The sequence below is a fragment of the Microcaecilia unicolor genome, unplaced genomic scaffold (assembly GCF_901765095.1).
Source record: "Microcaecilia unicolor unplaced genomic scaffold, aMicUni1.1, whole genome shotgun sequence".
NCBI lineage: Eukaryota > Metazoa > Chordata > Amphibia > Gymnophiona > Siphonopidae > Microcaecilia > Microcaecilia unicolor.
In genome coordinates, this window is record NW_021963042.1 from 1 (window position 1) to 288358 (window position 288358).

General features: G+C 44.7%; 1 protein-coding gene across 1 annotated transcript; it reads left to right on the forward strand.

The window, feature by feature from the left end:
• Nucleotides 1-6662: 6662 nt before the first annotated feature.
• LOC115458823 (centrosomal protein of 192 kDa-like) lies at nucleotides 6663-216752 on the forward strand (the record flags this gene model as incomplete). The annotated part of the gene is made up of 24 exons (XM_030188637.1): nucleotides 6663-6788; nucleotides 17883-18026; nucleotides 22878-22941; nucleotides 23341-23480; nucleotides 23583-23675; nucleotides 35699-35811; nucleotides 43053-43238; nucleotides 64151-64241; nucleotides 70542-70721; nucleotides 71389-71649; nucleotides 93410-93531; nucleotides 101611-101720; nucleotides 112072-112222; nucleotides 113293-113462; nucleotides 120049-120172; nucleotides 125078-125183; nucleotides 127094-127286; nucleotides 134046-134125; nucleotides 148964-149059; nucleotides 162215-162334; nucleotides 177824-177930; nucleotides 187439-187565; nucleotides 196407-196465; nucleotides 216381-216752. Coding segments are annotated over 24 exons (3099 nt in total), but the record flags the coding sequence as incomplete, so codon positions are not given.
• Nucleotides 216753-288358: the final 71606 nt, after the last annotated feature.

The window sequence follows — 288358 nt, forward strand, 5'->3', positions numbered from 1 at the left end:
CCACGATATATTTTTTAAACATTTCAATAGCAGGTAAATGGTGAAATAGGAAATCTTAAAAATCTCAGATTGTCCCCTTACCTGATTTTCCAAATATTCCAAATGCCTTCAGCGAAATTCTTCCCCTTAATAGAGACTGCCAAACTTTCCAGGGCTTGCACCTTTGATTTCAAAGTATCAAATTCTGAGACAAATTGATAGGTTGCGTGATCCTGTGCCAAAACTGCATCTGATACTGTCACAATATCCTTAGAATTTTGTCGTCTTATAGCCAACAAAGAGGACTAACTACTGCCAATAATGCTCATAAACAGTTATTATCCAGACTGACTTATGGAAACATGACACCAGATAAGAGCCAAATGGCCTATCCAGTCTGCCCATCCTCAGTAGGAGTGGGTCTACTGTTGGGGATTTGCTGATACTACTTTTCACCAAAATTTGCCATTTTTCAGAGTCAAGTTGCTGGGCGTTTTGAATCCATGGTCTGACCTAACATATGTCTTATGTTTTCATATTATGACAGTGAGGAAGACTGGCTAGGTGTACCTCATTGTGACCTGCTGAAGGCAAATGTTCAGGCTCAAATGATCAAAGCATCATTGACCTGGGGGAATAGATCTTTGCGCATTTGTACTCAGGCGGCATTTCATTCATGGATCTGATAGCACTAGCCTTGTTACTGAAGGTTTTTTTTGGTTCCGGCTACCACATAAAAGAAAAAAAAAAATCCCTTGTATGGCAGCTTAAACACTTGAAGGCAGCCACTGGGATAAGAATGAATGGAAATCACTCCTGCTCCCCTGTGTGCCCCGGATCTGTACGGTGAGTTGGATTCTAGAGGGGGAAGGGGGTGGGGTATGGAAAAGGGGAGAGGCTTTGCTTTATTGGGCCTACTGGCCCACCAGGGATTTGAGGTCTCCTTAAGAGAGAAAATTCCAAGGGACCTCAGATTCCCTGCATGCTGCATTGGGGTGGAGGATGGGTAGGGGGAAGGGGTGAAGCTGGAAGCGTTCAGGGAGGTAGTTCGAAAGCATCCTCTGCATTCTGGCTGGGTTCTACCTGAGATGCAACATGGTGGAGGAAGGGGGGGGGGAATGGCAACAGGCAGTTAAAATCAGCCTCTGAATCCCAGCGCATCTGTGCCTGACGAATGAATATTAAAATACATTAAAAAAAAAAAAAAAGTAAGCCGGGCCACTGATATCAGAAGCTTGGGATTTTGGCCATTGGTGTAAATTTTTGCTTTACCCAACAGAGCTGCTTTCTGTGAGGCAGTTGTGATGAGGAGGGTAAGCTAATGAGAATCACCTTATAAAAACTGCATATGAGTGTTGGCATCGGGCGCCTTAACCCGGCGTTTGGTTTATCCTGCAGCGCCAGTTCTGCTTACCAAAAGTGGCCCACTGGGCGCTCGCATTCCACGCCCGGCTCCAAGCCAGCGAGCGGGGCTTCTTACCCATTTAAAGTTTGAGAATAGGTTGAGATCGTTTCAGCCCCAAGACCTCTAATCATTCACTTTACTGGAGAAAACAAAATAAATCTTAAGGGAAAGGGAATGAGACTTGATATACCGCCTTTCTGTGGTTTTTGCAACTACATTCAAAGTGGTTTTTACATATTACATACAGGTACTTATTTTGTACCTGGGGCAATGGGAGAATTAAGTGACTTGCCCAGAGTCACAAGAAGCTGCAGGGGGAATTAAACCCAGTTCCCCATGATCAAAGTCTGCTGCACTAACCACTAGGTCTACTCCTTCACAGAGGGTAGGGTTAAACAGGATACTTGGCTAGATGGACCATTGGTCTGACCTAATATGGCTACTCTTATGTTCTTATAATGAGGTAGAATGTTTTAAATGCTAGGGTAGATCAGTCAAAGGAAACATTAAAGGGTTAACATGTTTTCAAATCCCCTGGGCTCTCATGCTTTTGTTGAACAACGTTATGAATTTTTCCCATATTAGTAATCTTCTGTTTGCCTTTCTTCAGGGCCGCCAGATAGGCCTGCTGGTATTGACGGGTGCGGGTTTGACCATCCTCCGTCCGATAGTCCCAATCAGGACGTGCGGTGGGCACCTCCCTCCTTAAGCGGTCTTCTATTTGCGCTTCATCCGGGTGGGCTCCGGACCGCCGCCTCCATATTCTGTTGTAGCAAGCGGCGTTCCTCAGTAGTCAATGTGGGCACTCAACTGCCTAAGATCACCCCAGGTTGGGTTGTAACTGTATATTATACCCTCCACCAGTTCTACAAGTTGTTCGGGTTTTTGGTCGTAGGAGGGCCCATGCACCTTCCAGTTATACAGGTCGGCACTAGAGAATGGGACGTGACTGTAGACGGTTGACTCGATGGGCTGGCCTCCCGGGGTCGGAGTGTAGTGTGTTGTTGATTGTCGGATCGGAAACAGGTCGGTAACATCCGCCCTCTTGCTTGGAGGGAGGGTACTTATCGGGCTCGACTGGGAAATCGGGTTATCGGTTTAGTAACCCTCTGACTCTTTCTGGAGGTTCCGGGGCCCGTTGATTCGGGAGTACTTGCCCGGGAAGTTTCTTCCGCATCCGACTCTGGGCCGGAGGCCTCGGCGTTATTCAGGCCCTCTGTCAAATTTGCGAGGTTGGGATATAGAGGACTATAGGGGGGGGGGCGCTGCTTCCTCCTCGTAGGCCTCTACCGTACTAAGTATAGGGGCCTTCGGAGGAACCTTTTCGGGATTCTGGGGGCCCTGAACTTTCCCTCGGATTGCTTTCGGAGGTCTTGGTCTTGGGAGGGTACTGGAAGTACTGGTAGTACGGGGCGTGGCCTCCGTGTTGGTAGTACAGGGCGTGGCTTCAGTGATGGGGGTGTTCCCTACGGCCTTCGCGACGGCAACGGTTGCCGGGGAGTTGAGAATATTGGGCGTGGTATGGGCTTTCAACTTGGTCTTGCGACCCTTCCTCTGGCTTATACCATAAGGGCGGCCTTTTCCACCTTATGCTGGGCCCAGACCGGCGGGTTCCGGACTACATCAAGCCACCCCTCCACATATGGGATATCCTCAGGACAGCCTGGATTTCCCTCAACTATAACCACATTCATGACTGCCGCCACTTTTCATATTCGAATGACCCTTCCGGTGGCCAATCAACCATCTCCCTAACCCGGGCCACATAAACTGACATCGCTGTATCCCGGCTTTACTGCATTGTTCCTGGTCGAACACTTCGCTAAAGTGTTCCGTCATTAAATCTAACGGAGTAGATCCACCCCCGCCCATCCTAACCTGAGTGCCAAAGGATAGGAGACAGACAAAGGGGGAAAGGGATGGTGGAGGAGTAAGGGGTCTCGTTCCACCGGACACAAAAGGGTCAACAGCCGGCCTGACCGGAATGCGGTCGCCCGATCCGAAACTGCAGGCCCACTCACTCAACTTTCATACGCCACAAGAAACCCTCCCGTTCGGTTCCTTCGCAGGGCCTAGTGGGTTTCGGGACCTAGTCCGTATTAGCCACTGGCCAAGAGGGTGATCAAGCCTCTTCTTCGACCCTTTACCGGGCCGGTCACTACCCAGAGTATACTCGCCTGTCCGCCGTCTTCGGACGTGGCCTGTTGGCGCGTTCTCTCCGGAGCTCGAGCAAACAAAAAGGAAAAAGAAAAGGTGCCTCGCCGGAACCACACGGCCCCACGCCAGTCAGCCGGCGTCTATCAACCCTCCTTCGGGAGATGGACGCTGAAATCAGCGGTGGCCACTTACCACCGTCTCGGAGGGGGGCAGATTACCCGACCGACCGGCGGGGGAGGGGAAAGAATACAATCCGTTTTCCCTCTATGTACTCCTGGCTGGCTCGCCAGAAAATGTAACAGAATCTTCGGCTAAGTAAATCAGGAGACAAGAGGCAAATGGTTCCGAGAACGAGGCAGCTTTATTGCTAGCAATGAACAGCACCGAGATCAGTCTCAGGATACTGCGTCACGAGTGTCATCTGACACTTGTTCTTATACAGATTACTGGTCATGCGCATAAAACGCATCATACGTCACACATACACATGCGCAGTACAGGCACATGCGCAATACATTAGTAGTTCTGTAGTTCTCACAGAGAAAAGATACAGTGGGGGAAATAAGTATTTGATCCCTTGCTGATTTTGTAAGTTTGCCCACTGACAAAGACATGAGCAGCCCATAATTGAAGGGTAGGTTATTGGTAACAGTGAGAGATAGCACATCACAAATTAAATCCGGAAAATCACATTGTGGAAAGTATATGAATTTATTTGCATTCTGCAGAGGAAATAAGTATTTGATCCCTCTGGCAAACAGACCTAATACTTGGTGGCAAAACCCTTGTTGGCAAGCACAGCGGTCAGACGTCTTCTGTAGTTGATGATGAGGTTTGCACACATGTCAGGAGGAATTTTGGTCCACTCTCTTTGCAGATCAACTAAATCATTAAGAGTTCTGGGCTGTCGCTTGGCAACTCGCAGCTTCAGCTCCCTCCATAAGTTTTCAATGGGATTAAGGTCTGGTGACTGGCTAGGCCACTCCATGACCCTAATGTGCTTCTTCCTGAGCCACTCCTTTGTTGCCTTGGCTGTATGTTTTGGGTCATTGTCGTGCTGGAAGACCCAGCACGACAATTTTTAAGGCCCTGGCGGAGGGAAGGAGGTTGTCACTCAGAATTGTACGGTACATGGCCCCATCCATTCTCCCATTGATGCGGTGAAGTAGTCCTGTGCCCTTAGCAGAGAAACACCCCCAAAACATAACATTTCCACCTCCATGCTTGACAGTGGGGACGGTGTTCTTTGGGTCATAGGCAGCATTTCTCTTCCTCCAAACACGGCGAGTTGAGTTCATGCCAAAGAGCTCAATTTTTGTCTCATCTGACCACAGCACCTTCTCCCAATCACTCTCGGCATCATCCAGGTGTTCACTGGCAAACTTCAGACGGGCCGTCACATGTGCCTTCCGGAGCAGGGGGACCTTGCGGGCACTGCAGGATTGCAATCCGTTATGTCGTAATGTGTTACCAATGGTTTTCGTGGTGACAGTGGTCCCAGCTGCCTTGAGATCATTGACAAGTTCCCCCCTTGTAGTTGTAGGCTGATTTCTAACCTTTCTCATGATCAAGGATACCCCACGAGGTGAGATTTTGCGTTGAGCCCCAGATCTTTGTCGATTGACAGTCATTTTGTACTTCTTCCATTTTCTTACTATGGCACCAACAGTTGTCTCCTTCTCGCCCAGCGTCTTACTGATGGTTTTGTAGCCCATTCCAGCCTTGTGCAGGTGTATGATCTTGTCCCTGACATCCTTAGACAGCTCCTTGCTCTTGGCCATTTTGTAGAGGTTAGAGTCTGACTGATTCACTGAGTCTGTGGACAGGTGTCTTTCATACAGGTGACCATTGCCGACAGCTGTCTGTCATGCAGGTAACGAGTTGATTTGGAGCATCTACCTGGTCTGTAGGGGCCAGATCTCTTACTGGTTGGTGGGGGATCAAATACTTATTTCCCTCTGCAGAATGCAAATAAATTCATATACTTTCCACAATGTGATTTTCCGGATTTAATTTGTGATGTGCTATCTCTCACTGTTACCAATAACCTACCCTTCAATTATGGGCTGCTCATGTCTTTGTCAGTGGGCAAACTTACAAAATCAGCAAGGGATCAAATACTTATTTCCCCACTGTACGTCAGTTTCACAGCTTTCATAGAAATTGTTACTTTGCAAGAAATGTAACTTATTGCAGTGTTCCAGCACATTTACACAATACAGCCTCTATGCCTGAATCACAAGACTGCGCTGGCAGAGCCAGCTGCCTTTCCTACAATCCTAAATTGCTGACTACTACAACTTGTTATCTAGCTGCTGGTTAATAAATACATACTACTAGTAAAAGTCTAAACTGCACAGGTTTAGGCCTTAGTCTAAGCTCATTATATGTAAGCTTAGGTTTTGGTACAAGGCAAAGGTGCAAGTGCAAAGTTCAAATAGAAAATCCTGTTAGTACAAAAGTCCACACAAAGTAAACAGTGTGTTATGCTGTTTATCTAATGCATCTGCATCCTGTCTCAATCAGTTATCTATCTAGCTATCAGGAGCTGACAGTTGATAGTTAAGGCAGAATACAAGAAGATGCAAATGTTCAGTAAACACCCAAGTATAAAGGATGCCACAAAGAAGGCAAAGTCCATAAGTTATGTGCAAAGAGCAAAATCCATAGGTAGTATGCAGAGCTTGAGGTTGTCCTGCCAGTCTAGTGATGGCCGCAGGCCGAGTACAGTGTTTGCTTGTCCACTCCTACAACATGACCATGATTTTGGTGCCTTGAACCAGTCTCTCACCTGGCTCATGGGTTGTCATCCCTGATTCCCTCTCTAAAATGTTTAGAGCCTATGTTGTCATATGGTATATTGAGGTTTAAGTATTAAGTTTAACGAAACAGCAAGGCAAACAATCTGCAAACTCCAAGGTAAAAACAACGAAGCAAAACAGCGGTAAATGTAAACAAGTTTTAATAATAATTTTATTAATAAAGTTTGATTACATTTACCACTGATCTGCTTCGTTGTTTTCTACCTTTATGTATTGTTTGCCTTGAACTTTCTAATAATGGATTTGGTATAATAGAAAAACAATCCTAGTTAATGCTGTTAATTGTCTTCTTTAAACAGGTTGATGCTAGTAATACAGATGGTCTTGATTTTGGTGACCTTACTTCTGGAAGCTGGAAAGCTCTCCCGCTAAAACTGACAAACAAGACCCATGCTACTGTTCCTATCAGGCTCATTATTAGTGCAGTAAGTACAACAATTTACTAAATCTTCTGAAATATTTTAGCTATATTTTGTTAGTATTTTTCTCTGAGGACAAGCAGGACATTGTTTCACACATATGGGTGATGTCGTCCGATGGGACCCCAGTGCGGATGCTACCCAGGGTTTTATTGGTTTAAGAAGCCTTTCACAGTGTTCCACCATGCATACGTGTCTGCCCAGTGTGATCATGCGAGACCAGCAGTCTTTGTTTTTCTGCAGAGCAGAGAGGTCATGTTTCTATAAGTTCTCAGTGTCTTTTCGGTTGAATATGACTGCCTTCCTTGAGCAATTACCTGTTTGTTTTCCTCATTATTTTCATTTATTTTTCCCTCCCCTCTCTGGTTAGTGTCCTTTTAGTTATAATGCACTTTTAAGTTTCCTTTATTTTTGCAGCCTGAGGCCTGCTTAGGTCTGATTGTCTGGGAGTTTCTGTGAGGCTGTACTATAGCAATAAAATGGCCAATTTTCCATTTTTTTTGTATTAGAGGCCATGCAGCCATTAGCACATGGCCATTTAAGAAAATTACCACATGATCACTTACCAATACCCATTTTGTAGGTGTTAAGGATCGCACAGTAATCCTGCACTAACCAGTTAGCACTGCTCATTCCTGGGATAAGTAGCATAAAATCTATTTTACTCCTTTGGGATCTTGCCCAGGTACTTGGACCTGGATTGGCCACTGTTGGAAACAGGATACTGGGCTTGATGGACCTTCAGTCTGTCCCAGTATGGTGATGCTTATGGTTTTTACCTCAACTTTCAGCCATTTGATTTTGCCTTGATTACTTTTACCATGGTGTCCCAGAAGATCCGCAGTGGTTTCAAATGTTGTGCCAAGTGTAACAGGCTCATGATTAGCAAGGACCCCAACAATTGATGTTTGGGGGTGCCTAGGCCCTGATCATGCCTGTTCTCTGTAAATCCCAGAAAATTCAGAAGGCAAGGCAGGCCTCTCTGAGACCTCCAAATGTGGATATAGGTGAGCCGGTTGATATTGTGTATCTGGATTTTCAAAAGACATTTGACAAAGCACCTCATGAAAGACTCCAGAGGAAATTGGAGAGTCTTGGGATAGGGGTAGTGTTCTATTGTGGATTAAAAACTGGATAAAAGATAGAAAACTGAGAGTAGGCTTAAGTGGTCAATATTAAATGGAGAAGAGTAGATAGTAGGGTTCCTCAGGGGTCTGCTGGGACTGCTGCTTTTTAACATATTTATAAATGATCTAGAGATGGGAGTAACTAGTGAGGTAATTAAATTTGCTGACAACAGTTATTCAGAGTTGTTAAATGGCACGAGGATTGTGAAAAATTACAAGACTGGGCATCCAAACGCTAGATGACATTTAATGTGAGCAAGTGCAAAGTGATGCATGTGGGAAAGAGGAACCTAAACTATAGTTACGTGATGCAAGCTTCCACATTAGGAGTCACCGACCAGGAAAAGGGGATCTAGGTGTCATCGTTGATGATACGTTGAAACCAGTGCTTTTTTTGTAGGAAAAAAGGTACCGGTACTCATTATGGATAACCTTAGGGGTGGGGTCACTATCTGACGCCGCCCTTCAGTAGCCACACTCACAGGTCACACGCCTGTTTATATGCACCATGTCTAGTAAAAGACATCACTGAAAATATTACACCAGTATAGGAGAAGAAAAATAACTTGTCATTTTTTCCATTATAAATCATTTCTATAACTGGTACAGCTCCAGTATACCCAAAATGACACAAACCAAATTAACACACAGACCAGGAATTAAGGAAACAGTCTTGCCAAATGTGAAACACAATATGTTATCAAAATCTCAGAATCTAACAAACGGATCCCTATTCAGACACTTGGCCTTGCAGTCACATATGCAGAACAGAGATAGCCCCTCTTCAAATACAGGCAAAAATTAACCTGAAATCCTAAGAAGCTAGATTCTGCATGCAGCACACTACCAGGAAAACAGAAAGAAACATGTTAACTGTTATACAGGTTCAAAATAAGACAGATGTAAATTCTCAACTTGGACATATTCCAAACACTAAAATGAAAATAAAATTATTTTTCTACCTTTGTTGTCTGGTGACTATTTTTCTGATCATGTTGGTCCCAGTATCTGATTCTGCTGCTCTCTGTCTGTTCTCTTAACTCCTTTTCCAGGGCTTCCTGTCCATTTATTTCTTTACTTTCCTTCATTCTTTTTCATTTCTTCCCAACATCCATAAGTAAAAACTGTGTGCTCCGCAGACTTGACTGGAAGAGTTAGAGTGGATCCAGTTTTTGCCTATTTTCTCCATCCATGTGCAGATTTTCTCGTGTCATCCCTTTCCCTCATCCCCATCCACGTGCATTCTTTTCTCTTCCTTCCCATCCATCTATCATTTCTCCTCTCGCCCATCCCTTGCATCCATTTCCCGCATTTTTCCCCTCCCTCCATCTATGTACATCTCCTTCCTTTCTCTTCCCTCCCCCTCCATCCATGTGCATCTCCTTCCTTTCTCTTCCCTCCCCCTCCCTCTGTTCATCCATCCATGTTAAGCAAACTCCTCTCTCCCCTGCTTTCCTCTCCCCCTGATTTCCTCTCCCAGGTCCAGATGAAGATGTGATTCCATGTGCCCCAATGAATGGAGATTTTAATTTTACTTCTAATATTTATAACACCAGGCTTCCCAAGGCAGATTACAACAACAGTAAAGATGAATCCATCAAGAAACAGGATATAGTCACTGAAAGTTTGCCACCTGAATTGTGTAGGACAGTGTAGAAAAATGAGCACAAAATAGAGTTTGTAACTGCTGTTTCCATATCATCATGCTGATCAATCCATAGACTGGTGGGTTGTGTCCATCTACCAGCAGGTGGAGATAGAGAGCAATCCTTTTGCCTCCCTATATGTGGTCATGTGCTGCCGGAAACTCCTCAGTATGTTCTCTATCTCAGCAGGTGGTGGTCACACACAGCAGCAGCTCTGGCTAGGTCTCCAAGCCTAATCTTTAGGTTTTGTTGAGTACCTGGGGTTGAAGGCTCTTCTTGAGCAAGTGCAAACCTGGTGGTGCCAGGTCCCTCCTTTCTCCCCCCCCCGCTGGCTCTGTTTAAAAAAAAAAAAATGTGGACGTCCTTTAAGGGCGTTTATATCGACGTTTATATCAGCGTTTATTGCAGCTGCTCACTGGGACACCAGTTCATTACAGCTCGGAGCGAGAAGCAGGTAATTTTACCTTTTTATAGCGGGCAGGGGGTTCCCCATTCGGTCTCCATGTGGCTTATGGCGTCGGAGGACGAGGGCGCGAAGATTCACTCCCCGGACCGCTTGTGTGCGTCTAGCGGGGATGCGGGGGTTTTGTTGGGCATCAGTTTGGAATCTGGTCAGTGTCCCGGTTCTTCCTCCGGTGCGGCGGTTTTTCCCGCCATAAGCGCCCATCCCCCGCTGCTCGCACTCCATGTTGGCCGGCCACTTTGCTCGGACGGCTTCTTCTTGGGCCGCCCTCGAGCTGGGAGACGTTAATGGGCGGCAAGAAAGCGGCGAAAGTTAAGCGCCGTTTTCCCACGTGGCTCCTTCTCAGAGTTTCACGCCGGACGCCATTTTGGATGCACAGCATGTTTTCCCCCGCTCTTGCGAGCGCCGGTTGAGGGTGCGTCTAGGGCCGTGGCCCAGACGGCAGAAGTGCACAGTCTAGGGGGTTTCTCCCCTGAGTTCTTTTTGCTGCTGCATCAGGCTTTTCTTATGATAAAACTGCCCTGGCTCCCCCCTCTGATCAAGGGGCTGAGGCCTCCGGAAGCAAACACCCTCGGGTGGACTTCCAGGCCCTAGAGGACTCGGTCTCCTCTGATGTAGATGAGGGCAGCGTATCTGAGTTCTCCCAACGGTCCTTTGGGAATTCCTTGGAGGAGACGGATTCCCGCTCGGATGGAGCGGATGAACCTTCTGCAGCACGGATCTTTCACTCAGAGGATTTGCCCAACCTGTTAGTGCAGGCCATGAGCATTTTGAAGAGATCCTCTCCGGAGGACGTCTCTCCCTCAGCCTCTGTTGGCTCTGCCATTATGCGGGGGACTAAGCGCCGGCCTAGAACCTTCCATGTGCATGAATGCACACCTTGATTTCGGCTCAATGGGATTTCCCAGAAGCGAGCCTTAAAGTGGCTAGGGCTATGTCCCGCCTCTATCCTCTGCCTGAAGGTGAACGGGAGGCCTTTCTTGGGGGCCTACCGTGGATTCTTTAATCACTGCGGTGACTAAGAAAACGGCGTTGCCGGTGGAAGGTGGCACGGCCCTAAAGGACGCCCAAGACAGGAGTTGGAGGCGGCTTTAAAGTCGTCTTCGGAGGCGGCTGCTTTAAGTTTACAGGCCTCAATTTGTGGCTGCTGAGTGGCCAGGGCGTGCCTGACGCTTGTGCAGCGGGCTTCCCCTCGGATCCTTCCTTGAGGGCTGATTGGCCAGCCCTGGAATCGGGCTTGGCCTACTTGACAGGCTGGCTGTATGATGTCTTGAGAGCCTCGGCTAAAGGTATGGCTCAGACAGTCTCTGCACGGCGGTGGCTTTGGCTGAAGCATTGGTCTGTTGACCACGCCTCTAAGTCTCGCCTGGCTAAGTTGCCTTTTAAAGGCAAGCTGCTCTTTGGGGTCGAGCTGGACAAGATTGTGACCGATCTCGGCACGTCTAAGGGCAAGAGGTTACCGGAGGTCAGGGATCGGGCCAGTGGTGCCCGCCCCGGTTTCTCCAAAGGACGGTTTCAAGAAGCCCGTCTGTATTGCCGGGCAAGTCGAGCTCCTCTGCCCCCTCTTCCATCAAAGGAATTCCTCCCCCAAGCAGCATTCCTTTCGCAGAGACCGCCGTCCCGGAGGTGCCTCCTCCGGTCCTCCCCCAGGGTCTCGTACCCAATGACGGGGCGCTGGTCCATGGCCCAGAGCAGATTGGAGGACGCCTATCCTCGTTTCTGGGCGAGTGGACCAGGGTAACTTCAGACGCTTGAGTGCTGGAAGTCATCAGAGACGGCTACAAGCTAGAGTTCTGCCGACCCTTAAGAAACGGGTTTGTGCACTCTCCTGCAAGTCTCCGGTCAAGCTGTGGCAGTGCAGCAGACTTTGGACAATCTGATCCGCCTGGGTCCGGTCGTTCCGGTGCCAGAAGATCACCCTGGCAAGGGACGTTACTCTATTACTTTGTGGTACCTAAGAAAGGAGGTTTTGTCCGGCCTATCCTCGACCTCAAGGGGTCAATCGGGTCTTTGGAAGTTCGGCACTTCCGAATGGAGACTCTCCGCTCTGTTATAGAGGCAGTGCAGGCAGGGAGTTCCTGGCATCCCTTGGACATCAAGGAAGCTTACTTACATATTCCCATCTGGCCTCCTCATCAACGCTTTCCGCATTTTGCAGTTCTGAGGACACTCCCAGTTCAGAGCCCTCCCTTTCGGGTTGGCTACTGCTCCGCGGACCTTTCCAAGTTATGGTGGTCATTGCGGCCTTCCTACGCAAGAAAGGAGTACAAGTCCATCCTTATCTGGACGACTGATTGATCCGAGCCCCCTCTTATGAGAGTGCGGCAGAGCTTCAGACCGGGGTGATTGCTCTTTTGAGCTCCCTGAGGTGGATCATCAACTGGGAGAAAAGCCAGCTGCGCCCGACTCAGTCCCTGGAGTATCTGGGAGTTCGATTCGACCCCCAAGTGGGCAGAGTGTTCCTGCCAGACAATCGGATTGTCAAGCTCAGGCTCAGGTGGACAAGTTCCTAGCAGCCTCTTCTCTTCGGGCTCGGGACTATGGGCAGCTGTGGGCTCTATGACGGCCACGATGGAAGTAGTGCCCTGGGTCAGGGCCATATGAGACCTATACAGCTCTCTCTGTTTGCAGCGATGGACTCCAGCTTCGGAGGATTACGCTGTGCGCCTTCCCTTGGATCCAGCGGTGCGCAAGGCGCTGAGCTGGTGGCTGAGGCCAGACAAGCTGTCCGCAGGAATTCCTCTGGTGACCCCGGAGTGGGTTTCGTCACGACGGACACCTCTTTGACGGGCTGGGGAGCCACTGCTTGGGAAGGACAGCGCAGGGGCTCTGGTCCCCTGCCGAGGCAGAGTGGTCTATCAACCTCCCGGAAACTCAGAGCCATTCGGTTGGTGCCTTTGGAGTTTCCCCGGGCCTGGCGCTGAAGCCAGTACGGGTCCTGTCCGACAATGCCACGGCTCTGGCCTATGTCAATCGCCGGGGAGGTACCAGGAGCGCCCCTCTAGCCAAGGAAGGGCCATGAAGCTATGCCTATGGGCGGGGAAGCAAACCTGGAACAGCTTTTCGGCGGCACCACATTGCGGGGTCATGAATATTGCTCAGGCGTTCGGGACATCACAAAAGGTGCTGGGAGGCCAGCCGAGCCTAGATCTGATGGCGTCCTTCAGCCAATTGCCAAGTGCCGCGCTTTTCAGCAGAGGACGGGCCCCGCGATCTTGGGAGTAGATGCTCTTCTCCCACAGTGGCCGACACAGGAGCTCCTTTTTGTGTTCCCGCCTTGGCCCATGTTGGCAGGTGCTAGGACGGGTGGCAAAGCATCCGGGCCGGATAATCCTGGTGAGTCCGGATTGGCCCAGACGTCCCTGGTATGCGGACTTGATCAGGCTCTCAGTGGACGGACCTCTGCAGATGCCAGCGGAGCGGGGCCTGTTGCATCAGGGTCCTGTGGTGATGGAGGATACCTCCCCCTTTGGTCTTATGGCCTGGCTATTGAGCGGCAGCGTCGGGGCAAGCAGAGCTTCTCAGACAAGGTCATCGCCACTATGCTGAGAGCGAGGAAGCGCTCTACTTCTACTGCTTACGCCAGGGTTTGGCATACCTTTGCATCGTGGTGTGAGGCAGACTCACTTTCTCCCTTCACTGCTCCAATTTTATCAGTGTTGGCAAGAAGGTCTGGAAAAAGGCCTGTCGCTTAGTTCCCTTAAGGTCCAGTAGCGGCTCTTGCTTGCTTCAGGGGTCACCTGAAGGATGTTTCCCTGGCATTGCAGCCAGATGTGGTGCGCTTTCTCAAGAGAGTTATTCACATGCGCCCTCCTCTGCACGCAGTGATACCTGCATGGAACCTCAATCTGGTGCTAAGTGCCTTGCAGAAGCCGCCTTTTGAACCCTTGTCGAGGCATCTCTGGAAGAATTGACGTTGAAAGCAGTCTTTTGGTGGCTATCACTTCAGCCAGAAGAGTTTCCGAGCTCCAGGCGCTATCATGTCGAGAGCCCTTTCTGCATTTCACTGAGGCAGGAGTGTCTATTCGCACAGTGCCTTCCTTCCTGCCCAAGATTGGTCCTCGCTTCCATGTGAATCAGCAGCTCTGTCTACCCTCCTTTCGTAGGGAGGACTACCCAGAGGAGTACTCTGCTCTCAAATATCTAGATGTGAGACGAGTCATCATCAGATACTTGGAAGTGACCAATGATTCCGGAAGTCGGATCATCTGTTTGTGCTGTTCACAGGTCCTCGTAAGGGTCTGCAGGCTGCAGGCTGCCAAGCCTACAGTGGCACGATGGGTCAAGGAACCCATTGCAGCGGCTTATGTGGCCGCGGGGAAGATGCCGCCTATCCAGCTGAAGGCTCTCTCCACTAGAGCACAGGCGGCCTCGATGGCAGAGGCCGGGTCCGCCTCCTTGCAAGAGATTTGCAAGGCGGCAACTTGGGCATCTGCTCATACCTTCTCCAGGCATTACCGCTTGACTGTGGCTGCTCGGGTGGTGGCCCGGTTTGGAGCTTCAGTGTTGCAGTCAGGGATTTCTGTGTCCCACCCTGGGTGAGTACTGCTTCGGTACATTCCACCAGTCTATGGATTGATCAGCATGATGATATGGAAGGTAAAATTATGTATCATACCTGATAATTTTCTTTCCATTAATCATAGCTGATCAATCCATAGCCCCTCCCAGATATCTGTACTGTTTATATTCTGGTTGCATTTCAGGTTCAAGTTTAGTCTTCAGTTCCTGTTCAGGAGGACTTCGTGTTCAAGTTTTTTCGATTGGATTCTTCAGGAGTTGAGACGATTTTGTGTTACAGTGAGCTGCTGCATTCCTCCCCCCCCCCCTGTTTTACGGGGCTGGATTGAGACATAAATTCTGCTGGCGCTCCCTCCCGCTTCGTGCGGCTGTAGGGCAGCTTTGTACCCCTCCCGCTTCGGCGGTGTTAGGGTCAGTCAGCTCCTCCCGCGGTTGCGGTTGCAGGATAAGCCAGATCCCCCCCGCATCGGCGGGTGTGGTGTCTCTCCCCCGCTCTGCGGGGATTAGCTGGACGGATTCCCCTCCCCCACTTGTGTGAGGATGAGCTGGGTTAATTCCCCTCCCCCGTTTCGGCGGTGGTGAGCTGGGCAGAGTGTCCCTTTGTGGGTGTAATTCTCTAAGTGCTGAGTCCTGCGGATGGAGCTTTGATGTCGACATACTGAGGAGTTTCCGGCAGCACATGACCACATATAGGGAGGCAAAAGGATTGCTCTCTATCTCCACCTGCTGGTAGATGGACACAACCCACCAGTCTATGAATTGATCAGCTATGATTAATGGAAAGAAAATTATCAGGTATGATGCATAATTTTACCTTCTTTATATGTACATATGGGAAACTTTCAAATAAATTAAGACTGTCCATTAGGACAGTTCCTTCATTTCTGCCCAAAGTGGTTTCTTGTTTTCATCTTGGTCAGTTGTTAACATTTACCGGCCTTTCATCAGGAAGACTACCTTGAGCACTTCCGAGCCCTTCACTACCTGGATGTTAGATGCATTTTTTTTCAGTATTTGGAGGTTATGAATGACTTTCAACATTCAGACCTGTCTTTGTTCTGTTTGGGGAACACAAGAAAGGAGATATGGCCTCCAAGCCACGATAGCATGTTGGCTTAGGGAGGCCATAATTTCGGCATATGGTCTTCGGGGAAGTCGCCCCCATTATAGGTGCGGCACATTTTACGCTTGAACAAGAATCCTCGTATGTGGAATCGCGCCTGGTATCCTTGGAAGATATTTGCGTGGCCACTACGTGGGTGTCAGCCCATACCTTTACTAGACATTATAGAGTGGATGTGGCAGCCCGGCAGGATGCTGTTTTTGGTGCCTCAGTGATCTTCGCGGGGTTGGGGTTGTCCCGCATTATTTGAGGACTGCTTTGGTACATCCTAAGTCTCTGGATTGATCTGTAGGACGCTATGGAAGGAAAAATTAGTTCTCACCTGATAATTTTCTTTCCATTAGTCCCAACAGATCAATCCAGAGGCCCACCCTTTTTTTGCTTCAGCGAGAGTTCGGTTTCGGTTTTTTGATGTTTTCGTCTGTTAGGTGGATGTTCCTTTGTGTGGTTTATTTAAGAAACCCCCCCCCCCCAACAAATCCATAGTTATTGTTGTGCAGCGATAGCGGGTATCTGCTTAGCTGTTTCTCCCACTATAGCGTTGAAGTTCTTTGTCATTTCCTAGAGGCAGGGGAGTTTAACTTCTGGGAATTTCCTTTCTTCCACTGCTTTGGTACCAATCATACTGAGGTTACAATGAATATTCATGAGAGAGATTTGCATGCACCGCCTTCACTGCATACTAATCTCTCTCATGAATATTCATTGTGGATATCTTGAAAACCTGACTGGCTGGGGTGCCTCCAGGACCAGATTTGGGAACCACTGATGTAGGGTTTATCAGCTTCTGCTCACCTAAGAATTCATTGAAACATAATTTAACCAGATGTGCCTATGATTGTTTTTATTAGTTTACCCTGTTTTGGCTGTGAGATATAAAACATAATGGCAAGTCCCGGTAATACATTTTCTAATTATATTATGAATTATTTTATGCCGTGTAAGAGACGCATATAAAAATAAAATGACCTCATCCTTGCTGCAGAATCTTGTTTGTTGTAGGAGAACAGCGGAAGAATATAGAGAGAATTTTTAAAACTCACCAAACTTGACATTGTTGATGACGACAATTTAAGGGGCCCTTTTACCAAACTGCCAGTAAAAGTGGCCTTAGCATGTCGATACATGGGTCATTGCTGCAACTAAGGTAACTTTTATCGCGGAGGTAAAACAGTTGATTTTTTCCATTTCCAGTATTAATAGCTACATTCTAATTTTCCTATTAGTGCATGAGCCTCTTCTACCACTTATTTTGTAGCCGGTAAGGCTCATGTGTACTTGCACTAACCAGTTAGCACACAACACAGCCACTCTCCGCCCTAGTGCTAAAAAATAATTTTATTTTTTAGTGCTTGGGTAGTGTGTGCCAATCCCAAAACTACCACAAGGTGCCTGAGCGCCCCACTGTAAGTCATTTTTAGCTGTGGTAAGTACATGTTAGTGCTTACCACAGCTTTGTAAAAGGGCCCCATATTATTTTGTACTTTGTTTTGTATTTGTAAAGTAACAGCCAAGACCTTGATTAGCCTTCAAAGTTTTTAAATTGTTAACTAATATCTAGTTACTTTCCATGAACAAATTTGACTGGGGGTGGGGGGACTTTTAGGGAAAAGGGATGGGATTTGAGTTTATCTTGCAGACTGGATGGACCGTGCTGGTCGTTTTCTGCCGTCATCTACTATGTTATTATGTATGTATGTATGATTTGATATACCTCCCTTCTGTGGTTACAATCAAAATGGTTTAAATATTATATACAGTTACTTATTTCGTACTTGTACTAAAGATTAATGCATATTGTCTGCTACAAGACCTATTTTATTCCTATAGGCCCTGCTGCAGATAACAAGCACTAATCTTTTGTAAAAGTCCCCCTTGGTTTGTTCCCAGCTAAAAATGAGGTGGCAATTTTAGAAATTTGTGTCTCTTGCTTTGTGGTTTGAAAGTCTTATTTAAGTAGACATTAGTCTGACTCACCCTGATAAGTAAATTTATTTATTATTTTTTCTTCTATTTGTGGAATTAGTACACCAAGAAGTTATTTTTGGAATTTAGTTAAGTCTTTGTATTCTCTTTGTTAGATACTGCAAGTGATGAAGTTCAGTAATCTCAACCAATCATACATTTTGGTTTGTTTTGGCTAACAGTATAGTTAATTTGCTTTCTAAACTCTTTGTTTACTGTTTTGTTTTTTTTTTTTTACAATGTTTCCTACTATAGAATGCTGCTGCTTGGCATTGCTTCATGTTTTCCAAAGAACCTGTTAAAATACCTGCAGATGATATAGTGAAAGCTGACTCTATTTCTCATCTAGCGGCTCCCTCTGTCATTAACCATGTGATGCATGCAAGTTATGATGGACAGGTAGGTGATTATTTTGTAATCTTCTGTTAATTCTCATTTTGAGATTATTCTAGTGTGCTAAGAGGTGGGATGAGAGGAACTAATAGTTTCTCAGACAAAGTTTTTCATGGGGGAGGGAAGGTCAAGTGTTGCCGTCTTGAAAGGAATGAAAGCTTATAACAGGCTGAGAATTTAGAACATCCAACTACTGCATACATAAGCCTTTTATCTAATAATGTATTCCTATACATTAGAGTGTGCAGGGGATGGGTTTTCTTAATTTTTTAGTGGGTTACGGGGTTTCAGGGATTTTATTTTTGTTTACACTTGTGTATAAGCTGTTTAATTTTCATTTTGCTTTTACTATCCAATTAGGTTTTGAGGCTTCTGAAAATTAGACTTGTAAATTTGAATCTCTTCCTTTTTTACATAAACATTACTAATGCAGACTCAACAGTATGAGTAGATATCCCCTGTAAAGAAAACTGACCCTTACAATAATATTCCATCTTAAGTCTGTTTTAATCTCTAATGTAATTTCTTAGAAATGTAAACCACTTTGATGTGACCCAGTCTCTGGTTCGACTCCAACATCTTCGCAGACTCTTTCCATGCTAGCACTGGCCCCGCCTTTACCAATGCCTGTCCTTGAGGAGTGGCTCCTGGTTATGTTTTAGGAGGTGGTGGGGTGCATCTTAGCTTATTAGGACACCCAGGCATTGAGTGCGCTGGTATAGCTTTGGTGCTGCTCCAGCCCATTCTGGAGACCCATGCTGTGTATGTTAGGCAGTCATTGATGAATACAGTGCTTTTTTCTAGCCTGTCGGGGGAGGAGGTGACCTGGAGTCCAAGAGGGGGACCTGTACCTTGGTGCACTTATCCGGAGTGTGGTCCAAGGCAGACTCCGATTCGGATGACCCATGAGGAGTACTTTGCTAAATCATAGATGGACCGCTCTTGGGGGGAGGGAGTGTCGGATATTGAAACAGAGGAGCCCTCAGAGGAGTGTTCGCTTGGTTTTCCTTCAGACCTTTCTACACCTCAGGAAAGGAGGAAGTTCCCCTCCCTCCCTCCCCCCCCCCCCCCCCCCCCCAATAGGAGCTCTCATTTGTCAACTTTCTAAGAGAGATATCTGAGGCCATCTTCTTTAATTTGGAAATTGAGGACAAGCCCAGAGCTGAGATGTTGGACATCCTTGATTGACTCCTATTCCAAGGAAGCTGTGACAGTGCCCCTGCACAGATAAGGAACTGGAAACCTCTCTCACTGTGCAGCCTGTACCGAAGAAGGCAGACAGTCCAGAAGTCTCCTGGATTTGAGAAATGGCTTCTGCATCATTTCATGGTGGTTGAATCTGTTCTCAAAAGAGCTAGAAGTTCAATGACTTCCCCAGGCAGGGATGCATGCACTTGAGTCTTTTGGATGGAAAATGTGTCAGGGCTTGATGCTCATTTCCTGCATTCTGTCTTACCACTCTACATGAGCATCTACTTGAAGAACTTGGTGATCAATATAATGGTGTTTGTGGATACTGTGCCTCTAGAGAAGGCCAAGCAGGAGCGTTGGAAGCACATAAATCGGGTAACCTGTGATGCGTTTAGGTATTTGCATGCGCTGACACTTACAACTGCATATTTCAGACCTTGAATCGGCAGCTCAAAAAAAGCTGGCGGATGTCCCCTGCTGTGGAAACAGTCTTTTTGGGGACAAGGTGGAAGAGGTTACTGACCTCATTAATTCTGGCATTTATTATCTGCTTAACCATCCAGCTCAGGGCGGAGGATAATCACACATAAGGAGGTACTTTCTTTGTTCCTAGAGGGCTCACAATCTCAGTTTTTGTACCTGAGGCAATGGAGGGTTAAGTGACTTGCCCAGGGTCACAAGGAGCAACAGTAGGAATCGAACCCAGGACGTCAGGATGAAAGCCCGCTGCACTAACCATTAGATCACTCACCTTCTTTATAAAAAGAACTGATATCGTTAAGTCCCTGTCTCGACCCACTCCTTCACAGTTTTGAGAATATAGCTCTGGAAAAAAATTAACATGAAATAGGAATATTTATGTAGGCTAGATAATAAATTGGAACCTGAAAGGTCAATTAGTCTAGCAGATGTGATTGCTACTAGAAATAGCGGCATCCTTAAAAAAAATGGTTTCCATTGGCTCAAAAGGGTCATTTTATTAGCAGGACTTTTGTATTGGATTTGCTGACCTTTACAAGATTTTTTTCAAACTAGTTTGCAGTAACAGTTGTTATGGTTTAGAACAGTGTTCTTAAATGCAAGACCCGGGGCCAATGATGGCACCTGGAGACCTTTGGGGTAGCCCCTATCATTTTTTCACTACTCTCTCTCTTCCCAAGCTCATTACAGAAAGCAGGAGGTGGCTGGTGTGGGGGGGGGGGGGGGGGGGGGGGGGGGGAGGGCTGCATGCTTGAAGGACAAGGTATTTCTCAATAGAGTGCATTTGGAAATGCCTACCTCCTTGAGGATACCCCCAGTAAGTTTCTAAATGAGCTTGAAGGGGATGATGTCATTGTCACTTGCTAGTGTCATGGCCCCACATAGGAAGATATTTTGCAGCTCTCCTTCAGCTCATTTGGATTCAAAGTGGCCCCAACTTAAAAATTAGTAAAAACTATTGGTTTAGAAGATAGTATTGTCACAAAACGCCTGGGGTTACTATGGAAGTTTATAAGTTGCACTTACTTACAAAGTTCCATAGGTTATTATGGAAGTTTATAAGTCTAGGTGCTTTGAAAATATGCCTCTTTGTGGGGCTTGCTTCTATTGAAGCTCTTGAGCATTTTGCTGTGCCATAGGATCGCAATGCTATGTTAATTCAGTTGATGAAAGCTCCTTTAGAGCCACTCAACATCGGTCATCTGAAGTATGTCACCTGGAAGGTCTTATTTTTCGTGATCACTTCAGCTTGCAGATTTAGTGAGCTCCAGGCTCTAGTATTTGATCCTTCTGACACTGTTACAACAGACTGGTTCTTCATTCTCATCCATCCAAAGGTAGTGTAATAGTTCTATCCTAACTGGCCAGTTGTCCTGCCAATACCTTTTCTCAGGTCTGATACCTGAGGTGAAAGCACAGTGCATATTCTGGATTGGAAGAGAGCATTGGCTTTCTAACTTAGAATGTCATGTAGGCCTTTATTTTTTGTACCCAAACAGGGTGGGGGGATGCTATCTGTAACTGCATGCTTTCTGTTTTGCTAGCTTAATGCATTTCTTTTTCTTATGCCCAGGCAAGTCTGACAAGGATTATATCATAGCTCATAGTTAGAGCCATGGCAACATCGATATCCCATGAGATCCATGGAGATGTGCAGATGCAGAGCAGCAACATGGAAGTCTGTTCACATATTCACATCCCACTTCTGTTTGGAGCATGACTCCTTATGGGACAATAGGTTAGGCCAGTCAGTCCTCCAGAATCTCTTTGGAGATTAGAATCACATTTCAGCACTACCCCCCCCCCCCCCCCCCCCCACCCACCTCCCCACCCCCCCCCCCCCCCCCCCCCCCCCCCCCCCCCCCCCCCCCCCCCCCACCTCCAAAAAATGTTGCTATCAGAAACAATGTTGATGTCAAAACTTTTGCCGACACCCTTTTTTCTGTTGAATGCAGCTTGTAGTTACAGAGTCCCATGTTGGAGATTTGCTATCCTGTTTGTCCTTGGAGAACGCCAGGTTGCTTTTTGCTATCCTGTTTGTCCTTGGAGAACGCCAAGTTGCTTTTTGCTATCCTGTTTGGCCTTGGAGAACACCAAGTTGCTTATCTGTACTAGGTGTTTTCATTGGACAGCAGGATACAAGATTTCATAGCTTCTGCCCTTTTATAAGCTTTAAGAATGGCCTGAACCTATACTATGTGATGACAGGCAGCAAGTGATGTGTGGTGAACTTACAAGCTTCTAGAAAATTTAAGCTGGAGTAGCATTTCTCATGCCCAGCTCAATTGGTAATATCACCCAGGTTGTGAGGACTTGCATTCTGCTGTCCAAAGATTATACTTGCTTTAGGTAATTAACTTGATTAGTTGATAGTCTAATTTATTTCTCAAACATATTGTCAGATTCCTCTTGTACTGGTGACAGTTTGTGGCATACTTGCAAGAATATATGGACCAGAAGGCTTTACTGAGTATATGCATATAATCATGTGTTTGCTGCCTACTTCAACAACACCTCTGTCAATCTGTGTCAACTGAAAGAAGCAGATGTTTTTCTACAACTCATCAAACCACTTTCAGAAAGAGCTCTTAGAGTAGAGTTTGGTTTCATATCCTACTATTGCTGAGTTCTGGATAAACTAGTGTGATTGCCCTCTTAGTATACCTTAAAGATAATAAATAGAACCCCCCCCCAAAAAAAAATTTAAGTGGAAGCTCTGAGTAATAAGCTGTTGCCGAATTTATCCTTGTCCTTGCTGACAACAAATTTGGAGTATTTGTATCTTTTTGATTGCAATAAAGATAGGTTTAAAATGTGTGAGCAGGAAATATTATAGCTTTATATCTGTTTGCAGATAAGGTTGCAGTTTAATAGTTGGTTAACAATGAAATTCAAAGCTAATTTTGTACAGTTTTCCTAGTTTTCAATGATGCTAATAATTATCCCCTGGTGTTCACTTGTGAACAAATTTGAATTTATTTGATTCTTTTCAGTAAATAGATCTGCAAGCTACAATACTCATGTAGGTTAAAAAAAGAAACTTTTTTCCCAATTAACTGTTTAAATCACTGGACACTTGTATAAAGTTATCTTTCAAGTCTCTGTTAACATATTTAAGTTAGTGTTACTTTGTTGTCGTCTACAGAGGATCACTGAACATATTTTTAAAATATTTTTCCCCCCAAGGATCCCGAAGTCCTGGTAATATGGGTTTTGTTCCGTGGCCCGCAGAGGGATCTGTCAGCTACAGGTATCTATTAAGCAATTAGCCTAATAGAATAGAATTACAAAGTCTAGCTTAGTGATCCGGTTGATGAATTTTAACTGAGATTCAGGTTAAATACATTTTGGCTCCATGAATTTGTTTAGAAAATGTATTCCTTTGGTCTTAGAGCACCGTTAAACATCTGATTTCTGTAGGTACTTGTGATCTGGATTGACCACTGTTGGAAACAGGATACTGGGCTGGATGGAACATTGGTCTGACCCACTATGGCTATTATGTTCTTAGTTTAAACACAGGAGTTTTCATTTCCATAGCCTGAGTTTCTTAGATCTTTTACACTCTGTTAAGACATTATCATGCTGGCAGTATTCATATAGGATTGTAGTGTATGTTGAGATTGTTTTATTTTTCTTCTGTGTAAAGATTCTCTTGGACCAGCAGAAGAGTTCTTAGCCAGAATTGATGTGGAAGTTGATAGCCCAGGCCCTGCTAATGTTATAAAGAGTGTCCTCCTCAAAGCAAGAACAGGAACAGCTAGGATACATGCTCCAAAAGATCTCCAGGTATTTTTAAGATTGGAACTAGAACTAAGTTTATAGTTTTTTAAAAGCAGTTTTAAAATATATTTTTGTTTATATCTTTTCTATTCTAAACTTCTTTTTCAGACCATTCATTTGTGTGCCAAAGTAGGCTTCTCAGCTAAGCAATTGTTGCCCCTGAAAAATGCTGGCAATATTGCAGTTCAGTTAAAACTACAGGTAAGATTCTATTTAATATTTGTGCTTTTTTAAACTTTAATGAGGTGTACACAAAAAAGAAACTTGTAATATTGCCTTACTACAAAAACTCACTTACATAGTTCAGACTTCTTTATATTTTTAAAAATATTTTAATGAAAGAAATACACTTTTGTAAAAAAAAAAAAAAAAAAAAATCACTGGAAAATTTCCGAGAGCAAAAAAAAAAAAGAAAAAGTATCCTAACTAATACTAATAGTGAGAGATTGCAAACAGCAAACAGTTGAAGGAAGTCCTTAACACCCAACATCAACCTCTGAGATCCCCATTGCTAAACATTAAGGGCTCCTTTTACTAAGCTGCAGCAAGCACTAATGCATGCTTATCGCATCTTAAAAGGGCATCTTGCAGTAAAAGCCTAGTGTGCACATGTAAACCACATGCTGAAATACTTTATTTTTCTCAAGGAGGTGGGTACTTTATTTTTCTCAAGGAGGTGGGTTTCTGAGGGCAGTGTATGAGCATGGTAGCTAGCCATATTACCACACACTAACTAATTAGCACAGGATTAGCACATGATCCCTTAATGCTTGCAAAATAGGTGGCAGTTAGAGCTCACACACTAATTTTTAGTAATGCCTGTCTACTAGTGGCAACAATTGGCGCATGGCCATTAATTTGGAAAATGGAAAATCAGCCATTTTTTGGCTGTGGTAAGAACGGCCTTAGTGCAGCACAGGTAAAACCTGTTTTAGGGCGTACTAAGGCCACATTCCTTAGAAAAAGGACCCCCAAATAAGCTAAATAAGCGGTATAAGTAAATGTGACAGAACAGTGTATTTTAAGCCTGTAAAACTGCCTTATTTCCTGAACTGTATTTCTCTAGTTTGGCCAGCAGGTGGTGGTGCTGCAGAACAAAGGCTGTTTTCTTTGTTTAAGCCTTTTGGAAAGGCAATCTGCAGTATACTTTCAAACTTGTTCTGGGCTTTGATTGTTCCAGGAGATTTTACTGGCTTTTTCCCCAGTCTTAGCCTGGGAGAAGAGGCTTTGTTGAGGCCCTGTTATAGGTAATATTTGATAATCTACGAGCAGCATATTTCCTGATCTCCCCAGGTACTGTTTAGATAGTATCCAAATGTTTAGTTAGTGTTATAATTGATCCATATTTCAGTTACCTGTTATTGTTTTGCTGATTTCACTTTTTCTGTTCATTGTTCTAATTTTTAAGTCAATAAACAATTTTCAGTTTGTTGACTCTGCCTGCCTGGACTGATAAAGAATCCTGGTGGCTTGTGTGTTGGGTCTGTGAGTGCTTTCTGGGAACTGTGGGACCACTCTGGTAACCTAGAAATCACTGGGGATAATTTGAGAGCGGGAGACTCACCCAGAGGCAGTTGTGACCCAGTCGGTTTTCGCCCTCTTCACTCGACAGAAACAGCACTTTCTAAAGTCTGTAATGACCTGTTCCTTGCCAAATCCAGAGGCCACTACTCCATCCTCATCCTCCTGGATCTATCCGCCGCTTTTGACACTGTCAATCATGACTTACTTCTTGCCACACTGTCCTCATTTGGGTTCCAGGGCTCTGTCCTCTCCTGGTTCTCCTCCTATCTCTCCCACCGCACCTTCAAAGTTCACTCTCATGGATCTTCCTCCACCCCCATCCCCTTATCTGTTGGTGTTCCCCAGGGATCGGTCCTTGGACCCCTTCTCTTCTCAATCTACACCTCTTCCCTGGGCTCCCTGATCTCATCTCATGGTTTCCAGTATCATCTCTATGCTGATGACACCCAACTGTATCTCTCCACACCAGACATCACCGCGGAGACCCAGGCAAAGGTATCGGCCTGCTTATCCGACATTGCTGCCTGGATGTCCAACCGCCACCTGAAACTGAACATGTCCAAGACCGAGCTTATCGTCTTTCCACCAAAACCCACTTCTCCTCTTCCTCCACTTTCTATCTCCGTTGATAACACCCTCATCCTCCCCGTCTCATCTGCCCGCAACCTCGGAGTCATCTTTGACTCCTCTCTTTCCTTCTCTGCGCATATCCAGCAGATAGCCAAGACCTGTCGCTTCTTCCTCTTTAACATCAGCAAAATTCGCCCTTTCCTCTCTGAACACACCACCCGAACTCTCGTCCACGCTCTCATTACCTCTCGCCTGGACTACTGCAACTTACTCCTCACCGGCCTCCCACTTAGCCATCTATCCCCCCTTCAGTCTGTTCAGAACTCTGCTGCACGTCTCATATTCCGCCAGAACCGATATACTCATATCACCCCTCTCCTCAGGTCACTTCACTGGCTTCCGATCAGATACCGCATTCAATTCAAGCTTCTCCTTCTTACCTACAAATGCACTCAGTCTGCTGCCCCTCACTACCTCTCTACCCTCATCTCCCCTTACGTTCCCGCCCGTAACCTCCGTTCACAGGATAAATCACTCCTCTCAGTACCCTTCTCCACCACCGCCAACTCCAGGCTCCGCTCATTCTGCCTCGCCTCACCCTATGCTTGGAACAACCTTCCTGAACCCTTACGCCAAGCCCCCTCCCTGCCCATCTTCAAGTCTTTGCTTAAAGCCCACCTCTTCAATGCTGCGTTCGGCACCTAACCCTTACCGTTCAGTGAATCCAGACTGCCCCAATTTGACTGCCCCTATCGGACCGACCGTTCACTTGTCTATTAGATTGTAAGCTCTTTGAGCAGGGACTGTCTCTCTTTGTTAAATTGTACAGCGCTGCGTAACCCTAGTAGCGCTCTAGAAATGTTAAGTAGTAGTAGTAGTAGTAGAAGGGTGGTAGTGTAGAGCACAAGTGGCAGATGCAGGTGGACTTGAGCTGTGCTGGGGATAGACCCTCTAAGTGGCCGTGGGATAACGCTGGGCAGGTAGCTAGGCATTTCGTGACAGTAAGAATCTTAACTGAATAGGTTCTACAATGGAGTATCTGTTCCCTTCAAATGTGATTGAACATTTGCAAGGAAATAAGAAAATGCTGCTCCTTAGTTGGAGAGAAGACTTCGTCTGAGCCTGCATTGTTCTGCATGCAGCAGGGAAGAGATCACTTTTTTGACCTCAAAACAATTCCAGCCTTTTATGTAAATAACTGAATTGGAATCAGTAGTCTAGTTTTTGGAGATTAAAAAAAGAAAAATATAAATCTTTAACCCTAAACCTCAGTTAATTCTAGCCGACAATTTATGGAAAGAATGTTAATAGCTTAAGTTCCAATCTAGGTCTTAACCTTAAAAATAAGAGCATCCATGTTTCTTATGTTGGTCCTCTAATATAGCCACTGTTTACTTGGAAAACGTGGCCAACTATGACCCAAAACCTTGAAGAGAATCTGACTATGGCACAATCATCCAAATATTCAACAAAGGTATATTTCCTTCAGGCGTTACATTCACTTCATCTTGTAATGAACAAACTTTCTAGCAGGTGGTCAACCACTCTAGGCAGTGGAACTTCACTAGGGGAGATATTCTGGGCATCAACTAAGGAGCGAGTTAAAGGTAGGCAATTGAGCAGGCAGTACTTCTAGCCTGTAGTACTACCCAAAGCCAGAGGGCCTACTTGTACCACTGGGTAAAGAGGCATTCTCCGAGGACAAGCAGGCTGCTTGTTCTCACGACTGGGTGACGTCCGCGGCAGCCCCACCAACCGGAAGAAGCTTCGCGGGCGGTCCGCACGCAGGGCACGCCCACCGCGCATGCGCGACCGTCTTCCCGCCCGTGCGCGACCGTTCCCGCCAGTCCTTTCTTTTCCGCTCCTGGAGAGAGTCGTGCGTCTGCCGCTCTCTCTTAGTCAGCCCCGGAAAACCGTCGCGTTCTTTGCGAATTCGTTTATTTTTTGTTTCTGATTATCGCGCGCTCCAGTTTTTCCTTTTTTCTTTAAAAAAAAAAAAAAAGAGAGCACACGCTTTATTTTCCCTCGTTTTCTAGCGAGGGCGTCGCGTTGCGGCCTTGTGGCCGCGCGGTCGATTATTTTTCGAGGTGTGATTTACCGCCACCATCGACGACTTTAACTTCGCCGATGCGATTTTTCCGTCGATGTCCTCGAAGGTCCCGAGTGGATTTAAGAAGTGTGGTCGGTGCGGCCGGCCGATCTCGCAGACCGACACCCATGCTTGGTGCCTCCAGTGCCTCGGGCCGGAGCACAATATCAAGTCATGTTCTTTGTGTCTTGGTCTCCGGAAACGGACTCAGGTTGCGAGGCAAGTTCTGCAGGACCGTCTTTTTAGAACTTGCGCCGGCCCCTCGACGTCGACCTCGACGGCATCGGTATCGACGGCCGGTTCTTCGGTACCGGTATCGAGGCCCGAGAAATCGGCACCGATGGCATCGACCCCAGGAGCACAGGTCCCGTCGGCCCGCCAGTCCTCCGGTGAGGGTAGGGGTGAGAGGCCGCGTGGGCAATCGGCCCCGGTCACTCCCTCGGCCCATGGCCCTCGGGACCGAACCCTGTCTGACCCGGTTCCTCGAGACCGAGGGGGATCGACCTCCTCCTCCTCCGTTCCACCTGGCACCGATGACGGGCACCGCAAGAAATCCAAGAAGCACCGTCATCGGTCGCCTTCGAGGCCGGCGATCGGTACCGGCGAGGAGTCGACGCCGAAGCGTCCGCGTCGAGAGGAGAGATCCCCTTCGGTAGTGGAGGTACCGACGCGTCAGGGTCCCAGCACTTCGGTGCAGTCTCCTGGACCCGAGCAACTTCCGGCACAGACGCCTCTACCGGTCCCCCCGCCTTTCCCGGCAGCGGGCCTGGACGAGTGCCTCTGAGCCATCCTTCCGGGGATCCTGGAAGGGCTGATGCGCCAGGCTGTGCCGGCGCCGGGGGTGCTTGCGCCCTCGGCGCCGTTGACTGTGGCGCCGGCGAGCTCTAGCCCAGTGCCGAGGCCGTCGACACCGCCGCCGCTTGCGGCACCGGTCTCTACCGCCACGCAGGTGGAGTCCCCGTCGATGGAGGGAGCTTCGTCCCCGCCGGCACGGGAGTCCACCGCTCGACGACACCGAGGCCTCGGTGCCTCGACGTCGAGCCGGGCCCGGTTAAGGACTCAGCTACATGAGCTTATGTCCGATACTGAGGAAGAGGCCTCGTGGGGGGAAGAGGAAGACCCCAGATATTTCTCCTCAGAGGAGTCTGCGGGTCTTCCCTCGGACCCCACGCCTTCACCTGAGAGAAAGCTCTCACCCCCTGAGAGCCTCTCCTTTGCCTCCTTTGTAAGGGACATGTCCATTTGCATTCCCTTCCCCGTGGTCTCTGTGGATGAGCCGAGGGCTGAGATGCTCGAGGTCCTCGACTATCCATCACCACCTAGAGAGTCCTCCACGGTGCCGTTACACAATGTCCTCAAAGAGACACTGCTTTGGAACTGGATGAGACCGCTATCTAATCCCATCATTCCCAAGAAAGCAGAGTCCCAGTACAGAATCCACTCGGACCCAGAGTTAATGCGGCCCCAATTGCCCCATGACTCGGCGGTCGTGGATTCTGCTCTCAAGAGGGCACGGAGTTCGAGGGATACTGCTTCGGCGCCCCTGGGGCGGGAGTCTCGCACTCTGGACTTGTTTGGGAGGAAGGCCTACCAATCCTCCATGCTCGTGACCCGCATCCAGTCGTACCAGCTCTATACGAGCATCCACATGCGGAACAACGTGAAGCAACTGGCGGACCTGGTCGATAAGCTCCCGCCGGAGCAGTCCAGGCCTTATCAGGAGGTGGTCAGGCAGCTGAAGGCGTGCAGAAAGTTCCTGTCCAGGGGTATCTATGACACCTGTGACGTGGCATCTCGTGCTGCGGCCCAAGGTATAGTGATGCGCAGGCTCTCATGGCTGCGTGCCTCTGACCTGGACAACCGCACCCAGCAGAGACTGGCCGACGTCCCTTGCCGGGGGGATAATATTTTTGGTGAGAAGGTTGAGCAGTTGGTGGACCAACTGCATCAGCGGGAAACCGCCCTCGACAAGCTCTCCCACCGGGTGCCTTCAGCATCCACCTCAGCAGGTGGACGTTTTTCCCGGGCCCGGCAGACTGTGCCCTATTCTTTTGCAAAGCGTAGGTACACCCAGCCGGCCCGAAGGCCTCGTCAGGCACAGGGACAGCCCCTGCGCGCTCGTTCTCGTCAACAGCGTGCGCCTAAGCAGCCCCCTGCACCTCCACAGCAAAAGCCGGGGACGGGCTTTTGACTGGATCCACGGGAACATAGCCGCCCTCAAAGTGTCCGTACCGGACGATCTGCCGGTCGGAGGGAGGTTAAAACTTTTTCACAAAAGGTGGCCTCTCATAACCTCCGACCAGTGGGTTCTCCAAATAGTGCGGTGCGGGTACGCCTTGAATTTGGCCTCCCTGCCACCAAATTGTCCTCCGGGAGCTCAATCCTTCAGCTCCCATCACAAGCAGGTACTTGCAGAGGAACTCTCCGCCCTTCTCAGCGCCAATGCGGTCGAGCCCGTACCACCCGGGCAAGAAGGGCAGGGATTCTATTCCAGGTACTTCCTTGTGGAAAAGAAAACAGGGGGGATGCGTCCCATCCTAGACCTGAGAGGCCTGAACAAATTCCTGGTCAAAGAAAAGTTCAGGATGCTTTCCTTGGGCACCCTTCTGCCAATGATTCAGAAAAACGATTGGCTATGTTCCCTGGATTTAAAGGACGCATACACTCACATCCCGATACTGCCAGCTCACAGACAGTATCTCAGATTCCGCCTGGGTGCACGGCACTTTCAGTATTGTGTGCTGCCCTTTGGGCTCGCCTCTGCCCCACGAGTGTTTACAAAGTGCCTCGTGGTGGTAGCGGCATATCTACGCAAGCTGGGAGTGCACGTGTTCCCATATCTCGACGATTGGCTGGTCAAGAGCACCTCGGAGGCAGGAGCCCTCCGGTCTATGCAGTGCACTATTCAACTTCTGGAGCTGCTGGGGTTTGTGATAAATTACCCAAAGTCCCATCTCCAGCCAACACAGTCTCTGGAATTCATAGGAGCTCTGCTGAATACCCAGACGGCTCGGGCCTTCGTTCCCGAAGCGAGGGCCAACAACCTCCTGTCCCTGGCTTCGCAGACCAGAGCGTCTCAGCAGGTCACAGCTCGGCAGATGTTGAGACTTCTGGGTCATATGGCCTCCACAGTTCATGTGACTCCCATGGCTCGTCTTCACATGAGATCTGCTCAATGGACCCTAGCTTCCCAGTGGTTTCAAGCCACCGGGAATCTAGAAGATGTCATCCGCCTCTCCACCAGCTGCCGCACTTCACTGCTCTGGTGGACCATCTGGACCAATTTGACCCTGGGACGTCCATTCCAAATTCCGCAGCCCACGAAAGTGCTGACGACGGATGCATCTCGCCTGGGGTGGGGAGCTCATGTCGATGGGCTCCACACCCAGGGTCTGTGGTCCCTCCAGGAAAAGGATCTGCAGATCAACCTCCTGGAGCTCCGAGCGATCTGGAACGCACTGAAGGCTTTCAGAGATCGGCTGTCCTACCAAATTATCCAAATTTGGACAGACAATCAGGTTGCAATGTATTACACCAACAAGCAGGGGGGCACCGGATCTCGCCCCTTGTGTCAGGAGGCCGTCGGGATGTGGCGTTGGGCTTGCCAGTTCGGCATGCTCCTCCAAGCCACATACCTGGCAGGTGTAAACAACAGTCTGGCCGACAGACTGAGCAGAGTCATGCAACCGCACGAGTGGTCGCTTCATTCCAGAGTGGTACGCAAGATCTTCCGAGAGTGGGGCACCCCCTCGGTGGACCTTTTCGCCTCTCAGACCAACCACAAGCTGCCTCTGTTCTGTTCCAGACTACAGGCACACGGCAGGCTGGCGTCGGATGCCTTTCTCCTCCATTGGGGGACCGGCCTCCTGTATGCTTATCCTCCCATACCTTTGGTGGGGAAGACCTTAGTGAAGCTCAAGCAAGACCATGGCACCATGATTCTGATAGCGCCCTTTTGGCCCCGTCAGATCTGGTTCCCTCTTCTTCTGGAGTTGTCCTCAGAAGAACCGTGGAGATTGGAGTGTTTTCCGACTCTCATCTCGCAGAACGACGGAGCGTTGCTGCACCCCAACCTTCAGTCCCTGGCTCTCACGGCCTGGATGTTGATGGCGTAGACTTCACTGCGTTGGGTCTGTCTGAGGGTGTCTCCCGTGTCTTGCTTGCCTCTAGGAAGGATTCCACTAAAAAGAGTTACTTTTTCAAGTGGAGGAGGTTTGTCGTTTGGTGTGAGAGCAAGGCCCTAGAACCTCGTTCTTGCCCTGCACAGAACCTGCTTGAATACCTTCTGCACTTATCAGAGTCTGGCCTCAAGACCAACTCAGTAAGGAATCACCTTAGTGCGATTAGTGCTTACCATTATCGTGTGGAAGGTAAAGCCATCTCTGGAGAGCCTTTAGTCGTCCGATTCATGAGAGGCTTGCTTTTGTCAAAGCCCCCTATCAAGCCTCCTACAGTGTCATGGGATCTCAACATCGTCCTCACCCAGCTGATGAAACCTCCTTTTGAGCCACTGAATACCTGTCATCTGAAGTACTTGACCTGGAAGGTCATTTTCTTGGTGGCAGTTACTTCAGCTCGTAGAGTCAATGAGCTTCAAGCCCTAGTAGCTCACGCTCCATATACCAAATTTCATCACAACAGAGTAGTGCTCCGCACCCACCCAAAGTTCCTGCCGAAGGTGGTGTCGGAGTTCCATCTTAACCAGTCAATTGTCTTGCCAACATTCTTCCCCAGGCCGCATACCCGCCCTGCTGAACGTCAGTTGCACACATTGGACTGCAAGAGAGCATTGGCCTTCTGCTTGGAGCGGACACAGCCCCACAGACAGTCCGCCCAATTGTTTGTTTCTTTCGACCCTAACAGGCTAGGGGTCGCTGTCGGGAAACGCACCATCTCCAATTGGCTAGCAGATTGCATTTCCTTCACTTACGCCCAGGCTGGGCTGGCTCTTGAGGGTCATGTCACGGCTCATAGTGTTAGAGCCATGGCAGCGTCAGTGGCCCACTTGAAGTCAGCCACTATTGAAGAGATCTGCAAGGCTGCGACGTGGTCATCTGTCCACACATTCACATCACATTACTGCCTCCAGCAGGATACCTGACGCAACAGTCGGTTCGGGCAGTCGGTGCTGCAGAATCTGTTTGGGGTGTAAATCCAACTCCACCCTCCAGGACCCGAATTTATTCTGGTCAGGCTGCACTCTCAGTTAGTTGTTCTTCGTAGGTCAATTTCTGTTGTATCCTCGCTGTTGCGAGGTTCAATTGACCTGGGTTCTTGTTTTGAGTGAGCCTGAGAGCTAGGGATACCCCAGTCGTGAGAACAAGCAGCCTGCTTGTCCTCGGAGAAGGTGAATGATACATACCTGTAGCAGGTGTTCTCCGAGGACAGCAGGCTGATTGTTCTCACCTACCCTCCCACCTCCCCTTTGGAGTTGCGTTTTCATCTTTTTTGCTTGTCATTCAACTGGCGGGAACGGTCGCGCACGGGCGGGAAGACAGCCGCGCATGCGCGGTGGGCGTGCCCTGCGTGCGGACCGCCCGCGAAGCTTCTTCCGGTTGGTGGGGGCTGCTGCGGACGTCACCCAGTCGTGAGAACAATCAGCCTGCTGTCCTCGGAGAACACCTGCTACAGGTATGTATCATTCACTTTCTCCTATATATATGAAGGGAAACATGAGACCTTTTAAGGAATTCTACTGCACTTCCACCTAATAAAGTCTTATTCCTTGACTGTAGCAACAGCACATGATGGATCATGGGTCCTCTTCCACTATAAGAGGCTCATTTTAGATTGTTTTCCTCTTTCTAATCAGGTTTATGTGTATAGCTTAGTGTTGAACTCCTTTTGAGCATCAAAGGCGCATACCTCTTCAAATAAGTGCCTGCATCCATGTGATTCAGACAGATTAACATTTAAAAACAAACAAACAATAAATACCCTAATATACCATCAGATGATTTACTGTATGAGGTACTCTTGGCTTCCACAGTGTTTTCTCTTTTTCTTACAGTATTCAACACAAGATAACATTTTGGTCACCCCATTGGTTCCCAGTGTAGGCCTTGGCTTTAAACAGTGCTCTTCCTCCCCTAGTTTTTACAGTAGCAATTAGTAGATCACTGATCTTGTGGTAGGTGATAGGTATTGTTTGTGGGATTTTGTTTGGAATTTGATCTAGAATAGTCCAAAATGTATTAAAAATAGAAAGTTCCATTGCTCGCTAGTAGATTTCTGTCTGTTAATCTAAGCTTGGTAGTATTACAGCTGGGTCAAAGTAGACAACAAAGCAATCCAAGAAAAAAAGCACAGTAGGTTTCAAGAAAAGGTACAAGTGTGCTTTATTAATGACCTGACAAGGGCTGTGTTTCGGCATAAAATGACGCCTACCTCGGGGGTCGGTTCAACAGGACAGCACAGCTAATAATAATCAGAGGATGATCAATCCACTCTCAGAGCAGTAATCCATAAACTTGATGTGGTACAGACTGCCATGAAAACACATCAAGTTTATGGATTACTGCTCTGAGAATGGATTGATAACCCTCTGATTTATTAGTTGTGCTGTCCAGTTGAACTGATCCCTGAGGCAGGCGTTTTACACCGAAACATGGCTCGTGTCGGGTCATTAATAAAAGCACACTTGTATCTTTCCTTGAGCCCACTGTGCTTTTTTTTCCAGTATTATAGCTGGGACATGAAATAAAATTGTCATACCTAATTTGTTCTGCTATAAAAATGAAATTTCTGGAACATCTGTGGTTAAAATGTTACTGTTTGTTAAATATTGGCAGTCTAGTAGTACAACACTGTTATGATTTGTGACTTGGATATTTTATTTTTGGATATTTTCTTTTCTGTAGGGATTTTGTGGTGTTTTTCATTTAACTTGCTATTTTTACTGTGAACCACTTTGAACTATTTTTATGGAAGGTGGTATAAAAGTCTAACGAAACTGAAATAGAATGCCTTGGTGATCACATAAAAGTTTAAAAAAGTTATGAGCTTTCTATTTGTCCTGCAAGGCCTCTTCCCTATGCATTTCCTGTTGGGCTTTCTTTTTAGAATCCTCGTATATGGCATTAAATTATGTCACCTTTTATTCTTTGACAAGCATGACTTGGTCAGACAAATGGATGATGATTTTGGATGGTGCTGACATGGAGCTGGTTCTGTTGAGAGCCCAAAGACCTAGAAGGCTTTTATGAGCATGTGCAGGTGTTTTCCATGTTGAGAACCTTAAATTTTCCTCACATGGTGTTTTCCTATTCTGAGTCTGGGAGCACACCTTCAGGGAGCTAACGCTGACATGCAGGTTTATTCTCAATGGATCAAGTACTTGGGTCCAGCTTGGAACCAGTATATATAGGCTTCCATTGGAACCTTAATCGATTCTTTCTACACTTCCTCCACTATGAATAACTCTGCCAAGGCCAGAATTTAGAGTTGTGAACCAAAAATTTACTGAAAAGTTGTTTTTAAAAATAAACACCAGACTTAATAATAATAAAGGCACAGAATCTCAAACACATGATCATTTAATTATCCCAAGGACTGATTTCTTAAGGGACTCCTCTTTCAGACTTCTTTTGAAACCCCACATTATAGAATGAGACTGACCTCTAATATGGTTACAGGAACCCCCCCACCCTTCTGCAGCTCCTAGCCCTCCTTGCCCAAATCCACTATCCTTTCTCAAGCTGAATAGACTGTGGAGGTCCTGCATGATAGCAGCATGTGGGAAGTGGTGCACATGCATGGCAAAGTAAGTCAGAAGCTTTTAGTACTTAAGTTGGAGAAGCTTTCCCATGTGGCCTTTGTAGCTGATATCACCCATTCTATGGGGACATGTATCCTATTGTCCATGGAGAACACCTGCTACAGGTAAGCAAGCAGATTTTACTCTCTTCTACCAATTTGACAATCCCACTTCAGCAGTACTTACAGAATGTCTGTTTTGAGCTTAAATTTCTTCTGCACAGAACTGGAGTGTTGTGTGCATATTCTGTGGATAATAATTATCTTTCTGCCCTTTTGTTTTTAGTCTCAAAGTAACTGCTTCTCTGTAGTGCCTGAAGAACTTTTTCTTGTACCAGGAGAGGAGCAAGAGGTTGAGATTTCATTTTTGCCTGAGGACTCTAAAAGTTATAAGGAAAGGTAGGATCAGTTTTTTGCTCAAACCGTATGGCTTTGATGGTTTATATATATATATATATATATATATATATACTAGTAAAACGTGCCCGTTTCTGGAGCAAATGAAATGGGCGCTAGCAAGGTTTTCCTCCCGAACCTCTCCCTCCCTACCCACCCCTTCGGCGTTGTGAAGCCACTGACGCCATTGCTCCGCCCTCGACGTCATCACGTTTGACATGAGGGCGGGGCCCAGAGACAGTGATTTCGGTGGCTTCACCACCACAAACCCTTCGAACCCGAAGGAAGTGTCCGTCAGTGTCCTCAGAACGTTGAGGGTGAGTTTTGTTATATAGGAGATATATATATACACACACACTGCTTTTTTTTGTAGAAGAAAAGATGCTGGTACTCATGGGCGGGGTCACCATATATGGCCCCGCCCCTATGATGACCACACACACATTGGCCACACCCCACATACCAGCCATGGCGCATATAAACAGACTTCATTGAAATATTGTACTAGTATAGGAGAAAAAAAAATAACTTGTGATTTTTTTTTTTTAATTTTATTATAAATAATTTCTGTAAGCTGTTATAGCTCCAGTATACCCAGTGCAAAATAAGACAGCAGGTGTAAATTCTCAAATTGGACATATTCCAAACACTAAAATGAAAATAAAATGATTTTTTCTACCTTTGTTGTCTGGTGACTTTGTTTTTCTATCCATATTGGTCCCAGTCTCTGATTCTGCTGCTCTCTATCTGTTCTCTTAACTCTGTTTCCAGGGCTTCCTTTCCATTTATTTCTTTACTTGCCTCCTTTCTTCTTCATTTCTTGCCCTGCATCCATAAGTAAAAGCTGGGTCCTCCTCCGTGGAATTGACTGGAGGAGGTATAAAGTGGATCCAGCTTTTGCCTATTTTCTCCATCCATGTGCTGTTTTTCTTCTCTCTTCCCTTTCCTTCATCTCCATCCATGTGCATCTCCTTTTTTCTTTCCTGCCCTCCATCCATGTGCAGCACTTCTCCTCTCTCCTCACCTCCATCTGTGTCGAGCACCTCTCCTCTCCCCTCACCTCCATCCGTGTCCAGCATTTCTCCTCTCTTCCCTCCCCTGTATCCATATAAAGCAATAATTCTCTCTCCCCTCTCCTCCATCCATCCATGTCTAGCATTTCTCCTCTCTCCTCACCTCTATCCATCCATGTCTAGCATTTCTCCTCTCTCCTCACCTCCATCCATCCATGTCCAGCATTTCTCCTCTCTCCTCACCTCCATCCGTGTCCAGTACTTCTCCTCTCTCCTCACCTCCATCCGTGTCCAGTACTTCTCCTCTCTCCTCACCTCCATCCGTGTCCAGCACTTCTCCTCTCTCCTCACCTCCATCCGTGTCCAGCACTTCTCCTCTCTCCTCACCTCCATCCGTGTCCAGCACTTCTCCTCTCTCCTCACCTCCATCCGTGTCCAGCACTTCTCCTCTCGCCTCACCTCCATCCGTGTCCAGCACTTCTCCTCTCGCCTCACCTCCATCCGTGACCAGCACTTCTCCTCTCTCTTCCCTCCCCTGTATCCATATAAAGCAATAATTCTCTCTACCCTCGCCTCCATCCCCTCCATGTCCAGCATGTCTCCTCTCTCCCCTGCCCTCCCATCCCCTCCACTCCATATATATATTTATTTGAAATTCATCAGTTTTTTGGTCCCTGTAATATAGTTTAGACCATACTGACTCTTACATGTTCCAGAATTGTATTTGAAGCATTTCCTTTAAATCTAATTCTAATAACCCCCAAACCTTTCCTGTATCTCATTCTCTTCCCTCTCTGCTGGAATAAATTTGTATAAGAAAGCATTTTCTCACATTGATTTGCGTATCTGGTAGCATGAATGCAGAGTAGGTCTAGCACCATGGGTGGAACACAGTTTTAAAAAAATGTTAAAGTTAGTGAAGTAGTAAATTAAGTTTTCTTGCTTGTAGTAGTATGGTTGAAGTAAAACACATCCAGAGAATCAGCCGTTTGAAACTTGGCATTCATTTTGGTTCCATGGTAACTGTTTTGAGTGTCACATTTTGCTTCCACAGAAACTGTTTGAGTGCCATATTAAACTAGTTATAAATGTTGAATTTCAGTGCTTAATATGTAAGCTTTGACTCCTCAAGAATGGCTTCTTTGAGGCTATTATAAATCAGTGGAATGAAAATGAAATTAACTGAGCTTTTTATGATCTATTCCTATTGATATATTGGGCTCTTCCTTGTTTTAAATAGTCTTCCATATTAAAATAAGGAATATTGAGCTGTTTAAAAGCTTCAAAAAGTTGAGTTTCAGAATAATAAATTTTTTATTATATAGATCTCCTAAGTGAGTAATGGTGTCGGACAATACGTAAAACAGAGCTTGACAAATCCCAAACGCCAGGTCACCATGACACTTGATTTCAGGCACCGGGATATAATTTTTATGTGCTCTTATGCAGTTTTTGGTTCCTATATCACCCGTGCAAAACAGATAATCTTTAGCACAGCCACCAGCTAAGTTCGTGTTGCGTGGTCCCAAATCTCTGTCTCAAGGCTTGCGATATTTAAGAGACGTGACCAGCATCAGAGTTCCTGCAGGATGTGATGCAAGCTTCAACTGTTAACAAAGCAAGAGCAGGAGGGCATTAGGACCATGGTAGAATGTTACTGGAGTCTTAGATCTGGGATGCACTGGATATGCTGCTGAACAAGAAGAAAAAGTAAAACGTGGGGCCTCTGAGCTGATGTAGGGCTGAAGTCCTTGTCATGTTTCTGTCCCGTCCTTTAGCATAGACTTCCTGTTATTAATGAAATAAGGTCATGCTAAAGAAAGGGGTGGAAACGGAGCAGGGCTTTAGCCCTTCAGTGACTTGGAAGCCCCACGTTTTATTTATTACTTTGCTGCAGGCTGGGTCATGCTGCACCATGGGAATTCTTATGGCCGACTGGTGAGGCACGATAAGGTGAGGGGTTGGTATAGAAGAATTCCCTGCCTCTGTGCATTGGGTCAGTTTGCTCCTTATTGGGACAGCAAAGGGGATGGGGTATTCTTTAAAAAGGAGAATTGAGAAAGAACAGTAGAGGAGAAAGAGGGAGCATGAAAATTAAAAGAAATAAAAAAAAAATCAAAAACACTCCCTAATTCGTAAGTACTAGATCCAGTGTGACCTTAACTTTACCAACTGCTGGAACAGTTCTCCCTATTGAATACAGGTGCTGGGCTTGGTAGACCCTTGGTCATACCCAATATGACAGTTCATATGTTGCTATGTAGAATGGAAACTGGTGCATTTTTACTTTTCCTGGAGCTGTACAAAATTATTTGCATACTGTGAGTGCAAATCCTCAAACCTACCAGGGAGATGTTTGTTTGGACTTGTGTTGACATCTAGTTGATTCCACAGTTCGAAATCCTACATCATATATCAGACTCCAACTTCACTAATATGTATCCTACTGGTTTAACCCTAAATTCTTAAATAATTTACTCCAGCTGCAGCAAGCAGCCTTTTTCCCCCCTCTTCTATAAGGCAAATACCCAGCTGCTTTAATGATACTCCATTGAAACCAGATTTCTCAAGATATAGTATGCCTAAGCAGGTAGGGAGTGTTTTGTCCAAACAATTGAGTTTTGGTGTACATAGTTAGGCATAACATAAATGTATTGCTGATGGCATTTGAGATGAACATCTGGAGAAAATAAGCTGAGGCAAGATCTTTGGTTAAATGTTTGTGCTGGATGTACCATGTGCAGTGGTATTTAAGGAAGAGAGGTTATTAACATATGTGGGTTCAGTGAACCAGATGGAAAATAAAATGTTTGCCAGATTTTCACAAAGCACATTTAGTTGTGATCTTGAATTAATCCTCAGAGTATGAATTTTTGATACTATTAACACACATACAAAATACGATTCAAACATAAAATAGGAGCATAGTGTAAAGACCCTTGAAATAGATAGATACTGACAGGGCAGAAGGGAGGAAGGATATCAGATTAAGGCTTTTTGGTAGCTTTATAGATAAGGCACAAACGGTCAGACTTGGGAGTCAGACTTTCCATCATCCTTAGTTTCTGTGTTTCTAATTACGCACATTAGAGGTAACCCAGGAGGTAGTCACTGATGAAACAAACTTTCAATTTTTTCTCATTTCAAGGCTTGATGATAGTCCAGAAGTGTCTGCCATAATATACTGAAATAAATTATACCTTAAAATATTTCTTAAATTTTTGTCAATTTTGGGGTCAGCATATGGAGATGTATGTTATGGGTATTTGTATTTCTACAGTAACATCACATGCCTTTCCTATACACTGCTGACCTATTCTTACATTTGCAGTATCTTTGTATCAATATTAATTTAATCCATTATAACCTGTTATTGGAAATAATTTGCTTTAGAGGATAGTGCAGTATTGCAATGAAGAATTGTTCACTAATAATTCCATTTTGTAGCTTCTTGTTTATCAAATTTTGGTTTGCTTCCTCACCAAAACTCAAATGTTCAATATTGGAGCATAGTTTTATACTGGGAAATATGGTATCTGCTTCTTATTACAGATATTACATTTCAGCAAACGTGGAAGATAAATGGATACTGCACAAAAAAAAGCAAATATAAAAGTAATTCTCAGTCTTTAATGTTTAAAATATTGTCATTTATGTCATTGGTGTATGCATCACTAGCAAGTAAAATTAGCAAAAATTGGGAAAAAATTACTTTGGGGCTCATTTTGAAATCACTTAGATTTACAAAGTTCCATAGGTTACATTGTAACTTTGTAAGTTTAAGTGCTTTGAAAATATGCCTCTGTGTAACCTTGTAAATCTAAGTGCTTTGAAAATACCAAAATGTTGTGTGTTTTTTTTTCTCTGAGGACAAGCAGGATAAGAGATTTTTATCACGGTGATATCATCCAACAGAGCCAGCGTGGGAACGCTCACCAGCTTTTAAACTACAACTCTTTAGAGCATTGCACCACAGTGTTGGCACTGGACCTAGCCAGTTTTGATTATGAAGCAATTCAGATGTGTTTTTAAAGCTTTCCTCAGGTCATGTCTCAAACCTTTCAAGTTTTGCGGTTTGGTAAGATTTTGCCAGTTTGCCTTTTTGTTCTGTCGCTGCTAGATGGGGTGATGGTCCCCGATAAAATTTCATAGTTAGTTTTTATCAGTGGTTTTCTTTATTTTCCAAAGCTCACTAGGTCCACTTTGGCTTCAAGGCAACTGACTGGGTACACAATCAAGTCATTTGTTTCACTGCGGCTATTTTTGAAAGGCATATCACAAGAAAAGGTTCGCAGTGGCTTTAACAGGTGTAATTGGAGTATATCTATTACAGATACTCATAACTGCTGCTTGCAATGCCTGGGACCTAATTGTGATCCTCCTCTCGTAATCTCTGTTCACAAATATCAAGGAGATGTATTAATTGGTGTGAAACAGCATGAAAGGATTTTTGAGAGATATGTCCGCACCATTGACATTGGTATAGGAAGCACCAGTCTTCATGGCTCCAGGGAACACATCAACATCCTGACCGCTCTCAATAATGAGGCCATCGGGATCAAGTATCCAAATACAGGATGTTAGGCAGAGGCCAAGGTGCACTGACATTGGTTCCCCTCAAGACAAAGTGCAGAGAGCATAGAGGTCACTGGTGCCCTTGAAGAGCACATTGGAAGAAGGAGCAAAATCCAATTCACATGGTCATTCAGGTGCTTAAGCCACTAGGTTTCATTGTAAATTTATCCCAAATCTCAGTCCATCACAATGATTGGAGTTCATAGGAACCCTGCTAGGTTATCGGCTTAGCTTTTAGTTTTTTTTTTTTTTTTTTTTTTTTTTTGCTTCTTGCAGGGTTTCCTTCTATTGAGGTCTCCTATAAAACCTTCTACCGGGTCATGGGATCTCAATGTCATATTAACCCAGTTCCTTTTGAGCCACTGGATACTTGTCACCTCTGAAGTATTTGACTTGGAAGGTCCTGTTTTTGGTGGCTGTCATTTCTGCCCACAGAGTTGGTAAGCTCCAGGCCCTATTAGATCCATCTAATGCTTAGTTTTTCAACAATAGAGTGGTCCTGAGCACACATCTTAATTTCCTTCTAAGGCAGTGTCAGAATTCCATCTTAACCAGTCAATTGTTCTGCCAATGTTCTTCCCTAGACCTCCTGCCTAGAAAGGTGAAAGTATACTGCATACTTGGGACTGCAATCAAGCCTTAGTCTTCTGTTTGGAGCTGACTAAAATCCATGGAAAGTCCATCCATCCAGCTTGTTTCTTTTGGCCAAAACAGAATGAGGGCTACTATCAGCAAACATTTTCTAATTGGCTAGCAAAGTGCATTTTCTTATTCTATTCCCAACCCAGTCCTTGGGACACACCTAGTCCCATCATGTTTTCTGGATATCCACAATGTATATACCTTACAGAGATTTACATGCACTGCCTTAATTGCATGCAAATGTAACTCATGAATATTCATTGTGGATATCCTGAAAACCTGATGGGACTAGATATGCCCTGAAGCCTGGGTTGGGAATGGCTGCTCTAGAGGGTTATAATGTCAGCTATGGCTATGGCAGTAGCCCACTTGAGATCAGCCTCTGTAGAGGAAATTTACAGATGTGCAATATGGTTTTCAGTCCACGCATTCACATCTCACTGCTGTTTGGAACGGGATTTCCATAGCCCACTTCTTTCTGTTCAGGCTGCCTTAAAAAAAAAAAAAAAAAAGAGCAAATGTAAATAATACATGTAGTTGTTCTCCGATTTTTTTTTTTTTTGGGGGGGGGGCTTTGCCCGTTGAAGGCCATGTTCCCTATTTTTTTGTTAAAGGCAGCCTGGTAGCTATGGATTCCCAGATGTAAGGTTATCTTATCCTGATTGTCCTCAGAAAACACATTTACTTTTCTGTAACAGGGTTTCTTTGAGGACAGAAGGATTAAATATTCTTATTTATCTACCCTCATCTCCTTGAAGATGAATTCTATATGATAGAAACTAAACTGGCTAGGTTCACGTTACAGCAGGAGGTGGGAAGGTGCATATATGCACAGTGCAACACTCCAAAAATGTGTAATTTACAAGCTGGTGAGTGTTCCCTCATTAGCTTCATCAGATGAGGGACCTAGGTATGAGTATCCTACTGTCCTCAGAACACCTGCTTTACAGGTAAGTAACCTTGTATCAGCACCTGATATTTAATGTTTGATTTATTTTTTATTTTTTATTTTAGTGTTCTAAAAATATTTGTACAGCCGTCTGGTCCACAATATGAAGTGATATTGAAAGGTGAAGTAGAGATTCCTGGAAGCATCAAATCTTTGGCACCTTCTTCTTTCTCTCTTTCAACGGAAGTTCCACCAATTCTCTCCAATAAGCAATTTATAGCATGGGGAGGAGTTACATTAGGAAGAGCAGTGTAAGTTGAAGTAGTTTGGATTAACTCTCAAAGTAATAGACATTTTCCTCCTAGGACATTTAGAGGCTCATTTTCAAAGCACATATGTTACTATGGATCTTTGTAAGTCTATGTGCTTTGAAAATGAGCACCATTATGATTTTGGCACAATTTTGGTTTAATACAGGGCTTTCCACAGCTACCTGGGGACCTCAGAGCCAGTCCATTTTTCAGGATAGTCGTCATGAAAGCTTAGTATATTCTAATTTTATCTCATTTACATTCATGGTAGATAATCTTGAAAATCTAGCTATAAAGCCCCCAAGACAGATTTGGGAATCTGCTTTTAAAAGTGCACATGCATTTAAGTGTTGTCTTGTCTTATGTGTCTGAGACGATCAAAAAGGGCACCCTACCATTTTTACCTAAGAGAGTGGCCTTGTGTGGGTCTTTGGATCTGAGTGTAAATTCATGGGTGGCATTTGTGTCTTTGTGCGAGACTCTGCCTGTCTTCTTTTAAAACTGGAAAGTAGCGTGATCAATGCAACTCCTCCAAGAACACCAGGGAGATGAAGACTGTCTTATACACTTTATTCTGTAAAATAAGTAATTTTACGGAACAATGTGTGTAAGAATAGTGTGTGTAAAACAATCTTCGTCTCCCTGGTGTTCTTGGAGGAGTTGTGTTGATCACGCTACTTTCCTGTTTGTACAAGTATGTATGGAGTGGATCTCATTCCTCCACTTCTGCCTGACTTTTTAAACCCAGAACAAAGAATTGGGAACTGAAGCAGATTAATAGATTAACACATTAAAGGGATAACGATGCAGAGCTCGTGATGCCTAGTGCAACATATCTTAACAGCATAGAATTGCCACAAGTATCTGAGGCAGAACTAGAAATAATGAATGGGCCTTTAGTGGAGGAAGAGGTAGAGTGGGTGATTAAGCAAAGCAGGCTAGGTAAGGTGCCCGGGCCTGACGGAATGAGGCATGAATTATATAAAATATTGAGTGCTGAGATTAGTTCACCATTGACTGTAGTATTTAATACAGCTATACAGCAGGGTCGACTACCGCTTCACCTGAATAGAGCTCAGATTAGTGTTCTACCGAAACCCGGTAAACCAGTAGATAACCCTGATTCATATAGACCAATATCATTGTTAAATGTGGAGACTAAATTTTTGGCCAAGATACTAACCAATTGATTGTCAAGATTTCTCCCTTCTTTGATATTGGAACCCCAGGTGGGATTTACATGAGGCAGGGTAGTTGCTAAGAACATGTGGCGAATACTTGTAGCGCTTGAAGCTGTGAAGGCAGAGCAGATTCCTGCTTTGTTAATAAGTTTTGATGCCGAGAAGGCATTCGACAGAGTGGAATGGAGTTTTCTGTTTGAAGTGCTAGAGTCTTATGGCATTATAGGTTTCTTCAAGCGGGCGGTTAAGATTTTATATACTGAGCCGCAAGCGCAGGTGTATGCTAATGGGATGCTGTAGGAGTGGTTTCCGATAGGAAGAGGAACACGCCAAGGATGCCCTTTATCACCGCTCCTTTTTGTCCTGGCATTGGACCCTTTGTTAAGAGAAATTCAAGATAATGCAGATACTCGAGGGGTTAAAGTTTGAGGGACTACTTTTAAGACAGCTGCATTTGCAGATGACTTACTAGTACTGATAAGAGAACCTCATCAGTCGTTACCATACCTTATGGAAAGTTTAATAGAGTATGGTGACTTCTCTGGATTTAAGTTGAACTTAATGAAGTCGGAGGCACTAGCAAGCATAGAAGAATTAAAACGGGATTGGGGAGAGAGGTTTCCACTACGTTGGGCCCAGGGTTCGTTTCGTTATTTGGGAATACGGTTGTCAATGACAATGGATCAACTATATGATTTTAATATTTCACAACTCTTGAAGAATACGAAAGATCAATTGATAGCGTGGTCTGCGCTTCCTTTGTCGCTAATGGGACAGGTGAATTTGTACCGAATGATAATTTTTCCACGCTGGTTATATGTCTTACAGGTACTTCCTTTGTGGTTACTGAGGAGAGACTTAGAAGTACTGAGGAGAATGGTGGTAAATTTCTGCTGTCAGGAAAGAAGCCTAAGGTGAAATGGCAATATATGATGGGGGCCCAGAGCAAAGGGGGTTTAGGACTTCCGGATATATGTACATACACTCTAGCCTGTTTATTACGTCATTTGCGAGATTGGATCCTGGGCACTTCCACATACACAGATATAGATATGGAGCAGGAGTATTTTCATCCATGGCATATGAATTATTTACTACATATACCGCGAAACCGACTTCCTAAGAGAGTTAAGAATAGCATTGTTGAGGCCTCTTTGGCATTTATGGAGGGCATTGCTGAAGAATTGGGGACAAAATCCATCTAGTAGTGTATTACTTCCATTATGTGGAAATGATGAGTTTACCCCTGGGAGAGAAAATGCTGTTTTCTGCAGACTTAAAGCACAAGGAGTGACGCTGCTGGAAAGTTTTATACGAGACGGAGTATTGATATCTGCGAGAGATTTTATACAAATAAATGTAGGAGGGCCGGCAATGCTTTTGGCTTATCAATTATCTCAGTATGTTAATATGTTCCAAAGAGGGGACTTGTCATTGGACTTTGGTAGGAAATTGAGGGAATTCTTAGAGGGAGATGCAGCTGGACAAGTGTCTGTCTCCTGGTTCCGTAAAGAACTGGAGAAGGGGCAAGTGGTTAAGAACGTACAGGAGTTGGCCACAAAATGGAGTCAGGAGGCACAAAAGGAAATATTGGCTCGAAACGTAATAACATCTCTGATAGGAGTATCACGGGTTTTTCACAGTGCGGAGTTGCAGGAGTGTCACTTCAGAGTGGTGCACAGAGCTTACTTTTCCCAAAGAAGGGCATTTTATGCAGGGGTGGTAGAATCTGATCAATGTCAAAAATGTGGGCAAACGGTTGCAACTTTTATACATAGCATTTGGCAGCGCAGATATATAAAAGGATGGATCTTGCTAAATTTCTCAGTGGGATGCTCGGATTCCCAATTAATCTCACATTTGAAAGGATGTTGTTAAATATTATTGGGCAGTGGGGAGCAGGGTACACAAGGGGAACGTATATTCATAAGCAAGTCATGTATAGTGGGGAAAAAATGTATCCTTAATCATTGGATATCAGACATGCCTCCCTCCTGTTGGTATTGGAGGAATAAGCTTCATCAACTAATGTTATGGGAATCGCGGGAAGCAAAACTGTCGCCAAAAAGGCAGTTGAGATATCTGGGCATATGGCAAAAACGTCTTAATAATATATCTCCTAGGGCACGCAGCCAAGTCATGATTAGATTGCCATGGAGGACCCCGGAAAGAAGAGAGCCTTAAGGATTGATTTAACAGTATAGGACAGGAAGGGGGGGGGGGGGGGAGGGTAAGGTACTAGATCCGGTAGGCCAGGTGGACAATAGCATTTCATTTGGTACAGCGGATACTTATGTAGAGTACTAGCAAATTCAACAAATTGCAATTATAGTAATAATAATTTAGAGTACTCACTATAAACATGGCAGAAGGATTGATCTGTAGGGTAGGGTCATAAGAAACAAGGCCTATCCTGCTATATTTAGTTAATTTGATTATGCTGTTGTATTAGGGCTTGCTTGGTCTGACAGCCAAATTGTGGTTATAGTTTGGAACAGTCAATTATTAAAATCAATTCAGATTTAATTGAAGGGGAGGAGGGGAGGTTTCATTGCTTAATGTTATCAAGATATGTTGTTGTTACTTGATATTGGGTTGAAGAATAATGGGAATCAAACAGTTGAATGCAATAGAAGAAGGGGGAGGGGATAAAAAGTTAAGTCTGATGACGGTATGTATTGTATTGACCTTAGTGCATACTTTTCTTGTTTGAATCGTGTATTCATACTATGAATATGTTATTTGGTATTGTCAGTAATAAAAATGTTGAAATATAAAGGGATAACGATGTTTTGTGTCTTGAAAGCTGATTAATAAGGGAACTGTCATTTCTCCGAGGACAAGCAGGCTGCTTGTTCTCACAATTGGGTCGACGTCTGCGGTGGCCCAGGAATCGGCAAAAATTTTGCAAGCAAAATAAAAAAGTCTTTCTGGAGAGTTTGAACTGCGCATGCGCGAATGTTTTCCCGCCTGCCGCGCGAGTGTGCCTCTCTAGTTTCTTTTTCTCCACGGTGAGGTGTGGTTCGTTTTTTGTGTCGCTCCTCTTAGGCCCAGGGAAAAGTTCTGAGACTTATTTTTGTTAATTTTTGTTTTTCATTTCAAATATATATATGTATGTGTGTGTGTATCTAATATAATAAAACGCACCCTCAACGTTCTGAGGACAACGTTCTGAAGTCACTCAGACTCCCAGAACGGTTCGTAAGTTCGTGGTGGTGAAGCCACTGACCAACACTCGCTGCCCCGCCCTCGCGTCAAACATAATGACGTCGAGGGTGGAACACCGAAAGAAAAACAAAAGAAGGGACCGCATTCAGGCAGGGGGAGGAGTAGGGAAACACGCGGAGCGTGTTTCCCTACTCCTCTCCCTGCCTAGGAAACGCTGGGAAACAACCTCGCAAACTAACCGAAAGCTAAGGAGTTAAAATGAAGCCCCGATACAGAACGACCGAGGAAAAACACCCCCCGCCCCCCACCGCAACAACGAACATCAAAATAAAAGAAGCCCAGCCAACAAAATGATGGAGGTGCAACAACCACCCGAGCAGCCCGCCACCCACCGTCGCGTAGCTTTGCTGGCGGGGGACACGAAACCCCGCCAGCACAAGTCCTGTCTTCAGACTCTAGCGTGAACTTCAGCATTTACTAGCCTATGCAGGCAGGGCTTCTGTGCGTCTGACGTCATGCACGTGCAGGACGTCCGACGCACAGAACCCCGCCCAGCAAAGGCTAGCAATGCCGAAGAACAAGCGGAGTCAGCAGACAACAAAGGACTTCTGCTGGCGGGATTTTGGGCCGCCCGCCAGCAAAACAACGTAACGAACGGTGGGTGGGATGGCGGCGGGGGTGGGGGCATCGCGGTGGGTGGGATGGCGGCGGCGGGGGGGACGGGGACATCACACGGAGGAGGCAATGACGGCAATAAACGAAAAAAAACGGCAACCTGGCAGCGCTACCTTCCCTCATCCGCTTCCAAAACCCCCTGCTCCCCCCCCACACTCACTCACTCCCTCATCTGGCACAGGTTCCTGAACCCCCCTCACCCCCACACACTCTGTCATATATGGCAGCGCTTCCAGAACCCCGTACACACATACACACACACACACTCACTCACTCTCATCTGGCAGCGCTTCCTGAAACCCCTGCCACAACCACACACAGTCACTCACTAATCTGGCAGCCGTTCCTGAACCCCCCCCCCCACACACACACACACACACTTAATCACTCTTATTTGGCCACACTTCCTGAACCACCCCACCACCACACACACACACACTCACACTCTCATCTGGCAGTGCTTCCTGAACCCCCCCCCCCCCCTACACACACAAACTCACTCTCATCTGCAAACGCTTGATAAACCGACCCCCCCACACACACACTCACTCATCTGGCAGCGCTTCCAGACCCCCCCACACACCCCTCTTCTTCAAAGCTGAATCACCCAACACACCCCTCCAACATACACACTCTCTCACTCAAAATCTCATCTGCCATCGCTTCCTGAACCCCCCCCCCCCCCCCCACACACACACACACTCACTCTGTCTCATCTGGCAGCGCTTCCTGAAACCCCTGCCACCCCACACACACAGTCACTCACTAATCTGGCAGCCATTCCTGACCCCCCCCCCCCCCCCCACACACTTACTCACTCACTCTCATTTGGCCCCACTTCCTGAACCCCCCCCCCCCCCACACACACACACACAAACACTCACTCTCTCATCTGCCAGTGCTTCCTGAACCCACGCCACAAACACTCACTCTCATCTGGCAATGCTTGAAAAACCCCCCCCCCCCCACACACACACACACACTCACTCACTCATCTGGCAGCGCTTCCTGAACCACCCACACCCCTCTTCTTCCAAGCTGAACCCCTCCAACACATCCCCCCCCCCCCCCCCCCACACACACACTCTCTCTCCCCCTCCTCCAGCGAACCAATTGCTTAGGTGCAGTGGCTGCAATCTGAGACACCAGAGAGAGAGGGGGGCCTGACACCATAGAGAGAGAGGGAGGGAGGTATCTCTGTCACACACACACTCTCTCTCTCACACACACTTTCTCTCTCACAGACAATGTCTTTCTGTCTCTCAATCTCACACACACTGTCTCACAGTGTATCACATTCACTCTCTATGTGTCACACAGTCACTTACACACTCGCTTGGTCTCATACACTCAGTCTCACAGAGCATCAGTGTCTCACACACACTCTCTCGCACACACTGTATCTGTGTGAAACACACTCTCTCTCTATCACACTGTGTCTCACATACGCAATTGCACACACTCACATTCTCACACACACACTCTCTCACAGACACACTCACACCCAGACTCTCTCTCTCTCTCTCACACACACACACACTCGCACTTTCACTCTCTCTCTCACACACAGTCACTCTCACATACACTCTCCAAAACATACACACTATGAGGAAAAACTTGCTAGCGCCCGTTTCATTTGTGTCAGAAACGGGCCTTTTTAACTAGTATATATATATATATATATATATATATATATATATATATATATATATATATAAAAGTAGTTTGTTTCCGTACTTTTTACTTTTTTTCCCCTGTTCAAGTTTCCTTTCTTTTTCGACGTGGCCTGGTTTTTTCCCTTTTTTGACACAATCGCGCCGTTTGATTTCGCTGAGGCCGTGTTTTCTTCCATGTCATCGAAGAGACCCAGCGGCTTCAAACGTTGTACTCGGTGCAACCGGACCACCCAGCGGCTTCAAACATTGTACTCCGTGCAACCGGACCATCTCAGGTATCGATACCCACGCTTGGTGTATCCAGTGCCTTGGGCCCGACCATAGCCCAGCCACTTGTAGTCTGAGTCTTCGTATGAAGAAACGGACCCAAGCATCTCGAGAAGCCCAATGGGAAAAGCTTTTTGGGGCTCAGTCCGGACCTTCGACATTGACATCGGTACCGAGGTCTGCGTTGTTGACATCGACATGAGCATCGATGTCGGGGAGCAAGGTAATGGCTGCTGAGAGACCAACTCGCTCTGGGAGCAGTGAGGCATCGAGTGGGTCTCCACCTGTCTCGAGGCCTCCCCCCGAGGAGACGTGAGGATTCCACGTCTTCCTCTTCGGTACCGAGGAGTCTAGATGACGGACATTGAGCGAAGGCTAAGAAGCAGTGTCATCGTTCTTCTTCAATGCACAGTACCGGGAGTTCTGGGGCGTCGAGAGAGTCAGCACCCGAGAAGCGTCGGCGCCGAGAGGACTGCTCGCCCTCAGTACAGGAGGTGCCAATGCGTCGGTCTCTTGGCAGTTTGGTACCTACTCCCGAGCTTCCATGGATTCTGACACCACCTGCTCCACCGGCCCTGCTACCTTCTCCGATGGCAGCTCTTGACGAGTGTATCCGGGCCTTGTTTCCAGAACTTCTGGAAGGCTTACTGCGTCAATCAGCCTCAGTGTTGGGGGTGCTTGCGCCATCTCTGCCATCTGCTGCAGTGGTGCCTGGCCCTTCACCTGTGGTGAGGTCTCCGACTGCGGTGCTGTCTGCGGCATCTGCATTGCTGCCACCCAGGTCGACTCCCCTTCGACGTCGATGGAGGGATCTTTGCCGCAGTCGGATAGGGCGTCGACCTCTCGACACCGCCACAAAGGACATTGTTTCTCGGCGTGTAGATAGGTCCAGTATCAGAGTACCTTGACACAGGTACTGTCTGACACTGAGCAGGAGCGCTCGTGGGAATCAGAGGAAGATCCCAGATACTTCTCTTCCAATGAGTCTTTTGGGATTCCCTCTGACCCTCCCTCTGACCCTCCCTCTGACTATCCCCACCATCTTTTTTCTCTATTGTCTGGGAAATGGCTACAGCTATTCCTTTCCCTGTGGAGGTTGAGGATGAGCCCAGGTCTTTCATGCTGGAAGTCCTGGATTATTATTCTCCACCTAAAGAGGCTGTGACAGTCCCTCTCCATAAGGTACTGAAGGAAGTCCTTATGAGCAACTGGTTCGCCTCTCTGTCTGGCCCTGTGGTTCCCAAGAAAGCTGAATCCCAATACCAGATCCACGGTGAACCTGGATTGATGAGGTCCCAATTACCCCACAATACCAAGAGAGCTCGTACTACTAGAGACTATGCTTCGGCGCCCACAGGCATAGAAGCTAGGACTCTTGACTCTTTTGGGAGAAAGACGTATCAGGCCACTATGCTTGCTGCCAAGATCCAGTCATACCAGCTCTTCATGAGCGTACATTTGCGGGACTCGTTATGTCCAACTGTCCAGTTTGGTTGATGCACTCCCTGCGGAATTGGCCGAGCCTTTTCGCCAGGTGGTCAGGCAGCAGAAGGCGTGTTGCAAGTACCTGGCCAGGGGTACTTTTGACACTTTCGACATAGCATCCAGGATCGCTGCTCAGGGTATAGTGATGCGCAGACTCTCATGGCTGCATGTCACTGACCTGGATCATTTGGTCCAGCAGCGGATGGCGGATGTTCCTTGCCGGAGGGGGGGGGGGGGGGGACAATCTTTTTGGAGAAAAAGTAGAGGATGTTGTTAATCAGATTAAGAAGCATAATGATGCTATGGGTTCTCTCTCCCACCGGCCACCTTCTGCTACAGCCTCCTCATCTAGGAGGTTTTTTGGCGGGAAGAGAAGTGCTCCCTATTCCTACTCTAGTTGTAGGTACACTCCTGCTTCTCGGCAGCCTGCCCAGGCTCAGCCCCAGCGCACTCATTCTCGTCAACGGTGTGCATCCAAAGCCCACTCTGCTCCCCAGCAAAAGCAAGGGACGGGCTTTTGACTGGCTCCAGTTCAGCATAGCCTCTGTAAAAGTGTCCTTACCGGACGACTTACCGGTAGGGAGGAGGTTGTTGTTTTTCCACCAAAGGCGGCCTCTCATAACCTCCTACCGGTGGGTTCATCAAATATTCCGGTTAGGATACACCCTCAATCTGGAATCCAAACCTCCAAATTGCCCACCAGGAGCTCATTCTTACAGCTCCCAGCACAGGCAGGTACTTGCAGAGGAACTCTCCACCCTTCTGAAGGCCAATGCGGTCGAACCCGTTCCACCAGGGGAAGAAGGGCTGGGATTCTATTCCAGGTACTTTCTTGTGCAAAAGAAAACGGGGGGGGGGGGGGGGGGGGGGGGGGAATGGGTCCCATCCTAGACCTAAGGGCCCTGAACAAATTTCTAGTCCGAGAGAAGTTCAGGATGGTTTCCCAGGGCACCCTTCTTCCCATGATTCAAGAAAACGATTGGCTATGCTCTCTGGATCTAATGGATGTTTAACCCCCATATCTCGATACTTCCAGCTCACAGGAAGTATCTTCGGTCTCGGATAGGAACACAGCACTTTCAGTACTGTGTACTGCCCTTTGGTCTGGCGTCTGCACCCAGGGTATTCACAAAGTGTCTGGCTGTAGTCGCAGCGTTGCTATGCAGACAGGGAGTGCATGTCTTCCCTGGCTGGTGAAGAGCACATCGGAGGCGGGTGCTCTACAGTCCATGCAAATGACTATTCAGGTGCTAGAACTACTGGGGTTTGTCATCAATTATACCAAGTCCCATCTCATCCCAGTTCAAAAATTGGAGTTCATTGGAGCACTGTTGGACACACAGCTCGAGCTTTTCTCCCCGAGGCCAGGGCAGACAATCTCCTGTCCCTAGTGTCTATGGTTCGAGCGTCTCAACAGATCTCGGCTCGGCAGATGTTGAGACTTCTGGGGCATATGGCCTCCACGGTTCACATGACTCCCATGGCACATTTACACATGAGATCAGCTCAGTGGACCCTAGCTTCCCAGTGGTATCAGGCTGAGAGAAGTCTAGAAGATGTGATCCAACTGTCCACCGACTTTCAGAATTCCTTACAGTGGTGGACGATTCGATCAAATTTTACTTTGGGACGTCCGTTCCAAATCCCTCCGCCACAAAAAGTGCTGACGACGGATGCATCCCTCCTGGGATGGGGAGCTCATGTAGATGGACTTCACACTCAAGGAGCTTGGTCCTTTTAGGAAAAGGGTCTTCAGATCAACCTCCTGGAATTGCAAGCGATCTGGAACGCTCAAGGCTTTCAGAGACTGGCTGTCCAACCAAGTCATATTGATTCAGACAGACAATCAGGTTGCCATGTATTATACCAACAAGCAGGGGGGCACTGGATCTCGCCCTCTGTGTCAGGAAGCCGTCCAGATATGGCTTTGGGCACACCGCCACGTCATGTTTCTCCAAGTCACTTATTTGGCAGGCGTAAACAACAGTCTGGCTGACAGATTGAGCAGGGTAATGCAACCTCATGAGTGGTCACTGAACATGTGCGTAGTCCATAAGATCTTCCGAGCGTGGGGCACCCCCTCAGTGGATCTTTTTGCCACTCAGATCAATGACAAGGTCCCTCAGTTCTGTTCCAGGCTTCAGGCCCATGACAGACTAGCGTCAGATGCCTTTATCCTAAATTGGGGAACAGGTCTTCTGTATGCGTATCCTCTCATTTCTCTAATAGGGAAGACTTTACTGAAACTCAAGCAAGATTGCAGAACCATGATTCTGATAGCTCCTTTCTGGCCGCATCAGATTTGGTTCCCTCTTCTTCTGGAGTTGTGCTCCAAGGAGCCGTGGAGATTGGAATGTTTTCCAACCCTTATCACTCAGAACAAGGAGTCGCTTCTACATCCCAACCTCCAGTCTTTGGCTCTCACGGCCTGGATGTTGAGAGCTTAGAATTCGCCTCCTTGGGTCTTTCACAGTGTGTCTCCCGAGTCTTGCTTCCAGGAAAGATTCCACCAAGTGGTGTTACTCTTTCAAATGGAGGAGGTTTGCCGTTTGGTGTGACAGCAAAGTCCTAGATCCTCTTTCTTGTCCTACCCAGACCCTGCTTGAATACCTTCTACACCTTTTACATATCCCTCTCCCGGTCTGATATGTACAGACGGGGAGAGGGATTTTGGGATGATAGTATCTGAGGATCTGAAGGTGACGAAACAGTGTGACAAGGCGGTGGCTGTAGCTAGAAGGTTGCTAGGCTGTATAGAGAGAGGTGTGACCAGCAGAAGAAAGGAGGTGTTGATGCCCCTGTATAAGTTGTTGGTTAGGCCCCACCTGGAGTATTGTGTTCAGTTTTGGAGGCCGTATCTTACTAAGGATCTAAAAAGAATTGAAGCGGTGCAAAGAAAAGCTACAAAAATGGTATGGGATTTGCATTACAAGGTGTATGAGGAGAGACTTGCTGACCTGAACATGCATACCCTGGAGGAAAGGAGAAACGGGTGATATGATACAGACGTTCAAATATTTGAAAGGTATTAATCCACAAACAAACCTTTTCCGTAGTTGGGAAGGCGGTAGAACTAGAGGACATGAAATGAGATTGAAGAGGGGCAGACTCAAGAAAAATGTCAGGAAGTATTTTTTCACGGAGAGAGTGGTGGATACTTGGAATGCCCTCCTGCGTGAGTGGTGGAAATGAAAACGGTAACGGAGTTCAAAAATGCGTGGGATAAACATAAAGGAATCCTGTTCAGAAGGAATGGAACCTCAGAAGCTTAGCGGAGATTGGGTGGCAGAGCCGGTGGTGGGAGGCAGGGCTGGTGGTTGGGAGGTGGGGCTAGTGCTGGGCAGACTTCTACGGTCTGTGCCCTGAAAATGGCAGATGCAAATCAAGGTCAGGTATACACATAAAGTAGCACATATGAGTTTATCTTGTTGGGCAGACTGGATGGACCGTATAGGTCTTTCTCTGCCGTCATCTATTATGTTACTATCCAGCTTATTTTCGAACGAGAAGGCCGGCCATCTTCCGACACAAATCGGGAGATGGCCGGTCATCTCCTGAAGCCGGCGAAATCGGTATAATCGAAAGCCGATTTTCGCCGGCTTCAGCTGCTTTCCGTCGCATGGCCGGCTAAAGTTCAAGTTGGCGTTTCGGCAATGTATGGAAGGCGGGACATGGGCGTGGTTATAATGGAAAAAAGAAGTCCGGCTCTGAGGAGCATTTGGTCCATTTATTTTTAGGACCAAGTCTCAAAAAAGTGCCCCAACTGAGCAGATGACCACCGGAGGGAATCGGGGATGACCTCCCCTTACTCCCCCAGTGGTCACCAACCCCCTCCCACCCAAAAAAAAATAAAAATCATTTATTTGCCAGCTTCTATGCCGGCCTGAAATGTCATACCCAGCTCCATCACAGCAGTATGCAGGTCCCTGGAGACATTTTTAGTGGGTGCAGTGCACTTCAGGCAGGTGGACCCAGGCCCATCCCCCCCACCTGTTACACTTGTGGTGGTAAGTGTTGAGCCCTCCAACCCCCCCCAAAACCCACTGTACCCACATGTAAGTGCCCCCTTCACCCCTAAGGGCTATGGTAGTGGTGTACAGTTGTGGGGAGTGGGTTTTGGGAGGGATTTGGGGGGCTCAGCACCCAAGGTAAGGGAGGTATGCACCTGGGAACAATTTTTGAAGTCCACTGCATAGCCCCCTACAGTGCCCGGTTGGTGTCCTGGCATTTTAGGGGGACCAGTGTACTACAAATGCTGGCCCCTCCCACGACCAAATGCCTTGGATTTGGCCGGGTTTGAGATGGTCGGCCTTGGTTTCTATTATCAGCGAAAACCGATGCCGGCCATCTCAAACCCGGCCATCTCTGACATTTGGCCGGCCCGAACCGTATTATCGAAATGAAAGATGGCCGACCATCTTTTTTGATAATACGGTTCGGGACCACTGTTTGCAGCGCCGTTCGATTATGCCCCTCCATGTTACTTGTCAGAGTCTGGTCTCAAGACCAACTCCGCAAGAGTTCACCTTAGTGCGATTAGTGCTGCTTATTGCTGTGTAAAGGGTAAGCCTATCTCTGGACAGCCTTTAGTTGTTCGCTTCATGAGAGGTTTTCTTTTGTCAAAGCCCCCTGTCAAACCTCCACCAGTGTCATGGGATCTCAATGTCATTCTCACCCAGGTGATTATTATGACCCAGGGTCGCCCAAATCGGCATAATCGAAAGCTGATTTTGGGCGTCCCCAACTGCTTTCTGTTGCGGGGATAACCAAAGTTCACGGGGGCGTGTCGGAAGCTGGTCTGGGGCGTGCCTAATACATGGGCGTCCTCGACCGATAATGGAAAAAAGAAGGGTGTCCCTGTCAAGCACTTGGACGACTTTACTTGGTCCATTTTTTGTTACGACCAAGCCTCAAAAGGTGCCCGAACTGACCAGATGACCACCGTAGGGAATCGGGGATGACCTCCCCTTACTCCCCCAGTGGTCACCAACACCCTCTCACCCTAAAAAAAAAACTTTTTAAAAATATTTTTTTGCCAGCCTCAAATGTCATACCCAGCTCCATCACAGCAGGTCCCTGGAGCAGTTTTAGTGGGTGCAGTGCACTTCAGGCAGGTTGGCCCAGGCCCATCCGCCCTACCTGTTACACTTGTGATGATAAGTGTGAGCCCTTGAAAACCCACCAGAAACCCACTGTACCCACATGTAGGTGACTCCCTTCACCCCTTAGGGCTATGGTAGTGGTGTACAGGTGTAGGGAGTGGGTTTTGAGGGGGCGCAGCACACAAGGTAAGGGAGCTATGCACCTGGGAGCAATTTATGAAGTCCGCAGCAGTGCCCCCTAGGGCGCCAGGTTGGTGTCCTGGCATGTGAGGGGGGCCAGTGCACTACGAATGCTGGCTCCTCCCACAACCAAATGGCTTGGATTTGGTCGTTTCTGAGATGGGCGTCCTCTGTTTCCATTATTGCCAAAAATCAGGGACGACCATCTCTAAGGTCGACCTAAATTTCGCGATTTGGGCATCCCCAACCGTATTATCAAAACGAAAGGTGAACGCCCATCTTGTTTTGAAAATATGGGTTTCCCCGCCCCTTTGCCGGGACGTCCTGCGAGGACGTCCTCAGGAAAACGTGGGCGCCCCTTTCGATTATGCCCCTCCACGTCTCTGAAATGCCTATTATATCTATTTTTTCATTAGGTCAATATATTCTAACCAATTTTATTTCTTAGGCTTCTGGCATTTGCATATAGACGTTTCAGACTGTTTGTTTTTGTTTACATCTTGCTCAGCATTTGACAGTGATAATGTGGAATCTTGAAAATCTGTCTGCTTTTTATTTAAAGACACCTGGTCTATTATGCTCTCTATGGCAACCTTACTATCGAGATGCCCTATCTTCCCTATTTTGGTGGTAGTTTAAAAGCTGCTCTATCTCCTTTTTGAATGCCGATGCCAGCAGCCTGGTCCCAACCTGTTTAAAGTGGAGCCCATCCTTTCATAATATGTTCCCCCTTTCCCAGAATATTGCCCACTTCCTAACAAATCTAAAACCCTCCTCCCAGCACCATCTTCTCATCCACGCATTGAGACTCTAGAGCTCTGCCTGTCTCTTTGGCCTGCGTGTGGAATGTGGAGCATTTCTGAAAATGCTACCCTGGAGGATCTGGATTTCAGCTTTCTACCTAGGAGCCTAAATTTGACTTCCAGAACCTCCCTCCTACATTTTCCTATGTCATTGGTACCTACATGTACCAAGACAGTTGGTTCCTCTCCAGCACTATCTAGAATCCTATCTAGGTGACGTGTGAGGTCCACCTCTTTTGCACCAGACAGGCAAGTCACCAGGCGATCCTCACGTCCACCAGCCACCCAGCTACCTAGCTATCTACATGCGTAATAATCGAATCGCCAAATACAACAGCCATCTTATCCCTTCCCTCCTAGGCAGGAACTCCTGGAGACACATCCTTGGTATGAGAGGATATTTCATCCCCTGGTGGGCTGGTCCTGACTATGAGATTATTTTCTTTTTTTTATTATTATTATTTATTTATAGATTTAAATCATCATGTCAAGGATTTACACTTGTATAGAAAAGTGTTATAGCAATTAAAATATTAAAGAAAATATTAATGATGATACACACAACTTAACACTGAAGTCCACATTGTTGGAATCCAAGATTATTACAAAAAGAGGAATATAAAGCAAAAAATCTTTTAAGGCAAATATTGCACCTAAGACGGGACTAGTAATTATTAAATGATTCTAGTTAACCTCCTCAAATTCTTTTAGACGCAACAAAAGATGATAAATGAGAAGGCTCCATGAACACATATTTAACTGCATTGTATCTTATTATGCATTTACAAGGAAATCTTTTATAAAATGTACCCCCTATTTGCAAAACAGCAGGTTTCAAAATCAAAAATTGTTTCCGCCTTCGCTGAGTTTCCCTCGAAACATCGGGAAATAAAAGAATTTTTAAACCCAAGAATAATTTCTTTCTGTTCTTAAAGAACATACGGAAAAGCCATTGCTTATCATACGAGATTATTTTCAACTTCACCAGGGTGATGCTCTCCAAAACCCACTCCAAACCCACTACTCCCAACTGTACACCACTACAATAGCCCTTGTGGGTGAAGGGGAGCATATATATTGGTACAGTGGGTTTTTGGTGCATTTTGGAGGGCCAATGGCGTACCTAGGGTAGTTGATACCCAGGGCCGGTCATTTTTTAACACCTCCCTCCAAAATCCAGTACTAGGCATACCGAGAATACAAAACACTCAGGACCTATAGAGCAATTCTACCATACCATAAGCAGTTATTTCTACGAGTCACACAAGGAAAAGGAAAGCATCTTAAACACTACAGTGAGCCCTAGAACATCAATTCACCTATTGTAAAATGAAACCAGACAGAATAGTACAGATTGTCAATCCTGCACAGTCAATGCCAACTGAAAGCCATGTCTTTTTCACAAACACAGATACACCCTAATCCACTATAGAATAAGTAATAATAAATTTTCTATTTAGACAAAAATTAAACTGAACCCCCAAGATGCCAGACTCTGTATACAATGCAACGCCACGGAAACAGAAAATGTCACCTAGTACTGTGCAAAATATAAAGACAGCAGATGTAAATTTGAAAAAAACTAACAAATACCAATCACCACTTTACAAATTAAGAAATAGAACTAAAACAAATATAGAAAATAAAATACCATTTTATTGGACTGATACATTTAACTTTGAGGCCAAAACTTTCTTCCTCACATCAATACAGTATAGTGCTATTACAGTGTCCTATCCTGACCTGAGGAAGGGGGTTTGCTCTCCGAAAGTTAGTCAAAATTTATTAAAATTAGTCCAATAAAAAGATTACCTTATTTACATGTTCTATTATAAACATTCATTAACACAGCTACAATACTACTTTATCCTAAAGCAAAAAAAATAAAAATATATATTTTATTTACAGTTTGTTGTCTCTGGCTTCTGCTTTCCTCATCTTCTTTTCACTGTCTTCCTTCCATCCCACATCTGTCTTCATTCTTTCTCTACCATCCAGTGTCTGCCCTCTCTGCTGTCTCCTCCATCCAATGTCTGCCCTCGCTCCCTGCCCCTTCCATGCACATCTGCCCTCTATCTCTGCCCCTTTCATCCACCATACCTGTCTGCCCTCTCTCTCTCCCCCCTTCCATTCACTGTCTGCCCTTTCTATCCCTTCCATCCACTGTCTGCCCTTTCTCTCTGCCCCTTCAATCCACCATTTGCCATCCCTCTCCCCCCATCCATCCATCCAAGATCTGTCCCCTCTCTGCCCCTTTTTTCAGCCCCCAGTTCCAGCCCCCCTTATCTCACCTGCCCCATGTTCTAGCCCCAGCCCACATCTCCCACCTGCCCCCCCATTTCAGCCCCCAGTTTCAGCTCCACTCCCATCTGAGAAGCCCCCACCCCCTTCTCCCATCTGAAACCCCCTCTCCACCCCCCTTCTCCCATCTGAGAAGCCCTCACCCCCTTCTCCCATCTGAAACCCCCCTCTCCACTCCCCTTCTCCCATCTGAAACCCCGACCCGACCACCAGCTTCGTCCAGAGAGGACAGCCCTCGTCTTCTGCCACCACCACCCTGCCTTTAAAAAAAAAAGCTGTGAAGCGGCGTGGCAGGAAGCGCCTTGCGTCTTGTAAACGAAGTAAATCTGCATTCTCCTCCTCGTTGGGCCTTCACTCACTGGGTCCCACCCTCGCGGAAATAGGAAGTTACCTCAGAGGAGAGTGGGACCCAGTGAGTGAAGGCCTGACGACGATGAGGAGAATGGAGATTTACTTTGTTTACAAGCAGGGCAGACGCGAGGCGCTGCCTGCCACGCCGCTTCACACCTTTTTCTTTAAAGGCAGGTGGCAGGAGACGAGTGCTGACTGCGGCGCCAGCGGAGCACTCCCCCCCCCCCCCCCACCCACTGACACCCGGGGCGGACTGCCCCCATCTCCATGCCCTTGGTACACCACTGTGGAGGGCTCACAGTTTTCACCACAAATGTAACAGGTAGGGGAGGTGTGGGACTGGGTCCACCTGTTAACAGTGCACTGCACCCACCACTACACTATTCCAGGGACCTGCATGCTGCTGTAATGGACCTGGCTATAACATCTGAGGTTGTCATAGAAGTTGGTGAATAACATAGTAACATAGTAGATGATGGCAGAAAAAGACCTGCACGGTCCATCCAGTCTGCCCAACAAGATAACTCATATGTGCCACTTTTTGTGTATACCTTACCTTGATTTGTACCTGTCTTTTTACAGGGCACAGACCGTATAAGTCTGCCCAGCACTATCCCCGCCTCCCAACCACCAGCCCCGCCTCCCACCACCGACTCTGGCACAGACCGTATAAGTCTGCCCTTTTATTCACATTTTTTGGTGTAGGATGAGGTCAGCGACCACTGGTGGAGTAAGGGGGGAGGAGGTTATCTCTGATTCCCTCCAGCGGGTCATCTGGTCATTTAGGGGCACCTAGACCAAAACATTGAAGTTTTGCCTTGGACGTTTTCGTTTTGTTCCATTATGGCTGTAAGTGTTAAGCATGCCCTAAGCCCCCCCTAATCCTGTCTCTGCAACATTCCCGACATGCTCCTTTGTAATTTGGACCCATTGCAGATGAAATGCATAGATAAGCATCTGCAAAATAGGTTTCGAAAATACCGATTTGGACATTTTGAGAAATCTGTTCAAAGGGTGCTTTGATATTTTTTGGACCTTTTTCTCTCTCAAAAATGAGCCCTTGGATTAGGAACTGGTTGAGTGGAAGGCTACAGAGGGTACTGGTAAATGGAGCCCATTTTGAGGAAAATGATATTACTCGTGGTGTGCCATTTTTATAAGCGATATTGCTGAAGGGCTGTCTGGTAAGGTTTACCACTTTGAGGATGATACCGAAATCTGCAATACGGTACACACCCCTGATGGTGTTTATAACTTGAGGAAGAGGACTTAGTGAAGCTAGAGGAATGGTTTGGAATTTTGTAGCTTAGATTTAATGCAAAAAATGCATGGTCATTCGTTTGGGCTGCAAAACCTCGAGAGAACGGTACAGTGGAGGTGAAGAACTTTTGTGCATAGAAGATGAGTGGGACTTGGATGTGATCATATGTGATGATCTTAAGTTGAAAAGGTGACTGCTAAAGCTAGAAGGATGCTCTTGTGCATAGGGAGAGGAATGGCCAGTAGGAAAACGGATAAAAAGGAAGTTAAAACAAACAATATTAGACCATAATTTTTAAAAAGGTAAAAAATGAAAACATCTGAAATAAAAGAAAAAAAACCCTAACCTGACCCAATAATGCAAGCTTATAAAAAATACATTACAAATCTGGTAGTAGATGTAACACACAAATGTGTGAGGGCCAGCGAGTGCCACAGCAGAGTGCTGTTAGACAAATTGAAACAGGTATGTGACCAAATTAACTACAATGGGAACATGATCATAGAAAAATACATATCCTATATAATAATTCTCACCTCCAACGTTCTGACTTGCCTGGGACCGTGGCTCATTCCAAGTTGGTCTGCTAGGCTCCGTAGATCAGGCTGACATCAGCGTAGCCGTTATGATGTCAACTTCAGAACCCGGGGAGAAAAAAAAAACATGTCTCACAGCTGAACCATGTCCAGAGGAGGGTCGCTGGACACGGGTGGCTGGAGGGGGGGGCAGGGGCGAGAGGAGAGTCGCTGGACATGGGTGGCTGCAGGGGGGCAGGGGGTCGCTGGACATGTGTGGCTGGAGGGGGGGCAGGGGAGAGAGGAGGGTCGCTGGACATGGGTGGCTGCAGGGGGTCGCTGGACATGGGTGGCTGGATGGGGGGCAGGGGGTCGCTGGACATGTGTGGCTGGAGGGGGGGCAGGGGAGAGAGGAGGGTCGCTGGCCATGGGTGGCTGCAGGGGGGCAGGGGGTCGCTGGACATGTGTGGCTGGAGGGGGGGCAGGGGAGAGAGGAGGGTCGCTGGACATGGGTGGCTGCAGGGGGTCGCTGGACATGGGTGGCTGGATGGGGGGCAGGGGAGAGAGGAGGGTCGCTGGACATGGGTGGCAGGAGGGGGGCAGGAGAGAGGAGGTTCGCTGGACATGGGTGGCTGCAGTGGGCGCAGGGGGAGAGGAGGGTCGCTGGACATGGGTGGCTGCAGGGGGAGAGGAGGGTCGCTGGGCATGGGAGGCTGCAGGGGAGTCGAAGAAAACTTTGCTAGCGCCCGTTTCATTTGTGTCAGAAACAGGCCTTTTTTACTAGCTAGTGAATAATTCGCATGGCCCACTCAAATTTAAAAACCAAGAGTCTCAACCTGAGTTGTCTGAAAAATAAGCAGTTTAGCCACACATATATACAGAGTGAGTAAAAGAAATGGCTGTCAGCAGCACAGATGTCGTTATCACATAGTGTACCTTAAAAACTAGTCTTATACCTGTATCAAAATATGTAATATCGCAAAGAAAAATCTATCTCAGAACCCAGGGGATGAAAAATACTTACAACAGGAGCCTCCAATATGAGACGGCTAAGTTCGGCAAAATACGTGGTAGAAAAGCGCCAGCTGTGGGGTGACGTTAGGTGGTTACAGGATGTATTGACGTCAGTAGGTTCAAAGAGTAATTTTTACTGAGATGGTTGCTCTGGAAAGAGTTGGTGAGTGAAATAAGATTTTTTCATTTTGATAAAAGAAATGAGTATATGTGGGAGTTGAGAAATACTGATTTCTGAATAAAAGATTGTCCTGGGATAGGAAGGGTGACTGATTTTTGAAAATATTAATTAGAACATTTTGCTTTATTGAACTTACCACAGCTTAGAGAGAGTGCTGAATAAAACTGAACTAAAGACTTTAAACTAAATCATCAGATTTTAGTATGTGAGGATTATATATTTTGTGAGGAATAAATATATAATCATCACATACTGAAATCTGATGATTTACCTTAAAGCCAGAAGGAAACAGTTTGTTCTGACCGCTCTTGAAATCTGTGAAGTTGTGGGTTATGGGAAGGGGGGGGGGGGGGGGGTTTGGGAAAGACAAGCGAGATGCTGGAGAGGAGGGGGAAAGAGGGAGCAATGTCTAATCCGAAGGTAGAAGGGAGGGAGAGAGGGAGCAATGTGGGACCCAGCCTTGATTTATACACAGACTGCAGCATTTTTGACCAGTTTTATTCCTAAAACTGCCTTTGACTTACTTAACAAGATTCTTATAAACAAGTATATATAGTACCAACTGAATAGTGTACAATTGTTTAGGTTTATATTTGACAGTTGCATTTTGTGAATTGCACTACTGTTCTAAAGCACAAATCTTCGTTTAATTTGTAATTTTGTGATATGGATAGAGGAGTCTTATCTGGCATTTAGCTGTCTGCATATTTTGCTAGCTAAAATAAGTGAGGTTTTTTTAATGTACTTTTCAGTCAACAGAAACTAGTCCTTAGAAATGACTCCCCAACTACAACTCAGAGTTTACGCCTGGTGATACGTGGTCAAGATCAAGACTGCTTTCAGGTTGGTATTGAATTAACTGGAGACATATAAATGTTGATGAAATATTTTATTTTTACATGCAAACCTTATTTGAAACCTAACAGATAAAAAGAAAAATTGCATTATTTATGACATAATCGCTCATACCAAAGGATGTGGCATTGCATGATCAATTGTTCAGTGAGGGTCATACTAAACCCAGATTGTTTCATGAACTTTTTAAAAAACTTTTGTATTTCCAGCTTAGCCCAGACCAAAAAAAAATTAGTTCTACAATTCTGATATTAAAGATGTGCTGTAGTGGGTATCAGTTCTTTTCACTGTGGCAGTTGAATAGCTGCTTTTACCCACAAAAAAAGTTTGGGGAAAAAAGGGCAGATCATGTGTATAAATTGAACTACATTACGTCCATCCTGATTCTAGCTTGCTTTATCTAAGTGGGAAACCCATAATGCTATAACAGTTAACTTTTCATGCAGATCTGTTGGAATTTTCTGTTAACTGAAAGAGAGTAAAAGAAAATAAAGATTAAAACATGTAATATCTTTCCCAGGTTTAACTTTACTTCCACGAGGCTAATTTGAAAATTATGTTCTGTTCCAGGTTGTAAAGGGTTTATAAATTCTTACTATCCTTCACGAAAAGTGTTTAAGTAGAAAAATGAAAAAAATGGTAGTGATTGAAACACACTATTGCTATGATGAGTCATCTTTTGGCCAGAAAGTTACATTAAAGCAAGAAGTTTGTGGTTACCAAGACTTTGACCATCTATGGTGATTTGCTGTCTTCATTTTTCTTCCTTGTTTCTGGCTTTCCATGTTTCCATCTTCTTCCTTACTTCATTCTGTCTTCACTTTTTTTTTTCTACCCATGTGAGTGGAATATTATTATTATTATTATTTTTTGTTACATTTGTACCCCGCGCTTTCCCACTCATGGCAGGCTCAATGCGGCTTACATGGGGCAATGGAGGGTTAAGTGACTTGCCCAGAGTCACAAGGAGCTGCCTGTGACTGAAGTGGGAATCGGACTCAGTTCCCCAGGACCAAAGTCCACCACCCTAACCACTAGGCCACTCCTCCACTCCAAAAACACAGCGTGACTCTGATGAAAAACAAGTATTTTTAAAAAGGCTAGATGCATCTAATACTCTTCGTTCATTTTACCCACTGATTGGACTACCCAAGATTCTGACATCTGCTTGCCAAGACATAGACTGGCTTTAGCTAAAATAAACCTTAACAGTAATAAGTTTTATTTACTAAATGCAAGCAAGATATCAAGTCTTCACAGCATGGATGAAGACAGTAAGGGAGTCTGACAGGGGAACAATACTCGAGCTTTGATTATTTCAGAAGCTTTTGAGCTGGTTCACTGTACATCTGTGCCACTCCCACTTGTCGCTGTTGTGTAGGTCCCCTTCAGTCTTTGTCTTTCCACAGAGCTGGCTGAGTGCATCCTCAGAGCTTCCTGTCTAGACATGCTTTTTGTGATTTTTGTATATATCCTTCTAGCCTTGTCACTGTCATGCAGTTCCCAGTTCCTCATTAGTGCCTTAGGTATATTATCAGCGGGCTCTGTTTTTTGTTGTTTTTTTTTTTTTTTTTTTTTCTTTCTTTTTTTTTTTCAGTTTTGCCCAACATAAGCCTCCGCAGAAGGGCTTTGACACTCCAGCTTGGTATGTTTTCAAAATTGAGGAGTTTGATTTTACTTCGGGGGTGTGTGTGTATGTACAGTGGTGGAAATAAGTATTTGATCCCTTGCTGATTTTGTAAGTTTGCCCACTGACAAAGACATGAGCAGCCCATAATTGAAGGGTAGGTTATTGGTAACAGTGAGAGATAGCACATCACAAATTAAATCCGGAAAATCACATTGTGGAAAGTATATGAATTTATTTGCATTCTGCAGAGGGAAATAAGTATTTAATCCCTCTGGCAAACAAGACCTAATACTTGGTGGCAAAACCCTTGTTGGCAAGCACAGCGGTCAGACGTCTTCTGTAGTTGATGATGAGGTTTGCACACATGTCAGGAGGAATTTTGGTCCACTCCTCTTTGCAGATCATCTCTAAATCATTAAGAGTTCTGGGCTGTCGCTTGGCAACTCGCAGCTTCAGCTCCCTCCATAAGTTTTCAATGGGATTAAGGTCTGGTGACTGGCTAGGCCACTCCATGACCCTAATGTGCTTCTTCCTGAGCCACTCCTTTGTTGCCTTGGCTGTATGTTTTGGGTCATTGTCGTGCTGGAAGACCCAGCCACGACCCATTTTTAAGGCCCTGGCGGAGGGAAGGAGGTTGTCACTCAGAATTGTACGGTACATGGCCCCATCCATTCTCCCATTGATGCGGTGAAGTAGTCCTGTGCCCTTAGCAGAGAAACACCCCCAAAACATAACATTTCCACCTCCATGCTTGACAGTGGGGACGGTGTTCTTTGGGTCATAGGCAGCATTTCTCTTCCTCCAAACACGGCGAGTTGAGTTCATGCCAAAGAGCTCAATTTTTGTCTCATCTGACCACAGCACCTTCTCCCAATCACTCTCGGCATCATCCAGGTGTTCACTGGCAAACTTCAGACGGGCCGTCACATGTGCCTTCCGGAGCAGGGGGACCTTGCGGGCACTGCAGGATTGCAATCCGTTATGTCGTAATGTGTTACCAATGGTTTTCGTGGTGACAGTGGTCCCAGCTGCCTTGAGATCATTGACAAGTTCCCCCCTTGTAGTTGTAGGCTGATTTCTAACCTTCCTCATGATCAAGGCTACCCCACGAGGTGAGATTTTGCGTGGAGCCCCAGATCTTTGTCGATTGACAGTCATTTTGTACTTCTTCCATTTTCTTACTATGGCACCAACAGTTGTCTCCTTCTCGCCCAGCGTCTTACTGATGGTTTTGTAGCCCATTCCAGCCTTGTGCAGGTGTATGATCTTGTCCCTGACATCCTTAGACAGCTCCTTGCTCTTGGCCATTTTGTAGAGGTTAGAATCTGACTGATTCACTGAGTCTGTGGACAGGTGTCTTTCATACAGGTGACCATTGCCGACAGCTGTCTGTCATGCAGGTAATGAGTTGATTTGGAGCATCTACCTGGTCTGTAGGGGCCAGATCTCTTACTGGTTGGTGGGGGATCAAATACTTATTTCCCTCTGCAGAATGCAAATAAATTCATATACTTTCCACAATGTGATTTTCCGGATTTAATTTGTGATGTGCTATCTCTCACTGTTACCAATAACCTACCCTTCAATTATGGGCTGCTCATGTCTTTGTCAGTGGGCAAATTTACAAAATCAGCAAGGGATCAAATACTTATTTCCACCACTGTATATGTATGTATTTGTGTGTGCATGTGTATGTATATATAATTTTTTTAGAGAGATATGACCCGGAGAAAAACCCCATCAGCTTTAATAAGTACATGCAGTGCAACAAGATCATATCCATAATAAATACTCACAATTGCTGCCCACAGTATCTGAGGCCTGACTGTGAACTCTTTCAACATAATTTGTGTTCTTGGATGTCAGAGGGCTTCAGGGTTGAGAGAAACAACACAAATGAATTACTGGCACCTCTAAGTTCAGCCCATTCACATTGGAAGAATTGGTCTCCATGTTTCCAGGAGCTGCATTGAACTGTGGGGGTGCATTGGCATCAAGAGTATGCTAATGACCCTTGACATTGAGCTGTGGTAGAGGCCATCAGAAATGAATATGCTCTGACTCCAGCCAAAAGATGAGGAAGAGTTTGTCTTCATTTTTATAGGTGTCGAAGACCTGTGATCCTGAGAACCAGGCAGAGGTCAGGTGTATAGACATTGTACCTTATTGGAGTGGGGCTTTGAGAACATCTAGGCACCAAGGTCACCGGTATTCTTGAAGTGCCTCTGCCACGAGGCCCCATTCATCTTTCTCTGTACTGGGGGAGTGTGACAGGCTCCAATGGATGTTTAGCTAACAGAAATAGGCGAATCTTCTCTTTCTCCAATTTTTAAAAATTGTTTTGAGGATTGATCTTGGTGCTGAACGAGACTCTGAGCAGTCTGATCAACCCAAAGTTCCATGGAATCCATTTGTGTTTGAAATGCTGATAATGAAGTAGTGAGGGAAGCCAAATCAGCTTTGAGCTCCCATGTAGTCTCAAAACGGTTAGACATTAAGTCTCTATATGCATGTAGTTCTTCCATCACCATCTCCGTCGACAGAGAAGGGTTTTTTCCAAACAACATTTTTTCCGGGAATGGCAGGTAATGTTTTGTGCATTTGGAACCAGCAAGGGAGCAAGTTTTGAGGATGGGCTTCGCTGGTTTTGAAGCAAACATCATTATACAGGTAATAAAGTAAGAAAATAGTTCATTTGTTCATAGATTTTTGTGTTGGATGATCTAAGAATTCCAGAAGGAGAGAGAATCACTCAAGCGTCCATCTTAGTCAGCTGTTCACTAGCACCCCCCTCCCCTTTTCTCTGTTTCTCTTGTGGTGTTCTGAATTCTCTTTTGACTTTATAAAAATGGCAACACAGCTCTATGTAAGGAAAATTAATAGAAGCAAGAAGAAAAGAAAATCGATATGGTTCTCCAAACAGATGGATGAATAAATAGTTACTTTCAGCTTGGACCACTGTGTTTCCATTTCTCTTACATCCCCATCAGCTCTTTCTTGAGGTATTCTCTCATTGTACTAAAATCAGCATGTTTGAAATCCAGGATTCTGAGTTGTTTGTTAAAATATTTGATTAGCTGCCGTGGCTTACAATACATTTTTTTAAAACAAGAAGAGCAAGAAAGGAACGCCAATTAAAATATAGGAAAAGTACAGACCAATCATACTAAGACTATATAACATAGGTATATTGCACACACAGTCCGCTTTAGTGCTTACATCAAACCATACTGTCTGATCACTATTGCCCAGGTGGGCACCCACTCGGAGATTAGATACACTTTCTCCATTTGTGAACCCTAGATCCTGTGTTGTCCATTCCCTTGAGGGTTCTGACACCATTTGTCTAAGCAAAGCACTTTGAAGTACATCCATGGTATCTGATACTTTCTGATTCTGCAGTTGGGATGTTGCAGTCTGTATCAGGCTATTTGAAATCTCCCAGCAACAGCATCTCCCCTTTAAGTCCTAATTTACATATATTTGCAACCAAATCTTTGTCCATGCCCTCCATTTGCATTGTGTATAGAGGTTCCATCTTCTCTTTTCAGACTGATCCATAACACTTCCTCCATTCGCTAGGTCCACTGCATTTCAGCTGCTTTAATATTGTTTTTCATGTGCAGTATCACTCCTCCTTGTAGCCTGATATGGTTGCATCACAGTCATAAGAATCATTGAATGTCTCTTCCTTGTCATCAAGAAGATGAATCCAGAGACAAATGAATTACAGCTATCTACCAGCAGGTGGAGATACTGATATAGGGCGATGAGCAGCCTAGTTAGTCAGTATTTTCCTCTGCAGGTGGCAGATGTCTTAGCAGCTTCTGGTATTTTGGCTTCTGTCCCGTTTCTCTGGTTCAGTAAAGCCCAGGGGTCTTAGGCTGACCTGGTGCCTATCTTGGGGTACATCTGGTTCCAGGCACAGTAATTAATACCCCTCCCTGAACACAATGAAGGGGCTTGCTTTATATTAGGGGTGATCAGCACCCACAGAGATGGCCCCTGTGGGTTTGCCAATGTGCCATGCAGTAGTGGTAGTCTCTTCTGAGAGGCTAAAGAAATGGCAAAGATTATCACTGTATGCTTCAGATAATATGCACTGCCATTTTGGAATTGGCCTTCATATCTCAGAGGCTGTGGAACCGAGGTGATACCATATGTAGAACAAATTAAATTTATACACAATTTGAAATGCAGTGTCCTTTGTTTTTGAAATGGCATCCATGCTTCAGCTGTTATAATCTAGAATTCATTCTACAAGCTGGCTTGTATATGTAGAAGAAGAACGTGGAGATTAGGCTTGAATAGCAAGTAGATTTTTCCCAGAAGGAAAGGAATAATGAATATGCTGATCCTGGGTACAGGGAAGAAACTGAAGTGTTTAAGGAATGAGATTTAAATGTTTCCTTAATATTTGGTGTAAGTTGTATGCCCACAGAATTGGATAATTTGGTTTTACAAGATGCCTAGGGAGAATTGTTGAACTAGGTCCGATAGGTGGTGATGGCGTGGTGGAAGGGAGAATGGTAGAGATCTACAGGATGAGGGGGGGGGGGGGGGGGGAGATACAATATTACAAATGTTGGTAATTTGCTGTAGGTATTATTGTTTGGCTTTGTGAAGACTTAAGCCACGTTTTCTTTGCTTTATTTAAGTTGCAAAGTGCATTTGGTCCAGAAGAGAGGTTGACCAGTAATCGGGAACTTGTAATCCGTCCAAAAGAAGATATGAAAGTCTTTTTGATGTTCACACCTACTCGTGTAGCCTGTATGATTGCAAAGCTAGAAATCAAACAATTGGCACTTCGGTCATCTCAACCAGGGATTAAATTCACTGTAAGATTCTCTTTTTTCCATATGCTCATCTTTTTGTATATTCATAATAGTAACTTTAAATTCTGTTTTTAACTGTCTGCTTAATTTTTGAGAATTCATCTCATCTACCATGTCACCTAATGTAAACTGTTTTGATGCTGTATTTAAATTCATCATGTTTGACTCCCTTCTGTATTTCATTTACTATTCCACAATGATCTGAACATTGATAAGCTTTTTTTATCTAATTATAACTAGCTTACTTGCTGTTTTACCAGTTTGGTAAAGTTGTATTAGTCTTGGTAGCAAGCACTGATCATGTCCCATGCTATAATTTCTATCTTAGGATGAAGACGTGTAAAAATGTTAGGATAGTTATCTGATAATGACTTTTTCAAAGAGCACTCCAAGTTCATGTTTGTTGAATATTTTCAGTACTTGGCCAGTGCTAAATTGATTTGTATTATGAAATTTTAAAGATTTGGTAGTAGTGTTCCAATTATACAAACTCACATGTTTTACAGAAAACTGTATCCTACTGTGACAAATCTGGCAGCATGTTTGTGGTGCTTGAACCATTTAACAGATTACTAAGAAGTGGAAAAAAGGAAGGTAGTGAATGGTCAGTGATCTGAGCCAGATAATATTCTTTTCAAATTTAACCGTTCTATGGCTGCTTTTGTTTTAGATACCTTTGTCTGGCTATGGAGGCACCAGCAATATTATTTTGGAGAATGTTAAAAAATTGTTGGACAATTATGTGATTACACTGAATGGGATATCTTCTGGTGAAGAGAGTAAATTTCAGTTCTCTGTGAGAAATACAGGCTCACGAGCTGCATTCGTTAAATCGGTGTGTTACACAGACATTCAGACATCAACTGTCATGGATCCTAATGTCTTCAGTATTTTTCCAGAGACGTTTATACTTAAGGAAAGAACTCAATTGGTAATGTATCTTATTCTAGTATATTAATGCAGTACATTCTTGCTTTGATATCCTTAATATGAGATTTCTAAACTGTTCGTAATTATCAAAGTTTTATAAAAAGTGGTGGGCTGATAAAGAACTGTACTGGTATGTGAGATACCAGATTTAATAACAGCATCAGAATCCATTCCTAGTGCTAGTAAGGATTGAGAGGCCCATTTTGTAAATTGCATAGTAAGTTTTGTCATGTTAATTCAGCCTAAAACTTTGCACATTATCGGCTGCATAATACTGAATGGCAGACCTGCATGCAGGGCCAGTCATGTAAAGGGGCTAGCACTGACATCTAGAAACATCCCCTTCCCATTCCCCTACTTCTGTATTTACTAGTAACCTGGTTGGCTATTGTTGAGGGCCAAGGTACCCTAACCCTGTGACCTAGTCACCATATCCTAGGTGCCCTTTAAATCCTGCTCTCTTTCCCCCCCCCCCCCCCCCCCCCCCACACACACACACACCTTGGCATTGTTCAACACTTAGTTAAGTATCTCTGGTTTTTAATGACAGGACAGAAAATAATCCCTCATACCCTCATGATCAAAAGCAAATGCCAGCGCTAGAGGCTGTTAGCGCTGGCGTTTGCTAGCCTCGCATGATCAGAGCCCTCGAGCACGTGAAACAACGCACTCGAGGGCTCGTAGTGCAAGTAGCATGCAAATGCATGCTAAACAGGGCATTAGGTATTCCTTTCCAATGATCAGTGGCCAGCGCGCCAAAATTTGGGTTGCTGGCCGCGGCAAACCGTATGCCAGCTCCGAGCTGGCGTTAGGGTTTGCCGATCATTGGGGAGGAATGGTGAGTCCTGTCCAGCATGTAGTTGCATGCTAGCAGGCCCCCGTTCCCCCTCCCCCCCCCAAGGCAACCGCCAACAAGGGGCTGAAGGTCCGGTGGACCTCCGGTTCCCCCGATGATCCCCCCCCCCCCCCCCCCCAGGTTCAGGGAGGGCTGGAGATCTGGTGGGTCTCCAGCCCCCCAAACCCCCAGAAAATGTCCATTGGCCACCGGCCAAACCCTCTCCCACCCAGCCGGGTGGGGGGGGGCTGGAGGTCCGGCGGACCTCCGACCCACCCCGACTCCCCTCCCCCCCCCTCCAGCGTTGGCTACCGAATTCTCTGGTGGTCTAGCAGTAGTAGTAAAAGAGACCCCCCCCCCCCATCCCGGCCCCCCTATCTTTGTTGGAGGAGGGAGGTAGCCTGCCTCCCTCCTCTTCCATGGGTGACGCCACCGCAAAATGGCGGCGCCCTGCTCCGTCCACTGCAGGATGTTTGACCGACAGGGCAGGGTGTTTGACAGGTTTGGGCTTTTGACAGCCCAGACCTGTCAAATAAGTGCGGGAGGATTGTGTTGTGGGCATGCTCGGCACAATTTGCCCGCACTTCTACCCGATGATCAGAGATAATTGCGCTGCTTAAATTTGCATGCATTATCTCTGATCATCCATGTGGTAAAGCCCCACGCTGTTCCAGCGCTATTTTTAGAGCGCTGTTTGGAACAGCGCAGGGCTTTGATCATCTGCCTCTCAGAGCCTGCAATGTTCATTACTCTCTCTTTTCTTTTCTTTTCTTTCCTAGCCTGGTCTTGGTGGAGTTCCCTTTGCTTTCTGCCTTCTTTTGTATTGCAAATCACTTTGGTGTGTCTGACAAGCTCAACATTAAACAGGGGTGGGAGGGTTCTCAGGGCATTCTTGCCTCAGGGGCAGTGTTTCTTAAAATGACATAGAATAGCTCTTACAGGCAGGTCTCTTTTACTACTACTGCTGGACCACCAGGGAATTTGGTAGCCCAACGCTGGAGGTGGGGGGGGGTTAGTCGTGGTGTGCCGGAGGTCCGCCGGACCTCTGGGTGGGAGGGTGGGAGAGGGTTTGGCCAATGGACATTTTCTGGGGGTTTGGGAAGCTGGAGACCCACCGGATCTCCAGCCCTCCCCGAACCTGGGGGGAGGGGGTGGGATCGTCGGGGGGACTGGAGGTCCACCGGACCTCCAGCCCCCTGTTGATGTTTGCCTTGGGGGGGAACGGGGGCCTGCCAGCATGCAAATGCATGCTGGACAGGGCTCACCATTCCTCCCCAATGATCGGCAAACCTTAACGCCAGCTTGGAGCTGGCTTAGGGTTGGCCGCGGCCAGCGACCCAAATTTTGGCGCGCTGGCCGCTGATCATTGGGGAGGAATACCTAATGCCCTGTTACTTCCGCTACGAGCCCTCAAGTGTGTTGTTTCACACGTTCGAGGGCTCTGATCATGCGAGGCTAGCAAACGCCGGCGCTAGTATGGCGCTAACATCCTCTAGCGCTGGCATTTGCTTTTGATCATGAGGGTATTAGTGCAGGAGTGCACAACTTGGATCCTTGAGTTCCACAACCCTATCAGGTTTTCAGGATATCCACAATAGCATCTGCAAGATCCATTTTGTACAGTGGAAACAGTGCATGAATATAAATCTCATGTATATTGTCTGCATCCTGAAATCTCAACAGGTTTGCAGCCTTGAGTATAGAAGTTATGTACTCTTTTCTCAATGGAATATTATAAGGAATGGTGCTGCCAAGGCAGGAGTCTCTGGGGCATGCTCATGCCCCCACTAGACACCAGGTATTCAGCTAAGTCTGGGGCACTAGCTTAAAACTTGATGAGATATGCTTTTGATGGAGAGGGCAGCTGAGCAAACTTTAACTCTGGTGATTTGGGTGGGGTAGGGGTTCTTGACCCATAACAGTAGCCCACTTGTAAATGATGTGTGGCAGTAATGGAGGAGGGGATTCTTTCCAAGTGATTTAGGCAGCCCCTTAAGAAAATCCCAAGAAGCACCGGTTCGTACGCTGTGCTGATTATCTTCGGGAAGAAATAACTACACTTCTGGAGATCTAGTTAACTTTAACACAACTTAACAAAGTTTAGCACAAGCTGCACTATTGTATTTGCAACTAATGAGCTGCTTTGCACGTGATGCAGTTCATTAACTTTACTATGAGTTGGGTCTTTTTATTGTAAAGCTGTGTTATCACTACATAACTGATTTATATTAAGTGACATTTACCCCCCCCCCCCCCCCCCGGATTTTAGCGTGCCTAGAAATCATGCTGAAATCCAAGCCTATTATATAACAATGCTTCCATATCATCAAGCTGATCAATCCATAGACTGGTGGGTTGTGTCCATCTACCAGCAGGTGGAGATAGAGAGCAAACTTTTGCCTCCCTATATGTGGTCATGTGCTACCGGAAACTCCTCAGTATGTTCTCTATCTCAGCAGGTGGTGGTCACACACAGCAGCAGCTCTGGCTAGGCCTCCAGCCTAATTTTTAGGTTTTGTTGAGTGCCTGGGGTTGAGGGCTCTTTTGAGCAAGTGCAAACCTGGTGGTGCCAGGTCCCTCCTTTTCTCCCCCCTCCCGCTGGCTCCGTTTAAAAAAAAAAAAAAAAAAAAAAAAATTTTAAACGTCTTTAAAGGCGTTTAATTCGACGTTTCTTTAAACGTTCATTGCAGCTACTCACTGGGACACCAGTTCGTTACAGCTCGGAGCGGCAAGCAGGTAATTTTACCTTTTTATAGCGGGCAGGGGGTTCCCCGATTCTTCTCCTCGTGGCATATGGCGTCGGAGGGCGAGGGCGCAAAGGGTCGCTCCCCGGATCGCTGGAGCGCTTCTAGAGGGGATGCGGGGGTTTTACAACCTGATTCGCCCTTGATGGGTGACAGTTTAGTGACCGATGAATGTCCCGGTCGTTCCTCCGGCGTGGCGTTTTTTTCCCGCCATAAACGCCCATCCCCCGCTCCTCGCCTCCGCCATCTTGGCCGGCCATGCGGCTCGGACGGCTTCTTCGTGGGCCGCCCTTGAGGTTGGAGACATTAATGCCATGAACGCCCTTAATTTGGGCGACGGCACAAGCGGCTAAAGTTAAGCGCCGTTCTTCCCGCGCGGCTCCTTCGCGGAGTTTCACGCCGGACGCCATTTTGGATGCGCAGCATGTCTCTCCCCCGCTATTGCGAGCGCCGGTTGAGAGTGCGTCTAGGGCTGTTGCCCAGGCTGCGGAAGTGCACAGTCTGGGGGGTTTCTCCCCCGAGTTTGTTTTGCTGCTGCATCAGGCTTTCCTCATGCAAAACGCTGCCCCTGCTCCCTCTTCTGATAAAGAGGTTGAGGTTCCCAGAGGTAAACGCCCTCGGGTTGATTTCCAGGCCTTGGAGGACTTTGTCTCCTCCGATGTAGATGAGGGCAGCGTGTCTGAGGTCTCCCAACGGTCCTTTGCGGATTCCTTGGAGGAGATAGATCCCCGCTCGGATGGAGCGGATGACCCCTCTGCAGCGCGGCTTTTTAGCCCAGAGGATTTGCCCAACCTGTTTTTACAGGCCATGGACACTTTGAAGATTTCCTCTCCGGAGGACGTCTCTCCCTCAGCCCCTGTTGGCTCTGCCATTATGCTGGGGACGAAGCGCCCGCCTAGATCCTTCCACGTGCATGATGCCATGCACACCTTAATTGCGGCTCAATGGGATGTCCCGGAAACGAGCCTTAAAGTGGCTAGGGCTATGTCCCGCCTCTATCCTTTGGCTGTGAGTGAACGTGAGGCCTATCTGTGGCCTACCGTGGATTCTTTAATCACTGCGGTGACTAAGAAAACGGCGTTGCCGGTGGAAGGTGGCACGGCCCTAAAGGACGCCCAAGACAGAAGATTGGAGGCGGCCTTAAGGTCGTCCTTTGAGGCAGCTGCTTTAAGTTTGCAGGCCTCAGTTTGCGGCTCCTATGTGGCCAGGGCGTGCCTGACTATGGTGCAGCGGGCTTCCCCCTCGGATCTTTCCTTGAGGGCTGATTGGCCGGCCCTGGAATCGGGCTTAGCCTATTTGGCAGACTTGCTGTATGATGTCTTGAGAGCCTCAGCTAAAGGCATGGCTCAGACAGTCTCTGCGCGGCGGTGGCTTTGGCTGAAACATTGGTCTGCTGACCACGCCTCTAAATCCCGCCTGGCTAGATTGCCTTTTAAAGGCAAGCTGCTCTTTGGGGTCGAGCTGGACAAAATCGTGACCGATCTCGGCACGTCTAAGGGCAAGAAATTACCACAGGTCAGGGCTCGGGCTAGTACTCGTCCCGGTACCTCCAGAGGACGGTTGCTGGAAGCCCGTCGGTACCGCCCGGGCAAGTCGGGTTCCTCTGCCCCCTCTTCCTTCAAGAGGAATTTCTCCCCCAAGCAGCATTCCTTTCGCAGAGACCGCCGTCCCGGAGGTGCTCCCTCCGGTCCTCCCCCAGGGTCTCGTACCCAATGACGGGGCCTTGGTCCACGCCCCAGTGCAGATTGGAGGACGGCTGTCCTCGTTTCTGGGCGAGTGGACCACTATAACTTCAGACGCGTGGGTGCTGGAAGTCATCAGAGACGGCTACAAGCTAGAGTTCTGCCAACCCTTAAGAGACGGGTTTGTACTCTCTCCCTGCAAGTCTCCGGTCAAGCCGTGGCAGTGCAGCAGACCTTGGACAACCTGATCCGCCTGGGTGCGGTCGTTCCGGTGCCAAAAAATCAGATTGGCAAGGGACGTTACTCCATTTACTTTGTGGTTCCAAAGAAAGGAGGTTCTGTCCGGCCTATCCTCGACCTCAAAGGGGTCAATCGGGCCTGGAAAGTGAGGCACTTTCGCATGGAGACTCTCCGCTCTGTTATAGCGGCAGTGAAGGCAGGAGAGTTCTTGGCTTCCTTGGACATCAAGGAAGCGTACCTGCATATTCCCATCTGGCCTCCTCTCCAACGCTTTCTGCGTTTTACAGTCCTGAGATGACACTTCCAGTTCAGAGCCCTCCCTTTCGGGTTGGCTACTGCTCCGTGGACCTTTTCCAAAGTAATGGGGGTCATAGCGGCCTTCCTGCTAAAGGAAGGAGTACAAGTCCATCCTTATCTGGACGACTGGTTGATCCGAGCCCCCTCTTATGCAGAGTGCGGCAAAGCTATGGACCGGGTAGTTGCTCTTGTGAGCTCCCTGGGATGGATCATCAACTGGAAGAAGAGCCAGCTGCGCCCGACTCAGTCCCTGGAGTATCTGGGAGTTCGATTCGACACCCAAGTGGGCAGAGTGTTCCTGCCAGACAATCGGATTGTCAAGCTTCAGGCTCAGGTGGACTAGTTCCTAGTAGCCTCTCCTATTCGGGCTTGGGACTACGTGCAGCTGTTGGGCTCTATGACGGCCACGATGGAAGTAGTGCCCTGGGCCAGGGCTCATATGAGACCACTACAGCTATCTCTGCTGCTGCGCTGGACTCCGATGTCGGAGGATTATGCTGTGCGCCTTCCCGTGGACCCAGCAGTGCGCAAGGCGCTGAGCTGGTGGACGCAGACAGACAAGTTGTCTGCAGGATTGCCTCTGGTGACCCCGGAGTGGATTGTCGTCACGACAGACGCCTCTTTGATGGGCTGGGGAGCCCACTGCTTGGGAAGGACAGCGCAGGGGCTCTAGTCTCCTGCAGAGGCAAGTGGTCTATCAACCTCCTGGAACTCAGAGCCATTCGGTTGGTGTTATTGGAGTTCATCCCGGTACTGGTGTTGTAGCCTGTACGGGTCCTGTCGGACAATGCCACGGCTGTGGCCTATATCAACCGCCAGGGAGGTACCAAGAGCGCCCCTCTAGCCAAGGAGGCTATGAGTCTTTGCCAGTGGGCGGAAGCGAACCTGGAGCAGCTTTCAGCGGCCCACATTGCCGGAGTCATGAATGTCAAGGCGGACTTTCTCAGTCGCCATACCTTGGAGCCCGGAGAGTGGCAACTATCTGCTCAGGCGTTCTTGGACATCACGAAGCGCTGGGGCCAGCCGAGCCTAGATCTGATGGCGTCATCGGCCAATTGCCAAGTGGCGCGCTTTTTCAGCAGAGGACGGGACCCTCGATCCCTGGGAGTAGATGCTCTTCTCCAACAGTGGCCGACACAAGAGCTCCTCTATGTGTTCCCGCCCTGGCCCATGTTGGGCAGGGTGCTAGACCGGGTGGCAAAGCATCCCGGCAGGGTAATCCTGGTGGGTCCGGATTGGCCCAGACGTCCCTGGTATGCGGACTTGATCAGGCTCTCAGTCGACGATCCTCTGCGGCTGTCAGTGGAGCAGGGCCGGTTACATCAGGGTCCCGTGGTGATGGAGGATCCCTCTCCCTTTGGTCTTACGGCCTGGCTATTGAGCGGCAGCGTCTGAGGAAGAAGGGCTTCTCAGACAAGGTCATCGCCACTATGCTGAGAGCGAGGAAACGCTCTGCTTCTACTGCTTACGCCAGGGTTTGGCGTATCTTTGCAGCATGGTGTGAAGCAGGCTCACTTTCTCCCTTCACTGCTCCAATTTCTTCAGTGTTGGCGTTCCTGCAAGAAGGTCTGGAGAAAGGCCTGTCGCTCAGTTCCCTTAAAGTCCAGGTAGCGGCTCTGGCTTGCTTCAGGGGCCGCCTGAAGGGTGCTTCCCTGGCTTCGCAGCCAGATGTGGTGCGCTTTCTCAAGGGAGTTAATCACCTGCGCCCTCCTCTGCACTCAGTGGTGCCTGCGTGGAATCTCAACCTGGTGCTAAGAGCATTGCAGAAGCCGCCTTTTGAACCCTTGTCGAGGGCATCTCTGAAAGACCTGACGTTGAAAGCAGTCTTTTTGGTGGCTATCACTTCAGCCAGAAGAGTTTCCGAGCTCCAGGCGCTCTCATGTCGAGAGCCTTTTCTGCAGTTCACTGAGGCAGGAGTGACTATTCGCACAGTGCCTTCCTTCCTGCCCAAGATTGTTTCTCGCTTCCATGTGAATCAGCAGCTCTGTCTCCCTTCCTTTCGTAGGGAGGACTACCCAGAGGAGTACTCTGCTCTTAAATATCTGGATGTGAGACGAGTCATCTTCAGATACTTGGAAGTGACCAATGATTTCCGGAAATCGGATCATCTGTTTGTCCTGTTTGCAGGTCCTCGTAAGGGTCTGCAGGCTGCTAAGCCTACAGTGGCAAGATGGGTCAAGGAAGCCATTGCAGCGGCTTATGTGGCCGCGGGGAAGGTGCCGCCTATCCAGCTGAAGGCTCACTCCACGAGAGCTCAGGCGGCCTCGATGGCAGAGGCCGGATCCGTCTCCTTGGAAGAGATATGCAAGGCGGCAACTTGGGCTTCGGCTCATACATTCTCCAAGCATTACCGTTTGACTGTGGCTGCACGGGCGGAGGCCCGGTTTGGAGCTTCAGTGTTGAGGTCAGGGATTTCAATGTCCCGCCCTGGGTGAGTACTGCTTCGGTACATCCCACCAGTCTATGGATTGATCAGCTTGATGATATGGAAGGTAAAATTATGTATAATCATACCTGATAATTTTCTTTCCATTAATCATAGCTGATCAATCCATAGCCCCTCCCAGATATCTGTTCTGTTTTTATTCTGGTTGCATTTCAGGTTCAAGTTTAGTCTTCAGTTATTTCAGAAAGACTTCGTGTTCAAGTTCTTTCACTTGGATTCTTCAAGAGTTGAGACGAGTTTGTGTTACAGTGAGCTGCTGCATTCCTCTCCCCTCCGTTTTACGGGGCTGGATTGAGACATAAATTCTGCCGGCACTCCCTCCCGCTTCGTGCGGCTGTAGGGCAGCTTTGTACCCCTCCCGCTTCGGCGGTGTTAGGGTCAGTCAGCTCCTCCCGCGGTTGCGGTTGCAGGATAAGCCAGATCCCCCCGCATCGGCGGGTGTGGTGTCCCTCCCCCGCTCCGCGGGGATGAGCTGGACGGATTCCCCTCCCCCACTTGTGTGGGGATGAGCTGGGTTAATTCCCCTCCCCCGTTTCGGCGGTGGTGAGCTGGGCAGAGTGTCCCTTCGTGGGTGTAATTCTCTAAGTGCTGAGTCCTGCGGATGGAGCTTTGATATCGACATACTGAGGAGTTTCCGGTAGCACATGACCACATATAGGGAGGCAAAAGTTTGCTCTCTATCTCCACCTGCTGGTAGATGGACACAACCCACCAGTCTATGGATTGATCAGCTATGATTAATGGAAAGAAAATTATCAGGTATGATTATACATAATTTTACCATGTAACTTAATTGGCTTAATAAGCTAATCAGCATTGATAACAGCTCTTAAGCAATAATGAGCACTAATTTATTTATTTGTTGCATTTGTATCCCACATTTTCCCACTTATTTGCAAGCTCAATGTGGCTTACATTATTCCATAATGGTGATCGCCATTTCTGGAATGAAAAATACAAAGTGGTATTGCATTATGGTTCATAAGTGATAGAGTAGATTTAGCAGTCAAGTATAGAGAATTCATTTTCTGGATGAGAAATAAAGAGATATTGCGTTAAAGTTCATTTGTGACAAAGTAACTGATGCAGTCAGGTATAGAGAGTTTGGTTTTGTCCAGTTTTAGTATTTAGGATAGATCATTGTGGTATGCCTTATTGAACAGGTGTTTTTTAGCGATTTTCGGAAGTTAGGTCGTGCATTGTACTTATGGCATTTGGTAGTGCATTCCATAGTTGCGTGCTTATGTAGGAGAAGCTGGATGTATATGTTACTTCATATTTTAGTCTTTTGCAGCTGGGGTAATGGAGGTTCAGGAATGTGCGTGCTGACCTTTTTGTGTTCCTGGTTGGTAAGTCTGTGAGGTCTGATATGTAGACCGGGGCCTCACCGTGAATGATTTTATGAACCAGAGTGCAAATTTTGAACGCAATACGTTCTTTAAGTGGGAGCCAGTGTAGTTTTTCTCTTAGGGGTTTGGCGCTTTCATATTTCGTTTTTCCAAAAATGAGTCTGGTTGCGGTGTTTCGGGCAGTTTGGAGTTTCTTAATGATTTGTTCTTTGCATCTGGAATAGATTGCATTGCAGTAGTCTAGGTGGCTTAGCACCATTGATTGTACCAGGCTGCGGAATATTTCCCTTGGGAAGAAAGGTTTTACTCTTTTGAGTTTCCACATTGAATGGAACATTTTCTTTGTTGTATTTTTTGCGTGGATTTCTAGTGTGAGTTTTCGGTCAATTTTGACTATTTGAAACAGGAAGGGTGTAGTTTAGGGTGTTTATAGTGGTGGGCTTGTTCGTGTTATATTGTGATGAGAGGATGAGACATTGTGTTTTTTTCTGCGTTGAGTTTTAATTGAAATGCATCCGCCCATTAATTCATAATTTGGAGGCTGTGTTTGATTTCATTTGTGATTTCTGTTAGATCATGTTTGAACGAGATGTAGATCGTGACATCATCTGCGTAGATGTAGGGATTGAGGCCTTGGTTGGATAGTGATTTGGCTAGAGGTGTCATTAGGTTGAAAAGGGTCGGTGAAAGCAGTGATCCTTGGGGTACTCCGCATTCTGGTTTCCATGGTGATGATATATACGAATTTGATATCACTTGAAGAGGCATATTTTCAAAGCACTTAGCCTTCCAAAGTTCCATAGAAACCTATGGAACTTTGGAAGGCTAAATGCTTTGAAAATATGCCTCCTTGGTATGTTCTGTTGTTCTGGCGGAGCAGTTGAGGGGAAGAGGGGGTGGTGGTTGGGAGGCGAGGATAGGGGTGGGCAGACTTATACGGTCTGTACCAGAGCCGGTGATGGGAGGCGGGACTGGTGGCTGGGAGGCGGGAAATACTGCTGGGCAGACTTATATGGTCTGTGCCCTGAAAAGGACAGGTACAAATTCAAGGTAAGGTATACACATATGAGTTTGTCATGGGCAGACTGGATGGACCATGCAGGTCTTTATCTGCCGTCATCTACTATGTTACTATGTTACTATGTTACTATGTTCTTGCGGTTAGGAAGCCTTTGATCCAATTAAGTACGTTTCTTCCAATCCCGAAGTATACTAGGATGTTTAATAGTATATTATGGCTTAACATGTCAAACGCGCTGGACATGTCGAATTGTAGAAGTATGCTATTGCCAGTTGCAATTGCTTGTTTGAATTTGGTTAGGAGAGTGAGTAGTACTGTTTTGGGTTCTGTGGTTGAATCGAAATCCTGATTGTGATTCATGTAATATTGAGAATTTGTCTAAATAGTCGGTAAGCTGTTTGGTTACCATACTTTCCATTAGTTTGACTGCCAGAGGGATGGATGCTACCAGGTGGTAGTTGGTTATGTCATTTGCTTTTTTTCTTTGAATCTTTAGATATTGGGGTGAGTAGTATGTTTCCTTGATCCTTAGGGAAGAGTCTGTGTTGTAGCATGTGGTTTAGGTGCGACATAAGGTCTGTTATGAAACGTTGGGGGGTGGATTTTGTTAGGTTGTTGGGGCATATGTCCAGTTTGCAGTGGGATTTGGCGAACCTGTTGATCGCTTAGGTGACGGTTTCATCAGTAAGTGGAGCGAAGTCTGTCAGATTCAGTCTACTGGATATTCATCGGGGATTGGGTCCAGACAGTCAATGAATTTTTCGTGGTCGGTGGTATTAAGTGGTAATGTGATTCGTAGCTTTATAATTTTTTCGTTGAAGTATTTAGCAAGGTTGTCTGCTGATGGGGTGTTTGTTTTGGTTGTGGTAACTGGTGTGGTATCTAGTAGTTTGTTCACGAGTTGGAAAAGTTTATGCGTGTCTTTGTAGTCTGGCCCTATTTTGGATTTGTATTATGACCTTTTGGTTTGTCTTATTGCATATTTGTATTTTCTTTGCATTTGTTTCCATGCGTTAAGTGTGTATTCATCTTTTATTTTATTCCATGCTCGTTCAAGCCTCCTAACTCGTGTTTTTAGGTTTTTTTCAGTTCTTCGTTAAACCATGGTATTGAGTTGTGTCTTAGTGGTGCTATGTTGTCTATTATACTTCTGCATCTGTTGTCCCATTCTAGAAGATAGTGTTTCGAGTCTGTCTGTGCTGTCCGTTCGTTCTTGTAGATCTGTTGCCAGAATGTTACAGGGTCAATTTGGCCTCTCGTGGTGTAGGTTGTGCGTTCTTGTTTGTAGTATGAGCCTTTTTTTTCGCCATTGTAGGGATAGGTTTAATTTGTGGTGGTCTGACCTTGGTATGTCTGTCCAGTTTGTATCTGTTAGTATTAAGTTTAAGTCTGAGGCCAGTCTGTGTGATGAAGTCGAGTGTGTGTCCTTTGACATGGGTTGCTTGCATGTTTGGCTAGTTGAGGTCCCATAGTTGGAGGAAATACTTACAATTTATATGCACATTTCTTTGTAGACACCTTTGGTGTTCCCCCTCTGCAAGCTATTTACCTGGAATCTTTCTTTCAAGCTTTATTGTTCTGTAGCAGTGCATTCTTGCCACTAGTCAACAAGAAACTAAGGAAAGCTCAACATTTCTAAAAGAGAATGGATGATTAAGTGCCGACCCAAAGAGTATAATTAAGGTACTGGTGGGCTTAGAACCACAGCAACATAATTCCGTACCTTATATCTCAACTTACATTAGCATGCCAGTTTTCTGAAGATTACCTCTAAAATTTCTTGGCCCCACATGGCACCTTCATCAGCTGTTCTTTCAGCAACCACGCTATGAATGGGACCTATTCAGTAGGGTCTCAGAATTTAGTAGGACCAATATAGTTAACCTCTCAATCAAAAAAATTCTCATCTGTCAACAAATAGAGGACTGAAGCGGTGGCAAAATTGGGACACTTTAGGAACCTCTATTCCATTCAGATTACCAAATCCAGACCTACTTTTTAATAACAAATGCTTTCCCAAATGGTAGGGTGCACACCATCTACAATTCTGCACTGAAGGCTGCTTGTCTCTGAGAAAACACAGACTTCAAGTCAGTATTCTGGTACTCTGCCATTTATTATGCAAAATTCACTTTCAAAACATCAAGGGCCTCTTTTACAAAGCCGCGGTACCGATTCCTGGTGTGGCAAATGAGAGGAAGCCCATTCAGTTCCTATGGGCTTCCTCTCATTTGCCGCTCAGGAATCGCTAGAGCAGTTTTGTAAAAGAAGCCTCTAGTGAGAGGAAAAATACTTTTCCTGTGTATGGGTAAACAAGGAGGAATGGGATTCCTTTTTTTCTGCCAGAAAACCTGCTAAATTTGTCCAAAGAACAATGGATCAAAGAGGTTACATTAAAATATACTTTTATTAAAATTGCCCAATCTACGTAGCCATGTTTCACCACTGGCAGCCTGCTTCAGGGGCAACAATTAAAGGGGAATTTAAAATCACACTTCCCCTTAGTGAAGGCAAAGAATGTTGGAACTGGCTATGGCACTCCTTCCATTGAATAGTCTGCCGTCCTCTCTCCATTAATCAAAAACATATTGAAAGCTGCTAGGAAAACAGTCTGCTCAAATTATACTCATTAAAAAAAATGCTTTACATCTTAGTGCAATTCAAATGATTACAATCTCTTCACTTGTTTTCTTTCTGCTCTCCTTCAGTATATTGTACATCTTTCAGATTCAGGTATTAAAACATCTTCTGTAAGAGTACACTTAATGGGAAAGGGAATGGTACTTCATATACCACTTTTCTTTAGTTTTTGCAACTACATTCAAAGTGGTTTACATATTATATACAGGTACTTATTTGTATGTGGGGCAACGGAGGGTTAAGTGACTTGCCCAGAGTCACAAGGAGCTGCAGTGGGAATTGAACCCAGTTCCCCGGGATCAAAGTCCGCTGTACAAACCACTAGGGTACTACTGGCATTTTCAGCACTTGATGATGATCATCAGGGAAAAAAACAAAACAATCTCTTCACACCCTTTAGTGAGACACTTCAGAGGATCAACCAATATATATTCTCTGATTAAACCTCCTGCATCTTTATAGGACTTCAATGTAACACTTTCTCAACTGTTATGGGAATTGTAATATATGTGTTTCTGCGTATCTATCTGCTCTATTTCCTAAGGCTATTCTTTAAACCCAGTCAAGCGAGGGTGATAAAAGGAAATTCACTCTAAAATAAAAGCTTTACTGACGCATCATTTTGCAAAGAATCATAATGCAAAATTTAATGGTACAGATATTGAGTAAAAAGAAAGAGAAAACACAAAAGTAAACACATTTCTAACTAACAGTATTTTGTAAATGAGAGAGACAAAAGTTCTCCAGGCTTGTTTACTTTTGGTCTAGTTAAAAAGTCAAAAGTAAAAACCTTACCCAAGGCCTTTTCTCTCTGATCAGATTAAAACTGCACAGCTGGGTCTGGCTCTGTCATTCTGATGTCCTGTTTATAGGGGCTGTCAAACAACGTCTCCTATCCTTTTCTGTACACATCTCAAATTTTTACCCAAGGCACTTTCACCAAGGCATCGAGCTCCCTGTCTTTTTTCCAAAACCACATTCACATCTAGCGAGTCAGCATTACAAAATCTTAACTGCAGATTAGCATTTTTGTCTTATTTGGACTGTACTAAAGATCATCATGAATCTTCAGTTTTTCCTTTGTTTCAACCTCACTCTTTAGGAAGAGTTTTAATTGCATTCTTTCTTCATGGATAGTAGATTGTGTATTCTGTTACGACTGAGCTTAGACCCATCAGGTAGAGTGGTGAGCACGTTGTCTATGAGAAATGTTGACTTCCACTGCATGGCATTCGTCTTGTTGATAGTTGTAAAGCTGCTTCGTGGTCTACACCTTACACTTTTACTAGACATGATTGTATGAACAATGCATTCAGAACTGATGGAAAGTTTGGCCAAGCCATTCTACAAAATTTTAACTTAACTTTACATTTCTTCCACCACCTGTTCTCTTAGGTTGCTTTCTGTATGAGCTGGACTAATGGCAGCCATCAGCTTGGGAGTCACCAAGTGTCTCTTCATTATTCTTTGCTGTTAAATGGATCAGTTACCTATTAAATAATATGGTCATTAATGACAGTATTATATCATACCAAATTTAATACTGTATTTAAATTATGAAAAGATGTGTTTCTGAAAACATTTGCAGCCAACACAGCTTGAGACTTAATGGACAGAACCATCATCGCACGTCAAAGTTCTTTCAAACAGTGCTACATTCTGGCTCATAATTTGTTATAAAAATCTGCAATAAATTACACACAGTACTTGGATTGCCAGAACCTCGTTGTTGCAATTGGTTCAAAACAGATGGACAACTATTCAAGCTTCTCATGTTAATATACTGTGTAGTTTACCCTAACTCCCTTTCATAAATCCTTTCTCAATTCAGATCTGTGTTTCTCAACTGCTTCAGGAGGAATGAGTTAACCCCTACAGTAAAATGCACATTAATGACATTCATTATTAAACATAAATCAAACTCAACAAATATGTAAAATCCTCTATATAGGTGACGTCACGGAGACAAATGGCCGCCTAGACGATTAGCTCCGACACTCACCTACTCCAAATCAGCATTAGTCGTGCTCACCATACTCTGAATTCGGCAGCGCTACAGAGAAAACGCGGGGCAAACCTCACAGATCAGAATGAGCAAACTCCCTTCGTCGCAGTTGCGAGGGAACGAGGGTAAGGCGCAGAGACGGACCGCGAGGAGTCTTTCGCGCCCCGTTTCCCCGACGATGTCCGACTCTGATTCGGCTGCCTCCCACGTGGCATCGCGCCGTCCCGCGTCAAAAAACAGCCCGTCCAAAGAACTAACTCGCTGTTTAGAAGCACTCCGAGAGGAAATAAAAGCTTCCAAGGTGGAAATTTTGGAGCATGTAGATGCCATCAGCTTAGACCTTAAGGAGTTAGGAGGGCGAGTCGAAACCCTAGAAGAACGCGTGGACGAGCATGAGGAACAACATGGCGCACTGGGAATGCAGATTTCTCAGCTGCAAGACCAAGTGGAGGACTATAAGTATAAGCTTGACGATTTGGAAAACAGGGGAAGAAGGCACAATTTGAGATTCCGTGGGGTCCCAGAAGAAGAAGGCAATGTGGAAAATGTCCAAGTTATGGTGCGAGCCCTATGTGAAAAGATAATGGGAGAGATCTGGGACCCAGCAGAGGCGACCATGGATCGAGCACACAGAGTGCAGGGTACCCGAGCGGACAATAAACCAAGAGATATCCTTGTTCGCTTTTCCTCCTATGCATATAAAGAAATAATTCTGCAGAAAGCAAGGCGGCTTCCAGCTTTGGTTTTTATGGATGCACAGGTTTCGGTTTTTCAGGATCTTTCACTATTTACCTTGACACAGAGGCGTGCTATGAAGCCGGTGATTGAGATCCTGAACAAGGAAAAAATTGCCTACAGATGGGCCTTTCCATTTGCCATTTGCTATGAAATCAAGGGAAAGCAATGGAGAAGCCGGAAAGTGGCAGACGCATGGAGGAACCTATATGAGATGGGCCTGACTGCAGTCGAGGCGGTACCTACGGTGGTGGCTCCTACGACCAAGGCACGTCTACAGAAGTGGAAAAGGGTCCCGCAGAAAAAGAAAACATCAAGTACCAAGATGTGACTGTATAAATAAGACTGTGTTGCTGGATTTCATATTTTTCTCTTTCATTGCAGGGTTGCAAGTATTGACTTGGAAATACTAAGCAGATTACATTTTAAAGAAGAGATGGGGGCGACTGGTAAATGTGTAATAGAGAGGGATGGTTGTGTGTTAAAAAAGGGGGGGAGAAGTCTGGGGGGTATTTGTTTTGGGGGTTGCGTTTCTCTAATATCCCAAGTGGGGCTTAAGGGTGCTGCTTGGTGGATGAGACTGAGGGAGGAAGGGAGGGGGGGAAGGGAGGGGGGCGGGGAATCAATCAAAGGAGCGGGGCTATTACAATTCTTACACACCTTTTTGCGAATATATGGTTTAATATGTGAATCCTAAATGACAGATTATAAATTCTTAAGTTATAATATAAAGGGGCTAAATTCTCCATACAAACGACATGCCCTACTGCGGGAGTTGAGTCTAGTGAACCCACATGTTGTTTTTCTCCAAGAAACCCATCTTTTGCGAAAACATGAGGGGCTACTAGTCTCTAAGCAATACCCAAGGGTGGCTTGTGCTTCCGATACAACAGGAGTTAAAAAACGAGGGGTAGCTATTTTATTTCATAAAGAAGTCAATGTACAAATATTACATCAGAGAAGGGACAAAGAGGGGAGATTTTTATTCCTGCATGTAAAGTTGGAGCAGGAGGAGTTTACATTGGTGTGTGTATATGCACCCAATGAGAAGCAGGAGCGCTTTTTTACCCGGCTTCAAAGGGAGTTGCAGACTTTTGTCAGAGGCAAAGTGCTGGTTGCGGGAGATTTCAATGCTACTATGCAACCTGGTCTTGACCGGTCATCTCCTCCTGCTCCGATAGATTGCAAGCTCTCTCAGGCTTTAAAAAACTTTGTGCAGGAGGTGGGTTTGTATGATATGTGGAGGTTGGATAACCCAGGAGCGAGAGACTACACCTACTACTCTCAGGTACATCTTACGTACTCCAGATTAGATTATATTTTCCTTGACAGATCATTGTTGGAGGGAAGGGGGGGGCTCCTCCATAGGGAGTATAACCATCTCAGACCATGCTCCGGTCTGGGCGGTTGTCCCCTCTCTGAGGGAAGAGGCTGGAGAAAAGAGATGGACTTTTAATAATAATTTATTACAGGACCCAGAGGTTCGGGCTAGCTTCCTTCCAGTCTTGCAAGAATATTTTACACTCAACTGGGACTCTGGACCGCCGGTTGCCATAGTGTGGGACGCCTTTAAGGCGGTTTCAAGAGGGCATTTTATAAAGCATGCAAGTATAAAAGCCCGAGTCCACAAAACACGCTTGAAGCAATGTATGGAGCAAGTGGGTGTTTTGGAGCTCAGATACAGGACGTCTGGATCTGTGTCTGACTACCGAAAGCTACAGGCCAAGAGGTTGGAACTCGCAGCATTGCATGAGGCAAGTCTTAAATTTGTGCACGCAAGGTTGAATCAGACCTACTATGAGTGTAGCAACAAGCCTGGAAGGTTGTTGGCCTCCAAATTAAGAAAATTAAGAGTTGACCGACACATACTGAGAGTTAGGGATGTCAAGGGACACATGGTTCACAAATCAACACAGATTAGAGACCGTTTTGCTAAATATTATGAGTTGTTATACAAAGAGGATGCTGCTGTACAGACTGGGCAAATTGAGGACTATTTGGCGAACAGGAACTTGCCGAAACTGTCCGACTTAAAAAGGGAAGAATTAGAAGCTCCGGTGAGGGTAGATGAGGTAATCAGGGTGATTAAAGCATTACCGACGGGTAAGGTGCCAGGTTTGGACGGTTTCACAAACGAGTTTTATAAGACATTCGTTTTTGAATTGGCGCCCTATTTAACGAAAATTATTAACTCAGTTAGAGAGGGAGCTCCTTTTCCAAAATCTATGATGGAGGCATGGGTGGCAGTAATACCAAAGCCTGGTAAAGACAACACGGAATGTGCTTCTTATAGACCCATATCTATACTCAATACAGATATTAAGATACTGGCGAAGGTACTGGCAAATCGCTTGGGCCTAATGCTTCCTGGCTTGGTTCATCCAGACCAGGTGGGCTTCGTAGCAAAGAGGCAGGCAATGGATAATATACGCCGTACGATAGACCTGGTGTATGCAGCTCAGACAAAACACCAGCCTTTAGTGTTGCTTGGGTTGGATGCGGAAAAGGCATTCGATCGGGTACACTGGGGTTACCTAGATAGGGTTCTACATAGGATGGGGATAGGTCAGATTTTTAGAACATGGATCCAGGCACTATATTCCTCGCCCCAGGCGTGTGTAAGAGTGAATGGGGGAACCTCAAACTCCTTCATTCTTGGACGAGGAACTAGACAAGGATGCCCGCTGTCCCCCCTACTATTTGACCTAGCTATGGAGCCCTTGGCGGCAGCTATTAGGGAAAATGACGATATCTCGGGAGTAAGGGTGGGATCTCATGAATACAAAATTGCCTTGTTTGCGGACGATGTGCTCCTGTCCCTCACGAAGCCTTTGATTTCCCTTCCAAATTTACTGAAGGAGATTGAGGACTATACCAAGATCTCAGGCTATAAACTGAATGTTAGTAAGTCAGTGGGACTAGCGGTTGACCTATCTCAAGAGGTGAGGGACTCCCTACAAGAGACCTTCACTTTTAAGTGGACAACTAGTGCTTTAAGTTACCTTGGGGTGAAGATTTCAGGGGATCTGTCTGAGCTGTTTGCAGTTAATTATCCTGCCCTTAAGAGAGAGGTACAACGAGATTTGGACAGATGGCAGACCATGAGTTTATCCTGGTTAGGGCGCATTGCCGCGATCAAAATGAATATTCTGCCACGTTTCTTATACCTGTTCCAAGTCCTCCCATTGCGACTGACCAGGTCCTTTTTGTCGGGACTGCAGGATATGCTGATTAGATTTGTCTGGAATCAGAAGAGACCAAGGCTGCCCCGAGCTTTTCTGTATAGGTCCAAGAGGCAGGGAGGGTTAGGAGTGCCAAACCTGTTCTGGTACCATACTGCGGCACAGGCGAGAGCGGCGGTAGATTGGTTTAGAAGAGAGGATTTTAAATTATGGGTTACTTTAGAGCAAGAAATGACGGGTTCCAGGTCCCTTGGCCATTTGATGTGGATGTTAAACAAGCACAGAGGTCGGGTAGATAGGTTCCCACCAACGGTTCAGACCACATTTTATTACTGGGACTTAATGTTCCCAGAACGGCAGCCCCCAATATCTGGCTTGGCCCCAATAGTGGATAATCCCTTGTTCGAACCTGGTATTGGCAATAATACCTTTTGTAGATGGGCAGAGGCGGGATTGGACATGATGGGACAGGTACACACAGGAGAAAATATTGCAACTTTTGACACATTGGTGGATGACTTTGGGCTTAGGCCTAGTGATCACTATGCTTACTTACAGTTGGCTCATTTTTTGAAAGGACCAACGTATAGAGCTTCTATGCGACGCGATGTACATCCGCTGGAGGAGGCATGTGTAGCTCTGAAGGGTTCGCGTGGACTGATTTCCTACCTCTATAGATACCAGGGGGCGAATGCCAAACCTTCTGTTTTACACAGGAGAAGATGGGAACAGGAGCTACAGTTCACCCTATCAGACACAAATTGGCAGTTTCTAGAAAAAAAGACACTGAGATCTTCTTTAGCAGTGACAATGCAAGAAAACGCTGTCAAGGTGTTTTACCGATGGTATCTGACACCGGTACGGTTACATCACATGTATGCTAATGTGTCGGGGGAGTGCTGGAGAAACTGTGGGGTGCCGGGAACTATGGGTCACATTTGGTGGTCATGCCGAAAGGCACAGGCATACTGGAGAGGGGTACAAAATCGCTTGCAAGTCTGGGTGGGACGATCTGTGCAGTGGCATCCCCTTGTTTTTGTACTAGGACAGAGGCCGGAGGGTTGTACACATGATCAGTGGCTATTGATTAGGGATTCACTGCATGCAGCTCGGTTGAACCTAGCACACCATTGGAAGTCACCAAAAGTCCCCTCCCTGGTACGATGGATAACAAAATTGCATTATATATGTGAGATGGAGAGATTAACTGCAGAAAAGCGAAAAACTAAGACTAAATGGGCAAGGATTTGGGATCCATTCTTGAAAGGAAATTTGCGATGAATGGTGTGAATAAGTGTTAGAGGGAGGGGGGGGGGATGGGAGGGGGGGAGAGGGACGAGTTAGTAGAAGGGAAGAATAGCTCTTGGGGGGGATTTATTACATGTAAAAATCGGAAAAAGTTTGAAGTGGAAACAGTTTTGAATTAAGCATTTTTGTTGGTTGATGTCAAGCTATGTTCAGACTTATGGATGTGATTTGATACAAAATTTACATAAGGTTATGTACTGAGTTTCATGACGGTTGTATTGGTAAACAAATTTCAATAAACACTTCTATAAATTAAAAAAAAAAAAATCCTCTATATAAATACATCAGTGCGATTGTCTCAATTCATGCGGTTGTTCACTGGAGGGTAACCAACCCCTGGAATACCACAAAAAGTCACAGCGGTCCAAAAATGCTAAGTCCTTTATAGCCTATGTACAATGTCGCAGTGTCGTGTCCCAGGTTTGCACCAATTGGTTGCTTACCATCACTGCATAATTCAAAATAATCTAAAATAATCCAAAATCAATCATAATTTAAATATTTATGTAGTATTTAATTTGTTGTAATACCATTAATGACCATATTTGAATAATTTAATTGGTAATAGTTATTTGTGGGAACAGGGTATAGCAATTGAACTGCCTTTAGTTAATTTACTGCATTATTCTCTGTTCACAGAAAATCGATGTTGCCTTCTTGTAACAGATTTTCTCACTTACCATCCCGTCAACAAAGAAAAAAACCTCATAAAGAAGAGAACAGAGGGCAAGAACATTGGTTCTTTATAGATTACTATTTAAAAAACAATTCCTTCTGTAATCCATGGTTGCTATTCACTGAACTGAGGAGACTGATGTTAGAAGGACAGAAAGGGGGAGCGCACACACACCATTGGTCAGAAAAAAAAACAAACAAACAAGCTTGGGAGGGAGTTCTGGGCAGACAGACTGCAGAGGCATATCAATTGTATCTCTGTTGTCCTGCTGTTCACAAAGAACACCTGTTAAACAACTGCTGACCAGCTAGAAAGTGACTAGTTGTAGTGTTGAGTTTATGTTGTTGATGAAAAGCACCTGGTTGTGTGAAGCATAAATGAAACAGAAGGGGTATTTAAATTGGGATTCAAATATAATTTCAGAAATAGAATGTGAGACTTGATGGATGAGAAAATTGCCTTACTGCCTCTGGAGACAGTTTTTTCTACTTGGGAAGAATCATGTATCAAATTCAGTTTGACACAAAGGAGTATGTTAAATGCAGATGCATTTCTAATAAAGTGCAAATTTTTAAACTAAAACATTTTTCTTTATTTTTAGGTTGTTACGGTAACATGTCATTCTAGTAGAAGAGAGCACACTTTATGTACACCCAAACCAGCTTTGTTAGCCACAGTAGCTCTCTATTATGGAGATGAGATATCAAGAAAACAGTATCGTCGGTAGGCATCAATTTTTATAACTTTAGTACTATTTATTAATAAAAAAAAGTCACTTTCTAAAAAAAATTACTTTCTTCTCTTTCCTTTCTGGCAGCTTCCTTTTGTTCTATCCTTCCAGCTCAATTGGAGCTAGCTACTACAAGGGATACAGTCCAGTCAGCATTCATTCATACTACTGGGGTTTATCCACAGTCTCCACCTCTTTAGTCCAGCATGTTAATGAGTCAGACAATGATTCCTTAAGGAGCCCGGCACACTTACACTTTTGATCCACTTTTGCGAATGATTTCTCCATTGTGTAGGGTTTAACTGACATTTTTTTCAAATACAGGTTGTTATAGCCTTACATATAACTTTGGGAGCAATATTCTGCAAGAGTTCAAGCTTGTACAACATGGTAGCTGGAATTGAACAGACTGGACCAAACTCACTTTCAGCTATCATTTACGGGAGGTGGTGGGGAGAAAAATGGTAACGGAATTCAAACATGCGTGGGATAAACATAAAGGAATCCTGTTCTGAGGGAATGGATCCTCAGAAGCTTAGCTGAGATTGGGTGGCAGAGCCAGTGGTGGGAGGCGGGGCTGATGGTTGGGAGGCGGGGATAGTGCTGGGCAGACTTATATGTGCCCTGAAAATGAGAGATACAAATCAAAGTAAGGTATACACAAAAAGTAGCACATATGAGTTTATTTTGTTGGGCAGACTGGGTGGACCGTGCAGGTCTTTTTTCTGCTGTCATCTACTATGTTACTATGTTATATTTACTATGTTATGAGTTCTAAGTTGCATTTTATATAGATATCCCTTGACATCCTTCATAATCTGTTTAACACAAAACTGCGCGCCCTCGGAGATAGTGATTGGATATAACCGTCCCATATCTCCAGGAATTTCTTTCTTCTCTTTGGGGAGGACCCCACCACCCTAAGCTCCTCCAGCAGCAACTCATACAACTTGTTTCTCCAATGCCAGTAGTCTGGCGGTTCAGCCTGCATCCAATTATTCATAATAAGCTTCTTCGCAATTATACTGGCCTTACGGACAAACTGCTGGGCCTCCTTGTGTGTCAATTCCAAGCTTTCATAATTGTCTAGCAATATCGCCAGGGGAGAAAACTGTATCTTATGTTTTACCACCTGTTCCAAGTAGTGAGCTATTTGCTTCCAAAAGGATTTAATCTTATAGCATTCCCAAAGGGAGTGGAACAACATCCCCTCCCCCTGCCTACACTTAGAACATAGCGGGTCTGGAACACCTCCAATTTTAAACACCTGGGGCTTAGACATGTACGCCCTATATAAAATTCTGTATTGACATTCCCGTAATGTGGCATTTCCTGTTAGGGAGGGTATGCGGGCCGCCAATTTCCTAAGATCAATTTGCTGGTTGGGCTGTTGTAAATCATGATTCCACCTCCGGCAAATATGCCCCACATCTTCCCCCCCCATCTCCCAAAGGGCCTTCTGCAGGCCTGAAACCGACAACCTCTCTCCCGGAATTGATCCAAAGAATTCCCTGATCCTCCGTCCATGCCCAGCTCCCAGTTTACTCTGATCTAAAGAGCGGACATAGTGAGCCAATTGACCATATGCAAAGGTGTGGCTAGTGTTTATACCCACCCCCAGAGCCCCCAAGCTCAGCAGTTGTCCCCGAGAACCAAGAACATGCTCTAACCGTGTGATCCCCAGCTCCGCCCACCTCTTGAATACTTTTGATTCAGACCCTGGTGTGAATTGAGGATTACCCTGTAGTGGTAGCAGGTCTGTGGTGTTTGCTGCTACTCCCCAGTGTCGAACTAAATCCCTCCAAATGCCCTTAAGTGGCTCAAGCAATACACTACTTCCCTTGCAAGCCGTGACTGCTCCCCTTGGGCACTGTAACAAATAGTATAAATGGTATGGTTTGAAGTATTCATGTTCAATCCCCCTGTGAGTGTAATCTTCTCTATCCAATAACCAATCTCCCCGGTGTCTCAGCAAGCAAGCTTGGTTGTAACGATGAAAATCTGGCAACCCCACCCCCCCTGTAGCCCACGAACCCATCATTATATGCAGTGGGAGTTTAGGTTTTGCATCTCTCCATACAAATCTACGCACACATGCATAAATCTGTCGTAGGTCTTTACCCTTTAACCTCAGAGGGAGCACTTGAAAGGTATAGAGCCACCGGCGAAACTCCACCATCCGAAATAATTGTATCCTCCCATGCATTGTCAAAGGAACTGCCTTCCATCGTCCCAACCTTCCCTTCATAGCCTCCAACAAACTAGTGATATTGAGACTATGTAGTGCCGAGGTCTGCATAGATATTCGCACTCCCAAATAGTGAAGCGACTCAGAGGCCCACTTTAATGGGAATGCACCCCTCCACATCCCACGTACCTCAGCACTTCCTGTTAGCGCCTGAGATTTAGTATAATTTATTTTAAAACCTGCAAAGTCTCCATATTCCTGGAAAAGCTCCAACAATGCCTCTAAAGAGCTTTTAGGCTGTGTAATATGCACCAAGATATCTGCAAAACGCAGAAACTTGCACGTCCCCCAATCTACTCCCTTCACTTCGGGGTGGATAGTTATTTCTCTAATCAGTGGGTCTAGAGCAAGGACAAACAGTGATGGAGATAGGGGACAACCCTGTCGTGTGCCTCGCCTGATCGGGAACAGTGCTGATTGCTCCCCATTCAGCCAAACATATGCCTGCGGGTTCGAATAAAGCGCTCCCACCGCATCCCTGAAGGCCCCTTCTATCCCCACCTTAGCCATAACCGCAAACATAAAGTCCCATACTACTCGATCGAAGGCCTTCTCTGTGTCAAAACTGACCAGCAGAGAAGGCCTTTTCTGTGCCTCCACTATCTCCATGGAGGCAAGCAAGGTTCTAATATTACTCACCACTAACCTCCCCTTCACAAACCCTGCCTGGGGAGTCGCTACTAGATCCGGGAGTACCCTGGCTAGCCGATTTGCCAGTATTTTAGCATAAAACTTAATATCATTGTTTAACAAGGATATGGGCCTATAGGACCCTACTTCTGCCGCTCTTTACCTGGCTTTAATAACACTATGACCTTGGCAATATTGATGGAGTCTGGCATTCATCCTGAATTTACCATGGTGTTGAAAAGGTTGAGCAAAGGAGGAGTCACCTGCTCCTGTAATAATTTGTAGAAAGCAATACTATAACCATCTGGCCCCGGTGCTTTATGAGCGGGGCTCTGTTGCAATGCTAACATTAGCTCCCCCTCCACTATGGGCCCATTTAACGCTTCTTTTTGCGCTTCCGAGATTCTGGGCAACACCTGGTTTGCCAAATACATGTCACTATCCCGAATGACATCTGTTGGGGTCTCGTACAATGCCTTATAATATTCCCGAAAGCGCTCTAAAATCTCTCTACCCCCCCCCTCATTAATTGCCCCCCCATCCTTTATTTGCAAAATCCGAGAGGGTCCACACCTCCCTCCTACTAACTTGCTCAATAGTGTCCCCGCCTTATTCCCATACCGATAAAGCTGGTGCTTGTAGTACTCTTGCGACTTTTTTGCCCTCTGATGAAGTAACTCATTCAGCTCTCTTTGAGAAGTGAATAGTGCCCTTTTCTTTTCTTCTGTGGCCGCTAGTCCAAACTCCACCCTTCTGGCTCTGATCTCCTTTTCTAGATGCAAAATTTCCTTATCCCTCATTTTTTTAGCTCTAGCTCTATAGGCTATAATCTCCCCCCTCATTACTACTTTGGCTGTTTCCCAATATAAGCCTGCTTGCTGTTTATGACCTTTATTGTGCTCCTCAAATTCCCTCCATTTATCTTCTAGATATATTTTAAACTCAACCGTTACTTCTTGGACCCCTGCTGTCTGCATGCCCTTTGACTCAACTGAACTTGCTGCCTTTCTCATGGACTCCGTGCACTGCTGGAGTCCACGCGCCCACTCTCTGTATCCAGACGTTTCTCCATGTTGTTTACAAAATGTTTAAGGCCTCCACATGTGAGTTGAAGAAATGCTGTTTGCCATTATGCTGAATTCTAAGCTTAGCTGGAAACATCAATGCGACATTTACTTTCTTGTCATGCAAACGCTTACATACTTCCATGTACTGCCTGCGCTGGGCCGCTACCGCGGCCGAAAAATCTTGAAAGCACAGTATATTGCAAGTCTCGTATTGCACCTTGCCGCGGGACCTCCATGCCCTCAAAATTTCATGCTTGTGGGCATAGTTGAGCACCTTGCATATAACTACATGCGGTCTCTCTGTATTCTGCCCGGCCCAACCTATGAGCACGTTCAATCTTCAGCTTGTTCTCCAGACCGGGTAGGTTTAAGGTCCTGGGCAGCCATGTTTCTAGAAAGTCGCGCAGCTCCATCTCGCGCAAGGACTCCAGCAGCCCGATCAGCCTCAGGTTGCTCCGGCGTGATCTATTCTCTAAGTCCTCAACTTTTGCTTCCAGCTTGTTTATTTGATCTTGCATCTCACTTTGCTTATTTTCCTGCTGCTGACACTTGTCCTCCATATCACACAGTCTCTGTTGGAATCCCGTCAGGTCAGTGCACAAACTTTCCAGTCTCCCGTCTATTTGCTAAATTTGGTCCGATATTTTCTGCAGCTTCTTATCTACAGATGCCTCCAAAAGGGTCGAGACCTTGGCAGCTATTTCGTCCACCCAGACGGAGCTCACCGACTCACCCGACGCGCCGGCCTCCGCCATCTTACTCTCGCCCACGCGGCTTCGTGTTCCTTCTTTCCGAACGCTTTTGGCGGCCATTCCGACCTGATGCCCGCTTCCCGGATCAATTTCTCGCTGCGCAGGTATTCCGGTCTATTGCAGAGTTCTTTTGTGGGTTTTCTGATCAATTAATTTGGCACTAGGGGGGGTTGTTAATCGAGGGGCCTGGGAGCTCTAATGAGCGGCGTCCTCCCCTCCACCTAGCATCACGTGACCTAAGTTGCATTTTATTTGATGTGTACTGCCTTTTAGTCAGGCCATCAAGGCAGTTCACATAAAACAATTAAAATAATCATGGATAGTATAAAGCTTTGTAGGAAAACTGAGGCAGAAAGAGGGAGGAGATATTAGTCTATAAAAGAGAAATCAAATGTAGAGAATAAGAAAAGTTGTGTTTGTCATCCTAAAACATCGGTGGTTGTATCGCCTCAAGACTTAGTTATAGAAGGGAAAGGAAATATATTTGAAAAACTACATGGAAAAGGCAAGTTTTAAGCTACTGTTTGAATAGCTGATGGGAGGGTCATATATAAATGTGAGGCAAGGGCATTCCACAAAGTAGGATCTGTGATAACTGAACATGGAATCCTAGTAAATATCTGGGATATGAACAAATAAAGTCCAAGAACCAACTAGCACGTTGTCTTTGAGAACAAACAGGATATTTCATCCTCAGAGGTGAGTGACATCTTCCAGTGGACAAGCAAGGTGATTTCACAGGTTGAGCATGTGCAGGAAGCTTCTCCAGCTTACGAAAATATTCAAATTTTTAGACATACTGCTTAACATGCATGCCACTTCCCACTTTGCAGCTGTTGCATGGGACCACCTTAGTTTTACTGTTTTTGCAGAGCCAGTCAGGCATGCATCACCAGAAGATGATCCCCCACGAAACAAGTTTCATTCATTGATTTTATGAGGGAAATGGCTGATGCCATTTCAGAGGAGTTGGAGATCTAGCATTAGCTGGATCTTCCACAGCCTTGTTTTCAGATAAGCTGTCTTTTTGATGGAATTGAAATTCCCATTTTTAAAGAAGTGTGCTATTTAGGAGGGGTACTTGACTATTCACTGTTACTGCACCTGCAACTGAAAGCTTAAGCTACCACAAAGAAGGTAACTTTTACAGCCAGATAACTTTAGGCTGGTAGTACAAAGTATCGTATTGCTGCAATTGAATTACTATAATGCGTTATATTTAGAGCTTCCATTTTACTTACTACAGGTAGTACAAGTGGTTCAAAATGTTGCAGCCCATTTACTTACAGGGCTCGTAAGATACAGTCATATTTCTCCTGTGTTGATCAAATTACATTGGTTTCCTGTATGCTGGTGCATTCAATTCAAAACCTTGACATTAATTCATAAAACACTAAATATTGATGTTTCTTTGTGTATTGCATCCTCATGGTTTTACCATCTACCCAGATTGCTTCATTCCACAGATAAAACATTTATTGGGAGAATCAAGATGGCATCTTTCTAGCAGGACATGATTGCTGAGCTGTCTTACCTTTAAGCTTTTTTTCTTCTGCTTTAGTACCGCTCTTGCAGTTGTTCCATACTGAAGGGGGGGGGGGGGGGTGAAGGAACACTGGGCTCCTGCCTAGCCCATTCAGACTACTTCACTCCAGCGGACTCAAATTTCAGCTTTCACTCAGGCTAAAACATCAGGAGCATCGGCTGTTCCAGGCAACAGGAAGATCCTGGAAGTCGAGGGTGAAATTTCGCTTAGCCCCCTTCGCCCAATAGATCCACCAGCTTTGCAGTGCACAAGCCAGCAACTTACTAGGCTTTGGTACTTGTACCCCTATCACTTAATATGTTGTTATATTTGTGCTTGTCAAGGTGACATAGCAAGGCTACCTACTTTTTCCTGAGTCTTATGTTTGCCACAGTGTTGGCAACAAGATCTTCCTAACCCTCACAGACTAATATAGGTCAGAGGTGGGAGAGGTGACCTAAGACACTGTTACTGGACAAGGGGTCCGTTTTAAAGGCATTTGAGGGTATTTGCTGTCACCAGATCATCCCACTAATTTTAATGGGCACTGCCTATGTGCTACCAATTTCCATATGCTTCTACTACTTTCTACATGCTTCTACCTTCTGGAAAGGTCTTGTGATTTCCTGGTAGGTGTCAGGAAGCAAAGTTCACACTAAGGCCACTGCTGACTTGCGAGAGACTGCTGATGATGTCTGATAGATTTCTGCCATTGGTGGATTATCCTAGTAGCACTGCAGTTATATTTTTAATAGTGACAACAGAGAGAATGCTGACATACTAATGAATCAGACTCCTCAGTGCTGTTTCTAGTTTCATCACTGCTGAATTCCTCATGATGTGACATTCACATATCTATGACACATGGATCAGTTTTCTTTAACATTAAAAAAAAAAAAAACTTTTACTGTTTTTTGTTTGTTTGTTTTTGCTGGGACCCAGTTCCAGAAAGAGGTGCTGTAAAGTAGATGGAATTTCTCTCAGGAAACTGAACTCTGAATCTGCAGGTAAACAGTCCTGGAAAAGGCTCCCTTTTGTATAGAGAAGACACTACTGGGTGCTCTGCCCTGGTACTTATCCTGGGAAGATGGTTCTCCCGCTGCATCTCTCCTTAATTTTTCTTACAAAAGTAGTATAGAGGTCTGGTCGCTGCTCCAAACTCTCCTTGGACTCAGTTCATCAACTTTACAGCTTCTAACAGTAATTCCCACTTTCTTCACTTAGCTCCTACTGTAAGTACACTTTTGTGAAATCTGGCATCTGTGTATAGGCTGTGTTGGACAGTCACAGGCTCTCCCTTGCATTTAGTGGTGCAGTGGCCAGGGGAGCAGAAAGTCAGATGTGGCTCCTCCCTTAGACTAGGGTTTTGTAATTCCTCAATTTCCCTCCAGATGGTGTCTCCTCCTATTGCTATTATCAGACAAAGAATCAACCCTGATTATTTCTGGAAGCAGCAAGAGCTTTCCAAGTCAAAAGGCCACATACTTCACTCTCGTAGAGGTACAGAGATGACTGCCAAGGTATTTCTGAGAAATAGAATCTGTATGCTCTCTACATAGGTGTAAATTTCAATGGGGAAATAAAAACATGTATTACCACAATCTACATGTGTAAATGCCACGCTTACACTTTGAATTGCCATGCAAACCTTCTAAATTGACCTCCATATTATTGTACTTTGTTTCATTTTATTCTTTCCAAAACATTGGGTACTGCTCCATTCAAACTGCCCTACTTCTCTTGGGGAAAAACTCCATGATCCACGTGCTTTTATTCTTTCTGTTCTTGTTTTATATATCCCAATTTTATTTTATTTTTTTAAATTAAACTATGGAAACATTCTTTTACAGAGCTTTGTTTTATAAATCCGAGGCTTCAAGAAAAATCTTCTCTCAAAATATTTTTCTAAGAAACATAAAGTTTGATGAGGAATTTCAAGGTGAACAACTAGTGACGGAAGGTAATGTAACATATTATTTTCAAATATGTTGACATTAACAACAAATATTTTCTTTAAATTTTTTTGAGTGGTAATTTCCATCCCTTTGATTATAAATACATTTCTTGTACTTTCAAGTTAGTCTTTTGCTGTACTTACTCTTTTCTTGTCCTCCCTAACCAGGTATTCTCCGAGACAAGCAGGCTGCTTGTTCTCACATGTGGGTCAGCGTCCACGGCGGCCCAGGAAACGGCAAATTTTTCTACAGCAAAATTTAAAAAGTTTTGCCAGAGCCTTCTATCGCACAAACTGCGCGCACGACTTCCTGCCTGTTGCGTGAACGTTCCCGCTCTGTTTTTTCTTGTCCGCAGTGAGGTGAAGAGGTTTTTCCCTGTTTGCTTCACTGGCCCAGGAAAGAGAGTCTTGACGATTCTTTTTATATTTTCTTTTCTTTATATTCATTTTTTTTTTTAACCCGGTATTTTTTCTCTGTTTTTGGCACTTTCTAAGTTTCTTTCTTTTCGACGCGGCCGACCTTAGGCCGTGCGGTCGGATTTTTCCGCTTTTGTGCCATTTACTTTTTTGGCACGATCGTGTCATTTAATTTCACCGAAGCCGTTTTTCCTTCCATGACATTGAAGACACCCAGCGGCTTCAAACGTTGTGCTTGGTGCAACCGGACTATCTCGGGTACCAATGCCCACGCTTGGTGTATCCAGTGCCTTGGGCCTGACCATAGCCCAGCCACTTGCAGTCTGTGTCTTCGCATGAAGAAACGGACCCAAGCGTCTCAAACCCAACGAGAGAAGCTTTTTGGGGCTCTGTCCGGTCCTTCGACATCAGTACCGAGGTCGGCGGCATCAACATTGAGGGACGCATCAACGTCATGAGCGAAGGTAATGGCTGCGGAACGACCAACTCGTGCTGGGAGCAGTGAGGCATCAAGTGGGTCTCCACCTGTCTCGAGGCCTCTTGTTATGCAGGCCCCCCGGGACCGACCTTCGTCGGACCTGGCCCCGAGGAGATGTGAGGATTCCACGTCTTCCTCCTTGGTACCCTTTAGACAGTCCGCCCTGTTGTTTGTTTCTTTTGATCCCAACAGGAGGGGAGTCGCTATCGGAAAACGTACAATCTCCAATTGGCTAGCAGATTGCATTTCCTTCACCTATGTCCAAGCTGGGCTGGCTTTAGAGTGGCATGTCACGACTCATAATGTTAGAGCCATGGCTCCGTCAGTGGCTCACTTAAAGTCAGCCTCCATTGAGGAGATTTGCAAGGCTGCAACGTGGTCATCAGTCCACACATCCACATCTCACTACTGCCTTCAGCAGGATACCTGACGCGACGGTGGGTTTGGGCAGTCGGTGCTGCAGAATCTGTTTGGGGTTTAGAATCCAACTCCACCCCTCTAGATCCATTTTTGTTCTGTTCCAGTCTGCTATCTGTTAGTTGTTTATGGTTTCAAGTCAATCTCTGTTATGTCCTCGCCGTTGCGAGGCCCAATTGACCAATGTTCATTGTTTTGAGTGGGCCTGGTTGCTAGGGATACCCTACACATGCTTGTTCTCTGAGAAAGTGAAGATACATACCTGTAGCAGGTATTCTCCGAGAACAGCAGGCTGATTGTTCTCACGAACCTGCCCACCTCCCCTTTGGAGGAGTTGTTTGTTTATTATTTGCTTTTTGATTAAGCTCACGTGATGGGCGGGAAGTCATGCGCGGTGCGCGCATTTGTGCGCTAGAAGGCTCTGGCAAAACTTTTAAAATTTTGCTGTAGAAAAATTTGCCGTTTCCTTGGCCGCCGTGGACGCCGACCCACATGTGATAACAATCAGCCTGCTGTCCTTGAATACCAGCTACAGGTATGTATCTTCTCTTTAAAGTCAAGTTTTTTTTTTTCCATCTCATTCTAAATATTTACTTGAATATTTAAAAATATTTGATTGAATTTATAATAAGATACTGGTGTACTTCTGTAAGAATGCGTGTTTAATGGGTTTTTTTTTTTTTTAGTTACAGTTGGTTGGGTCTAGACCCTAATAATACACCACATATATCCTAAGTTCCTACCCAAAGTGGTGGACTTCCACATAAATCATTCAGTGATCCTGTCAGTGATTTTTTTGTAGTCCGCTTGTCTGTAAAGTTGAAAGGCCTTAATTCCCTGGATAATAAGAGTTGTACCACGCCAAGCCTGTTATTAGAAGGGTATGATAAGGCCCATAATGTTAGGATCATAGTGTTACCTGTCATCCATTTAAGATCTATTCCTTGAAAAGAGGAGTTGCAGGACTGCCCATTCTTGTGCTAATGGGATATGAGTGTGCATGGAATACCACATGACAAACTGAGGTTTTCAGCATTTCTACAATGAATGGGCATATCATCTTTTGCATGCAGTGTCCCCATTGTATGCAAATATATCTCATGTGCATTAATTGAAGAAATCCCAAAAAACAAGTTAGCTTAACCCCCTGCCTTATTGTCTGGATACAGTCTCCTTGTTAGACTGTCCTTTCTCCAAAGTTTCTTTGAGCTATAGGGCCCCTGTTTCTAATTTCGGAATGCTTTACCTGTTTTTGAGGAGAAGGGGGAAAACAGAATGATTTTCATAGCAAACATATCTCCAGTGATTTTGGCGGTGGTGGTTTCCCTTTTTAGTTTGACGCTCTTTAATTAGGGATTCCCACATAAATTCATAATATCATTCTCTTCAGGATAAGCAGGCCAGAGGTATTCTCACATGTGGGTGATGTCATCTGACGGGTACTGGTGTGGACGGTGCCTAGCATGTATTGCTGTAAAAAAAAAAAAAACAAGTTCTAGCTCAATCGTGGGTATCTTCTTGCCCATTGTACGATCACAGGTCCCTCAGTCTCTCTTTTTTCCACAGAGCTAGGAGATTGTGTTTTTCTCAATCTCCCCTCAGTGCTGTTTCTTGAGGTTTTTTTTGAGTGCCTTCTCATGCAAGTATTAGGTTTATTTATCTCATTTAAAAAAAATTTTTGTTACCTTCCCTATAATTTTCTGAGTTTTTTTTCAGCCCTTAAGTTTTCTTTATTTTTCTTGTGTCTTTTTAGGCTCACTTAGGCCTGAGCACCAGCCTCAATTTGAGTCTAGCCTCTTAGCTGCAATTCTTCTTTTCAATGTTATAAACAACCCCCAGTGGCTTCAAAAGGTGCACCCAATGTAATCGTGTGATTTTTATCATGGACCTGCACAGTTGGTGCATTGGGTGCCTAGGACCTGACCTTGTGGCTGATTCTTGTTCTGTCTGTTTGCAAATGCAACTAAGAACACAGAGCACACCAAGTCCAGCAGTAGAAACATTTTGGCTCTTTGAAGGCTAGTCCATCAACGTCGGCACTCAAAGCATCGACCTCGATGGCAGCCTATCCTATTTCTACCACTGGGAGTGCTTAGTCATCAATGAGGTCTTCACCTCCTTTGCCATTGGGTGCTGTTAGTAGTGACTGGTCAGTGTCAGACTAACGCCAAGGATGCACACAGATTCAACAACAGGGATTGTGCTGCTGAATATCGAAGGGCTTCCAAGAAGCATTGGTATCTGCCCCCTTGAAAGCACAGTTCCAGGAGTCTCCGGGGCATCAGTATCGCTGACACCCAAGAAGCATCGGTTCTGAAAGGACTTCACCAGAGGTAGTGATGCAACAGTTTCCAGGCAGCCAGGTCTTGGTTTCTGGTTAAACACTGACTATTCCCCAATCTGTCACTGAACCAGCCACCCGTGCTTTTACCGGTGCCTACCTTCGATGAATGGTACTGGGCCATACTCAGGGAGGAGTTGGTGCAGATGTTTCAGCTACACATCACTCAGGCATTGAAGGTGCTTGTGCCAGCTGCAACTTAGCCTCGGCTCCTTCCTGAGGCCCAAGCTCTCCTGTGGAGCAGTTTTTGACACGGGTGCCTCGCCAGGAGTCAACAGCATCATTGACCCATGTGGTATCACTATTGGCATCAGGAGAGGAAGCTTCCTTGGAGTCTGAGAGTAGGGTGTACTTTGGCACACTTTGGGGTGGGGCAGGCACTCTAAAATCTGAAATTACATTGATCTTTTTGAAAAATCCAAATCACAAAACCGATTGAAATTAGATGCAGCAAAATCTGCTGACCTGAAATTGCTATTTAACAAAAAATGCTGGAAAGATTGTTTAAAAAATGCTAAAATAAGAAACTTTTATGCGATCCAGCGGCCATCTTGGATGCAATGGAACCAGGAAATGCTATGGACAGCAGGAAATGTCTCTTACATTAAATGCAAGATTTAAAAATGTATCAAAATGATATAAACACTGGAAATTCTGTATAAGAACAGTGAAGAATGTCAACATAAATGAATAAATTGTAGAGAAGTCCCAACTCCAGTCTGGCAGCCCCTGTGCTACCTTAGAGGAGGAAAGTCTCCTAGAAGGAGAGTATCACCCTGTACTATCGCACCGAGGATATGTCTCCAGGAATTGGTGGAGGGCTAGCATTGTGTATTAAGGAGAGCCTTGAATGAAATAGATTGAAATTTCTGCAGGAAACAAAACACTTCTTGGAATCACTGTGGATTGAAATTCCCTGTGTAAAGGGGAGAAGGATAGTGATAGGAGTGTACTACCGTCCGCCTGGCTGGGATGAACAGACGGATGCAGAAATGTTAAAGGAAATTAGGGACACAAACAAACTGGGCAACAGAATAATAATGTGTGATTTCAATATTGACTGGGTAAATGTAACATCGGGGCACGCTAGGGAGGTAAAATTCCTTGATGAAATCAAGGACAGCTTTATGGAGCAGCTGGTACAGGAGCTGACGAGAGAATGAAAAATTTAAGACCTAGTCCTTAGTGGAGCGCATGTTCTGGTGTGGGAGGTAATGTTGCTGGGGCCGCTTGACAACAGTGATCGTAATATGATCGGATTTGATATTAGCTTTGTAGTAAGTATACATAGGAAATCAAATACGTTAGCGTTTAACTTTAATAAAGGAGACTATGATAAAATGAGAAGAACGGTAAAAAAAAAAACTTAGAGGAGCAGCTGCGAGGGTGAAATATTTATATCAGGTGTGGATGCTGTTCAAAAACACCATCCTGAAGCCCAGGCGAAATATATTCTGCGTATTAAAAAAGGAGGATAGAAGACCAAATGACAGCCGGCGTGGTTAAAAAGTGAGGTGAAGAAAGCTATTAGAACTAAAAAAAAATCCTTCAGAAAATGGAAGAAGGAACCGACTGAAAATAATAAGAAACAGCATAAGGAATGTCCAGTCAAATGCAAAGCACTGATAAGGAAGGCTAAGAGGAACTTAGAAAAAAAGATTGTGTTGGAGGCAAAAACATATAGTAAAATTTTTTTTTAGGTATATTAAAAGCAGGAAGCCGGCAAAAGAATCGGTTGGACCGCTAGATGACCGAGGAGTAAAAGGGGTGATCAGGGAAGACAAAGCCGTAGCGGAGAGATTAAATGAATTCTTTGCTTCGGTCTTCACCGAGGAAGATTTGGGTGGGATACCGGTGCCGGAAATGGTATTCAAAGCTGGCAAGTCGGAGAAACTTAATGAATTCTCTGTAAACCTGGAGGATGTAATGAGGCAGCTCTACAAACTGAAGAGTAGCAAACCTCCTGGACCGGATGGTATTCATCCCAGAGTACTGATAGAACTGAAAAATGAGCTTGCAGAGCTATTGTCAGAAATATGTAATTTATCCTTAAAATCGAGCGTGGTACCGGAAGATTGGAGGGTGGCCAATGTAACGCCGATTTTTTAAAAAGGTTCCAGAGGAGATCCGGGGAAATTATAGACTGGTGAGTCTGACGCCGGTGCCGGGCAAAATGGTAGAGAGTATTATTAAGAACAAAATTACAGAGCATAATAAACTTGAGATGGATTGGGAAGAATTAACCAGTGATTATGAGAAAGGAGAAGGTGGGCTGGGATTTAGGGGATTGTTAGTCTGGCTGATCTGAATGAAATACTTTGAAAGTAAGCATAAAGATCTTAAAATAAATTCTAAATTCAATAGGTGACCAATACAGTTTAAAAAACAAAGAGGAGATGCGATCCCTTCTTATAGCTCGACACGGGATCCATGCTGCTATGTTTCATAGCGTTTGTAATCTTTTCAATTCAAATTTAGAGATGCCAGCAAAGACCAAACAAATAAGGGAGCCTATGAAAGTGATACAAAGTATGTTGAGAATTTTCATCTATGTAACCACGAATCGACGCAATTTGCGAAGTTCGAAGAAGCCAGATTTAAGAACCGAAGATATCTGGATTGAAAGGGTTAGTTTCAAATCTAATATAACACGTAGATATCTAAATTTGTCTACTGGCTGAATAGGAGAAATAAAGACCTCAGATGTAACAGAAGGAATAGAAGCATGCCCTGTGATTCAACAGACTATGGTTTTTGAGGATTTAAAACTAAATGATGTGTTTGTAGCCAGTTACTCGTCCAAACATTTTTGAACAGGGCCAAGATCAGGAATGTTATTGGAAGTGTAGTGGATGATCAAGATATCATCTGCGTAAAAGAACATGCTAAGACTGTATTACAGAAGCCAAGGGACTGAGAAAGAGATTAGAGAGTTGGGGACAGAATGGATCTCTGGACTCCACAAGAAAGAATATAACACTTTGATAATGCATCTGACTTTGATCCTTTTAATTTGATTATGCAGAAATGAAAAGAACCAATAAACAGTACTAGCCTCCCCAATATCAAGTTTAATATAGATCTCACTAAGCAGAGATATTAAAATGGTTTCAGTACTGTAACTAGTTTTAAAGCCGGACTAACAAGGTGCAAAACGAGAACCAATTCTAAATGTATGTGAAGTTGTAAAAAACTATGTGCTTCATCTTAGCAAGGAATGGAAGATTGGAGACTGGTCTGTAATTTGCTGGAACCAAAGGATCAGAAATTTTCTTATGGATAAGAGCAAATTATAGCCGTTTTCACTGAATCATGAACAGATCCTTCTGTAAGACTATGGGTAACTATTTGATGCACCAAGGGCAGAAGACCAAGTGTTGAAGATGTTATCCAAGTTTGCAGGTGGTAATATGCATTCCTGCTAGACATCAAGAGATCCGTTCAAGTGAAGGGAGATTTAAAAGAAATCCATAAAGAAGTGGGAGATGGGTCTGCTAAACCAGATCAGGAACACTATTCATTACAGGAAAGGATGACTGAAGTGAACTTACTGTTTTGAATGAAAACATTACGCTAAAGCATTCACTGAGGGAATATAATCTTGATCTAAAAGCTGAGGTGGTTGCCTGAGCATGGAATAAACTGAAAACTGTTTATTGGAATTAGTAGCATTCTGAATTAAGTTTGTAAACTAATTCAGTTTAGCAATTTTAAGCTGAGCTGAATAAAAGCATTGCTGGACTTTGTGTTTTTTGTTTTATATTTTTGCCACTGACATTTGGTATGGTGAACATGTTACTTCATTGAGTGGAGACCAGGATAATACCATTATTTATTTTTCCAACTTGGCAATATCTCATTAATTTTTTCTATGATCACAGAATTCTATATATTAATCCGTTTATCAAGTATTTGGTCAGGGAAGTCTTCCAGAAAACTATTCGTAAAAGGATCTAAAGAAAATAGAATGAAACCTTCTTGACCATCGACCCAATCCATGTGGTGAAGTGAATGAGGCAATGATACGACCAAGAAAGGGGGAGTAGAGTAGAAATTTTAGCAGGTCTGTTGCATTAGTAATATTGGAAATAACTAAACTCAATGTGTGCACTCCCAAATGAGTTGGATTTCCAACATGCTGACATAATCCAAGATTGTGTTAAAAAACAAAAGTGAGAAAAATGAGCTTAACTTGGATGAGAGTACATCTACAACCTCCTAAAATAATCAGATTTTGAAATTTGAGACGTGTATCAGTAATTGTCTGAAAAACCAAATCTCATTCAGCAGAATTTAATTTACAAAAGTAAAATATGGATAATGGGATTGCTAACTATCCGAGTTAATAAATACTTCCTGATATGGAAGCTGAGCATGGAAAAGCTCTTCAATCTTCAAAGAGTTGTTAAAAATAACAGCTAGTCCTCCACCCTGTTTAGATTGCCTGGTAGATAAAAATGCTGAGTGGGTATGCAGACAGCAATGATATAAATAACCTTCTTCACCCAGAAGAAGCTGCGTTTCTACCAAACAAAGCAGGTCCAATGTATGATAAAGTAACACATCCTAAACCAGTTGTGACTTCTTTTTTTTTTTTTATGGACTGACAAGCCACAAGCTAGTGAAACATTTGAGCAAATTGGTAGAAGATAACAAAATCTTAGGTTACCTACTTCTTTAAAACACGGTGGGACTATGTGCTTAGCCAGTCAATGTATATCTTTGGAATAGAAGACAGCAGCATTGGGTAGTTTTCCAAGTACGTTTGTAAAACAGCATCAAATCCACAAGTGGGAAGATTTAAAAAAATAAAAGTTAAAATTTTTAAAATACCCACCCAGCAAGTGATATGGAGAGTAGGCCTAACATATCGTACCTGCTTCGCTTACCCCAAGGAGCTCGCCTAAGGTGCATGGCCTGTTCCTTATGTGTGCTCCTTCGCTGTGCGCCCATGGCACGAACGCCGTTACCCATATATGTTAAGCAATCACTTTGTCACGTCATAATGACAAGGAAGGCCATTTGTTTCACAATTGAGGACCAGACCGGAATACTCAAAGGATCCAGCAATGGTCAGTCGTTTTTTATGTCATGCTGGAACGCTATTTTCTAAATAAATACTCATATTGCAAAACTTTTATGTACAGAATAGCACTCCAGCACATGTAGAGATGTATGCACATGCAACTCTCGATGCTGATTTGTGTGCAAGACATAGCTTCCACTAGCACAGACCCTTATTAGTGCATGTTTTGTTTTGTTTTTGGGCATAGTCAATTTGCATATTTGATTAGTGCATTGAGGAGCAATACTTCGGCATGAATCTTGTGTTAAGAAATCTTGCACTAAATTTCAGTATATGGCTGTAGTGCAAGGTTTCTACATGAACCTCTGAATTGCTAAAGAGATCAAGTTTGATATAACAGCTTAACATACTGAGGATGCAAGGTTGGTAACACTTTCATTGCCAATTTCTACTTCCGCCTCCCTATCCTCCTTTATTAATCATATTGTAATTTCTACTTTCACTTCCCTATCCCTCCTTTATTAATTATTGTGACTGAGATAGTGAGATTAACCCACTTCTATAGTTATTTAAAAATTTTTCATGCTAGATTAAACATGCTCCAGAGGTGGTACTGTTTAAATAAATAGCATGCATTTTATTTTTGAGCCTCATAGCAAAAGATTTTTTTGGTATATGACCAGTTTAAGCAGCATGGTCGATTTATGCTAAGTTCATACCATATTACTCCAGCTGTAATTTTATAAGGGTTCTTCTGAATTATTGGTATGCAAGCTGGCATTGCTTTCACAAAATACATCTGCTAGGTCAATATTCAGAATGATAGACCTAGTCCAGATTGTATTTGACACTTTTCTGTCATGAGTCAAGTTCAATGGATGGTAAAACTTGTGGTTTTAAACCACTTAGAGAGTTATTTTTTAATAGGCTGCCTAGGTTGAGATTATATTATTTTAAAAAAAATAGTTGCACATAAAATGCAGCCTCATAGATTTATACCTGCTGTTTCTTGTCACCCTGTGTATTTCCTCACATATAAGCTATGGGGTAATCTTATAAGAGATCTTTTATGAGCATTAAGCAAGGTGAAGAATCCCTTATTAAATAACCCCCTTAGTCTTAACGGCTATAAGTTGAAGAATAGATCTGGCACAGAAGTTTTAAAAGGCTTCTCTGTTGTGAATCAAAATTATATGTAACTAATTCCTATATAATGGTGTCCCTTTGTGATTGATTAGGTATATATATATATTTTTGTATGATTTGTCATTTAATATTTTTAAATTTCAGTGTATGACTTAAAACAAAGATCAAATATGTGTGTTTTTTCCACTAAGGCCCCCTTTTCTTAAATCACATCAGTGTTTGTTTCCTTAAGTGCATGAGTGGAGGAGTAGCCTAGTGGTTAGTGCAGCAGACTTTGATTTGATCCTGGGGAATTGGTTTCAATTCCCACTGCAGCTCCATGTGTCTCTGGGCAAGTCTCTTAACCCTCCATTGCCCCAGGTACAAATAAGTACCTGTATATACTATGTAAACTGCTTTGAATGTAATTGCAGAATCCACAAAAAGGTGGTATATCAAGTCCATTCCCATATGTAACTTATTCCTCCATAATGGTGTCCCTTTCTGATTGATGTTTTTGTATGATTTGTCATTTCATATTTTTAAATTTCAGTGTATGACTTACCACAAAGATCAAATGATATACAGCTATTCTATGGAAACCTACATAAAGTTATCCTTTCTGTATTTGGAAGTATTGATGGTATCAGTTCTAATGGAGAATCCTGTCTGCCCTCTCCAAGATTTAACTTGGAATCTCACAGGTAATTGAAAAAAATTGTATTTGATTGTATTAATTTTTCTCCGAGGACAAGCAGGCTGATTACTCTCACGGATGGGTCATCGTCCGCGATGGCCCAGGAGACCTGCAAAATCTTGAGAGCAAAGAAGTCTCTCGAACGCTGCATCATGCGAGCGTGGTCTAATGGTGCATGCTTTGACAGCGGGTATGGGCTTGGACAGAATTTGGGTGGAACTCAAGTATGCACATAGATTATAATGTACCTACATTCTGGCTAACATAACATAGTAGATGATGATAGAAAAAGACCTGCACGATCCACACAGTCTGTCCAACAAGATAAATTCACATGTGCCATTTTTTGTGTATACCTTACCTTGATTTGTACCTGTCTTTTTCAGGGCACAGACCATATAAGTCTGCCCAGCACTATCCCCGCCTCCCAACCACCAGCCCCGCCTCCCACCACCGGCTCTGGCACAGACCGTATAAGTCTGCCCAGCACTATCCCCACCTCCCAACCACCAGCCCTGCCTCCCACCACCGGCTAAGCTTCTGGGGATCCCTTCCTTCTGAGCAGGATTCCTTTGTTTATCCCACGCATGTTTGAATTCCAGGCATGGGTGTTAACACCGGCTATAGGGCTGGTGTAAGTGATTAAACCTTAACTAGGACGTGTGCAAGGCCACTTGTTCTAAAATTTCCTGATTTAAGGCAGTAAACCCCTTCTAGAATAGCCTGATATAAAGCACATTTATCAGTAGTGTCATACTATTCTGGTCCTAATTCAATCCCATACCATGATATCTTTTGATTTTTTTTCTTTCAGTGGAATTATTTTGTTCCTCATGTTTTAGATTACAATCCAATGTTTTCAGTGTAAATTGGTGCTATAGTCTAGACCAGGGGTTTCACAAAACTTGTTTTTTGTTGGCATTATGTGCTGTTTCACTTAAACTCCTCATTACTTCTACCAAATTTTTAAAGTGTCTTTTTTTTTCCTGTTTCTGTGATACATAGGTAAAATCATCATTCCCACTGTTTGAGCGCTTTATTATACCTGTTTTGTTTTGTGATTTGTTTTTTTTTTAGTGGCATTGGAAACCCTGACGGTCATATCAGCAACATGTCTTTGGATGTACTTCCAGTGAAAGGTCCTCAGGGTCCTCCACTGTGTTTAAATATTGTTGATTCTGCATGTAAAATTGAACAGACTTGGACTATCCAGCCTGAACATCTAATTTTGACTTCTCCATCTATTAGTGAGTAATTTTACTATTTTATAAATATCGCTGTTAGAGCATCTGCCTAGTATGTTTTGGATATGGTTTACTATTTATCTTTGGTCTAAGCAATAAAATTGGTTCTCCTTCGAATATTGGGGAAAGAATTGTAAGGGTGGGGGGATATGGGGAGGGGAAGCTGGGAATGAAAGGGACCAAGGAAGTGGGAGTGGGGGGGAGGGAGGATTAAAATAGGGGGGGGAGAAAATGGAGGAGACATAGGAGGGGACATTCTCTATTGTATATATGTTTCTATTCTGAGGTTCAGATGAGGGAATGATGGTTGTTACCAGAATTTAGGATGAGACATTGTAATGTAACTCTTATAAGGTTTGTTCAATAAACTTTACAAAATTAAAAAAAAAAAAAAAAAAAATTGGGTTCTCCTATCTTTATGCCATGTTGTAGTCTGATAGTGTTGATTTTCTGCCAGTTCACTGACCTTTTTTGAAATGTAGAAAATAGCTTATATTCCTCACTTTAACCAGAGTGGAATGTGGAGGCCACTCTGTTCCTGATCCATAACGTTTTTTGTGAGAGGTATTTTAATTAAAAAAAAAAATCGGCTTTGGTATAATGAGATATTTACAGTCTAGAAAATAATAGGTTCTTGTTGCCATACAATAATATAACGTAATTGTTATCCAAAGCTTAGAAATTGCAAATATTCCAATTTGTAAACTAACATTTAGAACTACTGACATTCTTGTTAGATTGGTGGTGGTGGTATTTGCAGCTGTAGTGTTCTCTGTGAAATGTCATGTGCTAGTAGGGTGTGGAGAAACTGGAATAAACTGAATAAGTGCAAAAGTAAATGTATTCCTGATTCGAATGCATCTATTTATTTTACCATTATTATAGAAACAGTTCCATTCAAAATGGTTTACAATTTAACAAGAACAATAACAGTAGGAAAAAAATAAAATCAAAAAGATATACAATACAGAGATTTTCTGAAAGTGAAAATAGACAAATGTAGCATAGTAGAAAACTCCCAAACCTTAGTCATTTTTGCATATCTATAGAAATAACACCCTCTCCCCCCCCCCCCGCCCCCAAGTATTTGTTGTCCAAGGACGAACAAAATATCCAAATCCTCACAACATGGGTGATATCATCTAATGGAACCTGCATGGGAAAACACCTTCCCAGCTTACACAAATTCTGGAAGCTTTTGGAACACTTATCATACTTGTGCAGCATGTCCCATTATTATGTGGAACTGCCTACATCTCTGTTTTTCCATGGAGCTTTGAAGACATTGCCTGCTTTTTCTTATGTGATTTTTTTTCATGATATTTACAAAAGTTTATTTTGTTTATATGGACCCCTTAGTGTCCCTTAGTCATTGTTTTTTCCCCCCAATATTTTTCAAGTTTTATTTTTCACATCCTTCAATTGCTCCCCCTTTTTCTGGAACAATATTGAGTCATTCAATATTGCAATCACTATGGTTTTTGGTTGACATGCTCTGGAAAATAAACCCCAGTGGCTTAAGAAGTGCAGACATAACTTGGGCTTCTATTGTCTGGTGTCTGATCACAGGCCTTCATTGCCTTCTGTGTTTGCAGATAGCAAGAGGAGAACAATACAGATTTCTGACTGTGAAGAGAAATGTAATGAACTTCAAAATCCAGTCCATTGATGTCTACATTGGATCTCAATGAGACTAGGAGCTGCACTGAATACTAAGAATGCATTGACATTAAGTGGTCACCAATCCCCTTGACACTGATCATTGATAGAGCCCATTGGGATCAAACATTGACTGATTTTTGCTCAAAGTTGAAAGAGTTCTCCATCATTGTCCTCAGCAAGACATAGCTTTACCTACTATCCTAACTTTAACTGTGGCATCAGTAGTCTCTGAGGAAGAGCTTTATAGGCACATCTATGACTGGCTCAGTTTTCTTGTTCAGCGTGATGCTTTGGCTTCAACAACATTAACATCAGCACACAGAAAATTGTAGCCAATACTTGAGACTGATGATCTGCCTGGATGAGTTTTCACTAATGCCAAGGCTTCAGGTGGTTTTAGCCACTCTCGTTTATACTCTATTGTACCAGGGGAGGGTATTTAACCAATGCATCAGTGTGCCGTGCAATGTAGATGCTTATATTTTAGGTCCTCTGAAGCCTTATGTCTTCCTAGGAACAGATTGTGTTTACTTTTATATTATCTGTATGAAAACCTTTAATAAAAACATTAAAAAAAAAAAAAGAATACTTTTATGGATCTGGTTTCAGTACGTTTGGAATTCTGACTTTGAGCCAGTGGAGTTCTATGAAGGAGGCTCTACTAGCTTTCCTTCAGATCTTTTTCCTTCATAGGAAAGGAGATGGTTTCTTCCAGATGGCTTCTCCTTCACTGATTTTTATCAAGAAACTTGGAAATGGAGGAGGAATGTAGAGCAGAGATGTTGGATATCCTAAAATTTCTCAAACTCCTCCCCTGCCACCCCCAAAGATAGAGTGGGTGTCTCTATTCAGAAGATATTGAAGGATGTGCAAATGAAAATGTGAGCTCACTACCGCTATCCTGTTAACAAGAAAATATCCTCCATGTATAGGATTCAGAAGGCTCCCTGATTGGAAAAACAGGAGTTTTCTCACCACTCTGTGGTGGTCTAATCTGATTTCAACAAGGCCAGACGTTCCAAGTCTCATTCCTTGATACCCCCAGTGAAGGAGAAAAGGACATTGGATTCTTTTGGGAGGAAATGTTTTTTTCATTGTGCTGTGTTTTCTTCTTACATAATTTCTTGCCAGCTCTTAATGGTTGATAACATGTTAAACCCTCTTCAAACAGTTGAGGAGCTCAAAGATTCTCATGACAAATATGTGGAACTTGTTTACATTTGAGCAAAGAAAAGGAGTGTAAAAATCACGTAGTCAGGTGGACCTTTGATATATTTGAAATGGTATAAAGAGCTTCTGCAATAGGAATCTGTGCTCACAGGCTCCCATGGCTACTACAAAATGCAGGAGAAGCATTTTTCTTTGGGGATAAGACCAGATAAGCAGCTTCTTTGATAAAGGGACATTGCAAGACACTCATGTCCTCATAGTCTGTTTCCAACTTGAATTCTTCTTAGAGAACTTGCTACTCTCAAAAGCGTAGGTTTCCTCTTGCTCCCAACAAAATCGACAGGGCTCTTTCTTTAAAATTAGTGGATTTTAAAAATGTCTTGAGGGTAATCAGAAAAAAACATCTGTCCGCTGAGTACCCTAAACTGAGCTGTCTTCTATTTTGATTATATTATTATTATTATTTATGACATTTATATCCCACAGTATTCCCCCCCCCAAAGGCAGGCTCAATGTGGCGTACAACAATTAATAAACAAACAATAGTACAAAGTACTATAACTGATCAAAACTTTTAATTGCAATTAATCACACAAAAAGTTTTATTGCTATTAATAAGAAAGAGAGAGATCTCCAGAACTTAGTTTATTGAGAGGCCAATATAAATATGACTTGTTATGGTGCCATGTTTCAGCAATCCAATACCTGCACCAGTAGTCTGTATATCTGAGAAGAACTGTCCTCTCTACAATTGTGCAGTCTCTGTGAACCTAAACTACTTCAGACTATATTGGCAAATGTTTCTCCCTGGAAATTATCTGGAATGCATTGGTCAAGATGGAACAGTTACTCTCAGGTTAAAACGTATGTTTATTTCAACAAATTACTTCTATGCCAGCAAAAATCTCCATATTGGAAAAGGATTTGGGAAATTTGGTTATCTTGGATGGTTGAATTAGAGAATAGAGAAACAACTTTTATACAAGACTTTGACAATTAGGAGGAAACTTGAGAATTTGGAGAATATTTATAGGAACCATACACTGAGATTCATTAATTTCTCCAAGTCTCCGATTTACTATCCTATTGGTATTTTGAAGAAATATTTTTGTGATGCCTTAAGAATTCCAGAGAATACTTGTTCTCCAGTATTTAAGGCATACTGTCCCTTGCCTTTTAAGAAATCTCAAACCACAAAGAAACCAATTTAATTCATTCCTTAAATCCACTTGATGTTTTGGAAACTTCTGGTGATTTAGTTGGACAATTTGCAATATTAATAGGAGATCTTGTTCTTGAACCTGATAGAGACTGGATTTTGAAGCTGCTCTTTAAAAAGCGGCCCTAAAATGTATACCCAAATGTTGCTAAAATTAACCAAAAGAGAAGGAAACAATTTTTACTACTTAGATCAGGACTCCGGCAGTTGGGAGCTCAATTCTGGTTATCCACAATGGTCATCCTAATCCTTTGCACTGCCAGATGACCAGCGTGGTCATTTCATATAAGAATCTCTTCAGTAGGCGTGAATCAAAAGCTAGCCTGAGACAGGCTACTCTACAGTGTCCTCAAGATCTGCACTGTTTCAGTGAATGCCCTCAAAGATGGTTCAGGTGAGATGCTGGTGCCACCTCTGATACTGCCTCTTTTCACCTGCAGCAGTGTGTCCCCAGCCTTCTCTGAGGCAGGTCTAGCCAGATGACTTTTTAGGATTGCCACAATAAATATGCTTTGGGTACACTGGGTTTCCAATGCATGTAAATCTCTCATTCATTTTTATTGTAATTGTGGAAAACTTACTGCCTATGTGCCGGGTGAATAAACAAAGCTAGACTGTTAGAAAGAGACAGATGAGAGAGAAAATCACTAGTCTGTAGCAGCAACTGAATAAAGAAGAGGCAGGCATGCAGCCAGGTTTAGAAATCATCTTTCTTGTCTATTTAATATTAAGTAGGCAGCATCCGTATTAGTGTGCTGCCAGACAGGAGCCAGTAGGATCTCTGCACACCACTAAACTGAGTAACATAGTAAATGACTGCAGATAGACCTGAATGGTCCATCCAGTCTGCCCACCAAGATAAACTCATTTTACATGGTATGTGGTACTTTATATTTATACCAGAGTTTGATTTGTTTTTTTTTGTTTTGTTTTGTTACATTTGTACCCCGCGCTTTCCCACTCATGGCAGGCTCAATGCGGTAGGCAATGGAAGGTTAAGTGACTTGCCCAGAGTCTTGCCTTTCTCAGGTTACAGCCCATAAAAGTCTGCCCAGCACTGTTCTTGTAGTAAAAGTTCTGAATCTAACACCGAAGCCCCTTAAAATGTACACTCCAGCCCATCTATATCTATTCAGTTACGATTAGGGCGTAGACCGTAGAGGTCTGCCCAGCACCGGTTTTGCTTCCCGGTTACTGGCATCACCACCCTATCTCTGCTAAGATTCCATAGAGCCATTCTGTCTAAACAGGATTCCTTTTTGTTTATCCCACGCGTGTTTGAATTCTATTACCGATTTCATCTCCACCACCTCCTTCGGGAGGGCATTCCACGTATCTACCTTCCTTTCCATGAAAAAATACTTCCTGACATTACTCCTGAGTCTGCCCCCTTCAACCTCAATTCATGTCCTCTAGTTCTACCACCTTCCCATCTCCGGAAAAGGTTGGTTTGTGGATTAATAACTTTCAGATATTTGAACATCTGCATCAGGTCACCCCTGATTCTTCTTTCCTCCAAGGTATACATTTTCAGGTCGGCAAGTCTCCTCGTACGGTTTGCAATGCAAATCCCGTACCATTTTTGTAACTTTTCTTTGCACCGCTTCCAGTCTCTTTAGCAAGATATGGCCTCCAAAACTGAACACAATACTCCAAGTGGGGCCTCACCAATGACTTGTAGAGGGGCATCAACACCTCCTTTCTTTCATATCCTCTGACACCAGCACCCCAAAGTCTCTCCTGAGTCACGATTAGTAATCTGTCCGCTCCTATCCGGTATCTCTCTTTTGGATTTCTGCACCCCAAGTACATCACTCTGCACTTCTTGACATTCATTTTTAACTTCATAAATAAGAAACCGTTATAAAAATACATCATAAAAATTTTTTTGATTTTTAATATGTTGTCAGGGAGTTGAAAAATAAAAAACTTATAAAGAATTTTAAATATATATATATATTGACAGATGAGTGCTCAGTAAAATGCCGGTTGCTCAGGCTGGTCTACAGAGTTACAACAGGCAGAACCCAACATCATCGCACTCAGCCCTACCTACCATCCCTACGTCTTGTTCAATGGTTCACTTCTCATAACACTAAAAAGAAAATAGAAAATATATGCCCGATGATAAAGACCGGTACTTAGCTTGGGGCTGGATTCACTGCTGTGTCAAAACTGCTATCGGGTGCCGTGCTGTGGACCAGCTGAGCTTAGTTGACAGGTGTATGTGCTCGTGATAAAAATTAAATGCAAAATTTTCTTAACTCTTCTTAATAACTCTTTGATATATTGGGTATATTATATATATTAGGTTCTGCCTGTTGTAACTCTGTAGACCAGCCTGAGCAACCGGTGGACTGCAGCTTTGATTACCAGGACATATTACACAGGATGTGAGCAAAGTCCATAGTTATAGTCTGATATATGGTAGAATAATTTTGCTTAAGCAGTTTGAAACACATTGTACTTTTTTGTTAAAGCTTTTTATCTAGTTATGCATTTAAGATTCACACACACTTTTTCCTGTAATCCTGTCAGGTGGAAGCACAGCAACTGGGCATATAAAACTCTCAAATATCACCAACAGGATACTGACATTTGAATTATCATGGCCAGCTCACTGTCTTACTATTACACCTCAGCATGGAATTATTGAACCTCAGTAAGTGCTGTTTCTGTAAAATGACTAACAAAAGCTTATTCTAAAGTTTGCTAGAAAATGTCATTGATATTGCACTTATTCATAAACTACAAGTTTGTTCTGGTGGCTTAGTCATCAATTGGGTAAAATAACTCTGGAAGATAAGAAATTTGACTGGAATATTTTGTCATCTGATTGCTACTTATGACTGATTTCCTTATATATACTATACATGCTAATAACCGTTGGAGAAAACCACTCACTACCAGGCAGTAGTAGGGTATTACAGAAAGATTTATTGCAGGTTTGCTCAGTACTAAAAACATTTGTGTGTGTTTGTGTGTATGTATATAGATATATATATATATAGATATATATAGATATAGATAGTAGCTGCTATAAACAAGATGCTGTATTTTTGGTAATATTAGCTATGCAGGCATGTGGTCATATGGTACATCAGCAATTTTTAGTTCTCACATGTACGAATTCATTCCATCTGCTGGATTTTCAACATACATGTGCAGTGCACCCAATTTTTTTGTTCTACTTTTCTACTCTGTATTCATTTCTCCCAGCCTCATCTACCTTCTGACTCTCATCCTGTCAACAGCCCAAGACACTAGACTAAGGCAAAATGATGTAAACCTGATTAGTATCCAGTATCTACCCATTTTTTAGCACTGTTCTAGGGTTCTAACAATGAAACTGAAACTAAGAGAAATATTTAAGAAAGCTGCTAACTGCTTTGTTTAATGAAATGCAAGTTTAGATCAATAATCCTACAAATTCTAATCTGTCCCAAGCTGTAAGTCACATGGAGTGGCATTTTCAATATGACGTCCAAATGGCGAAATAAACTTTTATCGGAAAACATTCATAAACTGGTTGTGTTTCATCTTCATTGTTAATTTTACTGTAAAACTTCGAACTATACTGGTTTCTTATTGGTTGTTATGTGTATTGCCAACTAATATTTATTGCAATGGGCAGGGCTAGATTAAGGTATGTGCAAGCTGGGAACATACCTTGGATCTGAGGTTTAAGGATCTCCACATATCTCCACATAACTGAGAAGGTTTGGATTGACTACTGTCTAGCTTTTCAGAATTCTACTGATTTTTACATTCCTGCCTGGAAGGTAAAAGGATAGCTAATATGTCTGCACAACAGAGGTGTACACACACTTGCAGAGGAATTGGAAAGAATTCCATGAGTTCTGCCCTGCATGCTTTCTCCACTTGTCACTTCTTATGTTTTGTGCTTCTATTTGATTATTAGGAAGTAGGCAGATGTGAACCAAGAGCTTACAACTCAAAGGCTCTGCAGTGGAAGAGGCAGCTCTAAACCAAAAGAAAACAAATAATGTAACACTCTCAAAATGTCAAAGTATTTATACATTTCTTTTAAAGAAATGTGGTCACAAATTTTCACTGGGATAATCACAGACACTACGGTCTTAAACACTATCCCGGGCAACTAATCATTGCACATTACTTTTTTTTTTTGTGCCAAAACGTGCTGGAGTGGAAACAAATATTTAAGATTACTTATCTTATTCAAATCAAATTGGCAGGGTCCTGAAACGGACCATGTTTCGCAAAATTGCTGTTTCAAGGCACCCAACTATTCAGTTTCAAAGCGACTGCAACATCCCCTGAAAATAAATTTAAACTACTAACTAGCTAGAAAAAATTCTATCAAAGCAGTGTTTGCGCCTGTTCTTGCGGCCAGCGGAGTCCAATCAGGCCAGCAATACTACGCAGACAAACCCTCTCAACTGTATCTTAGAAACCGGACAGCTGGATTCAAATAAAAACAAAAAGAGAAAAAAAACCAAGAGAAGCTTCCGTTGGGGGAAAACACAGGTTTATTCTTTACCCAGAGATTTAGGATAAATAATAAGAAATAGTCATAGAAATAGTCTAGAATATGACAGAAATGAGAACATATATAGAATTGGAAATTACAATGGAAAGTTGATCAGGGCAGTCTCTTAGTTCTCTGGCGTGAGGCCAAGCGCGCTGCACACTGACCAGCCTCCTATCTGGCAGAGAAATATTATATAGGGTTTCTTTTCCCTTTCAAGACAAAAAAGGGAGCACAAGGGGGAGGGATTCTCTCACCCCCTTAGTTAGCATCTTACAGTCAGTCAGGATCTCTAGTATCAATAAAATACATAGCATCTGTTTACATTCCCTTTGAAGATGCAGTTGGTCTCTTGTCTAAATGTTTTGGATATTATATCTCTTCTATTCATCTTTACAGCTTTTCTCATACAAGAATATATTCCCCAGAACCTTTGATCTATTTATCTTAGTGTATCCCTTTATTCTTATCTTTTATTCTAATTCTAAAAAGAGGAGGCAAGAGTTAATTACTTTTCCTTCTGACAGCCCAGGTCATTCTTATTCTAAAGACAAGAGTTAAAAACTGCTTCCCTTTAGAGGTGTTACATCTCTCTGTCAGCTCAGACCCTGTGCTTATGTCATAACATAGATTCTCTTGTGTTCAAGGAAATGCATAATAAAATTATTGCTGTTGACTCCAGAGATCTGTCTATCAGGGAAATAGTGTTTGATCTAATTGTTCTAGGCAGAGAAAGAAGTCTTCTGCAAGTGTTATTTCCCTCACTGTTACAAGATAAAGTCAATCTCATTTGCTTCGAAGTAGCCTTATACAAAAGACCTGGAAAAGACTGCTGTATTCCCTGAGGCCTGACCTTGCTCGATGAGAGAGATTGTGGGCAATCAGGTTTAATTACCTGACTTGGCAAGAGGAGGGGTAGAGTGTAAAATTGCTATTTCAGCAAGCTTTCCCCTGTTTTAGAAAGAGAGAAACCTCCATTTCTCCCTGTCCAAATATGAGGAATTAATTCTGTATATTAAATAATTGGAGGCCTTCTGCCTCCTACAACAGCAGTCAAAGGTATGTCAAAAATAGAACATGATTAAAAAAGCATTTGTATAAAATTTTAAAAAGTAAAGTTGGATATGACAAAGTAACATTATGTTGCTAAGGTTGATTGTCAACTTCCAACCTGTAAGTGAAAAACAGCACTATTTAAACACTCCAGGAAGTCACATGACAGAGAAAACAAACTGTAAAAATCATATTTCTGACAATAGCTCTGCAAGCTCATTTTTCAGTTCTATCAGTACTCTGGGATGAATACCATCTGGTCCAGGAGATTTGCTACTCTTCAGTTTGTAGAACTGCCCCATTACATCCTCCAGGTTTACAGAGAATTCATTAAGTTTCTCCGACTCATCAGCTTTGAATACCATTTCCGGCACCGGCATCCCACCCAAATCTTCCTTGGTGAAGACCGAAGCAAAGAATTCATTTAATCTCTCCGCTACGGCTTTGTCTTCCCTGATCACCCCTTTTACTCCTCGGTCATCTAGTGGTCCAACTGATTCTTTTGCCGGATTCCTGCTTTTAATATACCACATTTATTTATTTTATTTTATTATATTTATAACCCTTATCACCTAAGTGGGGTACAAGTGAACATATATAAAAATATTCAAACATTTGTGATACCTGTTAACATGCTATCCTTAACATGGCTGTATCATTATTACACAGATAAGCTTGAACAACTAGAGTTTTAATTTTTCCGTTAAAGTCAGAATAGATGATAAATGAATCAGTCCTGGCTATTCCACAAATATGGACTCCCTATGAAAAAAAAAATTAGTTCAGACATTACAACATAATGCATATTAGCCAGAGAGGTTTGCACCAACTATCAGGCTCCCATTGACCTCGTCAAACGACCTGACTCATAAGAACTTGTTGAAAATAATCAGGAGTGACAGTCAAGGAATCATCAATATTTTATATTGTTTTCAATACTTAATTGGAAGCCAAATTAAAAACTTCATTGAAAGAGAGACACACGATCAGTTCTTTGAAGCCTTACAATTAGACTCCTCTGTTCATAGAACATTATCCCAAAAGGCTTAGGGATCATCTAGGTTTGTTTTTGCAAATGTAAGATGAGCATTGATGATGATCTTGGATAGCAGCAATTTTTCTTGCTACTCTCCCATTAATCCCATTTTTACCTAGTGTGTCTTATTGTGGAGTCAAGAACATTGACTTAGTTGAAGCTAGAGAGGTCTGCAGTTTTGTTTTTTTTTTGATGTTCTCGGATGTTTTATGTCTTCCTGGTTGATTTGTCCTTGCACCTTTGGAGTAATTTTGGTAGGCTGGCCACTTTTGGGAAGATCAACCACTGTTCCAAGTCTCCTCCATGTGGAGATAATGACTCTTATTGTGGTTCACTGAAGTCCCAGAGCTTTAGAAATGGCTTTGTAACCCTTTTCCAACTGGTATTTCAGCAAGTTTTTTTTCTCATCTTTATTTGATCATGACATAGCGTTCTTTACAATCTTTGTGGTGACTATTTCATTCTCATAATATGGTTCAATTTATAGTGAAGTTTATGGCTGGCTGTGTTCAATCAGCTGAATCTAATTATCAATTACATTTGGTTAATTGGTTGAGTAACTAAGGGAGCAGTTAATTTTTCATGTGAGTGATATGGCTGTTGGATAACTTTGTTCATTAAATAAATGATGTAATTTAAAAACTGTGTATTCGGATTCCTTTTGGCTAATATTATATTTTGTTTAAAGATCAGAAACCATTAATGTGGCATATATGAATTAATAAGGAATGAGGGGGGTTACTTATTCACATCACTGTAGGTAAAACCTTGTAATACTTCTTACATAGCTCTGTTGTTTCTGCTCATATGTTAGTATTTTAAGTAATTTGGGTAGTATATTTTTTTTAAAGATTTTTTCATACTTGGAGTCTAATATGAAAGCAAAACATAAGTGTTTCCCCTGGTCATTTCATAAAGTCTTTGTGTAACAAAATGTTGCATCTGATGCAAAATCTTTCTTATTTTAGGCATCATATATTAATTCTTGTGAGTCCTAATCCATCACTTATCACAAAACCTTCAGCACTGCCATGGAGTGGTCGTATATATATACATTGTGATAATGCACAGAAGGTTAGTATTTATTTTTCATTTATGATTTTTGCGTGTCCTTATTAAAATTAAAAAGTTAACATTTGCATCTGAAGAAACTTATATGAGGCTGATTGGATATTACTGAAATATGCTTACATTTCTTAAGGAAGAGAAGGCCTATTGCTATGCTGTGGGTATCTCAGGATGTGAATCCAAGATCTTCAGTAGATTTGTGAGAAAATATCAGAAGTTATGTTGAAATACTGTATAATATTTTATCATGTTTACGTGATCGAGTATTTGCATGCTGTCTTGAAAATATCTGTCTTTGCCAATTAAAATAGTTCCAGGAGAGACTTGGACACAGTTCAGTTCACTAATAGCTCCAAGCAAGGGATGCAAAAAGTATATGGTGCTTTTGGAAAGGGTAATAAGAACCTTTGATGTGGATTTAGGCAAATGGAGATGATCTTATACATTTTTAAATGTCAGCTATGCCTGAAAGCAGTGTTAGAGATTTTAAAGCCAAGCTTTAGATAGTCCTTGATGACCAGATGATAAATGAAACAGCTGACAGCTTGTGAGAAACAAATGAAATTGAGCTGCACGTATAAATATATATGTGGAGTATGAGCACATATGAATCCTGGAAAAGACCCTTCATTTGTGTAGGCATAAGAAGTATAAAAAATAGGGAAATAGAGATTTTATTTTCCTAGAATAGGCCTCAAAAGCTTTTGGTAGTACTTATGCCGCTAGTTGCGTCAGTAGTAGAGGAAAAAGAGAAATGGATAGGGTTTTCGTTTATTAAGTTTGTAGTGATAGGGAGTAGGATTACAGAAGGAGATTACAGTCAAAAGCCCTAAAGGCCCCACAGCCAAGAAAGGTGAAGAGATCTATAAAAGAAAGAAAAACAACCATGTAGATAAGTGACCGATTACAAATGTGAAGACAAGCAGAACAAAAAAGAGAGTATAGAGGGTCAGAGAAGACATATATAAAAGAAAATACCCTTATCTAAGTGAAGGCCTGGAGTTCTGGAAAAACTGGAACCTAAGAATAAGAATAGTATAAAAAGGTCAGTTCTTATGCAATGCAAAGTAAACTGATAAGGTATTTGAAGTTGAACACTTTTCTGAAGTAAGATTGTTGTACTTATCTGACAGGTGTTGAGTAGATCTCTTTCCCCCCACCCCTCTTTCCACCTTATGCACTCCTTGTGAGACTGCCACTGAAGATCTCACTGTCCATATTAGGGTTAGAGCCGATATAGGCAGTAGAAATTTAAAGTCGCTCCTGCCTGTTCCGGCTCTAGTCTCAAGATGGCCACCATGACCTTTAGTGGAAGTCTCACAAGACAGCTTATGCAGGTCTTGGCAGCCATTTGGGCATGGAGATGGCCAGGACGAGAGTGACTAATTTCTGTTGCCCCAGTTAGGCCAGTAGACCACCAGGTGCCTAAGATGGGCCTGGGTGGGGAGAGCTGGCAGACCAGTGGCTCTGGGAGGAGGCAGGTATGCTAGGTGTGGCAATGGTGGTGGGGAGGTTGAGAGATGGCTGTGTGCAGTGGCAGGGGAGGCAGAATCTGGCTGATTTCATTTTTGGCTTTGGTTTCTACCGAAACAGAGTGACCAGTTTTGGCCGTGGATTCGGTTTCAACAAACCAAAAATCCTGGCTTTGGTCAGGCTCTAATGTTGAGGTCTTATATTGAGTTTTCAAATTATCTGTTTCAAGTTAACTTGCTGTAGTTTGAAAAGAGAATTTTAAACTAAGAAATCAGCGAGTTCGATTTTTAAATATGTATGCTATTCTATTTATTACTTATATCTGTGCAATTGCAACTGATCATGCATTTTATTATTAGGTTAGTTAACATCTGTATTTACATCATAAAAACTGTTTTAAAACTTAAGATCTAATAAGGATTTTTTTCTCTTGACATTTTAAGTTTGTTAAGGTGAAAATTCAAGAAGATATTGTATTGGACATACCTGCATCACAACCACCATCACTTTCACCACGTTCTGGGGGGGCACCTATTGTTCATGTGGCCAAACCTCTAATCAAGCTTCCTTCAACAAAAATTGAAATAAAGAGCAGAACGCTCATCTTTCCTAATACCAAATATAATGAAAGCTCAGGTAATTTTTCATACATTTTCTTTATTACAGAAGTTCTCTTGACGTACCGGAAGTAAGACATTTATCATGTAGTATATGAGGAGCAATTCCAGGGAATGCAATAAATTTCAAATTACAAATAAGACTTCATTTTTGTATATTTTTGGAGGGGAGGAGTATTGGGGTGGGATAATTTATAATAATCTCTCTTTCACATTAGATAAGCTATGCACACTTGTATGGGTCATGTAATCATCACACTGGCTGCGTTAGTATCCTGTACAGAAAATATGAGCATGTACTCCCACCTCGCATCAGGCATATATGATCATTGTCCACTCCTACAAAATAACACTTGCTAATTTCAAAAAAAGCCTATTATAGTAAAAATATATCTCATGCCCCAAACACTGCAGTCCTTTTACAATATCTTTGACTCTTACATCCCCACATTCGTCTTTAGATTTAGTTACCTCTTGGCTGACTCCCCAGCGTTAGCTGTCCTCTTATGCAGAAAGTACTGGCTCTACAACATGCTTTGTCTATGGCCACAGTTTGTCCCATTCTATTTTCTATCCTTGCTACCAGTTCACCTACTAGTAATCTTACTTCCTTCACCCCTCCTACACTCCACAGTCTTACTTTGGCTATTAGTTCAGTTAAGGTAACCACCACCTCCTAAGTCCTCTAACTTCTGGCCATCTGAAGAAATTTTTGACTGCATTCACTCTTTCTCCTATCCATGTTTCATACTAGCCTTACTGATGGCTGTGTATCTATAGCTTGAAAGATGACCATCAACAGATCAAAGATGCCACTAAACATAACAACATAATAATAGCCATACTGGGTCAGACCAATGGTCCATCTAGCCCATTACCGTGTTTCCAACAGTGGCCAATCCAGATCACAAGTACTTCGTAGAAACCCAAATAGTAGCAACATTCCATGCTACCAATCCCACAGTAAACATTGGCTTCCCCATATCTATCTCAGTAGCTAACCGATATTACCACATCCTCTGGCAAATGTGCTAACGTTCATCCCAATGTAAACCTTGTTTCTCCGAGGACAAGCAGGCTGCTTGTTCTCACATGTGGGTGATGTCCACAGCAGCCCCAGGTCCGGAAAATCTTCCTAACAACAAAGCTTGCTAGAACCTTCGAGTGCGCGGGCGCAGTCATCTTCTTGTCTGTTGTGCGAGAGTCACGCTTCAGTCTTCTGTTTTCCACGGTCAAGAGCAGCTGTTTTACGGCGGTTCTGTTGCCTCAGGAGAAGAAGAGCCTTCATTTCGCTGGCTTTTTCGCCAATTTTCTTCATGTTCGTTCAGCTGCAGCTCGCGTTTAAGCTGTTCCATTAAAAAAAAAAAAAAAGTTTTTCCTTTATTTCTTAGTTTATCCCTAAGTAAGTTTCCTTTCGTTTGCGTGTGCGGCCTTTTTGGCCGCCCGTACGGGTTTTCTCCCATTTTGTGCCCTTCTTTTAGCACCATAGCAAGTTTTGATGTCGCCGCCATCATTTTTCTGTCGATGACATCAAGGATCGCCAGCGGCTTCAGGACATGCACTCGGTGCAACTGGGCAATCTCAGGCACCGACCCTTACGCGTGGTGTATCCAGTGCCTTGGGGCCGAACATTGCCCCGACGCGTGTAAGTTGTGTCTTAGCCTTAAAAAGTGGACACAGGCGTCGACAAGCTCAACGGGAACATCTGTTTGGAGCTTTGCCCGGTACTTCGGCGTTGACAGCGGTACCGAGGTCTGTGGCGGTGTCGATGTCGGCACCGGAGAGTGCATCGACCTCAGGAGAGCAGGTAATGGCTGTCCAGAGACCATCTCACGCTGGCAGCAGTGAGCCATCAAGTGGGTCTCCACCTGCCTCGAGGGCTCCTGCAGTGCAGGCTCATCAGGACTGACCCCTTTCGGACCCGACCCCGAGGAGGCATGTGGATTCCACGTCCTCCTCGTCGGTTCCGAGGGGTACCGGTGACGTGTCTCAAGCGAAGGCGAAGAAGCACAATCATCGGTCCCCTTCTCATCACGGTACCAAGAGCTTCGGGGCATTGAGGGATTCGGCACCCGTGAAGCGTTGATGCCAGGAGGACCGCTCACCCTCCATACAAGAGGTGTCGATGCGCCGGTCTTCGGACAGCCCGGTACCGCCTCCTCGTCCTTGGCAGATTCTGGCTTTGACTCCTGCACTGATCCCACAGCCGTTTTCGACAGACACTCTTGACGAGCGCCTCCGAGCTATTCTCCCAGGGCTCCACGCCTACGGTACCGTCGATAGATGGGGTGGCTGGCTCCCCCGCCTGTGGTGAGGCCTTCCGACGTCGGTGCCGCTTGCGGCATCGGCCTCGGCTGCCACCCAAGTTGTCTCCCCTTCGACATCGATGGAGGGAGCCTCATCGCCGCCGACACGAGAGTCGACTTCTCAACATCGCCATCGAGGATATAGCTCCTCGGCATCGAGACGGACTCGGCTTTGGACTGCAGTCAGAGAACTCCTGTCCGATACTGAGGGAGAGGCCTCCTGGGAGGCAGAGGAAGACCCAAGATATTTCTCTTCTGAGGAGTCTTGTGGCCTTCCCTCTGACCCCACTCCTTCGCCAGAGAGAAAGCGTTCTCCCCTGGAGAGTTTGTCTTCCTCGTTCTTTGTACGGGAGATGTCTACGGCCATTCCCTTCCCGGTGGTAACTGAGGATGAGCCCAGGGCCGAGATGTTTGAGGTCTTGGACTATCCTTCGCCACCTAAGGAGTCATCCATCGTCCCTCTACGTAATGTCTTGAAACAGACATTGTACAGGAACTGGATGAAACCATTATCTAATCCCACCATTCTTAAGAAGGTTGAGTCCTAGTATCCAATTCATGGGGACCTGGAGTTGATGAAGTCCCAGTTGCCTCACGACTCTGCGGTTGTGGATTCCGCTCTCAAGAGAGGCAAAAGTACGAGAGATTTTTGCCTCGGCGCCTCCGGGGCGAGAAGCTCGGACTTTGGACTCTTTTGGGAGGAAGGCCAACCAGTCCTTTATATTCGTGTCCAAAATTCAGTTCTACCAGCTGTACACGAGCATCCACTTGCGGAATAATGTGAAGCAACTGGCGGACTTGGTCGATCAGCTCCCTTCGGAGCAGGCCAAGCCTTTTCAGGAGGTGGTCAGGCAGCTGAAGGTGTGTCGTAAATTCCTGTCCAGGGGTGCTTACGACTCTTTTTTGATGTGGCATCCAGGGCCGCTGTGCAAGGTATAGTGATGCGCAGACTCTCATGGCTGCTTGCCTCTCATTTGCCAAATCGAGTCCAGCAGCGGCTTGCGGATGTTCCTTGCCGGGTGGATAATATTTTCGGCGAGAAGGTAGAGCAGTTCCACCAGCGGGAAACTGCACTCGGCAAACTCTCCCACCGGGCGCCTTCGGCATCTACCTCATCAGGTAGACGTTTTTATGGGAGAAGGTGGAATGCTCCCTATACTTATCAAAAGCATAGGTACAATTCACCTTCCCGCCAGCCTGCTCAGGCTCACGTCAACAGCATGCTCCTCGACAGGCCCCTGCAGCTCCCCAGCAAAAGCAAGGGATGGGCTTTTGACTGGCTCCAGGTGAGCATAGCCGCAATCAAAGTGTCCATGCTGGATGATCTACCAGTCAGGGGGAGGTTAGCATTTTTTCACCAAAGGTGGCCTCTTTTAACCTCCGATCGGTGGGTTCTTCAAATAGTCCAGCGGGGATACTCCCTCAATTTGAACTCCAAACCTCTAAATTGCCCACCGGGAGCTTAGTCCTTCAGCTTCCAGCACAGGCAGATACTTGCAGAGGAACTCTCCGCTCTTCTCAACGCCAATGCGGTCGAGCCCATGCCACCGCGGCAACAAGGGCTGGGATTCTATTCCAGGTACTTTCTTGTGCAAAAGAAAACTGGGGGGATGCGTCCCATCCTAGACCTGAGGGCCCTGAACAAATATCTGATTCGAGAAAAGTTCAGGATGCTTTCCCTGGGCACCCTTCTTCCCATGATTCAGAAAAATGACTGGCTGTGCTCCCTGGACTTAAAGGATGCTTATACACACATCCCGATACTGCCAGCTCACAGGCAGTATCTTTGTATTCTGTCTGGGAACACAGCACTTTCAGTATTGTGTACTGCCCTTTGGGCTCGCCTCTGCGCCCAGGGTGTTCACCAAATGCCTGGCGGTCGTTGCAGCGTCGCTACGTAGGCTGGGAGTGCATGTGTTCCCTTGATTGGTTGGTGAAGAACACCTTGGAGGCAGGAGCTCTACAGTCCATGCAGATGACTATTCAACTCCTGGAGCTACTGGGGTTTGTCATAAATTACCCAAAGTCCCACCTTCTTCCGATTCAGAGACTAGAGTTCATAGGAGCCCTGCTGGACTCGCAGACGGCTCATGCCTACATCCCCGGTCCCACTCTTATTTGCAGGCTACCATCTCTCGTGGGATGGCATTCCAGGTTTACCACCCTTTCCGTGAAAAAATACTTTCTGATGACTTTCTTGAGTCAGCACCCCTGCATCCTCAATTCATGTTATCTAGGTCTACCACCTTTCTATCTCTGGAAAAGGTTTGTTTGTAGATTAATACCTTTCAAATATTTGAATGCTTGTATCATATCATCCCTGTCTCTTTTCCTTCATGGTATACATGTTCAGGTCTTCAATTCTCTCCTCATCTGTCTTGTGATGCAAACCTCATACCATTTTTGTCGCTTTTTTCTGAACCACTTCGTCTTTTTATGCCCTTAGCAAGCTATGGTGTCCAAAACTGAACACAATACTCCCAAGTGGGGCCTCACCAATGAGTTGTACAGGGACATCTGATGATGCTGTTAACTAGGCCTGGAGACCTATCATAGCTGCTCCACAGGTATGAATACTCAAAAAGTGATGAAATATGAAAGTAAACATCCAGAATCTGTCTCTATCGTTAAACTTCGGAAAGCATTCTGACCAGTAGATGAAACAAATGAAAATCTTGCAGTACATATAGGGGAAGAAGCTACAAAAATTGCTTGAATACTTTCTATACCATTCTGAGTCTGGTTTGAGGACCAGCTCGGTAAGGGTCTACCTCAGTGCAATTGTATCTTTATCAACATGTTGAGGATAAACCCTTTTCTACTTAGCCTTTAGTTGTTTGATTTATTGGGCTCCCAGCATTGTTTTCGCAGAGCTAATTCAAGCTCCCTTCGAGCCACTTGACACCTGTCATCTGAAGTACCTGATCTGGAAGGTCTTGTTTTTTGTTTGTCGGTTCAGCATACAGAGTCAGTGAGTTTCAGGTTGTAGTAGGTGATCCACTTTACACAAAATTTCATCAAAGTAGACTAGTTCTGCGTATGCATTCCCAGTTACTTCCCAAGGTAGCGTCTAGATTACGCTTTTACCAATCAATCGTTCTGCCAGTTTTTTTCACAAAGCCCCCTTGCCCATCATGATGAAAGCACACTGCACGCTTTGGCCTTAAGAGAGCTTTAGCCTTCTATCTGGAGCAGATTAAAGCCAGTAGAATGTTCTCACAGCTTTTTTTTTCTTTTGACCCCAGCAAGATAGGAACTGAATGATCACTGTCCAGTTGGCTAGCAGACTGCCTTTTCTTTACTTATGTCCAAGCTAGATTTAACTCTGGAGGATCATGTCATGGATCATAATATAAGAAGTACAGCAGTGTTGTTAGCCCACCTGAGATAAGCCTCTATAGAGGAGATTTGCAGAGCTGTGACTTGGTTATTAGTCCACATGTTCACATCTTGCTATTGTCTAGAACAAGACTCCCAATACGACAGCTGGTTTGGTCAGACGGTCCTTCAGACTCCAACTCCACTCCCCTAAGCCTATATTGTTTCTCTTTCAAGCTGTCCAATAAAGAGAGAGGGAAAAAAAATCAACAACAAACAGTTATTTGTTACGCCATACATGCTGCAGGCTTTCAGTTTTTCCCTTTTCTTTCAGACAGCCTGATAGCTAGGGATTCCCATCAGTGTAAATTTTTCATCCTGTTTGTCCTCAGAGAAAGTGAAATTATCCACATGTAGCAGATGATCACCAAGGACAGCATGAGAAATATCCATACTGCTCCATCCACCTCCCCTTGGAGTTGTAGTCATTTGTTCTATTAGAGTGGCTTGGTGGAAAGGCAAGCACATGCACAGTTGGTCTCTTCTAAAGGCTTCTGGAAATAGAATACTGGGTACTGTTTCCATGTTGAGGCTCTGGCAGGGATATCACCTTTCATTATGGATATTCATCCTGCTGATCTTGGAGAACATCTGCTACAGGTTAGTAACTTGGCTATCCCTTGAGGTGTTTGAATAGCTTTCATATCACGTTCATCTCCAGGATTTGCATATTTTGGTTCTCACAGCTGCCCTTCTGTCTGTGTTCCCATAAATACAGATAGGAAGCGTAGGGAAGGTTACTGTATAGCTAGAGTGCTTAAGGGATACTTGGACCACCAGTACAAAAGATGGTAAAAACAGGTTCAATTCTCGCTTATTATTGGCCCTTATAAGATCCTCTGTGCCTTTAAGTTTATTATTATCTTTTTACTAGGGGAGGGGGGAGAGGTGTGTTTAATCTTTCAGGATTTTCTTCTAGGAAATGTTTAGCATTGCTTTCAAATATGGTTCTTAACCAAATCAACAAATGGTAATTCCTTTTTTTTTTCACATACAAAGTATTTACACTGTGTTGTGTTAGAAATTAAATGAAGTAATGTTAATATTTGGTATGGTATATGTATGTGTTGCATACTAAAATGTCTTCCTTTCAGAAACCTACCTAGATATTGAGAATTTGGGCAGTGAAGATGTGAAGTGGCACTTGTCAGCTTTTGCACCACCGTATGTCAAGGTAAATTAGCTGAAACGTAAAACAGTCCTAACAGAACTATACTTCTTTATTGTTTATAGAGCATTTCTTTTACCTCAAATCATTTTTTAAAGAATTCATCAACCTAATTGAGAGGTGACACTTCCTATATAGCCTTACAAATCCACTGCCTATCCCCTTCAAAAACTCTTTCAATTACAGACAGTTTTGACACAATTTCTCATTGCATTTACTTCAGCTGTCTGCAGGTGCAGTTACTGAGTTGATATGAACAGGGTTTTTCTTTTGTAGTACAAATTTACATACTATATATAAAACCAGGTTTGCTGTTCCTTTCCTAAATACATCTAGGAGAGGGATATTAGTTTACCTTCATTATTTCCCTTTAAGAAAATCATCAGCCTCCTCTAAGCTTCACTTTTTACCTTCTTTAAAAAGGGAATAAATTATTGTTTTGTTATAAGGCGTACAACCAAATGCTACACATCAGAGAAAAAAAGGGGGTGGGGGAACACACCTGAAGGAATAAGCTAAATCACTGTATATCCCAATAATAGGCAAAGAACTACATTGGAACTACACCCACAGAGTAAATTTGAACAGCTTCTTAGGTTTTATAATAAAACTTTGGATGGCTGTTCATTTCTTTTTATCCACAGGTACAACAGCTCCCTACACTTGAGTTATGGCAAAGAAACACTTGAGGTATGGCAGCATTCATTGCAGCTTCTGCCTCTGTCAAGACTAAATGCTTGGCCCAAGGCAAGATTGCGGTTTCATGTGATAGACATATAAAGGTTTGCCTATTTGTGGATGATACTAAGATTTGTAACAGAGTGGACACCCCGGAGGGAGTGGAAAACATGAAAAAGGATCTGAGGAAGCTAGAAGAATGGTCTAAGGTTTGGCAATTAAAATTCAATGCGAAGAAATGCAAAGTGATGCCCTTAGGGAATAGAAATCCACGGGAGACGTATGTGTTAGGCGGTGAGAGTCTGATAGGTACGGACGGGAGAGGGATCTTGGGGTGATAGTATCTGAGGATCTGAAGGCGATGAAACAGTGTGACAAGGTGGTAGCCGTAGCTAGAAGGTTGCTAGGCTGTATAGAGAGAGATGTGACCAGCAGAAGAAAGGGGGTGTTGATGCTACTGTATAAGTCATTGGTGAGGCCCCACCTGGAGTATTGTGTCCAGTTTTGGAGGTCGTATCTTGCTAAGGATGTAAAAAGAATTGAAACGGTGCAAAGAAAAGCTACGAGAATGATACAGGATTTGCATTACAAGACGTATGGGGAGAGACTTGCTGACCTGAACATGTATACCCTGGAAGAAAGGAGAAACAGGGGTGATATGATACAGACGTTCAAATATTTGAAAGGTATTAATCCGCAAATGAACCTTTTCCGGAGATGGGAAGGCGGTAGAACTAGAGGGCATGAAATGAGATTGAAGGGGGGCAGTCTCAAGAAAAATGTCAGGAAGTATTTTTTCACAGAGAAGAGTGGTGGATTCTTGGAATGCCCTCCCGCGGGAGGTGGTGGAGATGAAAATGGTAACAGAATTCAAACATGCGTGGGATAAGCATAAAGGAATCCTGTTCAGAAGGAATGGATCCTCAGGAGCTTAGCCGAGATTGGGTGGCAGACTCGGTGGGGGGAGGCGAGGCTAGTGCTGGGCAGACTTCTACGTTCTGTGCCCTGAAAAAGACAGATACAAATTAAGGTAAGGTATACACAAAAAGTAGCACATATGAGTTTATCTTGTTGGGCAGACTGGATGGACCGTGCAGGTCTTGTTCTACCGTCATCTACTATGTTACTATGTTACATTGAATTGATCATGGAAGAAGTACAAGAACTAAGAGAGGATGTGGCAAGACTAAGATACATCTGTGACAACCAGAAATTCATCCTGGAGATGCATGTTGAAACATTGGGGATCTCCAACAAAGCGAGAGAAAATCTTGTGCAAAAAGAGGACAGCTGGACACAGGCCAACAGATCCTACAAAATCAACCCCCCCCCCCCCCCCCAAATGCCATCTTCTGATGAACTGAAGAATCAGTACTTCAGCCCTGGAGGCAGAAGAGAAGAAAACATCTCAGGAACAGGAGGAAACAACAATCAAAAATCCCAAAGCCGCCATATCGGTAGCCAATAAGAAGCGAAAGGTAGTGGTGGTTGGTGATTCTTTCTGAGGGGTACTGAGATGCCCATCTGTCGACCAGACATGATCTCCAGGGAGGTATGCTGTCTGCCTGGTGCCAAGATTCAAGATGTAGCAGAAAGATTGCCTAGACTCATCAAACCTACTGAACATTATCCTATGTTGCTCATCCATGTTGGCACAAATTATACTGCTAGGTATACTACTGAACATATAAAATGTGACTTCATAGTTCTGGGTCAGAAGTTAAATCACCTAGGTTTCATAGGCGGTGTTCTCATCGATCCTTCTTTTTGAAAATAAAGGCCAAATGAGGGAAGCTTGCATCCTGGAGCTAAATGTGTGGCTGAGTGGATGGGTCCAACACGAGTGTTTTAGTTTCCTGGATCATGGGATGATTTTCCAATAGTTACTAAGCAGTGATAGTGTCCATCTTTCAAGGAAAGGATGAAGTGTCTTCAGTACCAGGCTGGCTTAAGTACTAAAGAGGGCTTTAAAGTAAATTTGTTGGGGATGAGTGAGAAAAGCCCCAAAGGCATTAATAACTCTCAAGAAGGTAAGACATCAAATACTACTGCTACTTATCATTTCTATAGCGCTACAAGGCATACGCAGCACTGTACACAATACATAAAAGACAGTCCCTGCTCAAAGAGCTTACAATCTAGATAAGACATGTAGACAGACAGAACAATTAAGGTTAAGGGAATAAAGAGGTGAGGATAAAGGACAGGGCAAGTGAGTTAGGAGTCAAAAGCAGTGGTAAAGAGGTGGGTTTTGAGTTTGGACTTGAAAACAGCTAAAGACGGGGCTAGACGTACAGGCTCAGGAAGTCTATTCCAGGCGTGAGGTGCAGCGAGATAAAAGGAACAGAGTCTTGAATTAGCAGTAGAGGAGAAAGGGACAGGTAAGAGAGATTTATCTACAGAATGGAGTACTCGAGAGGGGGCCTAAGGAGAGACAAGAGTGGAGAGGTACTGGGGAGCGGCAGAGTGAATGCACTTATAGGTCAAAAGGAGAAGTTTGAATTGAATACGGGAACGGATAGGAAGCCAGTGAAGTGATTTAAGGAGAAGGCTAATGTGGGCATAGCGACTTTGGCGGAAGATGAGTTGGGCAGCAGAGTTTTGGATTGATTGAAGAGGAGAGATATGGCTAAGAGGGAGGCCGGTGAAAAGTAGGTTACAATAATGAAGACGAGAGGTGATAAGAATGTGGATAAGGGTTCTGGTAGAGTGCTCAGAGATGAAGGGACGGATTTTGCTAATGTTGTAGAGAAAGAAATGACAGGTTTTGGCAATCTGCTGAATGTGAGCAGAGAAGGAGAGAGAGGAGTCAAAGATGACCCCAAGGTTACGAGCAGATGAGACAGGAAGAATGAGTGCCATCCACTGAGATAGAGAAAGGGGGGAGAGGGGAGGTAGGTTTAGGGGGAAAGATGAGAAGCTCGATTTTGGCTATATTGAGCTTCAGATGATGCTGAGACATCCAGGCAGCAATATCAGACAAGCAGGCTGAATCATTGGTCTGGATGGTGGTTGAGATTTCGAGGGTAGAGAAATACCCTCACAGAAAGGGGAAAAAAGACTAGGCAGCCTTGTATGCCAATGCCCATAGTATGGTAAACAAATGTTGAGATCTAGAGGCTGTAATAATAGAAGCTGACTTGGTTTTAGTGGTGGTCGTTGAGACATTCACGGAGAACCATGACTGGGACATAGTAATACCTGGCTATAATCATTAAGGAAGGACAGGGTAGGTAAAATGGGTGGAGAAGTGACATGTGTTATGAATAATAATGAATAATATGTAGATCTTTTATGAATACTTATCAAGATGGCCGCTACCTGTTAGGTCATGGATCAACTAGCTCCGAAGGCACCGACGGCCTCAACAGCCAGGAATTGGCTATTGCGGAATTGCGTGAGCCAGACCGACCCCTGGAGGATTCGGAGGACCAACGGTGGTCTGGAACCGAACTTAGCTGACTCTCGGCGGTGACGGTGGACAGACTGAGTGCCTCATGGCAGAGTCACGGGTCGGATGACCAGCCAAGTCGCGGTGGGAGACCTGAGCACCTGGAGGCGCGGTGCAGATTTAACCACACCGTACGGAAACACCGGATGCTTGAGTGAGGCTCCCCACCGATCCTCCTCGCAAAGGAAGTGACGCTCGCGGCACTGAGATTCTCCGAGCAGGCACATACGCGCCCGGGAAGTTCCACGAGTCAAGCGAGGCCTACCCGACGGCGTTCATGGCCCAGCTCTGCCTCCCATCCGACTGGCCACCTGAAGCTGAGGCGAGGGTGACGAGGGACCACTCCAAACCGGAGACCACATGCTCGCGACCTAGCAAGGGTCCAGCTCAGACACAGCAGCAATCTTGCAGCCGAGACCCGGTAGGCGACTGCTTTCCTTCCCCAACTGCCCCAGTGCATGCTCGCCATCCAACCCTTCCCCCCATGCCTGCCGATCCAGTGCAAGGTGAAACCACCGGATCGCACGCTGAGGTCCACGCGGTCGCACGGTACTGGCCCTGAGCCGAGCATTGCTCTTTGCTGATCGACCGCCTGACCGGCGGCGCACGATCGATCGTGGGCTCTGACCCGACCAGGGACTGTGATGATTGCCAAGTATCAGAGATCCGAGGGAGGAAAGATGCGGAGATGATAGATATTGCTGATGCTATGATCCTCAACAGCTTTTTGAAAACCTGTTTCATAATGGAGTGGTGGTGGTAGCAACATCAAACAGTCCTCCAGAAGTTCACCTGCTCCAGCTTCTTCCAGTCCGCCTGATCCAGCTTCTCCCTGCTTGTTCCAGTCCATCTGCTCCAGCTTGTTCCAGTCCGCCTGATCCAGCTTCTCCCTGCTTGTTCCAGTCCATCTGCTCCAGCTTGTTCCAGTCCGCCTGATCCAGCTTCTCCCTGCTTGTTCCAGTCCATCTGCTCCAGCTTGTTCCAGTCCGCCTGATCCAGCTTCTCCTTGCTTGTTCCAGTCCGCCTGATCCAGCTTCTCCCTGCTTGTTCCAGTCCATCTGCTCCAGCTTCTCCCTGCTTGTTCCAGTCTATCTGCTCCAGCTTGTTCCAGTCCGCCTGATCCAGCTTCTCCCTGCTTGTTCCAGTCTATCTGCTCCAGCTTGTTCCAGTCCGCCTGATCCAGCTTCTCCCTGCTTGTTCCAGTCCGCCTGATCCAACTTCTCCCTGCTGTTCCAGTCCCATCTGCTCCAGCTCGTTCCAGGCCGCTTGATCCAGCTCGTTCTAGGCCGCCTGATCCTGCTTGGTCCAGGCCGCCTGATCCAGCTCGTTCTAGGCCGTCTGATCCTGCTTGGTCCAGCTTGCTCCAATCCTGCTGCTCTGCTCTCTTCTGCTCCAAATCATTCCAGCTTGTTCTAGTCCTGCTGCTGTGCTCTCCACCACACTCACCTGTTCCTGCCGGCCTGCCTGCTAGCCAATCAGCCTGCCTGCTAGCCAATCACCTGTTCCTGCCTGCCTGCTTGTCAGCCCCTTAACTTGCCTGCTTGTCTGCCCCTCAACAACCTGCCTGCCTCCCAGCCTGCACAACTACCTACCTGCCTCCCTGCCTGCACAACTACCTCCCTCCCTCCCCGCCTGCCACTTTGCCAGCCCATCACTCTCCTGACTGACTGCTCACCCCGCCTACCCACCTCCTGTTCCAAATCGTTGCCTGCTGTTCGTTTTAAGCCTCCAGTCCGGCTTTCCTGCCCTACCTGTTGCTTAACACCAGTGACCACCTCAGTCACTACTCATGGCCCCCATACACATTCTCTTCCTTGCCCTGTCCCTCCCTAATCTTTTTCCCCTCCCACCACTGTATACCGCACGAACTCACTTTCCATCCATGTCCTCTCCCGTCCTGCTCACTACTGCAATACCCTACCCACCCCTGTCCCCCACCACCTCACCATCCCTATTGTCCTCCTCCTCCTTCCTAACTCTCAACCTTCAACACCTCCTTCCTGCCATGAACCCTTCCCCATTCCTCCTAAGCGCATCCCGTCTTCGTCGCCCTACCTCCCCCACCCTCCTCCGCACCCTCTTGCTCCTCCTCCTGCTATCCGCGGGAGACATCAATCCCAACCCAGGTCCCCCACACCTGTCCTCATCTCATCCATGCAAACGTTTCCGCTATATCGCCAATCTCATCTCTATTCCCCTCCTCCTCCCCTTCTCATGCGCCCTGTGGAATGCACGCTTGATCTGCAACAAACTTTCCTTCACCCATGATCTCTTCATCTCCCAATCCCTTCAACTGCTCGCCCTAACTGAAACCTGGCTCACCCCTGACGACACTGCCTCAGTCGCGGCCCTTTGCCACAGAGGTTATCTTTTCTCCCATTCTCCCCGCCCAGTTGGCCGCGGTGGCGGCGTCGGGCTCCTACTTTCGCCCTCCTGCAGTTTTCAACCTCTCCTCCTACTGCAGTCTCACTGCTGCTCATCCTTTGAAGTCCACTCCATCCGTCTATTCTACCCGCTGCCACTCAGAGTTGCAGTCATTTACCGCCCCCCTGATAAGTCCCTCCCTTCCTTCCTTACCGACTTCGATGCCTGGCTCTCCGTTTTTCTTGAGCCCTCATCCCCATCCCTCATTCTTGGTGACTTCAACATACACACTGATAACCCATCCGACTCGTACGCTTCCCAGTTCCTCACGCTAACCTCCTCCTTCAACCTCCAACTGAGCTCCACCACCCCTACTCACCAATCTGGCCACTGTCTTGACCTCGTCCTCTCTTCTACCTGCTCACCCTCCAATTTCTGCGCCTCAGCTCTTCCTCTCTCTGACCATCACCTGATCACCTTCACACTTCATCACCCTCCCCCTCAATCCCACCCAACACTAACCACTACTTCCAGGAATCTCCAGGCCGTCGACCCTCCCACCTTATCCTCTAGTATCTCTGATCTCCTCCCTTCCATCATGTCCTCCGAGTCTGTCGACAAGGCTGTCTCCACTTTCAATGCTACTCTCTCCTCTGCTCTGGACGCCCTTGCACCGTCCATCTCCCGTCCCACAAGGCGTACTAATCCCCAGCCCTGGCTGACCCCTTGCACCCGATACCTTCGCTCCTGTGCCCGATCGGCTGAACGCCTCTGGAGGAAATCTCGCACCCATACTGATTTCATTCACTACAAATTCATGCTATCCTCCTTCCAGTCCTCCCTATTCCTCGCCAAACAGGACTATTACACCCAATTGAGTAATTCCCTCAGCTCTAACCCTCGTTGTCTCTTCGCCACCCTTAACTCCCTCCTCAAAGTGCCCTCCGCTCCCACCCCCCTCAATCTCTCCTCAATCACTGGCTGACTACTTCCGCGACAAGGTGCAGAAGATCAACCTCAAATTCACCACCAAACCTTCTCCTCCTCTTCACCCTATAACTCACTCCCCTCAATCAACCAACCCAGGCCTCCTCCTCCTCTTTTCCTGATATCACCGAAGAGGAAACTGCCCATCTTCTCTCCTCCTCGAAATGCACCACCTGCTCCTCTGACCCCCATCCCCACCAACTTACTTAACACCATCACTCCTACTGTCACCCCCCCCCCATCTGTCATATCCTCAACCTCTCTCTCTCCACTGCAACTGTCCCTGACACCTTCAAACATGCTGTAGTCACACCACTCCTCAAAAAACCATCACTTGACCCTACCTGTCCCTCCAACTACCGCCCCATTTCCCTCCTACCCTTCCTCTCCAAGATACTTGAACGCGCCGTTCACAGCCGCTGCCTTGATTTTCTCTCCTCTCATGCCATCCTCGATCCGCTTCAATCCAACTTTCGTCCCCTACACTCGACAGAAACTGCACTATCTAAAGTCTGTAATGACCTGTTCCTTGCCAAATCCAAAGGTCACTACTCCATCCTCATCCTCCTCGACCTATCCGCCGCTTTTGACACTGTCAATCACAACTTACTTCTCGCCACACTGTCCTTATTTGGGTTCCAGGGCTCTGTCCTCTCCTGGTTCTCCTCTTATCTCTCCCACCGTACCTTCAGAGTACACTCTCATGGTTCTTCCTCCACCCCCATCCCTCTCTTTGTTGGAGTTCCTCAGGGATCTGTCCTTGGACCCCTTCTTTTTTCAATTTACACCTATTCCCTGGGCTCCCTGATCTCATGGCTTCCAATATCATCTTTATGCTGACGACACCCAGCTTTATCTCTCCACACAAGACATCACTGCGGAAACCCAGGCCAAAGTATCGGCCTGCTTATCCGACATTGCTGCCTGGATGTCCAACCGCCACTTGAAACTGAACATGGCCAAGACCGAGCTCATTGTCTTCCCTCCCAAATCCACTTCTCCTCTCCCTCCACTCTCTATCTCTGTCTCATCTGCCCGCAACCTCTGAGTCATCTTCCTCCCTCTCCTTCTCTACGCATATTCAGCAGATAGCCAAGACCTGTCGCTTCTTCCTCTATAACATTAGCAAAATTCACCCTTTCCTCTCTGAGCACACCACCCGAACTCTCATCCACTCTCTCATTACCTCTCACCTTGACTACTGCAACCTACTCCTCACTGGCCTCCCACTTTGCCATCTATCCCCCCTTCAGTCCGTTCAGAACTCTGCCGCACGCCTTATCTTCCGCCTGGACCAATATACTCATATCACCCCTCTCCTCAAGTCACTTCACTGGCTTCCGATCAGGTACCGCATATAGTTCAAGCTTCTCTTATTAACCTACAAATGCACTCGATCTGCAGCCCCTCCTTACCTCTCTACCCTCATCTCCCCTTACGTTCCTACCCGTAACCTCCGCTCTCAAGACAAACCCCTCCTTTCAGTACCCTTCTCCACCACCGCCAACTCCAGGCTCCGCCCGTTCTGCCTTGCCTCACCCCATGCCTGGAATAAACTCCCTGAGCCCATATGCCGGGCCCCCTTCCTACCCATCTTCAAAGCCTTGCTCAAAGCCCACCTCTTCAATGTCGCCTTTGGCACCTAACCACCATACCTCTATTCAGGAAATCTAGTCTGCTCCAACTTGACATTTTGTCCATTAGATTGTAAGCTCTTTTGAGCAGGGACTGTCCTTTTTGTTAAACTGTACAGTGCTGCGTAACCCTAGTAGCACTCTAGAAATGTTAAGTAGTAGTAAAGTGATGGAACCGCACGACACATGGGTTAAGGAAGAAGCGCTGTGGGCTAAACTGGTAAGAAGGAAAGTTCTTCCAGCAGTCGACCATTATCATCTGCAGACAGACCAAAAGATATTCAACCACCAGTATCTGTTGGCTGATGTACACCAAGGACAAAGATCACATAAAAATCAGGCATTCTGTAAAGGGGGGGCGAAATGCGAGTGGGTGACTACTTTCTCGACAGGTACGCTGTGAGTGCACTGCCTTTGAATTTAATGGATGCTTTTACCATGGCTGTACCTGCTATGATTCTAAAAAAAACACAACAGAACCCTTTGACGGGCACCACCTTCGGGACCTTCGGGTTTCTCAACTACAAAACACAGTGCAAGGCAGATTACCTAAAAGAGGGTTTAAGGTTGTCAGTATTTGGGAACATGAGTAGGACAGTTTGGTTAAAACGGATAGGGAATGTGCGGCCTTTCTGAGCAGAGCCGCATTACCTGAACCTTTACTTCCAAGAGATGCACTTTTTGGAGGCAGAAGAATGCCATGTGTCTGTACTATCAGGTTAAACAGGATGAGACAATATACTATTATGATTTTACCAGCCTGTACCCTTTTGTCAATAAAACAAAAGAATATCCGATCGTATACCCAAAAATTATCTGACAATTTCAGCCCCTTCTCAGATTATTTTGGGCTTGTGAAAGTCAAGGTGTTTCCCCCGCGTGGGCCTTTCCCTCATGTTCCCATTGTGTTATACCTGTGCTGTAACAAGTCAGATGGAGAAATGCACCCATGATGACGACAAGAGAGCCCTGGTAGGGATGTGATGTACCATAGAATTGGAAATAGCTATCTCTAAAAGGGTATAGGGTGGGGGAAAATCTATGTGGTCTGGCATTTTGAACAAACTACACAACTCTTTGCAGAATACATAAACATGCATCTGCGACAAAAGCAAGAAGCATTGGGGTTTCCTCAATGGTGTGCTGATGCTGAACAACAGAGCCGATACATAGATGATCTCTATCAGAAAGGAGGTGTGCTTTTACGTGCCGATCAGATAACTGTGAACCCTACAAAACAACAAATTGCAAAACTGTTCTTAAACTCTTTGTGGGGGAAGTTTGCTGAAAGAAAAAAATCTACCTGCCACTGGCATCATAAGAGACCTCGATGAGCTGTATATGTACCTGTTTTACCCAAATACACCGTGTCGCGATCTTATAGATGATGATGATGTGATGTGCGCGTCACCTAGAAGTGCACGAAGGAACTTTGTGCACCACCAGGTAACACTAACATCTTCATAGCCTCTTTTACAATGGCACATGTCCAGCCAGATCAGTACAGGATTCTTGACACTTTACAAGAGCACTGCCTATATCACAGTACAGACTGTGATTTTTGTAAGTAAGGAGGGTGAGTGGGATCCTCCTTTGGGTGACTATTTTGGTGAATTAACTAGCATGATACCTAAGGGTGGGCATATCAGAGTATGTGTCGGCCGGTCCTGTCCAACAGTGAGACCTGTCTGAAGGTAAAAGGTATCACACTCGACAGCGAAAACAGTGCGAAAATTAATTTTTGCAATCTAAAAGAGCTAGTTATGGATGCCGAATCAATAAACTAAGATATCCATTCAGCAAAAAAGATAATCAGAAACAAGGCCCGATGGCAGGCTGAATTTTGTGTACTTAAAAAAAAAAAAATCGAAGGGTTGTGCATGATAAACAGGTTTTGAGTCAACATTTTAACAGGTTGCCTTAGTTATTATATTTTTACATAACTTTTTAAGAACGTATGCTTTTTGGAAGAATATTGTTAGGGGGCAAAACAAACCCTATATAAAAGCATTTATTCTGCCATTCAACTTTTTGGGGAAAGGGGTGAGAGGAGGCTACAGACAGAGAGCAAGATGAGGGTAGGAGGGGGCTATAAACAGAGAATAAGGTGGGGGCCCGGGGGGAAGCTCAGAGTGAGAGCTTTGCTTATCTGTAACTTGTATGTTTCTCAGGTGAACACTGCTTAAAAGCAAAATAAAGCATTCAGATTCATATCCTTTTGAAAGAAAAATAAAACCAATGCCTATTTTCTGTATGTTGTGGATAGCGGGAGGAGGGGGTTGTGAGTAGATGGCTAGGGAGAAGGAGGGGGGCTGTGCGTGGATGGATAAGGAGAAGGTGGGGGTTGTGGGTGGATGGCTAGGGAGAAGGGGGGCTGTGAGTGGATGGCTAGAGAGAAGGAGGGGGGCTGTGGGTGGATGGCATTGTCTATGTCCAAGGTGAACAGGTCTGAAAGCAAAATCTGCTTTGTTAGGATCTCTCTTGAAAAAAAAAAAAAGTACATCTACCTTAGGGGAGGGGATTGTAGGGGGTGGCAACAGACTGATCTCTCACACAGACAGACGGAAAACAGCCTGCTTGCCGGGGAAAACTCACACAGACAGAGAACAGCCTTCTTGCTGGGGAAAAAGTGAACAGCAGGCTATAGACCCTGATCTCACACAGACTGAGAATAGTTTGCTTTGCTGGACAAAAAAAGCAAAGAGCTCTTGGGGGGTGGGGGAAGCAGGACCATAAGAATGTTTGGAACGGACCCTGTTGCGTTCCCACTAGTTTTTTTTTTTAACCAGCAGAGCTGTTGCTATCTCTCTGGTTCTCCCTTTCATTCTTAAAAGCAGATGATCCATCTTAAAAAGGTGTCCTCTTTGAAAGAAAAAGAACAGCCTATTTTTTCTGTGTCCTTCTTTGAAAGAAAAAAAGAAAAAAATGCCTTTTTTCTTCCAAAGAAGGTTAAGGTGCACATGCGCAACTAAATTCTGCCGAGGCTGTAGGGAGCAGTTTCAGGCTGTTTTTGACTTCACTTCCCGTTGCGTGACCCCATCAAAGATGGCGGCTTGTAGTGGAAACAAGAAGTAACGTGATGCAGACAGTAGTGGCAGCCATCTTGAAAAAAGGGTCGGGCTGTGTTGCCACTTCCTCTGACATTACTAAAAGGAGTAGAGTTTGGGATGGGTTTATACAAAAAGGGGTGGGGTTTGGAGTATGGCTATTCAAATAAGAAGGGACTTGGGCGGGGTAATCATATCCAGTGATATCATTTGAGAGATGGAGAAGTGGACATGGCTTGGGTGGTGATCCCATCAAATGGGATGGAGTGGGCGTGGCTTGGGTGTGTCCTTGTTTCTGATTGGCTGAAAACCCGGAAGTGGGCATATCACCTGTCAATTAATTTTGACAAATGCTGGTGAGTTTCGCTGCTAACATATGTCAGTGCCCATAAAAATGTCAGTGCCCATAAAAACACAAATAAAACCATATAAATGCAAAAAAAAAAAATATATATATATAGGCTAAAAGCAACATATCTATACAAAAAATAGTGTATGTACCAGATAAACATTAAAATATAAGTACAATCCACCACAAAAAAGTGAGAAAGATATAAAAATACGACCACAAGCCAAATATAGACATACAGTTTTAAGGGGTGTGTAAATAACATGAACCAAAAAATGTAACAAGCAATAAAATTTATAGTAGAAAATGATGAACTTGAGATACTGCCACATCAATATAAAACACATTAAGGAAGGAGGAGTTATACATGTCGATAAAAACACCTGACATCATTATGAATTGTGGCAAATATAATAACTGTGGTACACTAATAAATCCAAAAACAACCTGCTGTTATGTTAGATATCGTTCGTCAATTGAAAATTACTGTTATAATCATATGAAAATATATAATGGCGGCTTTTTTTTTTCCTTTCCTCTTTTTTCGTTTTCATTTCCTTTTTATAGAAACCATTATATATTGTCATATGATTATCACATTTAAATTTTTAGTCGAGTTATATATTGAAGACTTCAGATAAGGAATTGGTGACACCTGCTACACTGATAGTTTTGCACTGAAATTCAATAGGGATTGGAGTCTTTATCTTCAAAAACATTTGTTTAAACAGTAAAATTAAGATATTGCCAGATTTGATAAGGGACATGTAAAATCGTAGAAGAGACTTCTTGATGTTGAAACTAGGGATATTAAAGTTGAAACTCCTTTTTTTTTTTTTTTTTCTTAAATTTCCATGCAAATGTATTGTTAAATTTAGATCTGCTAAATGTCACTTTTCTGCTGCACAATTGACAGCTTTTCTGCTGCAAATTGACTTGCAGGTACAGTTTCTATTATGACATGAGAAACCACAGGTTAATTATGTTTGCTTGAATTGAATATTCATGTGCCACTGTCTTATTAGCTTTGTTTTTTATTATTGGATTTGTTTCACTCCCACATCATGATGGATTTGAGTAAATGATAGTTAAGATAGTAGATGACAGCAGAGAAAGACCTGTACGGTCCATCCAGTCTGCCCAACAAGATACTGTGCTACTATATCTGGAGGCCACTGGATGTCACTATATACACAGTGCAATCCGCTTAAGTGCAAGGGTCTGGGACCAAAGAAATGCATGCAGTTAACCGGAGCGTGCACTTAACTGTTGTGACCCAAAGAAGCTTGACATCTGATTAACATATTTACAGTACTGTTTATTATATGTACAGTATACAGTCTCCGTTAACTGACATTAGGCTTACTTGAAGTAATCAGTTATAGTCCTCTGTACACTATTGGGTCTGTGAGTTCCATAGTCTGCCAGACGGTAAAAACTGTCATAGCACTGACATCCAGTGGCCTCCAGATAGGCCTGCACGGTGTTGAGACTCTCCAGCGCTCTTGCAAAAGTGACAGGAGGAGGTTGTTGAATTTCATCAGCATGTGCCTCACTGCTCATTTCATCCTCTGTTTTACTTCCTGATGAATTACAGTAAATCTGTCTTGAATTACCATGTGTTTGTAGAATTGTAAGCAAATTTTGGATTTCATTACTCACCTTTTCCAAATGAAAGCTCAAGAAAAGTTGCAATCCAGTACAACAGGTAATTGCCTGCCCAGATGGCTTACAATCTAAGGGGCTCTCTTACAAAGGAGCGATAATGATTAGTGCATGCAAAACACTAGAGACATCCATAGAAATATATGGACCTCTCTAACATTTAGCATGTGCTTATTTCTAGCAAACGCTAAAAATGCTAGTGCACCTTTGTAAAAGTACACCTAACAGCTATATTTACTAAAGTGTGCTACATCCTTATCATATGTCTCTTTACATAAAATGAGGCCCACTAATAATAATGTGGTTACCTTTTAGAAAATGTAACACTAAATTTGTATGTGAGGCAACGGAGGATTGATTAAATGACCTACCCAAGATGACAACAGCAAGAGAAGTGGAATTTGAACCCTTGCTATCAGTCTGCTACTCCCTTACCACAAGGTTGCTTTGCCTCTCCAAATGTCAGTTGCTTCCATTTTAACAACCTTGTTAAACATACCTATAAACTATATCCATGATTATAACCTGAACATAAAGTATCTTTCCTAAATATACATAGTTGGCAAGTGATGCATCAGTCTCCTTAGGCGCTTTAAAAATTGAAAACTTTGCAAAAATTGTTTTCTTGATCTGTTGAAACTGCTAGAATAATTTAATTAACTTTTTTAGGGAGTTGATGAAAGTGGAGATGTTTATAGGGCTACCTATACAGTCTTCCGATGTTCCCGAGTTTCTGGCATGCTTGAAGCTTTTGGGAAAGAACAGGTAAGAACATAAGCATAGCTATACTGGGTCAGACCATTGGTCCTTCTAGCTCAGTGTCCTGCTTCCAACAGTGGCCAATCCATGTCACAAGTACTTGGCAGAAACCCAAATAGTAACAACATTTCATGTTACCAATCCCAGGGCAAGCAGTGGCTTCCCCTATGTCTAGAGACTATTGTACCACTCTTGCATTGTATTAACAGATGCAAGGGAGGGCATTCTTGAAATTGATTATTATAAGATTATGTGGTATTAGTCTGGGCTTTACTAGTTTTCTTGTTAAACTGCTGTTTTTTACATTTACAATTTACAAAGAACATGAAAAAGAAAAGTTCAAACACAAATCAATGCACAAAGAAACAGCAAAGAAAACCACCATGAAGTCCTCTTGTAGTTCATATTTCTTTGGCTTTCCACATCAAGATGTGAATAAACTCCTATAAATTTTCAAATGAGAAGAAACAAAATCATACAGCGCTTAGATTAATTTACACTCCCCCCTCCCCAATATACATACAAACTAGGAAATAGCAGAATCCTAATGGGGGATTAATACAGCGGGAAATAAAATGTATTACTCCAGGAACCGTTCGTTGATAAAATCATCGCATGAATGGTTAAGGAAAGATGAATTGAAACCTAAGGATGAGCGATTGATAGTTCCAGCACAGAACAGCATATTATGGACAAGATGGTTTACAGCAATTATTGACGTCTGTAGATTGTGTAAGAAAGCTAGAAACAATTACTCGTCTTGTGACTGGCTGCAGTGTTGATGGCAGAAAATTTTTATATAGAAAGACACAACAAGGTGGCTTGTCTCATTCATTGGAACTCTGTAAGTCTTGCATCAGTGTACTAGAAAAATGCTGGGATCATGACCCTGAGAGAACTGTGGAAAACAGAGGTTATGATCACCTGGGACATGCCCATCTCAGCTGCTAAAAAGCTGAATGCCAGAAAGCCAGATGTGGTAAAAGAGAAAAACATCAGAACGGCATTGATTATACAGTTGTCCCAAGCAATTACTTGGTGAATCACATGGAGAGAGAGACGATCCTGAAGTACGAAGAAAATGTGGCAAAAAGATATTTCTATCATTTTGGGTACCACAGACTTGATAAAAAAACTTCCAAGTGCACCTGGATAATGTTGCCTATATATGTTACATCTTATGAAGCTCTTTTTGGCACACTGTAAGTACTACGGTGAGCATTAGCAGTATATTTGAGAGACTGAGATCATACTCCATATACCCTGGCTTAGGAGTGAAGTTTGTACCTGTCATGGTATGCACAGAACTAAGCAAAACCACAATCTAATATTGCCAAATATGTGGACAAGGCCCCCCATTTAACCCACACAGTATATCAAAGAGGTGGAAGAAAAAGCCTCAAAAGTGGCAGTGTTACAACTTTTAATCTTCATCTGCCTTCAACACTATCATCGGCAAAAAATAAAATAAAACACCACCTTATACCATCAAACCATGAGGGTTTAACAGGCAAAAAACCTTTCCTCAATGGTACCATACACTAGGAAAAATCACTTATCTGTGCTGCTCTTCCAGGTTCTTCACATCAGGGTCAAACCCATATGATCACTATCCAAAGTACCGAGCATACTTTTTTTCATCACGTTTACAGCAAAGTCCCATTCCATATCATCAAGCTGATCAATCCATAGACTGGTGGGTTGTGTCCATCTACCAGCAGGTGGAGATAGAGAGCAAACTTTTGCCTCCCTATATGTGGTCATGTGCTGCCGGAAACTCCTCAGTATGTTCTCTGTCTCAGCAGGTGGTGGTCACACACAGCAGCAGCTCTGGCTAGGCCTCCAAGCCTAATTTTTAGGTTTTGTTGAGTGCCTGGGGTTGAGGGCTCTTTTGAGCAAGTGCAAACCTGGTGGTGCCAGGTCCCTCCTTTTCTCCCCCCTCCCGCTGGCTCCGTTAAAAAAAAAAAAAATTTTGAACGTCCTTAAAGGCGTTTATTTCGACGTTTATTTAAGCGTCTATTGCAGCTACTCACTGGGACACCAGGTCGTTACAACTCGGAGCGGACAGCAGGTAATTTTTACCTTTTTATAGCGGGCAGGGGGTTCCCCGATTCTTCTCCTCGTGGCATATGGCGTCGGAGGGCGAGGGCGCAAAGGGTCGCTCCCCGGGTCGCTTGAGCGCTTCTAGAGGGGATGCGGGGGTCTTCAAGCCTGATTCGCCCTTGTTGGGTGACAGTTTCGTGACCGATGAATGTCCCGGTCCTTCCTCCGGCGTGGCGGTTTTTCCCGCCATAAACGCCCATCCCCCGCTCCTCGCCTCTGCCATCTTGGCCGGCCACGCGGCTCGGACGGCTTCTTCTTGGGCCGCCCTTGAGGTTGGAGACATTAATGCCATGAACGCCCTTAATTTGGGCGACGGCACAGAAGCGGCTAAAGTTAAGAGCCGTTCTTCCCGCGCGGCTCCTTCGCGGAGTTTCGCGCCGGACGCCATTTTGGATGCGCAGCATGTCTCTCCCCCGCTATTGCGAGCGCCGGTTGAGGGTGCGTCTAGGGCTGTTGCCCAGACTGCGGAAGTGCACAGTCTGGGGAGTTTCTCCCCCGAGTTTGTTTTGCTGCTGCATCAGGCCTTCCTCATGCACAACGCTGCCCCTGCTCCCTCGTCTGGTAAAGAGGTTGAGGTTCCCAGAGGTAAACGCCCTCGGGTTGATTCCCAGGCCTTGGAGGAATTTGTCTCCTCCGATGTAGATGAGGGCAGCGTGTCTGAGGTCTCCCAACGGTCCTTTGCAGATTCCTTGGAGGAGACGGATCCCCGCTCGGATGGAGCGGATGACCCCTCTGCAGCGCGGCTTTTTAGCCCAGAGGATTTGCCCAACCTGTTACAGGCCATGGACACTTTGAAGATTTCCTCTCCGGAGGACGTCTCTCCCTCAGCCCCTGTTGGCTCTGCCATTATGCTGGGGACGAAGCGCCCGCCTAGAACCTTCCACGTGCATGATGCCATGCACACCTTAATTTCGGCTCAATGGGATGTCCCGGAAGCGAGCCTTAAAGTGGCTAGGGCTATGTCCCGCCTCTATCCTTTGGCTGTGAGTGAACGTGAGGCCTATCTGTGGCCTACCGTGGATTCTTTAATCACTGCGGTGACTAAGAAAACGGCGTTGCCGGTGGAAGGTGGCACGGCCCTAAAGGACGCCCAAGACAGAAGATTGGAGGCGGCCTTAAGGTCGTCCTTTGAGGCGGCTGCTTTAAGTTTGCAGGCCTCAGTTTGCGGCTCCTATGTGGCCAGGGCGTGCCTGACTATGGTGCAGCGGGCTTCCCCCTCGGATCATTCCTTGAGGGCTGATTGGCCGGCCCTGGAATCGGGCTTAGCCTATTTGGCAGACTTGCTGTATGATGTCTTGAGGGCCTCAGCGAAAGGCATGGCTCAGACAATCTCTGCGCGGCGGTGGCTTTGGCTGAAACATTGGTCTGCTGACCACGCCTCTAAATCCCGCCTGGCTAGGTTGCCTTTTAAAGGCAAGCTGCTCTTTGGGGTCGAGCTGGACAAAATCGTGACCGATCTCGGCACGTCTAAGGGCAAGAAATTACCAGAGGTCAGGGCTCGGGCTAGTACTCGTCCCGGTACCTTCAGAGGACGGTTGCAGGAAGCCCGTCGGTACCGCCCGGGCAAGTCGGGCTCTGCCCCCTCTTCCTTCAAGAGGAATTTCTCCCCCAAGCAGCATTCCTTTCGCAGAGACCGCCGTCCCGGAGGTGCTCCCTCCGGTCCTCCCCCAGGGTCTCGTACCCAATGATGGGGTCTTGGTCCACGCCCCAGTGCAGATTGGAGGACGGCTGTCCTCGTTTCTGGGCGAGTGGACCACAATAACTTCAGACGCGTGGGTGCTGGAAGTCATCAGAGACGGCTACAAACTAGAGTTCTGCCGACCCTTAAAAGACGGGTTTGTACTCTCTCCCTGCAAGTCTCCGGTCAAAGCTGTGGCAGTGCAGCAGACCTTGGACAATCTGATCCGCCTGGGCGCGGTCGTTCCGGTGCCAGAAAGTCAGCTTGGCAAGGGACGTTACTCCATTTACTTTGTGGTACCAAAGAAAGGAGGTTCTGTCCGGCCTATCCTCGACCTCAAAGGGGTCAATCGGGCCTTGAAAGTGCGGCACTTTCGCATGGAGACTCTCCGCTCTGTTATAGCGGCAGTGAAGGCAGGAGAGTTCCTGGCATCCTTGGACATCAAGGAAGCGTACCTGCATATTCCCATCTGGCCTCCTCATCAACGCGTTCTGCGTTTTGCAGTCCTGGGACGACACTTCCAGTTCAGAGCCCTCCCGTTCGGGTTGGCTACTGCTCCGCGGACCTTTTCCAAAGTAATGGTGGTCATCGCGGCCTTCCTACGAAAGGAAGGGGTACAAGTCCATCCTTATCTGGACGACTGGTTGATCCGAGCCCCCTCTTATGCAGAGTGCGGCAAAGCTGTGGACCGGGTAGTTGCTCTTTTGAGCTCCCTGGGATGGATCATCAACTGGGAGAAGAGCCAGCTGCGCCCGACTCAGTCCCTGGAGTACCTGGGAGTTCGATTCGACACCCAAGTGGGCAGAGTGTTCCTGCCAGACAATCGGATTGTCAAACTTCAGGCTCAGGTGGACCAGTTCCTAGTAGCCTCTCCCCTTCGGGCTTGGGACTATGTGCAGCTGTTGGGCTCTATGACGGCCACAATGGAAGTTGTGCCCTGGGCCAGGGCTCATATGAGACCGCTTCAACACTCTTTGCTGCAGCGCTGGACTCCGATGGCGGAGGATTATGCTGTGCGCCTTCCCTTGGACCCAGCAGTGCGCAAGGCGCTGAGCTGGTGGATGCAGACAGACAAGTTGTCTGCGGGAATGCCTCTGGTGACCCCAGAGTGGATTGTCGTCACGACGGACGCCTCGTTGTCGGGCTGGGGAGCCCACTGCTTGGGAAGGACAGCGCAGGGGCTCTGGTCTCCTGCAGAGGCAAAGTGGTCTATCAACCTCCTGGAACTCAGAGCCATTCGGTTGGCGCTTTTGGAGTTCATCCCGGTACTGGTGTTGAAGCCTGTACGGGTCCTGTCGGACAATGCCACGGCTGTGGCCTATGTCAACCGCCAGGGAGGTACCAAGAGCGCCCCTCTAGCCAAGGAGGCTATGAATCTTTGCCAGTGGGCGGAAGTGAACCTGGAGCAGCTTTCAGCGGCCCACATTGCCGGAGTCATGAATGTCAAGGCGGACTTTCTCAGTCGCCATACCTTGGAGCCCGGAGAGTGGCAGCTATCTGCTCAGGCGTTCTTGGACATCACGAAGCGCTGGGGCCAGCCGAGCCTAGATCTGATGGCGTCATCGGCCAATTGCCAAGTGCCGCGCTTTTTCAGCAGAGGACGGGACCCTCGATCCCTGGGAGTAGATGCTCTTCTCCAACAGTGGCCGACACAAGAGCTTCTCTATGTGTTCCCGCCCTGGCCCATGTTGGGCAGGGTGCTAGACCGGGTGGCAAAGCATCCCGGCAGGGTAATCCTGGTGGGTCCGGATTGGCCCTGGTATGCGGACTTGATCAGGCTCTCAGTCGACGATCCTCTGCGGCTGTCAGTGGAGCAGGGCCTGTTACATCAGGGTCCCGTGGTGATGGAGGATCCCTCCCCCTTTGGTCTTACGGCCTGGCTATTGAGCGGCAGCGTCTGAGGAAGAAGGGCTTCTCAGACAAGGTCATCGCCACTATGCTGAGAGCGAGGAAGCGCTCTACTTCTACTGCTTACGCCAGGGTTTGGCGTATCTTTGCAGCGTGGTGTGAAGCAGGCTCACTTTCTCCCTTCACTGCTCCAATTTCTTCAGTGTTGGCGTTCCTGCAAGAAGGTCTGGAGAAAGGCCTGTCGCTCAGTTCCCTTAAAGTCCAGGTAGCGGCTCTGGCTTGCTTCAGGGGCCGCCTGAAGGGTGCTTCCCTGGCTTCGCAGCCAGATGTGGTGCGCTTTCTCAAGGGAGTTAATCACCTGCGCCCTCCTCTGCACTCAGTGGTGCCTGCGTGGAATCTCAACCTGGTACTAAGAGCATTGCAGAAGCCGCCTTTTGAACCCTTGTCGAGGGCATCTCTGAAAGACCTGACGTTGAAAGCAGTCTTTTTGGTGGCTATCACTTCAGCCAGAAGAGTTTCCGAGCTCCAGGCGCTCTCATGTCGAGAGCCTTTTCTGCAGTTCACTGAGGCAGGAGTGACTATTCGCACAGTGCCTTCCTTCCTGCCCAAGATTGTTTCTCGCTTCCATGTGAATCAGCAGCTCTGTCTCCCTTCCTTTCGTAGGGAGGACTACCCAGAGGAGTACTCTGCTCTTAAATATCTGGATGTGAGACGAGTCATCATCAGATACTTGGAAGTGACCAATGATTTCCGGAAATCGGATCATCTGTTTGTCCTGTTTGCAGGTCCTCGTAAGGGTCTGCAGGCTGCTAAGCCTACAGTGGCAAGATGGGTCAAGGAAGCCATTGCAGCGGCTTATGTGGCCGCGGGGAAGGTGCCGCCTATCCAGCTGAAGGCTCACTCCACGAGAGCTCAGGCGGCCTCGATGGCAGAGGCCGGATCCGTCTCCTTGGAAGAGATATGCAAGGCGGCAACTTGGGCTTCGGCTCATACATTCTCCAAGCATTACCGTTTGACTGTGGCTGCACGGGCGGAGGCCCGGTTTGGAGCTTCAGTGTTGAGGTCAGGGATTTCAATGTCCCGCCCTGGGTGTGTACTGCTTCGGTACATCCCACCAGTCTATGGATTGATCAGCTTGATGATATGGAAGGTAAAATTATGTATAATCATACCTGATAATTTTCTTTCCATTAATCATAGCTGATCAATCCATAGCCCCTCCCAGATATCTGTACTGTTTTTATTCTGGTTGCATTTCAGGTTCAAGTTTAGTCTTTAGTTACTTCAGAAAGACTTCGTGTTCAAGTTTTTTTCACTTGGATTCTTCAAGAGTTAAGACGAGTTTGTGTTACAGTGAGCTGCTGCATTCCTCTCCCCTCCGTTTTACGGGGCTGGATTGAGACTTAAATTCTGCCGGCACTCCCTCCCGCTTCGTGCGGCTGTAGGGCAGCTTTGTACCCCTCCCGCTTCGGCGGTGTTAGGGTCAGTCAGCTCCTCCCGCGGTTGCGGTTGCAGGATAAGCCAGATCCCCCTGCATCGGCGGGTGTGGTGTCCCTCCCCCGCTCCGCGGGGATGAGCTGGACGGATTCCCCTCCCCCACTTGTGTGGGGATGAGCTGGGTTAATTCCCCTCCCCCGTTTCGGCGGTGGTGAGCTGGGCAGAGTGTCCCTTCGTGGGTGTAATTCTCTAAGTGCTGAGTCCTGCGGATGGAGCTTTGATATCGACATACTGAGGAGTTTCCGGCAGCACATGACCACATATAGGGAGGCAAAAGTTTGCTCTCTATCTCCACCTGCTGGTAGATGGACACAACCCACCAGTCTATGGATTGATCAGCTATGATTAATGGAAAGAAAATTATCAGGTATGATTATACATAATTTTACCTTCAAGCATGCAACAGCATAGTCCCAACAAAAATTTTGTTTCACCAGCCAGCGCTTGCTGCTTCAGGGGATGTGAAGTCAAAAATGGCCACTGGACTAAAGAGACTAAAGAGACTAAAGAGACATCAACACGATCACTTCCAGACCAACTTCCAGGTGCTGTCATCACAGAAACACGAACCACTCAATCTTCTGATTCAAGCCCGGGGGCCACACGTCCAGGGAATATATTCAGTTTTGTTCCTTCCAATGAAGCTTAGTTTTAATGTCTCCATGGGTGTTGAGAATGCCAAGGAATCAATTACTCCACATTTGAAATCAGAAAATGTATATTATCTTTCAACACAATGACAAATAAAAGGTTCATCCCATCTCTGGTGAGAAACATCATAATGGTGCTCAAACAGTTGACTCTTCAGTTGTCTTGATGTATGTCCTACTCATGCTGGAATTCTGCATTTAAAAAATATCTAAATTCTGTGCCAACAAAAATCTAAATTTTGCGCAGAAAACTTGCAAATTCTGCAAGTTTATTTTTTCACAATTTAAACAACATTTTTGCTAATTATCCAGAATTTCAGTACAATCCAGTATTTTCATTTAATTTATTCTAATTATCCAATATTTCAATACAATCCAGTACTTTCATTAAATTTTACTAGAGAAAACAGAGCCTTCAAGTTTTTCTCAGGTGTCTGTTTACGAAGCAGCACTAGTGGCTGTCCATGCGCTAATGCCGACACTGTCCATTCAAAGTGAATGAGCCGTGTCTGCACTAGTGCATGGACAGCTGCTAGCGCTGCTTAGTAAACCAGAGCATTAGTCATTTCCTTCTGGAAGAAAGTATCAAATTAATACAGTAAAAAAAAAAAAAAAACTTTTCTCTGTTTGCAGAATAATTGGAGACAGCATTTATACAACTTAAAAAAAAAAAAAAACTAGACCTCTTATGGTCTGCTTAATTTCTATAAAACTGGGATTTTTTTTTTCCCTTGGTTCACACTGCGTGTAGACTGGCTTTAATAGTTACTAGAATCTGTTGATCTGAGAATAGCAGCCAACCGGGTGACAAGCGCATGGACCATGTTGCTTCAGAGGTCACATAATCCACTGCCATGGAACATCCTCCTTTTATATGCAGCACTCAGAGGGAAAGAGTCTAGTAGACAGCGCTCGCTGCAGCAGACCTTGACAGAAGAGGCAGTGATGGGGAAATTTTTTTTTTAAAATCACATGGTACTACTAATTACTATTAAGGCCATTCTACTCTCAATGTGAACAAAAAAAAATCCCAGTTTTGTAGAAATTAATATGCTGACCATAACAGAGGTCCAGTTTTGGGTTTTTTTTTGGGTTCACAGTGTAGAATCTCAGTACAATCCAGTATTTTCATTTAAATTATAGAAGAGAAAAAAAAAGCCTTCAAGTATTTTTCACTTTGTGATTTCTTCTAGCAGAACGTATCAAATTGTACAGTGAAAAACTTCTCTCTTCTTCTGCGAAATTGGAGACAACATTTATACAACTGACGGCCAGTCTGGACATATTTGGAATTCTCCCTTTCACTGAAAGCCAAAACACTTGGAGGTCTAAAACAATTATATTTTGAATAACTTCAGACACAGTCTTTTCCCTGTACATTTTTAGCTCATATTTAGGTACCTCTGAAAAAACAGGTATTGCATGAAAGTATTCAGAATCCTCTGGCAGGACATAAACATGATGAGGATCAAATAACGTACAAGCCTTCAGAAAATTCAGACCTGTCAGCTAGCCGAAGCAGCAGGAACAGGCAGGAAAGAGTGGGGTTCTTTCCTGCCCCCCCCCCCGAAGAGCCCACTAGATCACCAGGGCATGTGAAGGTAGACCCGGGGGGGCTGGCCAGTTTTCTCCATGGCTTTACTTCTAAAGTTTAGAGGGACAGGGTAAAAAAAAAAAAAAGAAAGCCCTCATTGAAGTTCCTGCAGTATTGCTAATGTGCCATTTGATTTTGTTAAAAAAATTCTCCATTACCACATTACCACCTCTCAGGTTGGTGGTCTACTTGGGCCGCAGGAGTGCACTGTCTACACATCGTTGCTTTCCCTCCGAGTGCTGTATATAAGGGAGGAGGTCCCACAGCAGTAGACTATGAGGCATATTTTCAAAGCACTTCGCCTTCCAAAGTTTCATAGGTTTCTATGGAACTTTGGGAGGCTAAGTGCTTTTAAAATATGCCTGTATGTGACCAACATGCGTCTTGTCACCCGATTGGCCTGAAGGGCCAGATCACCAGGATTTTTGCGTGACAATGCTGAATCTGTACCCCTGTGCAGGATTACAGCAGGAGTAATGCCCCAGAGAATGTAATCTGCAGGGACACAACAAAAACTAACATTCATAGAAACACAAGTGGTAATGCTGTTTCAATCTGAAGACCCCCCCCCCCCCCCCCCATTAGGAAGACTAACAGAGGGACCTTCAATTATCATTTCACAAGCCGCATATCGCCCACATTTAAAATGTCCACAGTGACTGTGGTCCTGCTGCATCCATACATGAGATCTACACAGGAGATCCTTCAAAGTACAGTTCCTGCTATAAGATAACAGATTTTTTTAAAAGCACGTATGTACTGCCAGCATATAGGGGTTCTTTTACTAAGGTGCGCTGAAAATGGCCACGGTAGTATAGGTGCAGGTTTTGGGTGCGCGCAGAATCATTTTTCAGTGCACCTGTTAAAAAGGTCTTTTTAAAATGTTTGCCAAAAATGGACATTCGGCAAAATGAAAATTGCCGCATGTCCATTTTGGGTCTGATACCTTACCACCAGCCATTGACCTAGTGGTAAAGTGTCACACGGTAATGACCTACGCACACCAAATGCCACTTGGCGCATGTCCAATAAGCGCAGCAGAAAATAAAAATTATTTTTCAGCCATGCGTATCGGATGCGCGGCAAAAATGAAATTACCGCAAGAGCCACTGTGCGGTAACTCCATTTTGGTGCTCGTTGGGCACGCGTAGATGCTGATGCAGCTTAGTAAAAGAGCCCCTTTTTAACAATCTTCCCAACCTCCAAAGACTTGGAGGAATATTTTGGAACACAAGCAATCATCTCTGTATCAAGTTGTTTAATATGGTAATTGATTGTCAGCCTCCAATTGTACTTTGCTGTCTTTTGAGCCTTCTTAATCACTTTATTAGGATATCGTCTTAAAAATTCATTAATCAGTCCCACAACTTGAGCCTCATACTCCTCCTTAGATTGGCAAATCCATTGATACCGTAAAAACTGAGAAACTAGAAGACCATCCTTCAAATGGGGGTGGATGCATGCTTTGATAATGAAGAAAAGTATAACAATCTGTTTGCTTAGTGTACAGTCGTTACAAATTGTTCTCACACTTGATCTTCACATTTGAAAAATTAATCTCAATCTCATGAAAATTTATGTCAAACTTGATAGTAGAGTAGCAACCAGTCAAAATAGTCTTCAACATATCATCCCACAACAGAAATATGTCATCGATAAAGCTATACTTGGCAATATTTGTGACTTCGCTTAGTGTTATATAATTGCCTTCTGGTGAATTTGTGTGTGATGCACAGAACTAACCCATTTGGAGAAATTGCCCTTGAGATTTTATCTTGAAGAAAAGATTATAACTGTATAGGGTCAATAAAGGTATGGCAATGTCCCTTATACTAAACTAGGCATTTACAGGAGAATTTTAAAGAAAAGGTTGCCTCTATTACAGGCAGTTTACGTTTAAACTGAACATCAGAAAATATAGCAACCCTTTGATCACTAAAACAAATGCGCTTAAAATAATTGTTGAACAGCAATGATTTACCATTCTCTGAGTTTATTGATAACCAAAGTAGATCTACTAGTTATATTATCGTGGGAAGATGCCAACCCCCTTCTTCCAACACACTTTTCCTCCCAGCTGGCAAATAGTACAAGTTGGATATTGAAAATTTTTCAGGTTTCTCAAACTTCAGTGCATCTGTCAAATACATATTCCAGTGCCAACAGTCTTGTCCTTACAAAATATAGTCACCTAATGTTCTTATTTCATACTGCATTCTGATAAATCACCTTGGACTTTTGTTCTGATATCTTTTAGTCTCTAAAGTACCCAAATGTTGGTTTACCTTTTCCAGCTTCCTGTCAGGTTCTTTCAGTTTCTGCACTCTTGAAAACCCAGAAATGTGGAAAAAAGGTGTCTGAACAAAATCTTCAGTTCCCACTTAAGGAATCCCACAGATTATTCAGGGCCTCCACCTTCTTTCCTGAGGAACCTAGCCCATAGGCTTTAAATTTGGGCACCAATTTGGGGTGGAACTGAAGTTTTAAAACTCGGTTTCAACCTTTACCACTGACTTCTGCCACTTATGCCTGGAGATAGAACCAATACTCAAAACAGGATCCAGTTCTACCTCTACCAGCTTTCCCCAAAGATGCTGAAGGCAAACACACCATCCTCTTCTGATATTTGTTTTCCCGGCTGCAGACTGCTTTCTTGCCAAAGCACTTCCAAGTGGCTCAACACAGATCAGCAGTTGTAGTGGAGGTGAAGGGCAGCGGGAGACAACTCCATTGCTCTCACTCATGGATGAAACATACAGCTTGGGGACCACATGCAAATCACGCATTGAAAAATAGAAACCATTTTTGCCTTCCTCTTGCTCTGTCCCTTTCCAGGTGTCATTCTCTACTCTGTACTAGTTACATATTGCCACAATTTTAGATGAGTGGGCATAAATTAACCTTTGGTTAACTATGACATAAGTACATAAGTACATAAGTAGTGCCATACTGGGAAAGACCAAAGGTCCATCTAGCCCAGCATCCTGTCACCGACAGTGGCCAATCCAGGTCAAGGGCACCTGGCACGCTCCCCAAACGTAAAAACATTCCAGACAAGTTATACCTAAAAATGAGGAATTTTTCCAGTCCATTTAATAGCGGTCTATGGACTTGTCCTTTAGGAATCTATCTAACCCCTTTTTAAACTCCGTCAAGCTAACCGCCCGTACCACGTTCTCCGGCAATGAATTCCAGAGTCTAATTACACGTTGGGTGAAGAAATATTTTCTCCGATTCGTTTTAAATTTACCACACTGTAGCTTCAACTCATGCCCTCTAGTCCTAGTATTTTTGGATAGCGTGAACAGTCGCTTCACATCCACCCGATCCATTCCACTCATTATTTTATACACTTCTATCATATCTCCCCTCAGCCGTCTCTTCTCCAAGCTGAAAAGCCCTAGCCTTCTCAGCCTCTCTTCATAGGAAAGTCGTCCCATCCCCACTATCATTTTCGTCGCCCTTCGTTGTACCTTTTCCAATTCTACTATATCTTTTTTGAGATACGGAGACCAGTACTGAACACAATACTCCAGGTGCGGTCGCACCATGGAGCGATACAACGGCATTATAACATCCGCACACCTGGACTCCATACCCTTCCTAATAACACCCAACATTCTATTCGCTTTCCTAGCCGCAGCAGCACACTGAGCAGAAGGTACCATCCTTTTGGTAGTTTGTCATTTTAATTGTGTACTTTTTAATGATATTTTTATACTAAATAACTAATCTTATTTTGATCATATTTAACTCCTTTTCAATTCTTTATTTACTATTTATTTTGGTAGGTGGGCTTTAGTTTTTTCCCTCGTGAAAGGGGAGATTATTCACAGTTTTGGGACATGGAGTGTCATCCAAGTACAGAGCCACACTTAAAACATAAGCTTAGATTCCAGCTCTGTGGAACGGTAAGTATTCTGAAAAATAATTGCAATAAAAGTTGTATGCTTTTTAACAGTCATATTGTTCCTGTAAAAAATTGAATGTCAATTGAATTTTTTATACCACGTAGGTTTCTTCTGAAGAAGGGACATGCCTGAATGTGATCTTAGTCTTGCATACTAAAACCTTTTTTTGTTGTTGATCCTTTGAAAGATTTTTCAGTTCAGTAAGATTCCAGTCTTTGGTAATAACAAGGACCTTTATTTTTCCTAATTGGTAAAAAGTGTTGCATTATACAAAATATAGCTTGGTGCTATATTAAAAATAGCTTTTAATATGCTATGTAGTACAGGCATATTACTTGATTCCTCTAACTTTACATTACCATAAATGATAAAGCAGGAAACAAATCCATGCTTGTTGCAATATTGACAGTTTTTCTGTTATCATAGAGGTTTATCATATGTTAGGTCATTTATTCCAGACCATGTTTTCCAGTAGGCAGAGATAACTTGCTGTGACTTTTGCAATTATACTGTTTATCTAGGAGTGCCAGATATATTTAAAGAAAGAAAAACATTTACATGTTCATCTTCTAAACTCTTTTTCTTTTATCTCTTTAGCCATTCAGAATTATTTTATAAGATAAGTAAACCCAGTGCTCAGGCTAGGTGTCCATAGTTGGCATGATATCCTGAGATGCATGGAAGGGGGTAATAACAATCAGGGCTGGATCAGAAGTGCTGGTGAGACCCCTAAATCAGACTGTGCTGAGACAAATAAGGTCTCTTCCTTCCCTGGTGGTCACCTTAGCTTCTACTCACTTTTGCTCATCTGCGCACCACTTTGCATCTGGGGGTAAAACATAGGGATAGAATGTCAGACCAAGTCAGAGTGTATTAATAATGCTGTATCATATGTCCCCGACTCCAGTAACAGGACCATGTCCTCAGGTTCGCTGACTGCACCTCAATGTATACAATTTGAGAGGAATAGTCCCAGGAGCCAAAAGGTCTCTTGTAGGAGTACAACTGTCATAGCTTCAAAGAGAGAACAAATAGCCACAAAGGTTAGTATCCGATTCCAGGCTTGGAAGTCAGCAGTAATGGGGTGGCCACCTGAACAAGCACCTACTAGTAGATGGAGAAACAAATCTACAGTAGCAGTGGAATGTCTGTAAACGGAAGGGAGAGACCAGGAGAATTTCTCAGGGTAATGCCAGGGTGGACCTATCATAGCTAGAATCTTCCAATTTGAGCTCACTGTCATCCTTCCAATTTGGATTAGTCCTGGAGAAGTACACAGTGGCAGCTGGTCTTGATTCACAGCACTTTAGCACCCACTCATTCTAAACTGGTGTAGTTACATGTGCAGCTTCCCAGGATCTCGTTCAAGGCAATTAGGTGGGTAAGTTGCTGACAATCAAGAAGCTTGCTGGTAAGATCCAGCATAGGTTAAGGTCAGCACAGATGGGGACAGGTGGGAATTTATGCAGTACTCCCCCCCTGCCCCATGGATTTTATTTTATTAATATGCCAAGTCTGGGTGCAGTTCTATATTATAGGTACCAATAGTTACGTCTATTGTACAAATAAATGTTTAGAATAATGGCATATATGCATTTGTGCATACATGTCTCTAAATGCTAAGATTTCACCTAAGTGCTATTCTGTAAGTACATGCTTAATTTATATAGTGCATATTTGCAAGTGGTGCAGAAATGAATGAAGCATGGGTGGGATTTCCATTTATGCACCCAGCTTATAGAATAATGTAAGTTATAAATATATTTCAAGTTTTGTGCCAAAACTTGCACTAGCTCTAGGACGGAAGTATTCACGCCTGAATTCTAGGCGCCTATTTCATCTATTTGGCTAGTATCCCGTAATGGAATAGGCTCCTACCAAGTGTCCTGTAACAGAACTGCCTTGCTGATGCCTGTGATCATTCTTTATCATAAGCAGTCCTGGCATAGTTTCTGGCGTGAGCACCTTTGCCTTATCTCTAGAGAATAAACATGCCCTGATTCAGTACAGGGGCGTAGCTAGGTGGGGCCATGGGGGCATGAGCCCCCGCAGATTTAGCCCTGGCCCCCCTGCTTTCACCCCTATCGCCGCCAACCCTCCCCTGCCGCCGCCGTCCGGTATCTTTGTTGGCAGGGTTCCCCAACCCCCGCCAGCCAAAGTTCTCTTCAGCACCGGTCTCCGGCGCATTGCTAATTTGGATTCTGTTTCTGTGAGTCCTGACGTCCTGCACGTAGGAACGTGCAGGACGTCAGGACTCACAGAAACAGAATCCAGATCAGCGAATGTGTCAGACTCGGAGACCGGCGCTCAAGGGGACTTTGGCTGGCGGGGGTTGGGGATCCCCGCCATCAAAGGTAACTGGTGGTGGCGGGGGAGGGTTGGTGGCAGCAGGAGGGGGCTTGAAAGGGATGGGGGAGGGGTGCCGCCGGGGGGGGGGGGTCAAAAGTGGCAGGGGGGCTAACATGTGCCCCCTCACCTCAGGCTCTGGACCCCCCTCCCGTCGAAATCTGGCTACGCCCCTGATTCAGTATAAGGGATGCAGTGAGGCCATCCAGTGTCAGCTCTTTTGAATGCCAAATGTTAATTTCCCTGTCTACTGTGATCCTATTCATCTGTGTCTACAATCTGTGCATAGTCATTTGCTATTATATGTAATTTATCTTTAAAATCAAGCATGATACTGAAGATTGTATGGTGGTCTATTTAAAGGCAGTTTTTTAAAAGGGTTCAAGAGGTGAGCTGGGAAATTATAGACCAGTGAGCCTTAAGTCTGTTCCGAACAAAATGATAGACTATTATAAAGAACAAAGTAACGTAGGCATGGATTTGTGGGACAAAGCCAACATGGATTTAGCCAAGGGAAATCTTCTCTTACCAATCTGTTACATTTCTTTGAAGGGGTGAATACACATGTAGATAAAACGTGAGCCACTTGATATTATGTATTTGAATTTTCAGAAGTACCTTATGAATGACTCCTGAGGAAATTAAAAAGTTGTGGGGTAGGAGGCAGCGTCCTTTTATGGGTTAAGAACTGGATGAAATATAGAAAGCAAAGAGTAGGGTTAAATGGTCAATATTCTCAAAAGAGAAAGGTAAATAGGTTCCCCAGGGGTCTGTGCTGGGACTGCTGCTTTTTAACATATTTATAAATGATATGAAAACAGGAATAATGAAAGAGGTGATTGAAGTTCCTGGAAATACAAATTATTCATAGTTGTTAAATGGTAAGATTAGTGTGAAAAATTTAGAGGACCTTATGAGACTGAGAGGACATCCAAATGGCAGATATTTAATGTTAGCAAATGCAAAGTGATGAATGTAGGGAAGAGAAACCCAAGGTTCCACATTAGGAGTTGCTACCGTGGAAAATTAAGTATTTAGGTGTCATTGATAACAGTGTGCAGCAGAGGCTAAGAAAGGAATTATTAGGAAAGTAATCAAGAACAAAACTGAGATTATTATAATGCCTTTGTATCACTCCATGGTGTGACTGCACCTCAAACATTATGTTCAATTTTGATCACTGTGTCTCAAAGATATAGCAGAACTTAAAAAAAAAAAGGTTCAGAGAAGGGCAACAAAAATGATAAAGGGGGTGGAATAACTTCCCTTTGAGGAAAGGCTAAAGAGGCTAGGGCTCTTCAGCTTGGAGAAGAGATGGCTGAGGGGAGATATGATGGAGGTCTATAAAATACTGAGTGGAGTGGAACACAGGTAGACTTGACTTGCTTGTTTACTCTTTCCAAAAATACAAGGACCAAGAGGGCACGCAATGAAGCTTCCAATCTAAAACAAATCAGTGAAAATACTTCTTCATTCAATGTGTAATTAAACTTTGGAATTTGTTTCTAAAGAATATGGTAAAAGCAGTTACGTAGGGTTTAAAAAAATGGTTGGGCAAGTTTCTAAAAGAAATGTTCATAAACCATTATTAAGATGAACTTAAGAAAATCCTGTTCTTGTTTCTGGGATAAGCAGAACATAATTTGTTCACTGTTTTGGGGATCTTGCCAGGTACTTTTGACCTGGATTGTCCACTGTTAGAAACAGGATACTGGGCTTGATGGACCTTTTGTCTGTCCCAGTATGACAGTGCTTTATATTCTTAAAGAGCTGACCAAATGATGTAGGATATTCTTCAGGTTCAAGTTATCCTGCTTGAGACAACAGTGATCTGGTCCAATGTTATTTTTCTTTAGGTTTGTCATTCCCAAGTCTTAGGTTGAATCCGTTGGACTATGTCCCAATGTGGTTTGGTGGTTAAACGATTTAAGTGCCCAAGTCTATGTCAAGCAGAGGGGGGAAGTACATCTTTCTGATAAATGATAGCCATTTTAAATAATTTCATGGCAGAAATGCACAGGAGGCGAGTCTCTTTCAACTGAAAGAAAGCTGAAGAATTGAGGGCACCAGGGGGAAAGACTCCTTATGGAAAGGGTTGTGAATGTGTGGAATGGCCGCCCAGTGGAATAGGTGGAGACCAAAACTGAAGTCAAGAAAGCATGAAGCAAACACATTGGATTTCTAAGGGAGAAGAAGAGACATTGGATAGGGAGACTGAATAGGCCAAATGGTATTTACTTGCCATCATTCTCGGTTACCTCAGGCTGGATATGCACCTGCCTTCTTCCTAGGATGTCTTAGAGCAAGAGTGATGTACTTGATCTTGTTTTTTTCTGCATTATTTTCTTTGTTTATGCTCTGTGGCTTGGTCCTTTGGTGTTTTTTTTTTTTAATTATTAATATAGCAGTCTTATCAAACTTGACTAATTCAAGCATCTTTTTTCCATCTTATTTAACCAGACAATAACTTAAAGTAATAAATTTCCTGTACATTTCTCTTTATATCCTCCCCCTCCCCCCCCCCCCCCCCCCCCCCCACCATTTTATAAAGCTTTATCCAGATATCTTTATACAGTTCTAGGCAAAAATATAACCTTAGCTGCAGGAAAGCACATTTTATTGAGGTATCTTCTGGTGCCGTGGGCCTTGTCAGCGTGACTTTTCAGGGATAGAGCGGTGGGCAGGATGGGGTGAAGCTGTGGGTGGGTCCTAAATCTCCTGCTGGGAAAGCTGCCCAAGCCTCTCCCAACTCCACAGTTCTACTACTTCCTTTTTATCTACAAATTAAACCCTGAGCAGGATAACATATTCTCAGGGGTGGCTGATGTCATCTGATGGAGTCCTGTGCAGGAACCACTCTCCAGCTTTAATAAAATATTTTAGAACATTTTAATTCACATGCATGCACCTTCCTGCCTGCTACTGTCTCGTGAGACCTAGCCAGTCATCATTTTTCCGCAGTTTATGGTTTTACTTTTTCTGGTGCCTCCTTTCAGCTTGTTTCTGGTGATACTGTTTAGACATTGTCCTCCACATTTTTGTGGGTTTTTAAAGTTCTGTTGCTGTCATGTGGTGTGTGTAATTTTTCCTGAAAGACATCTTTTTTGGGTTTTTCAATTGTGTCTAGGTTTCATTTCTCTTTTTATCAGCGCTTTTTTGGCCACAGTAGGCCTTGGGCACCCAGATGGATATTTTTCACCACCGAGTCTTTGATTTTGCTAATGGGTGTTTTTTTCAGAAATGTCATAGAAAAAAAAGCTCCCAGTGGTTTTAAGAAGTGTTTGCAGTGCAGCAGGATCATATCCATAGCTGATACTTGCTCCTGGGCCTGCAATGCCTGGGATCTGATCATGATCCATCTCATTGTCTTTTCCTGTATCTATTTAGAAAAAATTTAAACCTTGTCTTTCATTGTATGTACTGCTTACTTACTATCCTGAACTGCTACATTCTGATATCTGTTTACCATCTTGTGCACTGTTACCATCTTAAAGCTGTTAATTTCCTGATATGTGAGTGTCTGAAGAAATCATACTTATCTAATTCTGTGTTTGCTGCTTTAATAAGTTTTTTTAAGGGGTGAAGAAATCAATGATTTATTTCTGTGTTTACTGCTTTAAAAAGTTACATTGCGATATCGGTTTACTGCCCTCCCCCATAGTTTCTCTAAGCAGTAACCTGGTATTGGAGACAGACTTTTGTTGCAAAACAGTAGTGTAGTGAGGTAGTTTAATACAACATTGGAGATAGCTAACACATTCTACAGTTATTTGGTTGCTTAGGCCTCCCACCCTGCCCCTCAGCCCCCCCCCCCCAAGGGTGCCACTTCCTATATCGTTTGCCTAATCCACTGTCTGTCTCCAAAATTAACTATACCCAATTTGCAGATATTTTTTGAAAAACTAATCATCTGATTGCAGTAGCTCTCTAGCTTTCTGCTTTGTACCAGGTGCCCTTCCTATTTTAGAATAAAAAGATCTCTTTTTAACATAAATACAGATTTGTAACTCATTGTAACCCAGTTGATGGAAGCTCCTTTTGAATCGCTAGATACCTGCACCTGAAGTTCCTGATCTTTAATGTCATATTTTTGGTGGTGGTTACTGCAACCTGTAGGATCACTGAGCTTTAGGCTCTAGTAGCTGAAATAACACATCCTAAGTTCCTTCCTAAGGTAGTGTTGGAGTTTCGCCTTAACCAGTTAATTGTGTCAACATTTTTCCAAAAAATCTCATGCTATTAAATATGAAAACGCACTGTATACTTTGGACTGAGAGAGCCTTGGCCTTCTGTCTGGAGCAGGCTACAGCCCATGGAACAGTGCTTCTTAATCTTGCTGTGACTCCATTTATGTAGCACAGAAAGCTCACAGACTGTTGACTTTATGGAGGGCCCACCCAGGACATGACACCAAATGTAGGTTTCACAACCAAGGATGGGGACTGTTGTTGGCACATGCACTCTTTTTCAAATTGGCGAACAGACTGTATTTCCTTCATTTATGGACAGAATGGGCTGTCTAGAGCAAGGGTCCTCAAATCCAGGTTTGGTTTTCAGGATTTCCATAATGAATACATATGAGATATATTTGAATATAATGGAAGTGGTGAATGCAAATAGATCTCATACCTATAAATTGTAGAAATCCTGATAATCAGGGTGGGTTGTAGACCTTGAAAACTGGATTTGAGGACCCCTGGTCTAGAGGGTCATGTTGCAGTTTATAATGTTAGAATTGTGGTTGGGTCAGTAGCCCATTTGAGATCAACTTCCGTAGAGGAAATTTGCAGAGCCACAAAGTGGTCTGTGTACATATTCACATCATGTATTTATACTCTTATTAAATTCTTTTTTATAGAGGAAAAAGGCTCAACAGACTCCTTAATCCAGCTCTCAGGCATTTAAATATCAGGAGTTCTTACTGTTATCTTAGGCAAAAAAAAACTCACTTCTCATAAACGCATTCACTGTCGGTTATTTGACTAATAAACTAGCACTTATCTTAATGCTGTGCTCCTGTTGTTGCTCAAACTCAGTTATAGAATTCATATTCAAGCTATTAAGGATATGGTTAGTTTTGCTTAGGCCAGGAATACAAGGAAGTTGATTTTGTGTATGTGTTCCTCCAAATGTTAAAGGGGCAAACTTTCCTTGTTTGAATTGTCTTGTGGTAATTGAGCAATTCTATAACTTAGGCACCTGGGTTAAATGTTCCTTTGCACACTTATCTTGCCAAAAAGTAGCGCTTAGATGCATAATCTCCTTAAGCTTCTCAACTTTCTCCTGGAGGCACACCCAGCCAGTTGGGTTTTCAGGATTACCACAATGAAGGTGTATGAGAGAAATCTGCATATACTGGATATCTGTTGCTTGCAAATGCATCTTAATTCATATTTCATTGTAATCCTGAAAACTTGAATGGGCACTGGTTTAAGCACTATTCTGTAAGGGGGCACATAGGTGCTGTAGTACAAATGCAAGGGGGGTTGTGCATAGGAAGAGCATGGGCACCCTTGCCACATTTAGGTGCGCTCAGTTACGCCAGCACTAAGACTGGTGTAACTAGGGCTCCTAAACATAAAGGGCTCCAGTGCTGAGTCATGCCAGTAATGGAATCTGGCCGTCCATATGCCATTATAGAATAGGCGCCCAAGTAACAAAATTGTCAGTTTATTGTCCTGAGGGATTGTCTATAGAAGCTTTACAAACATACAAAAAGGTAAGGTCATGATATCAGTTGTAGATTTTTCACAGTTGGCTACTATGCCAACATATGATAGAGGTTCACATTTTTAGATAAGCCATTTTTAAAACCCCTTTTTAACAATGGCTTTGTCAGTTTCTGAACTGGAAGTGGAATCAGTCTTTTGGTCTAACAACCATTTAGTTAGTCTAGTCTGAGAGGATTACCATTCTCAGTTGATGCAATGAATGGCACTGTTTGGACTTTAGAAAAAAAAATTGAGCAGTCTCTTTTAGAAAAACAGGTTAAGTAAATGACTTGGTTGTTTGCCAGAATCATCAGTTAACTGGGGTTTGACAGATTAGCTCCTGCATGTTTTCATCAGTTACATTGTTAAATCCTTTCTCCGAGGACAAGCAGGCTGCTTGTTCTCACTGATGGGTTGACGTCCTCGGCAGCCCCCTCCATCGGAAAGTTTACTAGCAAAGGCCTTTGCTAGTCCTCGCGCGCCCATGCGCACCGCGCATGCGCGGCCGTCTTCCCGCCCGAAACCGGCTCGAGCCGGCCAGTCTTCTTTCGTCCGCGCTCGGTACGGTCGTGTTACGCCGTTCGTGCCCCAGAGAGTCGACCTCGCGCGTCCTTTTCGACGTGTTTTTTCCTTGTTTTCGTTGAAAAGTTCGGGAAGCGCTCCGGAAGTGTTCCGGAAGACCCTTTCGGGTTTTCTGCCCTTCCCGTAATTTTCACAGCTTTTGCCCCGTAAGTTTTCTTTCGTTGTCGGGGTAGGCCTAGTTTGGCCTCGGTCGAGATTTTTCTCCCTTTAAATTTTGGTGCTTCAATTTTCGCCATTTCGGCCTTTGATTTCGCCGGCGTGATTTTTCCGCCCATGACATCGAAGCCTTCCAGCGGCTTCAAGAAGTGCACCCAGTGCGCCCGGGTAATCTCGCTCACTGATAGGCACTCTGCGTGTCTTCAGTGTCTAGGGGCCCAGCACCGCCCTCAGAACTGCAGTCTGTGTTCCCTGTTACAAAGGCGGACTCAGGTAGCGAGATTAGCCCAGTGGAACGTTTTGTTCTCGGGCTCTTCGTCGGCATCGGCACCGGAGGCATCGAGTGCATCAACGTCGTCAGCGTCCGGACCATCTTCCTTGGCTGCCGCTCCATCGACTGCATCGAGGCATAGGACCTCTGCATCGGCGCCGAGGCATCGGGCGACTGCATCGACGTCGGTGGTACCGAGACTTCGTCTGCTGATGTCGTCGGACGGAGGTGCATCGTCAGGAGTGCAGGTGAGGGCTGTCCATTCCCCTGCTGGTGGCGGTGAGCCTTCGGGTGGGTCTCCTCCTACCCTGAGGGCTCCTGCGGTACAGCCCCCCCGGGATCGACCCTCTTCGGTCTCGGCCCCGAGGAAGCGACGGATGGATTCTACGTCCTCCTCGTCGGTGCCGGGGAGCTCCGGTGACATGCTTCGGAAGAAGTCGAAGAAGCATCGACACCGGTCTCTTCCCCGTGTCGGCACCGAGAGCTCTGGGTCGCCGAGGGAGTTGGCACCCAGCAGGCATCGGCACCGAGAGGACCGCTCACCCTCTGTTCAGGAGGTGTCGATGCGCTCCACTCTGGACAGCCCGGAACAGCCTCCTCGCCCGGAACAGGTTCTGACGTCGACGCCTGCATCGACCTCTCAGCCTTTTTCTGCAGCCACTCTGAACTAGAGCCTCCGGGCCGTTCTCCCAGAGATTCTGGGAGAGCTGTTGCGCCCTACCCCTCCGGTACCGGCGGTGCTTGCGCCTCCGGTACCGTCGAGCGTGGCGCCGGCTGGTCCATCGCCCAGGTTGAGGTCCCCGACGTCGGTACCGCGTGCGGTGCCGACCGCGGCCACCTCCCAGGAAGGCTCCCCGACTACGTCGGCGGAGGGAGCTTCGCCGATGCGGGCGAGGGAGTCTACCTCTCGACGCCCCCATCGTGGACGTGGCTCCACGGAGTCGAGCCGGGCGAGGTTGCAGACACAGGTCCGTGAACTTGTGTCTGACACCTAGGGTGAGGCCTCGTGGGAGGACGAAGAAGACCCCAGATATTTCTCTGACGAGGAGTCTGGGGGTCTTCCTTCTGATCCCACTCCCTCTCCTGAAAGGCAGCTTTCTCCTCCTGAGAGTCTGTCTTTCGCTTCCTTTGTCCGGGAGATGTCTACGGCCATCCCCTTCCCGGTGGTTGTGGAGGACGAGCCCAGGGCTGAAATGTTTGAGCTCCTGGACTATCCTTCTCCACCTAAGGAAGCGTCCACTGTTCCCTTGCACCATGTCCTGAAAAAGACATTGCTTGCGAACTGGACCAAGCCATTAAGTAATCCCCACATTCCCAAGAAGATCGAGTCCCAGTACCGGATCCATGGGGACCCAGAGCTGATGCGCACTCAGTTGCCTCATGACTCTGGAGTTGTGGATTTGGCCCTAAAGAAGGCTGAGTTCTAGGGAGCATGCTTCGGCGCCCCCGGGCAAAGACCCTAGAACCTTAGACTCCTTTGGGAGGAAGGCCTACCATTCTTCTATGCTCGTGGCCAAGATCCAGTCTTACCAGCTCTACACGAGCATACACATGCGGAACAATGTGCGGCAGTTGGCGGGCTTGGTTGATGCTCTTCCCCCTGAGCAAGCCAAGCCTTTTCAGGAGGTGGTCAGGCAGCTGAAGGCGTGCAGAAAATTCCTGGCCAGAGGAGTTTATGACACTTTTGATGTTGCGTCCAGGGCCGCTGCTCAAGGTGTGGTGATGCGCAGGCTCTCATGGCTGCGTGCCGCCGACCTGGAGAATAGAATCCAGCAGCGGATTGCGGACTCGCCTTGCCGTGTGGACAACATTTTGGGGGAAAAAGTCGAGCAGGTGGTAGAGTCTCTCCACCAGCGGGACACCGCATTCGACAAGTTCTCCCGCCGGCAGCCTTCAGCATCTACCTCTACAGGTAGAAGATTTTTTTGGGGGAAGGAAGACTGGTCCCTATGCTTCTGGTAAGCGTAGGTACAATCCTCCTTCCCGACAGCCTGCGGCCCAGGCTAAGCCCCAGCGCACTCGCTCTCGTCAGCAGCGTGCGCCTCAGCAAGGCCCCGCGGCTCCCCAGCAAAAGCAAGGGGCGAGCTTTTGACTGGCTCCAGCAGGGCATAGCCGACATCCAAGTGTCAGTGCCGGGCGACCTGCCGGTCGGGGGGAGGTTGATAGCTTTTCACCAAAGGTGGCCTCTCATAACCTCCGATCAGTGGGTTCTGCAAATAGTCCGGCAAGGATACACCCTCAATTTGGCCTCAAAACCTCCAAATTGTCCACCGGGAGCTCAGTCTTACAGCTTCCAGCACAAGCAGGTACTTGCAGAGGAACTCTCCGCCCTTCTCAGCGCCAATGCGGTCGAGCCCGTGCCATCCGGGCAGGAAGGGCTGGGATTCTATTCCAGGTACTTCCTTGTGGAAAAGAAAACAGGGGGGATGCGTCCCATCCTAGACCTAAGGGCCCTGAACAAATATCTCGTAAAAGAAAAGTTCAGGATGCTTTCCCTGGGCACCCTCCTCCCCATGATTCAGCAAAACGATTGGCTATGCTCTCTGGACTTGAAGGATGCCTACACTCACATCCCGATACTGCCAGCTCACAGACAGTATCTGCGATTTCAGCTGGGCACACGCCACTTCCAGTACTGTGTGCTACCCTTTGGGCTCGCCTCTGCGCCCAGGGTGTTCACAAAGTGCTTGGCTGTAGTAGCAGCGGCACTTCGCAGGCTGGGGGTGCACGTGTTCCCATATCTCGACGATTGGCTGGTGAAGAACACATCCGAGGCAGGAGCCCTGCAGTCCATGCAGATGACTATTCGCCTCCTGGAGCTACTGGGGTTTGTGATAAATTATCCAAAGTCCCATCTTCTCCCAGTGCAGAGACTCGAATTCATAGGAGCTCTGCTGGATTCTCGGACGGCTCGCGCCTATCTCCCAGAGACGAGAGCCACCAACTTGTTGTCCCTCGTCTCGCGGGTGCGAGCGTCCCAGCAGATCACAGCTCGGCAGATGTTGAGATTGCTGGGCCACATGGCCTCCACAGTTCGTCACGCCCATGGCCCGTCTTCACATGAGATCTGCTCAATGGACCCTAGCCTCCCAGTGGTATCAGGCCGCTGGGGGTCTAGAGGACGTGATCCACCTGTCCACGAGTTTTCTCAAATCCCTATATTGGTGGACGATTTGCTCCAATTTGACTCTGGGACGTCCCTTCCAAATTCCTCAGCCACAAAAGGTGCTGACCACGGATGCGTCCCTCCTGGGATGGGGAGCTCATGTCGATGGGCTTCACACCCAAGGAAGCTGGTCCCTCCAGGAACGCGATCTGCAGATCAATCTCCTGGAGTTACGAGCGATCTGGAACGCTCTGAAGGCTTTCAGAGATCGGCTGTCCCACCAAATTATCCAAATTCAGACAGACAACCAGGTTGCCATGTACTATGTCAACAAGCAGGGGGGCACCGGATCTCGCCCCCTGTGTCAGGAAGCCGTCAGCATGTGGCTCTGGGCTCGCCGTCACGGCATGGGGCTCCAAGCCACATATCTGGCAGGCGTAAACAACAGTCTGGCCGACAGGTTGAGCAGGATTATGCAACCTCACGAGTGGTCGCTCAATTCCCGTGTGGTACGACAGATCTTCCAGGTGTGGGGCACCCCCTTGGTAGATCTCTTCGCATCTCGAGTGAACCACAAAGTCCCTCAGTTCTGTTCCAGGCTTCAGGCCCACGGCAGACTGGCATTGGATGCCTTCCTCCTGGACTGGGGGGAGGGCCTGCTGTATGCTTATCCTCCCATACCTCTGGTGGGGAAGACTTTGTTGAAACTCAAGCAAGACCGAGGCACCATGATTCTGATTGCTCCTTTTTGGCCACGTCAGATCTGGTTCCCTCTTCTTCTGGAGTTGTCCTCCGAAGAACCGTGGAGATTGGAGTGTTTTCCGACCCTCATCACACAGGACGAAGGGGCACTTCTGCATCCCAGCCTCCAGTCGCTGGCTCTTACGGCCTGGATGTTGAGGGCGTAGACTTTGCCTCTTTGGGTCTGTCCGAGGGTGTCTCCCGCATCTTGCTTGCTTCCAGGAAAGATTCCACTAAGAGAAGTTACTTCTTCCATTGGAGGAGGTTTGCCGTCTGGTGTGACAGCAAGGCCCTAGATCCTCGCTCTTGTCCTACACAGACCCTGCTTGAATACCTTCTGCACTTGTCTGAGTCTGGTCTCAAGACCAACTCTGTAAGGGTTCACCTTAGTGCAATCAGTGCTTACCATTACCATGTGGAAGGTAAGCCGATCTCAGGACAGCCTTTAGTTGTTCGCTTCATGAGAGGCTTGCTTTTGTCAAAGCCCCCTGTCAAGCCTCCTACAGTGTCATGGGATCTCAATGTCGTTCTCACCCAGCTGATGAAACCTCCTTTTGAGCCACTGAACTCCTGCCATCTGAAGTACTTGACCTGGAAGGTCATTTTCTTGGTGGCAGTTACTTCAGCTCGTAGAGTCAGTGAGCTTCAGGCCCTGGTAGCCCAGGCCCCTTACACCAAATTTCATCATAACAGAGTAGTCCTCCGCACTCACCCTAAGTTCTTGCCAAAGGTTGTGTCGGAGTTCCATCTGAACCAGTCAATTGTCTTGCCAACATTCTTTCCCCGTCCTCATTCCTGCCCTGCTGAACGTCAGCTGCACACATTGGACTGCAAGAGAGCATTGGCCTTCTACCTGGAGCGGACACAGCCCCACAGACAGTCCGCCCAATTGTTTGTTTCTTTTGATCCCAATAGGAGGGGAGTGGCTGTAGGGAAACGCACCATATCCAATTGGCTAGCAGATTGCATTTCCTTCACTTACGCCCAGGCGGGGCTGGCTCTTGAGGGTCATGTCACGGCTCATAATGTTAGAGCCATGGCTGCGTCGGTAGCCCACTTGAAGTCAGCCACCATTGAAGAGATTTGCAAAGCTGCGACGTGGTCATCTGTCCACACATTCACATCTCATTACTGCCTGCAGCAGGATACCCGACGCGACAGTCGGTTCGGGCAGTCAGTTCTTCAGAACCTGTTTGGGCTTTAGGATCCAACTCCACCCCCCGAGGGCCCTGTTTGTTCTGTTCCAGGCTACACTCTCAGTTAGTTGGTAAATTTTTTAGGTCAATCTCAGTTATGTCCTCGCCGTTGCGAGGCCCAATTGACCATGGTTGTTGTTTTGAGTGAGCCTGGGGGCTAGGGATACCCCATCAGTGAGAACAAGCAGCCTGCTTGTCCTCGGAGAAAGCGAATGCTACATACCTGTAGAAGGTATTCTCCGAGGACAGCAGGCTGATTGTTCTCACAAACCCGCCCGCCTCCCCTTTGGAGTTGTGTCTTCCCTTGAAGTGTATTGTCTTGCTACATACTGGACTGGCCGGCTCGAGCCGGTTTCGGGCGGGAAGACGGCCGCGCATGCGCGGTGCGCATGGGCGCGCGAGGACTAGCAAAGGCCTTTGCTAGTAAACTTTCCGATGGAGGGGGCTGCCGAGGACGTCAACCCATCAGTGAGAACAATCAGCCTGCTGTCCTCGGAGAATACCTTCTACAGGTATGTAGCATTCGCTTTCCATGATGCACCACTAAATTAAGGCAAATGAAGTGTAAAAATAAATATATAGAATGGATATGGCAAAAAAAAATCCAAATTCCAATCTGACAAATATGATAATTTGTCCCAAATTAAAGCTTATATAGTGATCATTCTGGAAGCAAAACAATCCTTTCTAAGTCAAACAAATTTGACTTCCTTTTTTCTGTTGAGATTTGGCATTCCCTTCCTACTTTTTATTCTGTTTTAGATTACAAAAAAAATTTGCAACCTTTGACAAAATCCAAAGGTTTCTTAAGATGTTGGTACAATTCAATGACAGATTGAAGCTTTTAATGCAGACATAACCAGGGACAGCAGAACACCTTTGGTTTGCTTGGCCCTCTCTAACCAAAAAAGATGTCCAGCCCTGCCTCCAAACTCTCTAATTGCTGATGCTCTGTTGAGCAAAATTTGGTAGGTCCATGGCCCCAGTGGCTCACCCCATTCCACTGCCTATGGATGTGCAATTGTTCATATAGTACATTAAATTAATATGGAATAATCTGCTTTATGCTTTCTTTTGCTGCTATTATTTCAAGTCTTACAAACATACTTGTGTTATAGTTGCCACAGTATCTTGCACTGCCTGATTCTACTCTGTTGTCTTCTGGCTTACAACAGCATTTTGTGATGCACACTGATCTTCTGATCAGCATATACAGTTGGGTTCTATGTTAAAATCTAACCAGGTCTAAAATTTTAAACATTATTTTTGCATTACTAGGAGTGGATTTTGGTCTCTGGTAGTTCTAGTGGTGGTTTTTTTCCTTGTTTTTTGAAATGGAAATTTTTTAGGTGGAATTCTAAAGCAAATATTTACCAACAGGGAAAACGAGATGGACCTGGAAGAATTTGTACTGAATCCCTTTTGAAAACTGAAGTTCCTGCTAAGCCTAGAAGATGCGACTCAGATGCTTCAGCTCTAAAACTGGGGTATGTAGTATTTGCATTAATGTCATAGATGTTGGTACTAAAACAACAGTGAAATCCAAGAGAGGGGGTAGATATTAATCATATTTTTAAACAAATATCAAAAACGCATGCATATATGTAAAGCAACATGAGAAAAAAGTCAATAGAACATAAACGAGCAATTATATTTCTCTGAGAGTTAGCAGGGTATGCAGACTTCTCATATGGGGTGACAACATCCAACAGAGACTAAGCTGGAGAAAAGTAAATGATGCTCTAAGCTTGTTGATGGTGTACAGAGCCACCTGGGCTCCAGTTTTTGCATGAAGCCCATTGAATGTTCATTTATATTTCCATAGGTATTTTTTTCCCTCCTCTTAGGAACCATTTAGGGTTTTTCTGATTTTCAGTATAGTTTGCCATTGTCTTCACAAGTATCAGTACATCAGTCAGTTTTTGCCATTGAACCTTTTCATTTCACATAAGAGATTTTTCTACTGATGTCCCAGAAACAGAAGACTCCCAACAGCCTCAAGAAGAAACCTAGAAATCATAGTGGTGTGACAAGATGAGGTTAGTCACTGTCACCCATGAATCGTATCTAATGTGCCATGGGCCTGAACACAATGTTGTGACAGCTATCAAAAGCTGTCAAGGGAAAGAGAAGAAACTCTTTGGTTTGACTGAGTCTGCACAAGTTCATCAACAGTGGGCAGGGCTGCATCAGACAGTGAGGATGCGTCAATATCAAGGAGACATTGTACCTCAGGAGTTCCAGGAGGTGTCACTTCCTCTCCTGCAGCCCAAGCGTCATTTTCAGCAAAAGTCTTTGATGAAGAGCTAGACAGGAGGTTCTAGGAGATACTGAGTCACTATCTTGCAAGGATCAGTACATTGATACCATCTATGCCAAGGAAGGTTCAGCCTATTCTGGAGGCATGTACTTGATGCCAAGTCATTAAAAAAAAAATCAACATTGGTACCAGCCACCAGATGTCCATCTCCGATGCTTTTGGGAGAAAACTTTGCCAAGGCACTGGGCTACATCAGACTCTGTACTTCAACAGACCGAGTGAGCCCTCACAGTTTTTGTCTTCTAGCCAGTTTTACACTTGGACCTCTTCTACAGAATGTTTTCCTGGAAGTCTGCACAGTCCTGGCAGTATAGTTACAGAGCTGAAGGTTACTCTAATCGAGAGTTGTCTACCAGTCTCCCCTCTGACCCCACTCCTCCATAGGAGAGAGAGTCCATTTTAATCAGGGAAATAGATGAAACCATTCCATTTAAGATAGAGAAGGAGATAGAGCCCAGGGCAGCAAGGCTAGATAGCCTTCAGTTTTTTGCCTCCCCTCCCCCACCCTCTTTGGCCAGGAAAGCCATGGCCATGCTTATTAATAGCATCCTTCAGAAGGCACAAATCAGAATATAGGAGATTCTCCCCCCTCCCCACTCAACCCTATGCAACCGGTTAAACAAAGTTTCCAGGATTTAACAAACAGCAGTTACCACACCAGTCAGTGGTGGTTGAATCCACTCTCAAGAATGCCAAATGAATAAGGACTCATTGTTCAGCAAACTAGCTTGACTTTTAGGTAAACTAAGTGGTCAACCCTAGATTGGTAGCTTCCTAGGGGTTGGCAAAGATCAGTTGTAGTTGCAGCAAAAAAAAAAAAAAAAAGCCCTATACAAAAATAGTACTATACCAAAAAGGTTTCTTTAAACTTCATTAAGTGAGACATTTAAAATCTTTCTCTCAGCAAGAAACTGTTGACCTGTCCTTCAAGCATTTATTTTACCATTACTGGACTACTTGTAAATCTTTTGTTTCTGGGTGCCTAAAGTTGGATGATAAAGGGGGAGATGCACAAAGTTTACCATTCTTGCAACGTTTCTTTAGACCAGTTGTAGCCAGTCTAAAGCAGGCTTTATTTAGCGTCTAATGCACAAAGGGGTTCTACATGACTTTAACCATTCTTCGTAGCAGCTACCAGTAATCCAATGCAAATTTGCTATAATGAGCTCATCAGTATTAAAATGAGCATTCCATGCGATGCACAGAAAGGATTACCTACCTTTTAACATTCAAAATTTTCTAGCAAGTCAGAAGCTATCCTTGTGTGACCAATCCTGGGTCTTGGACTGTGGGGGGGATTTTCTTTTCATCTCTATCATGTTCCACATTCTCTATGGGCTTTTTGCCTTTTGCACATGAGCTCCATGTGCTTTTTTACTTCCTTCCAGGACATGGGGCTCCATATGGCTTTTCCTTTTCTTCTTCTGTTTGGGGGTTTTTTTTTTTTTTTGTATTTTTCCCCCTTCTCCTCTCTGGCCTAGGCATAGGCAGAAAGTGAACTCCCGGATTTGGCACAGGCAGGATCTCATCCCACCGGCTAAGTGTGTAACAGTGATTCCTTTTCTTGCACAGAACATGGACGCTTTCCGAGAGACTGTTTTTTTTCCTTGCAGAATTTCTGTGCATCTAATTTGCGATTCCCTTTGTGCTTCAGTCTCTGTTTACAAATTAATAGATTCGACATCGGCTACCATATTTAGCAGTGGCCTTTGAGCATTGACGCCTAAAGCACTTCAAGTGGCCCAAAACACTGCTGCTCGGTTAATCTCTGATCTTTCCCGTACTGAGGATATTGCTCCTGTTCTGAAAGACCTGCATTGGCTGCCTGTCCAATGGCGGGTAAAATTTAAGGTGATGTGTTTAATTTTCAAAGCTTTGTATAATGTAGCCCCTCTTGCTGCTTCTCTCAGGATCTACCACCCTAATTGATCTTTACATTCTGGAGAGAAATTGTTATTGCATGTATCCTCTTTCAAACTTGATTGGATATTTATTATTCTGTTTTTATATTGAAGGTACTCTTTTACGGAATTTATTACATCTTGAGTTACAGTGTACTGAGTCTTTGATTCAATTTCAGCTCAAGACACATTTGCACAAAATTTTCTTTAGTGCAGGTGTGCAAGCATTACTCTGAAAATGTGACTCAGATTTGAACTGAATTATGTGGAGATTCTAATGGTCTGATTTTATATTGTTTTAATTGGTTGGTTTTTATGTTTCATTATGTTTGATTGTTATGTATGTTGGCAGTGTAACACACCTAGATCAGTCTGATAGTGCTTGCTATAAATGGTGTTTTTTTAAATTCTTGTCGAAAAACAATATATCAAAAGTAAGATAATATTGATTACACAATAAGGATTGCCATGTTCCATAGAACAATAGAAATAAAAACGAAAATAAACCACAATATTATCATTACAAGGAGGAGAAAGGAGAGATAAAACACTCTACAACCAGAGCTTTGTAGAGGAAAATTAGGAAAACAGCAGGAAAGTAAAACTCATCAGGAAAGTCAAGGATAGAAAATTATCTGGAGGTGGACGATCCAATTACAGCATTTCAAATGGGTGGGGTAGCAGTGATCACAAGACTCAATGGAGATTTTTTTGCTGTCAATTAAACTTGTCATTTGTTGAGAGTCAAAAAACATGTAATTATTACTTTCAAATTTAATACAACATTTACAAGGAAATTGAAGGAAAAAATGGTTTCGCCCAAGGCCACCACCTGCGTTCACAGTTCTTAAAAAGCCTTATGCCTCACTTGCGTGGTCCTAGAGAAATCAGGAAATATAAATATACATTAACCCATAAACAACTCATCCCAATAGCGGAAAAAGTCTCAAGACCCAGTTTTGGTCGGGTTCAAGGGCAAATAGCTATTAATGTTGCTTGGGATAGCACTTGCTGCTGAGAATTCTCCAGAAGATTAGTTGGCTCCAAACTGTCCAAAGAAACATCTCCAGGCTGATTCCCTGATCTTATACAATGTGCTCTTTTAATTGGGGGCATAGTTGCCATACTGACAGACTGAAGGTTCATCAAGCCTAGCATCCTGTTTCCAACAAGTACTTGGCAAGATCCCAAAACAGTACAATACATTTTATGCTGGTTATCCTAGAAATAAGCAGTGGATGTTCCCCAAATTCATCTTAATAGTGGCTTATGGACTTTTCTTTTAGGAAATTATCTAAGCCTTTTTAAAACCCTGCTAATCTAACTGCTTTTACCACATTCTTGACATTGAATTCCACAGTTTAATTACACGTTGAGTGAAGAAATATTTTCTGATTTGTTTTAAATTTACTATTTTGTAGCTTCATTGCATATCCCCCTAGTCCTAATATATTTGGAAAGAGCAAACAAGCGATTCACATCTACCAGTTCTACTCCACTCATTATTTTATAGATCTTTATCTTATCTCCCCTCAGTCTTCTTTTCTCCAAACTGATGAACCCTAGCCACTTTAACCTTTTCTCATAGGGAAGTCGGCCCATCCCCTTTATTATTTTCGTCACCCTTCTCTATACCTTCTTTAATTCCACTATATCTTTTTTTGAGATGCGGTGACCAGAATTGCACACAGTATTCGAGGTGCGGTCGCACCATAGAGAGATACAAAGGCATTATAACATCCTTATTTTTGTTTTCCATTCCTTTTCTAATAATACCTATCATTCTTTTTGCTTTCTTAGCCGCTGCCACACACTGAGCAGTGGGTTTCAGCATATCATCAACGATGACACCTAGATACCTTTCCTGGTTGGTCACTCAGAATGTGGAACCTTGCATCATATAGCTATAGTTCGGGTTCCTCTTTCCAACATGCATCACTTCGCACTTTCTCACATTAAATGTGATTTGCCATTTGGATGCCCAGTCTTGGCCTCTTGTAATTTTTCACAATCCTCTTGCGATTTAACCACGTTGAATAACTTTGTGTTATCAACAAGTTTAATTACCTCACTAGTTACTTCTATCTCTAGGGCATTTATAAATATGTTAAAAAACATAAGTTCCAGCACAGACCCCTGGTGAACCCTACTATCTACCCTTCTCCATTGAAAATACTGACAATTTAACCCTACTCAGTTTTTTAACTTTTAGCTTCAACATTTTTTATTGATGAACTTTCAGAGAAACACATTTAACAAGCAAAATGTACAGTAAGTCAAGAGTGAAAAAGCTCTTAAAACCATCAATTTGCTACTTTCCTTCATCAATCTTTTAACATTCCCCCCCCCCCCCCCATAGGTACTTTCCAATATTTTCTGGTATAAGTGCTAACTACAGGAGCACCTATACAGTATATCAAAATTATATTACCCCAATCATGACATAGATCTAATAACTTCCCTTTTTTTGACCACTGTTCATTGAAACTTTATAAGGTTTTTGCTTTGAGTTGACCTTCCCTATCAGCATAACTTCCCACCTCCCTTATCAGTGTCTCTCCCCACCCCCCCCCCCCCATTACCCCGAATTTCCTTTGACTGCATCTATGTAATTAGTGAACCATATATGTGTTCCAGAACTTAACAATCGCATCGGCCCAAAAAACAAAAGATCGGCCCGCAAATTCCTCAATCTAAACTTCCCCAGCTGCAAAGGAATTAAATACAAACAGTCATATGCTACTACTTTTGCGTATAAAAGCACACAGATCTGGAACGCACTACCCATGACCCTGAAAAATATGGACAATCTAACCAGCTTTTGCAAATCTTTGAAGACACACCTCTTCAACAAAGCCTACGAAAGACATCCTTAATAATTTATTCCTCAAATCACTCGGATGCATCAAAAACACCTCGCACAACACCTTTCTAGCACCTTGTATCTAATTCATCTACTTCCAGCTTATGTATTTAAAATCATATAATGACCTTGCATCTAAATCATTTACTTTCAGCTTATGTATTTAAAATCATATAATGACCTTGCATCATAACAACTCTCTGTAAGCCACATTGAGCCTGCAAAAAGGTGGGATAATGTGGGGTACAAATGCAATAAATAATAATAATAATCATAGCGTGTTAAGAATTGGGCTCCGGCCTCTCTGAGATAATGTGTCTAAAATAGGGCCCCATATTCAGTTTTTTAACTTTTAACAAGTTTTTAATCCACACTAGAAAACTACCTCCTATCCCATGACTCTCCAATTTTGTCTGGAGTCTTTCATGAGGTACTTGTCAAATGTATTTTGAAAATTGAGATACACAATATGAACCGGCTCACCTTTATCCACATGTTTGCAAAACCTCCCAAAAATACGTCTTAACCATCTCAACAGGTGACAAAAAAGGAGACTTAGGAAAGTCCACAAATCTTAAGGAATATTCCCTTCTCCCCTCAGCAAGCACATGCTCTCCGCTATAGTGTGCTTCTTCCAATGCAGAAAACACAAATTGGTCAAGAGTCTAACTTGGGAGGGCTCAAGCACCATCCTCAGTAGGAATGGTGTATGACTTGCCCTTCCACTTCCCCATCAGAGCCAGTCTTTCAAGCAGCAGTACTGACCAAATGGAGCTTATACCACTGCATCCTCTCCTGGCGCCATCTTTACTTTTCTCCACCTATAAAGGTTTTAAATAAATAAGAGGATATATGAAGGACAACAATGAAAATGCAGAAATGCTAGGCAACTTCTGTTCAGTCTTCACTGAAGAAGGGATTGGATACAGCCCTCAGTGAGAGACGGTAGATACAGTAGAGAGAAAAATGCCATACTAATGATGGGTTTCACATGGAAATGCAAACTAAAAGTGAAGAAGTTATGGGATATATCCTAGATTTAAGGATGGGTGTTGGGTTCTGTATGTGAATTTCTGTATGCAGCTGGGCGAACTTGATTGACTGTTTTGGACTTTTGCATTCTGTCAAGGGAATCAAAGATGTTCTGGCAAAAAGATTCCATAGTTCTGCAAGTATATTTAGAAATGTTTTTGCAGCTAATAGAGGTGGTGGTTTTTTTTTGTTACAGTTACAGGATGATACACATTTTAGTTTTGACTCCCAAGAGTGTCAACCTAAAATTTTTAGTATGTTTTTGAAAGAAACATCTCCATGCAAAGTATTGTCTGTTTCTTCTAGTGTCTCCACAATGAATTTGAGTGTTTATATTCCACTTTACCAAGAACAGTTGAAGGCAGATTACATGCAAGCCTAAACAGTAAGATCCATGTAGTTAACATCAGAATAACCTATATTACATAACAATCTTATATTTAAACATACAATGAGATCATTTAGCTTACCAACTATAAAATAATGAGTGGAGTGGAATGGGTAGATGTGAAGCGTCTGTTTACGCTTTCCAAAAATACTAGGACTAGGGGGCATGCGATGAAGCTACAATGTAGTAAATTTAAAATGAATTGGAGAAAATGTTTCTTCAGTCAGTGTGTAATTAAACTCTGGACTTCATTGCCAGAGAATGTGGTAAAGGCGGCTAGCTTAGCTGAGTTTTAAAAAGATTTGGACGGCTTCTTAAAGAAAAAGTCCATAGACCATTATTAAATGGACTTGGGGAAAATCCACTATTTCTGAGATAAGCAATATAGAATGTTTTGTACTTTTTTTGGGATCTTGCCAGGTATTTGTGACCTGGATTGGAAACAGGATGCTGGGCTTGATGGACCTTTGGTCTTTCCCAGTATGGCAATACTTATAGGTACTTAACTATAAATCAGCTAGGTAGATACAAATTTACAGAATGACTGTCTTCGAGACATGTCCAAAATCCCGGAGGATAAATTTCAGTTCTAGGTGTAGAGAATTCCAAGCCGCTGAGCCCTTCTCTGAAATACTTTTATTTCTAATTTCTTACAATTTAAATGTTTTGTAGCAAGTATACTTAAAGTAAATTTCTTCAGCTGAACACAGTAGCCTTTGTGGAATACATAAAGAAGCATAAGAACTAAGGTACACTGAATCCAACCCGTATATTATTTTAAAGGCAAACAACAATTATTTAAAAATAATCTGGGTGTTCACCGGGAGTCAGTCAGCCAAGAAAGGGGAGGCCCTGACCACTCTAGCACCCCCTAAAAATCAAATTTTCAGCTATGCTTTGTAAAATCTGTAACCTACATAAATGTATTTCATAAAGTTAATATTGCAGTAGTCAAAGTGGTTCACAACAGTCGATTGAGCAATTATCTGCAATTGTGTAATGTTCAAATATATGATGTGATAACTAGTTTCAATTTATAGAAGAGTTTCTTCACAAGAATTAATACATTAGATTCCATACTTAATTTAGAATTAAAAATCACCTCTTAAGATCTTTGATTCACTAAACAAAGGTGCATTAAATCCTAATAAACTTGAGTTAGTATGAGGTTACTCAGTATTTCAACCGCCTGCCCATAAGATCTTTGTTTTCTCAGGATTTAATTTCTGAAAATGATCATGTGTCCAACTCTGTTTCATTAAAAGGATCTATACATAGTTGTATGTATCTTGAAGAGTAGTCCAAGGGAAAAAAAAACAATGGAATATCATTGGCATATGGATAGTAATGGATAAAGGTGAACCCTGGTGAGCTCATTGGGACATTGACCAAGAAGCCAAGAGACACCCATGCCAACTTGTAATGTTCTGTTGTTCAAGAATCCTGAAAAAACAGCTCAAAGCAGTACCTGCAGGCATAATACCCACCCCCCAACTCCCCACTCTTGAGATTAGCACCTGCTGTTCAGTTTAAACTCATATTGTTTTAGATGTTGAGAAACCAACTGTGTGGGCTCATTTAGGAAGAGTAGACCAAAAAGGTTCCCAGATGTGCTGAAACTGGTGGCCCTCAGAGGAAGCAAAGTCAAGAATCACTTTTTTTAGCCAATAGTATTGTCCTATGAAGAAAACCTTTGAAGCTGTGAGGCACAGGAGAAGAATAGTTGAGGATCCATATGTATTTTACAGAGCCAGAAAGCAGAAATCCGGTCATTGAGACACTTCTAAAAGCATGAGACTCAAGGACACATCCAGATCAGATGTTCCATAGAAGCCCCTGCAACAGAACATTTGGGGCAACAATCTGTAGCTGCAAAACCAGCCAGGCGAGCTCTTAGGAGAAATGTACAGTCATAAATTTATATTGGAGCTCCCAGTGTGCAACAGAGTCCTGGAACAAGACACTCAAAATATAATGCCTGGCAGATCCTGGGACCAAAACTGTACAGTGACCATATAATTGATCTCCTCTGCACTGTCTTTAAGAAGGGTATGATAAAAGGAGAGAGGCACCTTCTGCTGAGCCGCCATGGTGTAAGCAGTAGAGAGAGCATCTTGGGCTTCTTCCGTAAGATTCTGGCAAGGCCTTGTTTAATTTTTATGTACTATATAGTATATTGTGTTTGAGTTTTCTTCAAAGCCTGAAAAATATCTTGAGGCAGCTATTGAGAACAGAGAGAACAATGATCTTGTTAAAGATGGTTATTTTAGTTGCCATATGAACCAGTCCTTTTCTGTATATGATTTTTCACTTAATTCTTTGCAATTTTAGGGCCATGAATGTACAAATTTTGAAACAAACCAAAATTTAATCTTTCCTAGTCTTTCATCTTACAAATTGGTGGTTTGTGCCAGGACTGCTTATATTCAACCATTTACATCTGTTCTGTATAGTAGTGTATTATAACAAAACAATTTCTTTTTTGTTTCAGTCAAAAGGATGTAGCTGACAGAGGAGTGCATGCTCCAGAAGACGTATGTTCCTTTCCTCCAACCAAAATTGGGGAATGTAGTATGATGAAAGTCAATTTGCAAAATAGCTCTTTCAGTACACACATGGTAAGATGCAGACATCTTTACATAGTTGGATATGTTTTAATAAATACCAGTTTGATCATTGTGTTTATATGATAGTTTTTTTTTTTTTCTGTATGTTTAAACAATTTTTATTGATGATCAAACATTTGAAAGAGTTATAGAAGACAAACATTCTAGAATCATAATACAGCTTATGCATTTATATACATCTTAACTGTTTCATCAATTTTCATCAATTTTTATACCATTAACTCCCCTTCAGCCACCCCCCCCCCCCCCCCCCCCCCCCCCCCCATAGCCTCTACTCTGAACTTCTTACTTCATGGTATCATCCTTCAAAATCTAACTCCAGACTTTACCTAAATAACACAAGGAGTATATGTCGACTGAGTTTTTCTCAAGTTAGGGTTTACCCAAATTATTGAGTACCGCACTTCTTGCTTTATGAGAGATATTTTGCAAATATGGATTCCATATAGTTATAAAATGCTTTCTTCTCTTTGGGCTGCTAAAGGCCGATCTGGCCTCCCAGAGCATTAGTTCATGGAATCTATTCCTCCAGAACCACTGAAGGTGGTTCCGCCTGTATCCAGTGCCTAAGTATACATTTCTTCCCCGCTGCGTATGCCTTACAGAAAAGTAACTCCAAATTTGTATTTGAAATTCCATATGCATTATTTTTATTCAAAAGTACTCCTCTCCAGGAGGGGAACATCCTTTGCCCCGATAATTTTTCAAGGTAGTTCTGTATTGCTTTCCAATATAATTTAATTTTATCACATCTCCAGAATGCATGCATAAAGGTATTCCTCTCTCTGCCACACTTAGGGCATTGGGCATCAGATATCCAACCAGCCCTTGCTGCCTGTGATTGTGTTATGTATCCCTGATGTATGATCCTATATTGACTCTCCTGCAGCTCCGCCCCACCTACATGTTTGGGTATATCTTTGATCAATTTATCAAAATTTATTCCCTTCAGCTCATACCCCAAATCTTTACTCCATGTGTCTTTAAGCTTCTCATATGCTCGAGGTGGACTGAGCGTCATTAAAACTCCGTGTAAGCTCGATATTGACACCTGTCCGTGTGCATCCCCCCCTCATGAAGTCGCGCAACCTTTGACCTAACCTCGTATCCAGAGCTGCTTGATCCAAACTAAACCAATAATGATGTAATTGTCTATATGTATAGTAATCTTTATTGGTAAGTGAAAACCTCTGCTGCAGGTCCTGGAATCCATACAGTCCCCCCTCTTCGTTCCTCAAATGTTCAAGCAAAGTGATTCCCAATTCTGACCATCTTTCAAATATCCCTTTCTCTAATCCCGGGGGGAAATCTCTGTTCCCTCTCAACGGGAGTTGATCACTTATATTGGGATCTTGTCTCCAGGATCGCATGAGAAATTGCCAAATGTGTCGCAGTGGTTGCAACAATATACTTTTCCTGCACACAGGTGGCAAACTCTTTGTTTTAGCCTGCAGAAGGAAATTCAAGTGCCAAGGTCTAAATAATGTACGTTCCCAGCTAAGTGGCGTATGTTGATTCGTGTTAAGTAGCCAATCCCTGAGGTGTCTCAGAAGACACGCCTGATTGTATCGTTTAATACAAGGGAATCCTAACCCTCCCTGTGCCCATCCATCATACAGATATTGAAATCGTAATTTAGACTTCCTCCCCCACCACCCCCCCACAAAAATTTCCGACACATCCTGTTCAGCTTGTATAGATCTTTACCAAGTATATGTATTGGCAACACCTGTAAAATATAAAGCAATCTCGGGGAATATGATCATTTTAAATAAATTTATTCTGCCCATTAGCGAGATGGGTAGATGGCTCCATCTCTCAAGAGAACATCTGGTGTCCTGTAACAGCTTTTCTATATTAATTTTATAAAGTATATTAGTGTCCATCGCCAGCCGTATTCCTAAATATCTAAAGGACTCCTCCGCCCATTTCAGTGGGATCTGTTCTCGCCAAGCTCCAATTTGGTCTCCCTCCCTCTGTAAGACTTCAGACTTCTCCAAATTTAGCTTAAAGCCAGAGAAATCACCATACTCTGTCATACATTCTAAGAGAGCCGTCATTGATGTTTCAGGGTGGATTACATGTACCAGCAAGTCATCAGCGAAGGCTGCTAGTTTAAACATTTCTGTTCCGATCCGTACCCCTTGTACGTCAGGCGTCTGTTGGATGTCTCTAATCAGTGGGTCTAGTGTTAATACAAACAGTAGAGGTGACAGGGGGCATCCCTGTCTAGTCTCCCTGTGTATAGCAAAGGGAGGTGACAAGATTCCATTTACCCACACCTGGGCTTGTGGGAGATAGTATAATGCACGGACCGCCTCCTGGAAAAACCCTCGTATACCATAAGCATCTAAAGTATTGAATAAAAAATCCCAAACCACCCTATCGAACGCCTTTTCGGCGTCAAAACTGACTAACATCGATGGAGTGGCTTGCGTAGACACCGCCTCCAAGGTGACCAATATCTTCCTCACATTTTTAGTGTTCGTCCTGCCCTATACAAATCCCACCTGTGATTCCTCAATGACATCTGGCAGTATTCGAGAAAGGCGGTTTGCTAAAACTTTAGCGAATAGTTTAGCTTCATAATTTAATAATGATATTGGTCTGTAAGATTCAGGTTTCTGTGCATCCCGACCTGGTTTGGGGAGTACTATTATCTGCGCTGTTCGTAAAGAAATAGGCATTTGCTTCTTCTGCACTATGACATTAAACATTGAAGTCAGGGGTGCTACAACTTCATCTTTCAGTATTTTGTAAAGTTCCCCTCTATAGCCATCCGGGCCCGGGGCCTTCCCCAATGGTCCTTGCTGTATAGCCCATGACACCTCATCTGCCGTTATGGGTGCGTTTAGCATTTCTAGATTTTTTGTATTTATTTGCGGAAGCTCTTGCCCCGCCAAATAGATCTCACTGTCCATCGGGGGTGGATCTGGAATAGCATACAGCTTCTGATAATATTCTTGCATGATTTTATTAATAAGAACATCTTTATTTTCTAAAGTTCCTTTTGAGGAATACAGGGTGTTTATTTTATAATTGCCCTGTCTAGGATTTGCCAACCTGGCCAACATACTTCCGCTTTTATTTGCATACTTGTATAGATGATATCTATAGTACGCATGGTTCCATTGGGCCTTATTGTGGAGTCTCTCATTTAAGGTTTGCTGCAATTCTAGAAGTTTAGCTTTTAATGTAACGTCATGTTGGCGCCCATACTCATGCCGTGTCCGCGTTATTTCCTTTTCTAACCTAAACAGATCCCTCTCCCGTGTCCGCTTCTGATAACTTGTATACGCAATGATCTCACCCCGAAGTACAGCCTTAGCTGTATCCCAGTAGAGTATTGGGGTTGCCATGTGTTCCTGATTAGTGTCTTGAAACTGTTTGTATTTATTTAGTATGAATTCCCATAGAGCCGGAGAGGGAATTTCCATTGGAACTGACCAGGGCTTCTCTCTAGTATGTCCCATATGACTTTCACCATTGCATGATCTGAGATTGTAATGGGACCTATTTCTGCCTCCCTAATTTTTGTGAATAGTGAACGAGAAATAAAAATATAATCAATCCGTGACATGGTGGCATGCGCACAAGATAAATGAGTGTAATCACGCTCTAAGGGGTGCAGAGTGCGCCACACATCCACCAGGTCTAGGACTTCGCTCAACATACCTATTCCTCTAGATTCCGCACTTGATCTTTTTTTGCCCCCTTGAGATCTATCCAATGTAGGGTCTCCAACTTCATTGAAATCCCCTCCTATCAGCATAGGAATTCCCTCAAAGCTTGTTAAGTAATGTAAAAGTTTTTTGTAAAACGTCTTATTGTACGTATTGGGAGCATACACATTACATATAACTACTAGTTGCCGCTCTATTGTTAAGTGTGCCAATACATATCTGCCTTCCTTGTCCGCGATAGTCTTATGTGTTATGACTTGGACCCCTTTCTTAATTAAAATTATAACCCCTGCTTTTTTCGCCTGCGCTGGAGATTCATAATATGAACCCACCCACCATCGACAGAGTTTCTCATGCTCTTTGGCTGTTAGATGTGTTTCCTGAAGTAGTGCAATTGATGTCTGTTGCTTATGAAGTGCTTGAAGTATTTTCTGCCGTTTAATCGGCGAGGAAATACCCCCCACATTCCACGTTACCACTTTAAAAACCATTACGTATTGTCAAGCATCACAAAGGCTTTGATCATGATATCTGCTCTAAGTGGGTATGGGGGGCATCCCAGCCTATACCCCCACCACCTATAATTAAACAAGGTTCCACTGACATACACTCCTCGTAAGACTCCTAGTATGTTGCCTATGTTTTCCTTCTCCACTATAACCATGAATTTCCTGCTTTCCCATGTACCCCTCATCCCCCCTTCCCTCCCTCCCCCACCCTTCCCCTGTCTACCCAATCTCCCCATCTCTTAACGGCACCTTTAGTGCCCTACTTCCGTGTCTCCAATCCGGGATCCCACCCTCACTGACAGTAAATATTTCTCTTTTCTCCCACCTCGTCAACCATGCAATCATCATAAACAGCAAACACAATTTCAGAACTGTTAAACTCAACCACTTGTATTCACAAGTCTTCTGGTTTCTTCCACTTCTCTTCCAGCATCTGCATCAATCTCTCTGTTGTCTCTCTTGGGCATTGTTCATGTTTTTCTTGATGCTCTTGGTCTGTCCTCCTCTAATCGCTCCACCCATGCCTGAGCGGCTTCTACAGTGTCACAAAATCTTACTGTTTCATTGTGCTGGATTCTGAGTTTTGCCGGATATAATAAACTGAATCTTATCTGCATTTTGTGAAGTCGCCCACATACTTGCGAAAATTGCTTACGCTGGAGGGATACTTTAGTAGAATAGTCTTGAAAACATAGTATCTTGTGTCCATCCACCTCCAACATTTCTCCCTTCCGGAGAGCTGCTAAAACATCCATCTTATGTTGGTAGTTGAGCAATCGCAAAATAACCACTCTAGGGCGGGTGTTGGTCTCCTTTCTCGGTCCCAGGCGATGCGCTCTTTCTATCTTCAGCGGTCCTGTCGTGCTCTGATTAGGTAGGATCTTAGCAAGCCAAGGCTCCAAAAAGCCTCTCAGTTCCGCTTCCTGTATTGATTCTGGTATTCCTACCAATCGGAGATTATTTCTGCGAGAGCGATTCTCCAAATCGTCTACTTTATCTTCTAACATTGAAACCGTTTTTTGGAGGTGCTCTATAGACTTTGAAGCTTCTTGTGAAGAGTTTTCCACATCTCCTAGTCGCTGCTGGACTTCCTGGAGCTCAGTAGTAAAAGTGGTGAATCTTTGATCCATGCCATCAAGCTTATCAATAATTTGCTGTAACTTGTGGTTCATGGTATCCTCCACTGCCATTTTCACCTCTGCAACAATTTCTGAAGCCCAGGCAGAGCTCACTGATGGTGACGGTGGCGAATTTTTCCCCGCTATTTTTGTTCCCCCACTCTTGTTTTTATCTAGCTCTTTCCTGGAGCTTCTAGTCGCCATACAAAAGTTCTGGGGGCAATTATTCTCTTGTCTGCCTATTAGGATTAATGGTCTGCTCCCCCGCTGCTGAGCAAACTGCGTGCTGTGTGAATGCTGTTCAAATCTGCTTCTGGGTGACTGCCAAGGCTCAGACCGCTTTAATCATGTTACCGAAGGCTCTGCATTTTGATAAACCCCTGCGCAGCTTCATATTACTCCACTCTATCTTAAAGGGTTCTTCCTCCTTGTTAAACGTTCTGATGTGCTTACCAGAAGCAGCAGCTGGAGATTTTTGTTCGTCTCCCCGTGTGCAGTAGCCTCGTGGCCAACACCAGTCCCTCAGGCTGAACTTAATCGTTTCCTTGCCCCCTGCTCCGCGTTTCCTGTTCTCTCTCTCCCGCTTGCCGCCACACCCTCCGTCCGCTTGTATTGCCGGTCTAGTTACCCGCTCCAGGTCCCGCCGCTTCAACTGCCAGCCTGTGTCTTTTCCCCGCTTACTTCTGGCCTGTGGTTGGTCTCCGCCTTAGGGCTCTCTCCGTCTCACACTGATCGCGGCTCTTCACGGAGGCGGGTGCGCGCGGGTACGCTGGATTACTCTGTGCCATCTGCTCGTTTCAAACTTCGCGGTGCATTTTCGGAATTAGGAGTCTTTCCTCAACAGGGGGCAATAGCAGTTCTGTGTTTTAGGGGAGAAAACCCGTGTTCTGGTGGGATCCCCGATCTTCGACTGCAGGAGCTTATTGTGCGGCGGCCATCTTGGCCGGCAGCTCCACCGGAACTATATGATAGTTTTATAGCACACAGTTCCTGTGTTTTTAAATGCTCATTGCATCTCAGGGGAAAGGGGGGAATGGAAGAAAAACAGTATTCATTGTAAAACTATACTTGAACAATTTAAATCTTTCTATATATTATGGAATGCTGTGTGTTAGATCTGGCGTATATATAAGTGACAGGGCCGGTCTTAGGCAGGGGCAATAGAAGCGGTCGCACAGGGTCCCACGCCTCCAGGGGCCCCACAGCGCTCCCTCCTGCTCTCCGCCATTGCTGCATTCTGACTCCTTGCCTCCCCTCCCCTGAGCTGCAGGGTACCCTCCCGGTATCTACCCAAAGCCACCCTGGTGGTGTAGTGGAGTCTTCGGGGCAGGAAAGATCTCCAGTTGTTCCTGCCCGCCGCCGGAGCTGATCCCTCTGTTGCCACATCACTCTTTAAAAATGGCTGCTGAGACTTCCAGCAGCGGTCTTGTGAGACTTCCACTGAAGTCTTGCAAGGCTGCCACTGGAAGTCTCAGCAGCCATTTTTAAAGAAGATGCGGTAGCTAGAGGGTCAGCGCCGGCAGCGGGCAGAAAAGACTGGGGATCTTTCCTGCCCCAAAGACTCCACTAGACCACCAGGGTGGCTTCAGAAGGGTGCCAGGAGGGACCCTGCGGCTTGGGGGAGCAGGGAAGAGGTCTAGAATAGGTAGTTGGGTAGGGAGGGCAACATACTGTTCAAAAATAAATCAAGGTAATATCTGTGTCATTTGGAGGGGTTGGTTAAAGGGACACCATAGTACTATTATATTTGTGCACAGATTTTTTTTTTCTCTCCTGGGAAAGGGCCACTAAACAGACATCATGTTATGAGAATTAGGTGCTCAACATTCAGAGTTTCTATCTATTTATTTACTTATTTATGGCATTTTATCCCACATTAAACATGAATTAGATTGAAACCTGGGAGCATTTACAATTTTTTTTTTTTTTTTCACCCTGTGCCTACATCAAAAGTTAAAAAAAAAAAAAAAAAAGATGGCATGTGGGAACTTGCTCCTTTTGCTTTGTAGAATGCAGTGGTATATTATAAAAAAATACACTTACCTTTTTTTTTTATTATTACTATTTCACAGAGAAGGATAGTACTGACAGGTGGGAAGATCAAAGGGGGATCCGGGGGAGCCACCCTCCTTTTTCTGACCTGGGCCCTAGAATGTCTAACACTGGCCCCTAACCGTTGCTGTAGCTGGTGGGGATCCCCAAGCATCGCCAGCTGAGGACCTCCTCCAAAGGCGGCCAGAGCTCTCTTCTACCAAGCTCTGCAGTTGGTGGCAGCATCCTTGAGTCACCATCAACTAAGCATGCGTGAGGTGCTGGTATCAGTGGCTCATGGATGTTTCTGCTGTCTGCTAAGTTTGGTAAAATGGAGTTCTGCCTGCCATTGGAGGAAGTCTTTAGCTGTCAGACCTTGGTGATCCTCATTAGCTAAAGTATTTATATTTTGAGTTGGGAGGTGAGGGGGAAGGGATGGGGAGTGTGTGTGTGAGGGGGGAGGATGGAGACTGAGAGAAAATGTTGTGCCCTCCCACTTTGAGCTCAGGCCCACCCAAAATTGGACTTGGGCCATGCCACTGACAGAAAGAAGCAACCTTACCTGACAGCCTTTCTGAAGTATAAAAATATTGAAAAGAATAAGATCAAGGCCCAATTCCTGTGGCACACCACTGGTAACACTCTTATCTTCACACTAAACTCCATTTACTATTACCCTTTGTTGCATCCCACGTAACCAGTTTCTAGCCCAGTCACTTTAGGACTCGTATCAAGGGCATACTATTTATAAGTCACCTATGCAGAACCTTGTGAAAGGTTTTGCTTGAAATCTAAGTATACCAGATCTAGCACTGTTCCTCAATCTTATTTCTCTGGTCACGTTGTGGAAAAAAGAAATCAGGTGTATCTGAGAAGACCTATCTCTAATAAACACATGCTGCTTCGGATCCTGCAATCCACTGGATTTCTGAAACTTCACTGTTCTCTGTTTGAGCAGTGTTTTCCATTCATTTTACTCACGAGAGAGTTCAAACTAACTGGCATTCAGGGGTCCTTTTACAAAGGCGCAGTAGCATTTTTAGTGTGTGCTAAACGCTAGAGACGCCCATATATTCCTGTGGCCTAGTAGCTCTAATACATGGTGATTATAACTATAGGAACCATCTTATGAGGTTCCATTGGGTGCTGATTACCTCCAATATTAAGCAGGCTCTTTCCAGGAAGGGGTAACTTTATATTGTGTTCAGCATCCCAAATCATTTTGAAATTTTAATGCCTATGCATGTGTACCTTTTGAATTTCTGCATTATATACAGCTCTTAAATTCCTGTATAAGAAATGCAGATCAAATTAAAATGGATTTTCTCGATCCTCACTCATAATTAACATTTTGTTTTGTTTGTTACTAATAGCTCCCCAACCTACAAATAAGGTGAGAGGGAAGGGAAGCAGGAAAAGGAATGTGAGCTTGTTTGTACTAATTTGTGTGCTTTGCATGCAGTTTTTAAAGCATTTAATGTTAAATTACAGCTGAAGTTTATAAGTCCCAGAGAGCCTTTCCACATCAAGCATTCCAAATATTCTTTGAGGTGAGTTAAACATTTTTTTGTCCAGAAATGTTAAGTGCTGTAAAAATTGAACTCCTTTGTACCTTGTGTACAGTAATTCTTGGGTGAATTTAAGCTGTTATCAAGAAAATAAATGAGAAAAATTAAACTCATAAACCAAGTACAATAAAAGCTATGAATTTGAAGCATAAGTCTGAAAATTATAGGGCAACTTGTCATTTGCAAAATGGGTATTTTTATTACACTTATCATAAATCTATAAAGTTATACAGTGTGTTCCTGTTCAACTGTATGTCCTTTGATTTGAGTTTAAACATGATAAAACACCAAAACAAGTTTCCTAAGTTCAAATTAAAAATGAACCTACTTTACATAGTGGAAACTAAGCAACTTTCTGAAAAACAAAGCTCTGATAAACTAACCCTCCTGTTTTTTAAGCCGCACACTAATGCTGACACAGCCCATTCACGCGGCAGCTGCTAGCACAGCTTAGTAAACAGGGAGGTAAGAGTTCGAGACTAATTTCTTCTATCGTATTCTTCATTTATAGCGACTGTATGAGTTACACCTACAAAAAAACAAAGATTTTGGAGTTTATACAATAAACATGATACATAATTCTCCTTGTCCCATGGCATATAACTCAGGAATTATTAGATACAAGCATTGTTAATATGTGTGATTTATGGCCAGAAAAACTGTATCTGGGATCAATTTTCACTGGCATGCTGATTTTGTCAAAAGGTATAACAGCCTAACATTTACTAACCTTTTATTTTTAACTAGTAAAAAAAGGCCCGTTTCTGACACAAATGAAACGGGCGCTAGCAAGGTTTTCCTCGGAGTGTGTATGTTTGAGAGAGTGTATGTGAGAGTGACTGTGTGTGAGAGAGAGAGAGAGAGTGAATGTGTGAGTGTGTGTGAGAGAGAGAGTGAGTCTGGGTGCGAGTGTGTCTGTGAGAGAGAGTGTGTGTGTGAGAATGAGTGTGTGCAAGTGCGTATGAGAGACACAGTGTGTGAGTGAGAGTGTTTCACACAAATACAGTGTGTGCGAGAGAGTGTGTGAGACACAGACTCTCTGTGAAACTGTGAGTGTATGAGACCAAGAGAGTGTGTGAGTTGACTGTGTGACACATTGAGAGTGAATGTGATACAGTGTGAGACATAGTGTGTGAGAGAGAGAGAAAGACATTGACTGTGAGAGAGAGTGTGTGAGAGACAGAGTGTGTGTGTGACAGAGATACCTCCCTTCCCTCCCTCCCTCTCTCTGGTGTCAGGCCCCCCCTCGCTCTCTCTCTCTGGTGTCAGGCCCCCCCCCCCCTCGCTCTCTCTCTGGTGTCTGAGTGTTACTGTGCAGGATGCTGAGCTCTGGCTGTGCTTCAAGGAACTGACCAATCTTATTTAATAGAATGCACCTCCAACATTCTGAAGCCGAGAAACCTCGTGTGGTTGGTCACTTCTGCTTGTGACGAACCCGGAAGTATGTGATGTCAATTCAGGAAATGGATACAGAGAGCAGGAATGCCTCAGCCATGCAGTCAGCTTCAGAATGTTGGAGGTGTGTTTTATTATATAGGATATGATTGATGGGTGTTCTGCAAAGAATCCAAGACCACCTCAGTGATTTCTCAACTACAGGGAAGAGTCTCTTCAAAAATAAATGGAAGAAAATGACCAAGGTTATAGATTCGTGTGCTGCCTTGAAATCCATTTTCTCACTTTCTAGGTTATATTTACTTTGGAGAGGCCCATCTTTCGTAAGAGATCCCTTTATGTGGCCTAATATTCTGAGGTTTCACTCTCGTAGTAAATTCTTGTGGAGTCTAACCCTCTACCAAACACATGTTCAGAACTGAAGTACAGTGTGCTAGGCCTGGCTGTTAATGGCTATTATCAAAGAAGCTGAGATTGTGTCTGATAGACCTTTCGACATGGTGCTTGCAGGAGGAAGGGGTAAGGGTAATTCAGTTTATGAAGTTTTTCTCAAGATTAGGGCTTGGGGTAGCTTCTTGGGCTACTAGCCCACCAAGGATTTAAGGAGATTAACACATGTTTTTGTTTGGGGGGGGGGGGGGGGGGGGGAAGCACTATGTAGTCCTGGGGAAAATATGAACAACTTCATGGCACCGAAGTTTTACAGAATTCCCTTTTAGTACATAATTTACGCACCCAGATAGGTCATCCAGTGATGATGATGCCTAAAATTGGCTGCAGTATACACATTAGGCATATTTTTAGTGGCACTGTACATCAATAATATATACTTATTCTAGACATATAGGTACAGGTATTGGACGCCTATACATCTAGCATATATATTTGGGTGATTTATGCCCCAAAGTGGTTTTAGTATTTCCATCCCAAATGTATATGCTAGACCAGGGGTAGGCAACTCTGGTCCTCAAGAGCCGCAGGCAGGTCAGGTTTTCGGGATATCCACAATGAATATGCAGGAGATAGATTTGCAAGCACTGCCTCCATGGTATGCAAATCTATCTCATGCATATTCATTGTGGATATCCTGAAAACCTGACCTGCCTGTGGCTCTCGAGGACCGGAGTTGCCTACCCCTGTGCTAGACGTGTAGGCGTCCAGTATGTGCACCTATCTAGAGTTGGTATATAGTAGGCCCCATCACTGGAGTGCGCATATTAAACTGTCCATCTGCTGGAGTGTGCGCATAGCTTTATATGTGCATCTGCAATTAAAATGAAACTCAGTCGTGACTTAGACATCCAACACTACACCAAACATCTAAGTCTTATTTGAAAATTGACCTCATAATGTGCAACATTGCTCTAAATGGCCCAAAAAGGAGACGCATAGCTGTGTGGTACATGTGGCCTAGCCAAAGTAAAAACTGTTGCAGTTCGCATGGACACAGAAGAAAAAGAAGCAGCACAAGAAAAATGAAATGGGTAACAGTATGCACAAGTCAACATCAACCTGTAGAAAATAGTGGAGTGGGGTCCAGTATGAAGGGAAGGAGCATGTCGGTGCTTTGGGGTATGATCCAGTTTAACTGGGAAGAAAAGTATAATTGCTTTTGGTAGGTCAAGACTGCTGTGAAGGGAGATCATTTATGCAATGCTGTGCTGTCCTTTAGGAGCAAGTCATGTTGAGCCTGCCAGCAGGAAGAGCATCAATGGTATGGGCAGGAACCCTGTTGTTGGGAGAGAGACCTGGTGTATCAGCCAGGGAAGGTGGAGGTATAAATGGGGATGGGGTCAAAACTGGAGAGGTAGAGAGGGAGCTGGAGGGGAGGAAATTCAAACTTGGGGAGGAAGAAAGAAAGCTGGAGGAGGTCAGTCTGGAGCTTAGGGTATCATGCTGAGGAGACAGGTTGCTGAAGATAGCAAAAGAACTGATGAGAATCATTCTGGGAAGGGGGAGGTGGCGCTATAGTGAAAGAAAATGCGTAGTAGTGTGGAGCCTGGGGAAACGGCGAAAACTAGCATAAGTGATGGGATAAATAGTAGGGTTGGCGGGGGCAGTGGAGTTAAATTTGGGGAGGAAAAGAGCTGAAGAGAAATTCAGAGCAGAGTTTGAGCCTTGGAAGGAAGGAGCCTGGGCGTAATGGGGTTGAGGATGGAATAAGAGAAGGAGCTACAGAGTCTAGTTGGGGGAGAGACAGACAAGGAGTAGATAGCGTGGTGGGGGAGGGGATGGACCATTTAAGCCTCTCGGAGGGAAAGAACTGGGAAATGTTAAAGGGAGGCCATTATTATTTCATACTCTTACAATATATTCCTGGGGAAATTGTGCACAAAAATGTGTGTTTCATTTCTGGGTGGTACTCAATTTTTTTTTCTGCATATGTTCCATGTTTCCCACACTGCATCGTAACATAGGGCTGCCTTAGTCCTTTTTCTGGATTTACTTTGTCACCCTTGTTTTGATGCTGTGTCCCTGCCAAGCCTTCTGTTTTTGAAAATTGAGTTATTTGATTTACCTGCTGCAGCTGTATTTTTGGTGGCATGCCTCAAAAAAAAAAAAAAGGCCTCCAGCAGGCACAGATCCAGATTTTTCTCTTACTTTTCTGGGTTGGAGGCTTGACAACTCCTGGAGTTCAGATTAAGAACTAGTAGAGTTCTTCCAAAAAGGCTGGACTAATTTCTTCCTCACCCCCTCTCTTCTCCACACAGAAAATGAAAGTCCATTCTGGAAGATGTTCCCATCACAGATTTTAATGAAGAAATGACTAAAACCATTCCATTTAGGATAGAGATGGAAAAGGCTCCCGGGACAGAGATGTTAGATATTCTCCCAATTCCTCAACCCCTCCCCTGAAGAAAGCACAATGGTGCCGCTTCACAAAATTCTGAGGAACACACAAATGAAATTGAGACCCCCCCCCCCCCATTCCATTGTGCACTCTGTTAATAAGACAGACAGACTTCATGTACAGAGTCCAGAAGGCTCTTGGATTTGAGAAGTAACAGCTTCCTCACAATTCTGGTGGTCAAATCCACTCTCAATTATTTCCAAGGCCCACATTTTGGTTCCCCTAGAGAGAAATGACTGAACATTGAATTTTCTTAGGAGAAAAGAATTTTAGAATGCTTTTCTCTCTTCACACATAGCTTCTTCCCAGTTTTTCATAAGCCAGTAGAAGAGTTTACAGATTTTCTTTCTCAGGACAAATCTGCTGAGACCATTAGTTTGTTTAAAATGTTTGTAACCCTCATCTATCCACAGTTCTAGACAGGGAACAGTAATACACACAAAATGTTAACATTTATTTTTTGTTTGTATATTATTTTATCACTGTATTCTAGGATAAGCAGCATAAAATGTATTGTACTGTTTTGGGGTCTTACCAGGTACTTGTGACCTGGATTGCCCACTGTAGGAAACAGGATACTGGGCTTGATGGACTTTCAGTCTGTCCCAGTATGGCAGCACTTATGTACTATAACCATACAGCCCCAGGCGCCTTTTTACTTCACTGGGGAACAGACCTTCTATATGTTTTTCCCCTACTACCTCTCATAGGGAAAACTGTTCTCAAACTGCGCTGAGACTGAGACCGAGACCATGATTCTAATAGCTCCCTACTGGCCACGTCAAATCTGATTCTCTCTATTCCTGACGGCTTAGTTCCTGACAACATAGATTTACGTTCCTTAAACCTTTCTGAAGCAGTCTCTTGGTTACTCCTAGCCCTCCTCCACTTCTCGGATTCTGGCCTTAAAACTAACTCATTGAGAGTGCATTTGAGTGCTATCATTGCTTTTCATTCTAAAGTTGATAATAAACTAGTTTCAATTCGTCCCTTAATAGTTAGATTCATGAAAGGTTTGTTTCATACCAAACCTATCTACTCTGGTGGTGTAAGATCTCGGTGTCATCCTTACAGCTCTCATGAAACCTCCATTTGAACCACTTCATTCCTGTTCTCTGAAATTCCTTACATATAAGGTAGTGTTCTTAATAGCTCTTGCTTCTGCCAGAATAGTCATCAAGCTTCAAGCCCTTGTAGCAGACCCTTCTTATCTCAGGTTCTACCATGACAGGATTATACTGTGAACCCACCCCAAATTCCTTCCTAAAGTGGTATCAGTGTTCCATCTCAATCAATCCATTGTACTACTTATATTTTTCCCTAAGCCACACTGTAGTCTTGGAGAAGCAGCATTGCATATATTTGACTGCATTTGTGCCCTAGCATACTATCTAGAACATACAAAACCTCATCGGAAGTCCTCCCAGCTTTTTGTGTCCTTCAACCCTAACAGATTAGGGATAGCCATCACCAAACGAACTTGATTTGGCTGGCTTACTGTATCTCCTACACAAAGGCTCAGGCTGGATTTGACCCTTCATGGCCGGGACACCACTCACAATGTGAGAACCATGGCGGCTTCAGTAGCCCATTTCTGCTCTGCCTTTATTGAACTATCAAATTAAGTAGACCTATATCTTCCAAGTGTGGGGACTTAATTCAAATATAATCACAATCCTCCCAAACACTTCCAATTTGAAATATTCATATAGTAGTATCCCAGTGCTTCAAATCAAAACAACTTTTTCATTTTTTCTTTCAAAACGGGGATCTTCAGATTTAAACCTTCCCGCTATTCGGAACTGCTGTTTCCGTACATTGGCGTTACTTACATCCTCATTGATCCACCCGTATTGAAATGTTTTTTTCTATTATTTAATTCCTTTTTTTTATCTATATATATATATATATATGCTTCTGAATAATTCTATATTCAATTCTTCCTTATAGTCAAAATTTTAAAACTTAGCTTTATAGTTGCAATTCAGCAGCATTTTTCTCCCAGAGCAAAACTCTGCCAACATGGCCAGGTTTCGATATTCTTCTTCAGGGAAGAGGTATGCTGAAAAGAAATTGCATATATTAAAATTATGTTCTTCTTCTTATTTATTAATTCAGAGCCTATCGATCCATAAGCAATGAGATCCTACCAATTCAAAGTGTAGCCCTTCATACCACCATAGAAAAGAAAAGAAAAAATGGCTGCGGCGTTCTGAGCAGCCGCTTCAATTTAAATAGGTCACAGCTGATTGAACATTTCTCATTCTGATTGGGCCGTCAACATCTACGTCTCCCAATCAGATCAACGACCACCAGTCTATTTCTGAATTCAATCCGTGGGGTTGCAGCGCATGTAAATAAAAAATCCACCTTTGTTCCTTATAATTTAATAGTGATTCAATGCCTTTATTGAAGACATTTGCAAGGCGGCTATGTGGTCTTCTGTCCACACCTTCACTGCTTACTCCTGTCTGGAGCAGCATTCCCAGCAGGATAGCTAGTTTGGACAAGCAGAATTGCAGAATCGTTTCATTACTTATCAGCCATCTCTACCCTCCTGCCCTTTTTTTCCCCCCAATCAGGCTCACTACCTGTCTAATTGCAGTAGAAATAAAACAAAATAAAACATGGAAAAGAAAATAAGATGATACCTTTTTTATTGGACATAACTTAATACATTTTTTGATTAGCTTTCAAAGGTAGGCCTTCTTCATCAGATCAGAAATAAGCAAATATTGGTAGATGCCATCTGTGTCATTTACCAACATTTGCTTATTGACAATCTGATGAAGGGTTGGTGTACCTCAGGGATCTGTCCCGGGACCTCTTCTTTTTTCCATCTGTACTTCTTCCCTTGGCACTCTGTTCTCATCTCATAGATTTCATTATCACCTTTATGCCGATGACTCCTAGATCTTCCTCGCCATACCAGAAATTTCAGTAGGAATCCAAAGTATCAGCCTGCCTATCTGATATTGCTGCCTGGATGTCTCACCACCATCTGAAACTAAACGTGAAACAAGACTGAGCTTCTTGTCTTTCCTCCTAAACCAACCTCTCTTCTTCTCCCATTCTCTATCTCTGTGGTTAATGCTCTCGTCCTCCTTGTCTCATCAGCTCGTAACCTTGGGGTCATCTTCAACTCCTCTTTCTCCTTCTTTGCACATATTCAACAGACTACTAAAACCTGTCATTTTTCTCTATAATATCACCAAAATCCATCCTTTCCTTTCTGGGCACACTACCAGAACCCTTATCCACACTCTTATCACCTCTCACTTAGACTATTGCAACTTGCTTCTCACAGGACTCCCACTAAGCCATCTCTCTCCCCTTCAATCCTTTCAAAATTCTGCTGCATGACTTATTCCACCAGTGTCGCTATGCTCATATTAGCCCTCTCCTCAAGTCACTTCATTGGCTCCCTATCCATTTCCACATACAGTTCAAACTCCTCTTATTGACTTACAAGTGCATTCATTCTGCAGCTCCTCAGTACCTCTACATTCTTATCTCTCCCTACACTCCTCCCCGGGAATTCCATTCACTGGGTAAATCTCTCTTATTTGCACCCTTCTCCTCCACCGCTAACTCCAGATTCCATATCATCAAGCTGATCAATCCATAGACTGGTGGGTTGTGTCCATCTACCAGCAGGTGGAGATAGAGAGCAAACTTTTGCCTCCCTATATGTGGTCATGTGCTGCCGGAAACTCCTCAGTATGTTCTCTATCTCAGCAGGTGGTGGTCACACACAGCAGCAGCTCTGGCTAGGCCTCCAAGCCTAATCCTTAGGTTTTGTTGAGGCCTGGGGTTGAGGGCTCTTTTGAGCAAGTGCAAACCTGGTGGTGCCAGGTCCCTCCTTTTCTCCCCCCTCCCGCTGGCTCCGTTTAAAAAAAAAAAAAAAAAAATATTTTTAAACGTCTTTAAAGGCGTTTAATTCGACGTTTCTTTAAACGTTCATTGCAGCTACTCACTGGGACACCAGTTCGTTACAGCTCGGAGCGGCAAGCAGGTAATTTTACCTTTTTATAGCGGGCAGGGGGTTCCCCGATTCTTCTCCTCGTGGCAATGGCGTCGGAGGGCGAGGGCGCAAAGGGTCGTTCCCCGGATCGCTGGAGCGCTTCTAGAGGGGATGCGGGGGTTTTACAACCTGATTCGCCCTTGATGGGTGATAGTTTAGTGACCGATGAATGTCCCGGTCGTTCCTCCGGCGTGGCGGTTTTTTCCCGCCATAAACGCCCATCCCCCGCTCCTCGCCTCCGCCATCTTGGCCGGCCACGCGGCTCGGACGGCTTCTTCGGGGCCGCCCTTGAGGTTGGAGACATTAATGCCATGAACGCCCTTAATTTGGGCGACGGCACAAAAGCGGCTAAAGTTAAGCGCCGTTCTTCCCGCGCGGCTCCTTCACGGAGTTTCGCGCCGGACGCCATTTTGGATGCGCAGCATGTCTCTCCCCCGCTATTGCGAGCGCTGGTTGAGAGTGCGTCTAGGGCTGTTGCCCAGGCTGCGGAAGTGCACAGTCTGGGGGGTTTCTCCCCCGAGTTTGTTTTGCTGCTGCATCAGGCTTTCCTCATGCAAAACGCTGCCCCTGCTCCCTCTTCTGATAAAGAGGTTGAGGTTCCCAGAGGTAAACGCCCTCGGGTTGATTTCCAGGCCTTGGAGGACTTTTGTCTCCTCCGATGTAGATGAGGGCAGCGTGTCTGAGGTCTCCCAACGATCCTTTGCGGATTCCTTGGAGGAGATAGATCCCCGCTCGGATGGAGCGGATGACCCCTCTGCAGCGCGGCTTTTTAGCCCAGAGGATTTGCCCAACCTGTTGTTACAGGCCATGGACACTTTGAAGATTTCCTCTCCGGAGGACGTCTCTCCCTCAGCCCCTGTTGGCTATGCCATTATGCTGGGGACGAAGCGCCCGCCTAGAACCTTCCACGTGCATGATGCCATGCACACCTTAATTGCGGCTCAATGGGATGTCCCGGAAACGAGCCTTAAAGTGGCTAGGGCTATGTCCCGCCTCTATCCTTTGGCTGTGAGTGAACGTGAGGCCTATCTGTGGCCTACCGTGGATTCTTTAATCACTGCGGTGACTAAGAAAACGGCGTTGCCGGTGGAAGGTGGCACGGCCCTAAAGGACGCCCAAGACAGAAGATTGGAGGCGGCCTTAAGGTCGTCCTTGGAGGCAGCTGCTTTAAGTTTGCAGGCCTCAGTTTGCGGCTCCTATGTGGCCAGGGCGTGCCGGACTATGGTGCAGCGGGCTTCCCCCTCGGATCATTCCTTGAGGGCTGATTGGCCGGCCCTGGAATCGGGCTTAGCCTATTTGGCAGACTTGCTGTATGATGTCTGGAGAGCTTCAGCTAAAGGCATGGCTCAGACAGTCTCTGCGCGGCGGTGGCTTTGGCTGAAACATTGGTCTGCTGACCACGCCTCTAAATCCCGCCTGGCTAGATTGCCTTTTAAAGGCAAGCTGCTCTTTGGGGTCGAGCTGGACAAAATCGTGACCGATCTCGGCACGTCTAAGGGCAAGAAATTACTAGAAGTCAGGGCTCGGGTTAGTACTCGTCCCAATACCTCCATACCGCCCGGGCAAGTCGGGTTCCTCTGCCCCCTCTTCCTTCAAGAGGAATTTCTCCCCCAAGCAGCATTCCTTTCGCAGAGACCGCCGTCCCGGAGGTGCTCCCTCCGGTCCTCCCCCAGGGTCTCGTACCCAATGACGGGGCCTTGGTCCACGCCCCAGTGCAGATTGGAGGACGGCTGTCCTCGTTTCTGGGCGAGTGGACCACTATAACTTCAGACGCGTGGGTGCTGGAAGTCATCAGAGACGGCTACAAGCTAGAGTTCTGCCAACCCTTAAGAGACGGGTTTGTACTCTCTCCCTGCAAGTCTCCGGTCAAGCTGTGGTAGTGCAGCAGACCTTGGACAACCTGATCCGCCTGGGTGCGGTCGTTCCGGTGCCAAAAAATCAGATTGGCAAGGGACGTTACTCCATTTACTTTGTGGTTCCAAAGAAAGGAGGTTCTGTCCGGCCTATCCTCGACCTCAAAGGGGTCAATCGGGCCTGGAAAGTGAGGCACTTTCGCATGGAGACTCTCCGCTCTGTTATAGCGGCAGTGAAGGCAGGAGAGTTCTTGGCTTCCTTGGACATCAAGGAAGCGTACCTGCATATTCCCATCTGGCCTCCTCTCCAACGCTTTCTGCGTTTTACAGTCCTGAGACGACACTTCCAGTTCAGAGCCCTCCCTTTCGGGTTGGCTACTGCTCCGCGGACCTTTTCCAAAGTAATGGGGGTCATAGCGGCCTTCCTGCTAAAGGAAGGAGTACAAGTCCATCCTTATCTGGACGACTGGTTGATCCGAGCCCCCTCTTATGCAGAGTGCGGCAAAGCTATGGACCGGGTAGTTGCTCTTTTGAGCTCCCTGGGATGGATCATCAACTGGAAGAAGAGCCAGCTGCGCCCGACTCAGTCCCTGGTGTATCTGGGAGTTCGATTCGACACCCAAGTGGGCAGAGTGTTCCTGCCAGACAATCGGATTGTCAAGCTTCAGGCTCAGGTGGACTAGTTCCTAGTAGCCTCTCCTATTCGGGCTTGGGACTACGTGCAGCTGTTGGGCTCTATGACGGCCACGATGGAAGTAGTGCCCTGGGCCAGGGCTCATATGAGACCACTACAGCTATCTCTGCTGCTGCGCTGGACTCCGATGTCGGAGGATTATGCTGTGCGCCTTCCCGTGGACCCAGCAGTGCGCAAGGCGCTGAGCTGGTGGACGCAGACAGACAAGTTGTCTGCAGGATTGCCTCTGGTGACCCCGGAGTGGATTGTCGTCACGACAGACGCCTCTTTGATGGGCTGGGGAGCCCACTGCTTGGGAAGGACAGCGCAGGGGCTCTAGTCTCCTGCAGAGGCAAGTGGTCTATCAACCTCCTGGAACTCAGAGCCATTCGCTTGGTGTTATTGGAGTTCATCCCGGTACTCGTGTTGAAGCCTGTACGGGTCCTGTCGGACAATGCCACGGCTGTGGCCTATATCAACCGCCAGGGAGGTACCAGAGCGCCCCTCTAGCCAAGGAGGCTATGAGTCTTTGCCAGTGGGCGGAAGCGAACCTGGAGCAGCTTTCAGCGGCCCACATTGCCGGAGTCATGAATGTCAAGGCGGACTTTCTCAGTCGCCATACCTTGGAGCCCGGAGAGTGGCAACTATCTGCTCAGGCGTTCTTGGACATCACGAAGCGCTGGGGCCAGCCGAGCCTAGATCTGATGGCGTCATCAGCCAATGGCCAAGTGCCGCGCTTTTTCAGCAGAGGACGGGACCCTCGATCCCTGGGAGTAGATGCTCTTCTCCAACAGTGGCCGACACAAGAGCTCCTCTATGTGTTCCTGCCCTGGCCCATGTTGGGCAGGGTGCTAGACCGGGTGGCAAAGCATCCCGGCAGGGTAATCCTGGTGGGTCCGGATTGGCCCAGACGTCCCTGGTATGCGGACTTGTTCAGGCTCTCAGTCGACGATCCTCTGTGGCTGTCAGTGGAGCAGGGCCTGTTACATCAGGGTCCCGTGGTGCTGGAGGATCCCTCTCCCTTTGGTCTTACGGCCTGGCTATTGAGCGGCAGCGTCTGAGGAAGAAGGGCTTCTCAGACAAGGTCATCGCCACTATGCTGAGAGCGAGGAAGCGCTCTACTTCTACTGCTTACGCCAGGGTTTGGCGTATCTTTGCAGCATGGTGTGAAGCAGGCTCACTTTCTCCCTTCACTGCTCCAATTTCTTCAGTGTTGGCGTTCCTGCAAGAAGGTCTGGAGAAAGGCCTGTCGCTCAGTTCCCTTAAAGTCCAGGTAGCGGCTCTGGCTTGCTTCAGGGGCCGCCTGAAGGGTGCTTCCCTGGCTTCGCAGCCAGATGTGATGCGCTTTCTCAAGGGAGTTAATCACCTGCGCCCCCCTCTGCACTCAGTGGTGCCTGCGTGGAATCTCAACCTGGTGCTAAGAGCATTGCAGAAGCCGCCTTTGGAACCCTTGTCGAGGGCATCTCTGAAAGACCTGACGTTGAAAGCAGTCTTTTTGGTGGCTATCACTTCAGACAGAAGAGTTTCCGAGCTCCAGGCGCTCTCATGTCGAGAGCCTTTTCTGCAGTGCACTGAGGCAGGAGTGACTATTCGCACAGTGCCTTCCTTCCTGCCCAAGATTGGTTCTCGCTTCCATGTGAATCAGCAGCTCTGTCTCCCTTCCTTTCGTAGGGAGGACTACCCAGAGGAGTACTCCGCTCTTGAATATCTGGATGTGAGACGAGTCATCATCAGATACTTGGAAGTGACCAATGATTTCCGGAAATCGGATCATCTGTTTGTCCTGTTTGCAGGTCCTCGTAAGGGTCTGCAGGCTGCTAAGCCTACAGTGGCAAGATGGGTCCAGAAAGCCATTGCAGCGGCTTATGTGGCCGCGGGGAAGGTGCCGCCTATCCAGCTGAAGGCTCACTCCACGAGAGCTCAGGCGGCCTCGATGGCAGAGGCCGGATCCGTCTCCTTGGAAGAGATATGCAAGGCGGCAACGTGGGCTTCGGCTCATACATTCTCCAAGCATTACCGTTTGACCGTGGCTGCACGGGCGGAGGCCCGGTTTGGAGCTTCAGTGTTCAGGTCAGGGATTTCTATGTCCCGCCCTGGGTGAGTACTGCTTCGGTACATCCCACCAGTCTATGGATTGATCAGCTTGATGATATGGAAGGTAAAATTATGTATAATCATACCTGATAATTTTCTTTCCATTAATCATAGCTGATCAATCCATAGCCCCTCCCAGATATCTGTACTGTTTATATTCTGGTTGAATTTTAGGTTCAAGTTTAGCCTTCAGTTACTTCAGGAGGACTTCGTGTTCAAGTTCTTCTTTCACTTGGATTCTTCAAGAGTTGAGACGACTTTGTGTTACAGTGAGCTGCTGCATTCCTCTCCCCTCCGTTTTACGGGGCTGGATTGAGACATAAATTCTGCCGGCACTCCCTCCCGCTTCGTGCGGCTGTAGGGCAGCTTTGTACCCCTCCCGCTTCGGCGGTGTTAGGGTCAGTCAGCTCCTCCCGCGGTTGCGGTTGCAGGATAAGCCAGATCCCCCCGCATCGGCGGGTGTGGTGTCCCTCCCCCGCTCCGCGGGGATGAGCTGGACGGATTCCCCTCCCCCACTTGTGTGGGGATGAGCTGGGTTAATTCCCCTCCCCCGTTTCGGCGGTGGTGAGCTGGGCAGAGTGTCCCTTCGTGGGTGTAATTCTCTAAGTGCTGAGTCCTGCGGATGGAGCTTTGATATCGACATACTGAGGAGTTTCCGGCAGCACATGACCACATATAGGGAGGCAAAAGTTTGCTCTCTATCTCCACCTGCTGGTAGATGGACACAACCCACCAGTCTATGGATTGATCAGCTATGATTAATGGAAAGAAAATTATCAGGTATGATTATACATAATTTTACCTTTTGTTCCTTTTATCTTGCCTGGAATACACTTCTTGAGCCGGTACATCAAGCTCCATCCACAGCGGTAACTGGCTCAAAAGTCCGTTGATGCGCTAGCAGAAATTTTCTGTGAGTCTATCCCAGTCCAGGAATAAAATCCAAGGTCTTTTTTTTTTCTTTGTGCCCTGATTCATAGTCTTGTAGGAAACTACAGAGCTGCAGCGGAACTGACCTTGTCAGCTTTTATCACAAGGAATTCAGTTCACTGGTGTTTTAGGGAAATCGGTCTCTCTAGCACCTCTGAGAGATCTATCCACGAATGAAACTTCTTCTCTTCTGCTCTTCTTTCTTTCTCTTTTGTTCAACATTGACATCCCTCTCATTCAGGTGATACCTATGGACCAATCACAAACTGTGTACTTCTGTCAAGCAGAATTCACGGTCATAGTGAGAAGCCTTGTGATTAGCAAAGAAACTCTTATCATTCACAAGTCTGATGGTAGCAAACTCTCGGTTCACATACTCCTGGAGACTTTCTCCGGGAAGTAAGCTCCTACATGCTTCCCAGGAGATAAGTGGAGGCTAGTTTGCAGTAAACAACCTTGGATGAAGTCATCACAGCTATACCAAGCAGTAATATTCCATTGTAGAAAGCTGGTTTCTGATGTATTCAGGCCACAGGCTGTAGAACCATATTAGAACAGGAAAAGATGTTCAGGCTTACCAGGCCTCTGACCAGCAAAGGTGAGATGGCAGGAAAGTACCCCTACAGTGTTTGTGCTTAATTTCATGTCTTACGTCATCTGAGGTGTAGAGCTCCAAGCAATCATTTCATTCAGAAATGTATGCTACTCTATGGTTCAGGTCTTAAAATTTCAAGCTCCAATATAAGAGATGAGTTTCTCTTGTTTAGGGCAATACCCTTTGTCTGTGGTGGTCTTTGCAATTCAAAGGGTAGTTTCAGGGTTTAATTTGTAGACAAAAAGGAAGTGGAACTGGGGGTGGAGGTAGGGCCAAGGCCAGAAGTGGACTTACTCCTATATACACAATACTCTATTTCTGGATAAAAAGGAAGCTGGTATGTACATATACTTGGAAAATTCATATATTTAATAAAACTATTTTAAAGACAATCACCAACAGTAATACAAATTTGCAACATGATGAACAAAATCTAGGACTAATCAGTGTTTTTGTCAACATTTTTACATTTGATAAAACGGTATTCTCCCCAGAAATCTTTGGCAGCCTGAAGGCATGAAGGAGTAGCTGGGTGGGGATGGAGGAATACTGCACAGTATTATAAAAGTTTATTTATAAATGCAACTACTCTATCTCTGCAGACACATATATATTTAAAGTAAATGCATAATCCAGGGCAAAACCTAATTGCATAATTTAATATTAACTGATTAGGGGGGGGGGGGAGTTATCAATGTGGGCTACCATTACCACGTCTTGCTATTTAAGCATAGGGTCCCACTGAATAAAAAGGGTCCTGTGGTAAAATAACCCATCTTTACAGTAGCCCACATTAAAAACTTCCCCCCTTAATAATGGTTCTTGTTTACAAATATTGAAAACAAAAAATTCTAACTGGCCAACCTTATTTAAATAAAAAAATATATACATGCACACACATTTTTTTTTTAAATTTTTTGTTACATTTGTACCCCGCGCTTTCCCACTCATGGCAGGCTCAATGCGGCTTACATGGGGCAATGGAGGGTTAAGTGACTTGCCCAGAGTCACAAGGAGCGCCTGTGCCTGAAGTGGGAATCGAACTCGGTTAAATTAAAATAAAATCGAACTGTTAATATTAAAATAATATTAATACTGTAAACATAAAATTTTCAAGGCCCTTAGCAGTTCTTATGAGCTAAGTGTAAACATGCTCGTCATTGTCACAAATTCAAATCCCCCACCCCAAGCAACAGGATTGCTCCTTGAAATTCACAATCTGAAAAATATTCTGTTTCTACTGTCATCTGAACAGTCATAATATAAATCTCTCCACTACCAGGCATACTAGGAAATACAAAACTTGAAAAAAAAAGTTCCCAGCAACATGTAGCAAACCTGTCATACAACAGTAGCACAAATTGCTATGATTCAAACAGTAAGAACCCTACCTATGAACAGGTAGCATTAGTGCACCCTATGACACCCCCATCCCCATCCCCACCAACCTACTTAACACCATTTCCCATACTGTCACCCCCTCCATCTGTCGCATCATTAACCTTTCTCTCTCCACTGCAACAGTCCCTGACACCTTCAAGCACGCAGTAGTCACACCTCTCCTAAAAAAATCATCACTTGACCCTACCTGCCCCTCCAACTACCGCCCCATCTCTCTCCTCCCCTTCCTCTCCAAAATTCTTGAACGCGCCGTTCACAGTCGCTGCCTTGATTTTCTCTCCTCTCATGCCATCCTAGATCCACTTCAATCCGGCTTTCGCCCTCTACACTCGACAGAAACAGCACTCTCTAAAGTCTGCAACGACCTCCTCCTCGCCAAATCCAGAGGCCACTATTCCATCCTCATCCTGCTCGATCTATCCGCTGCGTTTGACACTGTCAATCATGATTTACTTCTTACCACATTGTCCTCTTTTGGGCTCCAAGGCTCTGTCCTCTCCTGGTTCTCCTCTTATCTCTCCCACCGCACCTTCAGAGTACACTCTCATGGATCCTCCTCCACTTCCATCCCACTATCTGTTGGAGTTCCCCAGGGATCTGTCCTTGGACCGCTTCTCTTCTCAATCTACACCTCCTCCCTAGGCTCACTGATCTCATCTCATGGTTTTCAGTATCATCTTTATGCTGATGACACCCAGCTATATCTCTCCACACCAGACATCACCACGGAGACCCAGGCCAAGGTTTCGGCCTGCTTATCTGACATTGCAGCCTGGATGTCCAACCGCCACCTGAAGCTAAACATGGCCAAAACCGAGCTCCTCGTCTTTCCACCCAAACCCACCTCTCCTCTTTCTCCACTTTCTATCTCAGTTGATAACACCCTCATCCTCCCCGTCCCATCTGCCCGCAACCTCGGAGTTATCTTTGACTCCTCCCTCTCCTCTGCGCATATCCAACAGACTGCCAAGACCTGTCGCTTCTTCCTCTTCAACATCAGCAAAATTCGCCCTTTCCTATCTGAGCAAACCACACGAACTCTCGTCCATGCTCTTATTACCTCTCGCCTTGACTACTGCAACCTACTCCTCACCGGCCTCCCACGTAGCCATCTATCCCCCCTTCAATCCATTCAGAACGCTGCCGCACGTCTTATATTCCGCCAGAACCGATATACTCAAATCACTCCTCTCCTCAAATCACTTCACTGGCTTCCGATCAGATACCGCATACAATTCAAGCTTCTCCTCCTTACCTACAAATGCACCCGATCTGCGGCTCCTCACTACCTCTCTACCCTCATCTCCCCCTATGTCCCCGCCCGTAACCTCCGCTCACAGGACAAATCCCTCCTGTCAGTTCCCTTCTCCACCACTGCCAACTCCAGGCTCCGCTCATTCTGCCTTGCCTCACCCTTTGCCTGGAACAGTCTTCCTCAACCCCTACGCCAAGCTCCCTCCCTACCCATTTTCAAATCTCTGCTTAAAACTCACCTCTTCAATGCCGCGTTCGGCACCTAACCTCTCATGAAATATAGTATCACCTACCAGACGGACTCTACACTTGTCTTTAGATTGTACACCTGTCTTTTTAGATTGTAAGCTCCTTGAGCAGGGACTGTCCTTCCATGTTAAATTGTACAGCGCTGCGTAACCCTAGTAGCGCTTTAGAAATGTTAAGTAGTAGTAGTACTTACCACTGGTCAAACAAAACAAGTGGGACTGCTACAGATCTATACATAAATTACATGCAATCAGAATATCACACCTTGGTCACAGCCAAGAAGTAGCTACATAGGATGATAGGCGCCAGCTCTGTAGATCCAGTGGGTACTGAATACCCCTAATACTGTGGAAACTTTTTCATTATGTCCAGGGAAGGGTTATTTGTATTGTGTCTGGCACCCCCAATCATTTTGAAATGCTGGCACTTCTGCACAGATAGACCCTCACCAAATACAAAACAGAAATAGAATTAGGAAAACAAAAATTGAACCAGTAACCCCAAGAAGTCAAGCTCAGCATGCACCACTACTCTTGAGAAAGAAAAGCAAATTCATTTACTCTCCATCCACAATGCACATTTCCCAAAACTAACATATTCCGGTTCATAAATTCAGAATAAAAACTTTTTTTTCTACCTTTCTTGTCTTGGCATTTTATTTTTCTGATCATGTTTGTTCCAGTGAGTTTCTCTCTTCCACTTTCCGGTCTTCTATTCCCTCGCATCTCTCTAACATATTGATCTTTCCCCCATTAGCTCTTTCCACACTCAGATTTTGCCCTTTCACCCTCCAGTTTACCACCTCCTTTTTATTTTTCACCTACTTCTCAACTTCTCATCTCGCGTTCTCAAGCCGTAGCTCTCCCATCCTAATCTCCTTGACAACTCCCTGTGGCTTTTCCCACATAGGTCCATCATGGTCTTTAATAGACCTCCCACCTAGAAATGCCATCAACACAGCCCGCACCTATCTCCAACTTCGTCTTGCTGGAGTGTCAAATACAAGCTTCTTTTTGCCTCTACTTTTCACTACTCCAGCCCGAAGACTTGGAATGCTTTACCTCTGAACCTAAAATCTCAATCTGATCATCACCTTTTCAAGAAGATGTTGACAATGTTCCTTTTTGAAAAAACTTACTCCATTAGTAATTCTGCTTATTAGTCACCCTAATTGTTGTTAGTGTTCTCTCCTTATTCTGCTGTAAAATTCATGTGTTGTACTTCTCTACTTTTGTAATTCATGTAAGCCACATTGTGCCTGCATTTGTGGGAAATTGTGGGGTATAAATGAACCATAAATAATAAATAAATCTCCCCTTTTTCTACTTTAGTAGCTCAGCATATCTTTATCCTTCTCTCCACTGCCCAGCATTTCATCTCCCTATCTGTACCACACCCCCATCCTTATACCCTAACATTCTCCCTCTCTATCCACTCCCCATTCTTGTATCCAAATATCTTCTGTCTCTCCCTCCACATTTGTAACCTAGCATTTCCCTTTCCCTCCCTTTCATCCCTGTAATCATCCTCCTCTCTATCACTTTCTCCTCATCCTCTCTATCCCTTTCTCCTCTCCCAGTCAGAATCACCCATATTTCTCTTTCCCACCATATTCAGCAACTCCTCACTCTTTCTCACTTCATATCTAGAATCCCACTGTCTCTTCCCTTCCTTTGTCCTCCCATTTTTCCCTTTTCTCCATGTCCAGCATTTCTCCTTGTCTCCCCCACATGGCCCAGCTTTTCTTTCTCCCCACCCTACTGTCAAATGGTCCAGCATGTCTCCTTCCCTCTCCTCCTCCTCCCTCCCCCAAATGGTCCAGCATTTCTTCTTATCCCCTCCCCCCTTCCAGTGGACTAGCATTTTTCCCTCCTCCCCCTTCATGGACCAGCAGTTTTTCTTTCCCCCTCGCCTGGCGGCAGTTCAGCATCTCCTCTTTCCTGTCAGCCCCTCCCCTGCAAACCTTTTAAAAGGTGGTCTTCACTACTGGAGGCAGCTAGCAGTGAACAGCAATTCAGATGCACTGTTCACACCCACCAAAGAGCCTTCTTTCTGATACTTCCCACCTCTGCGTTAACAAGAAGTGCTTCATAGAGAAGGCTTTGAGTTTGGCGTGAGCAGCGTGTCTGAATCGCTGTTCACTGTAGGCTGCCTCTAGCAAAGAAAGCCACTTTTTAAAAGGTATTCCTGGTATGTTAAGAGGCAAAGAAAGATGCCAGGTTGCCAGCTGGGGAGAGGACAGGCAAGAGAAAAGTCAGACCATGGGGTGGGTATAGAGAATGGGGTGGTGACATCACTTCCAGTTACAAGAATGCTAGAATGCAGTTCCACCCATTCTGGCACAAATTAAGCCGTGGGCAGTGTATAGTTTAGATAACCGAGAACATAAGTTAGTATCTCAACTCCCCAGTAAACTAAATAGTGATGCACATAATAAATACCTGATTTTGTTTTCAGTTTTAGCATCAACTAGTAAATGAGAATGTGAGTAGCCTGTACTTCTTGTTAGCTATACAAATGAGTTTTCATAAATGTGTAGGTCACCAATGTTGCTTTATCCTTTCTCTTTTTGTTATAGACCCCACCATTATATCAACTTACCAGTCAAGTTCAAACCAAACTCAGAAGGCAGATTCGAAGGCCTACTGGTTGTACAAACCGATACCTGTGGAAATTTAGGCATTCATCTTATTGGTGAAGCTCTGACAAGTTAAATTTTGTTTTCTAAATCCTCATCTAAACTGATACATTGTAAAATGTTTCCCGTACTGATATTTTGCCACACTACAGTGTTATTTTAAAGTTAAATGTATTTACTATATTTAAAAAATCAAAGAAATTATATGTCTATTTAAAACCTCATATTTTGCTAACAAAAGTTTCAAATTATCATGTCTTTGTTTTTCAGTATTACACTTTTGTTAAAATGTTTGATGCTTTTATCATGATTTTTCCTAGTATAAATGTATTTTATAACATGGAGCTTTTTGAAAATAAACTTGTACATAAATTTGTGTTGTTTTTTTGCATGTATCAGTAGTATTTCTTACGACACCCTTAGTCCAAAGGCATCAAAGCAGCTTACGAAGGTAATATAAATGACAAGAAATAGCATAAAACACATGAAATAGCATAAAACACATGCTTTAGGGTTACTGTAAAACTTGCAGTAAGAAGATTCCACACACACATAGGAGGAAGAGTTTCAAAGTGATGAAGCAACAAAGACAGCATGACTAGTTGCTTTATCGATGGATTTGGTAATTGAAGGTAAATGACAAGAGACTTTCATGCTGAGTTTTCATTGGTCTTGAAGAACAGAAAAGGAATCAGGTGATTACATAAATGGAAGCCCAATTAAAAAGGCCAGTGGGTGAACAGCAAACAGGGAGCTGATTCTCTTTAGAGTGGTGTAACAATCTAACAACCTTGTTAAAAATTATCTGAAGCTTTTCTAGATATTTATGGTGGACTCCACTGACATAAATTCCCATAATTAAGATGAGAAAGAACAGGAGACTTCCAGTTTGGTCTTGCACCAGCATGGACATCTAGGAAGGAGCTCCTGCTCATCTTTAATTTTGATTTACTTGCATCCCTACCAGATTTACTCACGATTTCCATCTCCTAAAGTTGTTTACTGATGCTGATACCATGTCTGCTCCAAAGGATAAGAAGACTGACATGGTTTTTTCTCCTCCTGGTAGTTCCGAGCATCCCAAGCAGGAACTGCCAACACCAATAAAGATGGCCATGCCGTGGGAACTGTTTGAGCTAATGGAGCTGGTTCTCACTGAACTGAGCCAAATCAAACTAATGATTCAAGGAAAAGCTCAGCAGGTTCTGGTAGTGGAGGAGTGGCCTAGTGGTTAGGGTGGTGGACTTTGGTCCTGGGGAACTGAGGAACGGAGTTCGATTCCCGGCACAGGCAGCTCCTTGTGACTCTGGGCAAGTCACTTAACCCTCCATTGCCTACCGCATTGAGCCTGCCATGAGTGGGAAAGCGCGGGGTACAAATGTAACAAAATAAAATAAAATCTAAAAAATGATATGGCAAATCTCAATGCCCAGGTACAGTCTTCCAGTGAGAAACAAGGCTTACTAGATGGCCAAGAGTTGCAATTGGAAAATGAAGTGCATGGTCTTAGCGTCAAAATAAACATATGGAGTATATTCAGTCTGACCTGGAAGAGGCCAATAATCGCTGGAATACCCTGTGCATTCTGGGCCTTCCCAAGGGCCTGAAAGGGTCTAACCCCATCATGTTCATGGAGCAATGGCTCCCAAATTTTCTCAGCCTGCAGTTTCAATGTACATTTGAGGTGAAGCGTGTACATTGCACTCCTGCTAGAAGACCAGACACCATGAGAGGACCTCGACTGTTCATCCTGAAAGTTCTGCGCCATCCTCACATGTTAGACATCTTGGCCAAAGCGAAGGCTATTCTGAACCTCTCATGGCAAGATTCTAGAATTATCATAAGTGTTCTAAATGATAGTGGATGTTTTTTTCTTGTGAGAATGTTTGTCATTTCTGTGCTATGTCTATAACTCTGCTTGTTTTGCTTTTGGAAGTGGAGCAAAAATAATTCCATGCCAAGTTGCAGGGGAGCACCTGAGAAGATGTGTGTGTGTTTGTGGATGGTGGCATGGGAAAGGATGAATGTTAGGGGACTTTTAATTGCAGGGAGATCAGGGGAATCTCTCTATCTTGGTCGTATGACCATAGTGCTTTAGCCTTTTTAGGTTACACTATCTTTTACTATGGGGGGGGGGGGGTCTTAATATTTTTTTACTTATTGTTAAGTGAAAAAATATTAAGACCCTATCAAGAGGAAGGTCTTGGCGCACTTGAAGAAAACTTAAGGCAGAGAGCTCTCTCTTACAGGAGACACGTCTATTTGATTCTGAGTTACTTCAGTTGCAAATGGGATGAGTGAGTGACTGCATTTATGCCCCAGCTATTGGTAGAAAATGTGGTGTTCCTATTTTGCTTAATACAAATTCCAGCTTGCAGCTCCTTCGGCAGGAGTCTGAAGTTAAAGGTAGATAGACTTCGGTCCAGCACAACTATGTAGGATGAAGTTCACTACTTCTAACCTTTGCTGGTCCTGTATATCAGCACTGGGTATGCTGGACAACATGCTCATTAGTATACGAAATTTGGCTGGCTATGGACTCCTTTTACCAAGCGGCAATAAAAGGGACCCTGTGGTGAAGAGGGTTATTTATATCATTGCTGTCTGCATACCCACTCAGTATTTTTTATCTACCAGGCAATCTAAACAGGACTAGCTGTTATTTTTAATAACTCTTTGAAGATTGAAGAGCTTTTCCATGCTCAGCTTCCTATCAGGAAGTATTTATTAACTCGGATAGTTAGCAATCCCATTATCCATATTTTACTTTTGTAAATTCTGCTGAATGTGATTTGGTTTTTCAGACAATTACTGACGCAAGTCTCAAATTTCAAAATCTGATTATTTTAGGAGGTTGTACATTTATTTTTTCTTACATTTGTACCCCACGTTTTCCCACTCATAGGTTCAATGCGGCCTACGTATTATATATAGGTACTTATTTGTACTTGGGGCAATGGAGGGTTAAGAGACTTGCCCAGAGTCACAAAGAGCTGCCTGTGCCTGCAGTGGGAATCGAACCCAGTTCCCCAGGACCAAAGTCCACCACTAACCACTTGGCCACTCTTAACCACCATGTCCAGAGGAGTGGGTTAGGAGTCCATGCTGAAATGGAAGTCGTTTACAGCTGAACCCGAGTCAACGGTGCCACTCCTAAACCCATAACAGCTATCAGCTTGGAGTTTTTGGCTCCCGTGGAGGTTACATTGAATATCATCTGGAAGGCGCTCCAGGACCTAATGGTGGTAGTAAATAACTTTGCTTCAGATATTATCTTATTAGTGAGCTACATGGATAACCTAATCGAACCCTTTGAGAGAGAAAAATTGATACAGCAAATGAAGTTCTACAGGAGTAGGAAACGGTTAAGATGTACTCTCTCATGCAAGTTAAGCTCATTTTTCTCACTTTTTTTTTTAAACACAATCTTGGATTATGTCAGCATGTTGGAAATCCAACTCATTTGGGAGTGCACACATTGAGTTTAGTTATTTCCAATATTACTAATTCAACAGACCTGCTAAAATTTCTACTCTACTCCCCCTTTCTTGGTCGTATCATTGCCTCATTCACTTCACCACACGGATTGGGTCGGTGGTCAAGAAGGTTTCATTCTATTTTCTTTAGATCCTTTTACGAATAGTTTTCTGGAAGACTTCCCTGACAAAATACTTGATAAACAGATTAATATATAGAATTCTGTGATCATAGAAAAAAATTAATGAGATATTGCCAAGTTGGAAAAATAAATAATGGTATCATCCTGGTCTCCACTCAATGAAGTAACATGTTCACCATACCAAATGTCAGTGGCAAAAATATAAAACAAAAAACACAATCTGTAAAGTCCAGCAATGCTTTTATTCAGCTCAGCTTAAAATTGCTAAACTGAATTCAGAATGCTACTAATTCCAATAAACAGTTTTCAGTTTATTCCATGCTCAGGCAACCACCTCAGCTTTTAGATCAAGATTATATTCCCTCAGTGAATGCTTTAGCATAATGTTTTCATTCAAAACAGTAAGTTCACTTCAGTCATCCTTTCCTGTAATGAATAGTGTTCCTGATCTGGTTTAGCAGACCCATCTCCCACATCTTTATGGATTTCTTTTAAATCTCCCTTCACTTGAACGGATCTCTTGATGTCTAACAGAAATGCATATTACCACCTGCAAACTTGGATAATATCGTCAACACTTGGTCTTCTGCCCTTGGTGCATCAAATAGTTACCCATAGTCTTACAGAAGGATCTGTTCATGATTCACTGAAAACGGCTATAATTCGCTCTTATCCATAAGAAAATTTCTGATCCTTTGGTTCCAGCAAATTACAGGCCAATCTCCAATCTTCCATTCCTTGCTAAGATGAAGCACATAGTTTTTTACAACTTCACATACATTTAGAATTGGTTCTCGTTTTGCATCCTTGTCAGTCCGGCTTTTAAAACTAGTTACAGTACTGAAACCATTTTAATATCTCTGCTTAGTGAGATCTATATTAAACTTGATGTTGGGGAGGCTAGTACTGTTTATTGGTTCTTTTCATTTCTGCATAATCAAGTTAATGCATCTGACTTTGATCCTTTTATCAAAGTGTTATACTCTTTCTTGTGGAGTGCAGAGATCCATTCTGTCCCCAACTCTCTAATCTCTTTCTCAGTCCCTTGGCTTCTGTAATACAGTCTTAGCATGTTCTTTTACGCAGATGATATCTTGATCATCCACTACACTTCCAATAACATCCCCGATCTTGGCCCTGTTCAAAAATGTTTGGACGAGTCTAACTGGCTACAAACACATCATTTAGTTTTAAATCTTCAAAAACCACAGTCTGTTGGATCTCACAGGGCAAGCTTCTATTCCTTCTGTTACATCTGAGGTCTTTATTTCTCCTATTCAGCCAGTAGACAAATTTAGATATCTACGTGTTATATTAGATTTGAAACTAACCCTTTCAATCCAGATTTCTTCGGTTCTTAAATCTGGCTTCTTCGAACTTCGCAAATTTCCTGGATCTCCTCTGGAACCTTTTTTAAAAATCGGCATTATATTGGGCACCCTCCAATCTTCCGGTACCACGCTCAATTTTAAGGATAAATTATATATTACTAACAATAGCTCCGCAAATTCATTTTTCAGTTCTATCAGTACTCTGAGATGAATACCATCCGGTCCAGGAGATTTGCTACTCTTCAGTTTGTAGAACTACCCTATTACATCATCCAGGTTTATAGAGAATGAAATTCATTAAGTTTCTCCGACTCGTCAGCATCGAATATCATTTCCGGCACTGGTATCCCACTCAAATCTTCCTCGGTGAAGACCGAAGCAAAGAATTAATTTAATCTCTCTGCTACGGCTTTGTCATCCCTGATCGCCCCTTTTACTCGGTCATCTAGCGGTCCAACTGATACTTTTGCTGGCTTCCTGCTTTATAATATACCTAAAAACAATTTTACTATATGTTTTTGCCTCCAACACAATCTTTTTTTCTAAGTCCCTCTTAGCCTTCCTTATCAGCACTTTGCATTTGACTGGACATTCCTTATGCTGTTTCTTCCATTTTCTGAAGGATTTTCTTTTAGCTCTAATAGCTTCCTTCACCTCACTTTTTAACCATGGCGGTTGTCGTTTGGTCTTCCGTCCTCCTTTTTTAATGTGCGGAATATATTTGGCCTCGGCTTCCACGATGGTGTTTTTCAACAGCATCCACGCCTGATGTAAATTATTTGACCCTCGCAGCTGCTCCTCTAATTTTTTTTTTCACCGTTCTTCTCATTTTATCATAGTCTCCTTTTTTAAAGTTAATCGCTAATGTATTTGATTTCCTATGTATACTTCAAAGCTAATATCTAATCTGATCATATTATGATCACTGTTATCAAGCGGCCCCAGCACCATTACCTCCCGCATCAGATCATGCGCTCCACTAAGGATTAGGTCTAGAATTTTTTCTTCTCTCATCTGCTCCTGTACCAGCTGCTCCATACAGCTGTCCTTGATTTCATCAAGGAATTTTACCTCCCTAGCGTGCTCCGATGTTACATTTACCCAGTCAATATCGGGGTAATTGAAATCACCCATTATTGTGTTGCCCAGTTTGTTTGTGTCCCTAATTTCCTTTAACATTTCTGCATCCGTCTGTTCATCCTGGCCAGGCGGACGGTAGTACACTCCTATCACTATCCTTTTCCCCTTTACACATGGAATTTCAATCCACAGTGATTCCAAGAAGTGTTTTGTTTCCTGCAGAATTTTCAATCTATTTGATCGAAGGCTCTCGTTAATATACAATGCTACCCCTCCACCAATTCGATCCACCCTATCACAATGATATAATTTGTACCCCGGTATGACAGTGTCCCACTGGTTATCCTCTTTCCACCAAGTCTCAGAGATGCCTATTATATCTAATTTTTTCATTTAGTACAATATATTCTAATTCTCCCATCTTATTTCTTAGGCTCCTGGCATTCGCATATAGACATTTCAAACTGTTTGTTGTTCCTATTTACATCATGCTTAGTACTTGACAGTATTAATTTGCAATCTTTTGTCTGCTTTTTATTTTTATTTAAGGACACCTGATCTACTACGGTCTCTTTTGCAACCTCACTATCAGGATACCCTATCTTCCCTGTTTTGGTGATATCTTTGAAAGATACCTTATCCCCAACCATGCGCTTTTGAGCGACTGTCGGCCTTCCCCCCCATTTCTAGTTTAAAAGCTGCTCTATCTCCTTTTTAAATGCTGATGCCAGCAGCCTGATCCCACCATGGTTAAGGTGGAGCCCATCCTTTCGGAGTAGGCTCCCCCTTCCCCAAAATGTTGCCCAGTTCCTAACAAATCTAAAACCCTCCTCCCTGCACCATTGTCTCATCCATGCATTGAGGCTCCGGAGCTCTGCCTGTCTCTTGGTCCCTGCGCGTGGAACGGGTAGCATTTCAGAAAATGCTACCCTAGAGGATCTGGATTTGAGCTTTCTACCTAAGAGCCTAAATTTGGCTTCCAGAACCTCTCTCCGACATTTTCCTATGTCATTGGTACCCACATGTACCAAGACAGTGGGCTCCTCCCCATCACTATCTAAAATCCTATCTAGGTGATGCGCGAGGTCCGCCACCTTTGTACCAGGCAGCAGTCCCAGCGATCCTCACGTCCACCAGCCACCCAGCTATCTATATGCCTAATGATCGAATCGCCAACTACAACAGCTGTCCTAACCTTTCCCTCCCGGGCAGCACTTGGAGACATATCCTCAGTGCGAGAGGATAGTACATCCCCTGGTGGGTAGGACCTGGCTACAGGAGTACTTCCTACTTCACCAGGGTGATGCTCTCCTTCTAGGAGACCTTCCTCCTCCAAGATAGCACATAGGCTACCAAACTGGAGGTGAGACTTCTCTACAACATCCCTGTAGGCCTTCTCTTTCTACGTCTCTGTCTCCCTCAGCTCCACCAAGTCTGCTACTCTAGCCTCAAGAGAATGGACACGTTCTCTGAGAGCTAGGAGCTCTCTGCATCGGTCACACACGCATGACATCTCACCAACTGGGAGATAATCATACATGTGACAATGCAAGAAACTGAATAGCACCCCTCTCGGTGCTGGACTGCTGACTCCATCTTAGTGTTTTTGAGTTTTTCAATAATTTAAAACTTGCTACAGTATTAAGGATATAATATAAAAGTGTCTTTTAGTTTATATAGTATATTGGATGATTTGTTTAGTGTTTCCTTCTTAGATGGTAATGAAATGTATTTAAAACTCCTTGCTTGTTACCCTAATTACAATAACTGACTGTTTGAATGCAGATGGAATAAATTGTCCGATGAAGAGATCTAGAACCTTGAAATTCTCTAATAACATAGTCTTGTTTCAGAGGAGAAACACTTAATGTGAGCAGAGTTGAAATAGATCTTCCCAGTCTATAATGGTTCTTACTCAGAGAAACAAAGAAGGGACAATATTGAGGAGCAGAAGGTAAATTCTTCATTCACATCATATCTGTACAGACCCAGAAGGCAGATGATTGGTAGCGCTTGGGCATACAGGGGTCTATTTACTGTGTTAGCTAATAATGTTGCAGTTAGCACACACTGGTTGTTAGCAAGGTGGCTTAGCAGTTAGCATGCACTAATTTCTGTGTTAAGTTCCTAAACTGGAAAGGGCAGGGAGTTTTCTGTACAGTTAATGCAGAGGTAGTTACTGCCAATTAACTTTTATCATGGCAGATTATGTGGTGCAGTTAACATCACCAGAATATGTGCCACTAACTGAACTATGCTGTATGCCATTCAGTCAACATGCAATAAAGAGCTTTCCTTTACTTTAGCTGAATAGCAAATTGTTGTAATACCCCCAGTTGTTAGCACAGTTTTGAAGTTAGTTGTTTAGCCACCATAAGTGCAATATCTTACAGGTTTCTCCCTCAATGGGGCCTATCTTTCTGTTTCCTTTTATAGGTTTAACTGAGATCATACAACTAGACACAGAAACAGTGAAAAAAAAGTCTTAAAATTGAAAATGAAAATACTGTAATGCAGGATGTTAATATGGAAACTAGGAAACTATCCTTATATTGATAAGTTGGAGGTACAGCCAATTGTTGCTGGAAAGAATGAATTCATTAGCTCTGGGTGGTAACTGGAGGCTGCGTCACTCCCAGTCAAGGTGTATATTTTTTTTTCTGGGAGATATAAATTCTTATCTAGGATAGACAGACTTGTTATAAATATAGATATCTTAGTTAAAATAAAATAAAATAAAAATGGTTCCACATCATGGAGCGTAGGGGTAGCCTAATAGCAGTGGCGTACTAAGGGGGGCGGTCCGCCCCGGGTGCAAGTCGCTGGGGGGAGGGCGGTGCTGTGCGCCTGTCGGCTCTTCGTTTTCATGCTCCCTCTGCCCTGGAACAGGTTACTTCCTGTTCCAGGGCAGAGGGAGCATGGAAACGAAGAGCCGACAGGCGCGCGGCACCCCCCCCCCCCAGTGGCGTGCACCCGGGGGGGGGGGTTCTTTTGCCGGGGGGGGGGCCGCACTGCACCCGGGGGGGTTATTTCGCTGGGGAGGGGGCGCTGCGCATCGGCGATCCGCCCCGGGTTTCAGCGTCCCTAGGAACACCACTACCTAATAGATCAGCAGTCTGAGAACCAGAGGAGCAAGGGTTCAAATCCCAGTGATGCTCCTTGTGATCTTGGGCAAGTCACTTAACCCTCTTCTGTCTCAAGTACAAATTTACCTCCCTGTTTACTAAGCTACGCTAGCGGTTGCTGCTGTGTGCTAATGCCAATACAGCCCATTTATTTTGAATGGCTGTGTCTGTATTATTATTCATTTAGATTTTGCTCACATCTTTTTCAGTAGTAGATCAAGGTGAGTTACATTCAGGTATACTGGGTATTTATTTCCCTGTCCCTGGAGGGCTCACAGTCTAAGTTTGTACCTGAGACAATGGAGGGTTAAGTGACTTGCCCAAGATCACAAGGAGCAGCAGTGGGTTTTGAACCGGCCACCTCTGGATTGCAAGACTGGTGCTCTAACCACTAGGCTACTCCTCCACTCACTGCACTCCTCCACGCAGCTTAGTAAATGGGGTTTGAGAATACCTAGTGCACATGAATGTTAACTTGCCTTGGGCTACTACAGAAAAAGGTGTGAGTTAAAATTTAAAAAAAATCCAATCAGTTATTCACTCATGGTGTTCAAGTACGTTATCTCTTTCTACCAGTAGATGGTGCTTTAATACAGCATATTCAAAATTCTTCAGGTATAAGGAAAGGAAACAGCCAATCGCAGAAACAGCACAGCCACAAAAAGAGTCATACCAATGATAAATTAGACTGCTAAAATCACTTGCAGTGCCAGTTACTGTGACACATTTAACCCATTTTGAGGTAATAAATAGAAATAAGACAAAACATAGAAAAGAAAATAAGATACTTTTTATTAGACTAACTTAATACATTTTGATTAGCTTTCAAATGAATCCCTTCTTCAGATCAGAAATGAGCAAATGTTGGCAAACATCAGAATATATAAGTGAAACACAAAAGCATTCCAATGACAAGTCTCACAGGAAGAGGGTGGGGTGAGTGATAAAGCAGTATAATTTTATGGTTTATAATGGGATACAAAACTCAGATCTTTAAGTCCTGTGGGTGTCAAAATATTTCATCATTTTGACTTCAAAAGTCTTGTTCCTGGATTGTCTTAAAATGTCCTTTTAGTATTCTCATCATAAAATTGCTGCAGTGTTCTGGTTTTGTGAAGTGCTGTCCCACAGAGGTGACATCCTGGTTGGCATTGTGATGTTTAAGATTGTCTCTATGTAAATTGATCCTTGTCTAGCGTCTGGCTTGTTTTTCCAATATAGCACCCTTTTTCTCACTTTTTGCATTGAATGATATATAACACATTTGAAAATGAGCATTTGAAGGATCCCCTTATGCTGAATGTTTTTTGCGTGTATGAGTGGCTATTGGCATCCTGTGAAATGTGTTGGCACAGTTTGCAGCTTGGTCTATTGCAGGGAAGTGTGCCATTCTCTTCTTTTTGAGCCTGTATTGGGAGCTTGCTTTTTGCTAATTTGTGTTTTAAATTGGGTGGTTGTCGGAAGGCCAGCACTGGTGGAGCTGGGAATATGTCATTCAGTAATTCATTCTCCTGGAATAGTGGCTGTATGTCTTTTATGATTCTTCTCATGTTTTTCATCATTCTCGGTTTTTCTTGACACTAGAGAATGACACGGGGACCCGCAGTAACCGCAGGGATGGGGACGGGGACAGATCCCACGGGGACAGGGGACAAACTTTGTCCCCTTGTCATTTTCTACTTTGAAGCCTATTAATGAACTGGACTGTTATGTTTAAGTGATGCCTACAAAGATATTTTGATTTTTTTGGAAAAACAAGCAAACATACTGGCCACAACTAGCAAAATTTGCATGAGGGATCCTGTACATCCTGCTACCAGCACATCTTCTAAGAAGACAACTTCTATACCAGGAAGGACTGTGGAAGACAGGAGAGCTAGATTGAATCCTGAGATTGTTGATGACTTCTTATTTATCCACAGATTAAAAAACCATAACAGTGCTTTATAGGGCATATTTTTCCCCTCTAGGGCTAATAGAACGGGTTGTATTTTATACCCCTGGACATTTTAACACTGTGAATTAGGTAGTAGAAATCACCTATGGTTGGGGTTGGAAGGGTAGAGGGTGGTGGTGGGAAGGAGGGTTATTATAGCTGCTCATTGTTGTTGTTATTCTCTATTTGTAATTTATACACAACAGTTGCACAGCATATTGTTCCTTTTTATATTTTAATAAAAAGATTTAAATATAAAATCATAAGTGTTCAAGGCTTCTGCAGATGAGGACAGAGCCCACAGGGATGGGACGGGAACAGAACCTGCAGGGATGTGGTGGGGACGGAGACAAACTTTGTCCCCGTGTCATTCTCTACTCCACACCCTTTCCAATCATCTACCGGATATACATATATCCCTCAAAGATCCATTAAACCAAGGTGATTTCTTACCATGAGGTTTATTTTACTGTTTCTCTAAAGGGAATTGATCCAATGCTTTTATCAACAGTGGTAACCCAATTTCTTAACAACTAGTAAATAAGGCCCGTTTCTGACACACATGAAATGGGCGCTAGCAAGGTTTTCCTGGAAGTGTGTATGTTTGAGAGAGTGTGTGTGAGAGTGACTATGTGAGAGAGAGAAAGAGTGAATGTGCGAGTGTGTGTGTGAGACAGAGTGTGTGCGAGTGCTTATGTGAGACACAGTGACTGTGTGAGAGAGTGTGTTTCACACAGATACACTGTGTGTGAGAGAGTATGTGTGCAATACACAGACTCTGTGAGGCCGAGAGAGTGTATGAGAGCGAGTGTGTGAGACCGACTGTGTGACACATAGAGAGTGAATGTGATACAGTGAGAGAGTGTGTGTGTGACAGATACACCTCCCCCCCCCCTCCATCTGTGGTCTGAGGACCCCTTCCCCTCTCTCAGGTCTGAGGACTCCCTGCCTCTCCCCCCCCTCTGCATGGTTGGCAGCACCATGCGAGTGTGTGTGTGTGTGACAGAGAGTGAGACTGGGTATGAGTGTGTGTGTGTGATTGTCCTTTCTCCCCTTGCCCCCTCCAGCCACCCAGCGATTCTCCTCTCTCCCCTGGCCCCTTCCTCCAGCCACCCAGCTATTCCCCTGGCCCGCCCTCCAGCCACCCAGCGATTCTGCTCTCTCCCCTGCCCCTCCAGCCACCCAGTGATTCTGCTCTCTCCCCTGCCCCTCCTTCAGCCACCCAGCGATTGTTCTGTATCCCCTGCCCCCCTCAAGCCATGCAGCGATTCTCCTCTCTCCCCTGCCCCCTCCATCCTCCCAGTGAGCCTGCTCTCTCCCCTGCCCCCTTCTAGCCACCCAGCGATTCTGCTCTCTCCCCTGCCCCTCCTTCAGCCACCCAGGGATTCTGTTCTCACCCCTGCCCCCCCTGCAGCCACCCAGCGATTCTGCTCTCTCCCCTGCCCCCCCCCCCCCGCACCCACCCAGCAATGTTCCTCATACCTTTGTCAAACTTGAAGCACCTCCAACGTTCTGAAGCTGAGTCCGTGGCTTCACTGAAGAGTTCGTTGGTTCGTTATGGTGTTTTACCCACCCTTGACGTCATCACATTTAGACGCGAGGGCGGGGCAGAGAGACATAGGCAGAGAGAGATGTCTACACCATTACGAACCCACGAACCCTTGAGTGAAGCCACGGAGGTGGAACGTTGGAGGTGCTTTTTATTATAGTAGATAGTAGATTTGAATGGTGTGAATCCCCTTCAACATATGGAAGAAAGGCAATCCATAACGTAAATATAAAATAAAATAGATAAGATCTGAGTTATAAACTAAGGATGGCTCCTTTATAGCTTCTAGGCAGAAATCAAGAAACTATACAATATGGGGTTTTAACATCCTTCCACCTGACCCCATTGGGGGGATAGAATAATATAACCCCTTTGCAAAACCAGGAGGATTAAGGGCCTCTTTTACTAAACCACACTAGCAATTCCCATGTGACAAATGAGAGGAAACCCATAGGAATTGAATGTGCTTTCTCTCATTTGCTGCACCGAGAATTGCTAATGCATTATAGTAAAAGAGGCCCTAAATCTCCTGCAAACAAAATATGTATTTTTAAGGGAGAACCCATTGCTAATTCAATGATAATTGGGAAACCTATGCAGTTTAAATGATAATTCTAAGTCTGGTGTGTATAACACTGTGCCCATGCCCAAGAATGATCCTTAGATGGTGGAAATGTTTAGGAACCGATTGGATACTGGAAAGATTTGTCCCTGGTTGTGCCTTGCGTCACAATTATGATGTGTGAGATTCCTTTTTTTTACCTCATAAATCTCTGGCAGCGCTTGCCCCATGACGTAGTTTCTTATTGCGTTTCAGCATTAATCAGGAAAGACGTGTTGAATGGATAATAAAAAAAGGATGAATTATTTATTGGGGGAGGGATTTGCATTCCAATTCTTTTGCTCCCCCAGGGTCCCATGTGCAGTAGAGAATTTTTTAAACTTCTGGGTTACCTAACGCTAGCACAAATAACAGGAGACACAGCGGCTGGCGCTCCCATGCTCACAAGTTAATTCACAACTGCCCAAATTCAATTGACTGTACAGGAGAGGAAGCAGCCAATCCCAGAGCAGCAGTGCGGACACCGCCTCTGCAACCAAGACAGCCAATAGTGACTGAGAGCTGGTCAGGATGATGAGATTGCCGATGGTTCATATAGATGCTCATTTTCAAAGCACTTAGCCTCCCAAAGTTCCATAGAAACCTATGGAACTTAGCCTCCCAAAGTGCTTTGAAAATATGCCTCATAGTCAACTTGGCAAGTTCCCTGCACAGAACCCATATTGCCAGCCCTCCTTATTTCCTGTGAGTTTGGGCAGTGGTGATGGCAACAAGCTCAAAAATAAGCTTACCTGTGAATTCCCCCAAAAAACCATGAGTCCTAAAAAAAAAAAAAAAAAAAAACAAGCTCAAACTCACGGGGAATAAGCAAAGTTGGCAACACTAACTGTTACACATTCTGCTGGTGCTGGTTCCAGTTCCACCCCCTTCTGAAGTCACTTCCTGTTTTTGAGGGGTGGGACTAGGATCGGCTCCAGCACTGGTAGAGTGTGTAGCAGTGCAGACAAAATGGAAGGCCCCACAATTTTTCTTTGCTTTTTTGCCACTGCTGCACATTGCTGAAAGCAGCAGTGGCAGAGGAATCAGCTGGTAAAAGAAATAGCAGTGGAGGAGCCATATCTGTAAGTACTGGAGTGGCACTTGCTACTCCATTACAACGCCTATGCACTGGAGTGGCAAAAGGGGGGGACAATTAAGATTTGAGAAGGGCATTTGCATCCCCCTGCCCCTCAATAGTGACATCTATGACCTATCCAATCAGCCAATCCATCCTGTAAAATGAGTCATAGTTGAGGGGTGAAGAGAGATGGGGATATGATGAGATCCTTTAGAGGAGACAGGAGAGATGGGAAGATGCTGGAGTTGGAGATAGGGGAGAAGATGATGCTGTGAAAAGAGGCAATTTCATAGGAGTGGGAGACAGGGAGATGCTGAGAGGAAAAAAGGGACCAGATGTTACTGGAAGAAGAAAGAGGAGAGGTGTTGATTGTGAGAGAGAAGAGATAAGAGGGAGAGTTAGTGAAAGACTGAGAAATCAAGAGATTGGGGAAGGATAGAGAGACAAGGGGAATGAGAGGGTTATGGAGACTGGCTAGAATGGAATGAGAGAAAGAAATGGAATGATGTAGGTAGGCATAAGTAAGAAGAAGGAGGAGTAAAACCTGAGTGACAAGAAAAGCCATGAGTTCTGCCATGAGGAGCCCACATTTTCAAAGAGAGAAGGTAGGGATGATCACCACCACCTGAGCCTGAACTAGATGGAGAGCAAGTGGGGAAGAGCATAATAATTAAATAATAAAAAGCAATAAAAATATAAGAAATACAAATTGAAAAAATACAAATTAAAGAATCTAAAACAGCATGCAGAATAGGTATAAACAGCCCTACAGTTTTCACAGCTTACTTCAGAAAAGCAAACCTATTGATCATATTACTGTGGGAAATGTGACCTTATTGTCTTTGTATTTTGCCAAATGTTGCACTGCAGGTAGTCTGGCTTCAGGGGGTTTCCAGTTCATATTTTCATTGCACATTTATTTCTAAAGTTTGGCCTCTTATTTTGAATTTAATGAGGGCCTAAGTTCTGTGTGGGTATCCTGGTGAAAGGTTTTACTAGCATATAGTTTTGGTGTAGGGGTCTGTCATGGTCTGGTTTGTTCTATTTTTCCAGTAAGGGGTGTATTGATGAAGTAGGCCCCAATGTAATATTTGCAGTGCTATCTTCCTAGTGCTGTGTAAGTCCTGACAGTTTTGTTGTGGCATATTTTCCACAAAGGTGCTGAATGGTTTTTGCAGGATTCAGTAATTGTTTGGTTTATCACCATACCAGTGCACAATAAGTAATAGCTCTACTTCATCATACTATGCTGTTTGAAGGCCTCTTTATTCATGTGCTATTTTTAAATATGCAGTTTTATTCTCCTTTATGTAAGTAAGGCAGTCAGTATAAATGCAGACCATGTATTCACAATAATGCGCAATGTTAATTTTTAAAAGTTAATGGCATATATAAATGGGGGCAGGGGGAGGTGCAAGGCTGAAGATTCACCTGTGGCACGTAATACTTTTGCACCGACCCTGTCCACAGCCAGATCAGTTTTCAGGCTATCCACAACGAATATGCATGACATAACTCTACATGCACTGGAGACTCAGCATTTGGATATTCTTTCCGCTCTCCCCCCCCCCCCCCCAATGATATTTTATTAGGTATAAAAATACAGAAAAAGAATTATAACAAATGCAATAATTAAGTTAACATGTTAACAAGATCTAACTAAATCAGAGGCAACAATTGCAGTATGCATACAGATTTACATATAAGAAATACAGGGGCGCTGCTGAGCAGGAAGAGTGATGGCAGCTTGGTAACCGAGCTTCTGCTAATTCACTGAATATAATCAAGCATCCAGCAACAACACATCATAATCCTTCTTTTAAATATCAGAATCAGAAAGTGCTAACTTGCATGTATCATGTCGGCAAGCAAGTCAGGGAAAAGACACAGAACAGAGCCATCATCACCAAAAAAAAAAAAAGATCAAACCAACAAAACAGAAGGTGAAGCCTCTGAAACACTACTTGAAGAAATTTGCTCCTTACAGGAAATGCTACTAGAAAATAAAGACGACTTACAGGAGATAAAAAGAAGACATATCTTCAATAAAATCTGAATTATCTGAAATCTTGGAAAATAAATAAGATGCTGCAGACAATAATATCAAACAATTACAAAGGCAATACAAACATATTGGGATCCTTGAAAGAGAGAGAGAAAATATGAATAATGTGCGAGAAGAAATAACATCAGAATTTTGGGAATACCAGAAGTGGCTGAAGGTAATATTATTAAATACAGTGCACTCCATTTAAGTGTAAGTCGGATAAGCGCATGCTCTGTTTAACTGCATGCCGTACTTCGGTCCTGTTTTTGGCACCATCAATTTCTATGAGGACAAACTTCGGTTTAGCACACCACTGATAAGTGCAAGATTCGCTTATATGCATGGTTCAAGACCGCTCCTCTGCAGGAAAGACTCCGTATAAGCGTGTGCACGGAATATGGAAGCTGATTGGCACGTGACAACCAACGAGATTTCAAATTTACCACCCCTTTAACTGCCAGAGACAGAATAACGGAAAGAATGTTGTTAGAGCGTACACTGGGGTCGTCGTCATTGCGGCGGAGCTGTAAGACTTTAACACTGGCTGAACGAATAGAAGTTCTTAAAAAATTAGAAAACAAAGTCAAGCATCTATTGCTAAAGAATATGGTGTCAATCCCAGTCAAATTTCATGTGTCTTAAAGCAGAAAGTCCAGCTTCTGGAAGATTGGCAGAATACAAATTCACAACGGAAACGAAAACGGGCGGGAAAAGCTGAGTCAGGAGCAGACAGTTTCCTGTCAGTGGTCCACTGCTTATGGAGAAAGCTAACCAGCTAGCTGAAAGTCATGGACTAACTGAATTCAAAGCCACTGTTGGGTGGTTGGAAAGATGGAAGGAGAGGAACAGCATAAAATTCAAGAAACAGCATGGTGAGAAACAAAACGCTGATGACTTTGGTGCTCAAAAATTGGGTTGTTTCAGTTCTTCCTACCATCTTGAATGAGTTTGCACCTCGTGACATTTTCAATACTGATGAAAACAGTCTCTACTGGCGAGCGATTCCTGATGGAACACTTGCATTCAAACATGCCAAAACTACTGGAGGGTAAAACGTTGAAGGACCGACTGACGATCCTCCTTTGCTGCAATTTGGATGTGAATGAGAAGTTGGAACCCCTCGTCATTGGAAAGAGCAAACAGCTCCATTGCTTCAAGAAAGTTAAGCAACTTCCTGTGTCATACGAGGCAAATGCAAATTCGTGGATGACTGGGGAAATTTGGAAGCAGTGGCTAAAGAAGTTAGACACTAGAATGCGGGCACAAAAGCGTCAGATTTTGCTGCTTTGTGATAACTGTGCTGCACACAGGAATGATGTCAGGTAACGTCAAGGTGATCTTTCTGCCACCAAACACTACCTCTCTGATCCAACCTATGGATGAGGGCATAATAACCAATTTCAAACAGCATTATCGGGCTCTTGTGCTATGTTATCTGATGAGCGTTATGGATGACCAGACTGGCAAGGATAAACGTGCTGTTGAACTGGCTCGTAATCTATCACTGTTGGATTCCCTACATATGCAGAAAGAAGCCTGGAATCATGTTACACAGGCAACCATTGTGAACTGCTACAAGCGGGCAAGCTTTGTTAAGGATGTGGAGAGGAACGAAACAGATGCAACTGTTGCAAACGCGTCAGATGAACAGGTTATTGACATCCCAGCCGGTGTTACTGAAGAGGAGTTTCATCGCTACGTAGCTGTTGATTATGATCTACAAACAGCTGACGACAGCACTGATGTTGAGATATGCGCCTACACGCAGGCAACAACGGCTGATGATGAAACAGAGGATGAAATGAGCAGCGAGGCACATGCTGATGAAATTCAACAACCTCCTCCTGTCATTTTTGCAAGAGCGCTGGAGAGTCTCAACACCGTGCGGGCCTATCTGGAGGCCACTGGATGTCAGTGCTTTGACAGTTTTTACTGTCTGGCAGACGTAGTCTATGGAACTCACAGACCCAATAGTGTACAGAAGACTATAACTGATTACTTCAAGTAAACCTAACGTCAGTTAATAGAGACTGTATACTGTATGTATAATAATAAACAGTACTATACAAATGTTTATCAGATATCAAGCTTCTTTGGTTCACAACGGTTAAGTGCACGCTCCAGTTAACTGCATGCATTTCTTTGGTCCCAGACCCTTGCAGTTAAGCGGATTGCACTGTATTTGGAATCCTTCATACCTTCACTACTGGATTTACAATTTGAACGATGCTTTGAAATAGAAAGAGCTGATCAGGTCCCGTCAAGGCCTATACCACAAAACAAACACCCCAGGCCTATCGTTATGAGAGTGCTCTGATATGAACAGGTGGTTACCGTCATGCAGCACGCTCAGATATATGTTCCAATTAAAAAAGACGGATCAACGATTCAATTCTTACCAGACCTTCACAAGAACAGGGTGAAAATTCGTAAACAATTTTTGGAATTCCACCCCAAACGTAAAGAACTAAATGCACGATTTGGTCTGTTATATCCTGCACACTTACACTTCACCATCAACAACCACACTAAGGATTTTACAGATCAAAGCACCATGGCGTCGTTTATTGAAGATCTCTCTGTCACTGTGATTGACGTGGTATGAACCTTTGTCTGTAACTACATCATGATGGATATTAATATTAATTCTGTCTACATATTGTGAATGATATACCTAATACAGCTAATGGCATTTCAACAGGAAAGCTAATATATGATTCTATATTGATATATCTTTTCCTAATCTTGCAAATCTAATAATAAGTGAATTCTTCTTTAACACAGAAGGTATAAAAAGAATCATTTATCGTTAATGGCAGTACTTAAAACAGTAATATCTAAGGTATGGCTGTAACAGTCAAGCTTCCAGGCAATATCTTTAGAATTGCATGTTAACATTCATACCATGACAAATGGATTTTATATGTATCAACTGTTTTGTTGTTAATGGGACCATTGGATTCCTTCTTGTCTTTCTGCCTCTCAAGAACATCCTAAGGCTGGCACGATGAGTTACTATGTGGTAATCTAGTTGCTGCCGATATAGGGTGTGCTCAAATTTATACTGCGTTTGTAAGGGGCAGCTATATAAACCTTTTCCTCCTGCTGATCCTGTTTGGGAATGCAACCTACATCCATAAGCAATCTCTCTGGATTTTGCATGTCAAATTTAAGAGTCCCTTCACACCTCGTCATATTATATCATGTAAATTAGTGAATTAACATTTACAATCATTTGGCTATTTGCTGATGGACGGCGGAGAAGCTTATATCCAGCAATGATTTGTCTGAATATGCTTATGTTGACCTGCTACAGCTATTAATAGTGTTTTCACACTTTTGGTTGCTATATTTATTGTTTCTATACTACTCTTTTTAAAATGAAGTACATAATCCTGCAAGTAATCATGTACTATATCACTTTTCCATATGACCCTACCATATCCACGTCCCTATATCAACCTCACAAGGTTGGTGCAGGCATTGGCCTCCATAATCTTAACCTAGATTACTTGGTGCAAGCACATGCTATAGCCAGATAGTTTTTTAGAGCATTTATCAAAATGGGTTAAGTGATTGTTAGCCACGTTAGTTCACTTTTAATGGTAATATATAGAAATAAAACAGAACATAGAAAAGAAACTGAGGGAGAAGAGAATCTCAAACAAATTTTACAGTTCTTTAATACATACCTTCCTACAATCAAATTTAAAACTGACTACTCCTCAACTTTCTAGACACCTTATTTTCCATCAACAATGGCTATATACAAACATCTATATAAAATCTATGGACAGGTGCAAGCTACTGTAAGACTTTAACACTGGCTGAACGAATAGAAGTTCTTAAAAAATTAGAAAATAAAGTTAAGCATCTATTGCTAAAGAATATGGTGTCAATCCCAGTCAAATTTCACGTGTCTTGAAGCAGAAAGACCAGCTTCTGGAAGACTGGCAAAACAATACAAATCCACAATGGAAACGAAAACGGGCGGGAAAAGCTGAGGAGGTAGAAGATGCTCTAATTCGGTGGTTTTCTCGAGTCAGGAGCAGACAGTTTCCTGTCAGTGGTCCACTGCTTATGGAGAAAGCTAACCAGCTAGCTGAAAGTCTTGGACTAATTGAATTCAAAGCCACTGTTGGATGGTTAGAAAGATGGAAGGAGAGGACCAGCATAAAATTCAAGAAACAGCATGGTGAGAAACAAGACGCTGATGACTTTGGTGCTCAAAAATTGGGTTGTTTCAGTTCTTCCTATCATCTTGAACGAGTTTGCACCTCATGACATTTTCAATGCTGATGAAAACGGTCTCTACTGGCGAGTGATTCCTGATGGAACACTTGCATTCAAACATGCCAAAACTACAGGAGGTAAAACGTCGAAGGACCGACTGACGATTCTCCTTTGCTGCAATATGGATGTGAGTGAGAAGTTGGAACCCCTCGTCATTGGAAAGAGCAAGCAGCTCCGTTGCTTCAAGAAAGTTAAGCGACTTCCTGTGTCATACGAGGCTAATGCAAATTCATGGATGACTGGGGAAATTTGGAAGCAGTGGCTAAAGAAGTTAGACACTAGAATGCGGGCACAACAGTGTCAGACTTTGTTGCTTTGTGATAATTGTGCTGCACAGGGATGATGTCAGGCTGTCTAACGTCAAGGTGGTCTTCCTGCCATAAAACACTACTTCTCTGATTGAACCTATGGATCAGTGCATAATAGCCAATTTCAAACAACATCGGGCTCTTGTGCTACGTCATCTGATGAGCATTATGGATGACCAGACTGGCAAGGATAAACGTGCTATCGAACTGGCTCATAATCTATCACTATTGGATTCCCTACATATGCAGAAAGAAGCCTGGAATCATGTTACACAGGCAACCATTGTGAACTGCTACAAGCGGGCAAGCTTTGTTAAGGATTTGGAGAGGGACGAAACAGATGCAGCTGTTGCAGACGCGTCAGATGAACAGGTTATTGACATTCCAGCTGGTGTTACTGAAGAGGAGTTTCATCGATACATAGCTGTTGATTATGATCTACAAACAGCTGACGACAGCACTGATGTCGAGATATGCACCTACACGCAGGCAACAATGGCTGATGATGAAACAGAGGATGAAATGAGCAGCGAGGCACGAAATTCAACAACCTCCTCCTATCACTTTTGCAAGAGCGCTGGAGAGTCTCAACACCGTGCGGGCCTATCTGGAGGCCACTGGATGTCAGTGCTATACCATCTGGCAGACGTAATCTATGGAACTCACAGACCCAATAGTGTACAGAAGACTATAACTGATTACTTCAAGCAAGCTTAAAGTCAGTTAACAGAGATGGTATACTGTATGTATAATAATAAACAGTACTGTACATATGTTTATCAGATGTCAAGCTTCTTTGGGTCACAATGGTTAAGTGCATGCTCTGGTTAACTGCATGCATTTCTTTGGTCCCAGACCCTTGCAGTTAAGCGGATTGCACTGTATTTTCAATTTGTTTTATTTTATGTAATTCTCTCCTAGTTTGGGAGTTATCTTAAAAATGTAAACTGCTGGAGATCACGTGATGTGTTAGAGGGAGCAGGATGCGTGCTTCGCTCTCTCTGAGGGAACTGGGCCCATTTATCTAAAAACTGACCCGTTTTCGAGCAAAACCCGCCATCTCTCCTGTGGGGCAGAGGAGACCTTATGGACAAGTTCTTAGAATCCTCCCCAAAACCCATGGCGAGCAGAAGCGCCAAGCGAGAGAAGGAAAAACCTCACGTAGGCGATGAACCAGCAGATCGCAAAGGGCCACCGAGCGGGAGTGCGGGATTCACAAAAGAACAACTAGCTCAACTTACCGCTGCAGTGGAAGCAGCTTTGGAGTCGCGCTTGGATAAAATTTTAACTAAACTAGCTACATTTGAAGAAGGCCAACAGGATCTCACTCGCCGGGCAGGGGAGTTAGAGCAAAGGGTCTCGGACCTGGAGGACGAAACGGTAACAGCTGCCCCAGAGTTGGAACAACTCAAATCAACGGTCGCTTCTCTCTCCTGAAAAATAGACGACTTAGAAAACCGGTCGCGACGATCAAACTTAAGACTCATTGGGATTCCGGAGTCAGTAGGAGACAAAATACTTTTAGAGGAGTTGGAAAAATGGCTGAAAAGCGAATTCGCGCTCTCCGACCACGCGGGGCCTCTAAGCCTGGAAAGGGCCCACAGAATTGGAAGGCTGCAAGAAGACCGTGCGAGTCCGCGCACAGTGATCATCAAAATTCATAATTACCTTCATAAAATGGAAATCCTGAACGGCTACCGTATGAAATGCGAGACCACAAAATTCAACGGCAGTGCAGTTCGCATATACCAGGATTACTCCGCGGCATTACAAGAGAAACGAAAAGCTTTCACCCCCATGTGCAGCCGTCTTCACGACCTGAAGATCCAGTTTATGCTAGTATATCCAGCCGTTCTGAAAATCAAACAGAACGGACGCTGGCACTCTTTTACCTCAACATCAACTGCCAGAGAATTTGTGGGGGGTCTCGACCGGCAAGGAAATAACAACCAGGAAGAGCCTCAGGAAAGATGAGCAGTGTGGACTCTGCACTTAATGTACTGTAAGCTTGACATTTCTGTTTGATAGGCTGTTATTTAACTATGTTTGAGTTCTAAGAGAAGGGTCTAATGTATTTGTCTATGGGGGCGCAGTTTCCTCAACATCTAGGTGACTCTATAGATGTGTGTTCACAGGGGGTTGGGGGACAGGGAAGTGAGGGGAGGGGGGATTAGGGGAGAACAAAGTAGGGAGGGTGGGGGAGGGGAGCGCATGGGGATCTGGTCATGGGGGGAGGGGGGAGGATCAAGTGGAAAGTTCTTTGCATTTATATGAGTGTGGTGGGGGTGTGTGCGTGCCAAGATACCAGAGTGGTGCTAAAGAATGGGGTGTTTTGGTCTCTGGGGAGGCCCCTGTTTTGCCTGGTGAATGGATCCCCCGGGGGGAGGGGCTGGCTCCTGGGGGTGATCAAGTCAATGGATCTGATAACTCAATTCTTGGATAGTGGCTAATTGGTTGATCACTCTCAGTTAAAGATACTATCCTGGAATGTTTCTGGGATCTCATCCCCGGTGAAAAGATACAAAATTTTGACTCAATTGAGGCGTAGGGGCGCCACCATAGCATGTCTCCAAGAAACTAAACTCACGGATATAGAACATCAAAAACTCAAACAACAATGGGTAGGGGAGTGTTATTTTTCCTCTTCAGGAAGTAAGAAGAGCGGGGTGGCAATATTAATCAAAAAGGGACTCCCTTGCCAGACTAAATTAGTTTACAAAGTCTCAGAGGGTCGCATAGTCCTACTTCGGCTCAATTACTGGGGGCAGGAATTTTATTTGTGTGGGATATATGGACCCAATGATTATAGTCCCAGTTTCTTCCACACACTTATCTCCCTGGGCCTACAATACACTGATGCCCCCTGGATCTGGGCGGGGGATTTCAATCAGGCACTTAATCCTGCACTAGACAGATCTTCCCCCAGGGCGGTCCCGGGACTGGGGAGTGGGAAAGGTATGCCGGCCCTCTGTGACCAATTGCGTTTAGTGGACCCTTGGCGAGTGCATAACCCCACTGCTAGGGACTATACCCATCAATCCAAAGTCCATCAAACTTGGTCGAGGATCGATTATATATTGGTATCCCAGGAGTGGTTTTTCAGGGTTAGGAAGGCCGAGATCGGCCCGATGTTAGTATCGGACCATACTATGATATGGTTGGTCCTGGACCTTTCTGGGGGCACAATTGGGGCCAGGTCTTGGCGTTTCCCCGCCTACCTTTATCAAGATAAACATTTCTTAGAACACTTACAGGCAAAATGGCAATTTTACATAGACACCAATGCTGCCTCGTGTGATTCGGCCATTACACTCTGGGAGGCTTCCAAGGCTGTCATGCGTGGAGAGGTGATTTCTTATCTAAGTGCCAGGACCAAGAGGTTGGCTGCTGGGGTACTACGTCTAGAAAGGGAGTATAAATTGGCAAAAAAGAGGCATATCTCACATCCCACCAGAGTGAACAAAGATAACATGGATGCAGCTTTGGTGGGCCTTAATTCACTCTTGCATGAGCAGGCTCAGCGACACTTGTCGATGGGCCGCTTAAAGTTTCAATGTTTTGGCAACAAGACGGGGAAACTGCTCGCAAGGGTAGCAAGGCTTAGTACACCGTCCCAGTTTATTCCTACGATAGTTAACCAGAGGGGGATTCGTGCTTCCACTCCACAGGGGATTCTGGAAGGGTTCCGTACTTATTTTGAGGACATGTATGCATCGGGTGACCGAGAAATGGGGCCCCTATCTTGGGATTATCTAGAGGAAGCGGGAATGCCGAAGCTGAGAACGGCAGCACGACAGGCATTGTCAGCCCCAATCCAAGGACTAGAGGTCCAGAAAGTTATTAAATCTTTGACACTGGGTTCTGCTCCGGGGATTGATGGGTTTTCGAATGAATATTTCAAACTCCTGGTGCCCCAGTTATGTGGCCCCCTGGTAGCTTATTATGATGAGGTAACCGAGAGGGGTTTTTTTTCCAGGGGGGAGAATGAGGCCCTTATTACACTGATACCTAAACCTGGTAAACCGAAAGACCAAATAGAATCCTATAGACCCATCTCCCTACTAAACGTGGACATAAAGATTTTGGCCAGGGTTTTGGCAGACCGGTTGGCGGCCCACATTCCATCTTTGGTGGGGGAGCACCAGGTAGGGTTCGTGAGGGGCCGTCACGCAGTTACCCACGTACGGAAAGTGCTACTAGCAACGGCCTATGGCCAGGCCACTGGGGACCCCTTACTGTTGGTGAGTTTGGATGCAGCCAAGGCCTTTGATAAGGTCAACTGGGATTACCTATTCCAGATCCTAGAATATATTGGGGTAGGGGGTTGGTTTATGGTTGCTCTAAGGACACTCTATAGGAACACCACGGCTCGGGTATTGGTAAATGGGCTGCGCTCTGACCCCCTTGTGGTGGCAAGGGGTACTAGACAAGGGTGCCCCCTATCCCCATCATTGTTTCTACTGTATCTGGAGCCCCTCCTGCGCTCCATACTACGGGACCCAGGTATCAAAGGAGTGGTACTTCATGGGACAGAGATTAGAGTGCTGGCCTTTGCGGACGACCTTTTCTTGACTCTCACTCAGCCTGCTGTATCGGTCCCTCACCTCTACAAGTTATAGAGGAGTTTGGGTTTTTTTTCCGGGCTTACATTAAATTTACAAAAATCACTAGCACTACCGGTACAGCGGGCGGTCAAGGAAAACTGGGTGGCAGATTTCCCATTCCAGTGGGCCGAGGGGGTGGTCCGCTACTTGGGTGTGTTTATCCCATCTGACTTAGCTCGTTTATACTCAGTGAACTTGGGGCCCCTGAGAGAAAATTTAATGGCTACCCTGCAGGGATGGCAGGAGTTACCACTCTCTCTACATGGCCGCATAGCTCTATTCAACATGATATTGTTTCCTAGGTGGACGTACACTTTGCAAATGCTCCCGCTTATGTTGGGTTATAAAGAGGACAAATGGCTTCAGAAACAGCTTAACGGGTTCTTATGGAAGGGGAAGAGAGCACGCATTGGGATTCAAAAACTTATGAGGCCAAAGGAGAAGGGGGGATTGGGGCTGTTGGATTTGAAACTTCTTTCTATAGCAAGTTGTTTACGACACATATCAGACTGGTTTCGATCTACTGAATTTTTCTCATGTACAAGGATCGAAACCAGGCTGATGGGACCCTTACACTTTTCGTATTGGCTACATGCCCCCTCTGATCAGCTAACTCCCCTGGGACCCTATAAATATATAATACTTCCTCTACGCAGAACATGGCAATGGCTCTGCAAGACACACAAGTGGAAAAACTCGGTGACGCCCCTACTGCCGATTCGGGGTAACCCGGCATTTCCGGAGGGAGAATCTTCTCGCTTGTTGAGGAGATGGGCTGTCCGGGGGATCCATTATCTGTTCCAGGTAGTGACAGCAGGGGACCATTAAACCCTTTCAGGCTTTATGTGAGGAATTTGCTCTTGAACAAGGTGACAACTTTGCTTATTTTCAAATGAAACACTATATTCAGTCCCTGCCTGCGGATTCCCTGAGGCAGGGAGTTTGGGAGAGACAAGATGAGCTACTGGACTTGGAGGCACAACATAGAACTTCATTGAAATACTTTCACAGCTGCCTACGAAACTCTCTAGAACCACTCGATACCACTCCTATTTGTGATTTGTGGAGCCAGGAATTAAAGTGGCGAGTGGAGTCGCAGCAAGCAATGAACTGCCTAAAATCTATTCATAAAGTGACTGCAAATGCAGCCTGGTGGGAATTGAACTATAAATTCATTCTTCGGCTGCACATTTCGCCTCATAGGGCCTTTAGAGCATCTCTGAGAGAGACTGATGATTGTCCCAAGTGTGCCATGGGGGGGGGGGGGGGGGGCCTCCCTGGGCCACATGTTCTGGCATTGTCACGTAGTATCAGCATTCTGGCTGGTCCTGGGTCAACAGATCTCGGCTATGTGGAAGGTGCGTTGGAAACCCACTCCTGGACAATTATTTGATACCTTCCTGATAAGAGGGCATAAGCTGGAAGGACTGCAGGCCTTTTTGAAGAGATCAGTGCTGATGGGGAAAAGAACTATTTTGCAGATGTGGCTTAGTCGGGAGGCCCCCTGCACACTACACTGGCGATGGGCAATGATGCAGTGCTGCTCGTTAGAAAGACGAGGGATCAATGATTTGGCTTCCACCAGAGGAGACCAATTTTGTAAAATCTGGTCGCCGTTCTGGGACACGCTCACTCCCATTGCAAAAAGTAGAATATTGAATTGTTGAGGGAGGGGGGAGGGGAGATTAGGGTTTAGGGGACCGGGGAAGATATGGGGGGGGGGGGGGGTTAAAATTAAAATATATACGTTTGGCATTCCTTTATTCTAGAACTGTGAATGTTTGAGTTTTGTAATTAGTCTGTTGGCTTTGATGTTTATGTATGCTCAATGTTGTGCCAATAAACAGATAATAAGAAAAAAATGTAAACTGCTTTGAATCCTTTTGGAATAGTATATGACTCTGTATCATTACTCTGCATTCCAAATGCATTTGATACTCTCCCTATATTTATATTTTGGAACATTTTAAAACCTTTTTCAGCCTTTCAAAAACTGAACAAACAGATCCTGATTAGTGTTCAGTAAATAAAAATGACCTTCCTTTTACAGTAGTAAAGCACTCCAATTCCACAGACTGGTTGGCCTATTTTCCTGATAAATCAGTATAATGAATCTGTATGTTCTGAAACCAAATCATGGCGGGAGAGCTTTTTACTGAAATATGTGAAATGGATTTTTTATTATTATAACCAATGTAGACCTTACATTATCTGTCTTAGGGGCTTTCAACACCAGCCTCTATCCTCTTTTTACTGCTTTCTGGAAATAACTTTCCTACACAAGATTATTTTGTTGTCTTTTTGTTTTGCAAGATAAGAAAAAAAAATGAGGGAAAAATATGCATCTCTGTGAAAATAGTGTAGCCTTGCTGAGCAACCACATACTGTAAATGACTGCATTATAAACTATGCCAAGATAAAATAAAACTTCAAAGAAGCAGGAATCATTTTTTCACCGCTGGAAGGAAAGCTGTGCAGTAAATTTTATTTCTAGGAACTGCTGCTAGCAGAATGATTTACTTGCTGGAATGTTCTCCATGGATCCTTGGGGTGTTCTGACAAGCACAGTACTGTAGGCATACGCTTCTATTGAACACATGGTAATGCAAACAAAACAAAACTTTGTATTAGCATAAATTATAAACATATGAAGAACACCTTAGCTAAGGATTAAGTCTTGACAAACGGCTTCACTGTTCACATGCTAATTCAAGATTTTATCAGTGGAGAGAAAAAAATGCAGAGAAAAATATTCACTACTGCAGTGGCATTTTCTAAGCAAGGGGGAGTGCTTCGGTGAGTGGAGCACTGGTCTGTGGTTCCTTTATTATTTTTCCAGACACAATGGGCCTGGTATTTAGACTGTGGGAGATAGCTTGCATAAGTGCCACAATTGGTGTTGACCCCAGATTTTCAATGCCAGGCTGCTAAGTGTGAATATTTAGCGCTGTCCTACTACTACTTATCATTTCTATAGCGCTACTGGACGTACACAGCGCTTTACACCTGAACATGGAGATACAGTCCCTGCTTGACAGAGCTTACAATCTAATTAGGACAGACAGGACAGGTAAGGGATAAGGGTTAGGACAGACAGGACCAGTGTGTTAAAGCAAAAAAGATGCCGGTACTCAAATACTAAGCCACCCTTCAGAGATGAGGTGATCACTGATGGACCCATCCCACAATAGCCAGGCCCCCCTGCAACCAGTCACAGAATGTATGACCAGGCAGAATTGGTGTGTAGAACCTGAGCTCTTTCATTAAAACTTGGGGTCCATGGGCCAATTTTAGCAGACAGTGGAAAATGTGCCGGTACTCAGTACCCCCAAGTACCCCCTCAAAAAAAGCCCTGGACAGGACATATAAGGGATAAGAGACAGTTGAAGTGAGGATGATAAGGTGAGGGTTCTGAGCAGGCGAGTGGGGGTTAGGAGTTAAAAGCAGCATCAAAAAGGTGGTTTTTTAGCTTAGATTTGAAGATGGCCAGAGATGAGGCTTGACATACCGGCTCAGGAAGTCTATTCCAGGCATATGGTGCGGCAAGATAAAAGGAATGGAGTCTGGAGTTAGCGGTGGAGGAGAAGGGTGCAGATAAGAGAGATTTACCCAGTGAGCGGAGTTCCCGGGGAGGGGTGTAGGGAGAGATAAGCGTGGAGAGGTACTGAGGAGCTGCAGAGTGAATGCATTTATAAGTCAGTAAGAGGAGTTTGAACTGTATGAGGAAACGGATAGGGAGCCAGTGAAGTGACTTGAGGAGCGGGGCAATATGAGCATAACGACATTGGCGGAATATTAGGCGTGCAGCCAAATTTTGAACAGATTGAAGAGGAGAGAGATGGCTAAGTGGGAGACCTGTGAGAAGCATGTTGCAGTAGTCTAAGCAGGAGGTGATAAGAGTGTGGATGAGGGTTCTGGTTGCGTACTCAGAAAGGAAAGGGCAAATTTTAGTGATGTTATAGAGGAAGAAACGACAGGTTTTAGCAGTCTGTTGAATATGTGAAGAGAAGGAGAGGGAGGAGTTGATGATGACCCCAAGGTTGCGTGCTGATGAGACAGGAAGAATGAGCGTGCTATCCACAGAAATAGAGAATGGGGGGAGAGGAGAGGTTGATTTAGCTGTCCGGTTAAGTTTATAGCGGCTAAAGGTAGGACTGCTATTTAGGTGGTCTGTTTGGCCGCTAAACATAGCTGGCCAGCATTTGAATATTTGCGGATAGATAGCTATATCTCGCTAACCATGAATATTCAGTGGAGATAACTGACTGGTGAGCCTGACGTCAGTGCTGGCAAAATGGTAGAGACTATTATAAAGAACAAAATTACAGAGCATATTCAAAAGCATGGTTAATGAGACAAAGCCAACAAGGATTTAGTGAAGGGAAATCTATTACATTTCTTTGAAGGAGTGAACAAACGTGGATAAAGATGAGCCGGTTGATATTGTGTATCTGGATTTTCAAAATGCATTTGACAAATTACCTCATGAAAGACTCCTGAGGAAATTAGAAAGTCATAGGATAGGAAGTAATATTTTATTATGGATTAAAAACTGGTTAAAAGATAGAAAACAGAGAGTAGGGTTAAATGGTCAGTATTCTTAGTGGAGGAGGATAGATAATGGGGTTCTCCAGGGGTGTGTGCTGGAACAGCTGCTTTTTAACATAAATGATCTAGAGATGGGAATAACTGGTGAGGTATTTAAATTTGCTGACAACACAAAGTTATTCAAAGTTGTTAAATCACAAGAGGATTGTGAAAAAATTATGAGGACCTTACGAGACTAGGAGACTGAGAGGTAGATGCACTAAACGTTTTTCATCGTTAAATGAGCCCTCAGGGAAGAATTTCCTATCCTTTCCATGCACTTAAGCCTATTTTCCGACGACAGTAGCAGCTAACGAAAACGGAATGGAGATGAGCAATTAGTGTGAAAACCCCATTGAAACGACATGCACTAACCTTTTCCGATTGCCTTTACGCAGGAAAAAGGCAGGAAAACTAACGAGAGGTCTGGACCTCTCGTTAGGACAGCTCTGTGCCAGGAAAAAGTGTTAAGTGAAAAAATAAACAAACTTTGAGCCAATCCCAGCGCATTAGCAGAGCTAAAAGCGCTGTGATTGGTCCAAAGGACCTCAGAAAACACATAAAAAAATACAAATAAAAAAAAGGATCGGGAGGGGGCAAGGGCGCTCATCAGGAGCGTCCTGTACGGACGGCCTTGCCCCCCCCCCGCTGCTCGCCACTTTCCGCCGCTCCCCCCACCCCGAAAAAGCAAAATGCTAGCTGCCCCGGTCCCCCTCCCTTCCTCACTACTCTGTCACCTCAGCTCCGCCTCCCGACATCCTCCGTCCGTGCCCCGCCCCCTTTTGGGGTCGTCGCCGCCATTCCCCTCCTCCATCGGGCCCCCCTCCCTCTTACCGGGCCCGTGCAGCGCCTCTCTCCTCTGTCCGAAGGCGCTGCACGGGCAAGAAGAAAGCTGAATCAGCTGATGCCTGCCTTCGCGATGGCGCGTCTTTCTCCTGCTGGGCCCACCCCTTTCTGACGTCGGTAACCTACGTAGGTTACCGACGTCAGAAAGGGGCGGGCCCAGCAGGAGAAAGACGCGCCATCGCGAAGGCAGGCATCAGCTGATTCAGCTTTCTTCTTGCCCGTGCAGCGCCTTCGGACAGAGGAGAGAGGCGCTGCACGGGCCGGTAAGAGGGAGGGGGGCCCGATGGAGGAGGGGAATGGCGGCGACGACCCCAAAAGGGGGCGGGGCACGGACGGAGGATGTCGGGAGGCGGAGCTGAGGTGACAGAGTAGTGAGGAAGGGAGGGGGACCGGGGCAGCTAGCATTTTGCTTTTTCGGGGTGGGGGGAGCGGCGGAAAGTGGCGAGCAGTGGGGGGGGGGGCAAGGCCGTCCGTACAGGACGCTCCTGATGAGCGCCCTTGCCCCCTCCCGACCCTTTTTTAAATTTTTGTTTTGATTTGATTTGGGAGCCATGTGCTTGTGATTTGACTGTGTTTTGACTGTTTGTGGCATGCGCAGAGCAGCTAACATAACGCTTGGCTGCTCTGCGCATGATTTGGGGGCCGATTAACGATGTGTATTGTGATTCTTTGGTACATTGTACGTTTCAATACCGATCTCAGCATGTGTGACTTTTTTTTTTGGTGCATTTTTCGTTATTTTAAAATCGTTAGGGACTTTAACGATTTAGATTTTTTTACGTTTGGTTGCTGCATCTGCCTCTGAGTATCTAAATGGCAGATGATGTTTAATGTGAGCAAGTGCAAAGTAATGCATGTGAGAAAGAGGAATCCGAACTATAGATACATGATGCAAGGTTTCACATTAGGAGTCACTGATCAGGAAAGGGATCTAGGTGTCATCGTTGATGATACGTTGAGACCCTCTGCTCAGTGTGCGGTGGCTGCTAAGAAAGCAAATAGAATGTTAGGTATTATTTGGGAAGGAATGAAAATCAAAATTTAGGACATTCTAATATATTTGTATTGCTCTATATTGCAACCGCGCCTCAAACTGTGTGCAATTCTGGTCACCGCATCTGAAAAAAGATATAGTGGAATTAGAAAAGGTACAGCGAAGGGCGACGAAAATGATAAAGGGGATGGGACGACTTCCCTACGAGCAAAGGCTAAAGTGATTAGGACTCTTCAGCTTAGAGAAAAAATGGCTGAGGGGAGGTATGATAGAGGCCTATAAAATAATGAGTGGAGTGGAACAGGTAGACGTGAATCGCTTGTTTACTGTTTCTAAAAATACTAGGACTAGGGTGCATGCAATGAAGCTACAAAATAGTAAATGTAAAATGAATTAGAGAAAATATTTTTTCACTTGGCGCGTAATTAAACTCTGGAATTCATTGCCACAGAATGTGGTAAAAGCAGTTAGCTTAGTGGAGTTTAAAAGTGGTTTGGATAGCTTCCTAAAAGGAAAGCCATTATTAAAATAGACTTGAGAAAATCCACTTCTTATTTCTAGGATAAGCAGCATAAAATGTATTGTACTGTTCTGGGATCTTACCAGGTACTTGTAACCTGCATTGGCCATTGTTTGAAACAGGATACTGGGTTTGATGGACCTTTGGTCTGTCATATTATGGCAATTCTTATGTTCTTATGTTATGTTCTTATTTACTCGCTGAATATTAGTGGTTAGCTGGCTAAATGCTATTTAACTGGCTAGGAGCCATTCCTGGTTTGTTAAATAGCACTGAATATCAGCTGGAATATTTATATTTCAGGTTTAGGTTTCAATTTATTTTGATTATATCACATCATAAGTATGCTGCCTGAGCAGTTTACCCTATACTAATATAATAATATTACAATGTTTGGTAGGATAGAGGGGTAACAAGGGGAAAGACTTATGCAGAGAGAGGACGGGGGGGTGGGGGGGCAGAGATACTGTTCCTCAGGCTCAGACTGCAGTCCCCACACAACACAGGTTCTGACCCAAAAGCGTCTTTAAATAAAAAGGTTTTTAAACCTGTTTGAAATTTATCAAGGGCACACTGCAGGCGAAGGTGTAAGGGCAACAAGTTCCAGAGCATTGGACCACTAACACTGAAAATTCTGGTTCGAATTGTTTCAAAACTGATTTGGCATAAAGAAGAAACTGTACTGCCTTTTGGTTGAATAATTGGTTGTAATGTCTGAAGCTTTTCATCCTCATTTGACCACGTGGAGGCCAATTGTATAATCTAGGCCTCAGGTTTTCAACCCAGTCCTCGGGGCACACCTAGCCAGTTGGTGTTTTCAGGATTTCCCCATTGAACTCAGTGGGGATATCCTGAAAACCCTGACTTTTTGAGTGTGCCCCGAGGACTGGGTTGAAAACATCTGATCTAGGCACTCGCATATGCACATGTAAATATATAGAATGCTAGCAGTTAGATGCATAAGTGTGTGCTTACCTGCAAAAGTGCCAGTGGGGTGTCTGAGAGCTTTTCTGTAACACTCGTTTTAATTCTAGAATAGTTGCCAAAAATTGCACATGCAAATGTGGGCATGCACCCAATTTGTGCACGCAATTTAAATGAATAGCGAGCTAATTACTGCCAATAATTGGCATTGTAACAAGCAATTATTGGTACTAATTAGATTTAATTGTAACGCACGTAACTTTAGGCACGTGTAAAAAAAAAAAAAAAAGGGTACTGAAATGGTAAGGTCATGGGCGGAACGGGGGGGTGTTCCTAGCATTTATGCAGGCTGTTATAGAATACAGGGAACATGTGCCTAATTTAGGTGTTGCACATTTGCACCATGATTCAGTTAGTGCAAATGGCCACCCCTAAAGGTAGGTGTGACTCCCGGGAGTGTGTGCTATTCTATTTTTACGATGATCTTTAAGGCACCATATAGAATCTAGCCCACAGCGAGCAACTGAGGTAGGGGGCATACACATGGCTGGAGCATGGGTAGGACTCCCACTTACTTGTGTAACTTACAGACTTTTGTAAGCTAGACATGCCCCTGCCACACTTAGGCACATGCAGTTATGCAAGATCTGTGGCTGGTATAACTGTGGGCACTGCAAACAGGAAAAACCTCCACATAGACAGTACAACCAAACAAAAGTAGAGGCTGGCCAACAGACACTACTACTACTACTACTACTACTATTTAGCATTTCTATAGTGCTACAAGGTGTACGCAGCGCTGCACAAACATAGAAGAAAGACAGTCCCTGCTCAAAGAGCTTACAATCTAATAGACAAAAAATAAAGTAATCAAATCAATTAATGTGTACAGCAAGGAGGAGAGGAGGGTAGGTGGAGGCGAGGGGTTACGAGTCAAAAGCAATGTTAAAGAGGTGGGCTTTCAGTCTAGATTTAAAGGTGGCCAAGGATGGGGCAAGACGTAGGGGCTCAGGAAGTTTATTCCAGGCGTAGGGTGCAGCGAGACAGAAGGCATGAAGTCTGGAGTTGGCAGTAGTGGAGAAGGGAACAGATAAGAAGGATTTATCCATGGAGCGGAGTGCAAGGGAAGGGGTGTAGGGAAGGACGAGTGTGGAGAGATACTGGGGAGCAGCAGACACTTACAGGAGATGGTGCTTAAAGGACGCTTTATTTGCTGCTTGGACAAAAGGACCCGACACTGTCTGTGTTTTGGCGCAATCAAATGCCTGCCTCAGGGGTCACATTAATGTTCAAGAAAGTCTTGAACAAATAAAACTGCCTGAAGAACTCCGTTCAAGAAACAATCTAAATGCACAGCATTACCTGGAGGATTGAGCTCAATGTTAATGTGACCCCTGAAGCAGGCGTTTAATTGCGCCGAAACACGGACCATGTCAGGTCCTTTTGTCCAAGCAGCAAATAAAGTGTCCTTTAAGCACCATCTCCTGTAAGTGTCTGTTGGCCAGTCTTTGTTTTTGTTTAAATGTTAAGCTGCTGCCACAGCGTTACACTAGTATTTCTATAATGGAACCTGGGTACTCAGCTGCCACTATAGAATAGGTCAAACTGCACATTCTCAAGGTGACTACATGTAGGCAGTCTTTCAACACCTTCAGGTCCTTACACTGATTTACAACATACTATGCACCTGGAGGTATCATGCAATATCTAACCCCTACTGCTTCTATCTACCAATGCTTATAATTGGAGTTACATTGTGAAAGTTATCAATAGTTCACAACCCAGGGTCAATAAACTATGAACTCAAAGTTATATTCAATCTTTGATCCTAAATAATATATTTTTTCAACATGTTTTTTCATGTGCTTAGAATATCGTGCCATCATTCAAAATCATGAACAGGCAACTTAATGTTCCATTACTGCACCTTCAGTGTTTATATTTGAAACCAGTGAAGCAATTGCGATATTTAATTGTACAGGATGAATAGTACTTATCTGTTGAAGCAATTAGCTTCCCTCTACATGGGTCTGTGTTCCACTGTGATCCATGCAGCATTCTCAAATAACCTCTTTCCTCTCATTTATAATATAATCCTTCTTGAATCCAATGGGTAAACAACTTGTCTAAATACTTTTCAAATATACTCAGAACTTATCCTTAATATTTGAAAACTTATGATATTAACTTGGGGGCCCTTTTACTAAGCTGCAGTAAAAAGTACCTTGCTCTAGTGGTGACGGCCATTTTTGCTGTGTGCCACTGAGCTGAAGGGTTTGAATAAAGACATTGAATGGCCATTGGTTTAGCTGCCATGAACATTAGATGGCTGAAAATAATCAGCATCGAGTATGTGGAAACGTCACATTTATATAAAGGCTCGGCATTTTGTGGTAGCTGCCGCCAGCATGAGGTCTGAGGGATTACCTTATCCCGGTGAGTTGCCATAACATGATTTCAGGGCTCCTTTTACTAAGCGGCAGTAAGCCCAATGCGGGCTTTCTGCTCACTATACAGGAAGTGCAGCCCGGTGGTACTTCCCACCCCTAGTGCCCCATCATTTCTGACACTACAAAAATTTATTTTTGTAGCGCCAGAATTTACCCGTCAGTAATTGGGCAATGCTCCCCACCTGAAATGGCTGCGCGGCGAGTGCTTTACTTGCAACATGGCCATTTTCTGTAGGAAGTCGAGACTTCCCTTCTACCAGCTGTGGTAAAAGGGGGGTCTCTGCGTGTGTGTAAAACACATGTCAATGCCAATGCTGGCCTCCTTTTGCCGCAGCTTGGTAAAAGGGGCCCTCAATATTTTCAGGATAACTTTTGAGTATATTTGAAAAGTATTTAGACAAGATTTTTACACATTACAGCAAAGAAGAAAGAAATTTGTACAGCCTAGAACATTATCATATTGGACTAGATTCTGTAAGTGGTGCCAAACTTTGGGCTCCGAGAAAAAATAAGCTCTGAGCACTGTGCTATAAATGGTGCTTTGACTTGGGCACCGTTTATAGAAAAGCATGTAGTGCTGGGATCTGCACCCAACTTTGCGTGTGAGGATTTACACCAACTGAAACCTGGTGTAAATTGTCACACGTAAATTAGGTGTGGATCCCCTGAATCCTATAATAATGTGCGCATCCGTATTGAATACCCCTGACCCATCCGCACTCCTCCCATGGCCATGCCCTATTTTCAGATGCACCCTAAAAGATTTACTCATGCATTTTAATAGAATAGCACTTAGCAAAATGCACACTTAAATCCAAATGGTTGCCAATTAACACCCTAGCGCTCAATTATTGGTGCTAGTTGGCTCATTACTTAAATTGTGTGTGCAAATTGAGCATGCACCCAATTTGCGCTTGCAATTTTGAGTGCCATATATAGAATCTGGGGGTTTATTTCAGATTATTATTATTTATTATTATTATTTATTACATTTGTACCCCACATTTTCCCACCTATTTGCAGGCTCAATGTGGCTTACAGAGTGTTATTGTGACATAGTCATGAGAGGATCCTAGATACATTCGGTGGTAAGATGAAGATATTTGAAGATAGAGAAGGGGTGTTAAATAGGGTTGTGTAGGAGGTGTATTTAGCTGTTTGGGTGGGTTGTGTGGTGATTTGTGTCTTTAAGGGTTCTTTTTGTAGGCTCTATTGAAGAGATGTGTCTTCAAAGATTTGCGAAAGTTGCTTAAATTGTCCATGGTTTTTAAGGCTAGGGGTAACGCATTCCATAGCTGTGTACTTCTCTAAGAGAAGGTGGTGGCGTATGCCTGCTTATATTTAATTCCTTTACAACTGGGGAAGTTCAGATTGAGGAATTTGTGGGCTGATCTCTTGGCGTTTATGTATAAATTAATGCTTCCTCCTGAAGAAGCCTCATGGTGAAACATAGACCTGAGTAGAGGGAAGCGAGTAAGCTCGAAGAATAGCTAGAACTATCTGGAGAATCTCTTTCACGGATGAATATCCTTCAGTTTAAAAAACTTCCACAAATGGATTTCAGTCAAACAGCCACACTTTGCTGCATCAACGAATTCCAGCTTCAGATCTAATCGCTACAACAGATAAGCACTATTTGTTTAGTACATTTAAAGATTGCAATTGCTTCATTGGTTTCAAATATTAACATTGAAGGTGCAGTGATGGAACATTAAGTTTCCTGTTCGTGATTTTGAATGGTGGCATTTGATAGTCTAAGCACATCAAAAATATATTTTTAAGTATCATATTATTTAGGATCAAAGATTGAATATAGTTTTGAGTTAATAGTTTGTTGATCATGGGTTGTGAATTATTGCTAACTTTCACAATGTAACCCCAGTTATAAGTGTTGATAGATCTTTATAGTGATCTGTCATATTTTAAAAAAAAAACAACAGAATCTTAAATGGATAGCACCAGGCCCTCCTAATCTAATCATTCAGACTTTTGAGCAGATAGTGTTAAAAGATACTAAAAGATTAGAGAAGAAACCTATTAGAAAATGCTATAATTAAGCCGCATTGAGCCTGCCATGAGTGGGAAAGCGCGGGGTACAAATGTAACCAAAAAAAAAAAAAAGAAAATTTAGCATTGAAAACATTGAGGAATAGGTAAGAGATACTAATCAAACCTGCTGCCAAAACAATAGTGGTGACTATGGTGCTCATTCCCCCCCCCCCCCCAACATGATAAAACTATTACATATTGTGTTGACATTATAAGTAGTATACATTGGAGCCGACTCTGTGGGTGCTTGAGCACCCCCAATATTGAGAAAATTCCTTGTATGTGTCCAGGGAGGGGTCATTTCCATTGGGCTTAGCACCCCCAATAATTTTGAAAAGTTGGCTCCTATACTCGTGTGTGTGTGTGTGTGGGATGGTGGTGGGTAGTGGTAGTGGTAGTGGTGTTGATAGAGGGGGGTGCACAAAGAGGAGATCTTTTATAAAGGCACGGTAGCATTTTTAGTGCAGGCTAAATGCTAGAGATGCCCATTTAGCACACGCTTATTTTTAGCATGTGCTGAAAATGCTAGCGTGCCTTAGTAAAAGGACCCCAGAGAGTTTGAATAAGGAGGTTACAAGCTGACGAGGAGGACTTGAAACAGAGCAAGGAAATGTTAGGAGCCAAAGACACACCTATGTGGACATAGATAACAATCAAGCAGTTGAACAGCTCTCAGAGCTCCTCCATCAACCACCAATGCAAGCACCAGGTCCAAAAGACAGGTGAAGTCGGTGTTTGTTTTGATTTATAGCAGGTGCAGATGCTGAAATTTAGATTTTCTGCCTTCAGTTAACAGTCAATTATTGATATTGCCACCAAATAGGACTTACATGTGCCAATGCACTAATCTATAACACTGGGCATCTAAATTGTCTTGCACACAGCTCAAAAGGGGGCATAGTAAGGGGAGGGGCATTCCAAAAATGTAGGTGCAGTGTTATAGAATGCCAAAGTTTCACGTCTAACCTTTGACAGTTGGGTGGGATCCACAGTAAGCACTATTCTATAAAGGTTGCTTAGCACTAAGCAAACTTTATAGAATTGGAGCTTAGTGCGGATTTGTAGATGGCACAGAACTCTGCTGCACGTCTGAGTTACTCCTACTTTGCATTACATTTGTTACTGATTGAATATTGGATCTGTTATAAGGTTGTATTACTTGTGTTTAAAGTCTTAGGGGGTCTTTTACTAGTAGCATAGTAGATGACGGCAGAAAAAGACCTGCACGGTCCATCCAGTCTGCCCAACAAGACAACTCATGTATGCTACTTTTTGTGTATACCCTACTTTGATTTGTACCTATGCTCTTCAGGACACAGACCATATAAGTCTGCCCAGCACTATCCCTGCCTCCCAACCACCAGCCCTGCCTCCCAACCACCGGCTCTGGCACAGACCGTATAAGTCTGCCCAGCACTATCCCCGCCTCCCACCACCGACTCTGGCACAGACCGTATAAGTCTGCCCAGCACTATCCCTGCCTCCCAACCTCCATTCCTGCCTCCCACCACTGGCTCTGGCACAGACCGTATAAGTTTGGCCCGCACTATCTGTTCTGTCCTCTGACAGCCTCGCACTAGTTTTTAACGTGATCCTAAAATGTGTGTAATGCCTTTACTGTTATTCTCAGTTCCAAGGACTATCATTGCTGCAGTTTCTCACTGGAAAAATACATGAGCAATGCACTGTGGGTAATGTAGTTCACAGGCAGTGCAACCACACTTGTTTGGCTGTGTAAGAACTGTTACCACTGGTTGTGAGGCTGGTCACACCTTCCCTCTCTCTCCCTCTCTCTCTGCCAAGCTTGGCTCTTTTGTCTTCCTGTTCAGTCTTACTATCTGTCCTCAGAGGTCAGCCAGGTATGACCTTTCCCTCCTATCTCTAGGACTACCCCTTGCTATCCGATGGCAGGCTCTGTCCCCATTGGTCTCTATCTGCTCCTCCCTGTGTGAAGCCCCAAGGGGCTTCTTTCACCATTATAGCCAGGGACATGGAGCTAACACCATCTGGCTCCACACAGCTCTGTCCTGCTGAGAATGCCCTGTAAAGAACCTGGTTTTTTACCCTGCGAATATCTTCTTCCAAATGAGATATCGCACATTCTAGTCACCCAGCTTTGGACTATTTCTACCTGTTCAACTACCTTCCCCTCCCCCTGCAATACAACTACCTCTCTTCAGATCTCCACCTCCCATAACCTCCAGATTAAGAAGTCTCTGTATCCTGAACATCTATCTGTGAGTAAATTATCTGTGATTTATTCAATAAAAGAGACTTCATAAAATAATAGAGACTTCAGGTGATTGCTGTGCCAGGGTTATGTTCCATGATATTGGGGCTTCTAATTACCAAGCTCCAAGAGTCATGACACTATCCCCGCCTCCCAACCTCCAGCCCCGCCTCCCACTACCGGCTCTGCTATCCAATCTCGGTTAAGCTCCTGAGGATCCATTCCTTCTGAACAGGATTCCTTTATGTTTATCCCACTCATGTTTGAATTCCGTTACCGTTTTCATCTCCACCACCTCCCACGGGAGGGCATTCCAAGCATCCACCACTCTCTTCATGAAGAAATACTTCCTGACATTTTTCTTGAGTCTGGCTCCCTTCAATCTCATTTCATGTCCTCTCGTTCTACCGCCTTCGTATCTCCGGAAAAGGTTCGTTTGCGGATTAATACCTTTCAATTATTACCTTTCACTAAGCAGTGATAAGCCCAACATGGGCTTTCCGCTTGATAAACTGGAAGTACCGCCGGGCTACTGCAGCAGCCCAGCAGTAGTTCCCACCCCCAGCACATGCCCTTGTGGTAATCACTGCCCAGTTACCGCCGGGTTTGCGTGGGAGGCCCTTACCGCCACCTCAATGGGTGGTGGTAAGTGCTCCTCCCCAAAATTGCCACACAGCAAGTACTTCATTTGCTGCATGGCCATTTCTTTAAAAAAGCCAGCCTTTTACCCACTGCAGTAAAAGGGGGGCCTCAGCTTAGTAAAAAGACCCCTTAATAAATAAGGGTGGGAGCCGTTTTTCCCATGTGCCAGGGCCCTTTTAACCATAGCAGGTAAAATGCCCCAAAACCAAAATGGTCACGTGGCGGGGAGCCCTTATCACCATCCACTGAGGTGGCAGTAAGGGCTCTCATGGTAACCCAGCCTTAACCAGGCAGTGCGCAGCGATGCCCAATTACTGCTGGTAACCCAGCAGTTTGGAAAGTAGCCAGCACTCAGCGTGATTGAATGTACGTCCAGCGGTAGCTGGCAATTCATTTAGAACTTCTGCTCATACATTGTGAAGATATACCCTGACCCCTGAGGCAGGCGCTTGTGCGCCAAAACATGGCCCGTGTTGGGTCTTTTTCACAATAAAGGACGGCTATTATCTCTTTCTTGAAGGCCCAGTGGTGCTTTTCTTTGTCTGTGTTGTATACTTGTATGCTGTAATACCCTCTCTTTTGTTACTGTGTTCTGCTTGATCTGGTAGCCTCAGCGCTGTGTTGTGTGGATGCATCAGATGCTGAGAGAGCAGATATTGTTATTATTGTAGCCCAGTGAGCCCTGGTCTGAGGCAGGGTGTTTTGCTGCTGGGGGAAGACTGTTGCGAAGGGAGCTTGGAGCAGAAAGGGGCTCAGGTAGCAACTCAGTGACTGTCCCAGGCTGCAACTCCACTTGGAGCAACAGATGTGTCATTGCCCAGCTGTTTCTTGTCTTGTCCTCCTGTAATAACTTCAGAAGTAATCTGGAAAGGTATTAGTGATGGCAGTAAAACTTTGTTGCCTCTTGTTGACAAGCTGGTGCAAAGGATACAATCTTTGGAACCTAAGGTTTCTCAACATTTTGAGGAGTTAAATCAAGTTAATTCTTATGTAGACAATTTGGAACAATCTATGGTTGCAATTAAAGTGATAATTAAAGATATTTCACCACTTAGATTAAAAGTGGAATCTATGGAAAATTCTATTAGAAGTCCTAATCTTCAGGTTTTGAACTTTCCACAGTAACTGCTGGTTTCAGCTAAAGATCTCTTTTGGAGAGTTTGAATACACTGCAGAATAACTTTCACTAAAGCATATTATCAAAGAAGAAGCATCAGCAGTCTCAGGATTCCTTAAATGTGTCTACTAAGCATTATTAGAAATAGTAACATAGTAGATGACGGCAGAAAAAGACCTGCACGGTCCATCCAGTCTGCCCAACAAGATAACTCATATTTGCTACTTTTTGTGTATACCCTACTTTGATTTGTACCTGTGCTCTTCAAGGCACAGACTGTATAAGTCTGCCCAGCACTATCCTCGCCTCCCAACCACCAGCCCTGCCTCCCAACCACCGGCTCTGGCACAGACCGTACAAGTCTGCCCAGCACTATCCCTGCCTCCCACCACCGGCTCTGGCACAGACCGTATAAGTCTGCCCAGCACTATCTCCGCCTCCCAACAACCAACCCTGCCTCCCACCACCGGCTCTGGCACAGACCGTATAAGTCTGCCCAGCACTATCCCTGCCTCCCACCACCGGCTCTGGCACAGACCATATAAGTCTGCCGAGCACTATCCCTGCCTCCCACCACCGGCTCTGGCACAGACCGTATAAGTCTGCCCAGCACTATCTCCGCCTCCCAACAACCAACCCCGCCTCCCACCATCGGCTCTGGCACAGACCGTATAAGTCTGCCCAGCACTGTCCCCGCCTCCCACCACCGGCTCTGGCACAGACCATATAAGTCTGCCGAGCACTATCCCTGCCTCGCAACCACCAGTCCCGCTTCCCACGACCGGCTCTGGCACAGACCGTATAAGTCTGCCCAGCACCATGTGGCACAGCCACATTAGGGAATCAAAGAACGGAAGAGTTGTGTTATGTCCATTGCGTGCTTTAGTTTGGTTGTGTTGCAGAGATTAGGCATTTAAGTTGGATTGGTAGGGTATGCCTTTTTAAACAGGTTGGTTTTTAGTGATTTCTGGAATTTTAGGTGGTTGTACGTCATTTTCAAGGCTTTTGGTAATGCATTCCACAGTTGTGTGCTTATGTAGGAAAATGGACATGTGGCAAAATGAATAAGGTTTTGAGCCTGAGACCTTACTGCCACCCATTGACTTAGCGGTAAGGTCGCGTGTGTTCTCACCCAGTACTTCCCTTGTCCTTAATTGTCTTGTCTGTCTGTCTTATTTTTAGATTGTAAGCTCTTTTGAGCAGGGACTGTCTCTCTCTACGTTGGATGTTCAGTGCTGCGTGCGTATGGTAGCACTATACAAATGTTAATAATAATAATAATAATCGTCAGTGCGTGTACAATGCCGATTACTTCCCAGTTAGCGTCACATGCTGGAAAATAAAAAAATATTTTTCGGTGCACGTAGCAGATATGTGTCAAAAATGAAATTACCGCCCGGGCCACGCAGTAGCCAGGCGGTAGTTCAAAATTGACGCATGTAGGACACGCGTATGCGCCTACGTGTTTTATTAAAAGGGCTCCTAAGATTGTGCTTCATTGTAAAGGAATTTGAAGTGCAATCTTCTCAGATGTAAAAATTGACTCAGAAAATCTTTTTTAATGAACATGATTGTGAAAACTATGGGAATGCAATAATTCATTCTTGTTTATCGATTTGTGGTATATTGATTTTGTGAATCCTGATCCATCCTTTGTAATCATAATGTCTAAATAAGGAATACTCCTGTGATCATAACTCAATTGAAAATGTAAGTTCTTGTCCTGTAGATTAAGCCACTGTCATTGTCTCAGAACACATTCCCTTCCTTTCCAAATACATTGTTGATATATCTTTTTCATAAAGTAATATGATTGGGAAAAGTATTGTTAATAAGGTATTGTGGCTCAAATTCTGCTACATAAAAGTTGCTATTTTGGGGGCTATAGCTGATTCCTTTGCCACATCTTTAATTTGCTTATAAAAAGTACCACCAAAGCAGAAGTAGTTCTCTTAGTGAAATTTTGGGAAGTTGGACAATAAATCTACTAGGTATGAATATGCATGAGAGAGATTTGCATGCAGTGGCTCCATTGTATGCAAATCTATCTCATGTATATTCATTGTGGACACCCTGAAAACATGACTGGCTTGGTGTGTCCTGAAGACTGGGTTGACAATCCCTGCTGTGTTCGCATGGCGTACATTTTCTATGCTGTGCTGAGCAGGATGTGGTGTGGTGGGGTTGTGTAGTGAGGTAGCTGCAGGGATTCTGTAATTAGCAGTGTTTCCTATATTCTTTTGCAGCCAGTGGAATACATCCCATGGGTCACGTATCTCCTTGTCTGACTCCCCCTACACTTCACTTCATCTATCCCATGCTCCACTTCTCCTTTTCATCAGTGTTGCTCTTTTTTTTGTCATGTTTCTTCATGGGGGTGGAGTGCAGGTAGAATATACTTATCTATTAGGCTTGCTTTTCTGAAGTAGGCTCTGAAACTGTAGGGCTGTTTTAGATTTGTTAATTTGCAATTTTCCAATTTGTATTTTGTATTTATTTTTTCATTACTTTTAATTCTTTAATTTTTTCAGGTCTGCATTTTGATTAAAGCTTGTAATTTATTTATTTACTTATTATTAGGATTTATTTACTGCCTTTTTGAAGGAGTTCACTCAAGGCGGTGTACAGTAAGAATAGATCAAACATGATCAATAGGCAGTTACAGCAGTAAAAATATTCAAATAACAGTACAACACAATACGTAATAAAACTTTTTAATTGATAGTGAAAGGTATAAGGATGGAACATATAGATAGGTAAGAAAGGAAGAAGAGTTAGAAAGAAAGGTGACTAAAGAAAGTTGCACATGAGGTCAGAGAGATGGTTAAATATTATCTCAGCTAGGGTAGGAGTGGATAAACATGTCCCGCTGCAGTATATACAGCCTGAGTCAATCCTTGTGTGTGTGAGTGAGACTAACAAGTTAGTTACGTCTTCCATTAAAGGCCTGGTTGAAGAGCCAAGCTATCACCTGCTTCCTGAAGTAGAGGTAGAATTGCAATAAAAGATATGCAATTTATTTATTTATTTCCCACTGCAGCAAATTGTGATTCTGGGCAATGGAGGGTTAAGTGACTTGCCTAGAGTCACAAGGAGCTGCGGGGGGGGGGGGGGGGGGGGGGGGGAGGAGGAGGAATAGTATACCTTTAATTAAAATTAAAATTTTAATTGAAATGTAGCCTATTATTTAGGTTAAGGTTGGTTATTTATGGTGCCAAAATAATGAGCTCTAAATTAGAAAAAATTACATAAAATGAATCAATAACGCAAACAGACCCATAGAGACAATCCATCAATATTTTCCCCTCAGTTTATCTTATAAATTCTGCACCTACTTCCTAACATCAGCAACCCAAACAATGTTTAACATGTCAAGAGACTAGCCAGGTTTTGACACTTCTGTGAAAAGACATCAGATTGTCTGTACTGTCCAACTTCAAATCATGGAGCAGCCTTGCAGTCTGGGATGGGCATCCCCCCCCCCCCCCCCCCCCCCGAAGCACTTATAGCGTGTGGGCTCATAAAGGTACATATGCCATTGATAAGCAAAGCTTCACATAACTTTTCTTTCATCAGTCACAAACCTCCTCAAAGTCAAAATTCATGAACAGACCCAGACATCTTTAATAAAATATTGTGATTGCCTTTGTAGACCACTCAGATGCCAGCAAAATAAAATGTTGTCCCTGTTTTTATACAAGAGGACAGAAATAGAGATGGACTGGCAATCGTTTGCATTCATTTATTACAGTGAGCAGTCTGACTAGGTGAATGAGAGGGCCACATTTAAAAGATCTAACTTACAGAAACAGTTTACCTTATCATACTGTTTTTTTTTTAAATCTCTCAAGCTGCAGACATCTTTTTATTTCTTAAAGGCTATAAGTACTTAGCTATGATTACTCATGCTGTCCTTCCTTATATTTAACAGAGCTCACTGGTTTTATGGAATCAGTGTCCTTATACTGAGCAAGTGACTTGACTTGATGTGCCCAGTATGAATGGTTTTGCCAGTGATTCTAGAGTCCTGCTACCTGCCTGGGTTTGATCTTAGAGTCCTTACTCACCCCCCCCCCCCCCCACACACACACACTTATGATTCCAAAAACATATGCATTGATTGATGGTGGTTGGTAGTAGCGGGGGAGAAGGGGAGACGATAAAGAGGGAAGGAATGACCTTGAGAGGAACATTGAGTCCATCAATCTGCCCTTATTATGAATCATTGGCTCAAAGCATGAAACTACTATATAAATTAAAAATGAAAATACTAACGAGCAGGTTTTTTGTGTGCTGTCAACAATGTATTCATTAGGTGGTTTGGTACATGGAGGCCTTGCTTTCCAGTGCCACTTTGCTCCTACATTTAAAAAGCAGAAAAGAAGCAGCAGGGGTTGGAATAGTGGCTGCAATGCCATGCTCTCCCTTACCTTTTTTTTCTCTCCATTCTTTTGTTACATGTATTTATTTTTTTTTCTTCTGCAAGGCTAGCGGTAGGTAGTAACTCATCCTGCAAAGAGCTGTTCCTCATTGTGACCATTCTGTCGCCAGTCACAGCTGTCAGGAATGTCAGTCAGGCAGTATTGTGGAGGTGTCAGAGACCTAAGCAAAGAGATTAGGTGGACACAAAAAGCCATGAAAGAGGTGGTAATTGCACTCAGGACAAAGAGTTAAAGAAAGAGAAACTTTCTTTTCTCACAAGATCCATTAAAGAAATGACAGCTAATATTTTAAAGCTGGAACAAGATAATTGTGGTAAAAGATCTTTGTGTGCATTTTGCTGAAGGAGCGGAGATAAAAGGAAGCCTGCTCACAATAAATATTCAAATCGTTACTTTGTGTCGCGAATACCAGATAACCATTTACAGTGAAAAATAGCTGTTCTCCCTTCCTCTCTGATTCATACTCGGTTCCCGTTGTTTTTCAGAGCAAATGTGATAAACACTGCTGGCAATATTAGCTCTGACTGTCTGACATGCAGGGGGAAGAGAATTTGTTCTGGGAATTTTATATATATTGAGCGAGCATACATGAAGATAATTAAGGCTGAGAGTTATGAAATCAATTTAACCATCGGTTGAAGAAGAAAAATGCTCTCGGAGATAAAGTTAGATATTTTCTGTTAAAGCAGACTGCCTTATACTGTGAGAAATTGATGACTTTTTTAGTGATACACAGTAGCTTCTCCAGATAAGCTGACAATTTCTGAGAGCTTGTGGGGGGTTCTATCACAATTTGGGGGGGGGGGGGCGGGAAGAACAGTAGCAGCATGGTAGAAGTCATCGTTGCAGCTGGCATAGGGCATTGAGCACCCCTGCAGCTTGTGTCTGCCATCTTCCGGCCCCTCTGAAACAGGGTTCAGAGGGATGGGATGCAGCAGGTCCTGAGTGCATGTATGGATGCTCAGTGCCTCACACCAGCTGCCTGACTCTGGTTTAAAGTCACAAGCCTGATGATGATGATGGTGGTGCAGCAGCAATTTACATAGGAGATGAGGCTCAGCCTGCCTATGGGAAGGAGGGAGAGATGCTGGACAACTTGGAGGGGGGGAGAGTTAGGGAAGGGGAAGGGTGATGCTGGGTTTGAGAGGGAGGGGAAATGCTGGTGGGGTGGGGGAGACTTTGAGCTGCCCATTGGAGGGAGGTTACTGCCTGAAAGTTTGCCTAGAGCATTAGATACCCTAGGGCTGAACCTGGGATCTGTTAGTTTCCATGTTTGGTTTAACTGTGTATAAGCATGAAGGCCTTTTGAAATGCATTTACAGTCCAAATGCTTGACTCTGAGGAAGGATGAGTCAACTTGGCTTCATGAAATTGTGAAGAAACAGTGTGTTTTAAGCCTGTAAAATGTATTAGATATTTTCCTATTTTAATTATGTCCTGAAATGTATTTCTCCTATTTGGCCAGCAGGTGGTGTTTCTTTGCTGTAAAACTGTTATAGGGAACTGAATGTTCTTTTTCTTTAACACAAGCAGGAAGCAAGCAGCAGTATACTTTCAAATCTTGCTGACTGGGCTCTGATTGACCCAGGAGCTCATTTCCTTTAGAGTGTACTGATTTTGCCTTCAGTCTTGGCCTGGAAGAAGAGTGAGACAGATCTCTTTGCTAAGGCTCTGTGAACAATTATATGTCATGATCTTCCCAGGTACTGTTTAGACAGTATATAGGCCATATTTCAGTTAGCTTTATTGTTTGCCAACTGTACATTTTTGTCTTCTGTTCCAAGTTCTGAGAATAAACACAATTGTTTGTTTGTTCTGCCTGTGTGGACTGATAAAGAATCCTGGTAGTTTGTGTGGGTCTCTGAGTGCTTTCTTGGAACTCTGGAACCACTGGGAGTGTGGCTCCAGTAACCTAGAAATCACTGGGGATAATTGGAGAGTGGGAGAATTGCCCAGAGGCAGTTGTGATCCAGTCGGTGGGAGGAGGATGCTAGAGTAGAGCAGAAACGGCAGGTGCTGGCGGACTTCAGCTGTGCTGGGGATAGACCCTCTAAGTGGCCATGGACTAACCCCAGGTGGGTGGCTAGGTGTTTCATGACAAACATATTACTCCTCAAATAGAATCAAAACTTGTGCAGGAGTTGCACAAATGTCAGTGAGAGTAGCAAGCGGCTTTGTGATAGAAGCAATGGATGGAAGCATCAAGTCAAGATTACCTGCAATAAATTGAATGTGACCAGATTCCAGATGATAAGGATGAGATTCCTACATCAGAGGTTGCTTGGAATCACCCCCATCTGAGGCCCATAGCCAATCAACTTGCACCTTTAGATCCAGATGCTGAGATCTTACCCTTGCTGGGCCGAGACGCACCAGAACCCCTGGAGATCCATGAATCGTGCAAGGGTCCAGGTGGTGCTCCTTATGCGCAGCGTCTTGACCTAGGTTGGACAATCGTGGGCAAAGTCTGCCTTAACCAATCGAGAAAGGCAAATGTCAATGTGCTCTTCACCAATGTCTTAGAAAATAGGCGCACTTCACTGTTTGAGTCATGTAACAACCACCTAACTACCAAAGAGGCTCCTGTTTACAAAGAATGGAGTGTTGTCTCAACACTTTATAAAACCATCTCCGCAGCAGATTTAGGAGAACATCTAGGAAGCTCAGTGTTCCAGACCACCAAAGATGATGACAAACCTGATTTCTCCATAGAAGATAAAGAATTCCTGAAAATTATGAACAAAGAGTTCAGGAAAGATGAGTCAAACAGCTGGCTAGCACACCTCCCATTCCGTAAGCCCAGGTTTTGACTCCCAAACAACGGAAGCTATGCTCTCTCCCGACTTGTCTCGTTGAGGAAAACCTTGAGGCGGAAGCCACAGATGATGCTGTATTTCATAACCTTCATGCAGAACATGCTCATCAACGGTCAAGCAGAGCTGGCTCCACCATTGAAAGAGAACGAAGAGTGCTGGTACCTACCTATCTTTGGGGTATACCACCCTCAGAAGCCACAGTAAATCTGAATCGTGTTTGATTCTAGCGCCCAGTTCCAAGGGATCTCACTGAATAATGTGCTGCTCACTGGGCCCGACCTAATCAACAGCCTACTAAGGATCTTAATCCGCTTCAGAAAAGAACCCATTGCCGTGACGGCTGACATTCAGCAAATGTTCTACTGCTTCACTGTTCACGAAGATCACAGAAATTATTTAAGGTTCCAGTGGTTCCACGGTGATGACGTCAACGGAGATGTGGGTGAATGCAGGATGCGAGTCCATGGCTTTGGGAACAGGCCATCACCAGCAGTGGCCACCTATGGCCTTAGACAAACAGCAAGAGAAGGAGAGAAAAAACACGGGGCTGATGCCAGACAGTTTGTAGAGAGAGACTTCTATGTGGATGATGGGTTGAAGTCCTTGCCTACTGAAACAGAAGCCACTGACCTGCTGAAAAGGACGCAGATGATGTTAGCGGAAGCTAATTTGAGGTTCCACAAAATTGCATCCAACAGTACCAATGTAATGAAAGCATTTCCTATAGTAGATCACACCACAAACTTGAAAGATCTAGACTTAGGAGTGGATACACCCCCACTACAACGCAGCCTTGGCCTGAATTGGGACCTGAACATAGTAACATAGTAGATGACATAACATAGCAGAAAAAGACCTACACGGTCCATCCAGTCTGCCCAAGATAAACTCATATGTGTATACTTTACCTTGATTTATACCTGTCTTTTTCAGGGCACAGACCATATAAGTCTGCCCAGCAGTATTCCCCGCCTCCCAACCACCAGTCCCGTCTCCCATCACTGGCTCTGGCACAGACCGTATAAGTCTGCCCTCCACTATCCACACCTCCCAACCACCAACCCCTCTTCCCCCCACCTGCTCTGCCACCCAATTTTAGCTAAGGTTCTGAGGATCCATTCCTTCTGTACAGGATTCCTTTATGCATATCCCACGCATGTTTGAATTCCGTTACCGTTTTCATCTCCACCACCTCCCGCGGTAGACACCTTCACCTTCTGAGTCTGTATGCAAGAGAAACTGTACAACCAGCGAGGGATCTTGTCTACAGTGAATAGCCTCTATGACCCACTAGGATTTGTGGCACCAGTCACCATCCAAGGGAAAACTGCTTTGTGAACTTTCTTCGAGCTCAAATGAATGGGAAGCTCTACTTCCACGAGAAAAGATGCAAGAGTGGAACACATGGAGAAACTCCCTAAAGACACTTGAAGAACTTCACATCCCATGGATATATGCTTCCATGTCCCTCATGAATGCTTGCCACAAAGAGGTTTGCATCTTCTCTGATGCCTCAGAGAAAGCCATAGCTGCAATGTCATACCTTAAAACCAAAGATGCCTGCGGCAATGTCCATATGGGATTCATCTTCAGCAAAGCCAAGTTAGCCCCGCAACCTAGTCAGACTATGCCATGCCTAGAACTATGTGGAGCAATCCTGGCAGTAGAAATAGCCAATCTGGCTAAGAGTGAAATGGACACCCACTTAGATTCAGTTAAGTTCTATATAGATAGCAAGGTTGTACTTGGCTATATATATAACCAGAGTAAAAGATTCTATGTATACGTGAGTAACCGAGTAGAACGCATCTGAAGATCTACCAGACCTGACCAATGGCACTATGTGTCTTCTGACCAGAACCCAGCAGACCATGCCACAAGAGTTGTCTCAGCAGCACACCTAGCACAAATGATATGGTTAACAGGGCCAACTTTTCTTACAGAACCAATAAGCGACCCTCTAACTACAGTGAACTCCTTTGAACTAGTGAACCCTGAAGACGATGATGAAGTTCGCTCAGTTGTACTTACCCTTGCCACAAGTATTTCAACTAATGATAACCTGGGGGCTCACCGCTTTAAGCGATTTTCGTGATGGGTGACGCTGAAAAAAGCCATATCCCATCTTATCCACATCACACGTTCTTTCCAGCAAAGACCTGATAGTAGAGTAAACAGGTGTCACCACTGGCACCTTTGCACCAAGCCCTTGGCAGTAGAAGAGTTTGTGCAAGCAGAGAAAGTAGTCCTGCATTGTGTGCAGCGGGAAGCATATGCTATAGAGTTTCAGTGCATCACTAAAGGGAAAAACATCCCGAAAAATAGCCCCCTTTGGAAGCTAAATCCCTACAAGGATGAGGATGGCTTGCTAAGAGTAGGCGGCCGTTTCACCCATGCCAAAATAGACAAGAGCGAAAAGAACCCTCTGATTATCCCAGGTCAACATCCAGTATCCACCCTGCTCGTGCGCCACTAACATGAGCAAGTTAAGCATCAAGGTTGACACTTTACCGAAGGAGCAATCAGGGCCGCAGGTGTGTGGATTGTCAGAGCAAAGCATTGTGTCACTGCAGCCATCCACAAATGTGTAAAGTGTCGTAAGCTGCGGGGCAAACATCAAGATCAGAGAATGGCAGACTTGCCACCTGAAAGGCTGAGCATTGACCCACCATTCACCTATTTGGGGATGGACAAATTCGGGCCATGGTCAGTTATCTCGAGACGGACTAGAGGAGGAAGTGCAAACAGCAAACGAAGGGCTGTTATGTTCACGTGCATGAGCACACGCACTGTCCATATCGAAGTGATAGAGTCAATGGACACTTCGAGCTTCATAAATGCGCTTAGAAGATTCTTCTCAATCCGTGGTCCAGTCAAGCAGATCCGTTCTGATTGTGGATCCAACTTCATTAGTGCTTGCAAAGAGTTGAAAATAAACTCAGATAAGATTATCGATTCGTCCATCGGAAAGTACCTGAATGACCACCACTGCACGTGGATATTCAACCCTCCCCATACTTCACATATGGGAGGAGTTTGGGAGCGCTTGATTGGGCTCGCTCGCCGCATCCTTGATTCTGTGCTATCAGAAAAAGAGACTAACCGCCTCACCCATGAGGTTTTGACTACTTTCCTGGCAGAGGTGTCAGCCATTATCAATGCAAGACCTCTAATTCCAGTGTCCTCTGATCCAGTCGCCTTTGATCCTGACTCCAGCTATGCTCCTAACACAAAAGATAGGTGTACCACCAAATCCGCCCAGAGACTTTGATGAGAAAGATCTGTGTAGAAGGCGAGAGTTCCTCCCGATCTTACAGATCCGCAGTAAATGGCAGACCAGTAAGACCAACATCAATGAAGGAGTCATTGTCTTACTCAAGGACAACCAGACTCAACGCAATGATTGGCCTCTGGCATTAGTCACCAAAACCATCCCCAGTGATGATGGAAGAGTCAGAAAAGTGGAAGTCAGAACTGTGACACAAGGAATAGCAAAGACTTTCTGCAGACCCATCACTGAAATTGTGCTCCTTGTGCTGCATGAAGAGGCATGAGCACAGCGAGTCATCATCTGCCCAGGGAGACCAGCGACTCAAAGACTTTCTCTCTCTCTCTTTTGTGTTTAGTGTTGTTGTTTGTCTCTCATTTCAGGTCCATCTCCCTCCTTCCCTTTCTCTCCAAATTACTTGAGCGTGCTGTTCACCACCGCTGCCTTGATTTTCTCTCCTCATATGCTATTCTTGACCCACTACAATTTGGTTTTTGCCCTCTCCACTCAACCGAAACTGCGCTTACTAAAGTCTCCAATGACCTATTACTGGCTAAATCCAGAGGCCAATATTCCATCCTCATTCTTCTTGATCTTTCCGCTGCTTTTGACACTGTTGATCACAGCATACTTCTCGATACCCTGTCCTCACTTGGATTCCAGGGCTCTGTCCTTTCCTGGTTCTCTTCCTACCTCTCCCTCCGCATCTTTAGTGTTCACTCTGGTGGATCCTCTTCTACTTCTATCCCTCTGCCTGTCGGCGTACCTCAGGGTTCTGTTCTTGGTCCCCTCCTCTTTTCTATCTACACTTCTTCCCTTGATTCATTAATCTCATCCCATGGCTTTTCCTACCATCTCTATGCTGATGACTCCCAAATCTACCTTTCTACCCCTGATATCTCACCTTGCATCCAAACCAAAGTTTCAGCGTGCTTGTCTGACATTGCTCTCTGGCTGTCTCAACACCACCTGAAATTAAATATGACCAAAACCGAGCTTCTCATTTCCCTCCCCCCCCCCCAAACCCACCTCCCCGCTCCCCCCGTTTTCTATTTTTGTTGATGATGGCTCTCTCATTCTCCCTGTCTCCTCAGCTCGAAACGTTGGGGTTATCTTTGACTCTTCTCTCTCCTTCTCTGCTCATATCCAGCAGATCACCAAGACCTGTTGTTTCTTTCTTTACAACATCCGTAAAATCCGCCCCTTTCTTTCTGAGCACTCTACCAAAACCCTCATCCACACCCTTGTCACCTCTCGTTTGGACTACTGCAATCTGCTTCTTGCTGGCCTCCCGCTTAGTCACATCTCCCCTCTCCAGGTGGTTCAAAACTCTGCTGGCCATCTCGTCTTCCACCAGGGTCACTTTACTCATACTACCTCCTCCTCAAGTCGCTTCACTGGCTCCCTATCCGTTTTCACATCCTGTTCAAACTTCTTCTACTAACCTATAAATGTACTCAATCTGCTGCTCCCCTGTATCTCTCCACACTCGTCCTTCCCTACACCCCTTCCCGTGCACTTTGTTCCCTGGATAAATCCTTCTTATCTGTTCCCTTCTCCGCTACTGCCAACTCTAGACTTCGCTCCTTCTGTCTTGCTGCGCCCTATGCCTGGAATAGACTTCCTGAGCCCCTACGTCTTGGCCCCATCCTTGACCATCTTTAAATCTAGATTGAAAGCCCACCTCTTTAACATTGCTTTTGACTCGTAACCACTTGTATCCACTCGCCTCCACCTACCCTCCTCTCCTCTTTCATCTACACATTAATTGATTTGTTTGCTTAATTTTTTGTCTACTAGATTGTAAGCTCTTTGAGCAGGAACTGTCTTTCTTCTATGTTTGTACAGTGCTGTGTACACTTTGTAGCGCTATAGAAATGCTAAATAGTAGTAGTAGTAGTACTATATGCTGAAGAAGATGACCCTACAGCTGGTGGATAACCTGAATGCAAAGAATGGACTTTACATGTTATTAATTTTGATAAAGTGTGGTAATAGTAATAGTGGTATCTAGCGATACCAGGCGGGAAGTGTTTTGTAGGCAGTAAGGGCTCACATGTTAACCACACACTAATCAGTTAACGTGCAGCAATGTAGATGTGCTAACCAATTAGCACAGAATACACCTACTCTCCACCCTCAGACCCACCTCCAGTGCTAAAAAATAAACAGTATTTTTCAACTCATGGGTAGCACGCTGAATCTAAAACTACCATGGGATGCCTGAGTGCATAAGTACATGCATAAGTATTGCCATACAGGGAAAGACGAAAGGTCCATCAAGCCCAGCATCCTGTTTCCAACAGTGGCCAATCCAGGTCACAAATACCCAGCAAGATCCCAAAAATGTACAAAACATTTTATACTGCTTATCCCAGAAATAGTGGATTTTCCCCAAGTCCATTTAATAACGGTCTATGGACTTTTCCTTTAGGAAACCGTCCAAACCTTTTTAAAACTCTGCTAAGCTAACCACCTTTACCACATTCTCTGGCAACGAATTCCAGAGTTTAATTATACGTTGAGTGAAGAAAAATTTTCTCCGATTCGTTTTAAATTTACTACATTGTAGCTTCATCGCATGCCTCCTAGTCCTAGTATTTTTGGAAAGCATGCACAGATGCTTCACATCTACCCGTTCAACTCCACTCATTATTTTATAGACCTGTATCATATCTCCCCTCAGCCGCCTTTTCTCCAAGCTGAAGAGCCCTAGCCACTTCAGCCTTTCCTCATAGGGAAGTCATCCCATCCCCTTTATCATTTTCATCGCCCTTCTCTGCATCTTTTCTAATTCCACTATATCTTATTTGAGATGCGGCGACCAGAATTGAACACAATATTCGAGGTTCGGTCGCACCATGGAGCGATACAAAGGCATTATAACATCCTCATTTTTCTTTTCCATTCCTTTCCTAATAATATCTAACATTCTATTTGCTTTCTTAGCCACAGCAGCACACTGAGCAGAAGGTTTCAACGTATCATCAATGACGACACCTAGATCCCTTTCTTGGTCCGTGACTCCTAACGTGGAACCTTGCATGACATAGCTATAATTCGGGTTCCTCTTTCCCACATACATCACTTTGCACTTGCTCACATTAAACGTCATCTGCCATTTAGACGCCCAGTCTCCTAGTCTCGTAAGGTCCGCTTGTAATTTTTCACAATCCTCCCGCGATTTAACGACTTTGAATAACTTTGTGTCATCAGCAAATTTAATTACCTCACTAGTTACTCCCATCTCTAGGTAATTTATAAATAAGTTAAAAAGCAGCAGTCCCAGCACAGAGCCCTGGGGAACCCCACTAACTACCCTTCTCCATTGAGAATACTGCCCATTTAACCCTACTCTCTGTTTTCTATCTTTTAACCAGTTTTTAATCCATAATAGAACACTACCTCTTATCCCATGACTCTCCAATTTCCTCTGGAGTCTTTCATGAGGTATGTCGTCAAACGCCTTCTGAAAATCCAGATACACAATATCAACCGGCTCCCCTTTTTCCACATGTTTGTTCACCCCTTCAAAGAAATGTAGTAGATTGGTGAGGCAGGATTTCCCTTCACTAAATCCATGTTGACTTTGTCTCATTAATCCATGCTTTTGAATATGCTCTGTAATTTTGCGGTAAGACATTTTTAGCTGTGATAAGGGAAGGGGTATGGGACTTGATATACCGCCTTTCTGTGGTTTTTGCACCAATTATTGACCCTAACTTGCATTAATTAGAATTTACACGCAGAACTATGTAGGCGTATTCTATAATGTGATACACATAAATTCTAAGTTGCAGAGTTGGAAAGGGGGCATGGAATGGGTGGGCTGCGACCATTTCTAAGATCTATACACATGGTTATAGAATACACCTGGTCCGCATGAAATTTAGGTGTCAGCATTTACAAATTTTACTTGGTGTGCCCGGTGCTCGGCATATATTATAAACCACACTGAAATTTAGGTGTATTTCATTTTGGCACCAATTTTTTTAGGTGTGATATATAGAATCTTGTCCCCAATGACTTGGGAGGTTCATTACCATCAAGGTATGCACTAAAATAACCCATGTAGAGACATTGCCCCCAATGGAAACTTCTCTGAGGATTTCACTTTGAAAATGAGCTTGCATGCTCACAGATTTGCAAATGCCACAGGCCGGGTGGGTGCTTCCAGTAGGTGAACTGTGCCGTTGCCTAGAGTGCCAAGATTCCAGGGGCAGCAAAAGCAGTGGACAGGCATTTTAAATTTCTTCCTCCTGGGTCCCATCCTCTTGGATGCCCTACCCTAACGTTGCTCTAGTGGTTTGGGCCCCATGGCCAACAGGAAGGATGCACTTAATAATGTAGTTTCCTCTTCAGCACAGTGCTAATCTCATGAAACAAGATCCCTTAACTTTGTGGCTTATACCTGAAGATTGGCCCCTTGCCAGAGAGAAAGCTGGTACAATATTAAGTGCCCTTCCTCCTACCAGCAACAGGGGCTGAGCAGTCGGGGGGAGGGGGGGGGGGCTGGGTTAGGGTCTCCAGCATAGCTAAGCCAAGCTGGTGGTAAATAGGTTGCAAAGGGGGGGGGGGGCTGTGCGACTGAGGCTCAGGCTGTGGCTGGACTGGAGCAGTGGGTTTGGGCATGGGGTAGGGATGGGGCACAAGATTAAAAATTTGCCTAGGGCTTCTAGCATTCTTACACTGGCTCTGGCTACAGGAAATATGCAACTTCCTCTCAATATATTTAATTGAACCTTTACCTAGAGTTGTTGAATCAAGCTATTTGCAAGTCACCTGGCCTTTTCAAAAAGAATGAATTAAAACAATGCAAATCTTGTTTGTTGATGTAGGGGCCCTAGGCAAACTGCCTTGCAACTCCCCCTCCCTAATTAATCTTTAGGGCCTTTGCCCCTCCCGATAATCATGATCACTCAAACACCATGAATCCCAGAATAAACTGCCCACCCTTCCTACATATTGTTTGTGTTTGAGTGGTTTCAGGACCTACCATATTTTTAAAAATTTGCCTGCAGCTACTCTTTGGCATCCCTCCTCCCAGAAGCTGTGGCCCTAGACAATGGCCTAGTCTTGTGTAACGGTTGGACTGGCCCTAGATCCTATACTGATAAAGAACTTTATTTTTCATTACTACTGAATATTGGAACCTGTGCTGTTGCTCTGCATGGAGTAATTTAGTTTTAGGTGTGAAGAAGGTACATAAATGGTGCTATTTTAATCATTTACACGCCAAAATGAACTGTTATAAATACTGACCGATGTAAAAGTTCCCATGTTGTAAGCATGGTTTGTGCTTTCACTTTATAGACTTCTTGTGCTGCCATCTACTGATACCACAAAATTATTACACTTATAATGTTTTACTCCACAACTATTGTCCCAATTGGAGAATAATGATATACTTATCTCTTGCATGTTACCTTGTATATTATAAACCCCTACTTGAATCTCTAGTGCAGAGAAGCAATTGATAAAGTTTTTTCCTGTTTTAGTACCTACTACATTTACATTATTCAGTGGATGTAGTATCTTGTATTCAGAGACGTGGAGGGGCATTTTCGATATGACATCTGTTGGACTTTGGATGTTTTGCGCTAAACGACCCAAATCCGCATAGCAAATGTAACCATTTTTAAAACCGCAAAATGTTATCTTTTTTTCAAAAATACCATTTGTAACAAGGTTTTGTGCTCTGTGCGTTTGGGCAGACTTATACGGTGTGAGCCAGAACCAGGATAGTGCTGGGCAGACTTATACGGTCTGTGCCCTGAAAAGGACAGGTACAAATCAAGGTAAGGTATACACAAAAAGTAGCACATGTGAGTTTATCTTGTTGGGCAGACTGGATGGACCGTGCAGGTCTTTTTCTGCCGTCATCTACTATGTTACTATGTAAGTGAAAAATGTAGAAAATCAAGGCATTGGGTTATAGGAGGTGTCAGGATTTTTACCAGACTGGTCTCCCAGACATCCAAGGAGAGCAATGGGGCACCCTAGGGGGCACTGCTGTGGACTTCATGTAAATGATCTCAGGTACACATCTCACCATTGCTCCTTTGTGTTATCTGCTGAGCCTTCCAATACCCAACACCCCCAACTATACACCACTACAATAGCCCTTATAGGTGAAGGGGGGCACCTATATGTGGGTACAGTGGGTTTCTGGTCAGTTTTGGAGGGCTCACAGTTTCCACCACAAGTGTAACAGATAGGGAGAGGTATAGGCCTGGGTCCTCTCCTGTCTGCAGTGCACTGCACCCACCACTACAGGGGAGGGGGGAGTCCTGGTTGGGAACTGTCCTCCTTAAGTGGGAATTGTTCAGGGGGGAATCACCCTAGATGGGAACTGCAGAGGGGAATTAGTGGGTGGGAACCATCCAGATACCAACTAGACATAGGCGGTCGGTGGCCCAACTGTTTGGGGAGGCTAAAGGGGGCGGGGTTAGGGGTGGGGCTTAAATCCATAATTGTCTGATAACTCAGAAAAAAAATAAGGCATAATACCTTTTATTAAATTTAGATATTAGATATGTATCATATGTCAAAGAATAAAGTGGTTGCTCAAAGCATATACTAACCACAATCGCTCAACTGCAAAACACTATGCACAACTTTGTGCAAAAACACACTCAGAACCTTACTGTACCATAAATATTACACTGGGCAGAACCTAATACACCAATATACCACCCACACAGAAAATGCAGACCGTCAACAATATGAAACAAGGGATCATAATATCACAATTCTCATGTAGAGCCACAAAACAGCCCTAATTCATGTTTAATGTGGGATAAAATGCCATAAATAAGTAAATAAATTTAAACTTTTAATGTTGAGCACCTAATTCTCAAAGTGGACATATTCCAAACACTGCCCTCCCCTCCATCCACCCATGTCCACCAACCCTCCTCTCCCCCCTGCCCTCCCCTCCATCCACCTATGTCCAGCAACCTTCCTCTCCCCTCCCCTCCATCCACCCTTGTCCAGCCAGCAACTCTCCTCTCCCCTGCCCTCCCCTCCATCCTCCCATGTCCAGCAACCCTCCTCTCCCCCCTGTCCCTCCCCTCCATCCAGCAATGTTAACTTCCAGCCCCCTCCAATTCCCGATCCCCCGCTCGTCCATCCCGTCTGCCCTCAGCTCCCCCCTAGCCCTCGTTTGCTTCCTGCCGCTGCCCTACCTTTAAATATTGTATTTTTTTCCAGTCGCGGCACCATTATTAAAAGCAGAAGCAGGCTCGGCTCCAGCCTTCCCTCACATGGCTCCGCCCTCTTCTGACGTATTTCCTGTTTGCGCGAAGGCGGAGCCATGCGAGGGAAGGCTGGAGCCGAGCCTGCTTCTGCTTTTAATAATGGCGCCGCGACTGGAAGAAAAATACAATATTTAAAGGTAGGGCAGTGGCAGGAAGCAAACGAGGGCTAGGGGGGAGCTGAGGGCAGACGGGATGGACGACCTGGGGAGCGGGGAAGCCTGCAGCTCGTCGCCGGGTGGGGGCAGCAGGCGAAGAAGGTCACAGTTGGGCTGGGGAGGCTTAGCCTCCCCAAGCCTCTTATATGGGGCGCCTATGCAGAATGGTTGTTTAATCAGTCAAACAACACAAAACAAGAAAACACAACCTGAAACTAATGACCAGCAGACTGAAAACAAATCATACAAAGTTGTCTTCCGTGAAATTCATAAATTAAGCTGTGGAATATGTTGCCTGAGGATGTGGTCAAGGGAGCCAAAGTAGGATTGAAAAGGGGACTGGACAAATTCCTAGAGTTAGTCCATAAAAATGATTAGCCAGCTAGACTGGGAGAGCCATTATTCATTCCTTGAAAGGAGCTATGGGAAAAGATCTACTTTTGGGAATCTGTCAGGTACTTGGGATCTGGATTGGGCACTGTTGGAGACAGGATTCTGGGCTCAATGGACTTTGTTCTGACTCATCATTTCTTTTCTTATGTTCCTTGGTTCTTAAATAGTGTACATGATTATTCAGACACTGATCAGTAAAATTGTATTACCAATTCATTATCATTTTGAGTTTAAATGAAGATGTTATAAAATCTAAATACTCTGCTTTGGTTTTGACATTAGGCCAGTGAAAAATCCATTATGCCTCTCTGTTCATTTGATTGTCACACCTAGCTAGTGGAAATATTTCTGTACATAAATCTCACTGAAATCTCATTCCTTCACTTGACCAGTGGAGAAAACATGCAATTTAACTCTTTCCCCTGATTCTTCTGCATCACATGGCCTATATAAAAAAAAGAAACAGGTTGGCACATCCTGAGCTCACTGGAACTGCAAAAATCTGAACATAATTAGGTTTAATTAATTTAATTTAATTTGTACATTTCTATTTCATTTAACCAAATAATAGCTCTCGGAGGAGCAGAACAAAGAAATAAAAATTAACATCTAATTACAATTGTAATTAGATACAGCATTGAAACGTAAAACAAACAAATCAGTTGCTGACATCAAAATATTATTTAAAAAAATTCAATCACCATTAAAATATTTCCTAAACCATGTGACCCTTTTACAAAGGTGCACTGAAAAATGGCCTGCAGTGCTTTAGGTGCGTGTTTTGGATGCGCGAAGAATCATTTTTCAGCGCACCTGTTAAAAATGCCTCTTTTTAAAATTTGTGCCGAAAATGGACGTGCAGCAAAATGAAAATTGCCACTCGTCCATTTTGGGTCTGAGACCTTACCGCCAGCCATTGGCCTAGTGGTAAATTCTCATGTGGTAACCGGGCGGTAATGACCTACGCGCATCAAATGCCACTTGTTGCGAATGCGAAACGTGCGTCCGAAAATAAAAATTATTTTTTGGACACGTGTATCAGACGCACGCCAAAAATGAAATTACCGTAAAAGCCATGCGGTAACTCCATTTTGGCGCATGTTGGACACGTGAAGATGCTTACACGGCTTAGTAAAAGGGCCCCCATGTTTTTAAAACATGACAAAATTGTACATAGTTTGTTGATATATATTAAGTGCAATCAATTCCATGCCTCTGGATCAATTCCATGAATACATCTTTTATTTTTTTTTTTTAGAACAAAATCTACCAACAGATGGGATCACTGTTTTGAATTGATAATTTGAAGGCAACTGTCTATTCAGAACATACCAAGTTACCCTGCAATTCATATGATTGGGAGTACTTCCCTTGCTGGTGGCACACTGGGATCACGCTCTGGTGGGTAGGGATCCGAATGGAGTTGGATTAGACTTCTATGAAGTGGAGTACTAAGAAGTCAAAAATGGCAGCCATGATGTACAGCTGTACTGTAAATTAGGTGCTTTTATTCCACATCTGTGCTCACATACATAAGAACATAAGAATAGTCATGCTAGGTCAGATCAATGGTCCATCTAGCCCAGTATCCTGTTTCCAACAGTGGCCAATTCAGGTCACAAGTATCTGACAAAATCCCAAATAGTAGCAAGATTCGTGCTACTGATCCCAGGGACAAGCAGTGGTTTTCACATGTCTATCTCCATATCACACTGTGGACTTTTTCTCCAGGAACTTATCCAAACCTTTTTAAAACCCAGATACACTAACCACTGATACCACATCCTCTAGAGATTAACAATATTTCCTCCTGTTCATTTTAAAAGTATTTCCTTGCAACTTCCTTGAGTGTCCCCTACTCTTTTTACTTTTAGAAAGAGTAAAAAATCGATTCATTACTACCCATTCTAGACTACTCAGTATTTTGTAGACCTCTATCATATCCTCCCTCAGCCATCTCTTTTCCAAGCTGAAGAGTCCTAACCTCTTAAGTCTTCTCTCATATGAGAGGAATTCAATCCCCTTAATCATTTTGGTTGTACTTCTTTGAACCTTTTCTGATTCTGCTATATCTTTTTAAAGATATGGTGATCAGAACTACACACAATTCTCAAGGTGTGGTTCCACCATGGAGCGATACGGAGGCATTGTAATATTGTCTTATTTCTATCCCTTTCCTAATAATTCCTAGCATTCTGTTTGCTTTTCTGGCTGCCACCACACACTGGGCAGAAGATTTCAGCATATTGTCCACAATGACACCTAAATCTTTTTCTTGGGTGCTGACTGTTAGGTTGGAACATAGCATCAAATAACTACGATTTGGATTATTCTTCCCAATGTGCATCACGTTACACTTGTCCACATTAAATATCATCTGTCATTTGGATGCCCAGTCATCTAACTTTCTAAGGTCTTCCTGCAATTTTTCAGTCTGTATTTGTTTTAAAAATTTTGAATAGTTTTGTGTCATCTGCAAATTTAATCACCTCACTCATCGATTCCATTTCCAGATAATTAATAACTATGTTAAATAGCACTGGTCCCAGTACACATCCATGGGGCACTCCTAATTCACAACAGAACATTGCCTCCTATCCCATGGGTTCTTAATTTTCTCAGGAGTCTCTCATGAAGAGCTTTGTCAAATACTTTCTGGTAACTTAGATATACTACATCTATCAGCTTTATCTACATGTCTACTCATGCATTCAAAGAAATGAAGCAAATTACTGAGGCAAGACTACCCTTGGCTGAATCCATGCTGACTCTGTCCCATTAACCCATGTTTGCCTCTGTGTTCAGTGATTTTATTCTTTATTTTGCCTGGCACTGCCATCAGGCTTACCAGTCTATAATTTCCTGGATCACCCCTGGATCCCTTTACAAAAATAGGCATTACATTGAACACCCTCCTATTTTCAGGTACTATGGAGATTTTAATGACAGGTTACAGATCATTAACAGCAGATCTGCAATTTCATATTTGAGTTCTTTTAGTACCTTGAGGTGTTTGCCATCTGGTCCAGGTGATTTACTACTTTTTAATTTGTCGATTTGGCTCAGTACATCTTCCAGGTTCACCGAGATTTCTTTCAGTTCCTTTGCATCATCACCCCTGAAAACCATTTCTGGTACAGGTAGATCTCTTATATCTTTTTCATTAAAGACTGAGGCAAAGAATTCATTCAGCCTCTCTGCTATGGCCCTATCCTCCCTAAGTGCCCCTATTACTCTTGGTGATCTAACAGTCCCAAGGATTCTATCACAAGCTTTCTGCTTCTGATATACCTGAAAATGTTAGTACTATGAGTTCTTCCCTCTGAGGCAAGCTTCTCTTTGTATTCTCTTTTGGCCTTCTTTATTAACGCTTTGCATCTAACTTGCTAGTGCTTATGTTGCTTCTTGTTTTCTTCATTTGGATATTTTTCCATATTGTTCCATTTTTGCTTATACCCTATGCTGTCTATTAAAATGTTTTATCATGTATTGTGTTGACATTGTAATGTAGCATACTATGCCATACTTTGTTTTGTTTGAATATTTTTACTGCTGTAGTTGTCTATTGCCCATCTCGTTTCGAAAATACGGTCGGCCCCGCCCCTTTGCAGCGCCGTCCTCGGAGATGGCCACCCTTAGAGATGGCCGGCCCCGTTCGATTATGCCCCTCCATGTGATGAACATTAATACCTTGCAAATCCATAGGATATAGAGCTAAGTGATGTCCACAACTCGTGCACTCGGCACTTGCTCCTTTACCCAGAAAACAACACACTGCAAGCATCTTGAAGAAAGTTGGATTTTTATTTTTGGCCGCAGCCAGGAACGTTTAGCTTATAATTCCAAACACAACATACGTCATAACATAATTACCGTTACACACACTTAACCACATATTATCAACTGTTAATAACTTGGGGTACACAGTTTTGAACCTGACAAATGCTTAGTATGCCCCCCAGGTTGCCGCACAAGCAGCCTGTGGGTTCCCTGTGCCAATTACCCGCACCCGTATAATCCTGGAGCATCCCGCTTAAGGATGCCCCGCCCTAATATCAAATCAGCGTTCTGGCCCCCTGGCCGCCTAAGCCAGGAGACACGCTGTTCACATTTTCCTGCTGCCCTCTGCAGCCTTACTGTTGCTTGTGCTTATCACTTTGTAGGAGGTCTTTCTGCCCCCGTTCTCAGCATCTCATTTTGTACTGTTACTGCAAAGTTGCTGTGTACCCCCCGTCGTTATTGCGTCTACCTCCCCTCTTAACGCCTGCTGCGACAAGTTGGCCCCTATTAATGGGTGGGCGGGATGGGACAGCGCTGCTTACACCTGGCCGTCTGGGGTTTCCAAGGGCGGTTTCTCTTTTTTCCTTTCCTTTTATTGCCTTCCTTCCCCTCCCTCCCCCCTTTCCCTGCCTTAACCCTTTGCTTTCCTAGTTCTTCTTCCTTTTCCCTGGGTCCTCCTCCCCCCGCCCCCCTCCCCTTCCCTACAGTCGCTGGCCATCGGCCCGGTTGTGCCCAGCCTCCCTTTAGGAGGTGGCTGGGTTCTCAACTCGTGCACTCGGCACTTGCTCCTTTACCCAGAAAACAACACACTGCAAGCATCTTGAAGAAAGTTGGATTTTTATTTTTGGCCGCAGCCAGGAACGTTTAGCTTATAATTCCAAACACAACATACGTCATAACATAATTACCGTTACACACACTTAACCACATATTATCAACTGTTAATAACTTGGGGTACACAGTTTTGAACCTGACAAATGCTTAGTATGCCCCCCAGGTTGCCGCACAAGCAGCCTGTGGGTTCCCTGTGCCAATTACCCGCACCCGTATAATCCTGGAGCATCCCGCTTAAGGATGCCCCGCCCTAATATCAAATCAGCGTTCTGGCCCCCTGGCCGCCTAAGCCAGGAGACACGCTGTTCACATTTTCCTGCTGCCCTCTGCAGCCTTACTGTTGCTTGTGCTTATCACTTTGTAGGAGGTCTTTCTGCCCCCGTTCTCAGCATCTCATTTTGTACTGTTACTGCAAAGTTGCTGTGTACCCCCCGTCGTTATTGCGTCTACCTCCCCTCTTAACGCCACTGACCATGGCAACGACCCCTCGTTCGCCATGGTTCCCCCATTGTTCCTGACTGCGACCCGCTTAGCACATAATGGCCTCGATATAATTTTGCAAATCAGTATTAAATATATCTAGCCCTATGTCGGATAGGTGCACTCCATCCGCCCTGTATAATCCCGCACATGATTCCTTAAGCAGCTCGTGGGTTATCGTGTGCCCCTTAAGTGATATCATCAACTTTGCCAAACCCTTGTTGATTTTCTTTCTCACCCTGTCCACTGCCTTGTGGGACCTTTCGTCCCTCCATACCCTCCGGGGAATGATGCTGGACCAAACCAGCCGCAACCGCGGGAACCAACGGGCCAAGCTCGCCAGGTCGTGCTGCATATTTTTCCACAACAAGACACTATTCACTCTGGTTAAATCGTTGCCTCCCAAATGCACAATGAGCACGTCGGGCTGCCCGATGGACCGTAATGCCCATAGCACGGTTGGCACGAGCTGTGCCCAGCACATCCCCCGTTTTCCCAGCCAAGTTATTGCTATCTTCTCGGTGTTAAAACCCAAATTCTGTCCAGCGGGCCTTACTGCAGTTCTTATCTGTGCCCAGTGCACATAAGAATGACCGCAAATCCAAATCCGCCGTGGCTCTCCCTGGTGACCTGCAACGCACAGTGGAAAATGAGATGTTAGCCCACATCACTTCTATCAGCAAATAAAGGTGCATACTGCATAACCCACAGAAATATCATGTGCATTAGGACGGCCGTGTCGGTTGCTGCATCTGCGCGGGCCGGACGTATCGCTTGTATACGTTAGACCGCCACCGACCCAGCCGTCTGATGCCCTCCGGATGCATGCCGCTCGCCGCTGCTGCAGTGGCGGCTCCAATCCGGAAGGAGTGCGTTGTGTATACTTCAGTGGGCATACCTGCCCAATGAAGGCACCGCTTCAGCACAGCGGTGAATTGAAAACGGGTTAGCGGCGTGTTATCCGCGTGTACCAGCAACCAACCCTGCCCCGTGGCCCTATCCGCTAGGTATACCTGTAAATTTGATACTGGGCATGTTATATCCCGGCTCTTCCGGTAGAGCCGGACGTGGGTCCCGTTTGCCCACTGATCTGTCTTGGATTTGCGTATCCGCAACTCCGCAGTTGTCTCTGTGACTGATACATCCCGGAACAGTAAACCGGTCTCCGAGTTGGCACCTTTAGATCTTGCTACCACCTCGCTGACGCGCAGAGCACCATGGAAAGCCAGTGCAAATGCGCATCTGAACAGTCGTACTTCATTGGCATTGGAGCATATCTCCTCTAGCGCTGCAAACAGATCGACCAGCTGGTGATGCAGAATTGGCTGCCTCCTATCCCCTGCCCTCCTAGTTGACCTGTGCCAGCCTCTCATCATTCGGGTTATTGCAAAATGATTCGCTGGATTGGCCATTCCCATTGCTTTGGTGACAAATGCTATGCTAGCTAGGGTAACTAGTACATGTGTTCTGCTGTGGCCTTGCTCGCGGGCCGCCATGATGAATTGCACTATTGCTGATGATGTGAAGAAATCCGTGCGTCCTCTTTCCCTCACCTGCTTCACATACGATCGTAACGCTGTTGTGTACCTCTTCTGCGTGGCGTCTGACAATGACTGCAGCATCAATTCCCAGACGTCTGCGGTCCAAAGTTCCACACACTGTCTGGGATCGGGGTCTGGAATGGTTCCGCACCAGGAGCCAGGGCTCTGAAGTCGGTGAACTTGAAACGAGAGAGAGCGTCAGCTAGTACATTCTCCTTACCCGCAATGTGTTTCGCTTTTATGGCCACATTATGCACCAAACACTGTAGCACTATCTCTCGAATCAGATTAATGGATGGGACTGTGTGTGCGGACAAGCTGTTTATCGCGTGGACCACTGCCATATTATCTGAATGAAAAATGATCGCCCTGTTTGCTAGCTTGTGTCCCCAAATGTGGAAAGCAGCCATTATCGGGAAGAGTTCTAAGAACATTATGTCGCGGGTCGTCCCCGCTGCCGCCCACGCCTCTGGCCACCTCGCTACACACCATGCCCCTTGGAAGTATATACCCAACCCTTCCCCGCCTGCTGCGTCTGTGAAAAATTGTAATGCCTCCGCAGTTATGGGGACATCATGCCAGAATGAAATCCCATTGAAATTTAATAGGAAGCGCCTCCACACTTCAAGATCCTGCTTGATAGCTCTTGTTACCCTGATGTGATGATACGACCGTGACACGCCGGCGGTCGCTAGGGCCAGCTTTCTCGCGAATATGCGCCCCATTGGGATCACCCTGGTAGCAAAACATAATAGCCCTAAAAGGTTCTGAAACTGCTTTAAGGTGGCTTTATTGGCCTGCAGCATCGCGCTCACCGCCTCTGTAAGCCTAATGATTTTGTCCCGTGGCAAACGTGAGCACTGTTCTTTAACGTCCAGCTCGATTCCCAAAAAGGTAATTACCTGCACCGGGCCCACTGTCTTATCTGCCGCCAGCGGGATGCCGAACTTCCGTGCTACCTGCATGAAAACCTGCATCACCTCAGCGCATTCCTGCGCATCTTTGCCGCAAAACAGGAAGTCGTCCAGGTAATGCACCACTGCTCCCGCCGTGGCTATCTGCTCTGTTACCCAATGCACAAAGGAACTGAACTGCTCAAAGTATGCGCATGATATTGAACAACCCATCGGGATACATTATCAAAATAAAAACGGCCTTTAAAGGTAAAGCCTAGCAGATGAAACGACTCGGGATGTACTGGCAATAAGCGAAAAGCGGACTCGACGTCAGCTTTCGCTAGGTGTGCATGGACCCCCTGCTGCCGAATTCTTTGAATAGCCCTGTCTACCGATGCGTAGTGCACTGTACAGCTCTCTGGGTTCAAAAAATCATTGACTGAGGCGCCCAGCGGATAGGAGAGATTGTGGATGAGTCGGAACTTTCCTATCTCTTTTTTGGTATTATCCCTATTGGTGATATTATCATGTGCGAGAATGGTGGGTCCGTATATGGGCCCGCCATTCTCCCCAGCCTCACTTCCTTACGAATTTGTCTTCAGCTATCTGGGAATGCGTGTCAATGGAGGTAGCGTTTTTTGGGCACTTGATGGACAAGGGTTTAGGACCTCTATATGGGATTACGAAACCTGAACTGAAACCTACTGCTATGGCCCTCGCACTTTCTTTATCCGGGTATTGCGAGAGCCACCACCCCATGGCTTCAAGCCTGATTGGGGATGGTGCATTTGCGTCCTGCCCGTGTCCGGGCTGGAAGTTCTGCTGCCTCCTATTTCTTGTGCTCCTACAGTATGCTGCTGGGTGCCCCCCCCCGCAGTTCGTGCACGCATGCCTGAACTTACAGGGATGCCACGTACACGTCCCACTATTGAACTGCCTGCATACTCCCTTTCCTGACTGCCCGGTATATTGGCGTTGCCCCGAAGTAAATGCCTGAAAGGGCGGCCCTTGTCTGCTCCCTCCCTTATCCACCATACTAAAAGCCTTATCCTGTGCAAAGGGTCTATTGACTGCCATCTCATCCATCCACAAGTCGAATACCCTGTGCTTCCATGAAATAGCTGGGTTCTCGCCCATGCTTTTCCGGAATTTAATATCATAATTGAGCCAGGCCCAACCCCCATAACGCTTGTGTGCTCTGTTGATGGTATCCATGTACCGTACTAAATAAGGGCCTAACTCTGGCTCTCTTTCAATTATTACTGTCATGAATATGTGGAAAGCCGATAACCAATTACTGATAGATTATAAATTTTTGGTTTCTTTTCCCGCTCCCATGGCGGATGAGGCTGTCACTCCCTTGGCTATTCCCTTCTTCTGTATCCTTCAACAACAGAGAAAAAATGTCTATGAATTCATTCCTCCATATTTTCTCTTTGGTTGCCCTGGGAACACAGGTGGAAAGGGTAAATACGCCACACAGGGCGTCGCTGCTAGGATTACACAACCTCTCGGACCCCTCGTTTGCTACTACTGAAGGCGCCCCGGAGTCCGCAGCGCTATGCACGCCTGCCAAAGCTGGGCGTAGACTTTGCAGCGCCCCAGAGTCCGTGGCGGAGAGTGCTCCCCCTCCCCCTTGCTGTCCCCTATGTACTGGGTCCTTAGGAACTACCAGTGCTGCTTCACAGTCGCGCACTGCGTTTCTAAGGACCTGTAGGAATGCGAGTGTGTTCTTGCGCCGTGCATTGCTCGGCGCTGTCTGGAGACTTACCCCAACGGGTGTGTGAGGGGCAGTCTGCAACTCTATCGTCTGCGCTGCCGCCTGCATATGCTGGGACGGGCCCCTTGCAGCTGTGCTCCCTGTACGGCACCCCCTCCTGCCTCGGTCGCCTCGGAACTCCCCAGTCTCTCAGTCGTTGTGTGACTGTGGACATGCCGTGCTGCTCTATCTGCTTCCTCAGCTCGACCATCAATGCGTCCATGTCTGTAGCTGGTAGCACGCTCGGCGCCGGCGCCTGTTGTGTAGTTCCGGATCTGCCACGCCGCTGTGGCCCACTCGGCTTTCTTCTCCGCCGCATCTTGTCTGCTCCTGTGTCGCTTTGCTCTTTTTCTGTGCTGCTGCCTTCGTGGGAGCCTTCTTCGCCGCCACTGCTTCTTGCTGCGATGCGATGGCATAACGATTCTGCAAAAGACTAACTACACGTCAACACACACTTTGATTGCATTCACTTTAATCTTCATATATATATATATAATATATATATATCCCTCTTTTTTTTTTTTTTTTTTTTTTTTTTTTTGCCCCCAAGCTTTCTTGTTGCATGAATCCATCCATCCTATCTATATATGCTGCTTTCTATAAAGTTTATAACGCTTCGAGGCCCTCAAGTGGTGATATGGCTAGATAACAGCTGCTGAATTTAAATTCCCCTTTTAAATATTCTCCTGATCGCATAATTATCCTATCTGTTGCCTTTTCTCTATAGCTGTTATAAGGTTTTGCCGCCCCCTAGTGATTACATGACCACATAACATCTCTTTTTTTTTTTTTTTTTTTTTTTTTTTTTACTGCTCACCATGCTTTGTAACGGCCATGAGGCCGCCAAACGGCGTAAAAGTATGTGCTACCACACAAAAGCCATTAAAACCACTGAATAAGTCCTCTTGCGCAGCCCTGCCCTCTCGTGTCTCTTCCCCATTAGTCTGCTTCCCCAATTAGTCTGCCCGGTCATAGGCCATCTTTGTGTGAGCACGTGCAGGCTGTACGCGGCTCTGCACACCTTAGGGCTCCCCACCCGACAGCTGCCTCTCATTAGCCTCGCGCGGTCTGTAGCCAGCGCGACCTTTCTTCAGCGTCGCTCTCAAGACCCATTGCGGGCGGCCGCCTTGTACTGCAGGAGCCGTCCGTCCCGCCCGCCCGGAAACCCCCGCTCCCGCGGCCAGGTGTGTGCCTTTGCTCCCCAGCGTCCGCACGCGTCTCTTGTGGGCCAGCATTACAAACGCATCACTGCCTGCACCGTCTTGCGCTACCCCGCGCGCTCTTTGCCTAGTCCGTCCCCGGCCTTGTGGCGATTTTGCTAGTCACCCCCGCCGAGCTGGACCCTTCCCGCCATGCGTCTCGGGGGCACCGACCACTGCGCTCTTGCTGCCTCCCTTTCCTGTACCGCCGCCGCCATTAGCGCCGTTCCCTTTAACCCGTGCATAACCTTGGTCGCATGCCCATCACCTACCGCTCCCACGTTGCTCGCGCAATGAGAATATGCTGCCTGCTTGAGCCCTGACTGCCTCGCGGTGTGCACCAAATGATTTCTCTCGTGCTGAGCGTCGTTTACTTCGCCGCCACCCGCTTGGCTCGCGCTGCTGCTCCCGACCTGCCGGACGATGTCTCCAGGTAAGACAGCGCTGCTTACACCTGGCCGTCTGGGGTTTCCAAGGGCGGTTTCTCTTTTTCCTTTCCTTTTATTGCCTTCTTCCCCTCCCTCCCCCCTTTCCCTGCCTTAACCCTTTGCTTTCCTAGTTCTTCTTCCTTTTCCCTTGGTCCTCCTCCCCCCCGCCCCCCTCCCCCTTCCCTACAGTCGCTGGCCATCGGGCCCGGTTGTGCCCAGCCTCCCTTTAGGAGGTGGCTGGGTTCTTTCCTACAAACCTAATACAATGTAATGTTTTATGAATTGGGATGTTGTAATTGATGTACAAGTCATGAATACATCCTAAGGGGTTTTTAGTCAATGGTTTGAATATATAAATAACGTAATTTGGTATAATGATAGTTGCTTGATGATATAATATTATTACATCGCAGCTATATTGGAATTATTTTTACCTAGGTATATAGAAGGGCATTTTCGAAGGGGTGAAACGGCGAAATCCAGGGGCAGGGAAACCCATATTTTTGAAACAAGATGGACGTCCATCTTTTGTTTCGAAAATACCGTCAGGGATGTCCAAATCCTAAATTGGGGCGTCCCTAGATTTGGACATCCTAGACATGGACGTTTCTGACTTCCGCGATTTTCGAAACCAAAGACGTCCTGTCAAAAATCCAGTCCCAAGTGGTTTACAATAACAAAACCTTTACAAATAAGTAAAAAAATCAAAAATAATAAAAAAAGCTAAAAATTACAATA